Source organism: Dermacentor silvarum, chromosome 5 (assembly GCF_013339745.2).
Source record: "Dermacentor silvarum isolate Dsil-2018 chromosome 5, BIME_Dsil_1.4, whole genome shotgun sequence".
Classification (NCBI taxonomy): domain Eukaryota; kingdom Metazoa; phylum Arthropoda; class Arachnida; order Ixodida; family Ixodidae; genus Dermacentor; species Dermacentor silvarum.
In genome coordinates this window covers 176,130,503-176,366,054 of record NC_051158.1, presented here as the reverse complement: position 1 = coordinate 176,366,054, position 235,552 = coordinate 176,130,503, and the positions used below count along the sequence as shown (strand labels likewise).

Below are 235,552 nucleotides of genomic sequence, written 5' to 3'. Positions count from 1 at the left end.
GCCCTCCCGCCCTTCCTCACAAGAGTCACCTTCACCCCCTCGCCTTCGGCTGAAGAACGATTCTACGAAAGAACCGCCGCTCACTTATTGAACCACGGCTCCCTCGCTCTTCAAAAGAGCCGCTCAAAAGATCCGGCTCGCTCCTGAGCGCTCAGATGCAACCCGTTCTTTTCGCCACGGCTCCCTCGCTCTTCAAAAGATGGGAGAACGCTGCCGGCGCTCGGAGCCAACGGACGCATCCGCATCGAGCTCCGTGATTTTCCGACTTTCTCGCCGTAAATGTTCTTTTAGGTAAATGCTTTTTGCACGAGTGGGTGCGCGAAGTGTTTCCGAACCCGTGGATACCAATTTCACGTGCTTTCTGACGGCCATTCTCAAGTGAGAGTTTCTTTTTCCCTCGACCACATTTTCTCGCCCGACGGTTGGGCCTAGCGCAGTTGCGCGCCTAGGCTCAGCGCGGCCGCGCGTTCTCTCGCGGCCGCCCGCCTTTCCTACCGCAACCGGCCGCCCACCGACATGAAGTGCGTAGTAGAAGGAAACACGATCTCGACCGACGAACGGGAGGACGACTCTTGGCAGCCGCCGCCCGGTTTTCGTGCCCAGGAGAAGCGAAGGCTCGAGCTTCGCCAAGCCACGCCGGACCCGAAGGACGCCGAGCAAACGCGGCCACCTCGCAACGATCCGAAGCCACGACCGCCACCCCAGCGACGACGCGGCCCCTAACCCAGGATGCCGGCCGACGCCATCCACATCGTGGGACGGCCCAAAGCCCCAATCGACCTCACGAAGCTGCCGCCCTGGCAACTATAGGAAGCCCTACTCAAGGCAGCGTCGCTACCAGACCAGCCGCCGGCGTCCCGCGACCAAGTGAGGGTCCACCCTACCAACAATACATTCACTCTAAGCGTGCAAGACTCAGCTCGAGCAAAGACGTACCTTCAAGTTACGTCCCTAAAATTCGGGGACCAGGCCATCGAAATTCACATTTACGCCCCGCCGCCAGACGATGCGTTTCGTGGGATCATTTTCCACGCATTCGACAATTTTTCTGATGAAGAAATCCTGCAAGACCTACAGGAGAGCAACCCGAATATGCCCGTGGTGGGCGGCCGCCGTATGGGACGGACCAGTCACATACTCGTCACGATGCTCGGGGATCATCTACCCGATGGATATTTTACCACGGCGTGCACATACGCCTCTACCCTTTCTATCGGAAGGTGGAAGCCTGCTTCAATTGTCGCAAGGTGGGCCACCGAACCGACGTGTGCCCTCATCCCAGACGCAACCGCTGTTCCCGTTGCGGCGAAGACCACCCGCCGGCCCCGCAAGACGCCCAGCCGACATGCCAAGCCCGCTGCATTGTTTGCAACGGCGGACACACCACAAACAGTTCCAACTGTAAATATCGCTTCGTGAAGAAGCCAACGCCATCCGGTCCAAACTCAAACCGGTCTAAATCGCCTCGACGACCGTCGATCCTACGAACCGGCCGCTCGCCGTCCCGCGATCAGTCTTTCCCGCCTCTCGGCCAACCACCGCAGCAAGAACGGGCCAGTCGCTCGAGATCCCGCACCGGCAACAGATCTCCGTCCCGCTCGAGGACCCCGTCAACCAGCCGCTACTTCTTGGCCTCGTCCTCCCGGGGCGCTTCGACATCGCTCGACTGTTCCTTGGATTCGACCAAGGGCTCGTCGCAGTCGTCGTCCGGCCCCACGAAGGTTGCCTGGGCCCAAGGACCCCCGTCCTCGCTGAAGTCGTCGTCACAGGACCCGTCGCAAGACACACAGGTGAGGGAGCTGGTCAGAGAGAATACCTCTCTTAAGGCCCGCTTGTCCTCGCAGCAGTCCCAAATCTCAACACTCCTATCCCAAATAGAAAACCTCACTCAGCACATACAGTCGCTCGACTCCAAATTGAATAGGGCCCTCACCCAACCGCCCGTAACAACCACCGTCCCACAGCAGCAGCAGCCGCAAGCCGCCGCTGCGGGAAAGCGTAACGCCACCACTTCTACTGAGTCGCTTCAAATAGACGCATCCATTACAGGGGCAGTCACGAAAGCCGTAGCTGAGGCATTTCAAGCCAGCGACGCAAAGCTCGAATCCTGCTTTAACGCCTTGGATGCGAAATTCGAGACCCGTCTCAATACCATGCAACAAGCCATAGATGCCCGCTTCGCAAATCTAGAGCAGGCAATCGGCAACACGCACGCTTCGTACAACACTCTGAAGCAACACACAGAAAATGCGCTCGCTAGCGTTCATAAGCATCTTGGACGCCACCGCTCCTCATCGCGCAGTCGCCCCTCCACGCCGCAAGGGGCCACTCCCATGAATTAATCATGGCTCGCACAAATCTGATCGTATGGCAGTGGAACTGCAGGGGGTACCGCAAAAAACGGAGCCATCTGCAGCAACTCATAAAGAAATTACAAAACGATCCGCAGGCAAACACTGAATCAATTCCGGACGTCATCGCGTTGCAAGAAACGTCCGCCCCAGCCACCCTTCCTAGCTACGCGGCCTACCAGCAGCTCGACCCGCACGGCTCCCCTTGCACTTCCACGCTTGTACACAACAACCTCACGGCCACACAGCACGATATAGAATACACAGACATCCCACACACACTCGTCGAAATCCTACCACGAAAACGCATGGACTGGTCGCTATTCGTTCTGAACGTTTATTGTTCCCCGCGAGCAGCCGTAGAAAATTTCTCTCATCTTTTTCGCAAAACACTAGCACTCGCCGGCGACGCACAACTGCTCGTGCTCGGCGATTTCAACGCACGCCACCCTGACTGGGGCTACATGCACACAAACCCCCGAGGCAAAAAGCTATGGTCCCTCTTGCAGGATCTGCGCCTTACTTTGCTAAACGACCCGCAACAGCCGCCCACCCGAATGGGCAACAGCGTATGCCGCGACACCTCGCCAGACCTCACGCTTTGCAAGAACCTGACGCGAGCGTCCTGGGAGAACACGGGCCTACTTGCGGGCAGCGATCACTACATCCTTGCGACCACAGTGCAGACATTCGTCTGCAAGAAGCCCAAGCCCACGGCACGCATCACGGAATGGCCCAAGTTCCGCAAGCTGCGCGAAGAGCAAGCCCCGGACGCCATTACCGACCTCCGCGACTGGATCTCTTCTTTGCACGAGCACGTGAACATCACGACGCGCGAGATAGAAGCGACCGCCACCGATACGCCTACGACTGACTCTCGTCTTCTGCACATGTGGGATGCGCATGCGAGCCTCCTCCGCAGGTGGCGACGGCAACGACACAACAGGAAGCTCCGCCGCCGCATCGAGGCGCTCGCATGCGATATCGAAAGCCACAGTCACGCCCTCGCGCGGCAACAGTGGGGCCAGTTGTGCGACGGCCTGAACGGGCAGATGAGCAGCAAGAAAACTTGGCATCTTCTGCGTCACTTGCTCGATCCCGGCACTTCAAAGTCGTCAGCCCAGAAACAGCTGCAACAGCTCCTGCACAACTACCCGGGAACGGACGCCGACTTACTCGACGAGCTAGCCGACCGCTACGTGGGCCTTGCCCCACCGAATACACCGCCACCACCGTTGCCCCCTTACAATGGCGATCCAAACCCCGCGCTTGACGCCGATTTTACGGAGGCCGAAATGTATGCGGCTCTTCTCAAACTTCACACGACCTCGGCGCCCGGTCCCGATGGCGTTACAAACAAAGTACTAAGAAACCTCGACAACAAATCGGTTGTCGCACTCACGCAATATGCAAACGAGTATTCGGGCAAACTACCTCAAGAATGGAAACACGCGAAACTCGTGTTCATCCCGAAACCGGGCAAAAAGATGGATATCGCCAACTTACGTCCCATCTCGCTCACCTCGTGCCTCGGCAAATTGATCGAACACGTAGTCCTCGCCAGACTTCAAACTTACGCGGAAGAGAACGACCTGTTTCCACCGACGATGCTGGGGTTCCGTGCCCATCTTTCCACGCAAGACGCACTCGTTCAAATACATCACGACATACTTCGGACACCGCCTCACGCGGGAACCCGCGCCCTGCTCGGCATCGACCTCCACAAGGCCTTCGATACGGTGCAACACGCGGCTATTGCCTCGAACTTTGCCGCCATACATCCGGGCGAGCACACGTGCAATTACGTATGTGAATTCCTTTCAAACCGAACGGTAGAGCTCTCACTGGCCGGCGGCCTCACGTCCGCACGAATGAACCTCGGGGACAGAGGCACCCCTCAAGGGGCAGTCCTCTCCCCATTTCTTTTCAATCTGGTCATGAGTACACTTCCTGCCTCACTCGATGAGATCCCCGGCTTACGCCACACCATCTATGCCGACGATATTACACTGTGGACGGCCACTGGCTCGGATGGCCAGATTGAAGAGACCCTTCAACGTGCCGCCGACGCCGTAGTTCACCACGCAACGCAGGCAGGCCTCAAATGTTCGGAGAGCAAATCTGAACTCTTGCTGCTTAGACCTCCCGACCGCCGCAAGATCAAACACCCCCCTTTACCGACCATCCAAGTCTACGTAAATGGCACGGCTTTACCGCAAGTGAACCACATGCGAATCCTCGGTCTTCACGTCCAAACAGGCCAATACAACACCACCACGCTCGACCGGCTGACCGTTGCGGTCACACAGACGGCCCGTCTCATCGCACGCGTGTCTGCCCGCCGGCAAGGCATGCGCGAAAAGGAACTTGTCCAACTCATTCACGCCTTCGTGATATCGCGCATCACCTACGCCCTACCGTACCTCCGCCTTTTACGCAGCGAAAAGGACAGAGTCGAACGACTCATTCGCAAGGTCTACAAGCTAGCTCTAGGCCTTGCCCTCACCACCTCCACGACACATCTCCTGAGCCTCGGTCTTCACAACACCCTCGACGAATTGATTGAGGCACATCGCACTGCCCAAATACAACGTCTTCGCGGAAGCAAGACCGGCCGGTGGATCCTCGATCGCATCGGCCTCACTGCATCGCCCTCTGGCCAAGACCCGATCTGCCTACCTTCTCCGATACGACAACGCTTTGTAGTAAAACCACTACCGAAAAACATGCTGGCCGGTCACCACGACGGGCGTCGACAGGCGAGGGCGCAGGCCCTGCACGAGACCTACGCCTCAAGCACAGAGGCAGCATATGTAGATGCGGCCCGTTACACCTCGCAGTCGAAAGCGTACGCTCTCAGCGTTATGGCTATCTGCACTCCCTCGGACACGACCACTGCCTTACGCATCGCCGGCTCCGTCCGCGCCCTAAACCCCGCCGAAGCCGAAGAAGCGGCTATCGCGCTTGCGGCATCTGCCGGTTACACTACAATACTTAGCGATTCGAAAACCGCCATATTTCACTTTGCTCGCGGCACCGTCACCCCTGGCACACTACGCCTTCTTCAACCCCTCGCTCGTCAGTCTGACGACGAGGACCCCCCACCCATCTCGCTAGTTTGGGTCCCTGCACACGCGGGCAACCCGGGAAACGAGGCCGCCCACCGGCAAGCTCGATGATTCGTCAACCGAGCGGCGGGCAGTGCCACGGATCCCGAGGAGGGCGCCGGCGAGCCTCTGACCTCGTATCACGAAATCACGCAACACTACCGCCTCGCTCGCCAAACAAAACCACCACCGCACCCCAAACTCACGAAACCCCAGCAAATCGTTTGGCGCCGCCTTCAGACCCATTCGTTCCCTTGCCCGCAAATATACAGTCACATATACCCCGACCTCTTTAGCCAACACTGTTCGTAGTGCGGCGTGACCGCCACCCTTGCCCACATACTCTGGGACTGCAGCGAGGACCCACCCCCGCCTGATCTCCTGACCACTCCCTCGCCCGAAGCGTGGGATAACGTGCTTCGGAACTCTAGCCTCGACGTGCAACTCCGGGCCATTCAACGAGCCGAGGAGGTGGCGGCCAGGCACCGCCTGACCACCATCCTTCAGTGAATTTTTTTTTTTTCACTTAAATAAAGTTGTTTCTCTCTCTCTCTCTTCAAAAGAGCCGGCTCACCCCTGAGCGCGCCGCTCTTTTCGCCACGGCTCCCTGGCTCTTCAAAAGATCCCGCTCGCTCCTGAGCGCTCAGGAGCGAGCCGCTCTGTTGAAGAGCGAGGGAGCCGTGGTTCAGTAAGTGAGCGGCGGTTCTTTCGGAGAGAGGAAGCCGGCTGGGCTCTCTCTCGTTTAGTGAGCGTGAGGAACCGTTCCAAGAGAGCGCTCAGGAAAGAGCCGGATCGTTTGAGCGCTCTTTTGAAGAGCAATTGAGCCGTGCTTCAGTAAGTGAGCGGCGGTTCTTTCGGAGTGAGGAAGCCGGTTCTTTCTCCTTGAATGAGCCGTGCCGCACCGTTCCGTCAGAGCTGGGTCTTCTGCTGGGTTTCAGGTTTTGATTTCTGACCGATGAATGGTTCAAACTGGATACTTGTGGATACATGTCTGCTCTGCAAAGCTGTGCGCCCGCTCTCTCTCAAGAAGCCCGGATCGAGGCTGTCCTGAGCCCGGCAAATCAAACCTCGGGCTAATTTGTCGACAGTCTCGTTTCCGGGGTTCCTAGAGTGAGCCGGCCCCCACCGGAGCTCTACCATGCGTGGTAAATTCTGGGTGGGGGTGTTCAACAAATGCAAGGCAATGTAACTAACTCGTCTAAATCGTCCATCTAAATTCCTGTAAAGTGATTTGGATGGACGAGTTAGCGGCAGATTTTGGTCTAATTAGAAGGCGCGCGGACTTAGAGGAGGATCACTCAAGCCCGATAGATGATGCGTCAGCGGAGATGGTGTCGGCTGCTAATTGTAGAGTTTCCTCAATTTCCCCGTCAGAGCCATGAGTGGTCCATGTGGTAATATCATCAGCGTACAGGGTATGCTTTAAGTGTGGCATGACATTGAGTTTATGGGCTAAGGGGAGGAGAGCAATGTTAAATAGATGTGCGGAGAGAACCGCGCCTTGAGGGGTTACGAACTCACTGAGTGTATAAGCGGGTGTGCTGAGCTTATCAATGTGCAAGGAGGCAGCGCGGCCAGACAAGAAGGCTCGAACGTAGTTGCAGATTTTAGGGTATACCTGTAGTGCCTGCAGTTCCCGTAAGATGGCAGCGTGTCGAATTCTGTGAAATTCCTTAGTGAGGTCAACTGCCAGTATAGCTTTAGTGAGATGGGGGATGGTATCATCAAACACGTCGTGCGTTATTTGGAGTAGGGCATCCTGCGCAGATAGATGCGCACGAAAGCCCATCAAACGCAGGCTAAAGCTTGCACGGACAAGGAACGCGCGCATGCCCTCTCCCCCAAGTACTATATATCCTCTCCACGGTGACCTACTTTCGCGCGTCACTCAATCATTTCGGATTTCCCGCGAAGAGCCGGTTGCAATACCAACGGGGGATCAAACCAGTGAAACGTTTTCTGTGTTGAAGTTGCATCGTACTGCCTACAGGTATCTGCTGCCGTCACCGGGCCTATCGGTGCTCGCCTTTGCTACTTTATCTGGTCGATCGCGTCTCGCGAGTGTCCTCACCTAAAGAGTCTATATCTTACACCGTGCTTGCGTCGTCGACCTAAGTGATCATTCTTTGATTCACTTTACTATCAAAGCACGGAGATTACCTGACAAAAAGCATAAAATAATTCGCGGTTACGCTCGGGCAGATGTAACATCGATAACAGCCGAAATTCAATCGTTCCTCCTTGATTTCCTGTATGATTTTTCCAGGCGCACACTTGAGGTAAACTGGTGCTTCTATGAAAATAAACTGGATTCTTTAATCCAACGTCTCATACCACAGCGAAAGATAATTCCTAACCGACGGTCGCCCTGGTTTACTATTACTCTAAAACGGCTGTCGAACAAAAAGAAACGTTTATTTCGTCGCGGGAACCAATAACCCGAATCATTGGGCTGCCTATTTCGCAGCTAACATGCCGCACAATAACAACATCGAGTGGACCAAGGATCTGTTTTATTGCGATAGCAATTATATGGACACTCCAAAGCAGATTTCTGCCGTCGCCGTCGCCGTGAGGTTCCGTATGACGTCAAGGGCGATGAAATCGTCGCCGTGCTCCGGACGTTGAATGTGCGAGTGAAAGGGCGCGAGGGACGCGCGCTTTCACGGGGAGCGAACGCACGTCGGAGAGCAAACGCGCGTTCTGCGCCGTGCTCCCTGAAGGGCTGCAGAATTAAGCGTCTCTTTCCTCCTTTCCATATATATATATATATATATATATATATATATAGAGAGAGAGAGAGAGAGAGAGACAGCAAACGCAACTTTTTTCGTCGCGCGAAAGGCTGGGGGGAGGAGGGGACAGGAGGGAGGGGAGGCGACGTTTAGCTGCGGCACCAAATATGTATTTATATAAAAACGCCGCGCGCATTCGGTGCGAACGCGGGCAAAACGCCGACGGCGTCGACAACAGTTCTGCGCGTTGCTGGTGCTGCTGCATGTCCAAGTTTATACAGCTAAAAAAACCACTATCCTTACTCCGTATAGCTCTCTACTAATTTGATATCGCAATTGGTGCTTCGCCTTTCGGGTGAAACTTCGACAATTTTTTTTAAGCGAAGCTTTATAGGCTCACAAGTTTCGGCGGCGGTGGTGGATCAGGTTTGCGCGCTGTCGGCGGCAGCGTTGACGGCATGCGCCGGTTGGCTGAGACGTTGTATGGGTGTTCTGTGGGCTGAGCTCAAAGTTGCGGCGCAGTTGCGTCTCCCCTCTTAGAGACACGATTCTTTTTTTCGCTTGCGTTTGCCTTCACCTCTGTGCGAGAATCTTGCGCTTTCAGTGCGTTCGGTTTGTGGGGCTATTGAACAGTGCGGCCGTGGACGGAAGCATTTCGCAACTCAGTCAACACGCTCTGTTTTCTCTGATGTGCTGGGCTTAATAAGCGCAATGCCAACAGGTACAAAATCAACACTCAGAAGCGTCACTTTTTAACGCGCCCGTGTCGCAGAAAATTGGGCGGGTGGCGGAGAAAATTATCCCCAACCACGCAGGCCCTCCGAATATATTTAGGTACGTGTATATGCATCGCCTTGTTATATGACATGCGGCATATGCGGGTTATATTGCCACACCATTCCATAATTAATGTTTCTCATACCTTGTCTTGCATTCTTGGCAAAGCAATTCCTCGGAATTTTGAGAATGACAATCCACAAACAAATGTCATCAAGCAAAACACCCACAGCGCATGCCCTTTATGTTAAATCTTATCTGACTGAAATATTTAAAGCACGAAACAAAAAGAGTAGAACGCCATAGCGTTATGGGGACCCGTTCGCATCGCAACGCGCGGCTGTAGGTCTGGTAGTTATGCTGGAAAAGGGGTTTATGTTTGAGTTTCCGCGTAGCAGAATTAGGTTTTCTCGTACATTCAAATTACAATCCGACGCCGATTGGTAAACAATCCGACAGTGAATCCCACGCCGAATGGTAAAGTCGTACTTTACCATTTTCCTGACGGATTTCACAGTGAGAAATTCAATTTTTGTTCACCAAAACCTTTCACCACGTGGAGGGCCTGCGAGGTCGGGGTTAAGGATGATTTTCTCCGCCACCTGCATCGCAGGCCGGTTGCCGACGCCGGATTTTCTGCGACACGGGGCCCTTAACGCTGTGGCGTTAAAACGAAAACCTGAAAATTATGCAATTTCTTAGCGCGGCTGTGCAATATCTTCGGGATCGCCTTCGCAAGAGGCCACGTTTCAACCAGAAAGCTCGCCTGCGTGCATAGCGTTCGCCGCCAGTGTTTCCCGGTAACCATTACGGTTGCTTAAGCTGCAGTTGTCTGGAAGCGTGAGAAGCAGTCAGGGATCTTTGATTGCTATCGCGTTCCACTCTTAAAAGCTAAGCTTAAGCGTCCTCAAATTTTTTGCGCCACCATCGGATCCGGAGCTTCTCAGCAAAAGAGCTACTCCTCGTGCGGACAAAGAGCTGAGCAAAACGTGCAAAGTTTGTGACCTTCAAGCGGACATTTCGAAGACGTTTAAGCATATTATCAACGGTGAAGTCGTCGAGATCGGCCGGGCGTACTAGGCATTGAAGGAAGGTGCCGTCCCTGTTAACTTTCCCAACCTTCCCAGTTACTTGTCGAGAAAGCAGACTCGGCGGCGATCTCCGAAAAAGAAATGCAGCATCTACGCACGATGTGACCACAAACAAAGCGCACTTGCCCACAGAGCGTCAAGAGAAGCTGTCTAACCAAGAGGCGCCTGCTCCCCTACAGTGCACCGATTTGTCAACAATAGTGCGACGATACGGCTCCCAGCCAAGTGGACAACGGCAATATGGTAGAACCAACCCGCTCCCGCTAGAGGCGCAGCTGTGCTCTTTTTCTCGTTCCCGACGCGTGCTCTGTCTCTCTCGTCCGTAGGTAGAGGCACTGGGGTGCACAAGGGCGTTCATTCCTGACGCGCGCTCTCTCTCTCTCTCTCATCCGTAGCTAGGGGCCCTGCGGGGCACAAGGGCAATTTAGGATAGAACAATCTAAGTAAGCACTCGATGTTTACGAGTTGCGCAGTCGCTGAACTTAAAACGGGCAGCCAGCTCCTGTGGCTCAGAAACTAAGCTATGCGGGTGTCTATATCATAAAGAAAGAAGTTGTTCCGCACGGCTGTGAGGAAATATCATTCGTGCTGCAATAGATTCGCACGATTGGCATGGAAACGAATTCGTGTGCACACTTGACTGCACACCAGTGGCTAACGTTCCTTGAAAACGCTGTCATTCTTGATATTTTCGCCACCGTTCAAAAGCCCTGGGCCTACACATTACTCCTTGCGCAATACTGCCCGTCTGAAAAAAAAAATCTCGCAGTTTCACCCGAAAGGCGAAGCATCAATTGCAATAGCATATTAGTAGAGAGCTATACGCAGTATTAACTTGGACATGCAGCAGCACCAGCAACGCGCCGAACTGTTGTCGACGCCATCGGTGTTTTGCCCACGTTCGCACCGAACACGCGCGGCGTTGGCGACTGTTGCCGGTGCCTCTGGGGGCGGCTCGGAGGTTTTCGACGAGATCAAAACGGGACACTCGTTGAGCAGCGTCGTAAGTCTTTACCACCTTCTCGCCTCGCAACGTTTCTATATAAGTTGGCATTTCGTGTCGCAGCTAAACGTCACCTCCCCTCCCTCCCTCCCATCCCCCCACGGCCTTTCGCGCGACGGAAGAAATCACGTTTGCTATCTATATATGGTTATTGTAAAGGAGGAAAGAGACGCTTAATTCTGCAGCCCTTCATGGAGCACGGCGCAGAATGCGCGTTTGCTCTCCGCCGCGCGTTCGCTCCCCGTGAAAGCCTGCGTCCCTCGCGCTCTTTCACTCGCACTTACAGCATACGGCGCGCGGCGACGATTTCATCGCTGTTGACATCATACAGACATCATACGGCGACGGCGACGCCACCGGCAGAAATCTGGTTTCGAGTGTCCATATAATTGCAATCGCAATAAAAATTACACCATCTTCCCGTAGGGGAACCCTGAGTAGTATGCGAAGCAGCCATGGGTTCGACTAAACTTCCTATTAGTTTTCAGATCGGCCTGTCGCTGCTGCCGTTTCGTGGCAGTGACTCGAGCCCTCTTCTCCGCGGTGCGGTCGACGGCGCTGACACTGGCGTTGACGCTGGCGCTGTCCGTGGCACTCATCGCGGCGTTGCGGGAGGAGAATGAGAGGACGAAGTGAATGATGATGAGTGGGCGAAACACCGAGGGATCATTCGGGCAAATCGCCGGAAGCATTCTCCGGAAGCCGGAACCGGAAGTGGACGCCGCACGGCGGAGGGAGGGAGTGACATAGCGCCGAGCATAAGATGCATCGCATCTAATAAATCGCGAACTGGAATAGGCGCAACAAAATGCCGAGCAACTTCCCGAGAACAGTTATTTCTTTTGCAGTACACAGCCAGAAATGGTGAGAACCTGAGATGCCGCAGCGGAACGCTGCCCGCTAGCAGACGACGCTCACTCTCCTAGCGGAACCCTAGGGAGCCTACATGCAAGTGCTTACATGTAGGCTCCCTAGCGCAACCCGTAAGCGCAGCGCCGTGGTGGCGAGAATCGCGACAGGCCGCCTTCTCTGCATGGGCGCGGCGGAGAGATACGGAACTGAAAAAGTATCTATAAACGTTGGTGGTGGCGGTGTCACGCTAGAAAGTGGGCCGATCCTGGCGATAGTGCAGAAAGGGTCCAAGCTCATTGGCACTTTCCAAGGACAAAAAAGAAAGAGGAAGAAACAGAGAGATAGAAAGATAAAGAGAGAGAAAGAGAGAAAGAAAGAACATCACGATGGTCAGAGAAACAAAGAATAAGAGAAAGGAAGAGAAAGAAGAAAGAAAGATAGATGGATATAGAAGGAAAGAAAGTGAGAGAGAAAGGGAGATATAGAAAGAGAGATAAATAAAGATCGAGAGAGAAAGGAAGAGAGAGAAAGAAATATATATATGTGTATATAGAGAGAGAGAAAGAAAAAAAACACCACGGTCAGATACACACGCGACAAGCTTCGCTTACCCCGATTATCTCGACAAGGCTGGTGATTTTTTAACACTACTTTGCCGGAAATATTGCAAACCAACCCGCGCAAGTTCTGGAATATTGTCAGTGGCTCAGACAATCGCCTTATCCAACTGGCATGCGATGATAACACTTTAGTCATGCCTCGCCATTGCTGCTCTGTGTTGAACGATGCGTTTGTTTCTTTTTTCTGGAAAACCGCGCCTGTTTCTTTCCCATATTTTCCTGACCATAACTTTCTTTCTATGGACCCCTTAATCATTTATTCTGTAGGTATTGCTAACCTCATTAGTAATCTTAAGGTTTCATTTCGTGTGGTTGGGATTGAATTACGTGAAAAAAACTTAAATGGATGGAAGTGTACGGCTCTGTTATCCTGTCCAATATTTTTGCTCAATCTTTAGAGTGCTCCACAATTTCCGGTGATTGGCAGGTAGGGAAGGTGGTCCCTGTCCACAAATCAGGTAATGTATATCTTCCCGATAATTACAGACTCATATAACTTAGAAGCATCCCATGTAAGCTTCTTGAGCACGTTATTCATTCTCATTTAATCGAATTTCTAGAAGGCAACTCTTTCTTCACTAACTGCCAGCATGGTTTCAGGAAAATGTTTTCCTGTAAAACGCAGCTATTATCATTTACTAATGATCTCTTTATACATCACAGTCTGCAATATTCGCGCGAATGTCTTCATAAAGATTTTATACACGACATTAGTGAGTGCTATGCGACGGTACGCTGTAACCAGTCTTAATTTATCTACATCCTCCGTTTTAGGAATGAGTACCGTATGGAACGAGCCATGGGACGGAGGCCAGGTGTTTAATTTGTAGACTTCGTTAAAGATTACAGTCAAGACAGAACTGATTTCGTAATTAAACTCTTTCTAGAAAGCGTAACTTTGAGTAAATTTACTCAAAACACTTCCGTCATTTGTCCAAGACACATTCCAATGCCCCAGACGCCAGAATACCTTGTTCGGCGACTCCACCGTGTTTGGACGTGCTACTTCTGAATACCACCATGACGACGCCTATGCCAAACTACTGAGGCAAACATCGCTTAAAAGACCAATCGGCTGCCTTCCAACTAACCCCAATCCATTGACCTCAGACTCCGCGTTGCCATCTTCGCACCTTCAAAATTACCCGACGCACTGCTGCTACGCTACTCGAGTCATTCTTTCAACTGATGTCTTTTTGCTACTCGCGCACTTAGCGGCGGAACGCCTCTTATTAAACCACATGATGGAGATGATTATTATTATTTGACATCCCATTTGAAACGGGTCGGTGACAAATAGTAACGTAGCGTGCTAGATTTAATCAGGTATGCTATAAATGCTTTTCATTCTAGGTATTCGTCTCCTTAATATTTTTTCTCTTCAAAACTTCTCCAACAAACTCACGCCGCCTGCGACACCCACGGTTTCTGTTCCGTTCTTTGAAGGCTTTCTAACCTCTCCCTCTCCCCACACCGTCCTATGTGCTTTTCTTTCTTTTCTCTCCGCCGCCTTCCCACTCCCGCGCTCCTGCCCCCGCGCCTTAGAAACCACGCTTAGACCCGTCAAGGGACAGAGCTCAGTTTCTTTTCAGTCTCTCCGCTTATAGCCAACGGCCGTGACAACGACGGTACATGACGTCACTCTACTGACCTGGTAAACTAACCTGCCGAGGATGACAAGACCGTCATTGACAAAGATTGGCCCTCCTATCGAAACGTTGACCGGCCTTTCTGAGGCACTTTATCTCTATTCATAAGCGTTAGACGTACTAGTACTCGCGTTAGGTCCTGCAATACAAGTAAGGACAAGCGATCTTCTAAATGCATTTGTAGAGCTGTGAGAGTGATGGGATCTTGCTACTCTTAACTTTGATTCCTAGAAGGACACTTTCTGTTCTTTTGTCAGCATGTTCGGGCACCGCGCAACCGCTATCGCCCGAAATGCGAAAAAATTACTCTATCTCCCGCTAAAGGGAACCAACCATGTGTGGATGCGAAGCAGCGGGGATATGGTTAGGTTGAGCGGGAGATGGTTTCGCGGCAGCGGCCCGAGCGCTCATCGCGGCGCTGCACATGAGAGAGAATGAGGCGCGCGCGCTCCGTCATTTTCATACCGCTGAACTACCGTGGCTCCCCCAGCGGAGTATGCAGCGCGCCGCTCCGGATTCCCAGAGGAGAGAAAGGGCGAGCGTAGGAGTGGAGAGAGAGAGGGAGGGGACGTGCATGCGCTGTGGGGGTGTGGGACGCGGGCGCCGCTCCGTACAGGATTCCTAGAGGAGAGAAAGGGGGGAGCGTAGGAGAGGAGAGAGAGAGGGGACGCGCATGCGCTGTGGTGGTGTGGGACGCGGGACAACGGACAGAGCCGCCGGCAAGAAATGCTTCGCATTTTAAAAAGTACCCTATCTCCGCCGGGAGAGAACCCAGGCCTGCTGCGTTGGAGGCGGATACTCTACCACATAGCCACGCAAGCTCTTGCTATCGGGTAGCGGAAATATACCCTAAAAGGCTCCCAAGTGCACAGGGGCAGACGACCCGCGCCTCCGCCAGTATGGTGGCGCCATCTAGTTAATGTGGTAGGCTATAAGGTTCATTGGGGCTACATTTACGGTTCAACGCCTTATTTTCCGCTACAGCTTTGTGTTTGAGGAATGCCTCTGAATAACTGACCGAACTGAACACACGCTGGAAACGATCCCCAAATGGGTTAGCCTGGTCTTCAATGCTGTCGCCTTGATTTTTATTATTTTTATTTATTTATTTATACAACACTGCACGCCTTGGCGTGGCCCAAGCAGGAGCGGCATACAATGATAAAAAGAGAGAATAACAATACCAGACGTAATTTAAGAGTGCGCAGAATACCAATCCAATCCATCAGCTGCGAGTACAAAGCACGGAAAAGAACACTTGCTCGTGTAATGATGAAATTTCCAAAACAAATAAAGTAAAGAACATGTTTAGAAATGAATCAATACATTTTAAGCGAAATAAAAGAACAATAACGCAAAGATCAACTTCAGCAATCAGTTCACAAGAGAGCCACATGTCAACAATTGAGATTGTCAAGGGAATCAATACTGGTTAGTAGTGACTGAGGTAAATTGTTCCAATCTGTAATAGTGCGTGGGAAAAAAAGAATATTTAAAGACGGTTAGTTCTGTCATTATAGGGAGTTAGAGTCAGCGTGGCGATGCTGTGTTCGGCGTGCAACCATTGGCGTTACATAAGGCTCTGGGGTGAGGGAAAGGAGGTTGTTTTTAAGAAGAAAAAGAAATTTTAACCGCTGGATTTTTCTTCTCATTTCCAGTCTTTGGATACCATGTTCTTTAATTAGTGCTGTCGGGGAATCAGTCATGCGGTACTTTGAGAAAATAAATCTGATTGCATTACGCTGAATTCTTTCCAGTGCATCAATCTTAGTTTTGGTGTAAGGGTCCCATACTATGCATGCATACTTAAGTTTTGGTCTTATTAGTGATATGTATACGCCAAAAGTTTAGTTTCAGCGGGAGCTAGCTTTAATTTATGACGTAGCAGACAAAGTTTACGAAAGGCTGAGTCACATACGTTATTAATGTGAGTATTCCAGTTTAGGCTATTTGTTATTGTGACGCCAAGATATTTACATTCCCTCACCTCGGTTAGAGGTACAGATCCTAGGGCATAAGGAAAAGATAGGCTATTTAATTTTTTAGTTATTTTGCTGTACACTGACTTGTTAGCATTTAGTTCCATATTCCAGCGACTGCACCAACAAAGATTTTGAAGGTTATTGTTCAGGGTTATCTGATCACCGCCGCGGGTTACTTCATGAAACAGCACACAATCATCAGCGAATAATTTTATTTGAACGGGTTCAGTGATTACGCTGGTAATATCATTAATATATATTAAAACAATAAAGGCCCTACAACGTCCACCAACGGTAATAGGTAAGGTTGCCGACTTGATAATTTGCGTAGTCTGTTCCACACTTTTGCTTCCTGCGTGTAGGGGTTTATACTCGAGATTAATCTTTCCCAGCTCTTTTTTTAGCTTTACGTCGCGTTCTCCTGCCTTGCGACTTCACGTGCTTGAAATTTAGGAGATTTTGTGTGGTTGGGGACTTTCGCAGCAAGCCACAGGCCTTATTTTGCTTCTTACGAGCAGTCCTACAATCTTCATTCCACCAAGGAACACGCCTCTTTTTGGAGCCCCATTTGTTTGTGGTCTGCACTCGAATGCGGCGTCAGTTATAAAAGCTGTAAGAAAGGTGACAACATCATTGATATTAAAAACGTTAGGAGCATTTTGAGGCATCTTTGTCATTTGGTGAAATCTTTCCCAATCGGCGGATTCTCGTTTCTATCGAGGGGTCCGTGTAAAGAGATCATGTTTTTCTTATGTTTTAAGACACATTGGAAAATGAGCACTGTCATATAGGTTTTTAATTACGGCTCTTGACTAATCATTTCATTTTAATTACGGCTCTTGACCCACCGAGGTGGGTGAAGAGCCGTAACAACGTTGCTAGCCATGGGACCTGGGAGCTACACCGGAAGATTTATTGGTGCAATTGGTCCACCCACAAGTTCCAATAGGGAATCTACCCAAGCAAAATGCTGGTGCATGCCCATCTCGAGAGCTATAATCCTATTCTGCATCTCATTCAATCTGTCCCCTAGCTGTTTGATACCCTCGTTGAGCATGGTGAGCATCTCCCGCAACTCCGATTTAGCCCAGCGTTATAAGTTCCGTTCACAGGCTATGACCCTCTTCTTCGGGGCTCGCGGCTCGTCACCTTTCTCAGCTACCGGAACCTCCATAACTTCTACGTCGGTGGCAGCCGGAACGTGCTTGCTCCTTAGAGCCTTTGATCATCGCAATCTCTGCCATTAACCTGTTAATACTTTCCCTCATGGTCGCATTTTCGCGCTCTAATCTCCTATTTTTTCCGCGCTAGGGTCTTGCTCTGGCCGTAGCTCCGGTATCACCTCTAATGGTCCTCCACGGACCCGATCAGCCCAGGTGAGACGGCCCCCTTTATGGGCGGTCTTCTGTTGATGCTGCTGTCCCAGCTGCTGCTGTTGCTGTCATTGGTTCCCATCAGGTCCAGGCCGGGCCCTGGATATGGATAGGCTTCTGGATTTGAAGCGGACCCTGGAAATGGGTCTTGGCTAGGCCCGTCCTCGGGAACTGCCCCGGGGTGTACGGCGGCGCCCTCTGGATCGCGATCTGGATCGGTGACGCCATCCCTCGGGAGCAGGCTGTTGAGGGTGCTGCTGTTGAAACTGCCACCCGTTCAGGGGCGTAGCCAGAAATTTTTTTCGGGGGGGGTTCACCGGCCCGACCGGGGGGGGGGGGGGGGGGGCAAGCTTCTGCTTTCCTCTAGGTCACGTGATAAATGTCGGTAGTTTAAGCACACACTCTACATGTATATCAAAGACATGGGACCCCCCCTCCTCGCGTGTGCTTGTGAAGAAATTAAGTAAAAAGTAAAGTAAGCTCAGTAAATACAGTAATTACGACAGGTACAGTGGGCGTTTGGAGCAACGGTCTCTCATCGCGCCACTGAATAGACCAGTCTTCGAAAAGGCATCATTGAGACGACCCGTGCGATCGGAGAAGACATCATTAATTGTTAATTTCCGTTAAGCGTAGATGGCCTCGTCCTCGTCGGGGCGAAGTGCGTTTCACAAGTCAAGGACGGCTATACGCGTGAAAATGCACGTGTGACCAGGCTATACCTACTCCCATAGCAATAGCTTGTTCGCTGCGTCTTTGCGCTAGAAAACTTAAATACGCGCAAAAACTCGTTAAGGCTTTTTTTTTCGAAGCTTTCGTCGCCCTGCTCCCTCATACGAGAGGGTTGCATTTCCTGCGGCAAGTGCATGGGCCGCTGTGTCTTCCGCTGTGTGCGAGCGTGCAGCCGTCATTTGCCTTTACGTCAACAGATTCAGAATTGTGCAGAATATTTCACCGCACAGCATAGATATGGCATGTGTACGCATTTTAAGTAGTGCGTGCAACTCATTTCTGCTTCACTTACGCCGGTGCAAACAGGAAGCGGCTTTGTACCTCACAGAATCTCGACTGACTGGTGCACTAGTGATGCAGGAATGAACTCCAGTATTGTTCAGTACATAGTGCACATAATCAATTTCTCAGGACGCGTGAACTCCGACGAGAACTGTCAGCGCCTGCAACAAGAGTTTACTTACGCTGTACTGCGCACAGCAGTAATTCATGCTTGTCGGCTGTCTGTTTCGTGCATTCTATTGCGAGTCGGTGGAATTTCACTGCTGTCATCAACCCCTACGCGTGTACATTGCTGGTTTGGGATTCCACAACTTAAACCGCAACTACCAGCCTTCCGTAATTGCTGGTTTGTGATTCAACAACACAACAGTAATTACCAGCCTTCCGTAGGGGCGCAATCGCAAACAAGAGACGTTTCTCGCGCAGACTAAGCCTACGTTCACACTTGGGAAGCGGCAAGCGGGCGGAAAGGCCAAAGCTGCCGGAAAATTTTTTCCGCGCCTGTCCAAGTTCACATTTGTTTTGCTACCGCCGCGGCCGCCGCTGCCGTTTTCGTCCAGATCCATCTCGTCTGCATACGTTTGTGGGCGTGGTGGCGCTCATTATCGCATTATGTCTAGCGGTATGTTCATTCTTTGACCCACGTACCGTCATCAAAAGTGATCATTTTACGCAACTTCGCGTGTCATCTGCGACCTTCGGTAAATTCCTCGTTGGCGTTCCGTAATTCTCCGCACACGGGCGCGGTAGCGCTGAGTCACAGGTTGGTGCCTAGGCGTGAGAATATTTCTTTAATAGCTTTTATTTACAAGTTGTAATAACATTTCATCATTTGGTATTGTCGGCGCCTCCAGGACACCAAAGGGGCAACGGGAACACCACAGCTGAAACCCGAGCTGGCCCTTGTGTTGGGGCTCGCCAAAGCCGGCGCGTCCTACGTGAGACCTATACGCTCCCAATCTATCGTCGCGACGAGAAAAGCACCCCGCGACTTCTGCAACATACCGTACACGTGCGAGGAGAATTATGGAGCGCCAACGAGGAATCTGCCTAACTATTGTCTGCCGTGGAAGTGGAAGAAGAAATGGCTCTTATACTTCTACCTACTTGTTTTCTAGAAATGGACAATGAATAAACGGAAGACGCGGACACCTCGGAAACGGCAGTGGTGGGTTTGCCTGGCTTTGCAAAAGCGCGAGAAGTGGCTCACGCCAAGGCTTCGTTGCCGCACCTCCGGTCGCGCGACATTGAATACTATCGCGAGTATTGCTGACAGTACGTTTTAGTGCCACTCTTGTCGTAGAGCAAGGGCTGGTTCTTGATCGCGTCGATCAGCATTACAGCCTACACTTCTGGTGCCATGTTCAATTTTACGACCAGTTGTTTACATGCTAGTGTAGCTTGCAGTGAAGCAGAACGACTTTCCGCCGCGTTTCCGCTTCGCCATGGCGAAAAAATCGTCCCGAGACTGATTTGGCTCGCAGCCTGTTTTTCTGCCTGTTCTGCCGCCTAGGCGGGCGGATTTTTGCAAGGTTTTGCCGCTTCCTACAGCTTCGAGACCAAGTGTAAACGTAGCCTAAGATCCCGCGCGAGCGCGGCCTAACCAGCACCTGAAGGGAAGCGGCGGAAATGTATACCGGAGATTTCGACCACCTGGGGTCCTTAACGTGCACCTAAATCTAAGTAAACGGGCCTCGAGCGTTTTCGCCATCATCTAAAATGCGGCTGCCGCATTTGTTGCTTCATTTGCGGTCGCAAATGAAGCAACAAGAATGCGGCCGCAACATTCTCGCCCAAAACTTCACAGAGTGTCAAAGCCTTGACAAACAGCGTGACAGTTTTTTCCATATGCAGACATGATTCGCTATAAATTACCAACCAAACGGAAGCGCCCAGGAATGAAATTGTGATAGTAGCACCGGTTTCATGAATTATGTCAGCGCGAAGCGACGAAAACAAAGGGCGGGTAAGTAGGGGGGCGGGGGGGGGGGGGTTGAGGAAAAAATTTCGGGGGGGGTTTGAACCCCCCCAACCCCCCCCTTGGCTACGCCACTGCACCCGTTCTAGCGGTTGTCTGGGGTAGAGTCCTCCACTTGACCTCTCTCATCCCTGGTTCGTCCTCGCCGACGTCGTCGAACGATATATGGCATTTCGAAACGCTGCTTACATTCTTCTCCGGCCGTTACATGGCTACCACCGCGCAGCTTGCATTTAGGCTCTGCTCCGGATTAGGAATTCCGCACCCTTTACATATGGCTTCACAGGGGGTCGGACACACATCGGCACGATGTCCAAGCCTTCTCCACCTGCAACAGATGTGAATCTGCTTGCGGTAAAGCATGCACCTGACTAGTGCCTTGTATCTAACGTAGTTAGGTACCCGGTATCCATCAAAGGCGATAATGACTGTACCAGTGTCTTTGATTCTTTTGGCTGCCAAGACCAGAGGGTTCCGTGAATTGACGATCTTGCGCTGCAGTACTTCAGGCCTGTAGCAACGGGTGATGTCCCGGATGACTCCCTTGCACGTAGCATAGGGTGCCGTGCGGCAGGCCGCAACTTCGTGCATGCGCTCTGCCACCAAAATATTCTTGATCCTGACGTATTTGGTGGCATTCTCCACCTCAGGAGTTCTGACCACGACTACATTTTGTTAAAAATTTGGACAGATGTTGTCCGCTTCACATTTCGAAGCCTCGAAACAAGCCGCGGTCATGATTACGTCAGCCACCACTGTCCGGCCTATTTTGGAAATATTCAGGTCACCTCTTATTCTAATCACAACCTTGATATCCTCCCTTGGAAGCGGCGGCATTCTTCCGCGGCGAGTAATGTGATTCTTGACGCTAGCCCCGGCTCTTCCAACATTGTGCCCGGGCGCCACGCTAGGCAAAGCCTTAGGGATAGCTCCATCACTGGAGCCACCTTTCGACGATTAGGACAAAACACGTCGCTGGTCGTAAATGCGCCAGCTAGCATCTTCAGAAAAGTCCTCAGGGGAAAGTTCCTCGCCTACCACCGTATATTCCATGATAATAGTTCTTTTCCGGCGTCCAAGAGGCCGGGAGCCACTTCCACCCAAAAGGTGGTAGTCCTTAGGGTGAGCTCCACCGGCGGCGTGGTCGAAGCGGAAAAGAGCCGTGAAATTGGAAAGAGTCATTCACTGGCAAAAGTCGGGTATCCAGTTGTAGCTCACAACATCACGGATCCGTCGATAACAAAATTGGTCACCCAAAAGTAAAATGTCCGCTCGAAATTGCCCGAAAAAACGGGAGCCCTTGCGGGCACAAGGGTCATGATACTTCTTCCTCTTCTCTGATCAGCGTGGTGGATGACATTGAAGTTTTCGTGTTGGTGGCCAATGTCCATGAGAAAATCATTGAGCTTACATGTCCCTTGTGCTTGAGCTAAGAGTGTCTCTGATTGTTGAACAAGGGGCCTGTGCTTGTTTGCGATCCTGGGAAGTACTGTTGTCAAGGTTATTTTTGATGTGCATGTCGTTTATAAGCGTTTTCATGGCCCCAATGTGTAATGGCGTCAATGTTCATGGCCTCAATGTGTAATGCCTTGCAAACATCATGCGGTCTGATTCAGTACCTCTTTAAGACGCTTTCTGTATAAAAAATCGAACGTTCCGCAGCTCTAGGGGATATAATAATCCTGAGTTGTGGCATAAAGACCACCACAATACCATAATAATTAAGAACGCGATAAGTGCAGCAAGTGATGTCTTTTTTTCGAAAACTATTCTATCATTACGTACAGAAAATACTGAAATGAGTTGAAACGATATGTATGGCAAAGATATGGCAATTTCTTCCCTTTTATAGGTCATAAAACAGGGTCGCTGTCCCTTTCCCGCATTCACAATGTTCTGTAATAAATGAAATGTTCGCCATGTCTTTTCCCTATGCGGTAGCGATTCATCTCCTTCACTATTGCATATTGTCACGTAGTTGTGACGATGAAGCAAACAGTCGTAAAACTGGGAATGACGAAACTGATTCTTTATTGGGCGAACCTGTGCCCACAAAAGCAAGGTACACTCAAAGCACAACGATAGCGGCGAACACAGTCGGCGATCGTCGAAAATCTGATCAGCGGTAAAACGCGTCGGCTTTTATACCTGAGTCATCGAAGGTTCCAGAATAATCCCTGGTACGCGCGTATCTTCCAGAAAGTTCTAGACAATTCGCGTCGCTCATACAATCAGATAACATAAGCGTCGGTGAAAACAGGCAACGGAAAGAAGCATTGATAACGTTCTAGAAACTTCCGATACAGGCGCGTCCTGCGCCGAGCGATAACGTTTAACATTTGTTAGCCGGTGGAAAGCGGCCATCGGCGAAAGATAAACATGTATACGTGTCAATATTGAATTTCCCGCCGATGAATGATGTGCTAATAGATTCTTTTGGTATGTTGCGCCTAATTAAATAATTGAAATTTTCATCCGCTTGTAGAAGGGTCTGTATTAAATCAAAATGCTTAAAAAACTGCATGGTTAGTTTCATAATTGTAAGGAAACATTTTCACAGTCCATTGCATCTGGCCAGTTACCCGGCGATTGGATGATAGGCCAGGTGGTACCGTTGTCCCATTCTGGTGACGCTCATTCGCCTCTTACCTACAGACCTATATCACTAACTAGCATACCTTGCAGCCTCTTATAACATATCATTTAGTCAAGTTTATTAGCTTATTCAAAATCAATGCAATTTTACGGCTAAACAGCGTGAGTTTCCTCATTAATTTCATGGAGTAAGCAGGAAGAATTATAGACGCCACACACGTCATTTGAGCACTCGAAGTAACAGCTACCCTGCGACGCCCTGGTGGTACAACATGCCCTGATGGATAAGGTCCGCCGTGTGCCCAAAGCCAGAAGAATTTTAGAATGAGCAAGCCACCCGCCAATCTCAAAGGAAACTCTACCTGTATGATAATAATGAAGCTTTCACTCACTCACTTACTCCCTCATGTGAAACGCAAATAAGTTTTTTTAGTAATGAACTCTGCGCTGCTCTTGACAACCGGTGTTACATCGATCGCATATTCCTAGACTTTGAGACCGCACTTTATCTTGTCTCGCACTTAGTCTTCATCATCAGCCTATATTTATGTTCACTGCAGGACGAAGGCCTCTCTCTGCGGTCTCTTATTAGCCCTGTCTTGCGCTAGCCGATGCCAACTTGCGGCTGCAAATTTTCTAACTTCATCACTCCACCTAGTTTTCTGCCGTCCTCGATGCCCGTCCCTTCTCTTGGTATCCATTCTGTAACTCTAATGGTCCGCCAGTTATCTATCCTATGCGTTGCATAGCCTGGCCAGCTCCATTTTTCCTCCTAATGTCAACTAGAATATCAGGTATCCCCATTTGCTCTCTGAGCCACACTGCACTCTTCCTCTCTCTTAACGTTCGGCCTAACAGTTTTCGTTCCGTCCCTCTTGGTTCGGTCCTTACCTTGTTCTCGAGATTCTTTTTTAACCTCCAAGTTTCTGACCCATATGTTAGGACCGGTAGAATGCAATGATTGTACACTTTTATTTTCAACGACAGTGGTAAGCTCCCAGTCAGGATTTTGTAATGCCTACCATGTGCACTCCAACCTAATTTTATTCTTCTGTAAATTTCTTTCTCATGATCAGAGTCCCCTATTAGTAACTGAACTAGATAAACGTACTCCTTTACAGACTCTACAGGCTGACTGGCGATCCTGAATTCTTGTTTCCTTGCCAGGCAATTGAACATTATCTTTGTCTTCTGCATAATAACCTTCAACCCCACTCTTACACATTCTCGGTTAAGGTCCTCAACAATTTGCTGTAATTTACCCACATTATACCTTCTTCAGGAAGCGCAGCAACAGGAAGTGGACCTGGAAGAGCATCAATGGAGAAACAAGGAATGAAATAGATTTCATACTCTCTCCCGATCCAAGCATAGTGCAGGATGTAGATGTGTTAGGTAAGGTTAAGTGCAGTGACCATAGGTTAGTGAGGTCTAGGATTTCTCTCAATTTGAAGAGAGAGAGAGTGAAATTAGTCAAGAGGAAACAGGCCAACCTAGAGGCAGTAAGGGTAAAAGCAGAGCAATTCAGGCTGGTGCTTGCAAACAAATATGCAGCTTTAGAAAAGGAAGATAAAGACAACATAGAGGTAATGAATGAAACCGTAACTAGGTTGATCTTAGAAGCAGCAATTGAAGTGGGAGGTAGGGCACCAAGGCAACCAGTAGGTAAGCTCTCCCAAGAAACAAAGTACCTAATAAAGAAACGACAGAAGTTGAAAATGTCCAACTCAAGAGATCAGATAGAATTCGCTGAACTGTCAAAACTAATCAACAAAAAAAAGTAAGGGATATTCGAAATTATAACGTGGGAAAGATTGAGGAAGCCGTAAAATATGGACGCAGCATTAAATCAGTAAGAAGAAAGCTTGGCATAGGACAAGGCAAGATGTATGCACTGAAAGATAATCATGGTAATATCATCAGCAATTTCGATGACATAGTAAAAGCAGCGGAAGAATTTTATACTGACCTGTACAGTGCCCAAAACAGCCAAGCTACTTTCATTCAAAATAGTGATGAACCGGATACAGAGACTCCTTCTATACTTGCGCTGAAATTAGATGGGCCTTGAAAGACACGACCAGGGGAAAAGCTGCTGGAGAAGATGGAATAACAGTAGATTTAATCAAAGATGGAGGAGATATGCTTGAAAAGCTTGAGGCCCTTTATACGCAATGCCTCACAACTTCATGTGTACCAGAGAACTGGAAGAACGCCAACATTATACTAATCCATAAGACGGGAGACGTTAAAGAACTGAAGAATTATAGACCCATTAGCTTGCTTTCAGTTTTGTATAAAATATTCACCAAGATAATTTCCCATAGAATCAGGGCAACACTTGACTTCAGCCAACCAAGAGAACAGGCTGGCTTCAGGAAGGGATATTCTACGATGGATCCTATCCATGTCATAAATCAGGTAATCGAGAAATCTGCGGAGTACAATCAACCTCTCTACATGGCTTTCATTGATTATGAAAAGGCATTTGATTCAGTAGAGATACCAGCAGTCATAGAGGCATTGCGGAATCAAGGAGTACAGGAGGCATACGTGAATATCTTAGCAAACATCTACAAGGATTCCACAGCTACCTTGGTTCTCCACAAGAAAAGTAGAAAGTTACCTATCAAGAAAGGGGTCAGGCAAGGAGACACAATCTCTCCGATGCTATTCACTGCATGCTTAGAAGAAGTATTCAAGCTCTTAGACTGGGAAGGCTTAGGAATGAGGATCAACGGCGAATATCTCAGCAACTTTCGGTTTTCAGTTGACATTGTCCTATTCAGCAACAATGGAGACGAATTACAACAAATGATTGCGGACATTAAACGAGAAATTGTAAGAATTGGGTTGAAGATGAATATGCAGAAGACAAAGATAATGTTCAATAGCCTGGCAAGGGAACCAGAATTCAGGATCGCCAGTCAGCCTCTAGAGTCTGTAAAGGAGTACGTTTATCTAGGTCAATTACTCACAGGGGATCCTGATAACGAGAAAGAAATTTACAGAAGAATAAAATTGGGTTGGAGTGCATACGGCAGACATTACCAAATCCTGACTGGGAGCTTACCACTGTCGTTGAAAAGAAAAGTGTACAATCATTGCATTCTACCTGTGCTAATATATGGGGCAGAAACTTGGAGGTTAACGAAGAAGCTCGAGAACAAGTTAAGGACCGCCCAAAGAGCGATGGAACGAAAAATCTTAGGACTAACGTTAAGAGACAGGAAGAGAGCAGTGTGGATCAGAGAACAAACGGGGATAGCCGATATTCTAGTTGACATTAAGCGGAAGAAATGGAGCTGGGCAGGCCATGTAATACGTTGGATGGATAACCGGTGGACCATTATGGTAACAGAATGGATACGAAGAGAAGGGAAGCGCAGTCGAGGTCGGCAGAAAACCAGATGGGATGATGAAGTTAGGAAATTTGCAGGCGCAAGTTGGAATACGCTAGCGCAAGACAGGGGTAATTGGAGATCGCAGGCAGAGGCCTTCGTCCTGCAGTGGACGTAAAATATAGGCTGATGATGATGATGATGATTGCTCAATAGGACAAGGTCATCTGCAAACCAAAGGTTACTGAGATATTCGCCGTCGATCCTCATTCTTAAGCATTCCCTGTCGAAGAGCTCGAATGCAGTGAATAGCATTGCAGAGATTGTGTCTCCTTGCCTGACCCCTTTCTTGATAGGTAACTTTCTACTTTTCTTGTGGAGAACCAAGGTAGCTGTGGAATTCTTGTAGATATTTGCCAAGATATTCACGTATGCCTCCTGTACTTCTTGATTACTCAATGCCTCTATGACTCATGGTATCTCTGCTGAATCATTCCTTTTTATAATCTATGAAAGCCATATTGAGACGCGGATTGTACTCCGCAGAGTTCTCTATGGCCTGCTTGATGACTTGGATATGATCCATGGTAGAATATCCTTTCCTGAAGCCTGCCTGTTCTGTTGGTTGGCTGAAGTCAAGTGCTGCCCTGATTCTATTACAAATTGTCTTGGTGAATATATTATACAGTACTGAAAGCACGCTAATGGGTGTATAATTCCTCATTTTCTTAACGTCTTCTTTTTTATAGATTGGTAAAATGTTGGTGTTCTTCGAGCTGTCTGGTACACATGAAGGTGTGAGGCATTGCGTATAAAGGCCGCCAGCTTTTCAAGCACGATGTCTCCTCCATTTTTGATTAAATCAACTGTTATTCCACCTTCTCCAGCAGCTTTTCCCCTCGTCATCTCTTGTAAGGCCCTTCTAACTTTATCGCTAGTTATCGAAGGAGCCTCTGTATTCTGTTCATCACTACTTAGAATGAAAATAGCTTCGCTGCACTGGCAACTACACAGGTCAGCATAGAATTCTTCCGCGGCTTTTACTATGTCATCGAAATTGCTGATGACATTACCCTGCTTATCTTTAAGTGCATACATTTTGCTTTGTCCTATGCCAAGTTTTCTTCTCACTGATTTCACAAAGCGTCCGTATTTTACTGCTTCCTCAATCTTTTCTACGTTATAATTTGGGATATGCCTTACTTCGTGTTGATCAGTTTTGATAGTTCAGCGAATTATGTCTGGTCTCTCAAGTTTGACATTTGCATGTTTTGTCGTTTCTTTATTAGGTCATTTGTTACTTGGGAGAGCTTACTTACTGGTTGCCTTAGTACTCAGTACTTAGTATTCACACACTTAGTACTCACTTAGTACTAAGTTTAAAATTAAGCTAATTAAACACTGGTTCCCGTATTACTGCCTTGCTTCAAACTTTCATTTATTGCGATTGCAATTACATGAACACTCCAGGCGGATGTCTGCCGTCAGCGTCGCCGTCGTCGCCGCAGTCGCCGTGACGTTCCGGATAAAGTCCGAGGATGATAAAATCGTCGCCACGCGCCCTATGCTGTATGTGCGAGTGAAAGCGTGCGACCTGATCTGGCATCGCCGTCTTCTGGCATCGCCGACCTGAGGAGGCGCGCCGTCTTCCAGTCGCGCGCAATACTCCGGATGGAGGGTATAGACGTTTTCACAGGGCGCTTCCGACGGTCTGGCGTGGAGAGTATGTGTCAGTGTTGCCTGTTCGGTCCGGACTGTGAGCTTGCCTTGTGCTTGCATTGCGGAGTTGTAGGTTTCCTTCGATGTTTCCGTTTATTTTTGTCACGAATGACTTACGCTCGTAAATAATGGCATATATACTCATCAAAAGGCTACAGGCAAGCACTGTGCAGTTTCTGGGTGCACAAACAACCAGCGGTAAATAACGATTTTGGGGACAAAGTGTGCCCACAACACACCACTCCGCAAGACCACTGCCGCGATGTGGTATGTTCAGGCTACGCCGGTTTCCTGCACCACCTGAGGACTTGGCATTTCAGTCTACTCTGAACCAATGCACGCATCAGTAAAATAACGCATTTTGGTAAACTAGTTTCGGCACATTTCCCAATAGGTTGCGAGAATTGTCAGCTCTTCGATGCAATATTTTCTCGTATGTAGGGGCAGAGGCTACATTTGTTATTCTTTCAAACACGACTTCATTCCAGTGCCTAATACGGGGGTCACACGGTGCACATTTGATCGTGATCGAGCTCGATATGGATCGAATTTCTTGGTCGCGATTGGCTTCTTTGCTCAATCTGCGTGAGGGAGCCAATCGTGGTCGAACATTGCGATCCAGATCGGCCTCGATCGCTATAAAAAGTGGCCGTGTGACACCGGTATAAGACAAATTGGAGCACTCTGCGAGAGAACTAGTGGGTAAATTCACTTCGCAATGATCTGGAAAAACTGTGTCCTATGGAAGATGTATGCAGACCCTGTGTCCACCAAAACATTGTCTCGCGTTCACACGCACCCCTGCGCGGCCTGCCCATAAAGTTAATAAGTTCAACAGTGTGGTTCTGCATCGAGCACACCCATTCTTTGAGCGTTGTCTATGTGCTTGGGCGGCAAGAGAATGCAAAAACGAACGTGTTAACCTCATCATGCGCGGCCTAGCGCCAGTGCTAGGGCTCGGGAACCGTAATGCGCTAACTGTGCGTGGCGTATAAACGCGCTAAATAGCCCGCGCAAGTAAGAACGTAAAAAAATGGTATTCGCATGGGTACGCGGACAATAGCATCATGCTTGCAAGAATAACAGTAACGAAAACAAAAATTATTCGTACAGTCGACCAAGTGAAATATTTGCGTGCGTGCAGTGACCGCTTCGCTGACCACTAGCGCTTTTCACTCACGGGTCAGTAGTGGTTTACAGTCATATCCATATGTATTTATTCGACAATTGTTAAGACTCGACATTATTTATTATGAACATAGCACAGTGAGACGGTGTAAGTGAAACAAGAGAAAGAGCAGAGATGGCCCTAACACTGCAATATTATTGGCTTATTTTGCTTCAGAGATAGCGCACACGAACAATTCTTGCCGTACGCGATATCTTCGATACAAACTTTCGCGCACGATCTACTTTAAGGTTCACCGTGAGCAAAGCTTGTTCCAAGTCAGACATTCGAAAGAAACGCCATTGCAGGTAAACAAACGTAAAAAAAACAGGTAAACAAATGTATCTTTATAACAGTCCTGTTGGGATTTATAACTATTCCTATTGGGATTGATAGTATGTATAAATAAATAAATACTAAATAATAAAAATAAAAATCAAGCACCGGGCTGTATCAGTTGCGCTGGCATCTGTGATCACTGTCGCGCGTCGGTTCGCTGCAGGTACCGCGCTGCTCGATCGCCACGCTTATGCTTTGACACTTGGTTATAAGCACCCTGCACCGCACCAGATCCAAAAAATTTTTCATGATTGAGCTATTCAGTTGCGTCGGAATTGTATGGAATAACCACCGCATATCTACCAACCACTGACACGCGTCGTCGCGCCGCCGATGCCTGCGTGGTTCTAAGCATTGCCCGACAGCTACGTACGCGCCTGCTTTCGGTAAGTGAGGCAACCCTCAACCGCGAAACGTAATGATCAGATTCAATCGACGATACGGTCACATGTGCCCAGCAATAACAATGAAATATACCGCTGATTAGCACGCCAGGTCTCGACGAAGCAGACGCGGCTTGCCGCCGCTACGACGACGAACCACCACATCCATGGGCGGGGCTTGCTGTTGCCATGGCACACTACACTGAGCGCTCACGCGAGCACGTGAAACATGTAACAAGTCAAGCGGTACAAGACAAGCGAAGCGGAAGAAAACAATGACATAATGCGCGGCGAAGATCACACAACCGAAGTGCGGCCGGCCTGCTCTCGCAAGGCGCACAGTCCAAAACGGCGGCATAACATGTTCTGACGTAGACTTCGCCCGTGTAGGCCAATGGCGCTGCTCAAACGTCGGTTTGTGAAACGGTCTATAGGAAGGGGGGCGGACGCGTTTACTCCGGGTTATGCGGAACGTAACGGCTGCGCTGCCCATCTGGTCGGCTGGCGCGCTTAGTGATAGCTTACATCCTATCGATGTCCACTAATTTGCTATCGCAATTGATTCTTCGCCATTAGGACAAAATTGCGAGTTTTTTTACAAGAAGCAGTTTGTTACAGTTAAGGATGTTGACGCCCTTTATGTCAAGTATTTCGGGTATGCCTCATGGTTCCGTCTTCGGCCCTCTTTTTTTAATGTATAGTAACTACTTGCCTAATGTAGTTCAATCATCTATTAGACTGTATTGTGACGACTACGTAGTTTATCGCGTAAAAAATGAACTTCTTACTGTGCCAACTTGTCCGAAATGTCGGGCTAGACACCTACATAAGGTCTGACGCCCCTTTTCTCCGCACTAATTTGTATGCTCATTAATTCACCCCGATGACATCCAAAGAGTGGAGTCTCTTCCCCACAGACATCGTAACGTTTCTCAAGCGCTTAAATATACCGTTGAAGCAAGTATGTACTAGTCGCTTATGACATGCACTTATTTTTTACAGCGAAGCTGTTAAGGGCGCACTCCTCGATGATCGCGTCCGGCATAGAAAAAAAATGGCTGTGGCTTAATTCAGTTATGCCTCGATCTGCGTACCGAGAGGTACGGTTATGCCAAAGTCTTTTGCAAACGTCACATGCAAATCCAAACGAATTGTCGTAAAGTCCATTTGAAACATGCGCGTCGCACTTGAACTTGAAGCCAGCCAAATCACATGGTCCGTCACACGGCGAGCTTCCACGCCCTCCAACTGCGTTGTATCGGCGGCTAGGCACGGCCGAGCTGCATCAATCTCTCTTCGAGCTGCATCACTCTGCCGTCTCTGTTCGATACGCCGAGCACGTTCTTCTTCTGTCCCTGCAGCTCTTGCCTCCTCCTGGTTTCATTCCGTCGTTGATCCGCGGCGCTGAAATGAGATGCCGAACTAGACGACGAACCATCCTCATCTGGATGCACTCGCCTGGCCGATCCGTACTTACGACGCTTCTCGAGGCTTGCGGATCGTTCTTCCTCCGTCTCCTCGCTCGCTGCCTCCTCTTGGATTCATTCCGACGACGACGCCTGGCTTCTTTCAGTCTCTCCGACTCACTTCCATATCTGCCCATGAATTCCAGCGAGCCGCCCCTTCTAGATATACGATGCAATGCCGGCTCCTCTTCTGACGTCATGCCAGATGGCGCGGCGAGCGGCTAGGCAACGGCTCAGCTCGCGGTGCGGCCACCAACCACAGTGACACGGAGCGCGAATACGGGCAATGTAGCTCTCGTTGGCCGTATGCTGAACTCTCATTGCCGTATGCTGTATGTGCGAGTGAAAGCGCGTGAAGGCGAGAGACGCGCGCTTTCACGGGAAGCGAACGCACGGTGGAGAGCAAACGTGACTTATGTGCAAGTGAAAGCGCGCGAGGGCGAAGGACGCTCGCTTTCATGGGAAGCGAACGCACGGCGGAGAGCAAACGCGACTTCCCTGTGGAAGGGGAGCGGTGGGGAGGAGGGCATCGAGGCACGCTTGACTGTGCATGTGCGTGCCCGCTCTCCCACTGCGGAGCATGCGCGCAGCCCTGCCAGGCCTCTGCCGCCCTGTGCCCGCCGACTCTTTCTTGGCTCTCATTCGCCTCTCCCCTAACAGTGTCGACAACGGCGTTTAGCCCATAGAGAAACATACTACGTAAAGAGCGGACACTCCCAGTAGGGCCTTGCGGCCCAGCTACTGCACTGCTACCAACGCGACCAGCGGCTGGTCAGACCGTCAATTTGTCTTCCGAGATTCAGGACGCCTGGTTTGGCTCTGTTTTGGTTTCGGTTTTGACAGCAGCGCTTTTCACATGATTTACCTAGCTGTTTAAGTGTTCACTACGTTGTCTTTAGTGAAGCTCCGGTGTTGTGTTTTGGCATAAACAGGCGTATAAACTAGCAGATCGCAATCTTTTTACTAAACAAAAACAACCAAGGTTTTCGATGTACCATGCAAAACGGAATTTGCTCATGCGAACAGCATAAAATCATGCAGTTCGAGATTTTGTTGTTGTTTTTGTTCTCCCTTTTTTGCCGTTCTTCTGAATTACGCACAACAGGAAGCAGTAGTGGCACAGTACAAAATGCTTTATTTTTCCTTGTTTACAAGCGTACTACCAAGATCCTATTGGACACAACTAATTTCAGTACATATCCTTAAAATTGCAGGTAAAGAGCAGGCAGAACAACAAGAATGGTTTAGCAATGACAGCAACGCGTTATGTACAGCCCACGCTTACGAACCAGCCTCGGTGGGCGCCGAAGCATATATTGTATGCTACGCACGCAAAAATACACTCCATCAGCATCAATAATCATCTCTTTAACAATGTTGAACGCAAACAACTGCAAATTCTTAGTGCAGACAAAAGGATGCAACTTACCGCAGCAGCGAACCAGCGTGTCGAAAGCGCGGCGAGGTGGGCGTTTCCAGCGGCACATGACCGCAGCAGCCGGCGCAGCATCAACGTTTCTATGGAGACGGGACACCACAGAGGGGACGTCATAGAGAAATATATGACGCGTCGATGCAGCCCGGTGGAGGTATGATAACCTGTCTATCTTTGAAGCGAAGTGGAAATGCTTGTTGCTACGCCATCTGGCTGGTGGTCAGACCCTCAATTGCTCGGCCGCGAAAGGGCCCTTGTGGCCACTCTTTACGTAGTATGTTTCTCTATGTTTAGCCGTTCCGTCACGTAGCCAGCGTTTTGACAGCGGTTGTGTGCGCTTACACAGACAATGCGCACAACTATTGTCGACGGCGGCGGCGTTTTTCCCGCGTTCGCACCGAACTCGCGCGGCGTTGGTGACGTGTTTATCAAGAACGTGCCAACCTTTGCCGTACACCCTATGCCGGTGTACCGTAGCGACCATAAGGCCATGGTCCCTGTGGTCACTAAATAAATGAAACTACCAGATCATATAGTTCAAATAAATAGTTCTAATAGTTCAAATTAGTTCTAATAGTTCAAATCAAATAGTTCTAATAGTTCAAATAAATAGTTCTAATAGTTCAAATAACCAATTACACCATCACAACTCAATAGTCATAATTGGAGATACACAATTCCCACCACAGTACAGCTTCGCTTGTCTTCCATTTCGCCCCAGTGGAAGGGCTGGCCGTTTTTTTTTTTTTCAAGCTGAGCTTGTTATAAGGCTCAGATTTCGGTGGCGCCCATGTACGCAAAAAGATTTGTCGCAGTTTCACCCGAAAGGGGAAACTACAACAATGAATTAATCTACTAATTTGCGAGAGCAAATTAGCAGAGAGCTATACTGAGTAAGGATAATAGTTTTATCAGCTGTGTAAACTAGGACATGCAGCAGCACCAGCAACGCGCAGAACTGTTGTCGACGCCGTCGGCGTTTTGCCCGCGTTCGCGGGCAACACGCCCGTTCCGGTGCCTCTGTGAATGAACATGGCCGCCGGGCTGAGCGGTCGCACGTCACCTCGGCTCCCTACATTTGCCCGTTCTGACCAGTCCACCTCGATATCGCCCCAGGCACTGTGCCGAAGATTCGAGCCCTTATCAGCTGGACCCTGAGGACCCCACTCTCAACCGGTAGGACCATCTCACCTCCTCCTATCGGTTCGAGAAGAACGAAGCGGGCGCTGACCCGCTAAGACTCGCAAGTAGGCCTAGCTCGCACTCGGCGAGCGATGACCTGCTAGCCTCCTTAACCCCATGAATACACCACCTACGACGTCGGGTCTGCAAACCGGACAATCTCCGGCCATGCAGCCCCTTCTAGCCCCCCCGACGCCTCAGCTCGTGGACCTACAGGAGATGGAGGAACTTACCTCGGCCAGTGACGACGACCGAGCGTCCTCCCCGCTGCTCCCGCAGGCTGCCCAACAACAAGGGACACACTCCGACACAAACTGGGAACTGGCGCTCTCCCGGCGCCAGAAGCAAAAAAGTTGTCGCAGTTTCACCTGAAAGGCGAAGCATCAATTGCGATAGCAAATTTGTAGAGATCTATACGGAGTAATGATCGTAGCTTTATCAGCTGTATAAACTTGGACATGCAGCAGCACCGGCAACACGCAGAACTGTTGTGGACGCCGTCGGCGTTTTGCCCGCGTTCGCACGAAACACGTGCGGCGTTGGTGACTGTTGCCGGAGCCTCTGATATAAATAGGCACTTGATTCTGCAGCTAAACGACGCCTCCCTTCCCTCCCCCCCCCCGCGCCCTTTCGCGCGTCGGAATAAGGCGCGTTTGCTCTACATATATGGTGATTGTAAAGGATGAAAGAGACGCCTACTTCTGCAGCCCTTAAGGGAGCACGGTGCCAACCGCGCGTTTGTTCTCCGCCGTGGGTTCACTCCCCGTGAAAGCGCGCGTCCCTCGCGCCCTTTCACTCGCACATACAGCGTTCGGCGGCGCGCGATGACGATTTCATCTCCATTGACGTCATACGGAACCTCACGGCGACGGCGACGGTGACGGCGACGGCAACAGCGACGGCGACGGCGACGCCGACGGCAGAAATCTTCTTTGGAGTGTCCATATAATTGCTATCGTAATAAAACAAAAGCGCCAGGACCGAGCACGAGAACTGGAAGGCCGAGCTGCGGGGCCGGCCGGAATTCAGTCCCCGCCAGGCTCTGCCAGCAACGCCCAGGTAAACAACTCGCCTCCTACCACGCAAACGGCAGCGATGCCCGACGCGTCCGCAGCGAACGCCAAGAGCTCGCCCGGAGAGACGCGCCGGCCGCGTCGCGGGCTACCGCCGCTACCTCGGAACGACTTCAAGATTATTCTGCGCCCCAAAAAGGGCCTAAATATCAAGACACTCACAACTCACCAGGTGTCTCGGGCTGTGGTGGCAGCCTGCAACTGCCACCCCAAGTGCACCGGCAACGACTTTATTGTGCGGATCCGTACAGGGTCGAACATTATTATCGCAAGCACTCCACACATCGAAACAGCTGAGCTCCTTCGTCGAGTGTCCACGCTCGCCTTCGGCGGGAGCAATCATGACTTCAACACCTACGTGGCGGCCCCTGACAACACTCTACGGGGCGTTATACATGGTTTGGACCCTGGAACTTCTCCAGATGAACTAAAAGCTAACCTGCGAGTGCGGACGCAAGGGCGTTACTATCCATAGCGCCCGCATGCTTGGGACATCGAAGACGGCCGTTATAACTTTCGAAGGCTCCCTTGTTCCCCGCTACGTTCTCTACTACGGCGGGGAGGTAGCGTGCCACCCGTACCGTCCAACCCGACAAGCGTGCCAGGTGTGCTACCAGCCTGGTCATCGCTCGGACGTTTGCCCCACTCCGGACGCTGCCGTGTGCCGCCAGTGTGGCATTTTGAACTCCCACTGAGAACGACCCCTTCACTCCTCAGTGCAAGTTCTGTGGGGAGGGATACCTCTCAGGGGCCAAGGAGTGTCCTCAACGTCTCAAAACTCTTCGCCGTAGCAGAACCCCTCAACGCCAGCCGCCAAGCGCGCGCCGCCGGTGGTTCAGTAACGATGACGACTCCTCAAAGACCCCTTCCCGGTCCCGCTCCCGATCACAGTCCTTTCCGCCGCTCCCACCAGCCGGCCTGGACCAGCTTCAACCCTCCCAGCCCGAGCAACGCAGCTCCCGCACCCAGCCGGAACGCCACGCCACCCAGGACCAACGCACCGGTCTGCAAAAGAAGGGCTCCGCTGCACCAGCCGGCCGGCCTGCCGCCCCGCCACCCGACAGGGCCGGCAAGGTAAGCTGGTCGACTGTGGCAAAGACCCCCGTCGCTCCGCGCTCAAACCCCCCACCCACACTTCAATATGAAGCACTGGCCCAAGAGTACCAGCAGCTTAAGAAAGAACTCTCACAACTTAAAGCCGAACACGCCCGTGAAATGGCTGAGCTACGCGCCCTTATCACCCAAGCCGCCACCCCTCCACTACACCCCACACACGAGGCCCCTCCCTGCGCGGATCCTCCTGCATCCCCCCAGGAACTCCCCATTACATATACCGTACTACACGAAATGTTGCGAGAACTCACGAAACAACTCACGCAACAACAACAGAACCAACACCACCAACTTACGCAGAGCTTCTCTGCCCAACTCTCCCAACTGGGTACACGCATCGCGGATGTCGAAACACACCTTGAAGCCCGCTTTGCGGAAATAGGCGGCTCCCTCCGCAAGAAACGAACGCCCACTCCTACCTCCAACCCCCCGATTCAGCTCAACCCGGTCACCCCCGCGCAGACAGCTACCGGCCCCGGAGTTATCCTCAAGGCCCCCCAACTCACCCTACCCCCCACCTCTCGGAACTAACATGGGCAGCACCACCGCATCTCAGCAAAAACGTTTAGAAATCTGGCAATGGAACTGCCGAGGCTACCGTCGTAAGCGGAGTCTCCTTCAACAATACATAAACACCCAGCTTGTACCGCCAGACGTCATCGCCCTACAGGAGCCAGGTGTTGCTCCAACCCTGTCAGGTTACGAGGCCTATGACAGCCCGACCGAGGGCAAAGCGGCCATTCTCGTCAGTAAGGCGCTCACTGTCATTGCCCATGACGTCATCCCAGACACTCATATTGAGCATGTCATTGTAGAGATCGTGCTCCGGTGCCGGAAAAAGACCAGCAAGCACAGCCTTTTCATCCTCAATGCCTTTTCATCCTCAGCAAGCACAGCCTAGTCCCCCCCGGCAACGCCACACAGACTTTTATACCCTCATCCGAGGTGCTTGTACACTGGCCAAGGGTAAGGATCTGATCCTACTCGGGGATTTCAATGCCCAAGACACAAGCTGGGGCTACAGGAATTCTGACCACAAAGGCAAGTAAATTGCCGCTGCCGTCGACACTTACCGGCTCGAGCTCCTGACCGATTCTACCACACCCACCCGCATCGGAAACAGTGTTTGTCGTGATACCTGCCCTGACCTTACCTTCATTGGAGGCAGCTCCACGTACACTTGGGAAAATCTCATGGAAACCCTGGGTAGTGACCACTATATCATTCGCACTCAACTCACTGAGGATGCTCTGCGGCGTCCCACCGGGAAAGCCAAAATCACGGATTGGGATGCATTCCGATGCGATAGCGAGCAAACCCTCGACGCTAACACCAGCCTTACGGACTGGTGCGAAAGGCTTCGCCGCACCAAGATCGCCATACAAAACACATCACCCGCACCACCCAGACCCCCGAGGTAGACGGCCACCTGCTCCACCTATGGGACGCACGTCGTAGTCTACTCCACCGCTGGAAGACTCAAAAACATAATCGAAAACTTAAGGTCAAAATTGCCTTGCTCACCACCCAAGCAGAGGAATACGCCGCCAGCCTAGCCCAACTCAACTGGGCGCAATTCACGGACACCCTTAAGGGCTCTTTGGGGACGGCGCGCACGTGGCGCATTTTGCGGGTTCTCATCGATCCCCACCCGCAGCAAAACTGAAACGAACAAGGCCGTCCATCGCCTCATTCACACATTTGACGGTACTGATGACGACCTTCTCGACCAGCTCCGGAGAAAATGCTTTGGCGATCACAATCCACCCCCTGCCAACACTGTCTCTCAAGGCTCCCCAAACGCCCTCCTGGACCGCCCCATAACGATCGAGGAAGTGTATGCGGCCGTCCGCGCAAGCACACGTAACACTGCTGCCGGGGCTGATCGCATTACATATTCGCTTATCCGTAACCTCAATGACACTGCCCTGCAAGATCTCACGGCGTTCTTGAACACCCACTGGCAGAACGGCACCATCCCCCCGGAGTGGAAGCATGCCGAAGTGATATATATCTCGAAACCAGGCAAGAAGTTGCAAATCGACAACCTGCGTCCAATCTCCCTTACTTCATGTCTGGGCAAGCTTTTCGAACGCGTGATCACCTTCCGCCTTCAGACCTACCTCGAAGATGGCAACCTGCTCCCACACACGATGTTCGGGTTCCGTGCGCATCTGTCCACTCAAGACGTCCTCCTCCAACTAAAAGAGGAAGTCATTGAACCCGTACCCCGCTATTGTGAAAACGTCATCATGGCGCTTGATATCAAGGGAGCATTTGACAACGTTAGCCACCCAGCCATTCTCGAAGGCCTTGCAGTCCTGAACTGCGGCCACTGTGTCTTCAACTACGTCAAAGCATTCCTGACCGATCGCACTGCCACTGTCGGGATGGGGACGATCCGCTCAGACACCCTCGTAGTCCCTAATAAGGGTACGCCGCAGGGTTCGGTCATGTCCCCCCTCCTTTTCAACGGCACATCAACTCCAACACATCGAGGGCGTTCGCTAGGCCATGTATGCGGACGATATTACGGTCTGGGCTACCCAGGGCTCCCTCGGCGAAAAAGAATACAACCTCCAGCAAGCCGCCACTTGTGTCGAGCAATATGCGCATGCCCGCGGGCTGGCCTGCTCCACCGAAAAATCCGAGCTGCTCCGGGTTCGCCACTCCACAACCCAGCCCCGCCAGACTGCCCAGGAAAACCCCATCCGGGTCCTCCTCGCTGGCAAAGTCGTCCCCGAACGCTCCATCATCAGAGTGCTAGGTGCATGGCTGCAAACCAACCGTCGCGCCACACATACCCTCACACTCTTGCGCAACACAACGCTACAAGTGGCCCGTATGATTGCCCGTGTCACCACCCGCCGCCATGGAATGCGGGAAGAAGATACTCTCAAGCTCGTTCGAAGTCTGATAGTGAGTCGAATCGTCTACGGCCTCCCCTACCATCACCTAAATCAGCAAGAACGCGACCAAATTGACGCCATGATGCGTCGGGCCTATCGGGTGGCCTTAAAGCTCCCCCCTGGTGCCCCAACAAGCAAACTCCTTGCCATGGGGGTACATAACACCTTCACGGAGCTATGTGAAGCACAAATGGCCACTCAGCTCCAACGTTTAACGCTCACACCCACAGGCCGCGCCCTCCTGCAGCTCCTCGGACACACTGGTACCCTTCGGGAGGCAGCCCGACTCCACCTAGTCCCAGATCATGTCCGCTCAACACTCACCGTTGCGCCTATCCCCCGCAACATGGACCCCCTACTGCACCAGGGTCGACGGGAAGCACGAGTTGAGGCCTTAATCCTCAGGTACGGTGAGAACAACACCGCTTGCTACACCGACGCAGCACTGTATGACACCACCCGCACTCGAGCAGTAGCGGTCGTCCTCGACCACCACCACAGGGAGCTAGCCAGTGCCTCCCTCCACTGCCAGAACATCACGGAGGCTGAAGAAGTTGCCATCACACTTGCCATCGCTCAGGGCAACAAGCTAGGACGGTTGTTTCACGTTCTCACGGACTCCCAGGCCGCCTGCCGCAATTACCTGAAAGGACGCATTTCTCAACCTGTGTTCAATATCCTCCTAAGAACACATGACGCTGGCGAACAGCTGCACATTCGAACACCTCCGATCAGGCATAAGATCATACGGACACCTGGCCACGCGGGGCTGGAGGGAAACCAGGCGGCGGACAGGGTCGCTCGAGGGTATACAAGCCGAGCACCCGATCACCCTGCCCCTGAGGCACCCGTTCCAGTACCGTGGAACGGGTGCCTCAGGGCAATTCGTCCATTCTAAATTATTATAAGGGTACCCGAAGAAAATACTCTCCCCCCATCGCTCACTCACCAAAGAGGAGAGAGAGAGAGAGAATAAACTTTATTGTACGAAGAATGGTTGGTATGGTTATTCTCGGGTGGAGCCCTCTTGTAGAGCCCCATTGGCCGCGGCGGCTTGCCGGGCCTGGTCCAGGGTCGCCAGTTGGCTTCCCAGTGCCAGCTCGGAAAGTCGTGCCTCCCAAGACCACGTTGTGAGTGTCGGTGATGAGCTCACCAGCCTGGATACTGCCTCGGCTGGGCGTTCCGTACACTGGTATGTAATGTGTGTCAGTGTGGCTGTGTGGTCGTTGCACCAGGGGCATACACTGGTTGTGTATACCTCTGGAAACATTGCGTGCAACCTTGATATGTGCGGGTAAGTGTTGGTTTGAAGGCGGCGCCAGTCCCTGGCTTGTTGGCTGCTTAACTTGGGATGTGGAGGAGCGTACTTTCGTCTGGTCAGGCGTTGGTCCTCCAAAATCTGCCTGCTCGTGATGGGATCTTCATGGTGGTTTGTGAGGGGCCTCGAAGAGTCTTCTGTGGCTCGGCCAGCAACTCCATGAGCTACACAGTCGGCCTCCTCGTTGCCTTCGGGGCCTGTGTGCCCTGGGCACCAGACGATCCCATGGTCCTCAGTCAGCGTGGGGCCCAGGATATCGGTGACGCACCTGGAAAGTGTGCCTCTAATATATAACCGACAGGCGTCCTGTGAATCCGTCAGGATATAGGCGGAGCGACCTCTTCGTTCTGCTTCTTTGATTGCGAGGGCTATGGCTGCTGCCTCTGCGGTGGCGCTTGATCTGGTGCGTATAGATGCGCAGGCCACCACTTTCTTTTGGTTAGCTACTGCCGTTGCGTATGCCGGTTTTCTGGGGCCTTGTGGTGTTGTGGAGTAAAGGCTAGCGTCGGTGAATTAGGTATCAGGATCGTTCCTTCTCTGGAGGAGTTTTCGTGCTCGTGCTTGCCGGCGATTTTGGTTGTATAGCGGATGCATGTTTTTGGGGACCGGTTCCACGATGATGCGAGCCCGTAGGTGCATCGGTACGATGACTGTGTCGTCTCCGCAGTATTGGGGTGTGAGCGGGTATCCCAGTCTTTGCAGTAGTTTTCTGCCCTGGTGTGTGGTGTTGAGTCGTTCTCTTTGTGCAATTAGCGTTGCGGCTGCCAGTTCTTCATATGTGTTATTTATGCCTATCGACATGAGCCTGTCTGTGCTCGTGCAATTCGGAAGTTGGAGTGCAGCTTTGTATGCGATTCCAAAGAGGAGGATACCAGCTGGAGACTTATCCAGGCAGGTACCTACCCCAACCTCCACCTCCTCAGCAAAATCCACCCCACGGCATACCCTTCACGCTGGCCGTGGTGTTCCGAGAAATCCACTCTATTGCACATTACATGGGCGTGTCGTGCAATTACTGCCTTACCCCCATCCAACACCCGAGCGCGGAGCGGTGGGAGTCGCTGTTGGCCAGCGAGGCCTTGGACGATCAGCTTAGCCTGATTGACAGGGCACGCAGGGCGGCGACGTTGAGCGGAGCCCTGGACTGAGGGCCCCCCACCGCGAGACCAAGAGCCTCCGATCTTCGAAGACTCACCGCGAATCTTACCATCGCTCAATAAAAGTTTCTATCCATCCATCCGGTGCCTCTGTTGCCGGTGCCTCTCGGGGCGTCTCGGAGAGAGAGAGAGAGAAACACTTTATTTTCATGTTGGGTGGGGTGGTGAAAAGGCCCTCAGTCCAGAGCCTCGCTTGCGGCATTCTTCAGTGCAGCACCGATAAACGCCGCAAGGTACCGTTGGTCGTCGGTGCTGGTGGCTTCTGTCAGCCACCCGGCATGGGGTTTAAGGGAAAGATTTGTAGGGGCAGGAAGGGAGGTGGGGGCGGTCCACAAGACCAGAGGATATGGGATGTATTCGGGTGTTCGCCACAGTGTCAGCACGGTGGGGGATCCTCAGGTAATAGCCCGCGGAGGAGGTGCATTCGAGCTGGCGTAGGGAGTGTTTCACTCTGGGCCTGACGGATGAGTAGACCCTGATCACGGGTGAGCTCTTTGCTAAGCTTAGGAAACTTTTGCCTTGCATCTTGATAAGGCCGCAGAAGCACAGGAGCCCACCTTGTCGTCTGGGCTGGTTGCGGAATGTCGGGCGCCTGGTTCAGAGTCTCGCAGGCGAGCTGATTAGCTCTTTCATTTCGCGGCATCCCGTCGTGACCAGGTATCCAGATGATTTCTAAAGGCTCCTGTAGGTGCTCTTACATAAGTGTGGAAATGTGCGCCGGGACATCGTTGTGCAACAATTTTCTGCAAGCCGCCATGGAGTCGGTAAATATGATTCGTGGGTAGGCTGACTTGCTAGGGGGCATATGTTTGATCGCGATTGCGATGGCCGTCAGCTCCACTAAGGTCGTATCTGTCTCTGGAAGTACCGCCGTCTGTATGGTTTGGAGGTTATTCACGACTGCTATAGCGGAGCCATGTTCCCCAACGCTAGCATCAGCGTAGAAGTAGATGCCGCCAGTGTATCTTGCCGTATACTTATTGAAGTAGGCAACTCTCTGGCGTCTCCTCTCCTTGTCTCGTTCGGGATTCATGTGGCGAGGCAGTGGAGCTATGGTAAGGAGTTCAAGTTATTTTGGTGGTATTGGGCGCGTGTCCACAGTAGGCGAAGCTCGTGGATGATGACCGATGCTATGGAGGATGTGCCTGCCTTGACTTGTGTGCTGCAAACGGAGTTCTTGGCGACGGCGATGAATACTGATTAGTTCCGCCACCGTGTTATGGGAACCCATGTCAAGGAGGAGCTTAGTGCTGGCACTAAACGGTATGCCGATGGCCAGCTTTGTCGCCTTTCGGATGAGAGCATCAAGCCGATTGATATCTTGTTGGCGGAGATTGGTATAGGGCAGATGGTACCGCAGGCGCGACATAATTAGTGCGTTTCGTAGTTGCAGCATATCAGCCTCCTTCACTCCATTGGTTCGGTTGGAGACCCTACGCATCATGTGCAGCACCTGCTCTCCTTGTCTGAGCAAGTGCTGCACCGTCGCAGCCGGACCTCCATCTTTCTGGATATGGAGACCGAGTATTTTAATGCAGTTGGGTTGAGAAATCGACACACCGTCGTTTACAATTTGTATGGCGGGCGGCTGCCATCTTTTGTGGTAAACCAGTAGCAACTGAGATTTTTCCGGCGCACATCTAAGGCCAATGGTCTGAGCAGCCTCATGTACCCTGTTCATTGCTTGTTGGAGAGTTTCTTGGATGTGTCCTGGCGAGCCCCTCTTGATCCAGATGGTAATGGCATCTGCGTAGATCGCATATTTGATGTCGGGGATGTCTTGCAGCGCTCTATGGATCACGCACATGGCAAGATTAAAGAGTGTGGGCGAGATCACTGAACCCTGCGGGATACCTCTGTGCGGATGGGGATACTGTTGTGAGGTGGTGTCGCCTACTCGTAGCGTGTATGTGCGACTCCGTAGGAAGTCCCTTATATAATTATAAAGCTTTGTCCCGCAGCCAGTAGCTTCGAGCTCTTGCAGTATAGCATCGTGGTCAACATAATCAAAAGCTTTCTTGAGATCGATAGCAAGAATGGCTTTAAGTTGAGCGCTGCTTGTTTCCTTCGTGATTTCTTCGTGGAGCTGCAGCAGGACATCTTGAGTAGATAAGTGATGCCTGTATCCAATCAAATTATAGGGTAGGTGTTGGCGTTTCTCAAGGTGACTAAGAAGTCTGTTAAGCACGATACGCTCCATCAGCTTACCGACGCATGATGTTAGCTATATTGGACGCAGATTCGCTACGGCTTGGGGCTTGCCAGGCTTTGGAATGAAAATGATGCTGGCGGTCTTCCATTCTTCTGGCAAGCGGCCCGTGTCCCATACGTTGTTCATTTGCTGAAGTAAGTATGCATGATCGGCTTCTGTAAGGTTGCGAAGCTGTGTTATCGTAATTTGATCTGGTCCTGGTGCTTTATTCGGCTTTGCTTCTGCCAAGGCACGCTGTAATTCCGCCATTGTGATGGGGCCAATGAGGCCCTCATTTTCTGGCTCTGCGCTTGCGTAGTCTGCATATTGTGGTTGAGCTCGATCCGCAACGTGTGTTGCTCTAAGCTCGTCGAAAAGTTCGTCGGTCTGCTCAAACGTTTCTAGCAGCTTGCGGAGCTTATGGGACGTTTCCGTCTTTGTCTGGGTTGGGTCAATGAGTGATCGGATGAGGTTCCATGTGGAGCTCATATTACGTGTGCCGTTGAGCTTGTTGCACGTATCGTGCCACTGCTCACGAGTGAGGTGTTCAGTGTAGTCGACGATCTCCTCGTTGACCTTATTAATGCGTGAGCGTAGTTTCCGATTGAGCTTATTTCTTTTCCATCTCTTAATGAGGGCATGCCGTGCTTCCCAGAGATGAAGTAGATGTTTATCAGTGCTGGGTTGTTCCCATTTCTCTATGATCTCCTTCGTGTGAGTCTGGATTCGTTGCCGGACCATCTCTACCCAATCTTTCAGGTTCATGTCTTGGAAGTCTTCATGTTGCTTGCGGAACTCATCCCAGTCCGTGAGGCGATGTTTGCGCTGGCGCTTTGGGAATCCTTTGACTTGCAGAAATATCTGTATGAGGGTGTGGTCACTCGTTAACGTATCGTGCGTGTTAACCCATTGCGCTGACAGTCGTCCTTTAATGAAGGCGAGATCGGGCATGGTATCTCTTTCTGCGGAGTTTCCGTGCCGCGTTGGGGAGTCGGTCTCGTTAAGGAGATTTAGCTGGGCCTGTTGCATGTGGTGTTGCAGTAGCGCGGATCCTTTGGAGGAGTTTTTTGTGTATCCCCATGACGTGTGTGGTGCGTTGAAATCGCCTGCTATTAGATGATCGAAATATTTCGTTGGCCGCAGATTCGCAACCTCCTTGAAGAAGTCTACTTTCTGTTTGGGCGGGATATAGATATTCGTGATGAATAGCTGGGGGTGTGCCTTGCTCTTGTCTATCTTAGTTGGGAAGATGCGTACCGTGAGGCTCTGTTCCGTGCTGTGGACAATATTTGCCGCTATATCTTTGCGAATTAGAATGGCCAGTGTCGAATTATGGCTATACGTCGTATAGCCTGTAACGTGAGGTGGTTGGTTAGTTTCTTGGAGAAGGAGAATGTCTGGTCGACGATCTTGAGCGGCAATGTACTGCGTGAGAAGGCCGCGTTTTCTAGCAATCCCTCTACAGTTCCACTGCCACACCACCAGATTTTGCGCCATTGTTCTATTGATGATTCTGCGGAGTGCCCGCTGTAGGGTAAGGAGTGGGTTGCGTTACGCTGGTAGATCGACGTGCTTTGGGTCGATCGCACTCTTCAGGGCGCGGTAATGCGGCCATCGCATCATGTACTTGTTTGGAGACCATTGCCTCAGCCTGGTTGCTTAGTAGCTCGTTGAACAGGGATCGCATTTGGCTCATTATTTGTTGAGTATATGTTTTTAGCGCCGCTTCAACTTGGGCAGCAACCTGTTCAGCTATCTTGGCCTCTAGATTGGTTTGCATTTCTTTCATTTCGTCCTTTAGTTGCTGAAATTGGTCTTCAAGGTTTTGTAAGGCTGTGCTATGGTATCTAGCCTTTTTCATCGCTGGTTGCAGGGACGCTGGCTCTACTTGTGCAAGGGGTTGTGCTGTGTCACTTAATAGTGTGGCTTCAGGTGGGTGTGCTTCAGCTTCCATGTCCATTTCCTCGGTAGGCTCTAGTGATTGTGAAGCTAGTGTTGACGTTCGAATTGATCTGCGAGTTTGAAGTAGGGCGTTCTTATAATCCCTGGCTACTTTCTGAGCTCGTGACTGAATTTTAGATGCATAGGTGAGGGTGAGGGAAGGGAAGGTGCCGGATGACTGACTCACATTTTGCTGGATTGTGGGTTGCTCGTGTTGTTGGCCTCGGGTCTGGCTGTGATCCGGAGACTGGTTGCGTCCTTCGGGCCTGCTGCGGTCCCCGGACTGGACGCGGCTCCCGGACTTGCTGTAGTTCCCAGACTGGCTGGGGACCCCAAACTGGCCGTGGCCCCTGGATCGGCTGCGGCCCCTGGATCGGCTGCGGCCCCTGGATGGACAGCGGCCCCGGGACTGTTGACGGCTTCTGGCTGTCGATATATTGTCGGAGTTGCGTTTTGGGCTTGGGCTTCGGCTTGCGATGGTGACTGTGTTCGTTTGTTTGTCGTCCTCACGTTGTTGTAAACGCTTCAGGTAGGCCGCCTCTCTGACCGGTTTGTCAGCTGCTTGTCGCACTTCACAAGTCGGGTCATCGGCCTTGTGGTCCTTGCCACAATTAGGGCAGCCGGGTTTGCAGTCATGATCATCTACCGGGTCCCCGACCGTTTTTCCACATGTTCTGCACCTTGGTTTTCCACTGTCACGGCAGACGTCTGATCTGTGGCCTATAGCAAAGCATGTTGAACAAAATTGCGCCTTGGGTCGGTGAGGGACGCAGCGTTATACACCTCCGCCGAAGATGACCTGGCGTGGTACATGCGAGCCCTTGAAAGTTATGATTGCAGTGGATGTTTTACCCATCATACGAGCCGCAATAATTTCATTATTGGGGGCTCGGAGTTCTCGCATCAGTTCTTCGGTTGGGGTGTTCAGTTCCACGTTGTGAATTACTCCTCTGCACGAGTTGTGGGGCGATGCGATATAGATGTGGACTGGGTAAGTTTTGCCATTAAGGGTGGTTTCATTAATACGCTGGAGCTTTTCCGTCGCCGAAGGGTCACCACTGCTTATTATAGCCAAGTTCTTTTAATTTTTGATGTCTACTGTAGCGGCGCGAGCCTCTGCAGCGGTCAGGGCCGCTGAGACGCTCAGCGCGTCGTGAAGCGTTCGTGGGCTCCATTGAGGTAGGAAAAGGCCAGTTGGCGGACGCAAAATAAGCGTTGCAACGTGCTGCGTACCTTGGGAACGTTTTGATGCTCGGGTAGTCCATCCATCAGCGTCGGTGACAAATTTTGGAGCCATTGATGCCAGCAGGAGTCCGGGCCTTTGGCTTACTTGACGGAGGGTGTACACTCCCAGCGTTTAGGGCTAGCTGGGCGCCCTGCCAGGTCCGTGACAGAAACACTGAAACTCACAATACGTTGGTCCGATCAGAACAGAAGTTGGCCAGGAGGTTCGGATAACGTACTAGACGAGCTGACCTGTGTCTGAGAGCTCGACCTTGTTGAATAATTTGGCATTCAGGTCTTTCCTCCGGAGCGATGCGAAGGCACGTATGCTTGGACAGAAGCGACGAGAGCGCCCCCTCGGGCGTCTCGGAGGTTTTCGATGAGATCAGACTGGGACACTCGTCGAGCAGCGTCGGAAATCTCACCCACCTCCTCTCCTCGCAACGTGTTTATATAAATACGCATTTGGTGCTGCAGCTAAACTTCCCTTCCCCTCCCTCCTTCCCTCTCGTCTCTCCACGTCCTTTCGAGCGACGGAAGAAGTCGCGTTTGCTCTCTATATATGGTGATTGGAAAGGAGGAAAGGCACGCTTAATTCTGCAGCCCTGAGCCGTGCTCCCTCAAGGGCTGCAGAAGATAGCGCCAACCTTTTCCTTTCCCTCAAGAACCACTTATCATCAGCCCTTGGGAGCACGGCGCAGAACGCGCGTTTGCTCTCTGACGTGCGTTCGCTCTACATGAAAGCGCGCGTCCCTCGCTCCCTTTCACTCGCACATACAGCGTCCGGAGCGCAGCGACGATTTCATCACCGTTGACGTCATACGGAACCGCACGGCGACGACGACGGCGGCAGAAATCCGCTTTGGAGTGTCCGTATAATTGCTATCGCAATAAAACCATCATCATCAGCAATGGCTCGAGCATCGTCTTCTCCCACAGCAGGACGTAGGCGCCCTTATGGTCCCGGTGTGTTCCAAAGGTAGGGCAAACCGTTATTCAAATAGGAAAGGAAAATTTCCTCCCCGCCCTCCCACCGCTCTCCCGACTTCTTCGCCGTTTTTCGCTCTCCCATTGGACGAGGCTCGACACGTGACGAATAACCCGTGCGGCTATCGTTATCGTGGGAAAACGGCGCCATTAGTGAGCGTAGAAACAACGGGACACATGTGCGCTGTGCCTGAGCGTAGGCTTTTTACATTTTTGAGGACGCGCTCAGCCGCAGCACGATGCCGACTTGCTGTGCTTTTGGATGTTCAAATAGCATTGCCAAGTGGGGCAAGCTTTTTGCGGTTCCTCGTGGCAAACGAAACCTCAAACGGCGAGCGATATGGCTCCACCGTATCGGAAGAAGGAAATTTGACTGCCACCGAGGGCGTTCATTGCTGAGGGAGGTTCCGATTGCTGTTCTCATCCAGTTAGTGATGAACGCGGGAAGGTGGGGGCGCTGCGAGCGCGCGACGCCAGCAAACGTGTGTTGTGTCGGCTCCGCCGATTTTAGGCTGGGGCCGCGGCCGAAATCACCCTACCCAGGCAAAACTGGCATCGAACGATCCGGAACATCGAGCCGAACAGCTGGATACGAAAGTCTTCCAGGTGGGCCCATTTTCTCCTAATTTACGGCCGTTTTTCGACCGACCACGTCGGTGCCGTCGTTAGCGACGCCGACGCCCGGCCGGGTGGAATCAGCCCTCCGAGGGCAAAATGGCGGAATCCGCGCTCCAATTGCGCGCGTACGACCCTGAGGCGATGGCGTCGACCACGGTCCCCACCACCGGTGACGCAAATTCGACGGTTTTTTCGAAAATTCGGAGTCAAGCTTTACTTCAAGCGGCCGAACGCCGCTCCCAGGACAAAGCCAAGATGACGGCGTCCAACGCCACCCCGGCCGCCGGCTCATCGGTCGGAAACATGAACGCTCCCGCGACGCGCGCCACGGGACGCAAGGGCAAGGCGTTCACGAAGTGGAAGCCGCGCCCAATGATCAAATCTGCTCCCGAAGACTACGTTATAGTCATCAAGCCCAGAGAACGTGTTTCTCTTCACGAGGCGTTCACGGAAACCGGCTACGGCACCGCCATCTCGGCGTACCTCGGGCCGGAACGGGCCCGCGCCACCTCTGTTCTGCCATCGCGAGACCAAAACATCATCATCGTGCATACCCTGGACATCGAGGCGGCCGACCGGCTCATCGGGGACGTTGCAGTGAATACCGAGAAGGGAGCGGTCCCACTTCACGGTTACTTGAGACAAGACGGCGGCAACACGTGCCACGGAGTGATCGTGGTCCGTAACACGGACACCACGGAAACTCTTCAACACCGAGTGTGCTGGCGTGCCGGCACCATCGTGGAAATCCGAAAATTTGGAACATCCAACAAGGCACGCATCACCTTCGCGGGTAAGGAGAAGCCCCATTACGTTTCTGTGCAAAACTATTACAAAACTATCCCCGCCTGCGGCCAGTCTGCGGCCAATGCATGTCCAAACTTGCAGCCGAACATGTGTGGACTCTGCGGACTCCATGCTCCGCTAGTGGAGGGAGTGCGGGCCCCTCACAACTGTGTTCCCCGTTGTTCTGTGTGCGGTGGTGCCCATGCCACCAACTCTCGCGACTGTGCGGCAAAATTCCGCACACCCAAGACGGCCGCCAAAAAGAGCGGGAAACAGAAAATGACGCCCAAGAACAAAAGCCGCCATCTTGGGCAACCCAGCGACCAGCCGCCACCACACGGCGGCCTGGAGAAACGAGCGGCGGAGACGCACGGCAAAACCGGGGCCTGGGTCAATGCCGTCAAAAACGGACGCCAGGTGAGCAATTCGGGCGGGGCTGCTTCTTACCCCCCTCTTACTCCCCTCCCAAGCGCGCGGAGCGCCGAGCAAGATCAAATAGCAGCACTTAGGGCCCAAAACGAGATGCTGCCAAAAAAAATTTACGAATTAGAATCCAAAATCAACCAGCCTCTTTCTCCTCCCTCCCTCCCCGCGACTGAGGTAATGGAAAGTGAGCTCGTGGAGCCGAAGGCGGCAACAAGCGCGGAGGCCGCATTCGAGGCCCATTTCGAGGCCCGTTTCGGGGCCATAGACGCCCGCTTCGCCACCTTGGAAAACCAAATCTCAATGATGGTTACCGCTATCTCAAGATTGCAAGAAACAATTCCCGCGATGATTGCCCAACAAATTGCGCTCCTCGCGCCCCTCGCGCAGGCCCGGCGGTCCCTACAAGGACGTATCCGGCCGCCCTCTCAAAACTTCTAGACGCACCCCCGAGGTAGGTGATGACGACAGCTGCTCGCTCTCCGGTATGGAGGACTCCGCCCTCCTTGTGAGTGCTGGCTCCGGAGCAGCGTCACTACAACCCAACCTCAGCCTAACTGACCATGGCGAGCAGTCCTAAGATCAGGCGCTCCCCAAAAAACAATTCGGCGACCCCTGTTCACATTGTCCAGTGGAACTGTCGGGGCTTCCGGTCCCGCGCGAAGCGGGCGAATCTCCGACATTTCCTTTCAACTCTCGACTCGCTTCCGGCGGTGGTTGCCCTCGAGGAGCCAGGGAGCGGCGCCACCCTTACAAGCTACATCACCTTCCAGCAGGACCCCTCTTCCTGCGTCTGTGTGCATAAAAATTATACAGCTAATCTAGTCGACTTGAAACTTGAAACTGAATATTCGTATGTGATGGTTACACTTCTTCCGCTCAAGAAACACGATGCACCACTCCACATACTCAACATATACTGTTCCCCCAGACTCAAAAATATAACGTTCGCAGCGCTCTTTAGGCGCGCTCTAAAGGCTGCGGGCAGGGACCCCCTGATGATTGTGGGCGATTTCAACGCCCACAGTACTCTCTGGGGGTACGTGCGTGAGGAGAAGCGTGGACGCAAGCTAGCGGAACTTACGTCCACGCTGGGCCTGACTCTCCACACCGACCCTGCATATCCAACGCGGGTGGGAAACTCCGTGACCCGGGATACGTGTCCGGATCTTACCTTTACCAAAACATTAGACACGCAGAATGGGCCAACACCGAGGAAACCCTCGGGAGTGACCACTGCCTTATCACTACCACCGTAATGACTAAACCATTGGCAAGACCACACGCACAAGCTGGGCTCCCCGACTGGAATAAGTTCCGGCAAAGATACATCAATTCGGCCTCTATCCGCGAACAAGGATACCACGCGTGGGCACAAGAATTGGTTACCCACCTTCGTTCGACGGAAACCCAAATTCAACTCTCGGGGGCAAAGCCGGAGGTAGACAACCACCTTCTGCACCTCTGGGAGGCGCGGCACAGCCTCGTCCGCAGATGGCGCCGCCAAAAACATAATAGAAAGCTCAAAATTCGCATTGCCGAGCTCACCCAGCGAGCGGCAGAGTACGCGGCCCAGCTCGCCGACTCGAACTGGGTCGAGTCGAAAGACATCAAAAATGAAAAGAACTTGGCTATAATAAGCAGTGGTGACCCTTCGGCGACGGAAAAGCTCCAGCGTATTAATGAAACCACCCTTAATGGCAAAACTTACCCAGTCCACATCTATATCGCATCGCCCCACAACTCGTGCAGAGGAGTAATTCACAACGTGGAACTGAACACCCTAACCGAAGAACTGATGCGAGAACTCCGAGCCCCCAATTATGAAATTATCCGCCGTGTTACCGCTGTAACACGGCGGCCAGACAAATGTCTAGCCGGAGCACGTGACGCCTCTTCCGCGCCCTAATTGACCCGACTCAAACACGCGCCGAGACAGAAAAACATCTCCAACGAGCTATTGATAGCTTCGATGGAGATACCTCAAAATTAGCGTACAAACTACGCGACCAGTACCTTTGCACTCAACAGGACCCCCGAGGGCCCGCGTACTCGTATGCAGGTTCAGAGAACGCGGAGCTGGATCAGCCGTTCCAGCTGCATGACCTGAAGGCGGCCCTAGCTAAAATGAAACGAGGAACGGCACCGGGACGGGACAAGATAACCGTGAAACTGCTTGCCAATCTTCCCGACCCCACCTACGATACCCTCCTCGCTTTCATCAACTCGATCTGGCTTGGTGAGGCACCCCTCCCAATCGAATGGAAGACCGCTCTGGTAACTTTCATTCCAAAAGCCGGCAAAGCCATAAACACAGACAACCTCCGCCCCATCTCCCTCACGTCTTGTGCGGGAAAGCTGATGGAGACCATGGTGCGGGACAGGCTGTCTGGGTTTCTGGAAACCCAAAATGCATTCGCAGACACCATGTTTGGTTTCCGCCCGCACCGGTCCGCGCAGGATGTTCTGCTTCAACTCGACCGAGAAATTCTCAACCCTGTCGAATACCCCCTCAACGATTAGGCTATACTCGCCCTAGACTTGAAGGGGGCTTTCGACAATGTCACACGCGAAATTATCCTGCAACATCTCTCCCAGACCAACTGTGGACATAACACATTCCAGTATGTCAAGCAATTTCTCTCGGATCGACAATCTTTCATCCGAATCCAAGACGAAGAACATGGCCCCTATCAACTGGGAACGAGAGGTACCCCACAGGGCGCGGTCCTCTCGCCGTTACTTTTTAATATGGCCATGATAAAGCTTCTGGCTCAGCTGGCGAAGGTCGAAGGCGTCCAGCACGCGCTGTACGCCGACGACATAACCATCTGGGCCAAACACGGATCGGTTGGAGACATTGAGGCCAACCTGCAGCAAGCAGCGGAGATCGTGGACGTCTACGCCCGCCGCTGCGGCCTTCAGTGCTCCCCATTCAAATTCGAATTTGTGCACATTCGCCCGTCGCCTAAGTGCACCACCAAAATGGAGCTATTCCTGGCCAGCGGCCCGATACCCGAACACGATGAGATTCGAGTGCTTGGTCTCTTTATCCACAAACACAAACGAGTTGATACAACAACAGCCAAATTGCGTAAGGTGGGGGACCAGGTGGGCCGGATGGTCCGCCGGGTTTCCAACAAACGCGGGGGGTTACGGTGCAAAGACGCCTTGCGGCTGGCGCATGCATTCGTGACCAGTCGAGTTCTCTACTCGACTCCTTACCTCCACCTGCGCAAGTATGACGAGAACGCCCTCGAGGTGATTCTCAGGAAGATGTACAAGCGTGCCCTTGATCTCCCGATAACCACGTCCAACCACCGCCTCATGGGCCTGGGGATGGTAAACACTTTCGCGGAGCTCCGGGAGGCACACTTGACAAATCAATATACAAGACTTTCAAAGACGCCGTCGGGACGCTGCCTATTAGCCCGACTACACATCCAGCACCCAACACTAACGGAAGTCCGCGTACGCATCCCCGAAGTCTGGAGGTACGCCCTGCACGCGCGGCCTCTTCCGGCCAACATGACACGTGACGACCACAGTGGCAGGCGCCTTGCGCGGGCGGAGGCACTGGCCCGCCACTATGGGAACAAACACGGAATCTTCTACGTGGACGCCTCCGGCCCTCATCATGGGGGGTGGTACACGGCCAGCAGTCGTCCATGAAAACGTCGCGGTGAATGGCCTAACATTCAGAGCTCAAGACATAACACACGCGGAGGAAGTTGCCATCGCGCTAGCTGCCGCAGACCAGGACTCGCGCGTCATCATCACCGACTCGAGAGGGGCCTGCAGAAATATTGAACAGGGGTACATTCCTCTCATTGCGTCTCGCATCCTTCAAAACAGTGAGTACCTCGGGGCCCCCGCGTCTCGAATGATCGTATAGGCTCCTGCTCATATGGGCCTCGAAGGCAACGAAACGGCAGACGCCGCTGCCCGCGCGCTCACTCTCCGGGCAACGCCTTCAGACCCTTCCGAAATGGATCCCGAACCCAATCCGGCCCTAACTTTTCAAGAAATTACTCAACTATACCAATTCGGCCACGCAATTTATCCTAAGCCCTGTAAGGGCCTTACAAAGGCAGAGGAACGTACACTCCTCCGCCTTTACACCAAAACACTGCTGTGCCCGGCAGTTTTAAAGCACTTTGATCCTGCCTGTACAGGAAAATGCCCGCACTGTGCGGAGAAGTCTTCGGACATCTTCCACATGGTGTGGGCATGCCAATCAACCCCGAGCCTCACCCCAAAACCAAACCCCACCCGGGAGGACTGGGAGGCAGCCCTGCTCGGCTGCTCCGACCTGGCGAATCAGAAGGCCCTGGTCGACCGAGCACAAGCCGCGGCGGCCGCCAATGGGCTCCTGTAATGAGGAGCCCACCTAGTGAGTGTGAGAGGTGGCCTCCTCCGGGCCACCTCAAGCTTCCTCCGTGTTAATTAAATAAAGCTTTTTCATCATCATCATCAAGGTGGGGGCGTTCGCGAGTTCACCTTCAGTTCACGACTGAGTAAAAAAAAGTCCCGATTTATGCTCTACGGCGAACAAAAGGGTGCATTTTGGCAATACGAATACCCGCTTGACTTCTCATAAAAGTAGCATAATGGAAGAATCGCCAATTAAAGAGCAAAACGCAGAAAGCGCGCCAACACACGGGAACCAATTAAGGAATATAACTGAGGCTGAAAGAAAAGCGCGCGGATGCATTTTGGAAATAAAAAAAACACGTTGAGGGCATTTAGCACATAAATGTCTACGCCGTGTTGTGTGCGCATAGTTCGGTTTAGCTCTTTGTTTTCGTAAATGCGTCAGGTAAACAGAACACCAATCGATTCCTAGAAACAATCAGCAGTAGTAAAGACTGCTTAGGATTGTGTTTAACTTGTTCTTCTACCTTTCGTTTTCCTCATCTGAGCGACGCAGATTCTACTAATAATTGAAGGTACCACATATCTGACGTAGATATCTTACGTACGAACAGCCTTGTTTCAGCAGTAAGGGCAAAAAGCTGTTTCAGCTTTTTTTCCCTTACCTCCCCCATCACGTTGATGGAAAAAAATAAAGGTTATTATTATTATGATTAAGTGTGCCCAGAACAATCGCGTTTCGAGCAAGCGCTTCAACGCACCGCATGGGATACGAAAGGAAGCGGGCTGTAGCGGCCGCGCGCTTCGCTCACCCATGGCGGGCGAGAGCGAGGGGCGAGGAGGACACGGCGCGGAGAGGAAGAGTTTGCGCTGCCTTTGCAAAAAAGAAAGAAAAAAAAACACCGCATATCCACGAAGTGAATGATGATGAGTGGGCGAAGCACCGGGGGATTATTCGGGTAACGGTGGTGGTGGTGAAAACTTTATCGAATCGTTTGAGCCTTATGCGGTTACACCTTAGGAATGGGTTGGCTCTTGGCTGCGTGCAGTGGCTGGGAGCTGGTGCTTCTCAGCGACGACTAAAGCCCATTCCGTTAGCTGTTTTTGCACAGCCGGATCAGAGCTGGACACCACAGCCTCCCATCGCTCGAGGTCAGCGAGTTGCCAATCGGAAGGTGGTCGGAGCTCAGAGCATAAACATAGAATGTGGTGGAAATCCGCTGTAGGCACACCGCAGAGTGTATCCTCGGGCGAGAAAAGTCCCGGGTGTATTAGTGCTAGATGGGCGGGGAGAGAAAATGCGGGATTGTAGCTGGCGCCACGTCAGCTGCTGCAGTTTGGTGAGATATTTTTGTGGTGGTGGGTACCGGAGTCTTTCCTCTCTGTAATGAAGGGAAATTTCATGATATGAGACCGTGCGCTCGCGAGCGTCTCCCCAGTTGGTGGCCTGCCCTGCTCGGCTGACGAATCCTCGAGCTAGAGAATGGGCGGCCTCGTTTCCGGGGTGACCCGCTTGAGCAGGGACCCATAAAGTTTGGATCGGCCTCATAAGGAGGGGGTGGGGGGGGATCCGAGCTAGAAGTCGTGAAGCCGCGCCCGATATGCGTTCGCGGATGAAGTTGGGGACCGCGGTCTTGGAATCACTAAAGATGTGAGTGGCAGAGGTGGAGGAGATAGCTAGGGCAATGGCTGCCTCCTCGGCCTCCATAGAGGAGGTGGCGACGACCGAGCCAGTGACCTGCAGGATCACGGAGTTGGAGACGACGCTTATGGCGAAGGCTGGGGATGAGGGGTAAGAGGCGGCGTCGACATAGACGGTATCTGTTCGCGTGCCGTAATGCTTGTGAAGAGCCTCCGCACGGGCCGCTCTGCGAGCCGTGTGGTGCTCCGGGTGCATGTTTTTGGGGAGGGGATGTACCGTGAGTAGACGGTGGATGTGGGGTGGAAGAGTGTTCTGCGAGAGGCAGTATCCAGGGGCGTTGAGGCCAATGCGGGTCAAAAGGCGTCGACCAGCAGCGGTGGAAGAGAGCCGCTCGAGTTGGGCCGAGCGGTGAGCTTCATTAAGTTCTGCGAGGGTGTTGTGGACCCCCATGTGGAGGAGCCTTTTGTTTGATTTGTATCGGGGTAGGTTGAGGGCCGCTTTGTAAGCCGATCGAATAAGGGCGTGGACTTTATCTTCTTCTACCCGGGAGAGGAAAAGGTAGGGCAATGAGTACACTACCCTACTGAGATCAAAGGCTTGTACTAGCCGTCTGAGATCATGTTCGCGCATGCCTCGGTGTCGGTTAGCTATGCGGCGGATGAGTCGTACCGTCTGGTGAATGGTGGCCGTGAGTTTGGAAATAGTGGCAGTGTTCTTGCCATTGTTTTGAAGGAGGCTACCAAGGATGCGAACCTTCTCAACCTCGGGAATGGGAGTGCCGTCAATGGTCACTGTCAATGCGGGTGGAGGTCCGATATCCTGTCGTCCCTTGGGGGGGGGGGGGGCGGAGGACGAGGAGTTCAGATCTGGTGGGGGAACAGGCTAAACCAACTTGGGCTGCACAGGCTGTTACTATGTTAGCTCCTGCCTGCAGTGTCTCTACCATAGCGCCAACACTGCCTGTGGTGGTCCACAGTGCGATGTCGTCCGCGTAGAAAGAGTGCGAGAGAGTGGGAATGGAGGCCAGGGCGCGTGCCATGGGAATTAGGGTGATGTTGAAAAGGAGAGGAGAAAGGACTGATCGGGTTGCCTCGGCTGCCTAGGGGGAATGTAAGTGAGGAAAGAGATCCGAAGGTTATCTGAGCTGTGCGGTGGCGAAGAAAGGCCGCAATGTACTGATGTGTGCGTTTGCCGACCTGGAGTGACGAGAGCGCTTCCAGGATGGCCGCATGGTGTACATTGTCAAAGGCTTTGGTTAGGTCAAGAGCTAGGATGGCACGATTGCGTTTAGCGTGTCGGGGGTGTAGGACATCTTCTGAAAGTTGTAGCATTACGTCTTGAGTGGAGAGGTGCGGGCGAAAGCCGATCATGGTGTCGGGGTTGTTGTCGTCCATATGGTTCTGGAGTCTACCAAGGACGACGTGTTCGAAGAGCGTGCCTAAGCATGAGGTGAGGGAGATAGGTCTGAGGTTCTTGATTTCGAGAAGTTTGCCTGGTTTGGGAATGAAAGTGATGCGGGCGTGTGTCCACTGCGCTGGGAGTGTGCCATTACGCCAGCATTGGTTGAAAAGTTCCTTAATTGCTTTGATTGATAGGTCATCTAGGTTGCGGAGTATTTTGTTTGTAATTCCGTCTGCTCCTGGAGCCGATGTAGTTCGAAGACGGTGCATTGCCGCTCGGACCTCGGATGTGGAGATTTCCTCATCCAAGGCCGGGTTTGGAGCACCGGTGTAGGAGGGTAGGGGGATGGGCGTGCTGGTGGTCAGGTTGAGAGCCTGGTGGTTGAGAGCCTGAAGGAGGGCGTCGTCCTCCAAAGGTAGCTGGTGTAGTATGCGGGGAACGTTCTTGCGTTTAATGGCCTTTGTATGACCTGGATCTAAGAGAAAACGCAGGAAGGACCAGGTGTCTTTGAGACCAAGATTGCCGCTCATGCGGCAACACACCTGCCCCCATTGCTGGTGAGCAAGACTGCTGGCATGGGCCTCAATCTCAGCAACGAGGCGGGCTATGCGCCGTTTCAGGATCGGTTGTGTTTTTGAGCTAGCCAGCGCTTTTGAAGGCTGGCATGGGCTTCTCACATGTGAAGGAGTCGGCTATCCGCTGCCGCTACTTCTTTCGGCTCGGGAATGGTGTATGTTGCGTGTTCTACATGTTGCGTTAGCGAGGTTGCCCAAGCGTCGAGATGCGCGATTGTGTCCGGGGCCGTCTGCCGGAGTCGGCGAAACTTATCCCAGTCGACCACGCGGACTGCACGTCGCTTGGGCGGTGCGAGAGAGGAGATACTGAACTCGGTGCAGAGGACGTAGTGATCGCTTCCGAGGGAATGTATGGTGTTGGTCCAGCGACCATCTCTGATGTGTTTCGAGAGTGTGAGGTCGGGGCTGGTGTCGTGTTGGACGCTAGATCCAATGCGGGTGGGGAAGGAAATGTCATTGAGAAGTGAGAAGCCTTTATTTTGGAGAAAAGTCCAAACGGCTGTGCCTTTGCGACAGTTTTTGCGGTAGCCCCAGCTGATGTGGTTTGCGTTGAAGTCACCCACAACCAGAAGGGGACTGCCTGAACTGAGGACAAGGGCTTTGCGCATAGCCTCAATGAGGGGGGCTGGAGGGCTTTTAGGTGGGCTGTAGAGGTTGAGAATGTAGAGGCTGGTGGTCTTGCGTGTGCGGGGGAGGAGTTCGAGTAGGATACCGTCAATGTCGGCTACCTCTAGGGGGTGCTCAACGGCGGGAAAATTACGGTGGATTAAGGTTGCTATTCTAGAATTGGGGTTGGTTGGTGGGTTCGTATACGGTGTAATTTCTGAGTTTGACAGAGACCAGAGTTTCCTGTAAGGCAATGATCGTTGGGATTTCTCCGGGGGGAAGGTTTTGAAGGTGGAGTTGCAGGTTGTCCCGTTTAGCACGGAAACCCCTGCAATATTCCACTGCCATACTCTAATGCTGTGATGCTTCCCAGCCGTGTTGAGCGATTACGGAGGGATCGGAGGGCGTGGGGCGCTGAATGCGACCTCTGGAGAAAATCTCGTTTACCTGGGTTTGTAATTGAGAGTATGAAGCTTCTTGTGCGCATTGGCGCTTTTCAATGGCTTCGAAGCGGGTGGATATATTAGTCATCCAGCAAGCTGTGTCTGAGCGGAGAGAGTGCAGAGCACGTTCGAGCGTCTGTAGTGACGTCGTTACGAGTGCGAGCTGCTCGGCAACCGGCTGAAGCGCCAGTTCATTCTCAGTATTCGATTTCCTTTTGGCAGGAGGACTGCGTGTGGGTGACGTGGCGCGCGAGGGTGAGGCGGATGAGGATCCTGGAACGTCGGAACGTGTCCGGGGCTGCACCACTGGCGGCAACATTACCGGGGAGTGATCTCGCCTTAAAAGGGCCTGTAATTGCTGTTTTAATTGGGAAATTTCGTGGCTTTGGTGAGCTAATTATGCTTGGAGCTCCGCGTTTTCTTTCTCGAGCGAAGAAAGTTGAGGACGCCAGCTCACCTGTCTGTCGATGTTCTGGCCTTTTTGCCCTGGGAGTGGCGGGAACGACACCGAACGGCTTCGATATCGGCCTTGTCGGGAGCTTGTTCTCGAACGGCTTCTGGACCTTGAAGGGGATCGGTGGTGACTTCTTGAGTTTCTGGAACTCTCGGGTGGAGACACAGGGGGTGGACTCGCTGGTGGTGTTGTCCGGGTGGTGAATTTGGCAGTGTTGTTGCTTGAGTTGCCGGAGCGGTCGAAGCAGATCTTGCAGCGCCTGGTCCCCCTGAATTGCACTCCACCGCGAAGTATGCACTTGGGTGTGCAGTCCGGCGTTGGCTTTACTGGATGGGCTATGCCGCAGCGTGGACAAAGACCGGTGCGCTCTTTTGGGCAGACGTCGGCACGATGTCCTGGCTTGCGACAGTTGAAGCAGGCCTCAACTTTAGCCTTGAATGGGTGGCAGGAGTAGACGGTGCCGTAGAAGTTCAGCTGCCGTGGAACTTCAGTGGTGTTGATGAAAGTCACCAAGGTGGACTTGGTGCGATCGAGCTGGCGTGCGTCGGCGATGGTGAAGGTGAGGCTTGGGTTAAGAGCCACTAGGTCTTCCTATATCTCCTCTTGAGACTGGTTGTACACGGCGTTGTACAGGATTCCCTTGATTGCGTCGTCGGGGGCAGCGACATACGCCTTCATCGGGTACTGTTGGTCGTTGAGTTGTAGGCCTTGGAGCTGAACGTATCGCTTCATTCGGGGTTCGGAGGGCGTACTCACAGTCAGATAGTTGTTGTGTGGGTTAATCCGGAGCTTGTCTTGGCTCCTCGCTTGATAGTAGTCAATCTCTGCTCCAGCACAGAGGATCGGGAGGAGAGCACCTCCGTTGATGGGTCGAAGATCGAGGCTCCCGCGCGGTCGGAAAACAATCTTGAAGTCCGTGGCCGGTAGCCGGAGTAGAGGAGTGTGTTTCTTCAACTTCGGCAAAGCAGACTTGCCTTGCGGCGGGGCGGCAGGCTTGCCTGGACCTGCCGGGGATCCGGATAGCGCTGACGTGTCACTCGCCGGCGCTTGCTTCAGCGCGGGGTAGATCTTGTTGCGGGCCCGAATGGCTCGGGACCAGCGTGGGTCATCCTCAAATTCTTGGGGCGAAAGCTCTTCTCCCTCGACGTGGTACGGCATCTTGCGACGCGTACCCGGAGGTGAGACGGGGCGATGAGCAGCCGGCGGCGTTCGTTAGGCCCGGCGGCCTGGACCAGCCCGGCGTCGGAGGAAAATCGACGAAAAATAGGAAAATCTGGACGGAAATGATCTAAACACGGAGCGGACTGGTGCCGGGCACCTTCACAGACCAATTCTGGTAGAATTCAGGCCATTCCCAGTCGATTATCCGCCACGAAGAGTGAAAAATGTTGTCGCAGTTTCACCCGAAAGGCGAAGCACCAATTTCGATAGCAAATTATTAGAGAGCTATACGGAGTAAGGATAGTAGTTTTATCAGCTGTATAAACTTGGACATGCAGCAGCACCAGTAACGCGCAGAACTGTTGTCGACGCCGTCGGCGTTTTGCCCGCGTTCGCATCAAACGCGCGCGGCGTTTTTATATAAATACGTATTTGGTGCCGCAGCTAAACATCGCCTCCCCTCCCTCCCTCCCGTCCCCCCAAAGCCATTCGCGCGACGGAGAAAGTTGCGTTTGCTCTCTATATATAGAAAGGAGGAAAGAGACGCTTAATTCTGCGGGCCTTCAGGGAGCATGGCAAAGGTTGGCGCTAAGGGCTGCAGAAGATAGCGCCAACCTTTCCCTTTCCCTCAAGAACCACTTATCATCATGGCGCAGAACGCGCGTTTGCTCTTCGACGTGCGTTCGCTCCCCGTGAAAGCACGCGTCCCTCGTGCCCTTTCACTCGCACACACAGCGTCCGGAGCGCGGCGACGATTTCATCCCCATTGACGTCATACGGAACCTCACGGCGACGGCGACGACGACGGCGACGCCGACGGCAGAAATCTGCTTTGGAGTGTCCATATAATTGCTATCGCAATGAAATAACGGAGCCTATGTGGAGCGCGTCAGTACCCTCCGGAGCCAAGCGGCGCGATCTTCGGGTAACCGTGAATGCCCCAACGCCGGGAAGCGCACCGAGGCGGCGAGAGCGCGGGAAGCGGTGACAAAACGCCGGAAGCGTTCTCTACCTGAGGTTGGGGGCGCCGATGCTCGGTTCAAGCGCGAGCTTCGTGAGCCCGCAGCTCGGGGTCTGCTTGCCGGCGTTGCCGTGCTGCTGCAGCTTTTCGCGCCCTCAGCTCCGGGTCCGCATGCCGGCGTCGCCGTGCTGCAGCAGCTTTGCTAGCCCTCGACTCCGATTGCAGTTGAGCCGCCACTCTCGCCTTTTGATCCATAGCGGGCGCGCCGTTATCAGAAGCGACCGTTATCGTCTATGGCTGAAGGGAGAAAGAGAGCGCGTGTCGGCAACGAACGCCCTTGTGCGCCGCAGCGCCCCTAGAGGACTCCATGCAAACCAAAGCTACGGACGACGACGACTACGAGGGGGGGACAAGGCTCGCGGCCCTAAGGTGTTTCACCCCTAATACAGGGATCTTATACCCCTGTCAGACGGGCATCCGCAAACTCCTTTTAACTCCGTCGTCTTTATGTTGAGGGAGATGCATGCGATGTCAGACGGTCGCCCTTCCACTAAGGGAGTTTAACGGACCTTTTGGTCAAGGGAGATCGGCGATCTCCCTCAGCGGCTCAAGGGAGTACTCTCGTGCCCATGCTTGTTATTGTAAAGCGGAGAATTTAATTATGGTTTGCATTAAAAATAATGCATGTCGAGTGTTTTTCAAAACAGTTCTGTTGAAATAAATAAACGTTCAAGTACAATTCAGCAACATTTATGCTTGCTGCTAGACTATACTCTCGACCACTCTCGACCTGTAGGCAATAGGCCTAGTGCTAGGCGCGTCTATTCAACAGTTTGTAGCTCTACACGAGACATGGAGCACCCGGCACTGGAACTTTCAGCGAGGCCGCCTGCGCCCCCGAGGGCAACGTGGACTGAAGGTGAAACTTGGAAGTTGATTCGCCTCTGGGAGGATAACCTGCACCTACTCAGAGGAGAAAAGCATAACACAAAAGTGTATGCAGCAATTGTCGACGCTCTTCGCGAAAGCGGCATCATAAAAACGAAAAAGCAAGTGAAAGAAAACTCGACAATCTGACGCAACGATACAGGTAAGTAGCATCTCGTTATATATAAAGTGCACGCTACGAGAGCAATTGTAGTGTCTTCGATGTACTTGCGCATATTGTTGCAAAATGTGCGAGCGGCACATTTGCGCATTTGTACAGGCGTCCTATACATTGCAGGTGCCGAAGTGGGCCGGCATCTTCGACGAGGTTTACAACTTTCGGCGAAACGTACGAGCGGTGGACGTACTACTATACCCGTGTTTGCACAGTAATCAACGGGCAACCGCAAGTAACCAACCGAGTCTCGCATGTGGTTCACGCAGTTTACAGAGTATGCTGGGCCCGCACAAGTTGCCCGCAGCCGCTCAGCCAACACAACAATAAATGTCCAAAGAACAAGCTGGGCGCGCCTCGCTTGCGTTTCTGAGGCAAACGCTTATCAAAAATATATCAACATATTCCTGAGCGCGTGAAATATGAACGCGGGGCGGTCCGTATGCGACGCTGTGGGTAATAATTAATGTTAATTGTGTCATTCTTTTGAAGATGCTTTCTCTGTTATTGCAGGAAGGAACTGCGTGAGCATGGCACGGGCTCGGCAGCAACAACATGGCCCTTCTTTAGGGAGCTGCACCGTTTTTTGGGGTGCTTGCTATCCAACGACAGGTCACTGACCCAGGAAAGTGCCTGCAGCCCAAGTGAAACAGTTGAAGAAGTGAGATTTCCCATTTGCAGTTCAGCGCAGTATTGTGGAGAAAATATTCCCACGAATATTTACTTTTTAATACTGGCATCAATTGTAACATTCAGAGAAGTAAACACACCCACTGGTGGTAACATAGTCCGCACCCCAAGCAGTCAGGCATCACCAATTTTGCTAATGTTATGTTCCATGCAGTGTAAGCAGGTGTGCATAGCCATCTCGCTATTTTAGCATGCTATTATTGAATTAATCACTACTTTACTAGCTTTTACTTTGTGTTAATGCAACAATTAAACCCATTAGGTGCAACAAACTGCAGGTGTGTAAACCTGATTACTATTTCTCTGCAACTGTGAATGTCATTCTGGATATTTCCATGCTTCTGTGGTCATAAATGAACAATTTCACTTTTGGTATGTTTTTCAGATAATTTATTCAATGGAGTTGGTTGGGCGCGCCTGTCAGTGCCAACACATCACTGGTGGAGAGTGGCGATGAAGGAGAGGCAGCAGTGGTGCCAACAGATCCACTGTCGCCAAGGCCTGGTCCGAGCAGCACTGTGCCCGTGAGAAGGACGGGAAAGCGCAAAAGAACCTCTGGAAACGAGAACTTTCAAAATGCTCTGCTGAAGCAGAACGAGTGGCTAATTAGAGCTCTTGAAGCAGCTACAGCTGAAGAGAACGTCCTCCCAGAGAGGCAAATGAACATCCAGGAGAAGCTTGTTGAGCTTATAGATGCTTTTCTGAAAAAATAAAATATTTCCTGGTATTGTCCAACTCTTTACATCTATAGTCAGATACAACTTTAGAAGGCAGCAGGCATTTGCCCCTCAAATGCGGATGCACACGAGCCTCCACCAATAGGCGCGCACTTAATGCGACGGAGAACATGCGTAACATGGCCGCCCTCGCTTCTCACTGGGCCGAGTCGCGTCAGCTCTGTGTGTCTCCCTTCGTCAGAGTGAATTCGAATTGTTTGTGGTGGTCTGTCATGCCGGAAATATTATTGAGAGCTTATGGTGCACAATTTGTGCCACGTGCGTTTGTTCTGAGCCGTGAGCCTGCGAAGAAAGATTGCAGCAAACATCGGTGACGCTGCGTTGCGTCTGGAAACAGGATCCCGCGGCGACATACCGCTGCAAACAAACATCGTGCATGTTTGTTCCATGGTGTTTTGTTTTGCTCCTAAGTGAACTTACGACGAGGAGAGTTCGCTAAAGTCTAGTACCTACTGTGAGCGGCGGGTGTGTTTGTGTACTGTGGCCCTGCGTTCCTCGTCGGACATGGCGAAGTGATGGAGCAAAACCATTATCAGGATAAATGAGAAAAGCGTGTGCGGATGAAACCAACCTGCGAGTTTCTCAACAGAAAAGATTTGTGAAAGCAACCTCCAACGCCAAGATTCGTTGCTGCCAGCTCAGCGTGCAAACGACCGATCGTTGGCAGCAGTGTGATAAGATAGCCGAGCTTCTAGCAGCGTCGTTCGAGTGTTGTGTAGCACCGTCGATTGATTGCTTTCCACCAATGCTAACAATCAGTGACTTCACTATGGGGCGCGTCAAACTCGACAATGGCTGCCTGAATGAGCATTTTGGGCCTCACTAAGCTAATGATGTTTTACGTTTGTTCTCTTATTCGCATTACTTGTGTGATCCAGATAACCAAAATAAACAACGCAACCACATGAATGTGCTTTGGCGTGCAAGCTGCTAACAGTGGCTGTCAGTTTCGTGTTGTCTACTGCTATTTCACCAGCACTGCTATGACATGACTGCGATTTCCAGTGCAGACTGCTAACAGAGCCATAAAGCGTGCTCAGACTTCTGCTATTTCACTATGGGGCGCGTCAAACTCGACGGTGGCTGCCCGAATGAGCATTTTGAGCCCGCCAACGATAATCAGGGTTAACAATAGTGTTTCAATTCAGATATGCCAGCATTTAAATGTGTTTCTATGCCACTTCTTAAATCGAGCACGATGTGTGCAGGACGTTGGTTATCAGAATTGAGCTTCTATTATAAGGAATATGCCATAAATGGAACTGCTTATTCATTTGAGAGGTCACGGAATGGATGGTTGGCTGTTGCGAACCCACCGGCAAAATTTTGGTAGCCCTAATAAGGGCTGTTCTTTCGTTAATAAGAAGCCTTTATGCTTCGTCGAGTGGCTCAATGCCAGACAGCTCGCAGTCGGAGTCGCTTTCTTCAGTGTCATCTTCACCCAGCTGGATGATGATGGGTTGAATGTGCTCACTCCCACATGTGTCAAGTCTAACTTTGCCTCCAAGTCCATCACATGTTGAATGCTCTTCCTCCAGTCTTCCGCCGTTATCTGCTTGATTTTCTCCCTCAAGATGGCGTTGACCGTGGACAGCTTGAAGTCTCTGTTGTCCGCAGCAATGCCAGTTTTGACCTTGGCCCACACAAGCTCAAAGGGATTAAATTCGCAGTGGTACGGCGGGAGCCTCAGTACAATGCAACCGGCCCTTACAGCTGTGTTGTCTACGATGTAGCTCAGAAAGCGTGACTTCTCAGATGCCACCAGCTCAAGCAGCTGCTGCTTTATCATCCTTTCACCGTAGGTGATGTTCTTGCTTGTGAGCCACTCCTGTATCTTTTCCTTCTTCCAGGCCGTCGTTGGCAATTTCTCTTCTCGCCGGCTATGGTAAGGTGCATTGCCTAAAACAATGACGCTACCAGCTGGCAACTTCTGCAGAACGTCATTGAACCAGCCCTCAAAGCGATTGCCGTCCATTTCCTCATGGTAGTCGCCTGTCTCGCCACTCGTCAAGATACACAAATCTTATTTATACCGACAAATACGCGGCTTAGAAGTCAATTTTTTGAGCGGGACTATTTCTTTAGTCGTGGAGGAATTGGCTGCTGCGCTTCGGTCAACTGGGCGGGGCCTCTCCTGTCTTCTACAGTTGTACCCGACTACAGTGGTCTCCATGCAGCTGAAAATAATGCACAAGTGCATCTTGGACATCTCTTCCACATCCAACTTGCATGCCTGTTGTGTGAAGTGGTTGGTGATATACTGTATTCTGCAACTCCGCTTCATTCAGCCACTGCTGAGATACGGAATCATTGAAATGTTCGCATATGTTATTTAGCACACAACATGCTCTTATGACAATAGGCACATTGCTGATGTCGCACTCCATTCGCTTCATCACAAATCTGAAGCGTGCCTTGAGCCTTCCAAAAGCGTTCTCCACAATTCTTCGTGTTTTGGAGAGTTCATAGTTGAAGTTGCTCTCTTCTGGTGTGTGGTTCGAGCCGGGGAACGGTTTCATGAGGTTGGGTGTAAGAGGGAAAGCTTGATCACACAAAATTAATGGGGGCACAAGAGAAGTGCCAACACAAATGGTTGGGCTCTGAAGTGCTGGTTCCTGAATCGCTCTTGCCAAGATGGAGTTGAGAAACACGTGTGCGTCGTGGCACCTGCCTGGGGAGCCAACGTTAGTGTAGCCGAACCGGTATTTGTGGTCCACCAGAGCCAGCAGGATCACACTGTACCTGCAAGTAAATACACGTCGTGGTCAAGACCAAGTTTGCAACACAAACTTCACTGCATCGAGGTATGAAGCTTAAAAGAGTGGTATCTATAATACTCGTACTTCTGCAACATAACAGTAAAAAGCATGTGTGCTGAAGTCATGATAGGAGGATAAAGCGTTTCTAAATTAGTTGCTCGAATGCGACATGAACTTATAGATAAGTGTCTGGGGGGATAATATGAGTGCATATCAACAAACTAGAACAAGACTGGTGAGATTTTTATGCCAATTTTTGTCCAGTATGCGACTCGATTCACAGTTGTAGTAATTAGTTTTTGCTTCTGCGCATTCGGATACCGCTCATTGTAGTTAGTTCACTTACCAGCCTTTGTAATTGTAGTAATCGATGGCGTTTTCCTTTGGTGGCGAGACAGAAAAATGACAGCCATCCAGCTCCAACTAACTGTGGCAAGCCAGTGACCGCACAAAACTCCCGCACATGGTCGGCCATTTGATTTGCTGCAATCATCTTGACCCACTGCTTTTCAAGGGCATCAACAACGGTCTGGCAAAACTCTCGGTAAATAGTGTTCACTGTCGACCGCCCCAAGTCAAACAAATTGGCCACTGTTCTATCCTCGGCAGAGGAACATAGCTTATATAAAGCAACACCGACCCGCTTCTCTAGTGACACCGTTTCTCTCATATTTGTTGTTTGGCGCTGCATCACGGGCCTGCAGACGTCTACCAAGTATTTAAATGTCGTTTTCGACACCCTAAATGACTGCCGGAAGTTCTGCCCGCCCAGGTTCGGCAGCGTCTCCTCGAACCAACGAGCGCATCGTGGGTAAGCCCACACTTGCCTTGTCGCACGTCTCCCGGACAACACAGCAGCATTCAGCATGAGGCTGTTAATAACGAGATGACGCTTGATGGTGCGCACTTTTGCCCTGGCTGCTTCGAGCTCTACATCCATGGAAGCGATCGTCGCCACGGCGAGTGCAATCTCACACCTTTTCTTGACTTTTTCCGCTTCGTCACTCATGATTGCACGGCACAGTGCACAAAATAAAAGAAAAGCTCACGAGATCACAGTGCACGAAATGTTGAGAATTGTTCGGGTAAAACAACGCAGAGCCGTGCAGAGCCTACTCTCCACGCCGCAAAGGAACACAGAGAAGCACAGGATGGCTAGCGTCGCTGTCAGCACTGCTATGTTTAGCGAGCGCACTTTGATTTTTAGCGAGGTGTATGTTTTTCGCATCAAATATAATAAATAGTATTTTTATGGAAGGAGCGTTAATTATAATAGCTACGAGCGTAATTAGAAGTTACATTTTTGTAATTCTACAAACATCAAACGCCGCTGATAGTGCCTGTGGTGCCTTCTTTTGAAAACTTGTTATTGGCCGTGTGACACGGCCCCAACTTCCTTGAGGTCGAACTCCCTAAGGAAGTTTCGCGCTCCCTTATCCTAAAGGAGTTTGTGCGTGCCCGTCTGACAGGGGTATTAGGCGCCCGTCGGCGCAAGCGCGCGATCGCGCTCGTGCCATTGATCCCGCGTTCGTCGGCGTCGTCTTCTACAGCTGGCTCCGTTGCCGTTCATCATTCCAGCGTAGAATTTCACTTATCGTCCGTCGTCGTAATGGGGAGGCCGCGTTTAAGGGGATATCGACCATTGCTTAAGGGGGTATGAGCCATTTATTGTCTTACGTGACCGACAGGCTTAATTTTGAAGAAACGCACGCGGCAATGGCGGGCGGATGCCGCTAACGACGCCGCCGAGCCAACTCGAGACATCGAACTCAAGCGTTTGTGGTTCGACAACAACTTGTCCCTCATCAGTGTGATCCGCTGCGACGAACAGCGCCGCAAGTATGAATGAATGCAGAGATTCTAAGGCAGGATGAATAACAAGGGCACATTACAGTAAACATAAAGTTGATGGCAAATGGGACGGTTTGGTACACAAACGGAAAGGCTTCGCTTGTCGTCCATCTTCACGGAGTGCAAGAGTCGGCAAATTTTTACAGCGAAGCTATAAAGGCCTCAGTTTCCGATGGTTGTGTCCGCGTGTAGAAAAAAAATTCTCATTGGCCATATGCTGTATTTGCGAGTGAAAGCGCGCGAGGGACGCGCGCTTTCACGGTGAGCAAGCGCACGGCGGAGAGCAAATGCGACTTCGGCCTGGCGAAAGGCTGTGGGGGGACGGAGGGAGGCAGGGGAAGCGACGATTAGCTGCGGCACCTAAATGCGTATCTTGGGAGCGGGCGCAAGGGGAACAGGCGACTCAATCACCCACGAGAAAGGAGGAAAGCGGGAAGGCAGCGCGGCAGGGAGGGAGTGCGGCTTTTACTCTGCAAGCAATTAACTGCATACTTGTACTTTGCGCGGCGACGGGCGGTCGCGGGCACCGTATCGTGAAGGTGATCTGCAACACGGCTTCTACCTTTGTATACGCTGTGCTTTCGCTGCGGAGTTTTCGTTGAAGCGATAGATCGCATGAACCTTCGCTCGCCGCTGCTGACGTGCTTGCTCACGCCAGCGCTTTGGCAGCGGTTGTGTGCGGTCACACAAACGACGCGCGGAACTACAGTGTACCTTCTAGTACACTATAGCGGAACTGTTGTTGACGGCGGCGGCGTTTTGCCCGCGTTCGCACCGAAGGGGCGCGGCGTTGGTGGCCTGTTTATAGCCGCGTTTGCATGAACGCGACAACTGGCGCATCGCATCGCATCACGTTAACTTTCTGGCGCATCGAATCCATGTAAACTGGGATAATGCGCTAAGATAGCGCGTCGCATTAATGCGTCAGACAGGCGTGGATTGAGACGAGTAAGTCGACTTTCGGAGTGCATGTAAACGAGATCGCATCGCGCTTTAAGAATTATGGCCACTGCAATTTCCTGTGTGCTCGCCGAGCTGCGGCGTGGCGAGACGCCGGATGCGTCTGCAAGCGCTGGTTGGCCTTCGATGTGCGACACCACCAACTTTGCACCAGGGGTAATGCGATGCATGTAAACGCTGGCGCATCGCATTACTCGTGATGCTCTATAAAATTCGATGCGCTACTGTCGCATTCTGTCGTATTCACGTAAACGCGGCTTATGAAGAGCGTGCCAACCTTTGCCGTACAACCTATGGCGGTGTACCGAAGTGACCATAAGGCCATGATCCCTGTGGTCACTAAATAAATTAAAACCACGAGATGATATATATTTCTCATTCCTTAATAGTCGAAATAACCAATTACGCCATCACATCTTAAAAGTCATAATTGTAAATACATAATTCCCACTATAGTACAGCTTCGCTGGTCTTCCATCTCCACCCCAGTGAAAGGGCTGACAGTTTTTATTGCGATAGCAATTATATGGACACTCAAAAGCAGATTTCTGCCGTCGGCGTCGCCGTCGCCGTGAGGTTCCGTATGACGTCAATGGAGATGAAATCGTCGCCGCGCGCCGAACGCTGTATGTGCGAGTGAAAGGGCGCGAGGGACGCGCGCTTTCACGGGGAGTGAACGCACGGCGGAGAACAAACGAGCGTTCTGCTCTGTGCTCCCTTAAGGGCTGCAGAAGTAGGCGTCTCTTTCCTCCTCTACAATCACCATATATGTAGAGCAAACGTGCCTTCTTCCGACGCACGAAAGGCCGTGGGGGGGAGGGGGAGGGAAGGGAGGCGACGTTTAGCTGCGGCACCAAGTGCCTATTTATATCAGAGGCTCCGGCAACAGTCACCAACGCCGCACGCATTTTGAGCGAACGCGGGCAAAACGCCGACGGCGTCGACAACAGTTCTGCGTGTTGCCGGTGCTGCTGCATGTCCAAGTTTATACAGCTGATAAAGCTGCTATCATTACTCTGTATAGCTCTCTTCAAATTTGCTATCGCAATTGATGCTTCACCTTTCAGGTGAAACTGCGACAACTTTTTCTTTCACAACGCCCTTCTGAAACGCGTTCGGGCATTGAAAGTATTGAAATAAATAAATAAATAACATGGCGATAATGGTATAAGCATGGCTATGTGACGACGACCCCATGACAATGACAGCATAAAAAAGTCGCAGTTTCACCCGAAAGGAGAAGCAACGATTGCGATAGCAAATTAGCAGACAGGTCACGAAGTTGGGATAGTTTTTTTTTTGTAGGCCGTATAAACGTGTAAACATGAGCATAATAACTGAATTAACAACCATGGTGTCACGCACACACAAGCAAACGTGAGCACATCTCACTCGATGACCGCGGAAACTCACTGTCAAAAGTCTGGAGTAAGGAAGCGTGGCACAGCAGCAAGCAAATTGACCTTCGTGCTGTCCCCTTCACAGATGGCTTTCATGAGATATACTCTTTAAGTGAGGACACTCCCGAGACGCGATCGACCAGATAACGTAGCAAAGGCGCGCGCCGATCGCACCCGGTGACGGCAGCGGATACCTATCGGCGGTACGACGCCACTACAACACAGAAATCATTTAATTGGTTTAATCTCCCGTTGGTATAGCAACCGGCGCTTCGCGGGAAATCCGAAATAATTGGGTGACACGCAAAGGCATGCGCGCGTTCCTTGTCCGCGCAAGCGCTCACCTGCGTTCTAACTTAAATTGCGTCGTTCCGCCGACAGCTATGCGCTGATGTCACCAGCCCGATAGACGCGCGACGTTGCTACCAAAGAGGTTTAAAAAAAATTCTGGAGTGCAGCCCCCGCAGTTTCTTACCAGCACAGGTGAAGCCACAGTTTGCCTATACTTCTAATCTGAAAGAGGGCCGTGACAGCTGAAATCTGCTAGCGGCTCACGTCCTTTTGGTCAAGTATCGCAAATGCTAGGCTAATTTGAAAGTGAAAGCTCGAACCTTTGCTTAAAATATTACCTTTGGCGGTGTATTAATATCATGATGTGCCATAAAATTTGAAAATAACTTAAGGCTTTCTTCTGAAACCAGTGACAGAAAGGAAGACGTCCAACGATATCTTCACGGCTAAATTATCTACCCAAAAACAGCTCGGAGTGGGACGAAAGTGCTTTGTATATTCCCCGGATGTCATTCATGAATCCGAGGCTGACATTTATGATTTTGCATGTACACTGTCGTAGTGTTTGTGATGTGTGGCAAAGTTAATGTCAAGCAGACGCAATTTACTGTTTTGTTTGCTCATCTGTTCTGTTTATATGAAGTACGATGTATTGCATGTGTGGTACGTTATATTGCATTGTATACGTTCATACAACAGTTGTACGCGTGCCTACGGGTAAATAAATTTCTTTGTCAGCTATTTTCTAACGTTATTGCTTGCCTATGGTAAGATGGCGGCGGCGCGGCTTCACTTTCGAGATGGCAGTTCCACTCCAGCGTTTTGTTTAAAACCTCCTTGGTTGCTACTTTATCTGGTCGATCGCGTCTATCAAGCAAGCCGGGAAGTGTCCCCCACCTAAACAGTATACGTATATCTAACACCATGGCGGAGCTTTCGGCAGCATGGATGGATGGATGGATGGATGGATGGATGGATGGACGGACGGATGGAGCAGGCGCCGGAGCAGAGCGCCCCCCCCCCCCCCCCCCCCGCCCCCCCAGGAGGCTTGCGCGCGACAGAAGACCGCGCCCTTCCTCCCCGGTTTCCTCCCTTGCGGGCGCGAGATTGTGGGTGGGTGGGTAAACTTTATTGATTCACGAGAGAATCATGTGAGGGGGGTGGGAGGGAGAAAAGGAAGCAGGACGTTGATGGGCCCACGGGCCGCTCTAGATGGCCGGGCACATTTGTGCTTCCGCGACCCCTCTGGCCCAGCCCACTGTCCGAAGCTCTAACTCCGGTTGCGAGCTGCGCAGAGCAGCCTCCCATCGCTCCTGGTGTTCTGACCCTCGCCACGGGGGCTTGGGCTTGTCGGGGCAATTTAGAAAGATCTGGTCAAAGTCGGCTCTGGTGCTAGGACACAAGTAGCAGTGAGGAGAGGTTTAACCGTGGGCAATAATGGACAGAAGGGAAGGGGACGTAACTGTGGCCATTTGAAGTCTGCGCCACGAAGCCTGGTCACTTCTGGGAAGACATTTATGCGGTGGGGGTAGATTAGGCGGGAATTTCTGTAAAACAGGGTGAGGTCATGGTAGCTGAGGAGTCTATCTCTGGCACTGCGAGACGAAGGCGGGTCGCTCTCAGCCCGGTTGACGAGTGCTCGGGCCTGGGTGTGAGCAGCCATGTTGCCTGGGTGTTCGCCGTGTGCAGGGACCCAAAGGAGGGTGATAAGGCGATTAGGAGGGGGAGATGATTTGAGTATTTTAGCAGCCAGGGAGTGGATTTTGCGAGTGGCATAATTACTGATTGCGGTTTTTGAATCTGAGTTTGTGTCGCCATCACCGGCTCACCTTTACAACTTTCACTTGCACATGCAGCATACGGCGCGCAGACATTATCGCCCTTAGACTACTTTATACGGAACGTAACGGCGACGCCGGCAGTCATGGCTGTAAGGCGCCTGGAGTGTCCATATAATTGCTATCGCAATAACAAGACTCGAATGACGAAGTTACAATGTGATGTAACGTCCACGATGGCATCAGGACAAGGATATGACAAGAAATGCATGACGGCATGACGACTGTTTGAGAACGATAGGAGAATTCGGTGATATTGCCATACCTTGCAACATGTGCTACATAATTAGAAAGCCGAAGACGCGCGCTAGTCCACGCGCCGTGCGCCGGCACCTGCTTTGACGGGCGCCAGCGAAGAAGCATACGAAGATCCTCCGATCCACGCGCCGGTGCTTGAGTTTTTGCGTTTGATCAGCTGGCGGTCAGAGACTCGAACTCAACGCTTCAGGTCACCTGTTATCCTGGAACGTGACATTTCTGGTGGAGGTGCTGGGTAACCTCAACCTATGCAACAGACCCCTCCTAGCAGCAAGAACATCAGCGTCATACCGGAGCTTACACCAGTGCACCGTGCCAGCCGGAGAATTCGAGGACTGGCCCCTGAGATTGTACCGTCATCCGGAAGCACAATGGCTACGGTGGAAGGTACGGCGACAGTACCAACTCATTTAATGTTGCAGAACCCGCGAGTGCCACGTTACTTCCACGGCGACGTTTATGAATACGTGGAAGACTGGCTGGACGACTTTGAACGAGTGGCAGATTACAACGAGTGGGACGAGCGAGCAAAATTAAGGAATGCGTATTTCAGCCTCGAGGACGGCGCTCGCACCTGGTTCCAGAACCACGATGAGGCCCTGACATCATGACGTGAGTTACGTCGGCGGCTCTTGGACACCTACTCGAGCCCCAATCGCCGAGAGCGAGCAGAACGGGCCCTCCATTCGCACGCTCAAACCCAATGAAAGGGTTTTCATGTACGTTGAAGACATGACACGTCTCTTCACGCGAGCCGACCCTAGCATGCCGGAAGACAAGAAGCTCCGTCATTTGATGCGGGGTGTCAAAGAACAGCTCTTCGGTGGGCTTGTTCGTAACCCGCCGAGGACGGTTACCGAGTTCCTCACAGACGCCGATGCCATGGAAAAGGTGCTGCAGCAGCGGTAGAACCAATATGACCGGCAAGTAAATGCTGCTTCAACAACCGTTGGTCTGGGAGCTTTCGCGACTGACATTGAATTGCTCCGCGAGCTAATACGAAGTCCGCGACGAGCTGCAACAGCTGCACCGGGCGCAGTAGCCTACGGTCAACTGCATCGCCGACATCGTGCGTGACGTAGTGCAACATGCACTCGGGGTACCTCAACCTCGCCTCGAAAGAACACCCCAGGCGAGTGAATTTCGGCGCACGATATACGCTGACGCGTTGAGGCTCAGTCTCCCTACATCGGCAACATCCCCACCCGCGGCGAGCGATTTCCAGCGTGTGACGTATGGAGACACATTGAGCCGCTCCATCCCTGCATCAGCTCCGCTACGCCCCGTTGCGGTCCACTCGGCACAGCCGGGACCTTACGTTCCTGACAACCGCCCTGTCACACGTAAATCGGACATTTGGCGCACGCCCGACCGACGACCGCTTTGTTATCATTGTGGTGAGGCGGGTCACGTATACCGAGAGTGCCACTACCACCAACTTTGACTGCAGGGTTACGCTGCCAATTCACCTCGACCACGGTTCGGACAGAGGCCACCTGAATTTGAAGCGTTCATCGCCCAGCAGCGTGCGCCTCAGGCACCAAGACGCCAGTCGCGATCGCCATCACCCCGGCGATCCTATCCAAGTCGCGAAGGTACATCGAGGATGACGCAGGGACGGTCTCCGATCCCTCGCCTGGAAAACTGACGTCAGCGACCTTTCGAGACTAAGCCGCTGATGCGCGACGTGCTGAAGACCTATAAGCGATGCTACCTCAACCCGACGGAGATTTGACGACGCCTGCAGCCAGAGATTTGACGACGCCTATACCCCAGCCTGCAGACAAGTTCGCGATGAACACACGCTCGTCGACGGGAGAAATGTCAGTGCACTAGCCGACACTGGTGCTGATTACTCGATTATTAGCGTAAAATTGGCGAGCCTTCTCAAGAAAGTTATTATGCCTTGAATGGGGACGCAAGTTCGTACAGCTGGCGGACACGTTATCGCACCGCTTGGCGTGAGGACCGCTAGGATGCGAATCAGAAATTGCACGTTTCTCGCTAGCTGCATTGTCCTGCGTGAATGTTCCCGTGATTTAATTCTTGGAATAGATTTTCTCCGGGAATATGGTGCCATCATCGACCTCAGGAAGCGTCACATCACTTTCTCTGCGAGGAACGCTACGACACAAGATGATGCCTGCCGCCATAGAGCCGGACTTCGCGTTTGCGACGACAGCGTGACTATACCGCCCCGTTCCAGCGTTACGGTTCAGGTGTTATCTGAAGGGGCTCGCAACGGTAAAGTCCTAGCAGAAGGCAACATTTCCCTTTTGCTGAACCTAGGAATTTGCGCGGCACCAGGCATAGTTTACCTTCGAGATGGCCGGGCTAAAATATTCCTCACAAATTTTACCAATGAGCATCGACACCTTTTTCGCGGCACTGCCATCACCTACACTGAAGCCTTGGAGGACGTCATTGAGTGTTTCGCTACTGAAGAAACCGACGCCAATGAAGCCTCAGTCGCAGGCATTGACATCAATAACGAGCTACTGGAGGAAAAAAAGAAGGCCCTGCGGCAACTATTATCGGAATTCAAGGCGTGCTTTGCGTCTTCGTCAGAACTTAGTCAAACGCCAATCGCGCAACACAGAATAATCACTTACGACGATGTGTGTCCTATGCACCAGCAGCCGTGTCGTGTCTCGCAGAAAGAACGCGAGGCAATCAAAGCAAAAGTAAAGGAAATGATTAACGATAGAGTCATCCAGCCTTAAAGCAGTCGTGGTCTTCACCGGTCGTAATCGTCAAGAAGAATATACGACGTTGGGATGGATAGTGGCGTGTTGGTTAAGGCATGATATGAGTGAAGGCGCGAAACGACGACGGACGAAGGAGAGCATGACGCAGGAGAGCAGCACACACAAACACACACGTGCGTGTTCTCTCTCTCGTCCGTAGTCGTTTTCGCTGCCCTCACTTCAGATCTGGCATCAAGAAGCACTACCAACGCCACCTAGGTGGCGTTCACCGTACTCAGCACAGCGGAGCGTGGCCTCCGCAATTAGCTCTGAAAATGTTTCTGAAGTTGATCGCGGAGGCTGCAATTACGACGCGCTGTACGCGCTGATTTGACTCGGTGACGATTCAGTTACGTGCTTTGTCTTGCGCGTTGTATTAGTGTGTCAGTTACGTGCTTCGTCTTTCGCGTTGTGCTAGCGTGTGCAGCGTAGTGCAGCTTCCATATGCACGACGGTTGCTCATGGTCATCGACGTTGGTAGTCGTGATGGAGGAGACGTGCCACCAGGCGTCAGCGTGGGTGCATCAACGCCTAAGGGCGCTTTAGCCACAAAACACCAATAGACATTATATATCAATGTGCAATAAACATTACACTACTTCTGTGAAGACACGTTTCACTTTCGTGTTCTATACCGATTCCTATATAAGAGGGATCAACCACAATTTTTCAAACATTGCTAAACCGCTTACACGTCTCACAAGAAACGATATGCCGTTCATTTGTAGCGCTGACCAAGAAGCCGCTTTCACCGAGCTCCGAAACCGCTTGGCTTCACCGCCCGTTCTTGGACACTTTGACGAACAGGCCGAGATTGAAATTCATACAGACGCCAGCAACATTGGCCTTGGTGCGGTACTCATACAATGGCAGGAGGGCGTTGAAAGAGTTGTAAAGGCGTTTATTAGGCACCAGCCTTTTGGACTGACCGTTAGTTCAAGGCCCGAGATCTCAGAACGAGCGGCGTTTCTCGAGGAGAGCGCAGGAGGGATCGACCCACTAGACAGGGCTGGAAAGCATGACCCACTATGGCGTTCGTATCCTTCGCTACAATCACCCCCGGGAGCGAAAAGGGAGCCGTCGGGCGACCTAACAGCTGGTCACTATGAGTGGGTCATAGTAGGTCTTAAGGCGCTCGACGTTGACAATGTCGCGTCGACGACGGCGCATGTCCGTAGAAGGTTCAACTGGTTTGATCACGTAGTTGACGGGAGATGCGCGTTCGACGATACGGTAGGGGCCTTAATACTTGGGCACTAGTTTGGATGAGAGACCAGGTGTAGCGGAAGGAACCGAGAGGCACACAAGCGCTCCAGGAAGGAAGGTGTGTGCAGAAGTGGTGTCACCGCGTGTGCTCTTCTGGCGCTCTTGGTCACTGGATGTAAAGACCCGTGCGAGATCGCGGCACTCTTCGGCATGTCTTGCCGTGTCAGAAATGGGCGCGCATTCGGATGCATCCGGCCGGTACGGTAGAATTGTGTCTGATGGTGTGCGATGGGTGCCGACCGGACAGTAGGAAAAACAGTGAAAAGCCAGTGGTGCTCTGAGTAGCAGTGTTATAGGCGTAAGTGACGAAGGGCAGAATGGCGTCCCAATTAGTATGGTCGGAAGCGACGTACATAGCAAGCATGTCCCCGAGGGTACGGTTGAAGCGTTCGGTAAGGCCATTGGTTTGGGGGTGGTATGCTGCAGTTGTGCGATGAACAACGTGGCACTCCTTGAGAATGGCTTCAACGACTTCGGATAGGAAGACACGTCCGCGATCACTAAGCAGTTCCTGGGGTGGCCCATGTCGCAGGATGAATCATCGAAGCAAGAAGGAGGCAACATCGCGCGCTGTAGCTGCCGGTAGGGCGGCAGTTTCGGCGCATCGCGTCAGGTGGTCGACTGCCACAATGGCCCAGCGATTTCCAGCCGACGTCAGTGGAAGGGGCCCATACAAATCGATGCCGACGGGTCCAAACGTCCGGGTAGGGCAAGGTAAAAGTTGCAGACTGGCTGGCGAGAGGCGGGGCGAAGATTTCCGGCGCTGGCAATCGGGACAAGAGCGAACGAACTTGAGAACGTAGCTGTACATCCCGCGCCAGTAATACCGCTGTTAAAAGACGCTGGTAAGTCTTGAAAACGCCGCAGTGCGCACACTGTGGATCAGCGTGGAAAGCTGCGCATACTTCGGAACGCAGACTGCGGGGTACCACTAACAACCACTGGCGTCCGTCGGGGTTATAATTGCGTCGGTGAAGCAGGTTGTCGCGAATGGCAAAGTGACGTGCTTGGCGACGCAACGTGCGAGTGCTTGGTTGGGCCGACGAACCAGAAAGCAAGTCTAGAAGGGAGGCAATCCAATGGTCCTTGCGCTGCTCAGAAGCGATGGTGTTAAGGTCGAGCGAAGAAACAATAATCTCGGATAGGGAAGAGCAGGTATTGTCAGGCAACGGAGAGTGAGAGAGGGCGTCGGCGTCAGAATGCTGGCGGCCGTTGCGGTACAGCACGCGGATATCGTAGTCCTGCAAGCGAAGTGCCCATCGAGCAAGACGGCCAGAAGGGTCCTTCAAGGACGACAGCCAACATAGTGCATGGTGGTCCGTGACGACGTCAAATGGACGGCCATATAAATAAGGTCGGAACTTAGTCAGAGCCCAGATGATGGCTAAGCATTCTTTTTCTGCCACACTGTAATTTGTTTCAGCTTTCGTAAGCGTGCGACTTGCATAGGCGACGACATATTCAGGAAACCCTTGTTTGCGTTGGGCAAGAACAGCGCCGAGGCCAACCCCGCTGGAATCTGTATGCACCTCAGTAGGAGCTGTCGGATCGTAGTGGCGCAAAATTGGCGGGGAGGTATGCAGATGACGCAGCTTTGTGAAGGCCTCGTAGCACTGGGACGACCACGAAGTGAGGGGCCCGTTGCTTGTAAGCAGTTTCGTCAGGGGTGAGATGATGGCGGCGAAATTGCGAATAAAACGTCTGAAGTAAGAACACACACCTATGAAACTGCGCAATTCTTTGACGGATGTTGGCTTAGGGAATTCGCCACGGCCCGAAGCTTGGCTGGATCGGGGAGTATCCCACCATTAATTGGACACGACGTAACCGACGATCGTCAGCTGCCGAGCTGCAAATCGGCACTTCTTGAGGTTTAGTTGTAGGCCTGCGTTTGTTAAGCACGTCAAAACACACCGTATAGGCGTTGAAGGTGCGTTGTGAAGTCCGGCGCAAAAACAACAACGTCGTCACGGTAGCACAAGCATGTGTGCCACTTCAAGCCACGCAGAACGGTGTCCATCATGCGCTCAAATGTTGCGGGCGCATTACAAAGCCCAAAAGGCATTACGTTAAATTCGTATAAGCCGTCGGGTGTTACAAAACCTGTCTTTGGCCGATCGGCGTCGGCCATGGGTACTTGCCAATACCCTGAGCGCAGATCTAAAGATGAAAATAATTCAGCGCCTTGTAGACTGTCAATGGCGTCGTCTATGCGCGGGAGAGGGTACACGTCCTTGTGTGTGATCTTGTTTAGGCGCCGGTAGTCGACACAGAACCGCACAGAACCATCTTTCTTCGTAACAAGGACCACAGGGGATGCCCATGGACTGTTGGAAGGTCGTATCACCTCGCGGCGAAGCATGTCGTCGACTTGTTCGCTGATTACACGACGCTCTGCAGGAGATACACGATACGGGCGTTGCCGCAATGGCGGTTGCGAGCCAGTGTCGATGCGGTGAGTAACAGTTGATGTCCGGCCTAGGGAAGATTGCCCGACATCGAAAGAAGAACTAAATTCTTCCAAGAGGCACACAAGTTGAGATCGCTGGACCAGCGTAAGGTCATCGGCAATCATCGACACATCACTGGACGGTCCCTCACAGGCAGAAATAGCAGTGAGCGCATTAGAACTAGCGCAGTAATTTTCATCGGGCACGTCCATAACTTGCACGTCTTCAATCGCTTTGACATTGCCTAGACATTCCCCGCGGAGCAGCATGACAGTGTATGGGAACGGGTTGCAAACGAAAATGGTGCTGTAGCCCTGCTTGATGTCCACTGTCGCAAAAGGTAGCAGCAGGCCTGTCCGAGTAAGGAAGCGGTCAGATGGAGACAGCAGCGCAACAGCGTCGGAGATTCCGCTGCAGTACATGGCCACGACTGTTGACGCGCGGGGAGGAACGTGGGTGTCATCGTAGACAATTATGCTTGCTCGACAGGGAAGTATTGTCGGTGATCGGCAAGTCTAACAGTGGCGAGAGTTCCATCTCGGCCCGTGCGCAATGGATTGTGGCGCGAGTGGAAATCCCAGCCGAGGATAACGTCATGAGAACACGAGCTGAGAATGATGAATTCTATGGCGTACAGAAGGTCGTCAATAACAACAGGAGCTGTGCAAGCCGCTAAGGGGTGGATATGCTGAACACTGGCTGTGCGGAGGGACAGTCTAGAAAGGGGCGTCGTGACTTTCCGAAGTAGGCGGCAAAGCTTAGCGTCCATAACACATACGGCGGCTCCAGTGTCCACGAGTGCAGATGCGCGAACACCGTCAACAAACACTTCGATCACATTTTAAGGACTGCGTTGAGGACTTTCACGTTTCGACGGCGCCGCAGCCAATACCTCTTGGACTGCGACGATTAGTTTGCCTCGTCCCGAGTGACGGGACGGGGTCGCATCGGCGACACTGAGCGACGGCGTGGAGATGGTGAACGGCGGGTAGTTGGTGTCGGGCGCGAAGTCGGTGACATAGCCGAATGGGATTCGGAAGATGGACGGTTGAACTGGCTTGTCACGGAGGATGCGGCGCTAGGCGGCTGAGCGCGATAGCAATAACGAGCGACGTGACCGGCATAGCCGCACGCAAAGCATATCGGCCGGTTGTCGGAAGTACGCCATCGGTTCGCTGGGGCAGGTCCCATCCATGTAAGAGGTCGCGTTGTACTGGGCGGATGCTGGTATGACGGCATGGCGGGCAGCGGTCGGGGCTAAGCCGCAACGTCGCCATAACGGAGAGGCACACTCGGAGAGAGTGGCTGAGACCTCGCGACGACTTCAGCGTAGCTGAGTGGTGCAGCCGTCGGAACATGTTGGGGTGTTGCGACGACATCGGCGTAGCTGAGTTGAGCGGCCTCAGGATGATGGTGATGCTGGTCTGGCAAGACCTCGGCGATTTCCTGCTCGATCGCGCGACGGAGCGTGGGCATAACATTCGTTGCGGGCTTCCTCCCGAACGAACGCTTTCACTTCTGTCAGCAGTGCTGTCTGGTTGGAGAAGGTGGCCAAACCAGCAATGTGGCCGTCACGCGATGAAGAGCGACGTGTCAAGGAGCGCTGCCTTCGAAGCTCCTCGTAGCTTTGGCAAAGAGTGACGATGTCGGTCACGGACTGAGAATTCTTCGCAAGCAGCATGTTGAACGCATCGTCTTCAATCCCTTTCATGACATTTCTTATTTTGTCGGATTCCGACATCGTCGCGCTGACTCGTCTGCACAAGTCCAGAACATCTTCGATGTAGCTGGTAAATGATTCACCCGGCTGCTGTGCACGTTCTCGCAAACGCGATTCCGCTCGGAGCTTGCGCACCGCAGGGCGACCAAACACCGCCATCAAAGAAGCCTTGAACGAGGACCACGTCGGAAAATCGGTCTCATGGTTGCTGTACCAGAGACTGGCGACACCCGCGAGATAGAAGATAACATTGCTTAGCTTTGCGGGGTCGTCCCATTTGTTGTGACGGCTGACCCTCTCATACGTTGTCAGCCAATCCTCCACGTCGGTTTCATCCGCGCCGCTGAAGATGGCAGGGTCCCTGTGGCGAGGCACACCAGAGCACATGACAGACTGAGGAGGCGCTTGCTGGGATGGGGTAGGTGGCACTTGCTGGGACGCGTCTTCTGGCATGGTTGAGCGAAGGGTACGGGATCGAAGCTCCAGGATTCACGCTGAAGGCAGAAGCACTCTCCACCACTTGTAAAGGCGTTTATTGGGCACTAGCCTTTTGGACTGACCGTTAGTTCAAGGCCCGAGATCTCAGAACGAGCGGCGTTTCTCGAGGAGAGCGCAGGAGGGATCGACCCACTAGACAGGGCTGGAGAGCATGACCCACTATGGCGTTCGTATCCTTCGCTACAGAGTTATCGCTTTCGCAAGTCGCACTCTATCACGCCCGGACTCCAGCTACACCACTACGGAGAAGGAGTGCCTTGCAGTCGTATGTAAAACCCTATATATAAAAAGTAGCGTCACGCTTTGAAGAATGCCGCCGCCTCCTCGCACACCCTGTCCGAGGCCGACGCCGCGTCGGTATTGGCCTAATGGCATCACGTGAACCGTCGAGCCCCCGGGCGCTGGCTGCGTTTGTTTACGATCACGCTCCATCGCCATTTTCGCCCGAGAAGCGTCTACCGACTGGCGAGGAGCACAACGATAGCGGTGAACACAGTCGGCGATCGTCGAATCTGATCAGCGGCGAAAGATAAACAAGTGCACGTGTTTCAAGCGGTGTAGGCGGCGCAACGGTCGAAAAAGGAGCGCGAAAGAGAGGAGAGACGAGGAGGAGGGAAGGCGGAGGAGGAGAGTGTCGCTACTTTTTTTATACAGGGGCTTTAGTCGTATGAGCTCTTGCAAAGTTTCGGCCTTACTTTTACGGCCGGCCATTCAAGGCCGTGACAGATCACCACTTGTTGTGCTGGCTGGCAAACTTGAGGGATCCTTCTGGACGACTGGCACGGTGGAGCCTACGCCTGCATGAATACGATGTGACCATCGCATGCAAGTCCGGGCGCACACATGAAGACGCCGACACGTTGTCGCGCGCGCCTGTCGAATCTCCTGATAAAGACATTGAGGACGACGACGCTTTCCTTGGGGCTGTAAGCGTGACATATTTGTCCCAACTGCAGCGCATAGATGAGGAATTACGACATATTATCGGACATCTGGAAGGCCGCATCGCCACTCTGCCCCGACAAATAAGCTCGCGGACTGTCGTGCTTTCGTTTACGACAGGGCGTACTGTATAAGAACTCTGCAGCCAGCAACAAAACCTACCTTTTAGTCGTGCCAGCAGAGCTTCGTGACAAAATTCTGTTCGCCTGCCACGACGAACCTCCTTCTGGCCACCTAGGCTACACCAGAACCCTTGATAGAGTGCGCAAATTGTACTATTGGCCGAAACTCGCCACTAGCTTTAAACCGTATGTCCAAGCCTGTCGTGAGTGCCAGCGCCGGAAGTCGCCAGCTGTGAAGCCTGTGGGATTACCGAAACCCATTGATCCACCTCGACGACCTTTTGAGCAAGTCGGCATGGACCTCTTGGGCTCGTTTCGTCGGTCATCTTCGGGAAACAATTGGACAATCATCGCCACAGATTATTTAACGCGCTATGCTAAAGCAAAGGCTCTGCCTCGAGGCACTGCTTCCGAGGTTGCGCAATTTTTCGTTAAGGAACATTGTATGCGTCGTGGCGCTCCTTCGTGCGTCATTACCGACCGAGGAGCGGCATTTTAGAGCGCGGCTCATTGAAGACATTTTCCTATTAAGTTACACGACGCATCGAAAGATGACTGCCTATCACCCGCAGACAAATGGCCTGACCGAAAGGCACAACAAACCGATGACTGACATGCTCTCTATGTACGTAGAAGTACAGGCACAAAACGTGGGATGAGGTACTTGTCGTATGTAACGTTTGCGTACAACACCGCGATGCATGCTAGAGACCACACGCTTCACGCCGTTCTACCTTGTTTACGATCGTGAAGTCCAGACCATGCCTGAAACGATGCTTCCATGCGACAGTTTTGATGATCTTGACCAAGACGCCGAGCTATTTGTGCAGCGCGCCGATTAAGCACGCCAACTGGCTCGCACGAGCGTCAAGAAACAGCATTGCTCGACACACGTACAACCTCCGCCTTTGACAAGTTGAGTACCAACCAGGACATCGGGTTCTGGTCTGGACTCCTGTCCACTGCAAAGGCCTATCCGAGAATCTTCTCAGCCGGTACTTCAGACATTACAAAGTGCTGCGGCGAGTGAGTGACGTCAACTACGAGGTTCTTCCTGACGGCATCCAACCAACAACGTCGAAAGACACTACCCGAGATTGTGCACGTTGTGCGGCTGAAACGATACCGTACTCCATAACCACTATAGTTTGTGGACCATGCCATTCCTTTTGTTTTATTTATTTTTGTCGTAGACAATCATTGCCTCAGAGACATTGCCCTGCGTTCAATGACTGCCCGTCAGCCGTGTGTGCATGTGTCTTCCACGCGTGTACTTACGTTCTCCCTGTAGTGTGTGTGCTCCTTTTAGCATCCACTCGATGCTCTTCCGAGGAGGGAGAATAATGCCACACCTTTCAACATGTGGTACATAATTAGAAAGCCGATGACGCGCGCTAGTCCACGCGCCATGCGCCGGAACCTGCTTTGACGGGCTGCCAGTGAAGAAGCAGACGATGATCCTCCGTTACACGCGCCGGTGCTTGAGTTTTTGCGTTTGATCAGCTGTAGTTCAGAGACTCGAACTCAACGCTTGAGGTCACCTGTTCTCCTAGAACATGACAATATGTAAAAAGTACAGCGATCTGGCAACACTGGCCTTGTCGGCCTCCTAATTTGATGTGTGGTGGCCTTGTGTCTGTATTTTGTGCGGCTCGGAGGTTACCTTCATGTGGCTATTCAGGACTCAAATATTAACAGTCGCCTGTACAGTCTAGAGTTTAAGAAAGAGCCAAATTCCCTGCGCCTGCAGAAATCATCGAAGCACCTTTGGATATCCGTACAGACGGCATGCTCAAGAGGCGTACTGCTTTCACACCAGAATTTTTGCCGAGCCTCTCTTCGTGGTGACGTGCGCTTCTATCCTTAGCTAAGTACACTAAACAATTGCTCGCACGCTCCCAAATTTTCCTTTTAAACCTCTAAAACAACCTTGGATTGCACCACGACTCTCCAGAATCGTTGCGCCAGCCTGAAAATGCACATTATGTGCAAAATTGAAGCTCCACTACTAGTGCCATTAGTCGAATCTGATGAAGCTCTATATATGCACGCAACAAATGAGCACTGTGGTTGCTTCGTTGTGGTTTCGCTTTCATCACGTGAAAACGAACGGCATACGTGATATGCAAATTGACGGACCGCAAATCATTTATTCGGTGCGCAATTTGTGCATATAAGAGATCCCTTACCAATCATACACGTTGTCTGTGTAGTACATTTCGCATTGCGGAAACAAATTAACCAGAATAACATACAATTTGTTTCGAAAAACTTTATTATTTTTCGAAATTTCTTTATTTTCGGTTCAGTCTACGGAGAGGAAACAAGTTTCTAAAATATGAAGGCCGTGGACCTATTGTGGCTCCAATTTCGACCCTCGGTGGAAGGTTTCGTACAATGACACGACCCTCCTGTGGTGTTTTGATAGGTGAAATCTTGGTGAAGTAGTTTGTGAATACATCGAATGCACTGATACCTGCAACAGGTGCCATTGCCAAGAGCCATACATTGATATTTCAATACATGGAAGTGACTAGACGTTCAATCAACACTATATAAATGGCGATAAAAGAATACGAGAATAATGTTGCTCCACCTCAACAAAAATGAGTGCGCTTCTTGAGCTAGAAGATCGTTGCTTCGTATAAGGGTACATGAATAGCCCCTCACAAGTAGGAAAACATGGGGCACGAAACAAATAATCTATAAACCTAAGGCAAACTCCACAACGTACGAATACACAGCAAATGACATGTACACGTACAGCTTGATACGACCCGGCATAATGCTAATACTGCGGCAGTCTGACACATTTGTGTCACTACTTAACCTGGAACAAAATCATGGTGTTTACTTGCATAGGTGTAATCCCCCTGAAAAACAGCATTATCAGGCACTATTTACGGACTACAAAGACTGAGTCAATTTCAAGCACACTTAATACATATTAGTATGGTATCGAAAGGAAAAGACAAAATTCTAATTGTCAAAATTATTAGGCGCTTTTTTGCGTGTGTGACTTTGAAGTGCGGAAACGTATTGCATAACTAAAAAACAACAACAAAAATTGGAGGACGCGTAAGTTTCGCCTTTAGGAGTGGAACGCGATAGCGTTAACGGGCCCCGTTCAAGCCCATTTATCGGGCCCCGTTGTAATCTGGCTTTCCCACAGCAAACGAGAACGTGGGAAAGCCGGCTTACAAAGACCAAGCTTATACCGATCCCCTTAAAGTCGGCTTCACTTTTAAACAGAAATGCATTGCTGGGGAGACGTTTTTACAGGTGAAATACAAGTCGTGTTATATTAAAATGTGAAAACTCTAGGGCTTTTTTATTCTTTCATTAAATGTTTGCTACTGTCATCTACGCACGCGCGCTTCCAAAACGCATTAGGCAGGTGAAGTCCCAATTGGACTTGCCGAGGATGCGAGTGCCATCCGGGTATTATTTTCTCAAGTAAACTACCTGAGCGCGCAGCTGTAGGTCTGGTAGAAATGCTGGAAAAGGGCTTTGTGTTTGAGTTTCCTGGTAACAGAATTACGTTTTCTCGTGCATTCAAATTACAATCGGACGCCACCATGTCTGTAGGTTGTGGTTAAGTCGTACTTTACTGTTTTAACAGCGAAGCTGTTTAAGCCAGCCGTAATTTGCGGTGCATATCAAGAATCCGCTAAGAACGAAAAGAGAATAAACTTTCTTGCCGAGGTGGGATTCGAGCCCTCGTACCCCTGTCTCAAAGCGAGCGTCGTAACCACTAGGCTATACAGTCACGCGTGCAGAACATGCATTTATGCTAACCATATGATTGCGTTCGAGCGTCGTCATCCACAGCTGGCGCGTTCCTACTATCGTGCTGTGCGAGGTGCGAAGGTTTTGCGCGCTATGAGAGCGAAAGAGATAGACGCATTCACTGAACGGGTCTCCTGGAACACGGTGTCGGCATTGGAACGCAGTGTCGGTGTTGCACGCTGCGCTATGCAACGCGCCGTGAAGGCCGTATGTCCAAAACGCGCGAAAAGAAATTATCATCATCATGAGTATCTAAGATGAAAAACTCACGCATACTTTGGGAAAATGCAGGGATACGATCGCCCAGCTTCGCTGTTTAAAGCGTTTCGCGCCCGAGTGGAATGTTTTCTAACGGAACAAATTCAACTTTTGTTCACCAAAACCTTACACATTGTGGAGGGCCTGCGCGGTTGGGGTGGTTCGGAATGATTTTTTCCGCTACGGACGCCGACATCGCACGCCGGCGCCGACGCCGACGCCGGATTTTCTGTGACACGGAGCGCTTAACGCTATGCGTTACAAAGATGCCACCGTGAACTACAACTATTGGCCGGAAAAGAGGATGACCTACTGGGCAGCGATTCAAATTACAGCAAAATGTTTTTTTTTTTTCATGATTCCACGGCCGCGTCTTCTCTGTGCGTATTTGTTCACTGGCATAGATAAGTCTACAGTCGGTGCCATGAATGACCCCGCAGGCGTTCATCGTGCCGATCTTGCGAACATTGGGCAAGACGGCACCGCTGGTATGCGGCCACGTAATAATCTGCTCCTCTTCGTTCCGCAGATTCTTGCCTTGTGCACGGACCTGTCAACAGACGGATGGCCACCGGAAGACCAGCTGCCTGTGACACTCCCTGCTGAAACCAGCGAGCGTAGGCTGGAATCCCGCTGCACAGATGAACTTTCACAGATTTGTTGGCCTGTTGAAGTTTCGATTTCCGGTGTTATGAACTACGCACCCAAATCGACAGTGACAGGCCAGGCCTCGAGCTACGCCCCCAGCTTTTTCTCCGGCATTGCACCGCTGGCATGCGGTCACGTAATAATCTGCTCCTCTTCGCTCTGCAGGTTTGTAAAAAACCTTCCTATTCCAAATGCACCCCGAGCTTTCGGTGCCTGGTGGTGTTGCCTTGCCCAAGAGCCTTTTGTGAGGGAGTGGCGGAGTGCTTTGATGCCGCATGTATGCTGGCTCTGCTTCTGAGCGGAGATACTGAAATAAACCCAGGTCCTAATAATCCTGATGTGACAGCGCTGCTTAAAGGTTAAAAAGAATTACTTGAGATGATGGGGGAAAATTGGCTAGAAGCTTAACGGCTACATTGCTCGTACGGATCACAGGTTGGATTCAATCGAATGCAAGCTAAAGCGTCTTGCCGGGAGTGGTGTGCAAATTGAACGTTGTGAGAAAGCGGTGGACCAAATATCGACTAGCATGGTTGAAATGAAAGCGAAGTTAGATAATCTTGAAAACAGAAGTAGGCGTAATAACTTGATCATCTATGGGCTGCGGGAAAGTACCAGCGAGACGACTGAATCACTGCGTAAAGTAGATCTAGAGGATGTTTTAACTTCTAAAATGGGCGTCACGTTAACGAGTGTTCAAAGAATTCACCGCCTTGAAAAGAAGAAGCGAGGCAAGAACAGACCGGTCATTCTACGGCTTTATAACTTCCAAGAATAAGCGGAGCTCCTCAGGGATGCGCACAAATTGAACGATTCTAGCTTATCAATTAGCGATGACTATTCTCGACAGGTGCGTCGAAAAAGGAAGCAGTTATGGCAATATGCAAAAGCAAAAAAAAGAAAGAGGATGGCCACGTTGTGAAACTGTCTTTTGATGAGCTTACCATTGATGGTAAAACTTATACTTGGGATGCGCAGGGCGTAGTAAAAGTACGGGGCTGGTGATGCGCCCAAAAAGAGAAGAAAAAGAAGCCTTGCTGTGCCCGTGATGCTTTTTTGCTGATTATTGCTGATTTTTACAATTCCGGAAAGCTGCTGGAGCATATAATTCATAAACATATAACTGAGTATCTTGAACCGAACGACCTTCTGTCTAACACAACACGGATTTCGTCGTGGTTTCAGCACAATAACGCAACTGGTAGAATTTTCACATGACATTGCTAGCAATTTAGACATTGGTAATCAAATTGATGCGTTATTTATAGATTTTTCCAAGGCTATTGACACCGTTATACACAACAAGCTTCTAAGTAAACTAAACGTAAATTTAAATAATCCTTAATTGATCGACTGGGTAGCTAGCTTTCTCAACTCAGGCCCTCAATTCGTGCCATTTAATTCCAACTCGTCCTCAACAATAAAAGGAACATCTGGTGTTCCGCAAGGCTCCGTTATGGGACTCCTGCTATTTTTTTAAATTTTTATAAATGACCTTCCCAGCAATATTAGGTCCAAAGTCCGTCTCTATGCCGACCACAACGTGCTTTACCAGGTAATAACTTCTTCTAATGATCACACTTCAGGATTCTTTCAGGCAGTTTTGCTCATGGTGGTCGGAATGGCAGATGTGCATGAACTTTCAAAAAACAGTAGTATTGTCATTTACAAACAGCCATTCTCCATCAGAGCATGCGTACGCTTCCAACAACATAACAGTTTCCCGAGCACAGACGTACAAATACCTTGGCGTTAATACCTTCACACACAACTTGCAGTGGTCACATCATATAGATTGCGTAACCTCTAAAGCACTAAATAAATTAGGTAATTTAAAACTAACGTCATCTAAATCTCCAAAATGATATAAATTACTAATGTACAAAACACTCATTCTCCCTATATTAGAGTACGCTTCATGCGTATGGCATCCATAAAAAGTGTGCGACATGAATAAAATTGAATCTGGTCAAAGGAAGGCTGTTGTTTCATTCACCATCGCTATGACCATGATTTTTTCACCCTCATCTGCAATGACCTCTTTGAAGTTACCTCACTTGTGTACCAGACGTGATATTGATTCTTTGAAACTGTTACATTCATTTGTTCACTGGTCTGGCCGACTATCTAATGATAACTACATCGTGCATGCTAGTGCTCTTCCGACTAGACGTGGCCACAACCTTAACCTAACGCCCTTTTTTTGCGCGCACTAACGTATTCAAATACAGTTTTTTTCCGAGAGTTATTGAATGCTGGAATGATTTACCCGGTAGTGTTCGTGAAATGGTGACATCTGGTTTTGTAGAAGCATTGGTGTGATATTACTATTCTACTTCTTTCATTTGTGTATTCTATGTACCCCACTCCTGCTATAGCCCTGCATAGGGCTGCAGTATTTGAAAATACATAAAATAAATAAATAAATAAATAAATAAATAAATAAATAAATAAATAAATAAATAAATAAACTGCCATAGTGTGAATAATAAATTTGTTGATCTGGATGGCCTCATCAAATCAGTAAACCCTGACATAGTCATTGGGTCAGAATTTTGGCTTCATGGAACAGTTTTGAATTCTGAGATGTTCCCGTGTAATTTTCAGGCATATCGTAAAGACCGATCAAAACATGGTGGCGGTGTTTTCATTCTTCTGAAGGTTTCCCTTGTGTCCGAGGAAATCTTTATTGATAACAATGAAACTGAATCTGTTTGGTGTCGCACAGTGCACAGTGTGCGTTCTAGTTTTGTTGTTCGTGCTTTTAGCGTCCTCCGGTTTTTGAGGCAAACGTTATGCGTCAGCTGAGAAAAATTGCCTGCAGTTTTTCTAAATATTGTGTAGTTCTTGCGGGTGACTTCAATTTGCGGGACGCGGAGTGGACTAACGGCACCTCTGTGTTATAAACTAACGCAGCTACATATTGTGAATTGAAAACGTTGACTGACGTGTTTGGCCTTATGCAGTACGTTTAGAAGCCAACGAGAGGTAACAACATTCTGGATTTGTTGTTCTGTAATACCTCTGATTTTATTACCGAAGCAGATGTTATTCCTGGTATTAGCGACCACAACGCTGTCGTCGCTAAGCTATCTAAAGCTACCATTAAAACAGAGACATTCGAGTCCAGGAGAATCTTCTTTTACAATAAAGCCCAACGACGATGCAATATCAACGCTACTAGAAAATCAGTTTCTGTCGTTCGAATGTAGTGCAGACAAAACAAGTGTCGATCAGTTATGGTTAATGTTTAAAGAGCGGATTACTTGTTTCATCCAACGTCATGTTCCGAGCGTCTCAAGCAATAAGTTAGGCAAGAGGAAGAAGCCTTGGTATAATGGGTATCTTATTAAGCTTATCAAAAAACGCAAGAGGGCTTTCTCCCGATACTTCCCAAATAAATATCCTTATAACTTCGACAACCTGAAGGACATAACGGCACTTTATAAAATCAAATCGAGAGAAGCTAGGAAAAAGTATTTTGAGGGCTTGGCTACTGACTTTCCTGATAAAAAGAGGTTCTGGAAGCATATGAAACGATGTGGTAGCAAGAAAGTTGGTCCGCCAAGTCTACGTGATGATGGTTTGACAGTTACTGAGGATAGGGATAAGGCCACACTTTTCAATGAGTTCTTCAGATCGGTCTTTCGCCCTCATGCACAGGTTAGGGTCGAGTGTAGAAGAGAACAGTGCTTGCCCATGGAGCAGGTAGAACTTTCTTTTAATGGCATATATAAACTAATACAAAACGTTGACGAAAATAACGCAACGGAATCAGATGGAATGACTCCAAGGCTTTTGAAACATTGTTCTGAGGCAGTAGCACGTTATCTTTTTGTTATATATAAAAAGTCACTAGATGAGGACAGGCTTCCCGATGACTGGAAGGTTGATAACGTTGTCCCTGTTTTTAAAAGTGGCTCTAAATTAGAACTGTCCAAATACAGGCCTATTTCCCTGACACGGATTTGTTGCAAACTACTTGAGCATGTTCTATGTTCCGCCTTAATGAATCACCTGACTTCTGTTGGATTTTTTATTTCTAGAAAACACGGCTTTCGAAAGTATTTTCATATACAACCCAATTTTTTAAATTCTACCATGATATAGCGTCGGCTTTGTACAACACAGGAGAAATTGTTTGTTTATTTTTAGATTTCCAAAACGTGTTATATATGGCATCACATTGAGTTTAAATGCAAAAGTTGCAGAATTTAAACACTGGCATTGCCGTTTACAGGTGGTTTGAACATAGCTGGCCCTTGCGTCTTTAAACGCCACACATCGATCAATCGTTTGCAGATGGATTACGGATTACTTAACATCAAGAAAACAGATCATGTTCATGTTTGATTTATGTCACTTCATGGGTACCGCAGGGTCCTGTACTGGGTCCACGTCTCGTCCTTGTGTTCATAAATGATATTTCGGATGTAATCAAGAGTAACATTAGGATGTTTGCCGATGATTGTATCTTGTATACTAATTTGATTGCCCAAACGGATTCCACCCACCGCGGTGGCTCAGTCAGCTAAGTCGTTGCGCTGCTGAGCACGAGATCGCGGGCTCGAATTTCGATGGAGACGGAATGCAAAAACGCCCGTGTGCTTGCGTTGTAGTGCACTTTAAAGAACCACAGGTGGTAAAAAATTACCCGGAACTCCCCACCACGGCGTGGCTCATAATGGGACCTGGTTTTGGCACATAATACTCCAGGCAGATGGCCAAACGGACTCCACACAGCTTCAGGAACATCTGAATCACGTAGTGGCATCATTTTTTTTTTCGTTATTTCTGGGGTTTTACGTGCCAAAACCAGTTCTGATTATGAGGCATGCCATAGTGGAGGGCTCCGGATTAATTTTGACCATCTGGGGTTCTTTAACGTGCACTACAACGCAAGCACACGGGCGTTTTTGCATTTCGCCTCCATCGAAATGCGGCCGCCACGGCCGGGATTCGATCCCGCGACCTCATGCTCAGCAGCGCAACGCCTTAGCTGAATGAGCCACCCCGACGGGTTCTCGTAGAGGCATGGTGTAGAAATAATGACGTTCTACTAAACAGCAATAAGTGTGTTCACGTCAGCTTTACTAAAAGGGTCAATAGGTTAACGAATCAGTACGTCTTAAACAATCAAGTAATTAAGAACGAGAACAAATACAAGCATTTGGACGCTATGTTTTCTGAAGAAGAGACTTGGTCTGACAAATCAACAGTGTTGTTAGCAGGGCAAGAAAAGCCTATAGCTTTCTAAAGAAACCTTAAACATGTGACAAAAGAAGCTAAACAGACCGCATACAATGCCTATGTGAAACCTCTACTGGAATATGCCTGTCCTGTGTGGGACCCGTTTCACAAGGTACATATTGATGCACTTGACCGTATTCAGTCTATTGCAGCCCGATTTGTTCTGGGGAAGTATGATCGATATGAAAGTTCTAGAGACATGAAAATAGACCTTAAGAGGCAATCTTTAAAAGAGCGAATACGTAATCTTAAATACGTAATCTTAAATCTTAAACTTAAATTCTTTTATTCAATTTATAAGAAGCGAACATGAATCAATGCTTCAGATCATCTACAACCAGCGCATTATCAGTCCTCCCGTTTGGATCACAAATTTAAAGTTCGGCCATACACGCCCAGGACCGATCTGTTCAAAAATTTCTTGTTCGCCAAAACGATTTCCGAATGGAATTTGTTACAACCAGATTTGGTTGACCACAAGACAGCGGATTTAGTTTATGAATTGTTGTGCCCCCGCAATAACGCAAACGATTACGCTGCGGGTAATGTATGAAATAAATAAAAATAATAAACAAACAACGTGTTCGGCCAGCGTGTAGCCAAAGAAGCACTTAGTGTATCTTCGGAGACGAGCCCGCGGAGTGAGGGTGGCAATTGTCATGTCAGTGGACATTCTGATTTAACAGCGAAGCTGTTAAAGCCAGCCGTAATTTGTGGCGCGTATCAGCAAACTATCACGGAAGAAAATAAACTTCCTTGCCAAGGCGGCATTCGAACCCGCGTACCCCCGGTCCCAAAGCGAGCGTCGTAACCACTAAGCTATACAGACTTCTTTTGTTTCTTTATTGAACTAGCCCATAGCCTCCCCTATAAAAGTATAGAGGAGGCTATGACTAGGCTATACAGCCACGCCTGCAAAACATCCATTTATGCGAACCATAAGATTGCGTTCGAGCATCATCGTCTTCGTTCACAGCTGCAGCACGTTTGTACGCTCGTGCTCTGCGAGGTGAAGAGGTTTTGCGCGCTATGAGAGTGAGAGAGAAACGTATTCACGGAGCCGGCCTATAGGAACGCGGTGTCAGCATTGCGCTATGTAAGCGCAGTGACAGCCGTATGTCCGAGACGCGCAAAAAGAAATTATCATAATTTTCAGTAATAAGACGAAAAGTTCGCGCACACTTCCGGAAAATGCTGGGCTACGATCGCCCAGCCTCGTTGTTTCAAGCGTTGCACGGCCGAGTGCAAGGTTAAGCTTATTTTTACTTAGATTTTATTGCTAACAGTTGGCGGAAAAAACACTCAATTCACTCTCGCATCCAAAAACCTACGTATAAGCTGCAAGATTGCGACACGTGAAACACGAAATATTGCAAACAAAATTTTGTTTTTGTACTGAAAAGAAAGAACCCAACATTACATGAGAACCGCCAAAAAGCCCGCCGCCCACAAAAGAAGAAACTTTCTCAATAGGAAGCGCTAGAAACCACTAAATTTATGTGGGAAAATACCTCAATTGACCAGACAATTGTAGCTTGACCATTGTAGCTACACGACGCGCTTAAGACGTCAAGCGTCTCAAGCGCTGGCTTGCGCTACCTTTTCCGTAAGGCTAAATTCGAACGCCAAGGTAGCCACCGTAGCCAAAGGACGGCATTCCTGTGCTTTGGCGTCAGCCTGCCAAGCACTGTGCGTCTGTGCAGGGGCACGTAAATGAGGGCCAATAATTCTGTGGTCGAACCCGAGAGATGGTGCGATGCAGGTTTTGCCATGAAGGGGCAATCAAAAGAGCACTATCAGCAAACAGGAAGAGACGACGCGACAATGGACTTCAATACCACGATGAATAAAGACTGCGGGTTCTTTGGACGTCTTGTTTAGCTACGCCCGAAGATGACGACAGCAAGTGAAACAAAGTGAGGACGCTAGGTGGGCAGCAACAACAAAGCGGCAACAAATGAGAGATCCGAAGGAACGCCTAAACTCAGGCCATAGTTGCGATCCTTCCGAAGAAACGCAGTTGTCTATCGGTTTTAGCGGCCAACGCACTTACGCGGATCATTCGCGGCATGGTGCCGGACAAGGACCTCGTGGGGCACATGAGATGCCGCCCAGAGAGAAGAGAGGGACGCGCTGATGCGTTCAGCGGCAACTGACGCACTTTGCATCAGTTCCGCGGATGCCCCTTGGCTGCCGCGATCCATTTCCACAAATCCCCCTAAGCTTGGCCGCATCGTCTTCTGCAATCTTAAGGCTCCATTTGGACCCCACTTTCGTCTCGGTGGGACCATTTTTTGCCAATTCCAAGTCCTTTGAAGATTCTCTCAGCGTTCGGGGGCGCTACGCCAAGCAGCTGCGTCGCGCCGACAGGCCTCGCCGGGCTCCTTCAATGGGGATGGCGGCTTCAACCCCGGATCCCGCCTCACTTCAAGTGGGTAACATGGATGTCACCCCGACGTACCAGGATGTCCCTACCGAACATGAGTATATGCAATTATGATCCAACTTTGGCAACGCAAGCAACGCAAGTCCCCTCCCCAGACGCGCAAGGTCAAGGGGGCGCCGGCCGCCTCGCAGCAGGAGGCTATGGGTACGGTGGCTAGAAGGGGGAGGTGGGAGCAACGCTGCCGTCGGAGAGCGCGGCGCGTGTTGCAGTGTTTCATGATGCCGAGTGGTGGCGCGCACGTCGACACTAAGATGCCTCTGCTGTAGTTTGGCTGCTGCCGGAGCTAGCGAGTGCGCTCGGTTTGCATGGTTCTGTTCGGTTATTTTAGCTCCACAGCTCATTTCTTTTTGCATTAACCCTGTGCAGTTGTACCTCCTTGTGGTGACAATAGTTTTACGCGTTGCCATGCCGTAAGAAGCCATGGCAAGTTGCATAAAACGACAGACGCACTGTTTTGCGCCGGGCTGCACAACAGGCTATGTGTCTGCTAGAAAAGCAGAAGAAAAAACAAAACATCCCTTTTCTCGGTGCCTGATCACGATGAGGCACCTAAAGCGTGGCAGCGGCCCGGGCCCCGTGCATATATCATATATGCACGGGGCCCGGGCCGTGCATATGCCCCGTGCATATGCCTGTACTCGGGGGCTTCTTTCACGCTTGGAAAAACACTTTTATGTAGCACGTATTGAGCTACAGAATTGGTGTATCGGTAGTTTTTCAAGTTGCTCTACAATGTTCACATTGACACGTTTCATCTAATTATAATATTTGAGTTGAATAATTAATGAAGACTAATTATGTAATTAGTCGGAATGCAAAAATAATCTCAGTATCTACAAGCGACGGCAAACAACATTGACTTGGTTCTGTATAGCTACGGGGCATTTTCATATTTTAAAATCTTGTTGCATCATAGTTGGGACACCCTGTATAATGGATCATATAATAGTGCAGTATGTCGTCCTTTTGAGTATTCTTCATGTCCCCGCCGTTCTAATTCATCAGCGACTAAAATAAGTTTGTTTACTTAACTCCTATGTGGAGTGATTTCTAAAGCATCATATATTGGTATTAACCAATTTGACGAGCAGGATGCCGTGCGTCGCAGTAATATGACCTAAGGAGCTCTTCAATGCGAGCCTAGAAATCGGTGCAGCTTTTTTTACCCACACCACTAGCATAATCTTCATCGCATTAGCTGACATCATTCCTTTTTCACTCCCGGCAATTCGGTAAAGCACGTAGAACGCGCGCGACCGAGACGAGCGAAAAATATTTGTGCCGGCCGTGACGTGCCTGAATCTAATGCATTTTAACACTTAACCGCTCATCAGAGGATAGCTGCTATTCATTTATTGTCTCCTCTACTAACAAGGCACGATATTCATTAGCTTAACGCTAGTTATGTTAAATATGCGACCACTTATTGCGAACAGAAACGCCCACTTCGAAATCCGCGGCACCAACCGCCGTGCTTCCGCGCCCGGGAAGCGATCTTGCTGTCGACTGCAGCGCCGCCGCTGCTGTCGTGATTGCTTGCAACACTCCGCTGCCGTCGTTGCTCTCACCTCCCCCTTCTAGACGCCGTACTATGGGAACGTCGACGTGCCTTCTCCCAGGAGGTGCTCCCGACTCGTCTCCTCCTCAGGCGCCACGCAAACCTTCTTGGCAGCCGCATTACGCGCTCCTTATAGGGCGTGACGACCTCATCGTTGTGCGCAAACCGCGTGCCTCATTTGATCTCAAGACGGCGCTCCCATCGGAACGTGCTGGTGACGCGGTGCGTGTACTTCTCGGGGACTGCTCGGCTGCCGACCTCCACGTGTGGCCAGTTTGCTGGTGCTGCCTCACCTCGATCCCTATCACTCAACGACTCCTTGGTGATATTATGTTGCTGGCAGGGGACCAGCAGCTCCCGTTTCGGGGCCACGCCAAGGCGTCTGGGGACATCTACCGCGCCATCATCAACATCGACTCGGCTGCATCGTCCTCGAGCATCAAGCCGAATCTGTAGTGGCCGAAAGGTACTATACTTGGGGCACGCAAACTCGTGAACTCGACCATGGCGATTGTGACCTTTGAGGGCCCGAAGGTCACAACCGCTGCCAGGTGGTCTACCGCTGCCTACCGGTCTTCTACCGCTGCCAGGTGGCCTACGTCTGCCTCTAAAAGAAGACGGCTCCTAAATGTTCTTGATTTGGCATCATTGACCACCGGACCACGGCTTGCCCCAATCCCAGGTGCCTACCACGCCTGAGGGCCTTGTTCAACACGACTGCTGACTTGGATTCATCCTGTGCACCGGGCCGCGTGAAACCGGGGCTTTGAGCTGCCCCGGTAAGTATCGTAAGCCCATCAAGCCCTCTAACCAATCCTCCCAAACCCGACCGCGCCACTACCTCGTATTCCACCTCAAGGCCACGCGCCCTTGACTCAATGCAAGTCCGCCTCCCGGTCCAAGGTCCCGCCACCGCCACCGGCTACCCCAGAACACTTCCCGCCACTTGCCACTCCACCCCAGGTGAGAAGCGGGGCGGGGGTTGCCTCCGAGCCTCTCCCCTCCCCTCCCTCCGCTGCCCCCACCGCACTGCAACTTACTCTCCAGCGGCAGAACTCCGAGCTTCAGCGCCAGGTCGCTACTCGGGCCAAGCACGCTCTCAACTCCTTCCCTCCCAACACAAGTCGGCCCTTCCTCTTGCCCAAGTAGCCCTCCCCCCCCCCTCCAAACCCCAGTTCTTCTTCTGCCCCCGGGCCTCCCTCCCAGGAGCACCCGCAAACTCGAGCAGTCGTCGCCGCTGTCTCGCGGGATCCCTGTTTGGCCCGCCCCCCATTTCAGGTCCCTCTGGATGATCTTCCTCCGATCGATCCTACTCTTCCCATTCAAGACCGGCTCAAGGGTCTAAAACTACGCAGTGTGCACTCCGAGCTCTACCCGATCTTCTCATCCAATGGATCCGAGAGACCATCGTGCCCAAAATTACGGCCGAGGTTCTCAAGGCTATCCAGACATGCGCGTGCTCTCAATTCACGTCCAAAAAGTCGCGCTTGCGCGTGGCATGTCCCAACGCTATATACCCCGCGCCACCGCAAACTCTCTGGGACCGCTGCCCCCCCTTTCAACTCTCATGCCCCTCCAGTACCGGACCCGGTGCTGGTCCCAGCACAAGCGATGGAGCACGACCCCTAACTCATCTATTTCACTATGCCCTCCTCGAGCCCCTCGCCTTCGTCACAATTCGAGCTTATGCAGTGGAACTGTTGCGGTTTCGGGAATAGGCAGAAGCGCTCTCACCTGCTCCTCTTCCTTCAATCCTGGGGCTCTCTGCCGGCCGTCCTGGATCTCCAGGAGGCTGGTCTCAATCCTTCTTTTTCGAGCTACTGTTCTTACTCAGGGGCCCTGACGACCAGTATTCTCGGGCACAAATCTTATACACCGGTGCAAGTCGACCTCGATCTCACCCTCCAACACGATTACTCCATGGTTACGGTGTTCGCGTCGCGGCGCCGTGGCCCCCCAATTCATGTTCTTAATGTCTATTGCCCCCCCCCCCTCACCTTCCTCACGTCACCTTCTCGGAACTCTGTTATCGCGCCTTTAACATCGCTGCTCGTTTACCTCTAGACATTGTTGGGGACTTCACCGCCCCAAGTTCGCACTAGGAGTACCACTGTGAGAACGCCCGGGGCCGTAAGCTCAAGGAGCTTATCTCCACGCTCGGCCTCACGTTGCTCACGGACCCGGCTTGCCCCACGCGGGCTGGGGGGGGGGGGAGGGACTCGGTTACTCGTGACAAGTGTCCCCACCTTTCTTTCCCCAAACATATCGGGGACGCTGCTTGGGAGAACCTCGAGGAGTCTCTTGGTAGCGACCACTGCCTGCTGCGAATCGCCTTCTCCGCACGAATATTGCGCAAAGTATGGGGTAGAGCCTGCCTCACGAACTGGCCTGCTTTTCGAACCCAGCCTCTCCTTAACCTGTCCTCCCCGGACGGTTACTTCGCCTGGGCCACCTAGGCCCTCTCGACTCAACGCTCTCACACTCGTGTCATACAGACAACTCAGGCTGCTCCCGCCGTGGACCCGCACCTTATCCACCTTCGGGACGCTCGCCGCGGTCTGTTTCGCCGCTGGTGTCACCACAAACTGAATCACAAGTTCAACGCGCGCATTGCTGCCCTCACAGAGGAAGCGGCTGCTTATGCTGCCCACCTCTGTGATACAAACTGGGTCGACACCTGCATGAAGGCCGCAGGTCAGTTGGGTTCAAGGGAGACGTGGCGCCTCTTTTGAAGCATTCTGGATCCCTCCTCTACGTGAGGGGTAACACAACGGCAACTGCGCCGCACTCTGCACGGGTTCCCTGGCACCTCGGCTCAGCTCGCGGACAAGCTGCCCGACCGGTCGGACGGTGGACCTGGATCGTCCCACCCCTAAGCTTGATGCTCCCTTCACGCTGCCTGACCTTCAGGCTGCGTTGGCCCAAAATGAGACGGGGTACGGCCCCGGTTCGCGATGGCATCACGGTCACCCTGCTGGCTAACCTTCCCGACTCAGCCTATCTCACCCTTGTTCACCTCATGGATTTTGTCTGGGATGGGTGCCCCCCTATCTACGGAATGGTCGACCTCCCTCGTTAGGTTTATCCCCAAACCAGGCAACCCCGTTTACATCGAGGCCCTCCGCCCTATTTCTCTCACCTCTTTCGTAGGGAAACTCATGGAAACGATGGTTAGGAATAGCCTTTCCGGCTACCTGAAGCGGGAGGCGACCTTCGGAAAATTTCGCACGCGTCATGACCAGAATGCCCAAACACGCTCGCGTAGAAGAACTGCACATGTACCGCAACCTCGCTGCACTTGAACAAACTATAAGCACTCGAAACCAGGACATGATCTGAGAAGAGAACGGACATAACAAGGCCAAGAACGGTGGCACTACGACAGGCAACTCTTCCAGTAAACATTCATTCCACCTATCATGCCACTATGGGAAGACGTCTGCGCACGCCCGCACAAGCCGTTATCCTGGGATACTAGTAAGGAAGACCAAAGCTATTAGGGATCTTTATCAACAATGACAGGTGGCAGCGCTCGCGCCGGTGCTGACACCTTATCTAAACTAAAAGCACGATATAACTACGCACTTTCCGCACGAATGTTCACCAGCCTTTGCGGAGCTTGATCCACTGGCTATACAGATGGCGCTTAATAATGGGAGTCATCCTTATCCTCAGGCGAGACAGTGCATGTTTACACCGACTACGGACACGCTGAGGATTCCATACGGCTTAAAAAGAATAGGCATGGCTGCATACTCCTTTAAGTACCTCTATTACAGAAAAGCTCGGGCTTGGGGTTTCAGTGGATTGGGTACTGGCCACGCGGGCAACCAAGAAAACGAGGCTATCTATGCGCTGGTGAGCGAACTTAAGCATTACCTTTGATCTGGTGTATTTCGAGCCGTAGGTGCTGCTTCTCCTCAGTGGAGAGATGCAGATCGTGTGAGAGCTAAAACATCGGCCGTTCGGCGCAAGAGGATACGGGAGACAATCCCAACTAAAGAACACCCGCTACCGAAAGGCTTCACGAGAGGTGCACGAGTGACAACTAACAAAGCCGGCATTGGCATTGTGCATACTGAAGACGCGCTCAATAAGTGGCATGCTTACGTGCCTGTGGTGAAGCGCACATCATGGCAAGCGCAACAGAGACAAGGCTAGTAACATTTTCGTAACATGCTAAGGAACTGAGGACGCCCACCAGTTCGGATAACAAAAGCAACTGTTGAAAGACTTCCCACAGAGAATATGAACCATCACCTCCCAAATTCACGAGCTTTTCGAAGCTTTGGAATATCGTATGGGAACGACTAAAAACCTTTGCCTAAAAATTGAGAATGTGCCTCAATCCTGTGAAAAGTTTGCCTGACTATGCACGCCTAAATTAAAGAAACCCGCAAAGGCTCCATTTATCGGTGATAGAAAGAAACAACGCAGGCAGCATGAGAGGCGGAGTCCGGCGGGATGGTGCAACACCATGCGCGAAGTGCTGCCATAAATTCGAACATTTCGATTTGCCGAGACAATTCATCATCGAGCGACCTAGGGAAAACGAGTACGTAAACGCGGACATCGGGGGTGATGTGCGAGTGCTTGCTCTGACATGTAGTGTACTCCAATAACAATGGAAGCAATTGTGAATCTGTAAAATAAAGCAATTCGTTTCCTTCACCTCCCCAAATTCATCTCACTTACAAGCAACTCTCAGCGATAGAGACTGACGATGGCGGAAGTTCGCTCAGTCATCTCATTGCGACGGCCCGGAGTAGCATAGGCCAAATCCCACTTTTAGGCGCTCCGGAGGCGTAGGCAAGCTCAACTGTGTAACTGTAAATGTGTAATGCCCAACTCCGAACCTCGAACCCCCGCACCAGGATCCTAACAGCGCACACATACAACACCCACATATCGGAGTTTTCAACTGAAATAATAAAAGCCATCTCTGGCCTCTAAAATAATTATGTACCTTGAGCTTCATGACACAAAAAGGCTAGCATAATTGCCAAATGGAAATGCGTGATGAACTATTCATGCAAAATTTACTAAATGGCATTTCATCTAATCTACGGCACATATAGTTTCCGAATTGCAGTTGGTGAGGTTGCAAAGCGTGTCCACTTAGAGCGACGTTTCATAATAATCCAAGTTTTTAGATATTTATTTTCGTACTTTGCATTAATATACAAAGACGTTACCGTTACACTTGTGCTTCAATGCATAAAGCTGCATTCTGTTAAAATGTCGAACCGTGTATTTTGAATACAAGATTTATGGCGCAAGTCTCTGAACTTGTGCGATTTTGGGAATTTGTTCCAAGGGAAAACGTTGGGCAAACTCAACGGATACAATTCGTAAATTCCAACGTGAGACGCCAAGTAACTAGTTAAAACTCAAACTATTCAAGCTTTCGGCAAAAAGGTAGTTATGCATTTCTATGTCTTGTGTAAATATTGTCCACCTCATCGAGTAATACAACTCAAGAACTACAGTTAGGCTATTTACCGCACGCAATTTAAACTGTTCCTTATATTCTAAAAAATCACGACAGAACTCACGAGGACAGTCGATGGTAATGCGACTAGCAAATACATTAAGATTCAGAACTTTATTTCCTAAAATTTGTTGGCGGTCCTTCTGGCGAAAAGCCGTTTCATACAGCTTGAAAATGCCGGAAGGCCCTTTATAGCAGTACATGAATAAAAAACAAATAGATTAGTGTACATTTATAAGATGATTCAAACCTATAAAAATTTAGTGCTATTAACAAAGCTGTGCTAATTGCACAGATATATAAAGTGGCAAGAAAGAAATGCGCATTACCACTGCGTATCACGATGAAACTCGCATAAACGCCTTAAGTATATCCAAAACAGAATGGAGCAGCATCGTAGTAACGTCTAAATAAAATTAGTCATAATCCACCCCCGGCTTCTCGCGCCCAGGCTCAGATGAGAAAAAAGAAGGCATGGTACAGTTTTATGGACAATATTGCTGTCGCATATTGGGGTAGAAGCTCGGGTGAGGTCGTGGTTCTTAACGGCGGTATTGCGTAGAACGCGAACTGAAGGAAAAAAATAAAAAATAAAATAAAAAATAAAATTATGCGACAATGTGAAGTAATAAATGTTAACATAGCAGAACGGCGAGAAGAATATCTAATGAATTATGCGGAAATACGCATATAGCTTCATAAACATGCTGTATAATATATACCACATATAACCGTGAATAAGTGTGTAAATCATACAGGAAATATTTTTGGCGTTCCAAACATCTCGGCAATCTTGAAAACAAGTCTCTTGCTAGTTGGACATAAACGTGAGCCTTACTATACTTTCATGAATTCCCTTAGAGAGTGAGCTGAACTTGTGTATTAGAAATGACTCGCAAGGTTTTCTGTCGTTATAAGTGGTGAATCCTGACTTAAAAAGAATGGCCTTAAAATTTTCGATAGTGTAGCCTAATGTGTTCATGTGTTAGGAGAGGAGGAGCTGCGGTATAGATTTTACATGTGATTTGTGATTATTAAAGGGTAGCCTAAAAGGGGTTTTCGTTTGTCCGATTTATTATGCGCGGCAAATGGTGCATTCGATGATATGTACAACGTTACAAGTGTCGCAATTATAATCCTCCTCGATTCTGGATGGAAATGAGGACGCGGTAATCTTGGCAGCATTAGCGATACTTGTCATGGGGCAGCGATTGCATCGAAGTTTTCCGCAGGGCGCGCTGCCTTAGAATTTAGCTGAGTGCATTTTGGAGGACGTGAAAACATCTCTTGCGTTGGTGGTCGGTTTGTATACCACCAGTGGAGGCTCAGAAACAACTTTTTTTTTACTTGAGTGAATATGCGCGTATTGGTATTCATGACATTGTAATTTTTTAAGAATACACTTCTCCCTTACATAGACAATGTATATATTGAACTCTGGGTGCTTGCAATCGCGCTCTTGATGCAGGATGGACCCTGGCCGTATCGTCGACATTGAATGTTTTGTTGTTGCATTTCGACGTGCACTTGCCCTTCTTTCAATTTAAGTAACACCGGATCCGGAAACCTACTTCATTATAATATATATATATATATATATATATATTGAGACGACGCGTACCAATCGCGCCTTTGCTTAGGAACTGCTCACGATTATGTGGTACCACCTGGTTACGAGAAACTTCCTGCAGTTAACTCTGACATCACCAATGGTGACGTTCTGGTCCCGTTGCATATCCAAAGAAATTGCCCTTGCAGCCAGCCTTGTTCGCTTCGCCCAGGGCGCAGCCACTTTGGCTGTACTGAAAGCAAGCAATGAGCCCATATTGATTCCTAAAGGCGCTGTTGTCACGTGCGTTGCCGACACTCAGCCTGTCTCTGTGCTTGCCTTTAATACTGAAGTCCGACAAACTACTGCAGCCATAGATGCCGCTCCTGCTTCCGTTCTCGCTAGTGCGATCGACACCGATCTGATGCCACAGAGGACGGAGAAGTTCCTGGCATTGTTGTCAAAGCATAAAGCCTCTTTTGACGTGCATTCTCCGCTTCTGGAACAGACTTCTACGACGGCTCATCGCAGGCACACAGATAGAGCTTCTATCGTACGTCGTCTACCATATCGAGTCTCTTCCGCCTAACGTCAGATCATCGACACCCACGTTGCCGACATGGTGAAACAAAGCATCATCCGTCCCTCCTTGAGCTCTTGGTCGTCGCCTGTCGTTTTGGTGCGTCAGAAAGACGTCGGTGTGGTTTTGTGTAGATTACCGTCCTTTGAACAAAATGGCCCGAAAAGATGTATATCCATTGCCCCAAATCGATCATTCGCTAGATTTCTTACAAGGCGCGGAGTATTCCTCCAACCTTTGTGTACGCTCCGGTTATTTGCAGAACCCCATGCACGAAGCCGACAAGCAAAGCACCGCCTTTGCCACACCCGATGGACTTTGAATAAAACGTAATGCCTTTCGGCCTACGTAATCCTCCTGCAATATTTGAGCGAATTAGTGACACTAATACGTGGCCTAAAGTGGAAAACTTGTTTATTCTCCCTGAATGACAGTCATATTTTCATCGGAATTCTATCAGCACTCGCAGCACCTCGACGATGTCCTGACATGTCTCTCAGCTGCTGGCCTTCAAACGAATACAAAAAAGTGACACTTTGCCAGCGAAACCAATAAAGTACTCGGACACCTTGACAGCTAGGAGGCTATTCGACCTGACCCGGATACGATTACCGCTATTTTCCGCTTCTCGAGACCTCAACAGCCCAAAGACTTGCGTAGCTTTGTTGGTCTAGCTTCGTATTTCCGGCGTTTTATACATAACTTTACCACCATAGCGGCGCCACTCCAACAACTCCTTCCTTCTGGAGCTCCCTGCGTAAGGTCGGACGAGTTCCAAATTGCTTTGACAGCCACAAGAATGCACTCACGTCCGAACTAGTGCTTTGCCATTTCGAATGCACCGCACCCGCCCTTCTACATACTTGCGTCAGTGGCCACGGTATCGGTGCTGTTCTTCTGCAACGTCAACGTCAGATAAATTCAGAAGAACGGGTGATCGCATACGCAAGTTGCACGCTGACGGCTGCAGATAAAAATAATACGATTACGGAAGAAGAGTGCCTCGCCGTTGTTTAGTCCATCCAAAAATTTCGGCCTAATCTGCACGGCCGCCACTTTACGGTCGTTACTGATCACCACGTCTTGTGCTGTTTGGCGACGCTTAAGAATTTATCGGGACGTCTTGGTCGTTTACAAGAATACTATTTCGACGTTGGCTACAAGCCTGGAAATAAACACCAGGTTGCCGATGCGCTCTCTCGCAGTCCCCTACCATCATCTTCGAACACTGCTTGCTTAACACTTTCCATGAGCAAATTTCAGGACGTGTCTTCAGCAGTTCCTTGGCTCGCAGCTCTCGACCGACTCGGATCTAACCATCCTCCTAAGTTTGCATCTTGCCAACGTAGTGACTTCTACTGTCATTTCATTATAGAATGTCTCAATGAATCCTCCCATACACCTTACGCTCGGCTCCGTCGGCAGTTGAAGAACTTCAAGATCGAAAATTCGATGCTATACCGGTACGTGTTTAAACCCGAACGACACCGTTGGGTTCCTGTCGTTCCCCAATCGCTTTGGGCCCAGATCCTGGAGACCTTTCACGATGATTGCACGGCTGTTCACTTTGGTTACCATAAACCTATGAACGCATCCGCATTCTCTTCTTCTGGCCTGGACTTTCCACCAGCTTTGCGAAATACGTGGCTTCCTGCTCGCGCTGCAAACACCGCAAACGACTGACTTCAGCTCCGGCTGGACTGCTCCAACCTGTAGCATGTCCTGAAGCTCCTTTCGCAGTCGTTGGTATCGACCTGTATGGACTGCTGCCCATATCAGCTGGCCGTAATCGATGGATAGTCACAGCTGCCGACCACTTGGCACGGTACGCTGAAACAGCTGCACTACTTTCAGAATCCCCAGCGGTGGTTGCGGACTTCTTGGAAGCCATCTTTTTACGTCATGGAGCCGCACGTCTCCTTTTCAGTGACCATGGCAAGACCTTTCTGTCGACACTCCTCGGCAATGTCCTCCGTGCTTACACCATCATCCATAAGAGGACTTTCAGCTACCACCCTCAAGCTAATGGCCTCACAGAGGACTTTCATCACACGCTGTCTGACATGTTATCAATGTACATCAATCCTTAGCACACCGATTGGGATGTCCTTCTGCCATTCGTCACTTTCGCATACAACACCGCCGTGAAGCGCACTACGGGGTACTCACCATTTTTTTCTCGTCTATGGCCGTCAACCGATCGCTCTCCTCGACGCCTCTTTCTTTGGTGCACTCGTCGACATTAGTGTGTGAGCTGTTCGTTTCGCACATTGTCCAGTGTCACCACCGCGTCCACCTTAACACCGACGCCAGTCAACAAGATCGGAAGACTCGCTATGATGCATCCAACCATGTCGTTTCCTTCTCCCCTGGAGACGAAGTGTCACTGTGGACCCCAGATCGTGCTTCTGTATTGTGCGAATAGTTTCAATTCCGTTTCATCGGGCCCTGCGTTGCTCGGGGAGAAACTTCGCCTGTGAACTATCGCGTCACTCCTGTTGTCACGCCTTTTGGCGGCCGCTTCTGTTCCACAGAGATTGTGCATGTGTCGCGCTTACAGACTGTCATACGCCGTTCACTGCCATACCAAGCGGCAAGGTTGGTGACTTCCGCGCGCTAGGGAAGTACTGTGAGCGTTATATTTCCCCTTCATCTTCTTCATCTGTAAATATTCAGCATCATGGTGTCATGAGCTTGAGCGCGTAGCCTGCTGAATAAAGCGTCGAGGTTTAACAGCGGTTTCACAATATATATATATATATATATATATATTGTACTGGAGATTATCGGTACTGGCACGGTAAAGTGTGAAAGAGGAAGTCGACGAACTAGGAGTGCGCGCTCGATCGGTGTCCAGCTGAGACTGCTTCGTCTTCTTGTACTTCAGTCAGACGCCCTGTGGACTTGCAAGAACATCCCGTGACATTTGGTGGAGGTGCTGGGTAACGTTTTCCCCGACCTGGAGCTCCGCAGCCGTATGTTGCCATCTGCGGCCACAATGACCGACGACGCCGGCCCTTCGCCGGCGGAATGCTTGTTTGGCTTCGGGTCCCGGCTACTTCCCCCGGCCAATCCACTAAGTTTTTGTCCAACTACCACGGTCCCTACCGCGTACTGCAGCAAGCATCACCTGTGAACTATGTCATCGAGCCGCTCGCGCCGTCTTCTGATCGCCGTTGCCGAGGGCGCGAAATAGTTCATATAGCACGGCTTAAACCGTGTTACGACCCGCCGATGCTGTCTTTTCCCTAGGTCGCCAGGATGGCTTCTTTCTGTGCGGGGGGTGATTGTACTGGATATTATCGGTACTGGCACGGTAAAGTGTGAAAGAGGAAGTCGACGAACTAGGAGTGCGCGCTCGATCGGTGTCCAGCTGAGACTGCTCCGTCTTCTCGTACTTCAGTCAGACGCCCTGTGGACTTGCAAGAACATCCCGTGACAATATATATATATATATATATATATATATATATATATATATATATACCATGTACATTCAACTGGCTCCACTAAGGTGCGGTTTTCGAGAGTAACGGTGGTCCACAACAAAGAAAGCCAGCTAGCGTTTAAGAATTACCGGAACATGAGCACCCTTGGACCTTTTCCAAAGGCGTAGAGGAACGCTCATCATAACATAAAAGGTCATTTATTTTCGATTTAACTGGTTTACAAGCAAAGATTGGTTGCCAATTTTCAGTATGTATTTTGAGAAACAAAGTTCACTTATATAAGTTCAGCGCTTGTGATGTCTCTTCTGTTTGGTCTTTGTCGAGTTGCCTTGACACATCATGAGTAATTTCACTGGGTTCGCGCCACTGAATCAAAAAGGGCCTGTTGGGCATTTTGAATCAAAAAGGGCCAAAAAGGGCAAATTTCCAGCGCAATGTTTTAGCCCAAAGTATACTCGTATGTTTTATGAAAACGCTTCAGTATTTTAAATGCAACCTTATTTAATATGCATGCCTAGTATCTAAATAAGAGGGAGGGTTCACACTGGAATTTACCTTGCTAATAAAAACATGCCTAGCAAGGGTGCGTGCAAAATTTTTTTTCGGAAACAAACAAAATGGTTGGGTAATTGTTTAAAAAGACTTAGGCTAGGTGCCCTAACTGTGGAAAGTGGTATGCCAAGCCTTCTCGAGCATTCGCTCTGATTGACGCTGCTGTTTTTGACACATATTTTAAATGTTAGTCATCTCTTGGTGCAATATAACAGTATTGCACTAAGTGCCACTAAGCGCAACTAAGTGCACTAAGTGTCACGTGGTGCAGCAGAAACATTTCGTAATATACCTTTAAGTTGCATTTTTTTTTCATTTTGTTCGCAACTATTCCCATGTCAAGTAGTAGCCATAATTGATAACATGCGGTTCTGTCGCATTCGTGTAAACGCTGCTTATAAGGTGTGTCGCTATGCGCACGTCATCTGTCTTTGACGTGTTTGTGCACTTGTGAGCATTGCCGTGCGAGCTGCCACGAGCGAGGAATTGTGCGGTTGTCATACCGTCGCTTCGGGACTGGCTCGGTGACTTCTGGGCTACTGTAATGGCTAATATGCCGCAAAACACGGGTTAGACTCCTTCCACTGTGGAACGCTTTCTTCTATTCATGAGACCTGAAACCAAGGCAGGTTTGAAACGAGGCATGCTGTTTTTGCTGTCGCCTTGTGCTTTTCTCTCGTTCCTCCCAAGTAGATACTGCAAGCTGTCAACCACCCTCGACACGGCGCGCAAGACAGCAATGGAGAATCAGAAGGAAAAGGCAAAGGAAGCTCCTCTAATAATGCGCCACAATCGTTTCAGCTGCCGAATGCACTACATAAGAGGGACCAGAAGACGCGCAGCTGAATTTTCTAGGAATTTGGGCAATAAGGTGAAAACTCTAAAGACACTTTTCTTGATTCTAATTGCAGCGCCTGCGATGGTCACCTAATGATTGAGAAAGCTGACGCAACATCTAGAAATGAGCGCTAAATTGTACTCGAGATCTGTCGCAGTATTGAGAAATGAGCTTGTGTTCCTCAAATAAATTTAGTTTATACTTTAGTTTAAAATTTTTTGTCATTGGCAGTTCTGAAATGCACACAATGCAAATAAATTTTCCATAAGTTTGTTCTATTGAAGTTTCCATTAGAGTTTGTAGAAATAGGGCTTGTGTGTGCACCTTTTTTATCGACATTAGTTTCAGGGCTTCAATTCCTTATTTTGTCATGCACCAAGAAATACAAGCTTCTTTTCCGTGGTATAATTATGAATTGCTTAGTAATAAGTAATTAAGGGAGTCAACATTCATACCTTAGGTTGCTCACAAACGCGTTTAATTTACGAGCGGATTAGATTTATCGGTTATTTTAGTTATGAAACGTTACTTCATATGAGTAGGGCCTACACACAATAAGTAAAGCAGTAACGTGTAGCATGCAACAAGCTTAACGGAACGATGGCGTCTGATGTTTCAACTTCAACACTTAGTTTGCAAATGCACAATCGGTTGGAAGTAAACCAACTTTTTTTTAATGTCAGACTTATGTGTGTAAGTCGCACAAATTGTGTGTTCAACGTCAACATGAATAAGTTGTGAAGAAGCTTAGATACAGTACAAGAAGAAATACTGCAAAATCTTAAGCGCCGATCAATATCTGCGCCGCGGCACAGCTGCAGAACCAGCATCAAGAATGGCCGAGAGTGCGCTCACTGACCTAAACTTGGCATACGAAACTGACACGTATCCATGTTTATCTTTCACCGGTGGCCGCTTTCCATCGGCTAATAAATGTTAAACGTTATGGCTCGGCGCAGCACGCGCCTGTATCGGAAGCTTCTAGAACGTTATCCATGCTTCTTTCCGTTGCCTGTTTTCGCCGACGCTTATGTTATCTGATTGTATGACCGACGCGAATTGTCTAGAACTTTCTGGAAGACACGCGGGCATCAGGGATTAATCTGGAACCTTCAATGACTCAGGTATAAAAGCCGACGCGTTTCGCCGCTGAACAGATTTTCGACGATCGCCGACTGCGTTCGCCGCTATCGTTGTGCTTCAAGTGTAGCTTGCTTTTGTGGGCACAGGTTCGCCCAATAAAGAATCAATTTCGTAATGCTGTTTTACGACTGTTTTCTTCACTGTCACTACTACGTGACAATAGCATAGGGGAATAAGAAAACAGGGCAAAACACTGGACAAGCCGGTCCTGTCGTTACCTTTGCTTCTGTCCTTGTTTTTCTTATGCTGAAAACGGGGCCGCGTGTCGCTTTGCGCTGAGTTATGGCGAAGAAATCTTGATATTGTTTACTTATTGATATAGGAGATATTGATATACAAGCTTATTGACACACGAGAACGAAATGTGCGGCAGAATACCTTTAAGCTTACCTTCTGTGTGCTTAGCAACAGTTTCACTGAACTGAAATCCATCACCTCCATTTACGATAAACGCTGTGGTCACGATGCGGTACATCTTTTCCTTTCTGACTTCTTCGTACTCAGGCACGCTGCAGTTTGCACACAGGATCTTCAACGACACAACCCGATGCCCATTTGGAAAGTGAAAGTTGTAGACGACCCTCACGCCTAAAAATAAGAGAAATTAGCTTTTACTGGGTGCTTGTGTATTAGAATCGCATCAATTATTATTGCTTTCACACAAAAGGACAGTGAATTAGGCGTTTTAGCTGATATACTAGGACAAGAAATAACTATACAACACATGAGTTTTATCGTCGTACAAGAGATGAAGATAATTTTAATTCACAATATATGGGTCATTCCATTCTTCAGTGAGCATTATAGTGGCCAGGCGAAAAAAGAACTTGTAACCGGCGGAGAATTGCTACAGCAAACTTATGGAGACTAGGCAACAGATAACAATTTGTTTCTTCATCAGTGCTACGTTTAGGGGCAGCTCACGAGAAACCAAAGAGTCCAAGTGGCCTCGAGATTTCTTGGTGTATTACAGTGGCTTTCGGAAGCACATATGTGCTAAACCTTCGTCACTGTAGAATTAAATTATCATGTTTTCGTGACTTCATTTAGAATAAAATATTATATACTGCCTTAATTGGGTAACTAATGTTTCTGGCGACGAAGTGTGTTCGTTTTGCTACAGCACGTAGGCGCCTATTATGCATAACGTTTTCATCACGCGCGGTGCAATATTCGCGTTCTCGATCATGTGATATATTATAAAGGACTTTCAAACGTATACAAACAATAACAAATTTATACGTTGCCAGGTTCACACAGGAAAGCATTAGAGAGTAAATATATTTAAAGGGGCCCTGAACCACCCCTCGTGCTTTGTGAAGCGACATAGTCCGCGGGTAGCATACGCTGCAGTGAACATCTCAGCCAAGTTTTGCTATCGTACGCGGTGCGTGCAGCGCGCAAGCGACGCGCGAAGTCTCCTTTCTCTCAAACGCCCTTGTTTCAACAGAGCCATGATTCTCACTCTCTTCTGTGTGCTTTATCGCGCAATAAAGCGCATTCCAATACGCGGCTGCTATTGGTTGCTGCGGTCGGTTACACCACGGCCGCCGCGTGGTGTCGCCACGAGTCCATTGGCTAAGAGCGCTGCAGCTCTCTGAGGACAACCACGTTTGGCTTAAGTTTAGCGCGGCGTAGGCACCAACATCTGAAATTTGAACTGCGCGCCACGGTGACGTTTTGAAGGCGGAACGTTGTGGACCCACCCCACTCCACTGAAGCCTTCGCAGTAAGGCATTGAAGAAGGAAGGGGGAGCACAGCTGAGGCTGTGTTTGATTGCCAATAACTCCGCTTTAGCTGAACGCGTTGAAGTACTTTTTGCGGCAAAGTATTTCTGAAATAGCCTATTTTCACCTCAAATCTGTTTCTCCACTTCGATAAAAAGTGGTTCAGGGCCCCCTTTAATTTTCAAATCTCGGCCTTACTGAATCGTCTAGGATCTACGGAGTGCAATATGCTTACTGAGAAACCTTTCAAGATCTTGTTAATTGACAATGAAATCGAATATAACTGGCTATTTTCACTTCGTATTACATATTTAATTCGTACTGTAATTACTACATTGTTAATTTTTATTGCTTGCTACCAGTGATATTTTATATAAGTTATTCATGCTGTTGAAAGATGTAACATCCGTACAATCTTAATTAGCATCGATTTCGCCCTGGTTATCATGTTGAAAATTTGTGATGTATTTTTATGTTTGTATTGAGTGTATGTAATATAATGACAATATCTCGCACGTCACGAAGCAGCGATTAATTTCAATCTTACTGTTTATTTATCACGTAATCTGTTAGTTGACAATGAGGTCTTTGTTACAATATCTTAAAATGACGTTGTTGTATTTACTTTTGTGCTACATGTAAGCTTTCGCTGTTGCCAAACACTTTCAAAGGAGCAGCTGCCTCTGTGAGGCCTCGATACCTTTTGCTCCTGTCCCCGTTTCTGTAAAGATAGATACGAAATAACTAAAGACTTTCTAGGCGTTCTATATTTGACGTAGAAGATAGTTCGAACTAAAAGCAATGAGGACTCAGCCATACGTATGCTTCTAAGTATCTGCATGTTCGAAGCGTTCGATTAGAGTGATGACAGAAGACAGTCTCAAGTAGGCACAGATGACACTATTTATTGGCAGTGGTTTGGCCGAAAGAAACAACCCATTTTATCTAATCTCAAAGGATCAGTTAACTCCAGGTCTTCAATAAGCGCACAACTTATACTTTCAGGAATGTTTTTAGGCAACTTATGGAAACCGATATACGCAGGTGGAACGCTGTCTCAGTTCATCCTAATGGGAAATATGAACATCTAGTACGCAGTATTTAGGTCCGCAAATGCTGCATCTACACTCAACAGACCAACGAGAAAGTTATTGTGAATGTCCTAGTAGTTACCATAGTGTTGCCATTTTATATGTCCCTTTCGGAATATATATGATTGGTTGGAATAGGCTTCTCCTAAACTTGCCAATTTCGCTGCATGAAACAGGCTATTTACAATAAATATACGAAAAATTACACCATTGATTGGATCTTACCAAAGACTGAGGCAAGCTCTGAGGCGAGCACTGACAAAGTACTGCCGTTCTGGATGCTTCGGCGATGCTTGATGCGAATGCTATAATTTTTTGCGAGTATCTCATCAGCGTTATTTTTAAATCACAACAAGTTTCCCAGATCCAATCTGACGATGAGCGTCGACTGTAGTGCGTTAAGCATTGAAGCAATCTAGCAGCACAACGTTTTGCAACGTCGAAACGCGTTATCTATGAGGTGTGTACTGTAGTGAGACTCTCCTATCGCGCGGCGCTATGAGCAGTCTGTGTCATAGGCGGCGCTGCAAATTCTGCGCGTGCAGTCCGAAATGAATGGCGAGTTGGTACATGCTAACGCTGAGAAACGCGTCATGCGGCAGCTGGGCTCCACTCTCACAATTCTTTCCGAACACGCTACGCCGTCTAGTGGCGCGGCCGAGAAATCCATCCATGCGTTGCCTCCGAGACGAGATGCCGGGCGTGCCGGTGCGTTCAAACACTGAAAATTGTTGTCTCGTTAGCCGCACACCCAGTGGCATAAACTTAATGACCCAGGTTGACGAGGGGCCATTTAAGGGTGGCACATCCTCAGTGTACCCATGGCGCAGCACTCTAGAGCTCTGCCGTGAAGACGCTCCAAAGCGGAGAATGCCCAGCGTACTTATGGCGTAGCTTGGTAAAGTGTCGGTCTGCTATCATTGAGGGACCCGTGTGAAGTGTTTCATTCCGCTGAGCACCGGAAAAATGTACAGCATTTTATTTGTAACTGTAGAGAGACACACAACCAGTGGCACAAAGCTAGTTATCCAAGTTGGCGTCAACGACGCTCATTCAAAAGCAGCACAGACCGAGTGGCCGATACCGAGTGCTCCCAGTCAACGTCAAAGGGATTCATTGAAGGGTGATACATTTCCAGCCGCCCATCCCGTGTGCCTCATGATGGCGTCAGAGATGTTCCTTAAAGAGCGACACATGGGTACAGTCAACAGCAAAAGTTTTCGGGCCATGCGAGCCCGTACAAAACTGCCTCTTCGCGCCATCTAGCGGTCTGACACCTGCCGTCGAAAGCAGTGTTAGGCCGGAAATAAGGCCCCTTGTTTTTAGCCAGCCGCTTGGCGCGTGCTCGCGTGGTCCGTGAACTTTTGCGGTCGACTGTACACCTTGTCATATACATAGTGACTGACGTTGGTTCGACGGTAGGCGGAGAAACCCTCCCTCAGCACAGCATGCCGAAGTACTCTCAATTCGGTCATGATCTACCCAGTTGGCGGGAAAAGAGTTTTAGGTATAGATAAACAGATAGACAGTCGGGCCCCAGAAAGTGTCGGAAGTACCATAAGAATGCCGATCGCAATAATACTTACCTGATACTTGAAGAAATCTTCCATTCAAGTCAGGGTGCCAAGTGAAGTTACTAACACCGTGCTCAAACATTTCCAACAAATGTTGTCCCGTGATATTCAGGAGGACCAGCTCATTGTCGTATGGCATGGCACTCACAAGGTCGCCCAGTACGACGTTTGCTATAAAAAATGTATCGCAATAAAGAATAATTTCAAAAAGTTCGTGATCGTAAATCTGAATGCTATTTTGAACACCGAATATAATGATTTCAAAGTCAGGAAATTTGGTGTCCGTTCATACTTGACTATTTGCCTTGTTTTTTATGCCGAAAGACTTACTTATATGTCTCATTGTGAGGTTTCCGTTTCAAGGCAGTTTCAAAACCGCGTCGTCGACATGAAATGGGCTTCACAGCATAAGAGGCCATAATCCGCACAAAACGGCAATTAAGGGTGGAAGAATGATTAAGCAAGGCAATTGCAACTGAGAGGTGAATGAGATGAATTAAGAGTGAACTGATGATAAATTAAAGGCATTTAGTTGGGTGATACAAGTCAAACGAAAGGTAATGATGAGATAGAGTGATAGTTTGGGGAACGTCACAGCCTGTAACTTTACATAAATTGTGACTTGCAGAAGCTATGTAACGGCCTCTGAGTATTATACCTCAAATAGACAACTGCCTAGTTGTATGGTGGTTATGAATATTTGTATACATGCTGATTTAGATAAAAATGTTATGATGCCTTGTTTTACAGCGGAGCTGTTAAAGTGGAGCTTGGGCCTTTCACAGCGATGTTCGCAGCATAGCCAAGTCGGGAGAGGGTCAAGTGTTTAGCGAGAGGGAAAGCTCTCGATATGGAAGAGACTGTGGTCAGGGAGAGGAGGGATGTCAGTGGGGAGGAGGACCGGCAGCACAGGCGGCAGGGCGGGGTTGAGCGGAAGTGGAGCCAATAAACAGCCGCGCCGAGCTCACTTGGTATGATGCTAGTAATGACGTCAGCGCTCTCTAGTAACAGTCGCGCTCTCACACCGACAGGCCTCTTTCTCGCCCTGGACTTTCTCGATTTAGCGCATTGGCGTAACCAACCACTCCTGACGAAGATACCGCTCGATTGGAACGCCGTAGAGACGCGGTTGAAGTTGATGAAAGCTTAGGAGAAGAATAGCAAGGCGAAGACTTTGCAGATAGCGAGTGTACCACTGAATATAGAGAAGTAGTTGAATATAGTGAGCACAGTGAAATGGCAACTGGTGAAACTGGGGTACTCGTGAAGGCAATCGATAAAAGAATAGTTTCAAGACTTGACATTGCTTTAATTGTCTCTCTTTGCATTAACATGTATATGCGGCTTACATGACATAAAAAGTAGGCGTGAATTTGGCCAAGCAATAGTGATAGTCAAGCAATAGCTACGAGATACCCTAGCAATAGTGATAGCCAAGCAAAACGATAGCCAAGGAATGCTGAACTCCATTAAACCTTGGTTAGCTTTGATCCTGCTTTGCTAAACCACGCTCTTCTTCACCTACCTTTGCATAACTTTGCTGAGACTTCCCCTCAACTTCGCTGGTGACTGGTGTTTGCGATAGCAAAACCACGCCTAATTCTTTTATTGATGTGTATGTTTGTGGTCTTCCGTGCATTAGAAACAAAGTTGCGCATTACCTCAATGGTAGCCTATATTTGTCTACAAGTTCTCCAAGTGGTTGCCCGAAAATAACGCTATACAAAAAAAGAAAGGGAAATCACACGGAATATTTAATACTCCTCCTTTTGTCATGTGATGTTTTGGCGCTGCCTTTGCTATAACGACAGGTGGTTAGCGCCTGGCGCTACCAAGTTTACTACATTGCCAGTGGCATGAGTTTAACGCCCTGTAGCACCGTTTGGCAAGCGTTTGTTGTCTGTTGTGAGGGTGAGAGAGGAGCAATCGGCAGTGACAACTGCGCAGAAGAACTTTCATGGGGCTTTGACTCATCACACAATGTTCTTCGTTACACGCACGGCGTTTGTTTGTGTTCTACTCAAGTGCCACGATGCCACCATCTATCAGCAACGTCACAGTGTTGGTTCTCTGCCATACTCATTAAAAACTGCTCCCATACTTTGCGCAACCACACAAGGGCTATTTATCAAATTATCTGCTCCTCTTTCAGAAGTTGTCTTGCTTTACATCAGCACAATAGACAGTTTTAGTTTAGCGTGGTTACCGGAATAGCGGGCGTACCGGAAAAGCGGTATCGTAATGCGCACGTGCAGAACGCTAGACGACCCGGACCGTTTACCGTGCGCACGCTATTTCTCAAAGTTAACGTTACCGTGTTAGCGTGGTTTACGTAGTTTACGTAAAACATGGCGGCGGTCCCGGTCGCCTGCTTCGAACTGAATTCACTTCGTTCGTAGCAAATGATTGAGTAAACGGCTTTTGCATAGTCTCATGCCGCTTCGACGAGAGAGTGTTATGGATAATCTTGAGGAATTTTCGAGATCGCTTCTCATTTCGAACGCGCCTAAGATTAACGAGAGAAATTTGGATGGATGGATGTATGGATGGAAGGATCGATGGTATGAGCGTCCCCTTTGAAACGGGGTGGTGGGTTGCGCCACTAAGCTCTTATTATTTTGCCTAATGTCCTACCTTTATTTTTGAGAAACACACAAATACGAAGAATTCCAGGCATCAACATTTTTGAACCTTTACTGGGAACTCTGTTTCCGTACGTCTCCGTTGTTTGTGGTCTTCCTACTTTTCTGCCACCAAACCTCCAACCGCCTCTTACTAATTGCTACAGCTGACATGTTTACTTTGACCGTGCTACCCCTGAACCCAAGGACTTCAAGGAGGTCAGAGGGGCCTACACTTGCAGCTGGGTAGATTTCTGATGATGATGATGATGATGATGATGATGATGATGATGTGGCTTTCCCCTTTGTATCGGGGGGGGGGGGGGCGCAAGTTTTGAACCCTAGCTCTCCGATATGAGAGCGCCACCTGTCGGTAAAGTCGGGAGATAGGCGCGACGACTGGCATATGGCCTCTGAGATGGGAACATTTCGGAGGCTATGGTAGACGGCTTGTACTGCTTGTCCGTTTCGCTGCCGATCGGCGGACATGGGAAGTGATGGTCACTGCGACATTAAATGAGAACGGATGAAAAAAAATACACTGGCGCAGGTTTGAACTAATGTTTAAATTTGTATGCGTAAATGCAAGAACTTTCGCTTAGAAATCGCACATATTGCCTATATCTAGCATGCGCAGTTCACAGCTGCTGCTGCAATTAGTGCCAAGATGACTTTATTTAGACGTACCTTTTCTGTGCCGAAATTCCCATTGGCAGCTTCGCGATGCCCCAGAATAAACAGGCAATTAACAGGAGAGTAAGCGCTGCGGACCGCCAGTGCGCAGTAGGGTGCACCATAACTTTAAGCAACGTTAATCTGTGGGTGAGTTAGGCTTAGTCATGGCGCACTGTATAATTTAAGCACGATTTTAATCACCTACACAGGCATCAAGAAACGTAGGTATAGGTACGAGCACAAGCGAAATTGCAAAACTTGATGGGCAGCCTTGGGTGAACCATTCCCAACAATCAATGACTTGAAGTAATAAACAACTCGCATGCTATCTTATTTGGTCAAGAGTAAGCACTGCTATGTTTAGTTAGTGGACGCAGTGAAATAAAAATGTGGGCGAGGTGTTTTTCATGGCAAACATTCACGCGAACGCGCGACTGCCCTTCCAAGCGGTGCCCTTCTACTCAAGGCGGCGCCTCTGGTGGCAGCTTTTGTCCCTATATGAAACTTCAGCGGGAGTTTCATGACCAGAAGAAAGTATTGAAGGACCCTGGTAATACTTACATTTCTGTGTGATTGAGCTCTTCACGCTGCCTCCATTGATGATAGCGGCGTTGATAATAGACCAGGCTCCAGGCACAGGGCTGTTCCTGTTCGCGTAGTAGTCTAGGAAAGCATCGGCCATAAGGTTCGCTGAATTGCATTCTTTGTAACGACAAAGTTTTCCGTCTGCCTCCAAGAGTACTTTTGTGGAGCCCACAGTTTTTTGCACTGCTGCCTGAACTCTTTCTTTGTATGGCTTCAACTTGTCCAGAATTTCCTGATCTAGAAAAAAAAGAAAGCGAGTTACATCGCATTACATTTCCTATCGATATATTGTGCTTGAAATCTCCGCTTTCATAACCTGTTTAATAAAAACAAATCTGTATCTCTGCGGTTTACCGGTGGTTCAAAAAAATTTTTAGGTGGTTACTTTGCATTAGACAGTAATGATGTATTTTTAGTATGACTGAAACACGGTGACTTGCGGTGGATTTGCCAGGATATGATTTCTATGGCAAACAATATGATTGATTCGCCTGCTTTGAGGCCCAAAGTAGCGCATCTGTGCGTTTTATTGCCTCGTCAAATAATTGCGGCGGATAATTTTTCTAGACCACAGTGTTTCTAGGGGTTAAACTATTTTCTTGAAAGCATGATTGTTCCGAACAAACTTGTTCAGCGTAAGGCCTGACTGCATGGGATGCTGCACTTGCAACGTTTAACGTGGCTGCTATCGAAATGCAAATATTGTGTTATATATTCGCAACGAACACAAGACTTATTCTTGTCTGATGGGAGGGTGGCGAGTGCGACAGCACGAAAGTTCGAGCGGCCGTCATATGGCCGCTTCGATTTTTGTTAGATAATGATTCTACTGCATGATAAATTCTGCATGCATCGTAAATGCCGCAGCTCATATTTTAACGAAAAGACTAAGAAAGGCGTCGATTTGCGATGCGATAAGCTGCAATAAGTAAAGCAACATAGCTGAGTTTCTGTCACCCGAGAGACGCGTCGGACCTAATCTGGCAACAGCCCATTGTCGCCTGCGCGTGCTCCGGTGCGTGCAGCACTTTCCACGTTCTGGGTACTTGTGTTTTTTCTCTGGTGCCGCGAGCAGCGCCGGCGCTGATGACTGCCTTCGTTCTCTCCTGCAGGTGCCAGAGAATGCGGCGCGAGAGGAGGCCTGTCTCGAGTGCGGCGAGCGTTTCCTTTCTTCCCCCCCCCCCCCCCCCCCCGGTTCCTTCCTCTCCATCTGTACGTATAGAAAAGCCACCGACCACCAAGAAACCATGGTACGGTAGCCAAAGAAAGCTACTCGCTTTAATAATGCGAGTGTGCCAACACACCTTGTCGGAATACGCAGACATGTGCCGAAACGGTTTAAGCGCATAAAGAGCCTTCCAAGGTTTCTGCGTGTATTTTCAAGGTCATAGCTGAAGAATTACTCTTATTTTTTCAAGCGAGAACATTACTTGCCTCATTGTGCGAAGCCGTCCTCACCAGAAAGCCGTGGCAGAAAAACGGCACACAATAACGTCATCTTATCTAACTAAAGAAAAAGTGGCCATGGTTAGGTTTCGACCACGAGTACTGCTGCTGCTCTGTAGCCGAGGGCGCCAAGCACTGCGTGACCATTCAATTGCGCCACCATTGCAACAGGGGACAGGGATCTTCGAGGCTGTGTACGTGGTTGGGCGATTCACTAGATGGCGCAGGGCAAGCGCATGGCGGTTGGGGCAGCTTGCCTCGTCGCATGCGTCAACGTTCGTTCTCTGCCGAAACACATCGACCACGTGGCGTATGATGTGTACGTCAGCAGAGACGCCATACCTTGTCTCACGGAGACATGGAAGAGGCCGGATGACAAAAGACAGATCAGGGAATACTCGTTCGTGTGCGCCGCTCAGCGACCCGAGAACGTCACCATATACGCCTAGCCAGGACTTCAACTACGACCCGTCCAGCTCGGAGACTGCTTCGGTGCACACGGAGATTTGTGCGCTGTGCAGTTCGTTGAAACGAGACTCGTGGTTGCGTGCCTATACAAGGAGCCACATGTCTCAAACGGACGCGGCAGCGCTCACGTACAGGAACCGGCCTTCGGCTCTACGCTGAGGCACGTCCATGCTCGTCGTGGGAGACTTCGATCCCGACGCACGTTCAACGCGGCAGCACGAAACTCAGCAACGTTTCGCCGCAGCACTTAACTCACCGGCATAATTCAGCGACAAGTAATGCCCTCGTGTTTAGACACCATAAGAACTGGCTTAGATGCTCCGTTTGTTTATTGATGATACATTGCATTCTCTTGCAAATGAAACAGAAATTACTCACACAACGTCAAATAAGGTGTCTTACTTTCTGGGCTCGTTTAGTTTGTTTGTAACCCTGCACGCCCATTCCGAAGAGACAAATCTGATGCCTTATGCGCTACTCTGAAGTCTACCGCACATTGGTGAGCATGACGCACAACCTTCGCAAGCGTTGTATCACTCTGATGTAAGCTGTAAATTTTTATATCGAATAGGTCCAATTTAGGTGGTCTAACTCACGCACTTTACAGAACTGTACTATTAGTGTTCGGTGCAGAGTTGCGTACTTGAAATTTCGTGCTTCAAACTTTTTTGACGCTTACTAATCTTTGGATACGTTTGTGAAAGGCTGCATGCCCACAATCAAAATTTTGCTTGTCGCTTTTACTAGAGATGATCTTTTTTCTTCTAATGTAACACATTTATTTATTCGGTCATGCTGTTCTCTAATAAAAAAATTTTTAAAAACATTTCTGCGTTTTACATGTGTTTTATTAGGGAAATTGTAGTTGGCCCGGAGCTAAAGCTTTTCCAAAGCTGAAGTATCACTAAGCGAAAGCAATAGTTTACATTATGTTTGCTCGAATTACGGTGGACCTAACAGTAAGGGCGAATTCGGCTCCAGACAGGGCATGTGCGAGCCACCATGTGTATAACGGCGTGTATGTTTCATTTGTGTCTCCTCGTTTGCTTGTCCGTAACGCGCTGCGTTACCAATGCCACCATGTTGTTTAAAAGTTACGTGGTTTTACGTACCAAAACCACCACCTGATTATGAGGCACGCCGTATTGGGTGACTCTGGATTAATTGGACCACGGGGGTTTCTTTAACCTGCGCCTAAATATAAGCACACGGGTGTTTTCTGCATTTTGCCCCACCACGCACATCATAAAACTGAAGTACGAAAGGAGCTACCGATGTATACATTTTGTGCTTAATTTGTAATCTTATTTACGAATTCTCGCAATACTTCAATAAAGTGGCATATGAACGAAAAGGGAACTTTTAAGATTCAACGGAATTTATGTTTCGCTGCTTAATGACAGCAATGTCGCTGAAATTGCGTCAATAGGGCACAGAAGTTAGGAAAGTGATGTAAGCTCGTTGGTTACGCTGGGGTATGATGGTACAGTGGTGTTCACTGGATACCTGAGAAAAAATAATTTTGCGCTTTCCACGCAGTAAAACAACTAAATCTTAGTTGTAATTTGCTAAGAGCAGCAGAACCGCTATTTCTCCTCAATGCGGTGCTCTTTTGTTCATTGCAGCTATTGTTTACTTCAACCTTACAACTTTATTCTCGGGATGTAACCGTACACGTTGTTGCCGTAACAGTAGCTCTCCACCTAAACTTCGCTGCGGAAATGAGCAAATTTTAGGTGAAGAATCGTTTTCTTTGCTCTGGTATGATTGATACCAGAGCTCGTTTTTGAGCATTCCTTTCTAATCTATAAGCGAATATATCCAAGCTTATACAGTTACTATCCTTACTACGTATAGCTCTTTAAAAATTTTCTATCGCAATTTATGCTTCGCCTTTCGGGCGAAACTGCGTTTTTTTGTTTCGTCTCATTGCTGCGATTACCTGCACCATTTTACCATAGAGCTCTTTCACTTCATTTTCCCCCTGCCATGGCGATTTGAGATACTCTATAGAAGTTCATTACTGACTAAATGGTATCGATAACCGGTGCGTAGGCCTCCTGCCATCTGCGTGCATTGCTCACTTTTTCCCTCTTTTCCCCTTTCTCTCCTCATTCTTTTAACCTTACTTTATGACATCAAATCTGACGCTCCTCTGGTTGACCTCCCTACTTTTACTCTCCTTGCTTGCTTTCTCCCTCTATCTCTACTTTCCTGTCACTTTACCTCCCCTCTCCTCTCTTCCCAGCGCAGGGTAGCAAACCGGATCTTCCCATCTGGCTAACCTCCCTGCCTTTCCTCTTCCGCGCTCTCTTGTCAATGATCCTTGATTTCATTCTTTTAATAACTTTCACTGCACTTTACATTTGTACAGATTCTCGTAGGAACTTTATGGCTTTGCCTCTGTTTTCTAAATTGTATTCTTCAGGCCCTGACATATTTTTTGACACTTTTATGTTATTTCGGTTGCATTTTTTCACATTACTGATATTTTACTATCGCAGGCTTCCTGTGGGATAACTATATTATAAGGGGGTTTATTTACAAAGCAGCTAGGGTTACGCAGCAGCCTTGGCTCAAGAACGTCGGTCGCTGTCTCGCGCTTTCCGGGCTGCCGGACGTTCTCTGGCAATGGTTTCCCAATACAATATTGATATTTTAGCACCATTTCTCCTCCTTCGTATGGCCGACCCACCGTGGTTCCTTAGTGGCTATGGTGTTGGGCTGCCAAGCACGAGGTCGCGGGATCGAATCCCGGCCACGGCGGCCGCATTGCGAAAACACCCGTGTACTTAGATTAAGGTGCACGTTAAAGATCCCCAGTTGGTCCAAATTTCCGGAGTCCCCCACTACGACATGCCTCATAATCAGAGCGTGGTTTTGGCACATAAAACTACATTAATTAATTAAAACATCAATATAGTTCACTCGCAGGAGGCCTGCGATATCAAAATTTCAGTAATGTGAAAAAAAAAACATCTACGACGACTCCATTAACTCCTCCAAATATCTAGTAAACGCCGAATGAATAGGTGCATTAACGTCTATTTTAATGACAGCATCATTTCTGACGCAAGCGTCTTTAGAAGTGGGTTATCTTCATTTTTCTTGCGCAACCACTTCCTCTAAAGGCACCCGCCAGTCTGCACCTTCTTCGAGCCTGGAAGCGAGAAGTTCTCTACCTATGCATGATATTGCAACTGCAGGGATGTTCGGGTTTCGCCGTGCGCCGATGCGCTTCAATTATTTTTCTTTCAATGTTATTCTGCCGACGCTGACACCTATATTTTTATGTTATTTCGTCGTTGATGTTTTTTTTTTCACATTACTGAAATTTTGATATCGCAGACCTCCTGCGGGTGAACTATATTGATGTTTTAATTAATTTATGTAGTTTTACGTGCCAATACCACGATCTGATTATGAGGCATGTCGTAGTGGGGGACTCCGGAAATTTAGACCACCTGGGGTTCTTTAACGTGCACGTAAATCTAAGTACACGGGTGTTTTCGCATTTCGCCCCCATCGTAATGCGGCCGCCATGGCCGGGATTCGATCCCGCGACCTCGTGCTCAGAAGCCCAACACCATAGCCACTGAGCAACCACGGCGGGTGTATATTGATGTAATAACACGATTCCTTCGTACGGAGCAAAACAAGCTTACGCCCGCAGCCTGTCCAGCGCTCCTATTGACACTTCAACGCAACATGAACGCGAAGACGAGTACACATATGAAAACTGTAGATCACGCAAAATAGAGCTCGTAAGGTCCGCCGTGAGCTCACGCCCATTAAACTTGCATGACGGCATCCTGGTCTGGATAGACGTAATAGAGACCTCTGACATATCAATGTTACGGCACAAGTTGAAGTACCTTTCCGGCATCACTAAAATGGAAACGTCACCGGAAGCTAATACGGAAAAAGTGGCCACATTTTAACTGCGATTTGCAATCTAAGTACACGTCATGCACTTACAATATCTATCTATCTATCTATCTATCTATCTATCTATCTATCTATCTATCTATCTATCTATCTAAGGCCGCCTCTCATCGTTTTCCTCAACGCACACCAACTATGGGTTGCTAGCTAGCTTATTATCTAGTGGGTAGATCATTGGCCTGCTGTGCTGAGAGAACCGCATTCGAAACCAGCTGTTGGGCCAACTCGGCTCAAAGAGCACGGGATACTGTGTATGTGCCGCTCTTCAATGAACTTCTTTCGCACCAAATATTGTCACTTGGTATGCTTAGCTCTTCAATGAGACTCTTTGACAACAACTTGGGTGGCAGGGAATGTGCCACCGGGTATGTATATGCGCCGCTTCTCATCAGTGAATACTGCTGCGTTACTTGAAAGACACCGGACTCAGTGTCAAATTGTGACTCTGCATTGTGTTACGTAGGACGGAACGTTCACACTATGCAACACGAGAACGCCTTCGCGGACTTCATGACAGTGCCCACAGAAACAGTTCTGGTTTGTGTGCGTGTGTGATTTTCTTTTCTTTCCTTCCTTTTTTGTTTATTCTTTCTTTTCACTTATTTTGCTTCTCTCTCTCCTTTCGCATCACTTTACCCCTCCCCCAGTACAGGGTAGCCAACCGGAGATAACCTTTGGTTAACCTCCCTGTCTTTCCTTTACCTTTTACTCTCTCTCTCTCTCTCAGTGAATAAAAAGATATCAATATTTATAAGCTGTTGGGCCGAATCAAACTCGCCTCCCATATAAAATGCCACAATTCTGTCTTATTATTTATTCACACGCAAGCCACGCGCAGACTTCGTGGCAGCCGCGCTAGATGGGATAGCGTGTCTACAGGGCGAGATATGAAGTGACAGAGAGTAAAAGAGCCTTGAAAGAAGCGTTTTAAGTTTTAGCCCGACATGGGAACGAAAGAAGACGTAGCTAGAAGTGTCTTCCTTAAGAAGAGGTAGTAATACCCAGTATCGAAAAAATATTTAACTAGGTTCTATTAGAAGTGACCTCTAAATCTAGAAGACCTCGACAGAGGTCTTCTTATCAGAGAGAATTCGGGGTAGGATTTCTAGCCCATAAGGACATAGCGGGCAACATTGTTGAATTCTACAGCATTAATGAGAGGGTAGCAGTCGCTGTAATAAAACTGAATAGGAGGTATATGTTTCGTCGTTGATCTATGAATGACACGCACGGGCCAGTTCCTACCAGGGAAAAGACGCCTTGGTTTATTCAGTGCTCGTATTTAAAGTTAATAAGGGAAAGAGTGTTAAGAGTGCAGAGGAGAACAGAAGAGTACAGAGTGTGCGCGGCGATAAGGGCCGGCGTCGAGTGAATCGTGACAGGCTTTGATTACCATATCGATACATCTTCCATCCTTTGAATTAGTTTGAACAACAAAACAAAAACTTTTTTCATAACCGTAGTTGAATGAGCCGTGACCAGTCACGGGCGCTGAACGAAGTTCTCGCCGTACGCTAGCCGCTCCGGTCGCCTTCTGTTTCGAGTAGACCTAAGAGCCTGGGCTGGCGTGCTCGTATGGCCTTGTGGCAGCTGAGGGCGGACTGGTTCCTCCCCATCCACGTCGCCTGTTGGTAGTTGACGCTGGTCTGGTTCCTCGTTGTCAGACGTTTCATCGGACGCATCCTCCTCGGAACTACTAAACGGCTCTCTCGTTGCCAACAGATGCTGACGGTTACGTCGTATCACACTGCATGCCCTTTTCTGTCTTTACAACGTAGGACCTGGGCCGCATGCGGCTGATTACTCTTGCTTTGGTTGACCATGTGTCTCCCTGGACGCGGACAACTTGCCCTCTCTGCAACGGTGGAAGACGTGTTCCCATTGGCATATTGTGCTGATGCTTTTTCACCAGCTGGCGTGTTGCATCCTGGAAGTCGGGTATCGGGGTGCGCAGTCGTCTACCTTGAAGCAGCTCGCCTGGTGACTGGCCGTCTTCCAAGGGACTGGATCTGTAATTGAGTAATCCGAGCCAAAAATCATTCTTGCCTTCGTTGGTTTTCTTTAAAATTCTTTTGACGACTTGCACACCTTTTTCGGCTAAGCCGTTCGAGCGTGGAAATCTAGGGCTTGAAATGGTGTGCTTGAAGTCATATCTTCTTGCAAAATTTGAGAATTCCCTACTGGTGAATTGAGGCCCTCCGTCAGTACAAACTTCGATTGGAATGCCATACCTTGCGAACATCGCACTTAATTTATCAATGACTGTGGCAGACGACGTGTCACGCAGCAATTCTACTTCTGGAAAATTTGACAAAGCGTCATATGCGCAGAGATCGGAGCTCCCGGCATACTAAAACATGTCAACGCCGACTCTGTACCACGCGTGCTCTGGTATAGGACGAATCATAAGAGGCTCACTTTGTTGTTTGTAGGAGTTCGTTTTGCAAACTGCGCACGTGCTCACGACGTTTTCAATATCAGCATTCATGCCGGGCCAGAAAACTAAGAGCCGAGCGCGTGCCTTGCACTTGTTAAGCCCCAGGTGTCCGTCATGTATTCTGCGTAGTATCTCTGGACGCATAGTCTTTGGTATCACTACCTTGCATCCTTTAAACAGTATAGCGTTTACCACAGTTAATTCCTTGGAAAAGGCCTTGAGCTGTCCGTCTATCTGCCGGTTACTTCTTATGGATTCGATGACGCACTTTAATGAACTGTCTTTGTTCGTTTCTTCCAACAACCGGGCTTGACTGGCTTCGCTAACGAGTGACGAAACTACGCTTACGGCATGTACTTCCACGTCTTCGTTGTCCTCGTCCGTGCTGTCGACTGGAGCCCGAGACAGCATGTCTGCCAACACCAACTTTTTCCCTGGAATAAAAATTAGGTCAAAATCATATTTAAGCAAGCGAATAAAAAAAAAACGCTGCAGTCGGGGTGGCATTTCCCCTATCGCCTTCCGAGCGATTGCTATTAATGGACGGTGATCGGTTTCGAGAATGATCTTCCGTCCGTACACGAAGTGATGGAACCTTTCGCATCCAAATACTACAGCCATTGCTTCTTTCTCTATCTGCGAGTATCTTTCCTGTGTATCGGTTAGTACCCGCGAAGCGTACGCAACAGGTTTCCACGATTCCCCGTATCGTTGCAGTAAAGCTGACCCTATGCCCTTTTGTGAAGCGTCCGAGGTTATTTTAGTGTCTCGCTTGGGGTCGAACGGTGCCAACACAGGTTGCATGGTTAAGCATTTGCACAGATCATTCCATTCCTTGGCCTGGTTTTCACTCCATTCAAATACTGTGTCCTTCTTTAGCAGCTGGCGCATCAGTTGAGTTTTTTCAGCCAGCGCTGGCAGAAACTTTCCGAAGTAATTGACGACGCCTAGCATTCGCTGTACTCCTAGCCTATCGGTTGGTGCTGGCATGTCAAGCATCGATCTCACAGTATCGGGGTTTGGCTGGATGCCTTCTTCCGAAATCATGTCACCCAAAAACGAAATTTTCGGCACCCCTATTTCGCACTTTTCCGCGTTCAGTGTTAGACCAGAATTGCGTGCTGCTTCCAGGACAGCTTTCAGCCTTTCATCATGTTCTTTCCTTGTGGGCGCCCATATTAGAATATCGTCTACGTAAACGGGCACTCCTGGGATGGCGTCAAATATTTGGCTCATGGTTTTTTGGAAGACTTCGGAGGCTGAGGCGATTCCGAATGGCAGTCTCAAAAACCTATATCGCCCGAAAGGAGTCGAAAATGTACATATTTTAGATGTCTTGTCGTCGAGGGGTATCTGATGGAAGCCTGACTTAGCATCGAGTCGAGAAAAAATTTTCGCTCCCGCGATTTCAGCCTCGATGTCTTCTCGTCGCGGCATCTCGTAGTGCTCGCGCTTCAAGCATTCATTGATTTTCCTGGGGTCCATGCACACTCTTAGTTCGCCATTATGCTTCGTTACAATCACCAGGGGACTCACGCAGTCTGTCGGCTCCTCTGTTTTGGTGATGATGCCTGCCTGGAGCAGTCGGTTCAGTTCCTGTCGTAGTGGCTCTTGCAGGGACAGCGGCACGCGTCGGGCCATCTGGACGACAGGTACAGAGTCTTCCCGTAGCACCATCGTGTATGGACGCTGAAGGCGCCCCGTACCTGTGAAAACTTCGGGAAATTCTCTAAGCACTTGTTCGCGGTTGCATGCTGTTACCGCGCTCACTGATCGCTGGAAAAGCCCCAAGGCCTCACTGGCGTGGAGCCCTAGAATTGCTTGACGTCTCTGCTTCACCACGAAAAAATCGATGTCAGCGGACTTGTCGCCTATAGTGGCCTTTGTTGTCACGATTCCCAAGTGCTTGATAATCCCTCCGTCATACGCTCGTAGTACTGAGCTACTAAGCTTCATTCGCATTCTTGGTTGGAGGCGTTGATACATGCAGTATGGTAGAAGATTGGCTTGAGCACCCGTGTCCACCTTCAGCTAAACCACCTTGTTCGCTACTTGTGCTTGAACTACCCAGTCTTGTAAGTGGTTCACCCTGTTGGCTGAGATGTCGAGAATGTCGAAGTCTTCGCTGCTCTTGACTTCCGCAACTTGCTTGTTGCTGTTGCATTTAACGGCAAAGTGATTTTTACCACCACATCGCCGACAGGTGCGCCCAAATGCCGGGCAGTTCCGAGCCGCGTGTCGTCGCCCACACACCTACTGCGTCACCTCTATTTGACGTTGCCCTTGCCGTGTCGACGCACCTGTCTTGTGTCATGGCGTCGCCGTCTGCTGTGTGAGGTTCGATGCTAGGCATCACTTTCAATGCGTAGACAGATTTGCTCTGTCCCAGAGCTCGTTTCGTGCGGTAGACAACTCAGCTGCCTTGCACACTTGCTCAGCTTTCGTCAACGTCAGCTTGTTGTCGCGCAGCAGCTTCTCGCGTACTTTGCCATTGTTTGTTCCGAACACAATCTGATCCCTTATCATCGACTCAGCCAGGGTGCCGAAATTGCAAGACTGTGCTAGCCTCCTTAGATCTCTGATGAACTGCTCTGCTAGCTCACCTTGGGCTTGTATTCGCTGGCGAAAAACGTAACGTTCATGCACCTCATTTAGCTGTGATGCGCAGTACTCGTCGAACTTTCTTATGACGGTGTCATAGTCCTGTTTGCTTTCGCCCTCACCGAAGTCAAAGTTGTTGAATACTTCCAAACCGTCGTCGCCGACCACGCTTAGGAGGAGAGCTGTCTTCGTGGGTCCTGTATACGTTTTCCCTTGTGGCGTTGCCGCAGATACGAACAGCTCAAACTTCTCTTTGAACAGGCACCAGTTCCTACTGGTGTCACCCCCTAGGCGAAGTTGTCCTGGCGGCTTCAGAAATTCCATGACAGGTCTTGTGTGGCTGGTAGTGGTTGTTCGCGGATGTTCCTTTAGTTAGCAGCGGCTGGCTCGCGTAACCACTTCTGACACCATGTTTCGTCGTTGATCTATGAATGACACGCACGGGCCAGTTCCTACCAGGGAAAAGACGCCTTGATTTATTCAGTGCTCGTATTTAAAGTTAATAAGGGAAAGAGTGTTAAGAGTGCAGAGGAGAACAGAAGAGTACTGAGTGAGCGCGGCGATAAGGGCGAGCGTCGAGTGAATCGTGACAGGCTTTGATTACCATATCGATACAGTATAGAATGAAGGTAGTACAAACAAGAGCACAGTACGGGCCGATTTTTTGAACCCGGGCCCAGCCCGGGCCGGCTTTTACGTTAGGCTGCCCGCCCGAGCCCGACCAAAAGTTTTATGGAGAGACACGGGCCCGGCCCGGGCCCGGAAATAATCCACGTTGCCCGCCCGGCCCGGCCCGCCAGCCCTTTACCTTAGGCCCGAGCCTGGCCTGAGCCCGGCTCGAGACCAAAAAAAGACATGTTTTTCAAGTCGAGACGCGTCACGATAACTTGCTGCACGTTACGTGCACACCATCAGAAAGCCCGAGCCCGGCCCGGGCCCGCGTCAGAAAAACCAAGCCCAGCCCAAGCCCGCGTTAGAAAGCATATGCCATGCCAGGGCTTTCGGGTAAGCCCGAACCCGTGCAGTGCTCTAGTACAAACCTACGCCCCAACCTCCACTCATGATGTTGAAGACATAAAGCAAGAAGAAGTAATGCACGGAAAGGAATAGGCTCCGAATAATGAATGCCTTCTTCAGGAAGCGCAGCAACAGGAAGTGGACCTGGAAAAGCCCTAACGGAGAAACAAAGAATGAAATAGATTTCATATTCTCTGCCGATCCCAGCATAGTGCAGGATGTAGAAGTGTTAGGTAGGGTAAAGTGCAGTGACCGTAGGCTAGTGCGGTCTAGGATTTCTCTTATTTTGAAGACAGAAGCGATAAAATGAGTCAAGAAGAAACAGACCAACCTAGACGCAAAACGAGTAAAAGCAGATCAATCCAGGCCAGTGCTCACCAACAAATATGGGCTTTAGAACAGAAAGATGAACACAGCATCACATATTGATACGCTCCTTCAAAGGGGGGCTGAGGACGTTTATTGAGAGCAGCTGGGCTCTGGAGAAAATGGCGGCGAGAGCTAATTATCGAGCGGGGTGCACGCGCACTTGCTTCTTCTTGTGCTTCTGCTCAAGAAGTGGTGTGGGAAAAGGAAAAAACAACAACAAAAAACAAAAAAAAAGAAAACACGCTCAATGAAGATGCTCGCGCACAGAACACAGTGATAGCTACAGCAGCGTAGCTAAAAACAATTCTGTACCTCTTGAAACAAAGACGTAAGTGCATGAGGTGCAAATGGGAGCGTAAAAATCACGAACGCGCAACGTAGGGCTTCATGCGTACGATGAACGACGTCAGGGCTAGGTGGTTGTCTACGCCGTGTTTGCGCCGCACTGTCTGGAACGACTTCATAGTTCACGTCACTAATGCGGCGCAGCATTTTGTATGGGCCAAAATACCGGCAGAGCAACTTTTCACAAAGGCCACGGCGGCGAACAGGGGTCCACACCAACACTCGGTCTCCGGGACTGTAGCGCACTTGCCGGTGACGGATGTTATGGCGCCGTGCGTCTGCGCGTTGCTGCTCACCGATGTGCAGCCGCGCGAGCTGGCGAGCCTCCTCAGCGCGCTGAGCAAATTCTTCGGCGTCAGTAGTTAGGTGCTCGGCGTCGTGGCACGGAAGCATAGCGTCCAGCATCGTCTGTACTTCGCGGCCGTAGACGAGGCGAAATGGTGTGAAGCGCGTTGTTTCTTGTACGGCGGTATTATATGCGAAGGTGATATAAGGCAGGATACGATCCCATGTTTTGTGCTGGACGTCGATGTACATAGAGGTCATGTCTGTGATGGTCTTGTTTAATCGCCCCGTAAGGCCGTTGGACTGCGGATGGTAAGCGGTCGTTTTCCGATGCCTGGTGTTGCTTAGTTGAAAAATTTCATCCATGAACTGTGCCGCGAACGCCGTTCCACTGTCTGTGATTACAAGGAATGGGGCACCATGACGCAATACAATGTGACACACGAAGAACTGCGCTACCATAGAAGCCGTGGCTCGTGGGAGCGCCTCTGTCTCGGCATAGCGGGTTAAGTAGTCAGTGGCGACAATCGCCCCCTTGTTGCCGTCGGTTTACAGAGGAAAAGGCCCAAGAATGCCCAAGCCGAGAGAGAGAGAGAAAAAAAAGGTAAAGGAAAGACAGGGAGGTTAACCGGAGATTATCTCCGGTTGGCGACTCTGTACCGGGGCAGGGGACTAAGGGATTTGACAGGAAAGAGAGAGAGAAAAAATAAGTGTAAAAAAGGGGGAAAAAGGAAACAAAAGAAAATCACATACACACACAAAACAGAACCGTTTCTGTGGACACTGTCACGCAGTCTGCGAAGGCGTTCTAGTGTTGCAGTGTCAACGTCCCATCCTACGTCACACAGTGTAGAGTCACAATTTGTCACTGAGTCCGGTGTCTTCTAGTAACGCAGCAGTGCCTTCAGGACAGCTCGCGCTGTTGTTTGTGTAGGCCAGTTTCCAAGGATGTTGATTGGCGTTATTGGGCGTTTGTCTAGTTGATCTATTGCGGCTGAGAGAGCTGCTCTCTGCGGGTTAAAACGAGGGCACTCACAAAGGTGTGCGATTGTTTGGTTGCACCGGAAGAGCGTTCTAATCACAGTCGGTCAGATAGGCCGGTGGCTCGCAAGAAGCGCAGAAGCGCCTGCACGGCTTCCTTCTGTGGCGTTAAGTCCAGTCTTTGGTGGAGATTTTTTTTCTTCCGACAGAGGCCGGTTGTCCAATTGGTTGAACGCGTTGGTACGATAATGTCTCTGCGCACTGTACTGCGGGCTGTCGCACAAAATATGTACAATCGATTCTTCACTGCCGCAGTGGTCACAGGCTGCGCTGTCGGCCATTCCTATGCGGAACGCATAGGCGTTAGTAAACGCAACGCCCAACCATAATCTGCACAAAAGAGTTGCGTCTCCTCGGCGAAGCCTTGATGGTACTCGAAGGCTTAGGGTTGGGTCCAGAGAGTATAAGCGAGCATGCTTGAAGTGCGATTCATTCCATTGTGACCTTGTGCGTTGGCGAGCAAGCACGCGGAGCTTCCGTGCAGCGTCAGTCCTAGAAAGTGGTATGGGCCGTTGGTGATCTTTATGAGCTGTGCGGGCAGCTGGATCGGCACGGTCGTTTGCGATAATTCCACAGTGACTTGGAAGCCACTGAAAAGTTATTTCTTGCAATATCTCAGTCATATTGTGCATTGCCTCGGCAATCTCAAAGACCAGCTGCTCGTATGTACCGCGGCGTAAAGGAGATAATAGAGACTGCAGAGCCGCCTTTGAGTCGCAGAAAATTGTCCATTTGTGTGTGACTTGATCACTAATGAATTGGAGCGCGGCACAAAGCGCTGCGAGCTCTGCTGCCGTCGATGTTGTTACGTGAGACGTCTTGAATGTAATAGTTGTGCCGATCGTTGGTATCACAACTGCCACGGTAGTGCTGTTCGGCAGGACGGATCCGTCGGTGTATATTTGGGCAGAGTCTTGGTACTTCTCGTACAACAGAAATAAGGCGAGCTCTAGATGCCAGGTATTGTCAGGTTGATATTGGCTCAGTAAGGCACAACGGAGGAATCGAAGGTCTTACGGCAGGAGTGAAGCAAGTTGGTAATGATGCACCATGCGTGGCCATTGTTTGGCACAATGAGGTACGTGGTTTGTCTGCTGGCAGAGATGCCAGGTGGTGGTGGGGAGTCCAGGCAAGATGTCGTATATGTGTCCTTAATGCTTCAACCTCAATGTCAGTTTTGGCGAGGTGGTCAATTGCTATAGTCGGCCACTGTTGATGCACTCCGAGGCAGGCCTAGGCAAATGCGGAGCGCTTGGGCTTGAACACTTTGTATGGTGCGCAGACTCGTTTTGTTCACGTTAGTTAAGGCTGGCAAGCTGTACCGCAGGAAGCCGAGACACAAGACATTGTACAGTTGCAGCATAGCATTTCGGGACATTCCCCATGTCTTAGCAGTGAAGAACTTAAACAGGAGACAGATGCCTGTTAACCGCTTCTTCATGTATGAAACACGAGTACTCTATGACATGTCCCTTCAATTATAACGCCTAGCAACTTGTAAGGTCGAATATATGGTACTCTTTGGCCATTTATCAATACGCTGTAGTTCGCCATGGGCTTGCGTGTAAATGCCACAAGTGCGCATTTCTCACATGATATATCCAGACCTCGTTTCTGTAGGTAAATAGCAGTCTGAGATGCGGCTTTCCGGATCCTCGCTCGCAGTTCTAGGCGTGTTACTGCAGACGTCCAAACGCCGACTTGGTCGAATAGCTTATGGGTTGGTTCGATGGGTTGCAATAACCCGGCGGGCTTCAGGGGTGGTGACTTTCGTCGCTGACATTCACGGCAACCCTTACCATACTGTTTGAACGCTTGCCGAAAACCCGGGCCAGTAATACATCTCGCGCGCTCTAGCAAGCGTTCGTGAAGAGTCGAGGTGGCCACATGTTGGCTCGTCATGGCAAGCGAAAATAATATCGTCCCTAAAGTCTTTGGGAAGTACTAGAAGGTAGGCTCGGTCATTCGGGCGGGCGTTCTTCTTGTACAGCACATTGTCTCGTAGACAGAAGGACGTAAAGATGCAACATAGATGGCGTGGTATGGTTGTTTGACGGGCCTCTAAGTGGTCGATGAGAGGTCGAATTTCAGCGTCGTCACGCTGCCATCTGACCCAGTCCGATGTAGTGAAGGCGCCAAGGAAGCCGTCGTCGTCCTCTGACTGTTGATTGACAGATTCGGCGGTAGCACGCGACAACGTGTCAGCGTCTTCGTGCTCATTGCGGCGAGACTTATGAACTATCGGGACGTCAAATTCCTGTAGCTGCAAGCCCTACCGTGCCAGTCGACCGGAAGGATCATGTATGTTCGCCAACCAACATAGAGCATGGTGGTCTGTCACCACTTTGAAGGGACGGTCCGTAGAGATAAGGGCGAAACTTCGTGATTGCCCAGACGACCGCGAGACACTGTTTTTCTGTAGTAGAGTAGCTCGCCTCGGCACTGGACAGCGAGCGGCTAGCATAAGCTATTACTCTTTCAATGCCGTCTTGATGTTGGACGAGTACTGCGCCAAGGCCGATGTTGCTGGCGTCAGTATGCACATTGGTGTCAGCCTCTTCGTCGAAATGTGCCAGAACGGGTGCTGACTATATGCGTTGTCGCAGTTCAGCGAAGGCCGCCTATTGCTCATTCGTCCAGGCAAATGGCGCGTCATACCTGGTAAGGCGAGTCAGGTGCTCAGCAATCTTCGAGAAGTTGTCAATGAAGCGGCGATAATACGCACACAAGCCCAGGAAGCGTCGGACGGCAGGAGGAGGAAAAGCTGCTACAGCGGCAAGCTTGTCGGGATCGGGTCGAACTCCTTTGGCGCTTACGTCATGTCCGAGAAACTTGAGCTCTTCATAACCGAAGTGGCACTTTGGTGTTTAAGCATGAGATCAGCCGATCGGAGCGCTTCTAGCACATGCCGCAGATGAGGAAGTTGTTGCTCAAATGTTTCAGAAAAGACAACTACGTCGTTAAGATACACCAAGGCAAGTCTGCCACTTCAGTCCAATGAGGACAGTATCCATCATTTTCTGGAACGTTGCTGGGGCTGAACAGAAACCGAAAAGGAGCACTCGAAACTCGTTAAGGCCGTCGGGAGTCACAAAGGCAGTTTTCTCGCGGTCTCGTTTGTCTACCTCGATCTGCCATTATCCACTTTTCAAATCTAGTGACGAAAACTACTGGGCACGCCGCAGTCTATCTAACGAGTCATCGATAAGTGGCTGTGGGTACACGTCCTTTTCGGTTACGTTTTGAGCTTCCGGTAGTCGACGCAAAAGCGTAGCGTTCCGTCTTTCTTTTTGACAAGAAAGACCGGAGACGACCATGAGCTGTTGGAAGGTTCGATCACGCCGTCTTCAAGCATCTCTTGTACTTGCGTACGAATCGCTTCGCGTTGCTTTTCCGACACACGGAAGGGCTGCTGACGTATCGGGCGGTCGTCGTCGCATGTGATGATCCTGCGTCTTGTAACTGAAGTCTGGCGTATCTTAGACGAGCTTGCGAAGCATGCCCTGAATTCAAGCAAGAGCTCGTGCAGTGCTGCCTGTTTGCGTTTAGATAACACTCAATTAATGTCGACGTTGCCCAGTGACTTGTCAGCCATCCTCACTGGTTCAGGGGCGAAACATTCAGCAACGTGTTCTATTTCTTCGGCAAACGCGATCGAAGTACCGCGGAAGAGGTGTCGATGCTCGTTACTAAAGTTGGTGACTAGCAACTTAGATCGGCCATCACGAAACTATAGCACACTCCTGGCCGCACAAACTCCTTGCGTCAGTAGATGCGCTAATTTAGTTTCTGCGACCACGCCACCTTCACGCATTCCACCGCACATCACTTCGACTAGAAACACTGGCTCGTGGAGGAAGCGTACCACTTTCGGCGGAAACAGGAAGCGCGTCGTCACGTTGTTTGTCGTCGTTTGTGCCAATTGCTTGGCTGGCTGAGAAGGTGACCACACCTCCCCGTAATCAATAACAGCACCGTATTCCTGCAGGAAGTCAACTCCGAGAATGACGTCGCGGGAGCAACCGCGTAGGACAAGGCAACTCGCCACGAATGTCGATCCTCGAATCCGAACTCTTGTCGTGCAGGTACCAAGTGGAGTAACGACGTGACCGCCAGCCGTACGGATCTGCGAGCCTTGCCAAGGGGTAATTACTGTGTTAAGAAACGTCACCATCTTCCCTCTTATTATAGAATAGTCCGCTCCGGTATCCACTAAACCGCTAACCGCGTAACCGTCGATCACCACCGGTATGTCGAGCGAAAGCCGGTCATTCCGTTCAGCTGCAGTTGATTTCAGACCGGTACCATTCGTTACTCACATCGATCAGAGGTCTTCAGCTAGTCGACTTACCAGCGGCCTCGCCCCAAAAGGTCACTGTAGTTAGTTTTCCCGGCGGGGACTTGGCGACCGTATGCTCGAATACTGCTGGGGCGATGGTAAACATCGCCTTGGCGACGGCGAGCACGACTGCCACCCGGTAGGCGGTGGGATGCGTTGCTGAGCCAGATAATCTTCAATGTTCCGAGGTCGTTGGCCCACTCGGGAGGGGGGGGGGCGGCGAGTAGGCGGAAAAGCCCCCCAACCCGAGGCGTCGGTATGGGCCCCAGCGGTACAAATGATCTGCTTCACCACAGTGGAAGCACTGAGGACGGCGATCCGGAGTGCGCCAAATGTCTGACTTCCGAGGGGACACGCGTCGATCGTCGGCGTAATGTACCGGTGGCTCCTGCGGAAACACAACCGGAGGAGCGTCATGGGGAAACGGTGGAGGGGGGCGTCCTTCCTCGATGTACGGCACCGGTTTGGCTGGTGGGAGTGCAACCGGATGAGCGGCCTGAACAAACAGCGGCGGGGACGAAGCAGGCTGTCTCAAGACTTCAGCGTAGGTCGCACGGTGGTGTACAGAAGGTGCAGGCGCGGTGTTAGCAATAGGAAAGTTGGACCGGAGAGCTTGGTGCACTTCATCTTTTATAACACTCGTAATGGCCCACTCGGGAGGGCCATTACCAAGTCACTGTTGCTTGTGGCGAGCCAGAAACCTTCAGTATTTCTTCGCGCACAACGGTGCGGATGAGTTCTCGAAAGTTGTAATTGTTGTTTCCGATGGCCGTCAAAATGTCTGTAGTCGCGTTCACTTGCCGCTCATAAAAGCTCGAGCGATGCTCAAGCATACGCTTTCGCGGTAACGCTTTCGTTGGAAAGCTGTACTCGGGCCTGGATTGCTCGTTTGGCTCGTTCGCGTTGATCAGGACTAACGTAGGTGTCTAGTAGCTTACGGCGGAACTCGCGCCAGGACGTCAGTTAATCCTCGCGGTTTGGAAACCATGTACGCACGCCGTCTTCCAGGCAAAAGTAGACATTCCTATGTTTAGTCGCGTCGTCCCATTCCCTGTATTCGGCCACGCGCTCGAAGTCGATCATCGAGTCTTCGACGTCTTTGAAGACGTCGCCATGTAACTACTTCGGCACCAGTGGGTTCCGAAGTGTGTACCAGTTCGTCATTGCACTTTCCATACCGGTTGGGGTTGTCTGAAGCGCTGCGATGTCTTCAGGAGGCAGTCCCCGGATCAAGTGGCTGGTCCGATGGACGGGAGTATCGACTAACAGAGGGCTAGTGCTTCCGCTCCCAGGAGGAGTCTGCGGCATGAGTGAGAAGTACCCAGCGCCTCCACCACTTTGCCACGCGCCTTCAGAGGGGGGCTGAGGATGTTTATTGAGAGCAGCTGGGCTCTAGAGAAAACCGCGGCGAGAGCTGACTATCGAGCGGGGTGGTTACTTGCTTGCTTGCTTGCCTTTGAGAGTGTCAGCACGCGCACTTCTTTCTTCTGGTGCCTCTGCGCTTGCCCTGTTCCCACTACTACAGGTGACAATATTTTCTGCCTAATCGCTTGCAGACGTGCTCAGTTGCAATAGATTTAGTCTTGCTGCACACTAGGCTTGGAACGTAGCTGTTCTGTACTTGTAATAGCTTGTAGCAAAGGAGTATTATCGCTAGTAACTCGCTTACTCCGGTGAACCGTCACAAAACATTCAGCTTCCACCATTCGTGTGCTGTCGGTGTAGTCGTTGTCAACCATGCGTTCGTGGAGTGAGTCAAGCGTGCGCCCATCCACATATTCTTAATACGTTGGCGATAGAGTGTGCGTAAGCTTACGTCCAAGTTGGTGTCGACGTGTGCGGATAGCGTGCGTGAAACTTACTATACCAGGAAGTGGCGCTACTCCCTTTGTCATTGCTTACCAAGCGATACTCACTATTGACGGCATGCCTGGGTTTGAAGTCTTTTCTTTGGAGGTTAGCGATCCACGAGGAAAGTCGTACATCGAGGAGGGCCAGCAACAGAGGCTGTCCGTATGTAGTAACGGTCCGTGAACTTGGTCAAACATACTCATTCGATTCGTTAATATGCCAGCTACTATTTTTGCCACCAACTATTGCACACATCTGCAATCCACCGCTCCACACTTTGCAGCATGATTAAGCACAGTGCGTGATCGAAAACCCAGTTGCATTTCCAACAGCTGATCGCACAGAAACAGGGCAGAAGCGGTAATGGTTTCGTATTCGTGCGCTTTCGCTGAGGCAACGTATGGCGCGCCGTCGAAAGCGCCATCTCGTTTCTCTAGAACAAACTGCTCCACGAGAAGTGTCAATAAGAAAGAAAAACCTATCCAAGCATCTATCGAGATAGATAGATTTCATTCATAAGTAACGAAAAAGACCCGCAGATCCCACGCCCAGTGGGAATCGATGTTATGCGAAGCAGTGTGCGGGGAGCCTACCAAGGTAACGAAACGACCATGACAACACCAAGACATAGGCGGCTGTTTCATGAACTGCCTGACATGCATGCCATGAGTCCTCAGGACTCCCTTTACCTACGCCTAAGATACCTTAAGGCGGAGCCATGCTCATGACTATGACTTCGACCATCAACCTTTAGGCTTTTCCTTCACTTAGTACCACATCCGAACCCATTCAATTGTGTTTTGAATGTTTATCTTTTTTCGCTCAGTCATGGTCATCACTATGTCTTCAACCACCATCCTTAAGTGTTCCCTTCACATAGTACCCACGTGCGAACCCATTTCAGTGGTTTTTGAGTAATAATCTATTTTGCGGAGTCATTGTAATTTTTGCTGTGCCGTGCTCATGACTATGACTTCGACCATCAACCTTAAGCCTTTTCATTCACTTAGTACCACATCCAAACCTATTCCATTTTTTGAGGGTTAATCTTTTTTTTGCTGAATCATTCTCATTTTTGCTGAGTCATGCTCCTGACTATGACTTCTACCACTAACCTCTAGTGTTTCCTTCACTTAGTACCAGTAGGCACGGCAGACCGGGAATGAGCATGTGGTCTCATGGGCCATTCTTCTGCCTTGTGCAGGTGCTTGTTTTTGAACTTGCCGGACCGACGAAGCAAGACGAAAGCTTCACTGGAGTGATCGATCCATCAGATTCTTCAAAACATTACCACGTGACCCCAATCTACAGCAGCGTCACGAACGTCGCAGTGCTCGGTGCCTCACCTTCCTAGCGTCATATCTTCGCTGACACGTGGCGTTCCAACAGCGCCATCTTCCCTTCACGTGAATTCACCGCATCGGGCTATAAAGCAAGAGCTTCAGGCATTCCACTTCAGTGGGCACGGCAGACCGGGAATGAGCTTGTGGTCTAATGGGCCATTCTTCTGCCTTGCGCAGGTTAGTACTTACTACAGCTCCTTAAAGAGCGATTGTCGTTGTCTTTTGGTTTTGCCGTGCCCACAGCAGTGTGTCTTAATGGCATATGATGTGTACTGTATGTGCTTGCTTCTCTTGTGCGGAGACGTTGCGTTAAATCCCGGCCCGGACACAGATGACTCTAGTACTCGCCAATTGATGGAAAAAGTACTTTTGGGTCAGAATAAGTTAGCCGAGGATGTAGCGGCGCTGAGCAATCAACAAACAAACATGGAAAAACGTCTTGTAGATTGGGATGCTCGTTTCTCAGAAATAGAAAAGCAAGCTGCACGCGTGGACAGTCTTGAACGCACGGTAAAATACTTGGAGGCCAAGATTACTGATTTGGAGCACAGGAGTAGACGTTCAAATTTTGTGGTATTTGGCGTATCAGAGGATAAAGACGAGACAGGCAGTGCTGCGCCGCAAAGTTTTAACTGACATTTTCTCCACTAGGCTTGGAATCGCATGCCAGTCAGTTAGCCGAATTCATCGCCTTGGTAGGCCTGGTAAATCCCGACCAGTCATCTTGTACTTTCAAGCTTACGAAGAAAAACAGCAAATTATTAAGAATGCTTACAAATTGAAAGCTACCGGTATATCTGTACAAAATGACTACTCGCCAAACACACTCAGGAAGCGTAAACTTCTGTGAGAGAGTGCTTCAGAAGAAAGACAACAAAAAAGGAAAGTCGCTTTAATCAACGAGTAACTTCGTATAGATGGCAACCTTTTCATTTGGAATGACACGGAAAACACTAGAGTAAAAATTGGAAAGTACAACAATTCTAAGAAAGACTGACTTCAAACCCTCGGTAATAAAGAACTACGAATAATAAATATCAATTCCCGTAGCATTCTCAACAAATCTGATCAACTCGAGGCTGTTATCATGGGCTATAGTCCGCACATAGTTATTCTAACCGAAACCTGGCTACACAACGGAATCAATGATGAAGACGTGTTACCGCCTTGTTATCATGTTTTTCGTCGCGATAGATTAACCAGAGGAGGCGGGGTGGCTGTACTGCTTAGAAAAAATATATCAGCCACTCTTTTGCGTCAGGCTGACGATATAGAAACTATTAGCATAAAGGTTTCTTGCTGAGGACAATCTTTCCTGTTGTTTGCAGTATATCGAGCGCCCGGCACACCATCCCAATTTCTGAGTGATTTGTGTGCGCATATCACGTCATTCGTACACAAAACAATTGTTTTAATAGGAGACTAATTTTCCAGGAGTTAATTGGGAACGTATTTCTTCCAGTGCAGAACTTGCTCCCCATATCAGCTATATGCGTGACATAATCCTATGCCACAATTTACAACAAGTTGTAAATTTACCCACGCGTGTGCATGGTTCCTCGTCATCAGTACTTGATCTTGTGTTTGCCAGTAGAACAATCGAAACTTTTTCAGTGTTGGTAGACCACGGCATATCTGACCATGAAATGGTGTGCTTTTCATGTAGTTTGGAAAAATGCAATCCGAGTAAAACGAAAAGTGTTTTAGTGAAGGACTTTTCGCGTGCCCAGGACGAAACTATTTTAGATTATCTAGATGTTCACCTTAGCAGCTTTCAAGGAAGAAACGTTACAGAACTTTGGGACTGGTTCAAGGAACTTTGCACATACTGTATTCAAAATTTCGTACCAAGCAAAACAAAGAAAACGGCGAAAGTTAATCCTTGGGTGACGCGAGAAGTCATTCACTTGAAAAGAAAAATAAAACGCTGGAGACGAAAGAACGCCCCTAGAACAAAAATCCAAAACGCGCAAGCTACGTTGAGCTCGTCTATTGGGCATGCGAAACGGCGGTACTTTAATCATATCTTACCCAATTTTATTCGCACAGCGGCACAAAAATTTTGGGCATTCCTCAGTAAATAAACAAACAAACCAGTGGAGCAAATAGTTGATGGTGGCATTCTTATGGTCGAAAAGCAAAGTATTGCGGAGCATTTCAACGCATACTTCCACAGTGTCTTTACCAATACAAATGACCCTGCGCTTCCTTCTTCTTGATTGTCCGGTGCGAACCCGGAGCTTGTATCTGTACCTGGCGTAGTTTCCATGCTCCTTAACTTGAAAACCAAATCTACCCCTGGTCCCGACAACATACCGAACGTTTTTCTGCGTCGATACGCAGAAATGATGTCCCTGTTTCTTGTTATTATTTTTCGTGCATCATTATCCACAGCAACCTTTCCTACTGACTGGCGAACTGCACGTGTAGTGCCAGTACCGAAGAAGGGTGACCTAACACTGATAAGTAACTATCGCCCAATATCGCTAACGTCATCGTGCTGTACGATGCTAGAACGCATCATAGCTAACTTCATTACTAAATTCCTAAATGATAACAACGTTCTTTCACCTTCGCAGCATGGTTTTCGAAAGGGTTTTTCCACGGTCACCCAATTAACATCGGTTATCCATTCTTTTGCGAATATTTTAGACAAATCCGGCCAGGTAGATGTAATATTTTTAGACTTCAGGAAAGCATTTAACCTTGTTGCGCACTCAAAATTGATTGAAAAACTTCGATTAATTAACCTTCCTTGTTTCATTATCAATTGGGTTTCGGCGTACCTAAGGAACAGACAACAGTTTGTAAGCATTGACACTTACAATTCCCGTGAACTGCCAGTTACCTCAGGTGTCCCTCAGGGTAGCGTTCTAGGGCCTTTATTGTTTTTAACATATATTAATGATATTACCAGCGTAATCACTGAATTCCGTTCAAATAAAATTATTCGCTCATGATTGTGTGCTGTTTCGTGAAGTAACCAGCCGCGGTGATCAGATAACCCTGAACAATAACCTTCAAAATCTTCTTTGTTGGTGCAGTCGCTGGAATATGGAACTAAATGCTAACAAGTCAGTATACATGAAAATAACTAAAAAATTAAATAGCCTATCTTTTCCTTATGCCCTAGGATCTGTACCGCTAACCGAGGTGAGGGAATATAAATATCTTGGCGTCACAATAACAAATAGTCTAAACTGGAATACTCACATTACTAACGTATGTGACTCAGCCTTTCGTAAACTTTGTCTGCTACGTCATAAATTAAAGTTAGCTCCCGTTGAAACTAAACTTTTAGCCTACACATCACTAATAAGACCAAAACTTGAGTATGCATGCATAGTATGGGACCCTTACACCAAAACTAACATTGATGCACTAGAAAGAATTCAGCGTAATGCAATCAGATTTATTTTCTCAAAGTACCGCATGACTGATTCCCCGACAGCACTAATTAAAGAACATGGTATCCAAACACTGGAAATGAGAAGAAAAATCCAGCGGTTAAAATTTCTTTTTCTTAAAAATAACCTCCTTTCCCTCACCCCAGAGCCTTATGTAACGCCAATGGTTGCACACCGAACACGGCATCGCCACGCTGACTCTAACTCCCTATAATGACAGAACTAACCGTCTTTAAATATTCTTTTTTTCCCACGCACTATTACGGATTGGAACAATTTACCTCAGTCACTACTAACCAGTATTGATTCCCTTGACAATCTTAATTATTGACATGTTCCTCGCTTGTGAACTGATTGCTGAAGTTGGTCTTTGCGTTATTGTTCTTTTACTTCGCTTAAATTGTATTGATTCATTTCTAAACATGTTGTTTATTTGTTTTGGAAATTTCTTCATTACACGAGCAAGTGTTCTTTTCCGTGCTTTGTACTCGCAGCTGATGGATTGGAATGGTATTCTGCGCACTCTTAATTTACGTCTGGTATTGCTTTTATCTTTTTATCATTGTATGCCACTCCTGCTTGGGCCACGCCAAGGCCTGCAGTATTGTATAAATAAATAAATAAATAAATACCCACGTCGGAACCCATTTTAGTGCTTTTTGAGTGTTAATCTTTTTTTTCGCTTAGTCATTGTCACTTTTGCTAAGTCATGCTCCTGACTATGGCTTCAACCATAATCCTTTAGTGTTTCCTTGACTTTGTGCCCAGATCCGAACCCATTCCAGTGGTTTATGAGTGTGAAATTTTGTTCGCTGGGTCACTGTCATTTTAGGTGGCTGTTTCATGACCTATATGACACGCAGGTCGTGACAGCGATGTCATGACCTATCATTTCTGTTCATCATACACTTTTGTCATACTATGCCAATTTTGGTAAATACCAAGTTAACTAAACGACCATGAGAGAACCAAGACGTAGGCAGCTAGATAGATAGATAAATAGTTAGATAGATAGATAGATAGATAGATAGATAGATAGACAGATATACAGATAGATAGAAACTGTCAAAGTGGAATGTTTGCCAATAAATACTTCGCATTTAAAACACAGAGGTCTGCCTGAGCTAGTGTGCTCTAGTGTGCTACTCTGTACTGGGGAAGACGGAAGGGGAGTGTAAGTATAGTGATGGATGATAAGAGAGAGAGAGGCAGAAGAAAGGGGAAAGGCAGGGAGGTTAACCAGATGGGAAGATCCGGTTTGCTACCCTATGCTAGGGAGAGAGGGAAGTGGTGAGTGCTTATGTACATTAGACGATGGCCCTACTGGAGCCGCTCGTCTAGTTTCGTGCCATGTCGAAACGTCAAGAGCGCTTGAGTCGTCCGCATTGAAGTTGCAGTGTCAGGCCATGGGTCGAGAATATCGTCCTGAGACAATGGTTGTCTGCCAACGCTGATCTATCGAGATATTCTAAATTTCTAAATATCAAGGGGAAGCGGAATGCAGTAATACTGAAACATTGAGCACCTTGGGGTCAAATTAAATATGAGGTGTTGCGTGGAATTTGGAAAGTGTAAGCGGCTGACAGTCGGGTGATGAACGGTTATTGCGGTTGAAACGAAGTAGATATAGGATAGAATGGGAACGTAACAGGTCACGTGACTTTAAGGAAATGGCCGGTGACGTCAGAGTGACTCAGGCATGCTACATCTTCCCTTTCTTAGGGAAGCAAATAATTACAATGGTCTTTCCGGTTGCGAGTAGCGGCAGGGCTCCCGGCGTAGCCTTGTGCTTCTGCGTAGCTCTTGAGCATGCTGGGCGTCATCTAATCGCTTGGACCTGGCAAGAGGACTCTCATCGGGATGTGTAGGCGCGTCTCATAGATGCTTGCGAGTGCGTCCACTACCCTGGCCCTCTTCAGTCCTGACCACCACTGAGCGTGGCGTCTCAGCTGGCCCCAGAGAGACCGCTGGTGTACAGGTCTTTGCGTGGGTATCGTATGCAGTCACTCTCTGGTCAGGTGACAAGGGCGGCAGGTTCCTGGAGTGGCGATTGTAGTAGATCTTTTGCCTTGGCGGATTTCCTGGAGACGGTTATGGACGGCTCGGATGGGCACAATCTTCGGCACCAGGTGCCTTGCGGGTACGGGAAGCAAGGTCCTCGTTTTCCTATCCATCAGTCTCTGCACAGGGGCCTTCAAAACAGCATCTGCCATTCAAACAGCATTACGCCATTCAAGCAGAGCCAAGTGGAAGTCAGGCGTTCTAAGAGAGCACTTCTCTAGTAGTTTTTTTGCTTCTTGCACAGCCCTCTCCGTCTTACCATTGAGCTTGAATGATATGGGCTTGACGTTACGTGGGTAATGCCGAGCCCATATAATATATCTTTGAATTCTGTGCTGTTGAATGGTGGCCCGTTATCGCTGCACGCTTAAAGCGGTAATCCATGAACCGAAAAATGTTCGGCCCACCGAGACTACAATTTGTGAGCAGTGGTATGGCGAAATTCCTCTATTTCAAAAAAGGAGGAATAGAACTCGACAATAATGGCAAACTGTCGGCTCCCGTAAACGTAAATAGCTCTATTCCCACAGCTTCCCAGGGCATGTTTGGAACCCCATGGTTCAAAAGCGGCATCTTTGCGTTTTGTGGCTGATGCTTTTGGTACATTTTGCTGTTTCGGCAAAATTGCTCTATGTCGCTTGCCATGCAGGGCGAGAACATGACCCTTCGTGCCCGTGCCTTCATCTTATCGGCTCCGGGATCAGTGACGTGCAAAAGAGCCAATATTTCTTCTGTCATCGAACTTGGTACGACCACCTTGTTGCTGCGAAATAGAAGACCGTCTTGTGCGTGTATCTCCTCCTGATAAGACCAGTAGGGGCGGATAACTTCTGCAACCTCGTGCTTGTTGTCAGGCCAACTGGTCAGCGCATATTCCCGCAGCTTGGACAGAACGGTATCGTTGTTTGTTGCTGCGAGAATACTTTTTAGACGAGGTTCCGACGCTGAAAAAAATTCTAGCACATTGACTTGAAACTGCTCAATTTCCTCGCGCATGCTCCCTTTGCTAGGACAATGCGACAAAGCATCCGCAAGAAAAAGTTATTTCCCTGGCTTGTACACTAGCTTGATCGGATAGCGCTGCAACGTCAGCCTCATGCACTGCAAGCGAAGGGGGCACTAATGCAGCGGCTTGTTAAGTATCGGTACCAAAGCCTGCTGTCAGTTTCTACAATCACTTCTGCCTGACCAAAAACGTAGTCATGAAACTTCGTGCAACCATACACTATCGCCAGCATTTTCTTCTCGATTTGTTCACAGTGTTTGTTGCACCTCTGTGAGTGATCGGGACGAAAAAGCGACAGGGTGGCTGTCTTGCATTAGAACTGCGCCGTCTCCTAATTGACTTGCGTCGACCGAGAGAATGAAAGGCTTTTCAGGGTTGAAGAAATCCAAAACGGGTGATTTGGTCAAGGATTGACGCAAGGTGTCATAACTCTTTCCTTGCGCCTCCGTCGAAACCCATGCAATATCCTGACGCAACAGTGTTCTAAGCAGCGCGGTTACCACTGACATGTTGGGAATGAATCGTTGCACGAAATTCATCGTACCAAGAAATACTTGCAGTTCTTTCTCGTTCGTCGGTTCAGGCATTCCATGTATGTCTTGTACCCTCTCCGAATCTAGATGTAGGCCTACTGTAGTGAGGATGTGTCCCAGATACCCGACCTCCGGCTGCAGAAACGCGCTCTGCTTCGGGTTACATCGAAGGTTGTACTGTTGACAACGGGAGAACACAAATTTTAAGCTGTGGTCATGTTCGTCTTTAGTTCAGCCCTATACTAATACGTCATTCATCACAACCGCCACACAGGGCAAGCCTTCCAAAACACGGTGTATTGCTGCTTGGAAAATTTCTGGGGCCTAAGCTATTCCAAACGGCATGCGAAGGAACCGATAGTTACAACACGGAGTGCTCATTGTGCAAAGTTTGGAGCTCTACTCGCTAAGTAGAATTTGCCAAAATCCTCAAGCTGCATCAAGCGTGGAAAAGAATTGCGCTCCGGGCAGCCTAGGAGTGACATCCTCTAACGTTGGCATGGGATAGTTCTCAAGGAGTACGGCTTGAATGAGCGATGGTGGATCCAGGCCAATTCGAACTTTGTCGACTTTAACAGCGGTAACCACGTGGCTAGATCATTCAGTAGGCACAGTTACCTTTTTTATGACGCCTTGATCCTCCATACGCTTAAGTTCCGCTCTAGTCTTGTCCTCCAGGGCCACGGTGACTCTCCGAGCCGGTACGATGACACCCACGGTGCCGGGATTGAGTTTTCTTTCGTACTTGTAGCCCTTGGGCTCACCCAGTATTGTGAAGCCCTCTGCAAAAGGTTGTTCTGGCGTGTAAAGTTGATCGACCTCGATGTGCTGTACCCGGCAGATAAATCCAAGGCGTTCGGCCGCTCAACCACTCAGAGTCAGTGATACACTTTTCTCTATGATGTAAAATGTTTCGGGGACCATCCTCTCATTGAAAGCTGAAGGCACACTTTTGCTTGGGCGGTTGACTTGTGGCCGAAAAATGCTGTTAGGGCAACCCGGCAAGCCGGCTGTGGTAGATCCGGTAGCTTTGCGACGTCCCTCCTTGAAATGACGCAGCAATTCGCCACTGTGTCTAATTTACATTTCATTGGTTGGCCTTCAACGTCCACCGTCGTGCTCCAGTGGTTTGTGTTGACCGTCCTCAGCGTTAATGTTTGCAGAAAAAAATCGTCGTCGTCTGCGCATAGTTCCCATAGTTATTTCTTCTTGTGGGGAAAGCTTCGCGAAGGCGGTGCCGAATTGCAACCTCGGGCAAAGTGGTTAAACGCTCCGCACTTATTGCTTGTTCTTCCGGTGGCGGGTCATCTTTCGCCGTGGTGTGTGCGATAGCCGTAGCTGCCGCTGGCATCGCCTTGTTTTGCGATTGCATTAACTGCCGTGTCCTGCACTGTCTCCGCGGCTTCACTGAAGTTCACGAAACTGCTCTTTCCCTTGCTCTTGCGTGCGACAAATATCGATAGTCTGCTTGTACGAAGGGTTTTCCGCAATCAATTTCTACTGCAGCCTCTTGTCTCGAATCCCCAGAATAATGCGACTGGACACCATCCGGTCTCCCATTACCCCAAATTCGCTGTTTGTGGCTAACATTCGTAGCTACGTCAGCCACTCATTGAAAGGTTAGCCTTCTTTTTGGTTTCTGGACGCAAATAGAAATTAATGATAGGTCAAGTTCGTTTCCGGCTTCTAGAACTCTTCAAGCTTAGCAATTAAGACGTCTACGTTATTTTTGTCCTCTTCTGCCACCTTCCTTGCCTCTTCGCCAATAATCACTAGCAACGTGGCTGCTTGCACTTCTTTTGCTTGTTTTCTCAACTGGGTAGCAGTGGAAAATAGCGTGAACTTACTCTTCAAAGTTTTCAATCCAAGCCAGGCGTTGTCCAGTGTGTCCTGGGACTTGGCGGCGGCAAAATCGTTGACGGCAAAAGGGCTGGCGGCGTGGCCATTTCGGCTAGGCACCACTGCCACCATGTAATCGGGACGGCAGTCTGGTGATGAACAACGTTTATTGCGGTTCAAACGAAGTAGATATTGGAAAGAATGGTGACATAACAGGGCTCGTGATTTTAGCGAAATGACCGGTGACGTCAGACTGACTGAGCCATGCTACAGAAAGGCAGTAATGATACCAGCGCTAACCTTCGTAAATGCCATGTCGGAGTTGGAGGTCAACTCCGGGCAATGTGGGCAGGGTACAAGCACAAATGAGGCTATGCATGATGACATGGGTTACTCTTTTGAAGTCAGGGAAGCACAGAGAAAAATTAATTTTCGAAGAAGACACAATGCCATGCACAAAAGTAAATGAGCGAGTGAAATACACAAATATCTGTAGATCAATAGCATCAACACGGAATGAATAAAGGGGCCGAACAAGTTAGCAACCAAGTATTGTTTAATTGAATGTATAAATAGATCCAGCATGCATAAAAAAGAAAGTGAGAGAAACAGAGACAGTAAATTGGATGGCAAGGATGGAAACGAAAGAAAAAAAAAGCATTGATATTTACAATAATGTCAAAAAGTACATTACAAGGGAAATTTTTTTTCGATAACACAACGATCAGTGCCTTCATATTTGATGCTTCAGCTGGTTGCCTGAGGACAAAAAAGGCCTCTACAGTTTTAGCCTTTTATTACTACTACTACTACTACTACTACTACTACTACTACTACTACTACTATACTACTACTACTACTACTACTACTACTACTACTACTACTACTAATACTACTACTACTCCTCCTCCTCCTACAAAAAAGGAGCAAATATGCGCAACAGGATGAGGCATGCGTGCGCTGCCACGAAAATCCGGGGATACTCAGCTCGCCCAAGCTGAATGCGAAGGTATACACGCAGCGAGACCCGCAGGTGACGTCCACATTCAAGAGCAGAAATACCAAGTAGATGAAAGCAGTAACCAGTCCGCAGTCTGGATAAGCAACAGCCGTTTATCGTATTGAGGGAAGAAAGCAGGGAAGAGTTTGATAGGACTGAATTTCTTCAGAGGCATAGGGTACTGTATAAGGTAGATTGAGACGTTTTGAGGAATAGAGAAAAAGATTAAGGGGATATAGGCAAAATGCTATATTGATAGCCGTGAACATATTATACCCGTTTAACCCAAGAAGGCAAGGTGACCATTTTGCTGCTCTATTTCAAAGGGAAAGCCGATGAATCTTCATCATTATGGTAATCATTACCACGCGTGAGAGAGGAGCACGGATTCACGCATGCATTATCAATGAAACATTCCGGTGGTTGCAATAGGTTTGTCGCAATATTGCCTCAATTCTAATCTCAATATCGCCAGCATATTACTAAAGCTTGCATCTCTATCAGTAACTTAAACAATCATCTGGAGATTGGTCTGCAGGAATCTTTTCTTAACTAACATGTTTTGGACCGAGTGAATGAAATTACTTTTCTCTCAGTTCCCTAAATTCTAATCCTGAATGTCTCATGCAGGTGTTTAATCCTATCATGGACAGTGTCGTCGTTAACTCCCTAGCAAACATTTATGAGGTGATGCTTTTTCGTTCAGAAACTCCCATTGCCGTAAGGCTCACATAAGCCCTCATCCTCAGCAGTTGAACGGCATTCGCGGCCTAGCCTAAACAAGTGATTCTATATTACGGCTGCACAAGCCAGCGCAGGAAATAGCCTACCATGTTCAGGCTAACGGACAAGGAAACAATATTGCCACATGCTATATCGTCACCGCGGGTATGTGCCCGGCCATGGAAACGACGCTCAAGTAGCGCGCGGGTAGAAAAACAGAGACGACAACGACGTTGCGTTTGCTGCTCATATAATGTACTTGTATACGTGCTGTACGCCGGCTTCCACGTCTCCTGCGAGGTCGTGACACTGGTGGAGGTGCGGGGTAGGATTGCCTCATGCTTAGCACCCCTTCGTGGAGCCATCCATCAAACGCGGAATCGCCTTCGCTCGTCGAATCTCCTGTTCACCGGTACAGCCGCGGCCTGCTAGGCCTGACGCCCGAGTTCAACCTCTTGCAGGATCCTGCCGGACCGCGTCTAAGTACTACCGCCATGGCCACTGCAACTCCATCGCAGGTGACGCTACAGCATCCTATGGTCCCAGAAAGTTTCCATGGTGACGCCATTGAAGATGTCCAAGGTTGGCTGGACCAGTTCGAGCGTGTCGCCAGTCATAATGAATGGAGCTCCCGGCAAAAGCTGTCTTATGTCTATTTTGCTCTTCGAGACAGTGCGCGGACATGGTTTGTGAACCGGGAGAGGAGCCTGACCACATGCGATGCCTTCCGCACCCAGCTGCTAGACACATTCACTAGCAGCGACAGAAAAGACAATGCGCAGCGCCTTCTCGAATCTCGTGTTCAGAAGCCAAATGAGAGCGTTGCCATGTTTGCAGAAGATATGGCCCGCCTTTTCCACAGAGCAGATCCTGAGATGGCCGAAGAAAACAAGTTGCGCTATCTCTTGCGGGGAGTGAAGGAGCAGCTGTTTGCCGGACTCGTGAGGAATCCACCGACGACAGTGGCCGAATTTACCAAGGAGGCTACTGCTATCGAACAGGCACTACAGCAGCGGTACCGCCAATACGATCGCGCGAACTCGCCAACAAATGCTTCACTGCTACCTGAGGGCAGCGGTACATCTCTGCGTGAAGTTATCCGAGAGATTGTGCGAGAGGAGATCCGGCAGCTCGGAATTGCTCCCGTGGCACCAGTGGTGGCTTCTGTCGCTGATGTCGTCCGGGAGGAAGTTCGACAGGCCTTTTCGTCGCCCGAGTGGCAAGCGGCGCCGCGACGATGCACATACGCGGAAGCTCTTTGTCGTCCACCTCCCGCCACTTCGATGCTGCTGACACCGTCAACCACTCCGACGCAGCCACCGCCGCCATCCCCGACGCCCTATCTTCGACAGTCACAGCCGCCACCTGCAATGCCGTATCGCCGACAGCCGATCGCTGCGCCGCGGTCTTACGGAGAATTCCCTGCCGGCTATCCGCTACGAAAAACCGATTTGTGGCGCACCGCTGACCGCCGGCCGCTATGCTTTCATTGCGGTGAAGCAGGACATGTTTATCGAGCTTGCCACTACCGCGCAGCTGGGTTTCCCAGATTTCCCACCAACTATAGTTACCCTCGGTTTGACGCTCCGCGTACATGCGACGACAATCCTTCCAACTTTCGACCGGAAGGTTCAACGACGCCTCGATCGCGTTCCCCATCACCGGCTCGTTACACCCAACCAACCCGTCGCGATTTTCCTGACGCCTCTAGGGGTAGGTCTCCTAGCCCGCGCTGGGGAAACTAGAGGCAGCGACCTCCGGGGGTGAGGTTGCAAACCGTCCAGCTTCCCAAGAACCCCCATCACCGACGATCGACACCTCTACGACTCCGACCACACCACATGTAACAGACGCCGTCAGCGCCGATCTTGTCGTTAGCACCGACGGCCACCAAGTGGCCGCTCTCGTTGACACTGGTTCGCATTTTTCCATAATGAGTCTAAAGCTGTCCGACAGTCTAAGAAAAGTGAAGACGCCCTGGACCGGGCCCAACATCAGAACTGCCGGGGGCCAGTTGATGACGCCGATTGGAAAATGCACAGCCAGAATCATAATCGCCGGTTCAGCCTTCGTTGCCACCCTGGTCATTCTCTTTGAGTGCTGTAAAGAACTTATTTTGGGAATGTATTTCTTGAGGGAGTACGGTGCAGTTATTAATGTCCGCGACCGCATGGTGACATTTGCTACGAGCTCCGAAGACGTCGACCCCGCGGATGACCAGTGACTGCTTTTACGTATCGCCGACGACGACGTCACGCTTCCGCCGCGAAGTTGTTCCCTCGTGCCTGTCATCTGCGATAACTTGCACACCGGGCCTGGCATCGCTGAACACATCAACGCACTAGTACTGAGTCAGGGCGTTTCCGTCGCCAGGGCCGTAATTAATGTACTCGACGGACATGCTGAACTCCTGCTGACGAATTTTAGCAGGGAACGTCGACAGATTGTTAAAGGCACTGCTGTTGCTTACTTCGACGAAATTGCCCCAATACAAGACTGCCTCTCAGTGCAGCACGCGGAGTCCACCGCGCCTATGCCTGCACCTGTGGTTGATGTCAGTCGAACTTTATCGCCCATCGAACGCAACAGCCTTCTTGAGCTCATCAATGAGTTTAACAGCTGCTTCTCATCAACCTCAAGAGTTAGCCAGACGCCGCTCACCAAGCACCGTATTATCACTGAAGACGACGCAAGACTCATCCAGCAGAATCCTTATCGTGTAGCACCGAAAGAGCGAGAGGCAATCCAAAAACAAGTGAAGACGATGCTTGAGGACGGAGTTATTCGGCCATCTAAGAGTCCGTGGGCATCGCCTGTCGTATTGGTGAAAAAGAAGGACGGTAGTCTGCGCTTCTGCGTCGACTATCGAAAACTCAACCAGATCACAAAGAAAGACGTTTATCCGCTACCGCGTATCGATGATTCACTGGACCGGCTACGAAACGCACGTTACTTTTCGTCGATGGACTTGAAAAGCGGCTACTGGCAAATCAAAGTTGATGAGAGAGACCGTGAAAAAACCGCTTTTGTGACACCCGATGGACTTTATGAATTTCAGGCGCTTCCCTTCGGTTTGTGTTCTGCGCCAGCAACGTTTCAATGACTCATGGACACGGTACTCTCAGACCTCAAATGGCAAACCTGCCTAGTGTACCTCGACGACGTGATTGTTTTCTCCGCCACGTTCGACGAACACTCACGGAGACTGAAGACGGTCTTTGAGGCAATACGCTCAGCAGGCCTAACTTTGAAACCGGAAAAGTGCCATTTTGGTTTTGAGGAACTTCAATTCCTCGGTCACGTGGTTAGTCATGAAGGTGTTCGACCTGACCCTGATAAAATCGCTGCCGTCGCTAATTTCCCGACGCCATCTGATAAAAAGGCCGTGCGACGTTTTCTGGGCCTTTGCGCCTACTACCGGCGGTTTATTGCGGACTTTTCGCGCATCGCGTGTACATTAACACATCTCACCCGCGAAGATGTCTCCTTCGTGTGGGGCGAAGAGCAGCAACGGGCATTTGACGAGCTACGGCAGCGGCTGCAGACGCCTCCTGTGCTCGCACACTTTGACGAAGACGCCCCGACGATTCTTCATACCGATGCTAGCAATGTCGGCCTTGGCGCTGTGCTTCTTCAGCGGCAGGACGGCACCGAAAGAGTGCTTGCGCACGCCAGCAGGACCCTATCCAGAACGGAGACTAACTACTCCCCTACAGAAAAAGAGTGCCTCGCGGTAGTCTGGGCCATCCTGAAATTTCGCCCACATCTATACGGTCGCTGTTTCACCGTCGTCAGTGATCACCATGCACTTTGCTGGCTGACTAATTTAAAAGATCCAGCTGGTCGGCTAGCACGCTGGAGCCGTCGGCTCCAGGAGTTCGACTTCACTGTTGTCTACAAATCGGGGAAGCAGCATGCCGACGCCGACTGCCTGTCTCGGTCGCCTGTTGAGACTGCATTGCACGACGATGACGACGCGGCTTTTCTAGGCATGGTAGACGCTGTCGCCGTTTCACGCCTGCAACGCGAGGACGCAGAACTGGTTCCTCTTATTGATTACTTAGAGGGAAAAACAAGCTGCGTGCCGAGGTTATTCGCCAGAGCGCTGCCTTCATTTTGCTTACGTCACGACGTTCTCTACAAAAAGAACTTTTCACCCAGTGGCAGCAGCTACCTACTTGTCGTTCCCGCATCTCTACGGAACGAAGTCCTACACGCCTGTCACAACGAGCTGACCGCTGGTCACTTGGGCTACTCCCGCACATTATCCAAAATTAGGCTAAAGTATTACTGGCCGAGACTTGCGCCGGTCGTGAAACGTTATGTCCAGACATGCCTGGATTGCCTGCTGGACTGCTGGACTGCTGCATTCTGTTCAGATACCGCAAGCGCCGTTCGCACAAGTTGGCATGGACTTTTAGGTCCATTTCCAGTGTCTTCTGCCGGCAATAGATGGATAATCGTCGTCACAGATTATCTTACCCGATACGCCGAAACAGGTGCTCTCCAGCGGGGAACAGCAGCCGAAGCAGCACGATTTTTCATCGAAGCCGTCGTCCTAAGGCATGGCGCTCCCGCAGTGATCATTACCGACAGAGGTTCTGCTTTCACGGCCGCGCTTCTGGATACCGTGTTGCGATTAAGTGGTACAACTCACCGAAAAACAACCGCTTATCACCCCCAAACCAATGGGCTGACAGAACGTTTGAATAAGACTCTGGCAGACATGATGAGTATGTACATCGACGTCGACCACAAGAACTGGGACGATATTTTACCATATGTTACATTTGCGTACAACACGGCTCGCCAGGAGACAACACGCGTGGCACCTTTCAGCCTCGTCTATGGCCGGGAAGTAACAACACTGTTGGACGCGATGCTGCCACACGAGTGTGATGATCACGAGACTGGTGCCGAGGAGTTTACTCAACGCGCCGAGGAAGCAAGGCAGCTTGCACGCTTGCGCATCCAAGAGCAACAGAACTACGATGCCAGACACTACAATCTTCGACACAGACCCGTCACGTACAACGTCGGCGACCAGGTGTGGGTTTGGACTCCTATTCGTCGGCGGGGGCTATCTGAGAAGCTCCTGCGAAGATACTTCGGGCCGTACACAGTTCTACGCCGCATCAGTGACGTGAATTATGAAGTTGTGCCCGACAGTCCATACTGCTCCAAACGCCGGCAGCATCTGCCCGAGGTTGTGCACGTGCTTCGTATGAAGCCATATTTTGCATCATTACCTCACTTTTGTACCATCACTGCACTTTCTTGGTCGCTTGGCGCATCGGGACGATGCTTCTTTCAAAGGAGGGGCAAATGCCACATGCTATATCGTCGCCGCGGGTATGTGCCCGGCCATGGAAACGACGCTCAAGTAGCGCGCGGGTAGAAAAACAGAGACGACAACGACGTTGCGTTTGCTGCTCATATAAAGTGCTTGTATACGTGCTGTACGCCGGCTTCCACGTCTCCTGCGAGGTCATGACAATATGAAACATCATTGCTGACATGCTTACAGAGCCGGACGACTTCGGGCAAAAGACATGGCACGATTTCTTCGCCTATCTGACTTTTGTTTACGATCCCAGCAAATGAAAAAAAAGGCAAATAGAGTCATTCACGCTATCGTACGGTAAAGGCTCTTCGACGACGTTTTATGCCATGCTAGCTGGTGAACATCATTAACAATGCTTGCCTGCCTATCGCGAGTGCGTGGTCTTGTGCGCGCTCAAGGGAGGCAGCATTTACACGACTTTCTGCACATGAAGAAGGAACACAGGACATTCTATTAAGTGCGAAGCACTTTAGGAGGCCGGGCTGTCGGCGTCTAATGTGATGTCATGTCGTGGTCACGTGCAAAAACAAGATCTCAAAACAAGGTCAAAACAAGTGCAGAATTGATTAAAAGCGCTTCAAAATAAACTAACATTCATTTCATTTATTTACTCTCAAGGCCGTACAGGCATTACAGGGAGCAGTGGCAATAGAAAAAGAAATAATGGCTAATGATCACATGATCACAGATAGCTGACTTGAACACATCATGATCTTTGATAGTGATGATGGAGGCGGGAAAGCGATTCCAGCATTGACTTGTTTTCAGGATGAAGGCTTCGAGGTGAGCATTGCTTTTACACTGAGGCATCCGAACCTTCATTCGATGATCAATACGGGATGACAAATGGCTCAGGGGCGAAAAAATTGTCAATTTTAGGTCATTATTAGTGTAGTGTATTTTATGAAACAGGCATAAGCTGGAAATTCCACGTCTAGTAAAAAGGAGAGGTGGGTCAAGCTTTTGCTTCATGAGAGAAACGCTGGCTAAGCGATAGTAGTTAGAGAGCATAAACCTAGCTGAGTGGTATTGAACCGATTCTAAGGACTGAACATGATTCATTATAATTTAAAAGGCAGGAATAATTAAGCATTAAGCGCATTATTAGCAGAAACTGGTGAAAATCACTTCCGAAACGCCAGTCCGGTATTAGCGCAGCGCAAGAGAGGGCGCCAGCACCCCACAAGCGCTCAATTGCTCCTCACTTGTGCAAGAATAGCAGAAGAACAACGGAAGCGAAACACCGGCACAGCACTGCTTCGCACCTCCCTAGGTTTCACGTTAGTGGAGCTGCATTAGCGCTGGATTTGAATTGCACAAGCGCAGCATTTGAATCCAGTGCTTAATGTAGCTCCATAATCATCGTTAGCCTATATTTATGTCCACTGCAGGCCTCTCCCTGTGATGTCCAATTACCCATGTCTTGCGCCAGCTGATTTCAATTTGCGCTTGCAAATTTCCTGACTTCATCACCCCACCTAGTTTTCTGCCGTCCTCGACTGCGCTTCCCTTCTCTTGGTATCCATTCTGTAACTGTAATGAGCCACCGGTTATACATCCTACGCATTACATGGCCTGCCCAGCTCCATTTTTTCCGCTTACTGCCAACAAAAATATCGGTTATCCCCGTCTGTTCTCTAATCCACACCGCTCTCTTCCTGTCTCCTAACGTTAGGCCTAACATTTTTCGTTCCATCGCTCTTTGTGCGGTCCTTAACTTGTTCTCGAGCTTCTTTGTTAACCTCTATGTTTCTGCCCCATATGTTAGCACCGGTAGAAAGCAATGATTGTACACTTTTCTTTTCAACGACAGTGGTAATCTCCCAGTCAGGATTTCGTAATGCCTGCCGTATGCACTGCAACCCAATTTTATTCTTCTGAAGATTTCTTTCTCATGATCAGGGTCCCCAGTGAGTAATTGACCTAGATAAACGTACTCCTTTACTGACTCTAGAGGCTGACTGGCGATCCGGAATTAATTTTCTCATGCCAGGCTATTTAACATCACCTTTGTCTTGTGCATATTAATCTTCAATCCCACTCTTACATTTTCTTGGTTAAGGTCCTCAATCATTTGTTGTAATATCGTCCCCATTGTTACTGAATAGGACAATGTCATCTGCAAACCGAAGGTTGTTGAGATATTGGCCGTTGATCCTCACTCCTAAGCCTTTTCAGTCTATGAGCTTGTACACTTCTTCTAAGCATGCAGTGAATAGCATTGGGGAGATTTTGTCTCCTTGCCTGATCACTTACTTGATAGGCAACTTTCCACTTTTATTGTTTAGAACCAAGGTGGTCGTGCAATCCTAGTAGATATTTGCAATGATATTCACGTATGCCTCCTGTACTCCTTGATAACGCAATACCTCTATGACTGCTGGTATCTCTACTGAATGAAATGCTTTTTCATAATCTATGAAAGCCATATAGAGAGGTTGATTGGACTCTGCAGATTTTTCTATTACCTTATTGATGACATGGAAAAGAATTAAATTTTGGGGTTTTACGGGCCAAAACCACGATCTGATTATGAGGCACGCCGTAGTGGGGGACTCCGGAAATTTCGACCACCTGGAGCTCATTAACGTGCACCTAAATCTAAGTACACGGGTGTTTTCGCATTTCGCCCCCATCGAAATGCGGCCGCCGTGGCCGGGATTCGATCCCGCGACCTCGTACTCAGCAGCCCAACACCATAGCCACTGAGCAACCACGGCGGGTTATGACATGGACATGATTCATCGTAGAACATTCCTTCCTGAAGCGAGCCTGTTCTCTTGGTTGGCTGAAATCAAGTGTAGCTGCGTCTCGCGTTGATGCAACACGCAGCACGAAGGACATTTCGCTCCAATCCTGCTCAAATCTTGCGCTTGTGTAGTTTAAACCAGCGGTGAGTTAACATAAGGGAAACACCGGCGCATCACTGTCTCGCACTTCCCCAGTTTTTTTTTGTGTGTGTGTGTTCGTGTTTCACGCATCACATAGGTGAGTTTACTTAGGTGGGACAATTGGGCAACAACGGTTTATGAACAGAGGCGTTTGAAATTTTTTTCCTGTGGGTTGCCACGGAACTTGTTTTTGTAAGGAATACATTTGTAAAGTGTTTTGGTTCCCTCGTGAATTGTATGTGGCCTAAACATTTCCGCTTTAGCTTCTAATGAAACCACAAACAAGACAAATACGCTCAGATTTCCGTAGATCTCGTATGCAATGTTTGGTTCATCATACAAATGCCTCGTCACAAAGAGAAAAAAACTTATTGGTTAGCATTTTGTGTACAACTACACCATTATTTTCTTTACTCTAAACTAGAGTGCAGCGATCACAGCGCTTTTTGTAAACAGGACGTCACGTTGCACGCCAACTACTTTGAAGAGCCGTACCAGAAATGGTTGTATATATTTAAATATATCTATATCTATATTGCGAAAAAGCTCTAACACAGTATTAATGCTGTAAAACAATCTGTTATCTCACTGAAAACAACAGTGATGTCAATCTTGACAGTCCGAATGTCACAACTCTATGCAGGATGTAAAGTGGTCGATGTTGCACGTCTTATGCCCTTCTTTTCATGATAACGAGCTTTTGAATTTCATCAAAATTTTTGCAAATTATTCGAAGGATAATTTTTTATTTGGTGACCGCAATAATTGCACAATGTGTTCCGAAGGGTGAAAGCTGCAAGGCTTCCGTTGTTTTCCTATTGCACACATGACATTTAACCGAATTGTTTATGTTTAATATTGAGTTTGCATAAGAAGAGCTTCTACATCGGACGGCCCGGTGGCAGCGCGCGGCTGCCCGGGCCGCTGTATCTTGAAAGCCGTGTGCGTCGGGTCACAGTCCACCGTCAGCTATGTTTCGCGGCTTCGTTCGCGTTGATGCTAGACGCAGCACGAAGGACAATTGGCTCGCAGGTGCCGCCGCGCTTCCTCATTCCAGCGTTTCGACAGCGAGTTTCCGCGGCCATCGAGTGAGTTGCGTCCATGTTTGCTTGTGTGCCCGTGACACCATGCTTATTCGTTTAGTTAGTAGGCCTATGTTTACAAGGTTATATGGCCGAGAAATATAATACGGCTACTAATTTGCTATCGCTAAAAATGGTTCGCCTTTAAACTGCGACTTTTTTTGATGGGCCCTTCAGGTGACAATAATGACTTCCATAGTTTTATTTCTTGCCTATGTACTATCGACCAAAAAAGTGTACGAACCACGGTATCTCAGAAAACGCTAAACATCCGAGCAACCTTTAAACGTAGCCAGTAAAACCTACATCACAATGTTGTTCGCATATACCAGTAGAGGCTGCAAATGGAAATACCAGGCTGTGTTTTGAGGCTGCGGAGATATTCAGCTTTTTGTCAGATCCCTTGGTTCGTAAACTCTTTTGGTCGAAAGTTCATTCACTACACGGTGACAATAAAGCACTCGTTGAAAAGCCGCTGAGAGCTATTAGGTATGTTTTTCAAATTTTCGTTGCCAACTGTCGGTTTCAAATTACGTTTGGCTCCGGTAATTTCCGTTCCTCCAACTGCAATTCTAAAACAATATTCTTGCTAAATGATACTTTCGTACATATATCTTAATGTTGCATTCGGCAAAGTAGGCTCATTCAGATATAATACGTTCAGTTATACAACCAACACAACACAAAAATAGACGATTACACGTATGAGGGCCAGGCAAATCCTTACTTATAACTATTTCTTTATCCAGAAGCACATGATTTTAAACAGCGCACTGCTGCTCGTAGGTGCGCAGATAGGCTAGTAAATTGACAACGCGCGAAGGTTTGAAGGACTCTGCTAATAATTCAAACTCAGCTCCTCTCGCTTTAACAGATAAATCAGTAATACACTGTAATCGAGCGTGAGTACCATTATGTTTCTTTTATTCTTTCGTTTGGGTATCGCTGTCTTTTAACGCTCGTTTCATTTTCCAGTATACAGGGTGTCCCAGCTATCACGCAGCACGATTTAAAAAACGAGGAACGGCGTTACGTGAAGCAAACCTAGTGAGTATTGTTTCCAGTACGGTGGAGTAGACGCCAGCAATTTTTTAGTTACTGATATTTTATTAGTTAATTGTAATTTATTATCTAGCTCGAGATCTACTGCACTTATTATCAAAGTGTCAATGATAACATTGTAGAGTAACATAAAAAAACAGCTTTCTGTTCCTCAGTACGTACTACATAAATGTGTTTTTCCGAGTGTCAAAGATGCTCGCCAATACAGGTAAAGTGCCTCGAGCGGCCAGTCTCGCGGCAATTCTGCGTGTATTCGCGGGCTTCTTTCGCGCTCGGAAAAACACATTTCTGTAACACGTATTGAGGAACAGAAAGCTGTATCGGGGGTATTTTATGTTACTCTACAATGTTCTCATTTACACTTTGATAATACGTACAGTAGATATCAAGTTGGATAATGAATTACAATTACCTAAATATATATCAATAACCAAAAAATTACTCTAACATACGCACTATGTTTGCTTCGCGTAACGCCGTTCCTTGTTTTTTAAATCGTGCTGCGGGATAGCTGGGACACCCTGTATAATTTAGGAGCATTCAGACTCGACCGATCTGCGGCGTCCTCCTGTTATGACACACGATTAGAAAAACAGACTAACAATTTGGTACCTGAAATACATGTTTCGCTGAATAAAAGAAAATATGACAAATATCACCTTGAGGTACCCCTTGTGAGAGCAAGATTGGGTTACCCGACCACCGGATTATCTTGCCTTGGTGATCTATTCCCAGCTGGAGAAATCCAAGGTAAGTTCCATATCGGTATGCTTGTACAATAAGACAAGAGCTTCCGTCTGACCGCTTGTGTACGTAAGGGTACGGCCCTTCTGCTTTACCACCGACTGGAGGCACTCCTGTGAACAATATATATTGGTTTCTCAACCATCGGGCACATATGTGCCACAAATTGCTGCTGACCAGATATCGCAGCAAATATCAACAAAAGGCGGTGTAAATCATGAGTCACACATCGTCAGCTACAACTGTTGCAAGAAAAACAACCATAATTGATACATATACAAAAAAAGCTTTATTTACGCGGCTACAACGCCGCTGCTCCGCAATGCTTTCCTTCCCGAAACAAAAATTCCCGTTGCTCAGAAGTCAACGTCACAGAACCAAAAGTGTTGCGCACATTTGCTGAACCACGCTACATGTGCTGAGCAATGCAGGGGCGATGTAAGGGCAGCGCTGTGCAGGTTGGGTGTTTTTGATTAAGTGATGGCACATAAAGGCGAGGTCATCGCAATTACCGCAGCTGTATCAGCAGTTCAAACAAGCAACCCTTTGACACTTTTTTAACTGATGCTGTTCTTTTATTTTTCCCGTAATTTTACTTGTACAGTCTATTTGCATGTCTCGGAAGTTTCTCGAATGTTATCAATTGTTCTTTCCTTTGTCTGTCGTCATCGAGCTTCTTGTAATATTGTCACGTAGTAGTGACGCTGAAGTAAACAGTCGTAAAACTGCGTATCACGAAACTGATTCTTTATTGGACGAACCTGTGCGCACAAAAGGAAGCTACAGTCGAAGCACAATGAAAGCGGCGAACACAGTCGGCGATCGTCGAAAATCTGATCTGCGGCGAAACGCGTCGGTTCTTATACGTGAGTCATCGAAGGTTCGAGATTAATCCCTGGTGCCCGCGTGTCTTCCAGAAAGTTCTAGACAATTCGCGTCGCTCATACAATCACATTACATGAGCGTCGGCGACCACAGACGAAGGATAGAAGCATCGATAACGTTTGAGAAGCTTCCGATGCAAGCGCGACCTGCGCCGAGCGATAACGTATAACATTTGTTAGCCGGTGGAAAGCTGCCACAGGTGAAAGATAAACATGTATAAGTGTCAATACCCACGCCTTAAAAAGCATCGTCCCCGATGCTACAAACACGAAAGCGAAAACAAAACGACGCATAGTAAAGAAAAAAAAGTAAGCAAGTACCTAAGCTCGTCAGCGGGCGTAGAAAGGCTTAAGACACACCACGTGGATGACTTCAGGTCGTGCACGGCGTCCCTGTGATTGCGAATTGCCGTCAGGCACGACCTCATAGTCCAGTGCGCTAATACATCGGATGATCTTATAGGGTCCGAAATAGCGACGTAAGAGTTTCTCGCCAAGTCCTCGTCGGTGTATCGGAGTCTAGAACAAAACACGGTCGCCGGGCTGGTACTCGACGTAGCGTCGTCGAAGATAGTAGTTTCGGCTGTCGGTCCTCGCTGGTTCTTGATGCGCAAGCGGGCGAGCTGTCGACCTTCTTCGGCACGCTGCAAATAGGTGGCAACGTCGAGATTTTCTTCGTCGGTGACGTCCGGTAGCATGGCGTCAAGCGTCGTTGCCGGGTTCTTTCCGTAGACTAGGTTGAACGGCGCCATGTGCGTCGTTTTTTGCACGGCCGTGTTGTATGCGAAGGTTGCGTAGGGAAGGATGGAATCCCACGTCTTGTGTTTGATGTCGACGTACATTGCCAACATGTCGGCGATGGTCTTATTTAGGCGCTCGGTGAGGCTATTCGTCTGCGGGTGGTAGGCGGTGGTCCGGCGATCGGTCTGGCTGTATCGCAGGATGGCCTGAGTTAGTTCTGCCGTAAAGGCCGGTGATAAGGACTTCTGGGGCACCGTGACGCAGGAGGGTGTTCTCAACGAAGAATCGGGCTACCTCGGCGGCACTGCCTTTGGCCAAGGCTTTTGTTTCGGCGTAGCGGGTGAGGTAGTCCGTAGCTACGACAATCCATTTATTCCCGGACGTCGAAGTCGGAAAAGGCCCCAGTAAGTCCATCCCGATCTGCTGGAACGGTCGGCGAGGAGGCTCGATTGGCTGTAGAAGTCCGGCTGGCCTTGTCGGCGGTGTTTTGCGTCGTTGACAGTCTCGGCATGTCCTTCACGTAATGGGCGACGTCAGCAGAGAGGCGAGGCCAGTAGTATTTTTCTTGTATCCTCGCGAGCGTGCGGGAAAAACCGAGGTGTCCAGCCGTTGGGTCGTCATGGAGAGTTTGCAGAACCTCTGGACGCAATACGAGGAGGTAGCTGGCTCGGAGAGGCGAGAAGTTCTTCTTTAGGAGAATGTCGTTTTGCAAGAAAAACGACGCCAATCCTCGCCTGAACACCTTCGGCACAATGACGGTCTTGCCTTCCAGGCAGTCTACAAGGCTCCTTAGTTCCGGGTCAGCTCGCTGTTCGACGAATTCGTCAGCACTGATGGGTCCCAAGAAAGTGTCGTCATCTAGGTCGTCCTGTGGCGGCGGTTCGATGGGGGCGCGAGACAAGCAGTCGGCGTCAGAGTGCTTTCGCCCGGACTTGTAAACGACGGTGATGTCGAATACTTGAAGTCTCAGACTCTATCATGCGAGGCGCCCTCAAGGATCCTTCAAGTTAGCTAGCCAACACAAGGCGTGGTGGTCGCTCACAACATTAAAGGGCCTGCCACAGAGGTAGGGGCGAAACTTTGTGTAGCCCAGATTATGGCGAGGCACTCCTTTTCTATTGTGGACTAATTAGCTTCCGCCTTCGACAGCGACCGGCTAGCGTAACTTACAACCCTTTCTAGTCCGTCAGTCCTCTGCACAAGCACGGCGCCGAGTCCTACGCTGCTTGCGTCGGTGTGGACTTCGGTATCGGCGTTTTTGTCGAAATGCGCAAGTATTGGCGGCGATTGCAGGCGTCGCTTCAGTTCTTCAAATGCTTCGACTTGCTGCGTCTCCCACTTGAACTCGACGTCAGCCTTCGTGAAGTAAGTCAGTGGGTCGGCGATCCGTGAAAAGTCCTTGACGAAGCACCTGTAATAGGCGCACAGTCAAAGAAATCTACGCACTGCCTTTTTTTATTATATGGTATTTAGCGCCTTTAATTGTTGGCGCCTTTAATTGGCGCCGGCTACTCCTTTTCACATAGAGGTATGAAAGAAAAAAAGAATGAACCTGCCTTCTTTTCGGCGGGAAGAGGAAAGTCAGAGATGGCCGCAGTTTTCTGAGGGCCAGGGCGCACTCGAGACTTGATGACGTGGCCCAAAAACAAGAGCTCCTCGTATGCGAAACGGCCCTTTTATGGCTTCAACGTGCGTCCGGAGGTCTTGATTGCTTGAAGCACTGTTTCAAGGCGCCGGAGTAGTTCCTCGAAGCTTGAGGTAAGCACAGTGACGTCGTCCAAGTAGACGAGGCAAGTCTGCCACTTCAAGCCAGTATTCATGTGGCGTCATGCAGCCATCTCAGCGCGCGGGTACCCTAAGATGGTGACTACGATGACGTCAGTGCAACGTATTATCACGCGCAATATGTTTTGCTTTTTCACGGCGATTGTTTTTCACCAGTTTATCATTGTTATCGCTCTGACGTTCGACGCAAGATGCGCTTTTTGTTGCTGTCATGTTCCTTGCTTACGCCCCTTGTCGACTTGCTGGCACCCCAATATGGCGTCCGCGATGACTTCCGTGCAACCTATGCATATAAATGACGTGGATATCTGCGCAATAATTAATGGAAATTCTCCGACAATAATGATGTTTACAAAGTAATCCAGCTATTTGTAATTACTCCCATAAGCATCAGACACTAAAACAAACGTTTAATTCTTACCTGTATAAAGCAGGGTGTTCGTGTGTCCACCGACAATAAGATCGAGGTCAGGACACTCTTTCGCTATTGTTCTGTCAACGTCGTAGCCAACGTGACTAATGAGAAAAAATGTTTTGACACCTTGTTGCTTTAGGCGTTCAATTTCGTCGTTAATTGACTTAACTTCGGGCAGTATCCGGATACGACCTGAAACAAAATGTGTAATCAGCAATCGTCATGCCTTCAAATTGTTTATGGCCCCTGCTATAGCACAAGCTCTAGAACAGCTTGCATTGCGTGCAAAATTCTCAAACGAAGAATTAGCAATACATTATTTCGAATTTTTGCGAATAAAATGCCTTTTTAAATAGGGAAAATGTAAGCGTGGTTTTCGGATATATGGCCATTTGAAAGCAAACAATGTTTTAAGAGGTGTTGGAAATCTGGTGTTCTTCAGTAAATTGGCTGCTAAATTTAGTTTAATTCTGACATAACTGCTACGTCTGCCGTGAGGAAACTACTACTTTTCAGAAGCTCCTCGTCACCCGCAAAACTGACCCGAACTTTGTGGACAAGGATTTCCTACAGGCAAAAAAAAAAGAATGTGTGCTTTTTCCACTTAAGTATCCTTTCTGGGTGCACTTCATAGAGTAAACTTCTATTGCCACAACGCGCGCGAGTTTATACGTCGGCTCCCTGATGATTGTTGTATTATTTTTATCCGTGTTTTCTAGAGAGCCTCTCTTATTATATACTTCCATCGACAGCCCTATTTACGGATTTTTGCCACATTGCCATTTGTGCATGTCGGATTCAGTCTTCACCAAACTACTACTTGTAAAAATTCACCTCACATTAGTTACCATTATCTATATAGTACCGTGATCAAAAGACGATGTTTCATTTTTTAGCGAAAATGCCAGTTAGCGTTAGACGGGCTAGCGTCTGCAGCCTTTCTTATTGCTCTTGCCCGAGAATATGTCACCTGGCAGGAGCTTTGAATACCAAAACTGCACGGTGCGCATAACTCGTCATTGGCTTATTGGTACTGTGTCGCCATAGAATCCCTATAACTCTCGCGAGTAAAGTTCTCTAGATGAGAGTTACGTATTGAAAAATATTCAACCATCGTAAATCCTCAGAGCAACGTACACCTTACATGCCGTCGTAACTCTAATGATTGGCGTACTATTAAAGTATTAAAATCTGAACAGAAAACAAAATGTCTTTCTTGTGATTTGTTTTTTATGAACAGTTCGAACATATTCAATGATAGGTGCGGCGAAACCTTTATATTTATGATCAAATGGCCGCGTGAGTCAAGAAAAAGGAAACCAGCTGAAACTCGATGCCTCCGCAGATGTGTTAGTGTTTTTCACGTTATTATGGTCGTCGTAGGAAGTTGGAATCAGCTTCGCAAGACAAGGGTTATTGGAGGTCGCAGGGAGTGGCCTTCGTCCTGCAGTGGACATAAATATTGGCTGATGATGATAGTCTTCGTTTGAGCCAGCACATGGATGGATGGATGTAAAACTTTAATGAACGTCCTGAGGGGCGCGACTCAGCGCGCAGCGGGCCGCTTCCACGTTGGGACAGTCAGCCCATGCCCGACCGCCGCATCGTGGGCCCTCTGGACAGCCCATAGTTGCGCCCCGGCATCGGGGCTCTTGATAGCGGAGAGCCACTTGTCCTCATTTATTTATTCCGTGCCTCGTAACGAGGGGCAACGCCAGAGCATATGGTCTAAGCTAGCGAAGTCATTGCAGTGCCTGCAAGAACTACTGGCATAATTGTCGGGATAAAGCTTGTGTAATAAAGCCGGGCTGGCATACGAACCTGTTTGCAATAATCTGAGGGTCAGTGCCTGCGCTCTATTTAACTTCTTGTGAGGAAGGGGAAAGTCTCTCCTGCCGAGATAAAAGTACTGCGTAATTTCATTGTATGTTGTCGGTTGATCTCTGTTCTCCACCACTCCTGGCCGGTCGGGGAGTTCTCCATGGTCGCGGAAAGCGAGACCTCGCGCCTTGGAGTGGGCCAGCTCGTTGAGGTTTGTAGGGCCTCCCATGATGGATCCCATGTGAGCGGGGAACCACGTGAGAGTATGGGTGGCAATGCTTTTACCGTCGAGGATGTGACAGGCTTCTTTACACACGGCGTCAACGCTGAAGGCGCGGATGGCTGCCCTGGAGTCGCTGAAGATCTTGGCATGTTTCTCGTCTAGGAGGGCCAAGGCAATGGCCACTTGCTCGGCCGCACATGACGACGTGCTTCGTACCGAAGCTGCGTTAACGGTCGAACCCTTGTGGTTGATGGACACTACTGCGAAATTTTTGCTGTTGCCATATTGGGCCGCGTCAACGAAGTAGCTGCCGCCAGGGAGTTCTGTCGCCCGGCGTAGGAGCGCCACGGCCCTGGCCTTCCTTCTTTCCACGTTGCGCTGGGGATGCATATTGCGTGGAGCGGGGGATATGATGATGTGGTCTTTCTGCTCTTTCGGAAGGCCCTGGTAGGAGTCTTTGACTTTAGCCGCGGGGACGCCCATCTCTGTAAGGAGTCGTCTGCCCGCCATGGTGCCGGAGAGTCTGAGAATCTGTGCCCTCTCTTGTGCTTCTGCAATTTCTTCTAGTGTATTATGAATACCCAACTGCAGAAGTCGGTCGGTGCGTGTGTAGTTTGGTAGTCCGAGCGCGCTCTTGATCCCCCTCCTTATCATGGCATTTAGTTTCTCTCGCTCGGCCCTCTTCCAGACGTGCATGGCCCCTACGTACGTGAAATGGCATAACAAGAAAGCGTGGACTAGCCTTATCAGATTCTCTTCACTCAGGCCTCTCCTTCTGTTAGCTACCCGCTTGATTAGACCGATGACGCTATCCGTCTTCTTTGCTAGTTTGTGAATGGTGATGCTATTTGTGCCCGCCCCTTCGAGTGGCGGGCACATTCCCAAGATTCTAATGGACGCGACTTTGGGAATCAGATCTCCGCACTTGATGTAGAGATTAATGTCGATTTCGGTGGGGGGTTTCCAGTTCTGTGGCTTGCGGCCCTTTCTAGTGGGGCTGTAGAGAAGGAGTTCCGATTTCTTTGGGGAGCACCGGAGTCCCGTGTCCGTTAGAAAGCCACTGAGCCAGCACAGAATAAAATATTTTGTCATATGGCTGATATTAGCGCATTTATATGGCGCTTTATTCATAGTTAAGAAACCTATATCAAACACCTTTACTAAAAGTGAATACGAGCTCTAAGATAGATGGCGCTGTGATATTTATTGCAGCGCTATGAAAGAAACTGTTGTTTAAACAAGAACCGCATCAAAGGAAAACACTTTATGTTGTGTTGGATGTGCGCCAGCATCAGTGGTTATGCCGCTCAGCACGAATTCATGAATGACCAGTTTTCCTGTTGTTATTAGGTAAATGAGTAATAGTTGGATTTGCAGGTATTGCGAGCGAGGAATAACGTTTATAATATGCAATATTACTGACGACTGTCTCACTAGGCACCTTTAAATAACAGCAGACGGTTGGCCTGCAAGTTGTTTTACTATTGCGATATCAATTATATATGTACACTCCAGGAGAATTTTTGCCGTCACTGTGGGCGTCGCGGTGATTTTCCGTGCAAAGCACACATGCTCTAATATCGCGGCAGTGCGCCGCCTGCTGTAGGTGCGAGCGAAAGCTGGCGAGGTACATCCGAGAAGGCTTGATGCTGCGGTGTCTTCTGGCTCTCGCAAGGGGAAAGATGTGCGCGCGCTACGAGGGGGTGCAGGTTAGTGTACATCTCCTCTTCTAAAGGCCCTACCACAGGTAAACAATTTACGATGGATTTTTGGCGTTGGCGCCAGCCGGTGGCATGTGGCGTCGACGCTGAACGAGTTCCATTGACCGCGCTCAGCCAGAAGATACCCTCGGCTTCCTCTTATTTCAAGCGTTGCGCCACGAGTCCGAAGTAGAGCACTGCACGGGCCGAATTTCGCGGCCCGGCCCGGGCCCGTTTTTACATTGGGCGGCCCGCCCGAGCCCGATCAAAACTTTTATGGCGAGACCCGGGCCCGGCCCGGGCCCGCAAATAATCTACGTTACCCGCCCGGCCCGGCCCGCCACCCCTTTACCTTAAGCCCGAGCCCGGCCCGAGCCCGACTCGAACCCGGCCCGAACCCGGCCCGAAACCAAAAAATACATGTTTTTCAGAGTTGAGAAGCCCGAGAATAACTCGCAGAAAGCCCGAGCCCGGCCCGGGCCCGCGTCAAAAAACCCGAGCCCCGCCCGAGCCCGGGTCAAAAAGCACACGCCGTGCCCGAGCCCGTGAAATAACTGCTCTACCCGGCCCGGCCCGGCCCACGGGCCGGGCCGGGCCCGGGCTTTCGGGTAAGCCCGAGCCCGTGCAGTGCTCTAGTCCGAAGCCTCCCTTCTTACAGGCCCCGAATTTAACAGACCGATCTTCAAAATGTTGCGCCAGCAGAACACTGGCTTTTAATTCATGAAATATTCTTGTATTTTGAAACATCACAAAACTTGTCTTTAGCTTGAGAAGAAATATATACAGTATTTTGCTTGATTCCTGTTCTGAAACTCCTAGAACCAGTGACCTATAGCATCACCAGCAGCCGCCGTGCTCACTAGTGGCAGAAACATCACTAGACGGAAACGCTGCCGAACAGAGACGGAAACATGATGATGCACAAGGCTGCACTAATTGCAATGTCCGGAGCTTGTGAAAGTGATCAGCTGCTACGGTAACCACGCGGACGAAGCACTCACGGGCGGTAACGCGAGCAGCTTGGCCGGTGAATGCCTCCGAGCTCGCTCGAATCGCGGAGCTGATAGTTTGCCGCTTGGTTCGACCGCCACTTCCGCCGTCGCTGCGGCCATGCTCAGACATCGGCGCCGAGCGAGCGGGAATCGGCGCGCCATCAGTGGCGGCCGACCGACCACGTCGGCGTCGATGCCGAAACTCAGTCGCAGAGTTCTTCCTCTTTATTGGGCCTGAAGTCTCTATCTACTCTCGACACGCATCGCGGCTACACGGGTGTCATTACACGCCACGTTGGCTCTCTGATTGGCTGGCCAGAGGTCACGTCTTTTGAAATTTATGCCGGGGGCAGTAAGCTTGGAAAACACAATTTTGCGTTTTCATAAAGATGACGAAGGGCGACGTGGGGCTGCAGAGTATGTCGAATAAGACCTTTGTTTTTCTCGTCCTTTGCACCTATATAGTATGTAGCGATGTTGGCGCTTAAAAATGAAATTAAACGGTAGCGTGCAAAAGCCTGCGCAATGCATGCGCTATTTCGCAAATATTTGACAAATATGTGGCGGTCGTCTAAGATAGCCGCCATTGTCACCTTGTTGATTGGCTGGAGGAATATCATGTGAGGAGCGTCATGGGCAGGGACGTTTCGTAAATATGAATTTGACGTTGTGTGGAGTTGCGCGGGGCCCCCGTTGTAGAGATTTCCGCCAATATTTGGGCTGCGACGAGCTGCTCGAATTAATTGTGGTAATGAGCGGCCATATGCAATGACCCTCGAGCTGTGTATCGCTGCATTTCTCCCTTCTTTAGGGGCCACGGGAATGTTCTGATCATAACGCGTGCTCATAGCATTTGCACCGCTCTGTGGTGGCGTTGGTCTTTGTGTTCTCGGCCACCACTTTTATTGCGATAGCAACTATATGGACACTCCAAAGCGGATTTCTGCCATCGGCGTCATCGTCGCCGTCACCGTGAGGTTCCGTATGACATCAACAGCGATGAAATCGTCGACGCGCTCCGGACGCTGTATGTGCGAGTGAAAGGGCGCTCCGGGCGCGCGCTTTCACGGGTAGCGAACGCACGTTGGAGAGCAAACGCGCATTCTGCGTCGTGTCCCTTAAGGGCTGCAGAATTAAGCGTCTGTTTCCTCCCTTTACAATCACCATATATTCAGAGCAAATGCGACTTCTTCCATCGCGCGAAAGGCCGTGAGGGGACGGGAGGGAGGGAGGGAGGGAGGGAGGGGAGGCGACGTTTCGCTGCGGCACCAAATGCGTATTTATACAAAAACGTTGCGAGGCGAGAAGGTGGGTAACATTTCCGACGCAGCTCGACGAGTGTCCTATTCTGATCTCGTCGAAAACCTCCGAGCGGTTTGGTATGTAAAACGTTTGGTTCATTGCCTCTTCTTTCTTATGCCGTTCAGTTTCTTATGGGTAACGTCAAATTTGTGCGTTACGTTACAAAGGGAAATTGGGGCCATCAGCAACATTTTGTACGAGGCGCGCCTACGTCACGCCTCGAAGAAAAAATTGCACTATCTTCCCAAGAGAACCATGGGCCGATGCGGAGCATCGCGGTCGTTATAACGGCGTTAATTACGTTGTTATTACGGTGTTATTACGTGTTAACTTGCGTTGGTCACCATCACTTTCGCGGCGCGCTCGCGGTCGCGTGCAGCATCGGGAGCAGCCTCTCGTTGTTGACGTTTATACGCGGCTTCCCGTTCTCGAACTTCGGGTTCCACCGCTTGCTTCGTACGTTTACGTTGAACTTCACGGTCCCGAACCTCAGGTTCTGCTGCTCGACGTTCACGAACCAACGCGGCTTCCCGTTCTCGAAGGTCGGGTTCCGCCACTCGCTTCGTACGTTTACGTTGAACTTCACGGTCCCGAACCTCAGGTTCTGCTGCTCGACGTTCATGAACCAACGCGGCTTCCCGTTCTCGAAGGTCGGGTTCCGCCGCTCGCTTCGTACGTTTACTTTGAACTTCACGGTCCCGAACCTCAGGTTCTGCTGCTCGACGTTCACGAACCAACGCGGCTTCCCGTTCTCGAAGGTCGGGTTCCGCCGCTCGCTTCGTACGTTTACGTTGAACTTCACGGTCCCGAACCTCAGGTTCTGCTTCTCGACGTTCACGAACCAACGCGGCTTCCCGTTCTCGAAGGTCGGGTTCCGCCGCTCGCTTCGTACGTTTACGTTGAACTTCACGGTCCCGAACCTTAGGTTCTGCTGCTCGACGTTCACGAACCAACGCGGCTTCCCGTTCTCGAAGGTTGGGTTCCGCCGCTCGCTTCGTACGTTTACGTTGAACTTCACGGTCCCGAACCTCAGGTTCTGCCGCTCGACGTTCACGAACCAACGCGGCTTCCCGTTCTCGAAGGTCGGGTTCCGCCGCTCGCTTCGTACGTTTACGTTGAACTTCACGGTCCCGAACCTCAGGTTCTGCTGCTCGACGTTCACGAACCAACGCGGCTTCCCGTTCTCGAAGGTCGGGTTCCGCCGCTCGCTTCGTACGTTTACGTTGAACTTCACGGTCCCGAACCTCTGGTTCTGCTTCTCGACGTTCACGAACCAACGCGGCTTCCCGTTCTCGAAGCTCAGGATCCGCTGCTCGACGTTGACGTTTCGAAGCGGCTTCGCGTTCTCGAAGTGTGGAATCCGCTGCTGGACGCTGACATTTCGAAGCGGCTTCGTGTTGGCGAACTGAATCTGGATCCGCTGCGCGTCCCCGACGTTTACGTTCTGCGTCGCGAGCTCTTCTCTGCTCAGCCTTGTGTTCAGAGGTGCTCGCGGTTCTGTTAATGAACTGGCTGCTGCTCTTTGAAGATGTGCCAGACAGTTCGTTGACAGATTCGTTGGCGTCCATTCAGCGCATCGGACGGCGCAGCGTGACTAAACCGAAGCAGCAACTGAGGCAGCGGCGCATGCACCGGGTTTATATAAGCAACTGGCGCGGAGAGGAGGAGGAGAGAGGCGCGCATGCGCGCGCTATCGCACAGGTGGCGGATGAAGACACGGAGGGAGAAGCGCGTTATCGAACAGATGGCGTGGAGAGGGGGAGAAAGGCGTTATCGCACAGCTGGCGTGGAGAGAATGAGGAGAGGTGCGGACGGACGCCGACGCCGACGCCAACGACGCCGCGGGACAGGCCGCCGCTATAAGATGCTCCGCATCTAAAAGGCGGAGTGCTCAGTCGACAGCCTCTACTGCAGCTGCGGCGGCTGTGCGTGGCCGCGCGCGTTTATCTAGAGGCGATCTGCGGCGCGTTCGAAGCTTAGCCGAGCTGAGACAGCTGATGGCTTGTGGGCGCGGTATTCTCGAGCGCCTAGTTCTCGCTAAGCGCGAGGTAGCACGAAGGAGAATTCGCTCGCCTCTGCTCCCGCTCTTCATCACGCCAGTGGTCTGACAACGATTGTCCGCGGTCATGGAGTCAGATGCGTTCGTGTTTGCCGGAGCGCGCGTGACAACATACTGGGTAATTTAGTTAGTAAACGGATGTTTACTAACGTTTATGCAGCTGATAAAACGACTAGCCTTCCTTCATATAGCTGTTTAATAATTTGCTATCGATGTCGGTGCTTCGCCCTTCGGGCGACACTGTGACTTTCTTTTGCTTAATACAGCTGGTTTCTAATTAACATTACGAGAAAAAAATGGAGCTGGGCAGGCCATGTAATGCGTAGGATGGATAACCGGTGGACCATTAGAGTTACATAATGGATACCAAGAGAACGGAAGCGCAGTCGAGGATGGCAGAAAACTGGGTGGGGCGATGAAGTTAGGTTTGCTGATTTCAACTTGCAGGTGCAAGTTGGAATCAGCAAGCGCAAGACAGGGGTAATTTTTCAGAGCTGACAATTTTTGCAAACTGAAAATAAAAACCAGTCAAAAGACGAAGGACAGAGAAGAGACGTGGCACACACGACGCAAAAAATTGTCAGCTCTGAAAAATAGTTAAAGTTCGCTCATCATTTCACACGGTGCATTGCTTTGTGTTCAGAAGAACTTTAAAGAAAGTGTTTAGCAATGCTTAAAAACAAATCACATGCGTAAAAAAATCACATTGATGGATTTCTATAAGCGCGGTAAAAAAGTTGTCGCAGTTTCACCTGAAAGGTGAAGCATCAATTGCGATAGCAAATCTGAAGACAGCTATACGGAGTAACGATAGCAGCTTTATCAGCTGTATAAACTTGGACATGCAGCAGCACCGGCAACACGCAGAACTGTTGTCGACGCCGTCGGCGTTTTGCCCGCGTTCGCTCAAAATGCTTGCGGCGTTGGTGACTGTTGCCGGAGCCTCTGATATAAATAGGCACTTGGTGCCGCAGCCAAATGTCGCCTCCATTCCCTCCCCCTCCCCCCAACGGCCTTTCGTGCGTCGGAAGAAGGCCCGTTTGCTCTACATATATGGTGATTGTAGAGGAGGAAAGAGACGCCTACTTCTGCAGCCCTTAAGGGAGCACAGAGCAGAACGCGCGTTTGTTCTCCGCCGTGCGTTCACTCCCCGTGAAAGCGCGCGTCACTCGCGCCCTTTCACTCGCACATACAGCGTTCGGCGCGCGGTGACGATTTCATCTCCATTGACGTCATACGGAACCTCACGGCGACGGCGACGGTGACGGCAGAAATCTGCTTTTGAGTGTCCATATAATTGCTATCGCAATAAAAGGGCTGACCCAATGGCGGCTGAACGGAATAGGCTTGAAATGATGCCCTATGTTCATAGGGTCTCCCACAACGTCAAGAAAGTTGCTGCGAGGCAGGGCGTTAACGTTGTTTTTTCTGCTCCCTGCAAACTTTCAGGCCTTTGCTCACGTGTGGCGCGCGGCAGGACTAGACCCCCCGCGTGTCATGACAACGGTTACATTCCTTGTGCTACACGTGTGGTGTATGAGCTTCCGCTGATTTGTGAAAAAGTTTACATCGGTCAGACAGGCCGGTGTATTAATGAGAGGCTGCGAGAACACTACAATTCTTGGAATACCTCTGATGGAGCAAATCTGCCTCGCCATTGTCGGGAATGCGGCTGCGTCCCGCTTTTTTCCAATGTTAAAATCCTTGGTATGGGCAAGGGCAAGACGGAGCGTGAAATTCTCGAAGCTTACCATATCGATTTGCAAGGGGATAATTGCATCAGTTCTACCTCTCTCTCACTGATGCAGAAGGAACTTAGTTTCCTTTCGCACTGGCGTTAGCTACGTGGCGTTTTGCAATCACCTTTGTTTGTGTGTGGGTGTCGGCTTTTGAGCTGCGCATGCTCGCCGGGTTTTCCTGAGAAACGGGGTTTTTCAATAAAGCACAGTTGTTAGACCAGTCGTCGTGTGTGCCACGTCTCTTCTCTGTCCTTCGTCTTTTGACTGGTTTTTAATATTCAGTATGTACCAACTGACCCAGACTGCTACTCTACTGCAATTTTTGCAAATTATCGAGTCTGGAAAAGTGGAACTTTGACTGAAGGTGTCGTAGAAGTTAGTGTCCAGTCCGGCTAGAGCTTTTTTCAATAAAACTATGCAATATTTGCGCTTTGGTCAACTCGGCAACAAATTTTTCAAATGCCAGCATCTCTGAAGACACAAAATCTTATCTTGGGTTGTATAATTCTCTGATCCGACGCCTAAGTTGTTTTAACGATGTCAAGCAACGGTAGATGCTCATGAGTGTGTCTTATTTTGATTGTGTTTGACTAATATCAAGTGCAACTTTATTTTTCCCACCACGGGTTGCTGTAATCCATCAGCTCTTCGACACCGTATGTACAAACAATTACGAGCTAACCTTTCTGTCACGTGGGGTTTTCACTCACACATGAGCACACAATCGATTGAAGACTGACCATAGACCAAAGCTTGACCAGCATTTAGAAGTCGTACATCTTGAACAGGTCCTTTGCGAGGGCACATTTTGAATGCGTACAATATTGTGTAACACTTCACATTACTTTACAGCACTGGTCATGAACTGGACAAAGCGCATCGAGGCTCCAGAGCCAGTGGAACGCCTTGCTTGCACAGAATAGCTGATCAAACGTAATATTTGCGTGTGAGAAGGCTTCTGAATGCTACCTCACCTGACAACCATTGCTTCGTGAGCTAAATAATGCTGCGAGCTAATAATGCGAACCAGGAACATGTTTAAAAAAAATGTCGCAGTTTCGTCCGAAAGGCGCAGCATCGATTGCGATAGCAAATTAGTAGAGAGCTATTCGGAGTACGGATAGTTGTTTTATCGGCTGCATAAACTTGGACACATTCGCTTACTAACTGAATTAACAATCGTGGTGTCAGCGCGCACAAGCAAACATGAATAGATCACACTGAATGACCGCAGACAACGACTGTCAAAACGCTGGCAGCAAGCGCAGCCGCCGCAGCGGGCGAAGGCTCGCGCGGTCTATCGCTTCAACGGAAACTGAGCGGCGAATGCACAGCGCATACAAAGGTCAGAGGCGTGTGGAAATAAGAGACGGTGCGGGCGACTGCTACTGCCGGGCAAAGTGCAGAGGAGTTGTGCAGAGGAGAAGTTGTTGGCAGAGGCGAAGCTGCCCCCCCCCCTCCCTCCTGCGCTGCCTTCCCGCTTTCTCGCTTTCGCGTGGGAGATTGAGTGGCCAGTTTCCCTTGCGCCCGGTTGCAAGATAAGCATTTGGTGAAGCAGCACAGCGTCGTCGCGCCTCCCTCTCTCCCCTACCCCCGCAGCCTTTCGCGCGACGGTCGCGCTTGCTTTCCGCCGTGAGTTCGCTCTCCGTGATAGCGCGCGTCCCCCGCTTGCTTTCACTCGCGCATACGGCGCGCGGCAACGATTTTATCGCCCTTGGTCTTTATACGGAACCTCACGGCGATGGCGACGCCGATGGCAGAAATCCGGTTGAAGTGTCCATATAATTGCTATCGCAGTAAAATGAGTAAAAGCAAGTGCTCCCTGTAGAATAAGATCTTACTTATTTTTACATATGCGAAGCCACTGCATTCCCACATCGCATAGGCATCATTATGAATAGTATTGACGGCAACAAATCCCCATAATACTTTTTTGCGTGAAATGACCTACAAAAGTTAGGAACTACAGGCCAGGTTTATATTTTCCATATTTCAGTTTTTTTTTCTTTACTTTAAGTACTTATATTAAAATTAGCAAATTATTAGAATAGTAAGCTGTTCGGCTAGTTGGTTTGATGTGATATTGGAAATGATAGCGCAGAAGTGTTGCGGCAAAAGGAGACCAGGACAGGAAAGACGCTCACTTGCAAGTAGGTTTATTTTCAGAAACAGACCACCAGGAACGTTAGTGTGCATGCACTGGCATCGACTATGGTGAACAAAATTTAAAATTTGAAAAGGTCGCCTATCAAAGGAGCAACCATGACTACATCAATAATGACAACTTGTGTGGGTGGCAGCAACATGGGCTCGTGCAAGTGGTATGATAGAAATGCGTCCAATAAACCATCTGGGAGAGGCGGAGGAGGTGGCGGGTTAGAAATTTCAGGCAAGCGCGAACAACGTTAATTCCTCGTTCATAAGATGCAGTGACGGGGTACTAATACAAAGGTGGGCATGAACGTTAATCTCACCAGCCTCTAGAATTTCCCCTTCGAGTCTGCCTTTGGATCTGCTTGGAATCTTGGTTTTTTCGACAAGGGCTTTAGGCCACATTTCTTGGAGTGCGCAGGAAGGTGCGCTGCGTTGCTCAGGGCAATTAAAGTTGACGGATGCTCTCCTATCCTGTCATTTAGACAGCACCCAGTCTGCCCGCCGTAAACTTCCCCACAGTTGGGTGGTATCTTATATACCACTTCGGCGACACAGGAGACGAAGGGTTTAGCATGATTCTTTCCACAGGCCTTGTTCTTCTTTTGGCATTTTGCGAGGGCGCACAACCGAGAAAGCTTGAGAAGGGCTGTGAAGACGAGGTCAACGCCGTGTTATTGCCCGATCATTTTCAGCGTGTGTAAAATCGTGTGGATATTTGCCATCACGATATAGTTATTAAGGCGAAAGAAAGCCTTGGGTGTGTTTGTTGGCAGTGCCCTAGGCGGTGACCTCGGCGAAACTGCGCCAGGACGAATTGTGGCCGACACCGCAATAAAAGCTCGGATTGACGTCACACTTTGAGGGAGGTTCCTGTAGACAAAGTAAATTAGTAGCTTTGAAAAGAAAATTTAGTTCATTTCTCACTGGGTGGGAATCAAACGCGGGCCTCCTGGATGTCCGACGAGCACGCTTCCGTGAAGCCACGGCTGCTTCTGGCTTACTAAAGCCTTCAACCTAGTGCTTGCGTGATTGCACACATCACGTCGCAGCCATCTCGCTGACTAAACGTGTGGCCTAGTACGTGCACTGACATGCTGCACTTTACGTACTACGTTAAGTGTCCATCTGTGGCGTCACCTTAGTGCTACACGTGTACTTCCTATTTCGGCTCGTTATGCCTTGCAAGATGTCTAGCCCCGATGGTATCACATTACCACTATGTCTTACAAGAGAGAGAGAGAGAGATAAATGAGATGGGAAAGGCAGGGAGGTTAACTGGAAGGTAGGTATCCAGTTTGCTACCCTGCACTGGGGAAGGGGTAAGGGGAGACAGAAAGATAAAGAAAAATGCACACACATAGAAAGAGAGGGCGATCAGAAAAAAAAAACACAAGCACACGCACACACACAAAGCAACTCAGGAGTGTCACAGTCGTTCAAGCAGGTCGCTTGTCCGGAGGAACCTCAGCAGTGCGCTCATCGCCTTCTGGTGTGAAGACCGTGTCAGCCGGCACTCTAAGATCGTCCGCTCAGAAAGCGGCCGGTCGTCGAGGCGCGCCAGCGTCGTCACGAGCGTCTGTCTCTGGGAGCTGTAGCGGGGACAATGACACAAGATATGTTCGATTGTTTCCTCGCGGTCGCAACTATTACAGGTAGCACTGTCAGCCATTCCGATGCGGCAAGCAAACGCATTCGTAAAAGATACTCCAAGCCACAGTCGGCAGAGAGCAGTTGTCTCGATTCGGGAAAGTCCAGATGGAATATGTAGTCGGAGGGATGGATCCAAGCGGTGCAGTCGAGTATACTGGAAACTTGGCGTGTTCCACATGGATCGAGTGGCATCACGCGCGAGTATACGAAGCTTTGCTGCTGCATCGGTTCTTGAAAGTGGAATGGGTTCCTTCACAGCATTTTCGTGAGCCCTCCTAGTAGCTTCATCGGCCTGTTCGTTGCCCATGATGCCGCAGTGGCCTGGGAGCCACTGAAAAGTAATGTCATGTCCTTTTTATACTAGTTGGTGATATATCAGCCTTATTTCAAGCACAAGTTGGTCTTGTGGTCCACGACGCAGAGCGGATAGCAGACACTGCAGGGCTGCCTTCGAATCAGTTATATACTCCATTTTCGTGGTAAATCTTCATGAAGCATATGAAGGGCGCTGCGAAGTGCAGCAAGCTCCGCAGCAGTCGACGTTGTCCGGTGAGAAGTTTTAAACTCATAGGTCACGGCTCTTTCGGGGAAGATCACAGCTCCTGTAGATCCGTCAAGAGTTGTCGACCCAACAGTGTAAATGTGAAGGTGGTCTTTGTATGTCTCGTGCAGCATGAGTAGAGATAGCTGCTTGAGAGCTGGTGACGAGAGTCCTGCTTTCGTTTGAATCCCTGGTACCGAGAGTCGAACTTGTGGGCGAGCCAAACACCAAGGAGGTGATAGCAGCCTCTCAGCAGGCGTATAATCTTGAGGGAGGCAGTCACGGTACGTCAATATCACCTGGCAAAAGGAGGCATTGGGTCGGTCTTTCAGCAGCGTGGCGAGGTGAATCCCTGGTAGTCTGGTAGTCTGGTAGTAAATGCGTGGTAGCCTGGTATGTCTTACAAAGAATCTAAGCCCGGTTGTATAGCTTAATGTGTTACCAAATGTGCAGTCGGCTTGCGCTTTCTTGTGTTACAAGAGTGGAAAACATGCCGTTATTTGGCCTCTGGCGCGGCGTAGCATTGGGTGACGCCTGTAGATCTTTCAAAAGCGTTGATCCCACTGCAACTAGCACACTCGAAGGGAATCCCGAGGCTTTCAGACGAGACACTTTAAGGTCAAAACTATGGTCAACACTGTGTACAGAAGACTTGGTCAGGGATGACTTGAGGCACGACGAAGCCCCATTTCACCAGTTTGGTGTGACAGGAGCCAAAAGGTAGAACAAAGGCGTTCGTGACAGTTAAAATAGAGTGCTAAATCTAAAAACCGGAATGTGCCATTGTCAGGATTTCTGTCAGGCCACTTGAACGTGCCGATGTTGCTGTCACCCACACAAGTTACCATTATTGATGTAGTGATGTTTGCTCCTTTGATGAGCGACCTTTTAAAATTTAAAAATAACTTCACAATACTCGGTGTCAGCGCATACGCAATAACGTTCCCGGTGGTCTGTTTCTGAAAGTAAACTTAGTTGCAAGTGAGCATCTTTCCTGTCCTGGTCTCCTTTTTCCGCAACACTTCAGCGCCCCCCTTTGTGAAATCATAGGAAATTATTACTTTCATACGGGATTCTCGAGTTGCATCTTTGCACTTTCACATAAGAATATAAAAAAGTTGTGTGAGCAATTATTGCTGCTTTACATTCATTTTAAACAGCAGTGATCAGGCTACAATTTCATGTGTCACGGTATACTCTTCACCTATTACGTCTTGATATAAAACGTTCAATTATAAAAAGCAACGAAAATGAGCACATTTCTAGCGATCATGAGAGTTAGGGCCTGTGTTTTTTTTCTAGCTGATTACCGAAACGTAGCTCGGTTCTTTAATTACATCGTTTAAAGCAACTAAAATGCACAACTGTGATATATTACATTACAGCTTACAAGAAACTGTTACCTGGCTTACAACGGTATTATAAAAGAAAAGTGATACTGAAAAACCAAACGTAAATAAATAAAAAATAAAGCCTGTCCGCTTTCGACGCGGTGGCAGTTCAGAGAATTTTGATATTGTTTATTTATTTATTTATTTAGAAAGCCTAAGGGCCCACAGGGACATTACATAGGGGGGGGGGGGGACATAAAGCAGAACACAATTTTCACAAATGAAGGAGCATCGCAGATAGTATATACAGCACTTTGGTGTACAGCAAGTCGTGAAACAATTAACAAGGTAAATATTCTTGCAAAATTCACACTCAACGAAGCAAGAACAAAATAGCGAGAGCGAATAAGTGTTCTGGGAGAGAAAAAATTTACTAAAAGTGCTAGGATTGTAAATGCGTTAGTCATGCTGAATGAAATAAAGAAGACTGTGTTATCGTGGCAATTCTGGAGGGTAACTTATTCCATTCTTTTATTGATAAGGTTAACGGCGAATTCTTGTACTTTTTCCGTCCGGGCGAAGATAGGGTTAACTTTGTAGGTATGATCGATGCGTTGTTAAGTATGAGGTGGCGGTAAAATGTATGACCGGGCAAATGATGTGCTGCTGTGAAACAGTGTGTGAAAAAAGCATAATATGGCGAATTTTCTGCGCATTGAGAGTGGCGGCATTTTGAGTGTTTGCTTCAAAGATGAAACGATTGCTTAGTTCAACATTTTTAAATTAAACACTTTCAATGAAATTTGTTGCACTGGAGAGAAAAAGCTGTATTCTACCGACACTATATTATACGTTTTTAGGCGACTTGCTTTCTTGAGGAACTTCTGAACTTGACAGTATCATTGTTTGTCCCCCCGTATGTAAGCTCTCGCACACACTAAGTTAAAACATGTTTACTAGCTTCGACCAATAGCTATAAGAGTGCTAACTTGAGTCGATTGGCGCAGTAGCTAACATATAATACTAGGTTTGTGTTGCCAGCTTTCTTGCAACACAGACTACATAGGCCAGTGGATATGTGCCCGAACTTGCTGTTGGCTACTTAAGGTATGTTCAGACTGCGGTCGTAACGTTAGCAAAGCGCGCAACTGCCATAAAGACCGCATCGCGAGTTACAAGCGTTAAGATCGTTAAGAATGCTGGTCGTTGACATTGTCAGTTGCATGCGTTACGCATCTTAAGACCAGCCAATCAAAACGTGAGCTGGCCAGTTACGCCTCAGTAGATTTCAACATGGCCCCTGTAAACAGACTACGCACGCAACTACGCACACTACTCGAGTTAAAGGGAAATTGAGACATCCACCCAAATGTAGCAACTCCTACAATGGAAACCGAACCGGGTTCCTCGCAAGAAAAACCTCGCAGTTTGAAGAAAAATTCGTCCTGGTCCGGGACTCGAACCCGGGACCACCGCCTTTCCGGGGCAGCCGCTCTAGCATCCGAGCTAACCAGGCGGCTAGCAGATGGCAGGGCGAAGTCGAATTTGTGGACAACTCGAAGCAAAGGCAAGTGTATGACGTAATATTTCAGCGGAGATCCGCTAGGTGGAGGTAAGTAATTCGCCCTGCCATCTGCTAGCCGCCTGGTTAGCTCGGATGGTAGAGCGGCTGCCCCGGAAAGGCGGTGGTCCCGGGTTCGAGTCCCGGACCAGGACGAATTTTTCTTCAACTGCGAGGTTTTTCTATCGAGGAACCTGTTGGGTTTCCATTGTAGCAGTTGCTACATTTGGGTGGAGGTCTCAATTTCCCTTTAATTACTTATCTCCACCTAGCGGATCTCCGCTGAATTATTACGTCATCCACTACTCGAGCTACGCACACAAGGTACTACGCACACAGGCAGCCATGTCCGTTGTGCCGTTGCCCAGATGCCAGTAGTCGCGTCACTGGAAATTTAAAACCGAAACTGCGGCGCTCATTGGCCACGCCGTAACTGTCATATCTGTATGAAACTTAAAAGTAGCGGGCCTTGCAACAATTACGCTCGCGTGTGTGACGACTGTTGCGCTCTTAACGCTTCATACGATTATATTCTCAACAATTTAGTTGTGCTTTTTTCGTTTGCGTTTCCATTTCTTGCGAAATATCTGCACATTACGTACGTAGTCTGAACGTACCTTTACTGACCAAGTAGGCAACAACCGAACAGGAAACTTCGGCACTGCGTATGTGATGTTGGTAGCCTATTGGTCAATTCGCAGAATGTATGTGCCAAGGTGACAGAACAGGTATGTGGGCTGGCATTAGAGCAATAGCGTCCCACTAGCATCGAGGGCGGGTGCTTAAGGGATAGCAAGTGCGTTGCAGTGACAATACATCGTGGCGTGGCAGCTAGATAGCGCAGAGTATCGAGCGAAAAGCGCGAGAGGGAGCACGGCTGAAACAAACGCCTCTCATGACGCTGTTCGTTCCGTGTTTCCTCGTTCCGTCTCCATGAATCACCCAGAAACGCCGATTACAGCTCAGGAATAACGCTGCTGCGCTGAAGCCGCTCACGGCCGCTATGCGGAGAAGCCGGAGGAGCACCGTGCCAGTCGCTTGGGGAAAATTCGGGCCGCGACACTGACGAAGTAATATCACAATCATAATATGTGAAACTTATTGTCAACAATCATACACAGAAGATTGTTAATCGCATTGGCGCCGCCAATCATCTTCATTGGATGAATGAACCGCGAATTTTTGTTTTCATGGAAACACTGGTCTTGTATTGTTTCGTGCACTGGATGACAAGCTAAACAGTTTCTGTGTTTCAATGTATTTATATGGGAGCTCTTGAGGTAATATTTCCTCCTAAATTAATGCATCCTCAGCAAATAAAAAAACTAAGTGTGGTGCTTGAGTATATCGTACCTGGTCTGGCGATTGTGAGCGTTTCCGTAGTAACCACACCCAGCAAAGCCACCTGAAGTCCTGCAATGGTGTACACAATGGACTTTGGCAGTGTAATATTTCTGAATAGAGGTTCATCAGAATAGTCCAGGTTTGTTCCCAGTACAGTTACATGCGCTTGTTTCATTTTCCAAAGAAATGGCGCCAGTCCTTCTGGTCCATCGTCGAATTCGTGGTTGCCGAGACACTGAAATTTTTTTTTAAATATAAGAACTGGCAAACAATTCCAAATATTCAAGGCTAATAAATGTTGCACACAGACAAGTATCAAGTGTATAAGTACAAAATTGATCATTTGTCCTTTCAAAGTAACAAAATTCCGTTTATCATAGTAATCTCATTCAGAGATTACCACCCAATTCATGTTTAATGGCAAAATTCGGAAACGTGATAATGAAAGAATTACAGGTACAGAGCAAACGCAACTAATTTTTGTAAGAGAAAGCTTCGCTGTTGAATAAAGCTGGTTCTGCTCAGGAAATCAAACATCGAACCACAGCCTCAGTAGCCTCGAGCAACTGCTGGGTATAGAACCAATTTTTGCTCACAAGAAACTTTCTTCACCTTGCACTTTTCCGCAGAACTGACTTCTTCAGAATTGATCCGTTAAGCAGCTTGCACAATGGAAGCCCTGCGGCTGTAAGTTGTTCTTTTGAAGGCAGGGTTTTCTTTGAATGCTTCAGATCGATTCGCGGTTTGTGGAATGTGTGAATCTGTCCACTTTCGCCTGGTGTAGATCGACAATTTCAGGCCTTCTAGTGCAAATAGCACAATGAAGAAGCGTGTAAATGCAGCTGTGAAGAGAAAGGACGCACCTAATTAGCGTAGAACTATGTACGCAGCAGTAATGATGCGTAATTATCACAAAAAGATAGAAATGAAACGCACTTGTTCAAACTGCGGGCATGTTAAACTGGAACCGTAAATGGGGCTTTGATCATGAAAAGATATGGGAGAATCCCGGAGATCGTGCAGTCTAGTAATCTGGGCCGATCCCGAAGGGAGTGCAACCTGAACAACACCAACACAGGCTACACCAGCGTGCCCAAAAAGACCTTGTCTTTACTCAATGCCAGCCGCTGTTGAATCAACCTTTTTCTGAACAAATTGCAATGACGTAGAAAGCCCATGCACCATCACGGCCTCTGCAGTCTTCAGAAAGAAGGCTGATGCCTCAGCGCTGCAACTCGCACCTGCACTTGGTTATGACTTATCCACTGCTCTGCACTCGGCCCTACGTGACCAGGCTTCCTGCTCACGGTCTATACACACCGTTACACTAAGAATTCCCGTGTCGGAAAGCTTAACTCTTCCTCAAGCCTGCTCACGGTCTATACACACCGTTACACTAAGAATTCCTGTGTCGGAAAGCTTAACTCTTCCTCGTAATGTGTATATTCTCGAAAAGTGACAAGCCGCAATATTTATTTGGTGATCACGGAAGTCTCAATTCTATAATAACTGTGTAAAAAAACTGCTTTATTTGACACATCTGCGGATATGCCACCACGTGACATTGACACTATGCGAATTTAGCGGATGTCTTCAAAGTGGCCCACATTTACCGATAACTCTGGCAAAAATACGTGTGCTGGAATACAAATTCACAACACATTACGTTTCCAAGAAGCCTCAATCCAGCTGTAGAAAAATTTATGTAATTTAAATGCCAGCGGATTTCATTTCATCCGGGCTCATTCATAGCTGCGCACTGAAGGAGCGCGCACACGTTCTTGCCGCGCTCCCCGAGTCCGCCAACTTTGCACAGGTATGGCCGTTTCTTCTGCTAACATGTCAAGACGACTTCAAAGGACAAGTGCGATTCGTGCTTGCAGCCGTTCTTCGGTCGACAACAATTTCTACGTCGCTGTGGGCTTTGTGGCCATCGGTCCACTGCAAGTGCTTGAACATTGTTAACGAAGAGTACGAGCTGTACTCTACATGCTCACGGGATCGAGCACATACAAGTGCTAGCAGTGTACTAGACGCAGCCGGCGTGACACCATAGGGCTCTAAAAGCCGGCAGTAAATGCCTCGCAGGACCAGGACGTCACCACCTGTGATGGAGCCTGCGCACAACTTCGTGTCGTCGTGCAGGCCCTGTGCGACAAAATCGCGTCACATACAAGTGTGTTTTTTATCTGAAGAAGGACAACGACAACCTTTGCTTGCACCTGGCCCTGAACACAGAGCTATTGGGCAAATGCGCGCAGCAGCAAGGTAACGGAAACGAGTGGCGTCTTTTAGCGCCTTCTTTGGTCACACGTCGCAAGTCAACCGGTCCTCTCCACCGGCTTCGGGTCGGTGCGTGAACAGCCCAGCATCAAATCGGCACTGGCTCCTGTGAGTGGGCCATCGCGGCAAGCAAATGCGCCTCCAGGTCTACAACCAACTCTTTTCCGGCCCAGGACGAGGGTGAAGCCGTCGCTGGGGCACGTACTTCAAGCACGCTGGTTTCTGTGCCGGGAAGGCGTTCGCTTTTCCTGTCGAGCTTGGCCGCTTCGACAAACTTGTGAGGAAATCTGTGCTACGCTGGAAAAAGTTGCTGATAGCAGCTATGTCGACTGCCAAAAGGTCAAATTGAAGCACGAGATCTACGCTTGCTTTCGGGTCACAGTGAACGAGAACGTCTTCCAAAAAATCAACTCGCAAAACATTTGGCCGAAGGGTTGCCTGTTCAGGCCTTTCTACGGCAGGCATGATGCATACAAGGACGCCAGCGACAAAATAACGTAACTTCTTTTCTAACGTCAATAATGAAGTGCTCCGTTTTTTACCAAAATGTTCGTGGTCTACGCACGAAATCCTCCTGTTTCTATGAGAACGTGCTATCCTGCTCATACCATGCTATATGCTTAACTGAAACTTGGCTTTGCAACGACTTACTGTTTAAGAATTATTTTCCACTGGAAGAAGAAAGTTCATGGATGTGACATGTATAATGCGCGCGTTAAATACGGCGGTGGTCGGCTAATTGCCGTACGGAACAATCTTATCGTTTCAAGGCGTGCGGACCTTGAGATCATACCAGAAACTGTGTGGGTTGAAATTCCTGTTAAAAGCTGCAAAAATTTGTTGCTCTGCGCAGCCTACTTCCCTGCTAACGTAAGTAACGTGCAGTTTTCTGAGCATATGACTGACTGAGTTGAAGTTATTGATGTAGCAAAATATAATATCCTGATAGCTGGCGATTTCAATGTTCCGTCTATGGTTTGGGAGTCTTCACGTGCGACATCCGCATCTTTATCATCCCCTCGCTGTAATGCGCTGTTCTTCTTTATCGAATTTCTTGGATTTACGCACTTTAACACGGTCGCAAATGCCACTGGAAATTATTTAGATCTCATTCTGGCTAATTCCTGTGTTGCTGAGTTTTCTGTTACAATTAGCGGTTTAGTTCCTGTGTACCATTCGCATGACCCGCTCGAATTAGCAATTTTTCTAGAGGCTATTCATGTGTCGCGCGAACCTGTTCGCGCATTTGGTTTTCCGAATGGTGACTCTCTAGGTCTTTACCAATATTGGAATGATGCCGACTGGTCTGAAGTGTACCATGTCACAGATGTCAACAAAGCGGTTAGCATGCTTACTGATAATGTAAAATGTGCGTTCGAAGTCTGCAAAGAGTGTTTCCCTAAGCGCTATTTTAGGTAGTTTTCTTAAAAATTGCGCGGTTTACTTCGTAAAAAGCTAAGGTACCACCATAGCAAGTTCAAGAAAACAGAATCATCGGGGGGGGGGGGGGGGGGGCACGAAAAATTTAGTGTCTTGCGAAGCGAGGTGAAAAGCACAATGCGAAAAGACAGTGATGCATACATTAAGTTTGTCGACGTGCGCGTCAAATGCGATCCCAACCTTGTCTGGACCTATGTAAAAGATTACAGTTCTGAGAGGGCCACAATTATTGCCATCAATCAGCCTTCTCGTGTCATTCGTCGAAACTCCGACAATATCGTCAATGCATTCGCTGAACATTTGTCCTCCGTTTTCTTGAATACAGCAACACGATATCGCGGCGGCCGTAAGTAAGTTGAAACGAAAGCATTCTCTTGATTACGACCGACTTCCAAGTTTTGTTATCCAAGGCTGTTCTTCTATTTGTGTTCATTTGTTTATGCTCACTTGTAATCTTGCTTTACGGACGAGTGAGTTTCCTTGTTGGAAGAATGCAATAGTTGTTGCAATTCATAAAACTGGCAGCATGAGCGACTATAATATTGCCGTCCCGTGTCCCTCTTGTCTCCGTTTGCAAAAGTGTTTGAAATAGCTATGTTTACACATCTGACGTTTTTCTTTAAGCATAACATGCCAAACACGCCCGTAGCCAGGGGGGAGGCCGAGGCCTTAGGGGCCCGCTCCCTCCCCAAAACAAACTTTGATCTTGACCGAAAATAATTACTGCAAAATAGGTGCTTTTCTCCCATACTCAAGGCCTTCAGCAAGTGCCCCCCCTCCCCCCCCCCCCGACAAAAATTCCTGGCTACGGTCCTGATGACAACATGGCTTTGTTCAAAGCAGGTCTGTGGAAACAAACCTTGTATATTTTCTTGATGTTGCGGGACCCACTGTTGATAATCGGGGACAGTTAGACACAGTATACTTCGACCTGTCACAAGTATGTGATGTTGTTGCTCATGACCTTCTTATCCATGGACTATGGAGTTACGGCGTTAGTACCATCCTGTGCACGCTAATTAAAGACTACCTGTCTACTCGGTTAATTATCTTCGCGTCGGTTCTAAGTCATATTTCCCTTATGAATCAACTTCCGATTTTCCGCAAGGGTCTATCTTAGGCCCATTATTTTTCAGTATCTTCGTTAATAATCTTGAAGAATGTTTGGTCATTCGCGTCACCTTTTGTACGCTGATGACATTAAGCTTTACCGTGAAATAGAATCAGCGCACGATTGTGAATTATTACAGGAAGATGTGAATTCTGTCGCGGAGTGGTATGCTTCTTACTTCTTACGTATTAACCCATTTAAGACACTTGTTACCTTTACTCGCAAACTGACCACTTTGTCATACGAGTACTCACTTGATAACATTCCTTTAAAACGAGTAAGTTGTACGCGCGACTTGGGAATATTTGTTGAGTGCCGGCTGACTTTCGAACGAAATGTTTCAAGCATTATTAATGTATCCTACCGAAAGTTAGGTCTCATATAAAAAATGTCTGCACCAAGTTAGAGTTTAGTTCTTTATGTTTGGAACTGTAGTAATTTGACCAATGTGGCTAAATTTGAATGTGTGTTCAGCGACGTTTCATTCGTATCCTGTACGATTGATTTCTGGGACGCCGTGTAATTTATGCCTATGAGCATGTACTGCGCATGTATAATATTGTTACGAAGGTATGGGTTTATTTACAGGTGATGATAGATGAGAACACATGAAGGGAGCAGCCGAAGGCGAGAACCAGTCCGGTACGATCAACCACCCAGTTCAAGCGCGGCGCTCCACGCCACCTCTTTGTCTTCTTCTAACCTCCGCGCATTGCCGCTACATTTTCCCTGGGGGCAGACGAAGCTCGCCGAGCGAGTTAAATAGGTCGGGGATAATACTGCTTGAGGCGAGCCACATGAACAATTTGTGTCGCGCGCGAACGCCGGTTATTTGGAGTAACTTGGGCGACAACATAGCTTACATTATTTAGACGAGCGAGAATGACGAACGGTCCAGAGTAGGTGGCGAGAAACTTGTGGTAGAGCCCTTTTTTGCGAACTGGTGTCCATAGCTAAACATAGTCACCAGGCGAAAAGCTCACTGGAATATGCCGGGCACCGTAGAAGCTCTTGCTGTGGCCCTGTGAGGACAATGTCCTCAGACGTGCGAGTCGCCGTGCTTCTTCTGCACGACACAAAGTCTGAGCGATGGACAGGTTTTCATGATGCTGGAAGGGTAGGAGTGTGTCCATAAAGCTCCATGGATTGCGTACGTAAAGCAAAAAGAACGGCGCATATCCAGTAACTTCATGCTTGGCAGTGTTGTACGCGTACGTAACGAAAGGCAAGACGGCGTCCCAGTTTTTGTGGTCAGCGTCGACATACATGGACAGCATGTTGGTAAGGGTGCGATTCGTGCGCTCAGCGAGACCATTAGTTTGCGGGTGGTAAGGAGAGGAACGCCGATAAGAAGAACCACAAAGCCGCAGAAGTCCTTCAACAACGTCGGCAGTAAATTGCCGTCCACGATCACTGATAACAAGCCGTGGAGCGCCGTGACGTAAGATGACGCGGTGCAGCAGGAAGGAAGATACATCATCTGCTGTGGCACATGTAAGTGCCGCTGTATCCGTATAACGGGTTAAGTAATCCACGCACACTATAATCCACCGGTGGCCAGATGATGTCTTCGGGAGTGGTCCGAGCAAGTCAGTGCCAACTTTTTCAAACGGCGACGTCGGTGGCGTGACAGGTTGCAAATAACCTGCAGGGCCAGTCGTAGTTTGCTTGTGGCGCTGACAAACAGCACAGCTGGCGACGTACTGTTTCGTTGTTTTCCAGAGTTTCGGTCAGTAAAACCTCTGGCGGAGCCGGTGTAGTGTGCGTGCGAAGCCAAGGTGGCCGGACGTAATGTCATCGTGCATCGAACGAAGAACCGCAGGGCGCAGGTTTTCTGGCACTACTAAGAGCAATGGAGGGCCGTCAGCGGAGTAATTCTTCTTGTACAGCAAACCGTTAGAAATAGTAAATGGCTGCCCTGGTGAATCATGCGCAGATTCTAATAAATGTTTCAAGGCAGGGTCACGATGTTGCTCGCTCTTGAAGCGACTGAGGTCTGGGAAGTCGGACGAAATAGAAACTAAATAGTCGTCGAAGTCGTCGTCCTCAGCGTTTGTGTACGGTGACGGGAGGCGCGAGAGGCAGTCGGCATCCGTGTGGCATCGTCCGCTCTTGTAGGTAATTGAAAAGCTGTACTCTTGAAGGCGCAACGCCCAACGGGCTAATCGGCCGGACGGGTCGTGGAGCCCAGCAAGCCAGCACAGTGAATGGTGGTCAGTCACTATGGTGAACTCGCGGCCGTAAAAATACGGCCGGAACTTCTGAATGGTGAATACAACTGCTAGGCACTCCAGTTCGGTGACGGTGTAGTTCTTCTCCACTTTGGTAAGTGTCCGACTAGCATAAGCGACGACATGCTGCCGACCGTTGCAGATCTGAACGAGCACAGCACCAACACCAACACCACTAGCATCAGCATGCAGTTCAGTGAAGGCAGCGGGATCGAAGTGCATCAGGACAGGTCCGGAAGTCAGTAAAAATTGCAGTTGCTGAAATGCAGTCTCACAGGAATCCGTCCACACGTATGGCGTGTCCTTGTGAAGAAGAGACGTCAGAGGAGAAGCAAGCTGTGCGAAATTCTTGATAAATCGGCGGAAATACTAGCAAAGGCCCAAGAAACTTCGGAGGTCTTTTACCGTTTTTGGGTGCTGAAAGTTACGAACCACGGCAACCTTTTGTGGATCTGGTCGTATTCCCTGGTTGTCGACCAGAAAGCCCAGTACAAGAGCATCACGCTCGCCGAAGTGACACTTTTTGGAATTCAAAATAAGGCCAGCTCGCCGTATGCAGTCAAGCACGACCGATAAGCGGTGATTATGCTCTTGAAACGTCGTGCCATAAATTATCACGTCATCTAGATAGCACATACAAATTTCCCATTTGAGTCCGCGGAGCACTGTATCCATAAACCTCTCGAATGTCGCCGGAGCGTTGCACAAGCCGAAAGGCATAACGTTGAACTCAAAGAGGCCGTCGGTTGTTACGAAGGCTGTCTTCTCCTTGTCCAAGGGGTGCATGGGAATTTGCCAGTATCCTGACCGCAAGTCAACGGAAGAAAAATATGACGCGGAGTGCAGACAGTCGACGGCGTCAACTATACGTGGCAGTGGGTACACCTCTTTTTTTGTGACGGCGTTGAGTCGGGGGTAGTCCACGCAAAACCGCCACGAGTTGTCCTTCTTCTTGACGAGAATCACCGGAGCTGCCCACGGACAGCATGATTCTTGTATGACTCCTTTCCGCGAAATATCTTGCACCTGCTCGGCGATGATTTTCCTCTCTGAAGGCGAAACGCGGTAAGGCTTCTGACGAATTGGCAACGCTTGCCCGGTATTGGCAACGCTTGTCCGCGCATTGCCGCTACAATATTACAGCCCTAGAAATAAGGCGAAAATATCGTGATTCCTTATTCTCGTATAAACTAATTCATAACCACTTTCCCTGTCCGCGGTTACTATCGGCTGTAACGTTCAGCGTGACTAGCCCAAAGTTCCCTAATTCCAGCATTTCCTACGTGAACTCCTTTTGCACTTCTAACGCTAGAACACGTCTTTCACTCAACAAAATACCTTATGTTATTACCTTAATATTTTCAGCTCTTGTATTTGCTCGGGCCGCTCTTTAATGAAACATTTGAACCCCAACTTATACCACTGGGTATATGTCACTGGTATGTTTCGCTCGTCAGTAAATATATCAATACCCACCCTGTACCTTCGTGCCCCTGCCATCCAATTACTGCGACCGCCTCGAAATCCAGCGGTTCAACCGCAGGATTTACCCCCCCCCCCCCTCACAATAAGCTCAGCATTGAAAAGGCAGTACCTGTCAGCGTTATTCAGAATAACACATTCCCATACCGACACAGATCCAGCAAAATGTACCCACAAACATATCACAAGATCTGCCCCTGGTGCGGCGACACACGTCTTACACTCTTTCAAATCTCGTGCAGGTGCGAGTGCTAACCTTAACACTTAAACACGCCTAGCACGTCATTTGAGCGGTGGCAGGTACATCTGACCGGCGATACCCTTGCGGGACAAGAAGCTCTCGTCCAGTAAGTACGTTGAGCAGCCATGGCCAGTGGAGTCCTGGAATGAGGACACCACCCACTCGAACTCAACAGCAATGAGCTCGATGGTCCAAATAAATGTTTCCCCCTCCCTCTCTCGGTCTGCGACGAGGATGTTATATTTAGTCGTTTGTACGAGGCGCCATCACTTGAGCGAAGAGGCTGAAGTACGAACTGGGGTCGCGCTGTGAATCCAACCGGTAAGCGCTCCAACTGCTGCTGTAAATATAACCTGTAAATAGCTCCTCGTTTCATTGACTCGTCCTTCGCGTAACATTGTGGTGGAGGTGGAACGTTCCCCGTCCTCGTTACGAAGGTCCGAAGCGGCCGCACCGTTGTCCCATCAGCCGTTGCTTCCGATGGAGACACTCCGTTTCCACTTACACATGCGGCGCCTACCACAGCGTACGTTACGGTTCCCAGTCTCCGTGATCCTGGCACATTCTCCGCCCAACATGGCGATGACGTCAACGCCTGGCTCTGCATGTATGAGCGTGTTAGCCAAAGCCACCACTGGGAGCCTGCCATCATGCTTGCCAATGTTATCTTTTATCCGGAAGGGACACCACGTGTCTGGTTTCACTTGACGCCGAGCTCTCCAGCTGAAACATTTCAGAGAGGCTTTCCGACCTATTTTACAACCCGTCAGGTCGCCAACAGGCTGCGCGAAAATATCTTGCCAGCCGTGTCCAGTTGTCGACCTAATCGTATGTCTCCTACATTCAGGAAGTGCTCGTGCTTTGCCGAAAAGTCGACGAGCAAATTACCGAGGTTGACAAGGTGGGCCATATACTAAAAGGAATAGCGGACGACGTAGCGCTGAGTGTTGGCGTATGGACGAGGAGCAGGGAGTGAGCTCCAGTATGGTGGCATCCAGGGGTGCCGCAGTGGCGGGATACATGACCAACTCGGTGGCAGCGGAAGAATATCGGTTTTACGTCTGGGGTTCGCCATTCAGCAGGATTGCGGGGTCTGGGAGCGAAATACTGGTCATTGCAGGTGGAGGCCACGGGAATTGGGCTCGAATCAGGTCTGGAGACAGAACAGGTGGTAGCGATGATAAGGTTAGCAATTTCTTTAATAACGGAAATCGTTGGGGGCGCTTGACCAAAGGCACCGTCAAGTGGTCGTGGGTAAAGTGGGGCCGGATTCGCCGCTTCACGCTCTCGCCGAACGATACGCATGTCGTTCATTTGAAATGGCTGTGTGGCGGCAAGATCGGAGCAAGAGGACATGGCAGGTTTGTTTGGGAGCCGGGAAAACTGGCACGACGTGGCGGCTTAGGCTACCTCGAAGCGGCGGCATTATTTGACGATGGCTTCCACAGTAGAAACGTCGTAACAGGGCTGCGGTCGAACATCGAGTGGTTTGATGCTCTTATTTTGCTCATTACTCCCTTACTCAGTGTTATATTTGTATCTGAAGAGTGTTTTGAAGTAACAGCACTCAATTGTCTGTTTCCTTCCCAGGGCCAGGGGCTTCCCCGTGGTTTGCTTGTATTCCGCCACACGAGTTTTGTGTACATTTTCTTACGCAATGAACTCAACTCAGTACCTGTGACTATTGTGCCGACCAATGAAGGCATTATTTGGATGAAGAATCCAAAAGTAATAGAAGCGGAACTTCGGTGCACTACGACCCATTTCCCCCCAAAAATCGCATAGGTTGGGCAGTTCTGCCGAAGATGCGTTCTCATCTTTTCTTCATACCAGGCCTGCGTGTGAAACCTCCTAAAATGTTCAGTGTTTGCTTTAAACCAGTTCAGTTCATTTTATGCACCTTGTTTGGCTTGCGTGAAAGGCCTTGTCCAAGGCGTTGATATAAACCGGAATCCTGTAGAGGTAATGGACACGTTTTCAGTGGCAGGCGCAATCTCGTTATTTTGATGTCGACGCATTATAGATAACAATCCCACAGAGTCTGTCATAGTTGCCTTGGCTGGGTCACTTTGAGCATCAGAAATCAAGGCATGGCCCCTGATATACACAAGTTGAGCCTTTGCCACCGTGCTGGCGGTATCGACATCCCACAATACGTTGTAGATCTACTCTCAGTGCCGCAATTGTGATGATGATCAGAACTCAATTAGAAAAAAACGACAAGTGCCGTCTCTTCGGTGAAGATAACTCTGCAGATTATTCTAATTCTGCAAAGGAGCGCCAACTACAAGTTCTCGAAACCATTTACCACAGGCGCTACTCCCGTATGGAAGCAATGGCACACCTGCAGGTAAGAAATCTTACATGCGCTAGTGCGACTGCCTGTCATCCAGCAGCAATTCACTCGACGCTTTCACTGTCCATTGATGAGGTGGTTGAAAGGGCCATGGAAAAGGCTACGGAGCGTCTTGTTTCAAGCCTTTGTGAGTCCCTGGCACGAATAATTTCAAATCAGATGGCGCAGGTTTTTGGAACATCAGCCACTGTAGGTATTCCCTCGAGGAATTCAGTCGTCCTGACCCAGCAAACGAAAATAGGGCGCCCGTTATCACGCCCAAAGAAGTCGAAACTTTAGGACGATCCGTTGAACATGACCAGATGCAGAGACAAGACTTAGGGTAACAGCGCAAGTCTCGGATGACATGGACATGGATCCTCTACTCCTCAAGCGATCCAGAGCCCCTCTGTCAAAGAAAACTACTTCACTGATTCAGACAACGACTAAGATAAAAAGACAGCCTCTCCATGAAGGGCTTTCTAAAATGGAGCATCTTAAATAAGGCAATGTCTCAGTCAAATCTATGTAAAATAAGGATCTGTCAAAACTTTTCAGTGGAGTTGCCGATCAGTTCATTCTGCAGCAACTGAACTATAATATTTATCTTCTCAATTCTCGCCAGAGAATTTAGCATTACATTAAATGTGGCTTGCATTTAATGAATCATTGATATAGATGGTTACCGATGCTTCTACCTGCACGGCCAAGCTAGCGGAGGAGCCTTTTTTTATTTCTGTAAATATTACTCACAAGGCAAACATATTGTTACGAGGCATTGAGTATGAGCCTGCCATTAAAGGGCCGCTGTGCTACGCGAAGAGGAAGAAGACGCGACATGCCGCGTGAGAGGCTGTCATCCATTCTCTGGTAGCAGCAGCTTGTAAATATTGTCTCTCCCGTACACTTGTGAATCCCCGTGACAATTTGCTGGAGGTGCGCTGTATCGGAAGAAGCGCTGTACAACGCAGCTCGGCAGTGGTCGTTGAGTAGGGGTCATCATGAAGATAGACGAGACAACGCCGCCTGCGCCGGCTAGTACGACGCCTGCACCATCCCCGACAACAACGTCAACGATGATCGTTACGCATCCGAAAGACCCGGGAATGTTCTGCTACAGATGAAGTTGACGTCGAAGATTGGATTGCCAATTATGAACGCATCAGTGCGATCAATCGTCGGGAACCGACGATCATGCTGGTGAACGTGCTGTTTACCTCAAAGGAACGGCAAAGGTGTGGTTCGATAACCATGAGGTAGATATTGGAAGTTGGGACACTTTCAGTGCAAAATTTTGTGCTTTGTTTGGGAAGCCCTTGGGTCGAAAGGCAGCCGCAACGAAAGAACTTTCCATCCGCACTCAGACGTCCACTGAACCATACATATCCTAGATTCAGGATGTCTTGATCTTTGCCGTAAAGTGGACATGGATATGACGGAGTCGGACAAGGTTGGTCACGTACTGAAGGGAATCGCAGACGATGCGTTCAACCTATTACTGTGCCGACATTGTGCGACCGTCAACTCAATTATTGAAGAATGCCGGCGTTTTTAGCAGGCCAAAAGTCGGCGTATTGCGAGGTCATTCGCTGGGCTACCGAACACCGCCCCGACGTCATCATGCGAAGACGGACGGGCCTCTCGTCTGCAGTCCTAGCCGCCATCGGAAATTACACGAATTGTCCATCGGGAAATCGAAGCAATTGCTCCTGCTCTTCCCAACAACGGCCGCGGCGATTTTCACGTGCCGGCCGTTTCCCTGGTCCAGCCCATTGTCCTGGAGGAACTCGGCAACTGCACCATTTCTCAGTCTTGGACAACTGTCTTTCGCCCTAGGTTGCCGCCTCGCCCGAGATCACCGCCCCAGGAACAACGGTTTTATCCGCGCTCTCGTAATCCGGCTGAATGGCGGACGGCAGATGATCGGTCGACTTCCTTCTACTGCCGCCGTATCGTTCACGTCACGCGCCATTGCAACAACTGTTGGGTGTCGCCGCTAACCCGGGATGACACTGCTAGCCGCACCGATAACTACCGCCATTCTCAGCCCGCTCAGCCATACCAGCCACAGCTACCACCGCTTCCAGCCTTTTGAGCCGTACAACGTCGATGCCACCCCTACGCCGCACAGCCGTTCCCCGTCGCCACCAGGTCATCAGTCCCGTTCGTCGCCAGCGCGTCGGCCGTCGTTACCTTCGCCTCTAGGACGACGTCCGACTTCGCCGCTCAACCTTCAAATGGAAACTAAGGGATGCAGCTTTTAGAGGTGACGCTGCAACTTCGACTTCCACCTCAAATCCTCTCCTGGTATTGCCGACATGACGAAACTTGATCGATGTTGACGTTAACAGCTTAACTGTTCCCGCACTCGTCGATACTGGGGCACAAATATCCGTGATGAGTAATCACCTTCGTCGCCGCCTCAAGAAAGTACTTACTCCCACCGCTACTGGTATTATTTGTGTTGCTGATGGAATAAGTCCCGCAGTCATCGGAATGTGCACAGCTCGCATCACCATCGCCGGTCACCATATATCTGTTTTGTTTACTGTTCTCGAGCAATGGGCAACGACGTCATTCTCGGACTCGATTTCTTGTCGGCCCATGCCGCTTTCATTGAGCGTGCAACCGGCGTCCTTTGAGCATCCTCAACTTGCTCATGTTCCTGCTTTACCGTCACATCGCTGATGCTCTGTCGATTATGTTCGGTTGTCACCGCACTCCGCCACGTGTCTTGCCTTGACGACGGCATCACCAATCCCAGACGGCGACTACATAGTGTCTCCACGAATTGAAGTGTTGTTGTCCAGAAATACTACTGTACCGCACACCCTTATGACTGTTGTCGACAAGTACATCCCGCTCCCGCTTCTCAACTTCAGCAACTCGATCCAAGCTCTTCCGCAAGGCATCTCAGTGGCCAACGTGTCTGCGCTTGATGAAGGCGACGTCGCGGCACTAGACCCCGACACTTGTTCGTCCTTTCCCGCAACCGGCCCGGCAAGGCCACTCCCAGACGAAATTACCACGATGATTGCCCCTGATCTTCCGACTTGTCAAGTCGCGGAACTCCACCACCTCCTAACGGCCTATAGGAATGTCTTCGACTTCGATGACCGCCCTCTCGGTTAAACGTCTCTCGTAAGTCATCGAATACGTACCGGAGATGCTATTCCTATCCGACGATGACCATGTCGTGTGTCCCATTCCGAACGCCAGGTCATACACCGAGAAGTCGACAAGATGGTCTCCAAATGCGTCATAGAGGCTTCCTCAACTCCGTGGGCGTCACCTATCGTCTTGGTCAAAAAGAAGGATGGCAGCTGGAGATTTTGCTTCGACTATCGTGCCTTAAACAAAATAACGCACGAAGGCGTATATCCGCTGCCACGGATCGATGACGCCCTGGACTGCCTTCACGGTGCGAAGTACTTCTCATCCATAGACCTGCGCTCGGGTTACTGGCAGATTTCTGTTACTGACTTGTATCGATAAAAAAAACTGCCTTTATCACAGCGGATGGCCTCTACCAGTTCAAAGTTATGCCCTTTAGACTGTGCAACGCCCCCGCAACGTTCGAACGCACGATGGACTCTCTCCTTCTTGGCTACAAATGGTCTATCTGCCTCTGCTACCTAGACGACGTCATTGTGTTTTCCCCAACGTTTGAAAGTCAACTTACTCGTTTTGGCTACCATTCTAGCTGTCTTTCGTCGAGCAGGACTCCAGATAAACTCCAAAAAGTGTAATTTCAGCAGACAACAAATTACTGTGCTTGGTGATCTTGATAATGCTACAGGTGCCCAACCTGACCCTGCCAAGATTAGCGCTGTCAAGAACTTCCCTGTGCCCTCGTCTACTAAAGCTGTTCGGAGTTTTGTTGGATTATGCTCGTACTTCCGCCGCTTTATGCTCAATTTCGCCATCATAGCCCGACCAGTAACCGACCTTATCAAGAAGGACGTGCCCTTCTCGCGGGGCCCCGACCAAGCGACTGCATTCTCGGCGCTGACGAACTTGCTCACTTCACCGCCTATATTGGCTCACTTTGACCCATCCGTGCCTAACTGAGGTTCGCAGAGATGCTAGTGGGCATGGAATCGGCGCCGTCGTCGCTCAGCACCAGCATGGCCACACACGTTACTGCATACGCCAGCCGCCTGCTCTCCACATCTGAACGGAATTATTCGATCACAGAGCGCGAGTGCCTTGCATTGGTTTGGGCTGTCACAAAATTTCGCCCGTATTTGTACGGCCGCGCATTCTCGGTTCTTACCGACCACCACGCTCTTTGATGGCTGTCCTCCCTCAAGGACCCAAGTGGTCACCTTGGTCGCTGGGCTCTGAGACTACGTTTGCAAGAAATAGGAAAAGGAATATAAATATGTTTGATATGATGTTGATACGCAACAGCCGCCACAGTGTGGTTGCACTGAAGAGGAGGACGTGTTTCCGCTTGATATAGCGTTGTCATCTCGGACTCCGTTGGCTTCCGTGTATCAGCTACACGAATATCAGCTACACGTAACATTATTTGTTGGAGCTGCGGGTAACGTAACAATATAACGGTGCGTCTGCATACAAAGCGAAGACGCACTTCAATAGCTCTTGTGATTTTCTTGATGATTCAATCTGTGTATAAATTACCTTTGAGGTAATTTATAAATCGGGCAGGCTACATCACGATGCCGATTGTCTTTCGCGCCATCCGGTGGACCCTGCTAGCCTCGCTGATGCATCATCATGATTCTTGTGTTCTGTCCATCCCTGATTTACGCGAAATCAGCACCGCACAGTGTCGGGATGCAGCCCTAAAGCTCACTATTCACCGACTCTCTTCTGCGCGTTCCGACCCTGCTCTACGCCAGTATAACCTAAGCGATGACGTCCTTTACCGTCGCAACATGAAACCTGATGGACCGGAATTCTTGCTTGTTATTCCCCGACACCTGCGCACCACCATTCTTCAAGATGTGCATGATGGTCCAACTGCGGGGCACCTGGACGTTTCACACACCTACAACCACGTGCGACAGCGGTTCTTTTGGCCTGACTTGTATCGTTCGGTGCGCGGAATCGTTGCTGCCTGCGAGCGCTGTCAGCGCCGCAAACGTTCTGCTCTTCCACAGGCTGGCCTGCTTCAACCTGTGACATTCCACCGAAGCCCTTCTTCCGCATCCGCCTTGACTTGCTCGGATCTTTCCCTGCGTCCATATCCGGCAACAAATGGATTGCCGTCGCAGCTGACTACTCCACCAGATATGCCATCACGCACGCCATGCCCAGTAGCTGCGCTACCGACGTTGCAGACGTTCTGCTCAATGACGTCATTCTTCGATTCGGGGCTCCATGCCAGCTTCTTACGGATCGTGGCCGCTGTTCCCTTGCAAAGGTCATTGACGAAATCCTGCGTAGCTGCTCCACTGAACATCGCCTTACGGCAGCCTACCATCTTCATTCCAACGGTCTTACCGAGCGGTTTAACCGATCTCTCACGGATATGCTGTCCATGTACGTCTCTACTGATCACCGCGATTGGGATGCCACCCTACCCTACGTTACTTTTGCCTACAACTCGTCCCGACATGACACTGCCGGCCTATTCGCCGTACTTTCTCCTGTAAGGCCGCAACCCTGCGTTGCCCTTCGAGACGCTCCTTCCTTCTGATCCATCCGCACCAACCGCATATGCTTAGGACGTCCTCTCTCGGGCAAGAATGGCTCGCCAGGTTGCTCACACTAGGCTATGTGCGTCGCAGGCCTCCCAAAAAGAGCGCTATGATAACCGGCACCGCGAAGTAGAGTATCCTCCTTAATTTCTGGTCCTACTCTGGACGCCGTCTCGACGCCAATGCCTGTGCGAGAAGCTCCTCCCTCGCTACGCAGGACCCTACAAAGTTCTCCGCAAGCTCAGCGACGTTGACTGCCTCATCACTCCGCTCCAACGTCGCCCGTCTACTTCTTTTACGTCTGCTGCTGCTGTTGTCCATGTGTCTCGGCTAAAACCCTACTACACCAGCAGTGCTGACTGATTTTAGAGGCGCCATGACGGTGCTAGCACAGTCCACCGGGGGTGATGTTACGAGGCATTGCGTATGAGCCGGCCATTAAAGGACCGCTGTGCTATGCGAAGATGAAGAATACGGGACATGCCACGTGAGAGGCTGTCACCCATTCTCTGTTAGCAGCAGCCTGTAAATATTGTCTCTCCCGTGTACTTGTAAATCACCGTGACAATATCACATAAGTGTATGTACTCAGACAATAGAATTTTTGAATGATTCTAAGCTTAACGCATCGGCTGCCTTTCTCTTTAGTTAACGTATAGTTCCCTGCGGGGCTGCACGAAACTAGTTGCTCGCACACCACTATAATTTCATGCAGGAAAGATAACCTTATGGTTGGGGACTAATTCCCATCGCACGTGCTAGGGTCTTAAGATTGAACCATGCGGGAAACGCTTCTGGGACTGGATAATGGGTAATAATATTTTGTGTCTAAATAATAGGATTGGCATGTTTGTGAAAGATCAGTATCAAGATCACATCAGCAAGATCAGATCAATAAGAAAATATTCCCGACACGAAACAAGGCCAAGCAACCGCTACGTTCCATTGCGAAACAAAACGTTCTGGTAGCTTTCACACTCGATGCGAGGCAAACCAATCGCTTTTAATTGTCCCTTTGCCGCTATCGCGCGCAATAATGTTCATAAACTCGTTTCAAAAGCTTCATTCCGTGCGTACAAACCACAGCGCCCACAGCGAAAGAAAGCGCTGCGTACCGTCGGAGAAAGGGCCCGCAACGCGAAATCTATTCCAATGCATTCGGGCTATGCAGCAACTTGACGGTACTATCTGGAGCTGGGGGACTGCACGTGTATTATGCTCCTGCTCTGCAGTAACACTTTCACCTCGGAAACCACATCGTTTCGTTCTCTATAGTTAACGGTGTTCTTTCTCGTCAAATATGGCAGGCACTCTGGTAAAAAAATTTTAAATTATGTCGTTTACGTGCAAAAATCATAATCCGATTATAAGGCACGCCGTAGTGGGGGACCCCGGAATAATTTAGACCACCTGGGGTTCTTTAACATGCTCCTAAATATATGTACCCGGGTGTTTTCGCATTTCGCCCCCATCGAAATGCAGCTGCCGTGGCTAGGATTCGGCCCCGAGACGTCGTGCTTAGCAGCCCAACACCATATCCACTAAAGGCTGATTCCTTGGCCACAGCGTTTTCCATCCTGTAAACTGCTGGTTTCATCAGTCGGCAGACCAAAGTCGTTGTCGCGTCGGCGTAGTGTGAATCGGCCTTAAGCAACCACGGCGGGTGACAACACACTTTTTACCACATCTGTCACATCTCTGCCCCAGGAACTACCCAGTGACCGAGGTAGCCACGAAACCGGTTAGACCAACTGACCGACCCCGAAAAGTGTCTGAAGTACCCGAAGAAGCCTAACGCGGTAATAGTTGTTTAAGCTCAACGTTGCTTTGGTCTTGCTGTTGTGCATGCGAGTTCTGACAGATCGCGTTAACGCTGACGGAGGAATGCATACCCTAGCGCATTCAACACAAGACCTCACTGCAGTTTATGATAAACTATAAAATCACGTCAACAAGAAACCTCTGTGTTAGTCTTCTCGCGCAACCACATTCGCGTCTAACAAAACAATTTTGATTCGCTTGTATTGTAGATATTCTAAATTCACTTACCACCACGTTGTACAACATTTTTGACATTGCTGCCGACACAATTTCATGTTTAAGAATAGAGTACCATAACGTTCCTTGGTAAAAGTCTCCGGCATTGAGAAAGAGAGGATTTTGGGCAGCTGCCTTCAGCCGTCGCACCTGAAACATAAAAAGGTCCCTTTAGGGGGTGCTGACAGTAGCTCCTCAGCATCAAATAAAGTTCGTTGTCTGTCTGTCCCAGAGAACATAGATTATACAAGAAATGTGCCGAGTACACCAAGATTAGCAGCAACAGTGAGCGGTCGGTGATTTTCCGAACGCAGCGGTATCTTTGCGGCTATGGAGGTGCTCGAGGTCGTGGGTTGCATTGCGACCACGCCAGCCGCATTTCGACGGGGACGAAATACAAAAACGATCGTCTACTTAGATTAAGGTGCACATTATGGAACCCCAGGGGATAAAAAGTTATTGCGGAGTTCGCTACTACGGCGTGCCTTTTATTGCGGTTGTTACGTTTGGCACATAGAGCCCCATAAATGAAATAAAATATAAAACTTCAGCCCTGATGCGTGTGCCGCATGAGGCAATGACAATGCTGACCTTGTCGGAGGTTATGAACATTGGCGCACAACAACGGCTCAAGCAAACACGCCTTCCTGTGCGTTTCGTGCACTACGCGCACTAGCAGCAGTGGTGCACGCTAACTAACATTTAACACCCACCGGTGACATAACTAACTTTTATAGTTTAATAATGTCTATCTGAAGATTTTTGTACGAGGGCATGACGTACAGGAAAACGGAGCCTGGAAAGGGGTTCGTTCTTTTCCACGCAAAATTTCGGCTGGTTTTGTGATGGAACAGCTAAGGGCACATGAATCTGTGTCAACATATTTTGTACTGGCCTCCAAGCTGTAGGAAATACAATTCAACTGATATAACCAAGGTTGCTTAGCTATTCCAGGAGGGAGAAAATGAATTCTGCGAGAAAGAGGAACATGAATATAAATATTGTTACATACATCGCGAGCATGTCAGTTATTGTCCGGTTCAGGCGTTGAGTAAGACCGTTAGTTTGAGGATGGTAGGCTGTAGTAAGCTTATCTTTAGTAGCACAGGATCGAAGTAAGTGGTCGATGACTTTGGCAAGAAAGTATCGCCCGCGATCGTTGAGAAGTTGACGAGGTGCGCCGTGGTGTAAGATAACGTCGTGAAGCAAGAAGTCAGCGATGTCTGTAGCGCAACTGGTGGGAAGGGCTCTTGTAATGGCATAGCGGGTGGTATAGTCCGTAGCGATGGCAATCCACTTATTTCCGTCGTTTGATATAGGGAATGGTCCGAGAAGATCAACGCCAACGCGAAAAAAAAGGGTTGGTCGGTATATCCAGAGGCTGCAGCAGACCAGCGGGATGTACAGCTGGTCGTTTTCGGCGTTGACACGACTCACACGCGGCGACATAGCGACGGACGGAGCGGTTGAGACGGGGCGAGAAAAATCGTCGCCGAATTCAGTCATAGGTCCGAGAGACGCCAAGGTGTCCAGCAGTGGGAACGTCGTGCAGTTGCTGGAGTACAGTCTGCTGAAGATGAGACGGAATGACGATTAGCAGCTCGGGTCCGTCTGGGTGCATGTTGCGGCGATACAGGGTGTCATTTTGTAGTACGAACATGTGAAGGGATGGGTCAGACGGGTCAGAGAGCAGGCGTTCGATAAGCTGCCGTAACGATTCATCGCGTCGTTGTTCAGCCCCTATGTCTTTCAAGGCGGAAAGCAAGAGAACGCAGATCGGTGCGGCATCCACTAAATCGTTCGGTGCATCGACGGGGTGACGAGACAGGCAGTCGGCGTCCTGATGTAAACGATCCTACTTGTAGACTACAGTGTATGTGTATTCCTGAAGGCGTAGGGCCCAGCGACCGAGGCGTCCGGTGGGATCCTTGAGGGAAGAAAGCCAACAAAGGGCGTGGTGATCGGTTATAACCCTAAATGGTCGACCATATATGTAAGGTCGGAAGTTGCCCACAGCCCAAACGAGGGCGAGACATTCCCGCTCAGTAATCGAATAATTGCGCTCAGACGGGGAGAGGAGGCGGCTGGCGTAGGCGATAACGCGGTTGTGCCCACGTTGGCGTTGGGCTAAAATTGCGCCGATGCCGTATCCACTCGCGTCAGTGCGAATTTCTGTCGGAGCAGAAGCGTCAAAATGGGCGAGAACAGGTGGTGTGGTGAGTAGCGTGATGAGGCGCGAGAAAGAAGTCGCTTGTTCAGAGCCCCAGCAGAAAGGAACGTCTTTCTTGAGGAGGTCAGTCAGGGGACGAGCAACATGCGCGAAATTTTGCACAAACCGGCGGAAGTAAGAGCAAAGACCGAGAAAGCTGCGAACATCTTTGGCAGAGGTCGGTACAGGGAAATTCTGCACTGCACGAACTTTAGCGGGATCGGGGCGAATGCCTGACGAATCGACGAGATGTCTGAGCGTGGTTATTTGGCGGTGACCGAAGTGGCACTTGGACGAGTTGAGCTGCAGGCCAGCGGCGCGAAAAACGGAAAGCACAGATGAAAGTCTTTCAAGATGGGCCGCAAAAGTTGGAGAGAATACGATGACGTCATCCAAGTAACACAAGCAGATGGACCATTTCAATCCACGCAAGGGCATGTCCATCATACGTTCAAAGGTCGCCGGGGCATTGCACAAGCCGAAAGGCATTACTCTAAACTGATAGACGCCGTCAGGTGTAACGAATGCGGTCTTCTCACGGTCCATTTCATCCACGGCAATTTGCCAATATCCGGAGCGAAGGTCTATTGATGAAAAATAAGTGGCATTGTGACGACAGTCCAGAGCATCGTCGATCCGTGGAAGCGGGTAGACATCTTTCTTGGTGATCTGGTTTAGATGACGATAGTCCACGCAGAATCGCCAGCTGTTGTCCTTCTTTTTGACGAGCACAACAGGGGAAGCCTACAGACTGGAAGAGTGTTCAATAATCCCTTTGGCAAGCATTTTGTCAACATCGCTCTGGATAACTTGTCGCTCAGAGGGCGACACCCGGTATGGGCGTCAGCGAACAGGTGCCGCAGCGCCGGTATTTATACGATGCTTCACAACCGAAGTTTGACCCAAAGAGCGATCGTTCAGGTCGAAAACGTCGGCGAAGGACTCGAGGAGGTGATGGAGCTCTGCGGCGGATTGGGGGTCGAGGTCCGGCGCAATCATCTTTGCAATGTCGTCGGCCGGGGCAGATGCAGAAGGCGCAGAACGAGCACTGGTCGAAGATGTCGCAACAGATAGTGCTGAAATATAGCACTCGCGGGACGGTGACAACGTGGCAAGTGACATCCCTCGAGGAAGTACCTGAGGGCACTGGCCGAAATTGAGGATGGGAAGACAGGTCTGATTGGCTGCTACAGAAATGACGGTGTGTGGGAAGGAGACATTGTGGGAAAGCAGGACTGAAGTCGCGGGAGTGAGGACATAGTCTCCGTCTGGAACAGGTGGAGAGGTGAAAACGGTGATGCAGGTTGCTGCTTGGGGAAGAAGACGAATAAAATCCGCAGAACAAAGCTGAGTTGGGGCTTGAGCAGGAAGGTCAATGGAAAGGGGTAGGTCAAGTTGGACAACACCGGCTGAACAGTCAATCAGAGCAGAATGGGTGGTCAAAAAGTCGAGGCCGAGGATCACATCGTGGGGGCAGCGTTCGAGCACACTAAACAAAACGGACGTTTGGCGTCCGGCGACACTGACACGTGCAGCACACATTCCGAGCACAGCCGGAGTTCCACCGTCGGCGACCTGTAGCAGTCGAGTCGGAGCAGGAGTAAGGACTTTCTTCAGGCGCGTTCGAAGGTCAGCACTCATGATGGAAACTTGCACTCCAGTGTCGATGAGTGCCGTAACAGGCAAACCATCCACATCCACGTCCAAAAGGTTCCGATCAGTAGGCAGGGTCAACAGAGGAATTTCAGGCCGGGGTGCTAGAGCAGCGTCACCTCCCGGAGCTGCCCCAGTCAGTTTCCCGTCGGAGAGCGGCGACGGTAAGCAGGGGACGGGGAACGACGCAGCTGGGGTGAACGGGAGCGGCTACTGTGCGGTGATGATGAGCGGTTAGTCGCAGTGACTCGGGCGTTGTCAGGTGCATCTTCGAACTCGGTGGGGGGCGCTGGCGGGTGAGGATTCAGTGGGGAGCGGCGGTAGGCGGGAAAGCTTGGTCGAGAGAGGGCCGGCCAGGAACTTCGGCAATGGCGAGAGATGTGGCCCACACGTCCACAATAGAAGCAGATGGGTCGATCATCATGTGTGCGCCATTCGGCCGGGTTGCGATAGCTCGGGTAAGGACCGCTCTGGTTCCGGTAAACAGGGGCATAGGCAGCAGACGAAGCGAAGTCAGAACGGTTGGCGGAGCAGATGGATTGCAGACCCACATTGGAAAGTTCTTGGCGAACGACCGATTGAATGAGGGACACGAGCGGCCGGGAATCGTCAAAGCACTGCGTCACTTGTGTGGCAGGAGACGCTGCTTCAATTTCTAGCCGGACTATACGTACGACGTTCTCGGAGGGAGTGGGCTCACGCGGAAGACAAAGGTCTTCACACGTCGATGAAGCAGCGGTGTTGGGTAGGCGCGTGAACTGCTGAACTTTTCGCTTCTTTTGCTGGCTTTTCGCTTCTTCAAAGCGGCGACATTCGTTAATGATCTCATTGACGGTTGTGATGTTCTTATACACGAGAAGGTTAAACGCATCGTCCGCTATGCCTTTTAAAACGTGACTGACCTTGTCTGCCTCTGTCATGTTTTTATCCACCTTGCGGCAAAGAGCCAAGACGTCCTGGATGTACGCCACGTAAGATTCAGTGGACGCCTGTGCACGGGTCCCAAGGTCCTTCTGAGCAGCACGTTGGCGGCCGATGGGCTTGCCGAACAAATCACGAAGCTTCTGTTTGCATTGCTCCCAACTGGAAATCTCTTCTTCATGTGTCTCGAACCAGACTCGTGCCGTTTTTTTTGAGGTAGTATATTACGTTGGCCAGCATAAGCGTGTTATCCCACCTGTTGCTGGCGCAGACCCGTTCGTAATTTGCCAACCAGTCATCGATGTCAACGTTGTCAATGCCAGAAAACATGCCAGGGTCGCGGGGCTGGGTTAGGATGACCGTCGGTGGCGTCGACGGGGCCGCGATTGAAGACTCCCCTTCGGATGACATGGCAGCCAGGTTACGTCCGCTGCGGAGCTCCGTCTTGCGCAATTGAGTACCCCGCACCTCCACCAATAATGTTACGGGAAGGAAGAAGCGTACTGGTTTTACAGATGGGTTTTAATGGCTGCGCAGAGAAGCGAAAATCCAGAATCTTCTTTGTCGTCTCCCAGGGCACCAACCATGTCCTCTTCTTTCCACCTTATGCACTGTGACAATATGTGTGATATAATGATGATACGGTAGAGCCTCCACAGTGTGGTTGCACTGAAGAGGAGGAAGACGACGTGTTGCCGCTTGATATAGCGTTGTCATTTCGAACACCGTTGGCTTCCGTGTAAATAAATTGTAAATAGCCTAGAGCATCAGATACACGTAACGTTATTTGGTGGAGGGGCGGGGTAACGTAACAATATAACCGTGCGTCTGCATACAAAGTTAGGACGTAGTTCAATAGCTCTTCTGATTTTCTTGATGATTCAATCTGATGTTCTTGCTTCAGGTCTCCAAATAAATGCGTACCACATTCTAACATTTTTCTTGGTGGTGCTAGATGCTACGTCCAACCCCGAAAACTTTCACACTAAGCCTTCGCCGCAGTCGTCGCATTGCCGGCCATCCGCCATTCCCGCATAGCCCTCCGGCCTGTTCACTGACGCAGAAGCTGTGACCTCAACGCCCGCTGTTAAGAGGCAGACACAGAGGAACCGCACTCCTTTGCAGTGAGAGCCGGGAAAGACGTCGCTGAATGGCTGACCGAATACCAACGAATGGGCAGGCAAAAAAAGAATTCTCACAGAAACTCCTCTGAGACTTGCCTAAGTATGAGTAAGCATTGTGGCGCTTGCTCATCTGCACGCAGCCCAGTGTCATTATCAGTGTTACGACACTTGACCCGATCAGTACAAACGACAGCGCAGTGGCGACACAAACAGGGCGAATGGCTGCGCAACGTGCATTGATAACGCAAACAAAGCACTGCAGGTGGCGGCGCCAGAAACGCTGATGACGTTCCGACCATCATAAGTCGTTATCGCACTTTAGCGCCTTGTCCCTCCGTGTCGAACCATTATTAACCGTGATCAAAGTACTGCGGCCGCAGCACGGACCGATCAAACAAACTCTGGCACGGCCGCGCGGACCGTTTCTTCAAAGCGATCTGCTAGCAGATAGAGAGTGCCGACTGCTGATTGCTCCTCGTGCTGTGTTTTCGCCGCTTCGCGTTGAAGAGAGACGCGCGGGGCCATATACTGAAAGCGATCTGTGAAAGGTGCAGGGTGCGGCATGTTCTGGGACCTTCGTGAGCGCTGGATTGTCGCCGCTTCGTTCGCATTGAAGTGATAGGCAGCACGAACGTTAAGTCGATCGCTGCTGACAGCTCTATCTTGAAAGCGATCGTCTTACTGACTGACGAAAATGATGGACAGTTTTCTCGTTGCGTAAGCATACAAATATTACGAATTTATTTAATGGGACACGCACACCCAGCTTACGAATGTAGTCTTCTGGTTAGCTGACACCGCGGTTATCAGGTACGAGAGCCACGAGGACACCCAAATGACCTTGAATATTTCCGTTGAAGAACCATAAAACTGATTTGGTGATACCAATGTAAGGAACACTCGTGTCGATCTGAGCCTCGCCTAAAGGACTCCCCTTGCCAGAGAGGCTTGCACCACATATATTGAGGAAATTCATATTTTGCGTAAAGGTAAAGTTTACCTAAAGGTAAAGTTAGCTACATGCTCAATGATCGCTGAGGGAGTATTCAAATTTATCTTGGCCAAGATTATTTTGAACTCGGTGTCCAACGTCACACAGCATTGCCGCGCCTTCGAAGATATTAAAGATTACGAAATAACGTGTTAAATTGGTCGCTTGGCCATTAACACCACGGTGTGAAGTACTGACGTGAGCTGTTCGTCAGGCTTGAGATTAACGAGGCGCCAAATTGTTCGCGAGGAGCTGCTTTGACGGGTCGAACAGGCTCTAAGTATACCTAGAGGAGTGTTTTGCGCTTTGTCCGGATCAGAATGCGGCCGCCACGGTCAGGATCGAACCCGCGACATATAGCTCAGCAGCGCAGTACCGTGGCCACCATGGTGGACAAACAATAAATAGGAGCTTTCTTTGCTTCTTGCTTTGGCGTTTTTACTGCTGCTGCTGTCGCTGTCTTGTAGGCTGCGTCGGGAGGTGGTTCAGAGCGTGAGCGCGGCGGAGAGAAAACGTGACGGGAGAAATTTGTTTGCACCTTTCCATCGCGTCGGATGGGCACAATGCCCTCCGGAGCTCCCTGGGCATCACCATAGTACCCTCTTGACAGCTGTAATTATCCGTGACCCCCTGCAAAAGCATTTTGGAAATTGCAGCGCCAACGTTTTTATAAGGCGCAGCAGTCCAGAGGGCAGCTAGATAGTGTGGTAGAGAGGAGGTAGTGAGAGGAGGCAGACAACGGGTAGAACTTAAGCAGTCCCGAAACGAGTAAATGCTAAAGGCCGATTTATGCTCGTACCGCCCATCGCCGCAAGCCGTACCGCACGCTGGCGGTTCAGGGGCGGTGGGCGGTATGGCTGGCAACGTGCAACAGCGCGTTGGCGTGCTGGCGACGAGCAATATTTTGCCCCGTGCCAGGACTTTGTAATTACGTTTGCCTTCTTATTAGTTATTTTTATTAGCTCGAGCGGTTCGGATGCGCGGGCATCCGCACTCCCGTTTGGTGACACGACGTGTGTCGAGAGCTGGGCGCTGTTCGTCGGAGCAAAGGTGTTCGAAGCCAGCAACTATCGCCGATAGTGGCATAGTTTTGTCGATGTGGATTCAAGCTTCTGCGTCATGGCGAAAACGCGACTCTTGCACTGTCACATTCTGTTCTGCCATCACGTGTGTTGCGTTGGTGCGGTGACGCACTTTTGGAACACTGTGCAGTTATCTTACATGCGCCACTATTTTTGTTTCATTTATTGCTACCGCATAATGTTGCAACTGTAGAGAGGCACTCTAGTTTAATTAATTAGAGCGTAGAGCACCGCAGCGGGAGGTTACACAGCGCAGGCAACACAGGCACACGGCTTCGACCAACTCGTCGCCGTCGTCTTTCTCGAAGCAGTGCATACTGCTCTTTCTTGTTCAGTACAATTATCTCCCCGGAGAAAAGGAGCCGTTCCGGCGACCTACGGGCAGGATAGCACAGGGGGGTCGAAATAAGGCTTTAGCCGCTGAACGTGCACGATGTCGCGCCCTCGGCGGCGCTTATCCGAAGGTGGCTCAAGGGGTTCTGTCATGTAGTTCACAGGAGACGTTTGACTGACCACACCGTAGGGACCCTGGTACTTGGAAACAAGTTTCGGTGAAAGTCCAGGCCTGGTGGCGGGAACCCAAAGCCAGACTAGTGAGTCAGGAGCATAGGGTGCAGGAGAGGCAGAAGTGTCCCAACGGTGCTTCTGTCGCTGCTGGTCTTCCGTAGTAAATGTGCGGGCGAGCTGTCGGCACTCTTCCGCGTGTGCAGCAGCTTCGGACAGGGCAGTAGACTCCGTTGTGTCAGGGAGATACGGGAGGATAGTATCCATTGTGCAGGAATGCTCGCGTCCGTAAAGAAGAGAGAACGGGGAAAATCCCGTAGTGGTCTGTGTGGCGGTGTTGTAAGCATACGTCACAAAGGGTAGAACGCGGTCCCAATTGGTCTGGTCAGATGCGACCTACATGGATAACTTGTCGCCAAGAGTATGATTAAAGCGCTCAGTCATCCCATTAGTCTGCGGGTGGTATGCAGTAGTGGTACGGTGAATTACGTAGCATTCCTTGAGTATAGGGCTTCTATAACCTCAGAGAGAAACACACGGCCTCTGTCGCTGAGCAATTCTCGGGATGCTCCATGGCGAAGTATGGTGTTACGCAGAAGGAACCTTGCAACATCACGCGCAGATGCGCTAGGCAGAGACGAAGTTTCCGCGTAACGCGTTAGATGGTCTATTGCCACAATCACCCAGCGGTTGCCGTCTGAAGTACTCAGCAGGGGCCCGTAAAGATCAACTCCGACGCGGTCAAAGGCGCGTCCTCGGCAAGGCAAAGGTTGCCATGAGGCAGGTGAGGAACAAGGGGTATTGGTTGGCAAGCGAGGCAGGAGCGCACATATCGCCGGACGAGTTAGTACATTCCGCGCCAGTAATAACGGAGTCGCAGGCGTGCGTACGTTTTTACTACTCCTGCATGCGCGCATTGCGGGTCATCGTGAAACGCTGCACATATGTCCGAACGTAGATGCCGTGGGACCACGAGTAACCATTTGCGGCCGTCCGAGAGGCAGTTACGGCGGTAAAGGAGTCCATCACGAACAGCGAAGTGGTGTGCTTGCCGACACAGTGTACGGTCAGAAGAAGGCGCTGATGGGTTGGACAGAAAAGCCAGCACAGAGACAATCCATCGATCCTTCTGCTGCTCCGAAAGCATGTCCGTGGCGGTGAGGGAGGACTCGCATATTGGTACCTTCGAATAATTGGGCTGGCCTGATACAGGGGAGCGGGACAGGGCAGCCGCGTCCGTATGTTTACGGCCAGAGCGGTACAGCCCTCGAATGTCGTACTCTTGGAGGCGGAGCGCCCATCGAGCGAGTCGACCTGAAGGGTCTTTTAAGGACGACAGCCAGCAGAGGGTATGATGGTCAGTTATTACGTCGAATGGGCTGCCGTAGAGGTAAGGGCGGAATTTAGTTATGGCCCAAATGATAGCCAAGCATTCTTTTTCTGCAACGGAATAGTTGGCTTCCGCTTTCGTCAGAGCGCCGCTGGCGTAAGCAACAACGTATTCATCGAAGGCAGTTTTTCGTTGCGCAAGAACAGCGCCAATGCCGACACCACTAGCATCCGTGTGAATTTCTGTCGGTGCGCTGGAGTCGAAATGATGGAGAATCGGGGGTGAAGTTAGAAGACGACGCAGCGTCGTGAATGCGGCATCGCAAAGTGGCGACCAGGCCGAGAGGTTGTGGTTAACCGCGAGAAGCTGCGTCAAAGGCACTATTATGGTGGTGAAGTTGCGGATGAAACGGCGAAAGTATGAGCACAATCCGATGAAGCTGCGGAGTTCTATGGTGGTATTTGGTCGTGCGAATTCGGCGACTGCTTGGAGTTTGGTAGGATCTGGAAGCACACCATCTTTCGAAACAACGTGGCCAAGGATGACTAGCTGTCGGGTGGCGAAGCGACGCTTCTTGATGTTGAGCTGCAGTCCAGCATCAGCGAGGCAAGTGAGAACGCGTTCGAGTAGGAGCAGCTGAGAAGAATAGTCCGGGGAAAAGATGACAATGTCATCGAGATAACAAAGGCATGTCTGCCATTTGAGGCCGCGGAGGATGTTATCCATCATTCTTTCAAATGTGGCAGGCGCATTGCACAGGCCAAACGGCATCACGGTAAATTCATATAGGCCGTCAGGCGTAACGAATGCCGTTTTCGGGCGATCTCACTCAGCCACCGGGACTTGCCAGTAACCAGATCGTAAGTCTAAGGACGAAAAGAATTCAGCGCCTTGGAGGCAGTCTAGTGCGTCGTCGATACGGGGGAGAGGATAAACATCTTCCGGGTTATTTTGTTCGGGCGTCGATATTCCACACAAAAACGAATTGTCCCATCTTTCTTTTTCACCAGCACTACTGGAGAGGCCCAAGGACTGTGGGAAGGCTGTATCACGCCGCGTTGAAGCATGTCGCCTACGTGCTCGTCGATGACACGGCGCTCCGTCGCGGACACACGGTATGGACGCTGCCGTAGTGGAACATGGCTACCGGTGTCGATGTGATGAATGACTGTAGCTGTACGCCCTAAATATTGTTGTTGGAGGTCAAAAGAAGTGCGAAATCGGGTAAGGAGGTCGACGATCTGCGTGCGCTGACTCGGAGTGAGCTGCGGATCAATACACCGAGCAAACGTTCTGTCACATGCTGGCTCAGACGCATAGACAGGAAGAGCCATGGCGTCAACTTGAAGAAGAGTCGAGTCATCGGGCACATCGTCGAGAAAGCCCGTCTCAAATTCGTCAGCAGACCCGAGGCACTCGCCATGTCGTAGGCTTTCTGGTGGTGTGCATGTAACGTGCAGCGAGTTATCCTCACGCACCTCGATTCTGAAAAGCATGTCTTTTTCGGACTCGGGCCGGGCTCGGGCCGGGCTCAGGCCTAAGAGAAATGGCTGGCAGGCCGGGCCGGGCGGTAACATAGATTATTTCCGGGCGCGGGCCGGGCCAGGGTTTCACCATAAAGCTTTTGGCCGGGCTCGGGTGGGCAGCCCACCGTAAAAACGGGCCCGGGCCGAGCCCGGGCTGAAAAAATAGGCCCTTGCAGTGCTCTAGGCTCGACTCCCACATAAGCTCGAGGGTTCGACCCCAGCCGAAGGTCGTGGGTTCGAGTACCTGAATTAACTCTATCTTAATTAACATGATGGCGACGGCGACCCTCGCGCTATCACAATTGTTGCGTGAGCGTTTGCATATAGGTAAGACACGACGTCGTGTCGGTGTAGTGGAGGAATTACTACACGGAGTCCTGACCACGTACAGTTCTGCGTCGACGACACGGCTTTTCGGTCAAGGACGTTCAAAGTCGACTGAATGGTGAGACGTACAGGGTGTTTCATTTTAGCTGCACCAAATTGTTATACATTGTCTGTCGCAGATAGCACAATTCTAATCCTTGATCTAAACTACTTCCACAAGAAATCCAAATGCCTAATTGAATACTTAACATGATTACGCTAATACACTTTGTAAATAATTATTTTGCGGCACATGTCTTTATCTACAAACTGTAGCTGGTGAGTTTCCAAAGTGTAACCACTTCGAACGAATTTTCTGGGCTGCGCTGACGGAACGCTAATGGAATTCTGGAACGCAGATGCATTTCGTCGTACACTTTGAAAGTTGATATCTCGAAACTGGTTCAGTAACTGACGTGCACTACAACGCAAAAACGCCCGTGTGCTTGCGTTGTAGTGCACGTTAAAGAACCCCAGGTGGTCAAAATTAATCCGGAGCCCTCCACTACGGCGTGCCTCATAATCACAACTGCTTTTGGCACGTAAAACCCCAGAAAGAAGAACTCACAATTCGTTCCAAGTGGGATACGCCTTGCGAACTCACCGGCTATAATTCATAGATGGAAATATGTGCTGTAATGTAATTCATTAAGAAGCTTTTTAGCATAAGTATGAGAATTATTAAATTAGGCATTTTGATTTCTCGTGCAAGTTGTAGCGAAAGAATTGGTCCGCGACGTGAGACGGAGACGACCATTTATTGGAACATTGAGGCGAAAACTGACCGATTCTGGCCCGTGCACGTGCCCTCGATCTACTTCAGCTCGTCTTCATACGGGTTCGGCACGCTCTTGGTTGCTCCGATCCGATATTTTTCCACATCCTCCCGGGCGGGCAACATCAATAGGATGCTTCGAGGGTGCAGAGTTTTTGCACCGGACGATTCACCATTGAACCATTAGCGGAGAAAGCTCGAACTATGCAGTCTCTTCCTGGCAGTAAATTATTCACTCAGCTTAACTTCCAGTATGTTGCGTGTTGTTGTCATCTAGCACTAGTACTACGTCACCAATCTGTAGCTAGGTTAAGGGGCAGCTTGGTCGGTTATGTGCTGACCGTAGCAGAAGCTCGCCTCCCTCTCCTGCAAAGTTCGTCTCTTATGGCACGTAAAGTCCCTATATAATAAAAGTACCGCCATCCTTTGATCAACGCCGCTTGTCTCTCTCCTGTATATCCGATTGGACGATGATAGCGCGCGTTTTCACTTCGTTATAATTTTTTTTTCCATTTCAGAGACATGTTCAAAGTCTCTGAGGTGATCTGAAACCGGTTGATCTGACTTCGCAGCCGACGTTCTGCCAATCGACGATTGTTGCTTCCGGATAGTAACCCAGGCGGTGCGACCATCAGCGGCACTTTATAACGCCCATCTTGCTTGGAGATTCCCTGCTTAAATGAAGGCAGGTGAAGGTCGCTCTCGAGGTTTCAGTAACAGGCGCCGTCAATCCCGTTGGCCTCGAGACGCCACATCGACAATACGTTGGGGTTCCCTGATACAGAGTTGTCACTCGGTATCAACAGTGCACTTGATGGGGAGTGGTCGTTGGACTCCAGAGGGCCTTGTAGCATCTATCCAAATGCAATGTCTACCGCTGTTACCCTTGTGTTGACGCGATCGATTTTCCCAGTCGAAACATTTCAATAGGCATCAGATTCGATGGGGACACTTATCTCGCCTGGTTGCCATGCATGTATATGGTTGAAAGCTGTCAGCCACGTTGTACTCCCGTTCAACAAGCAGCTGCAAATTGGTTGAGCGGTGGACTCGTCACGGCACGGTTCTCTGGACTCGTTAACGCATCCAAATTTATCGCAGAGTCGTTAAACTGGCTGCGCAATCGCACGCATACACGCTCGGTGCAGAGTCGTCTTTGTTACTTGAATCCTCCGAAGGTGATGAGGGAAAGTTCTTTACCCACGACCGTGCGCCGAAGAAGGCTTGCCACATCTGCACGAATGTATGTACACTGATTGCCCCTGTCCAGCAGTACTCGCACAAAGAGTCGTCGACCTCCGGATTCGGCCCAAACATGGCCTGTCTGCATCAATACAGCCGCAGATCCGACGTGAATATTCTGAACGGTTGTCACGTTTTGCCCGGGTGGCGAGGGTTGTCCACGTAACGCAGGGTAGTCAGTGTGTGGCTGCGGACACTCAGCTGGCCTTGATTGGTCACATAGAACTAACTTTCAGGTGGCGTCGCTTGCAAGTATCACACGGGAGGCTGAGAAATTTCCTACACAATCTGGTTATGTGATCATGTGATTGCGCGTTCCACAGCAGATGCAGCAATTGGCGTACTGCAGCTTTGACCGCTTTTCCTCAGTTGATAGGTTGGTGTTGCAGAGAGCGATGCCATGATCCTCGCTGTTGCAAAGTGGGCATGCGGGTCGAACGTGCAAAGTATACCCTGTTAGTGCGGACGCTGATGGTTTGCTGACACTGAAGTGGATCCTGCTTTTGTTCTAAAGGAGCGTGAATGCGACTGCAGCCGGTCCTCCTCCCGGATTTCCACTTCGATGCGGAGATCTCCTTGGCCAGTCGCGTTCTGTATTCAAGAGTTTCGGCGATACTGGATGCGCGGTCGTCTTCCATAGCTTTCTGCCTGTATACTATGGCGAGGTATTCTGGGAAGCATCGCATCAGGACACGACTCAATACCACCGTGTACTGGTCTAGTGAAACTGCAGGGCCTTCTAATGCACTGACGTTGGAGCTGCACATTGTTGTAAAGCAGGCGGAGCTTCCAGACATCTACAGAGCTTTTTACGGGGCTCAACATGAGGAAATAATTGACGTGCTCATTGGCAAGGAGGCCTCGGCGTCCGAAGCGATCCGTGAGTGTTTTGATTGCTATGTCGTAGTTTTGCTCGGCTAACCGGATACCTTCGATAGCCCGCTTCGCGCTGCCTGTTAAATACGTGAGGAGGTACTTGAACTTTTCAATCCGCAGCAGCTCGTTGTTCTGGTGGATCGTGGCATCAAAATAGTCCCAAAAAGACTGCCAGCCACGCAGATTGCCATTAAATGTTGGTATCTGTAGCTTCGGTAGTAGAAATGAGCGCTGACGCTGCTCTCTCCCCTGGCCCGCTGTGTCACCGGAGCTTGGACGTTCGACGTTGCTCGACCAGGATCCAGCTACTTGAGCCTGCGTTCAGGTGGTCCTCTCACGCTCTTTCAACCAGAACTTGGCGCGCGACACGGCACAGAGAACCTCTTCGTTGTATTCGTGTGCCGTTTCGATTTCCCGCTTGATGTTTTCTTCGTCGGTTGCCACAAGAATGACGTCGTCGAGCCTCGACAGTACTACCTCCTTGTCTGTGCGGTAATCCATGTGCCCGGTAACTTCACAGGCATCGGGATCCGGTTGCTGCAGCGTTCCATTAAGAGCACTGCGGCTCGCTTGACATCAGCTGTGATGACACCGCACTTCTTTAGCATCTGGTCCGAGTTCGCCATGCCTGTGACGTGGTCTCTGAAAGGGTGGATACCGGTTTTCGCGGCACCAACAATGTAGCGAAAAAACTGGTCCGCAGACTTGAGCCGGAGACCACCATTTATTTTCCCATTGAGGCGAAACTCACTGATCGTGGCCCGTGCCCGCGCCCTCTATCCACTTCAGCTTCCTCGTCTCCATACAGGTCCGGCACGCTCCTGGTTGTTCTGATCCGCTATTTTTCCACAGAAGTAATGGCCGCCTCATTGAGTAGTTAGATTCAGGATTAGAATTGTGCTATCTGCCACAGGTAATTTTTAAAAGTTAGGCGCAGCTAAAATGAAACACCCTGTATATGGATTTCGCTTTAAAAAGGTTGCAGCTCGAGCTGATGCGTTGAGCGAACAGGGTTTGAAACCAACCGTCGAAAGAACTGGTTCAGTGCGTATGTCGCACTGTGTATGCGCTGCTCTTTATTGGACCACTTTGACAGCAACTTGGGTCACTGGGTGTGCGCTGTCTTCAGTAAAAAAAGAAAAGAGAAAAAAACACCTAAAATGTTTCAGTGTTGGGCGTAACCTAACCCACGTCATATATATTCAGCCTGCTCTAAATGTATAAAATCAAACGCGCAACACGCGGACTTCGCTCTGCTGCCCCCAGATGTCACAACTTCGCCAAAAAAGAAGTGCGATAGATGAGTTCATCTTGCATACACACCTTATTCATGACGCGTTTCGGCGGCGGTACTATGGTGTGTCGCTACATTGCTTCAATCCTAACCGTATTGGCGTTGACATCCATCGTGAGATTGGTTCTGCCGTAATTTTTTTAGATTGCCTGTATTTCTCAAAACCTAGACTTCACCACATCAGACAAGTAACAGGTTTTTTGGCGCTTTCGCGCACGTTAATACCGATGGCGATATTCTTTTACTTACAGCATTGTGAATCCTAGCGATGCCACCGTAGCACGGTCCGAATTTGCTTTTTCCGTCTTTGCATTCTCCGCCGCTTTTGTCACTTTCAAGAATCCGCGAGTGAATATCGTTGGTGTGAAGTATGGTAACTGTAGTAAGACGGTCTCCATTTGCGTCTATAATGCCGAGGTACATGCATAACACTGAAAGATGTCTGACGGAGAACACGCGCATGATCACAGCGGTGGAGTGAAGCAGAACGTGATATAGAGAGAAAGCAAATGCTTCTTGTACAATTGTTTCCACATATTTCCAGCATGCGAAACAATGGATACGGCGGCCTCGGTTCCGAAACGATCGAATGCGGCAAGTGGCCGAGGATACATTGTTTTAACGTCCCAGGAAGCACGCAGCTCGATAACAGATGTCTACCTTCCAGCTTGATCTAGCCAAGGCCACAGCTAGTAGCCTTCTTTTGTAAGCTTTACTCCAGACCTAGACCTCAACAAGTTAGCTGGTAGCTCAGCTGATGCCCCCTCCTGTTGCAGCTAGTTGCCATCTTGGGAAGCACTGCTGTAGCTGCGGTGTAGACATTCAATGTTCCGTCTTGTTTCAGCTTCGATAGTTTGTTCTACTTACGATGTTTAGGATCCTGGTATGTTGAATTAATACTTTACACATCACTACAAAAGCCCAAGCAAGGCAACAACCACAGTAAAGTTTTCACTTAGACTGTGGTGAGTGTATTTTTTGTTCCAAGTGAATTTTCAACCAGATGAGCTGTTGTCAAGCCCTTGATTTCATGTCACTGTAAAATTGAACAAATAATAAATTGATAATCATTTAAAGCAGTAATATATAAATTGCAACAACAGATTTTTGTCAATAGATAGCACCAGTACTGAAATAGCTATCCCAACGTTGACAAAGAAATGGATTTGTGCTATGCATATTGTTCTCCCACATCTTCCTTTTAAACTGCAAGAAAACAGATTTTGCCTAAGCCCGTGCAAGTGTAAGCATTTGTAGGGATCAAGCAGCATCAGCACTCACCAAGTTTAATGTGTACAAAAATTGGTAAGGAAACATGATTGGAGGTTTTCATACAAAGTCGGACGTCTGCCACTACGCCTGTATGGCTGAAAAATCAACTTTTTGTTGAGACTTTTACCTTTAGGAATTTATTATATGACTTAAACAAGTGTTGAAATTTAGTCTACGTACACACGGAGTGCATATAAAACATTGCAGTCCACTCACTCTGTTCAACCATTATCAATGTTTGAGCACCATGCCGGTAAATTGTTCCACACTTTCAGAGTCAGAAAGGACCACTGTTTTGTGACACTAGTGAATCAGTATTAGCAAATGATATCATGCATGTAGGCTATAGCAGTGCACTTAATAAGCAAGTCTGTCTTAAATACTGCAACAAATGTACGCTGCTCTTTCCCTTGTTCCACAGGCCATGAGAAGGTTGCACAGCATGTGTACTTTATATGCCAGTAGACTTGCACTGATATGAAAATGCATGGATGTATATGCACAAGCCACATATACCATTTCCGCAAGCAAATATAGCAAAGAAATGCCGCTATCAGCTAAGGTAAACTGTGCTCTTAACAGTTGCATGCAATACTAATGGCAGCAGAACTGAGTACAAGTGTGTCGAAAGTGCATATTAAGCAAGATAAAACAGCATGCAGAAAGGCTGTTTCCTGTCTCTAGACAGGCACAATCTTCCATAATGGCTGATAGATGCCTAACAGAGCAGTAAAAAATGCACCTTATTTCATAAATACAAATGTGATTCAGTATGGTGCCATGAAAATGACTAATACAGTGGGCCTTTAGCAAATGGAACTTCTTTACAGAGGACTTGAAAATCTTAATTATCAATGCAACAAAAATGAAATTATCTGATTTAAAATGGTAATGAAAATGTTTATGAAGCGGGTACACGGACCAATTAGCTTTTTTTGAGAGCATCACTAAATGCAGTACACTTGATATTCAAATAAAGCAAACGACACAGAGAAAGAGCAGGCTAAGACTAGGACTGAACTGTAATCTGAAAAGGCAGCAAAGGTGCATTCACAATGCTCTCCTTAATAAATATTTCCAGTAACCAATGTTTTTTAGACCTATTTTGCCTAAATCATGGCTGCAAGAACTATACCATTCTCACAACAGACAAATCTGTTTTGTGGTGCTTTCAAAAGTTACAAATTGTAAATATGAAATTCCCACCGAACTGTGGCTCGCCTACCACTAATAGCTCATTGTGGGCCCTGGAGTAATGTCTGGATTAGGAGGCTTAATTACCACTTATGCTAACCGGAAAGGCTTCATTTTGACCCTGGAATACTTTGTTGTAATCCTCTACTGACAACTGTGACTCCCATGCAGAAAGTTGGTCAATGAGATCACGAGTACGGAACTTCCTTTTTTTTGTGCCACCGATGCAGCAGCTTACACAGGGATTGGCAGGCTCAATGGTTTATAATATTATGGATGAGTTAAAGCAAGACAACAGTCTAAAACAAATTGTGCATCAAAGTCATTACTCTCTTTTACAAACAATCAGTGCACAAATGAGAAATTCATTAGGCGAGTACAAACACAAAACCTTTATGTTCCACTTTTGTGCATTTCTAGATAATTGCAGACCCTACAATTATGACATAGAGCCTGAATTTCTCTAGTGCCACATATAATCATTACATCAAATCCTATGCAGCTAGTTTAAAATATACTCCAAGTGCAGGACTGTTTTAGACGTGAAGCAGGAGACCATTTATATCACCAAAACCATAGTTGGAATTCATGAGGTGTCCAACAACTCAAACACGAATCAGTTGGACAGTGTATTTGTTGACTTCGACCTTGTCACTAACAGCCATCAAATGGAACCTTCCAATTTTGGGCTTCTTTCTTATGTGCAGGAGGACTCTCTCCCCAGTTATCCTGTCGAGTGTTGAACCATCTCTGTTTTTGCAGCTTCGTCATAGTGTGTGTGTATGTATCAGTTGAGTCTGGTGCCATGAGACCGCAACATCGACTTTTGGTGACATGAATGGACTTCTGTTTCACGTCTGAAGGCAAACTGCACTTCACGAATATTTTGAGCTGTCACACTAAAACAGTAAAGCATTATTATTACTATTTCTTCATTATTAAACAAGAAATTGAGGCTCCATAGCTTTACCAAACACGCAGCGCCGTCGCCGAACATTCCGAAGACGCCGACCGCAAGACTTCTGTCCAAGAAACGCAAATCTATCAAACAGAGACAAACTGGCCAAAAAAGGCTGCTACTGGAGTCATGGCACATTCAGAATACGGCGCGTAATATAAACCCCCGCAGGGGCGTCTGCGCAAGCAGGCGTTTGGTGAGTTGCGCCACCACGTACCCGAGCACATGGGCGTTGGACCCTCCCGCTTGTAGCCGTGCGCGGCTTAGCCGTGTCTGGGGAAAGGGGGATCCTGGGGGTTGAGCCGATGCCGGGTGTTTGGACCTTTAAGGCCTCCCGGCGGAGGCAACACACCTCTTCGGCCATGCTTCACATAGACGGCACCTCCGGGCTGACCCACCCGGGGGAAATCGGTAGTTGCCCTTTCCTATCCTCCTCTCCAATCTTCGTCTTTCTCTCCCACTTTCAATCTATCCTGTCTTCTTTTCACTTCCTTTTACTTCCGACTTTCCAGGCAGCGAGGGTTAACCTTGTGTGGTGCAACCAACCTTGGCTGTACATATTTGGTTATAGTAGTGGCGTACAGCTGGCGTTTTGCAGGACCTGTCTTTTCCAGGTCCTGCAGCATCCCCTCGTTGGGCTCCATGGTGGGTGGCTGGCGTCGCTGCCGAAAAATTCTATACCTATGGCTGAACAATTCCCGCTACTCCCTGATCGCCGTCTGAAAAGAGGGCGCACCGAAGATGTGTTCCAGTTTTTTGGACGCCAAACACAGAATCTCCCCCGATTTCATGTTATTCACTCTGAAAATTCAGACACATCAGTACGTACAATTTCACCTTTCCTTGTCTCAAAGTCTTTGACTGGTATTTTTGGAACAGGCTACAAAGCATCCAGGATGGCAAGCGGGGATCTCCTCTTGGAGCTCCGTGATCTCAAACAATAAGAGAAACTGCCCAATCTAGTATCATTTGGAGATGCCCAATTAACAATAACCCCACACCGTACTATGAATACCACCTGTGGTGTTGTCTCAGATGATGACCTGTTGCAGCTGAGTGAGGCTGAACTCCTTGAGGGTTTCAGTGATCAGAATGTTATCAATGTTAAACGGATTAAAATGAGGCGAGATGGCAAAGAACTCCTGACCAAACACCTAATACTTACTTTCAACTCAAGTGTCCTGCCCGAGTCCATCGAGGCCGGGTACATCAAGCTTTGTGTTAGGCCATACGTGCCAAATCCCCTTCGATGTTTCAAATGCCAGCGGTTCGGCCATAGTTCGCAGAACTGCCGAGGCCGCCAAACCTGTGCGAAATGCAGTGCTCACGAACACTCCTCCGAGTCTTGTGAAGGTTCTCTACGTTGTGTTAACTGTGATGGGGAGCACGCCGCATACTCGCGGTCGTGCCCATCTTGGAAAAAAGAAAAGGAAATACTGACAATTAAGGTAAAAGAAAACATAACTTTCAAAGAGGCACGAAGGCGGGTTACCTACCTGTCGAAAACCAGCTTTGCCGATGTGACGCGTCAGGGGGCAGCGTCGCAGCGGCTTCCGGCTGCTGTCCGGCCCATGCGTACTGAGCCGGCGGTGAAGCCATCTGCTCCCTCGGCGAATGCAGCTAGCGCTGCTCCGCCACCCCAGCAGAAGGGGCCATCCACCTCTGGGCTGGTGGCCTCCAAGGTCTTGTCTCTCGAGACGAGGCCTTCACTGCGAACAAAGCGCTCTCAAGAGCGGGTGTCCAGCGCTCCGCAAGAGCCGATGGACACATCTTCCAGCCAGACGGCGCAGCCAGCGCCAAAGGAGCGGCGAGAATCTCTCGACCACTCCAAAAAAGAAAAAGCCCGCATCACAGGGCCCGACAAGGGCTCTGTAAGTTAAGTTAGTGTTTTTACACGAGACAGACAGCACAAACATCGTCTGCAACATGGCCACACAGATACTACAGTGGAACGTCAGAGGACTACTTCGTAACCTGGACGACATCACAGAACTCATACATAAATTTAATCCGAAGGTGCTGTGTGTCCAAGAAACACACTTAAAACCTGCACAGTCCAACTTTCTCAAGCAATATGCCATTTTCCGTAGAGATCGTGACAACGCTTCTGCATTGTCCGGAGGTGTAGCCATAGGTGTAAATAAGTCTGTTGCTTGCCAACAGTTTGCCCTTCACACGCCTCTCGAAGCTGTATCTGTGCGAGCAATTTTACTCAACAAGCTTATAACGATCTGCTCCATTTACATACCACCCAACCATCACCTCAGTAAAGCGGAATTTTACAGCCTCGTCGACCAGCTCCCAGAACCATACATTATCACTGGGGATTTTAATGCTCATCATACCCTTTGGGGAGATTCACGATGCGACGCGAGAGGTCGACTCATTGAAAACTTCCTTGTTAACTCCGGTGCGTGCCTCTTCAATAAGGAGGAACCAACATATTACAATATCCATCATAATTCATATTCATCAATAGACCTGTCAATTGGCTCTGCCTCACTTTTCCCTGACTTACAATGGCATGCAATTAAAAACCCATTCGGAAGTGATCATTTCCCAGTAACCCTAAACTTAGTAACCGAACATGACTCTCTTCCCCATGTCCCTCGCTGGAAACTGGCCTCAGCTGACTGGGAATGCTTTAGGGAATCCACGTACTTATCACGAGATTTTATAAATAATTTTACAATAGATCATGCCGTATCATATTTTACTGCTTTTATCATTGACGCCGCTGAGAAGTTCATCCCTCAAACATGTGGCACTTCATTTAAAAGACGGGTCCCCTGGTGGAATAACGATTGTAGACAGGCACGAAGGAGACAAAATAAAGCTTGGGGCAAACTACGTCAATGTCCTACAGCTGAAAACCTCATAGAATTTAAACATGTTAAATCCCAGGGAAGAAGGACGCGAAGACAGGCTAAGAGGGCAAGTTGGGAAAGGTTTCTCTCAGGTATCAACTCGTATACTCAAGAGGCAAAAGTATGGGACAGGCTAATGAGGCTAAAGGGAAAAGAAATCCATCCGTTGCCGCTAGTGAACGACGAAGCGAACAGCTTGGAAGACCAAGCTGACGCTCTTGGCGAACACTTGGAGCGCGTGTTTAGCTCAAATAATTATTCCGAGGCATTCCTAAAGCACAAACATATCGCAGAACGCAAGGCTATTGACCGCAAGTGCAGACAGAAGGAACCCTATAACATGCCTTTTAACATCGCCGAATTGAGAGCCTCCTTGACTGCATGTCGGAGCTCTGCACCTGGACCCGACAGGATCATGTACGACATGATCAAACACATTCACAGTGATACCCAAATAACGCTACTCGCACTTTTCAATGCTATATGGGCTGCCGGGTACCTACCTACTGCATGGAAAGAATCCCTTGTCATTCCGATTCTGAAACAAGGTAAAGACCCCGAATTAGTAACAAGTTACCGCCCAATAGCCCTCACAAGTTGTATCTGCAAACTCTTTGAAAAAATGATCAATCGTCGCCTTTTACACTTCCTTGAGTCAAACAAAATCCTTGATCCATATCAGTGCGGCTTCAGAGAAGGACGGTCTACAACGGACCATCTCGTGCGCATCGAAGCAAACATTCGTGATGCCTTCATACATAAACAATACTTCCTATCCGTGTTTCTCGATATGGAAAAGGCGTACGATACGACCTGGCGTTACGGAATCCTACGCGATCTGTCGGCAATGGGCATCCGCGGTAATACGTTAATTATTATTGAAAGCTACCTAGACAACCGCACATTCCGGGTTAAAATAGGTAATGCACTGTCGCGTCCATTTATACAGGAAACTGGTGTACCCCAGGGAGGCGTGCTCAGCTGCACACTGTTTATCGTGAAGATGAACACACTTCGTGCCTCATTAACACCGGCTATTTTTTATTCTGTCTACGTGGACGATATACAAATGGGCTTCAAGTCCTGTAACCTGGCCGTGTGCGAGAGACAGGTACAGCAGGGGTTGAACAAAGTGTCTAAGTGGGCAGACGAAAACGGGTTCAAAGTTAACCCCCACAAAAGTTCTTGTGTTCTTTTCACAAGAAAGAGAGGCCTGATCCCAGATCCTTGTGTAGAACTGTGTGGACAACAAATACCTGTGAACAAAGACCACAAGTTTTTAGGCATCATACTTGACTCTAAGCTAACTTTCATTCCGCACATCAAATATCTCAAAACCAAATGCCTAAAAACAATGAACCTAATGAGGATTATATCTCACACAACATGGGGCAGCGACAGGAAGTGTCTATTGAATCTTTATAAGAGTCTGATTCGTTTACGACTAGATTATGGGGCTGTAGTATATCACTCTGCCGCCCCAAGCGCACTAAAGATGCTAGATCCCGTTCACCATCTAGGTATCCGCCTGGCCACCGGTGCTTTCAGAACAAGCCCTATTGAAAGCTTATATGTAGAATGGAATGATGGTCACTCCATCTGCAGAGATCATACACCAGTTTCACATATTCCCTCAAAGTACACTCTAATCACGAACATCCGTGTTTTAAGACCATTAACGATTTGACGTGTGCTTCACTTCTTCATAATCGACCCTCTGTGAGACAGCCTTTTTCACTGCGTGTGAGGGAGCTTAGCGTTGAAATGGATGTCCCACTCCTCGAACATCGCATAATGCCTCCAGCTAAACTGCCACCTCCTTGGGAGTGGCAGCCGATACAGTGCGATATATGTTTTGTAAAAGTTACAAAGTACGCAGCAGACCTCGAAATTCAAATGCATTTCCGTGAACTCCAATCCAAGTATTCGTGTACTGAATTCTACACCGACGCATCAAAGTCGCACGCTCGCGTATCTTACGCGGCAATTGGCCCCTCTTTCTCTGAATCGGACGTATTGAACCTTTATACAAGCATCTTTACTGCAGAAGCCTATGCAGTGCTGTCCGAGGTTAAACACATTAAGAAATTAAAACAACAGACTGCAATAATATTCACGGACTCCTTAAGTGTCGTAAAGGCACTAATGTCTATAAGAATACACAAAAATCCTGTTCTTATCGAGCTTTACACATACCTGTGCAATATTTATTCATCTGGTAGAGATGTGACAATATGCTGGGTTCCTGGCCATAGAGGCATTGAGGGCAATGAACTGGCAGACAAAGTGGCCACATCAATTACATCTCAACCTATTAATCTTTACTAAGGTGTTATTGCGCAACAAAAGGACAAGGACGGCAGAGAAAAGTACACACACCAAGCGCAATTATCTGCCGTCCTTGTCCTTTTGTTGCGCAATAACACCTTAGTAATGGACTACCAACTTGCCCGCAATGCTGCCCTATTAATCTTACCACTGCTATTCCTGCCACAGATCTCAAGCCTTTTTTGCGAACGAAACTGCGAAACCACTGGCAACGCTTGCGGGACGCCGAAACAAATAATAAGCTCCACTTTATTAAAGCACAGTTAGGTTTCTGGCCCTGTGCTACAAAAACACGACGAACTGATGTCCTATTCTGTCGTCTCAGAATAGGACACACATATGGTACTCACAATTTTCTGTTGACTGGTAACGAGCCTCCAACATGTGGTCGATGTGGTGAGAGGCTGACCGTCCTTCATGTTTTCCTGGAGTGTCGGGAAGCCGAAACCGAGGGAAGAAAACATTTTCCTCTTGCATACAGCTATTGTGTCCCGCTCCATCCCTCCATGTTTCTCGGTAAAGAACCACTTTTTACAACTAAAGCAGTCCTCGCATTCTTGAACGATGTTGTCCTACATGTAATAAGCCCAATACATTCGTAGCGCATCCTCTCTCCAGAGGATGCCGCTGTGACAGTAGTTCAGTATAGCACCTGCCTCCAGGCCCTTCTGGTTCAAGGGCTCTTTTAGGCAGTAGTGCTTTTGTCAATTACTACATGTGAAATCACTTGAATACCTTATCACCCTTTTTCAATGCATTCATTTTCATAGTAAACGTCATTGATCATTGTGACAACCTTATTACATGTAGATTTTACGCTCTTTAGAGCGACTATTTTTAGGCCCCTTTACAGCCACCCTCATCCACGCCTCATAATTCACTATTCATGTACCAATGACACGCCATCATCATCGCCTTGGCGCTCTTTGGCCACATCTGGCCCTTGCGCCAATAAACCCCACTAATCATCATCATCGTAATATAAACCGCGTGAAGGGCATCCTACCTTCTGTGTATGTCCATGGCCTTAGAGACGCGACGAAGGGAAGAAGGACCCCCCGCTCTAGGTCACCAACACCAAAAAATCCCCCCCCCCCTTCAACGGCTTCCCCGCTGGTAACGCGCCCCCAGCATTGGTTAACCCAGCCGACCAGCTGCAGCCCACCTCCCCCCCACCCTTTCCCCTCGTCTGCCTAGAACAGGTGCCCTCTCAAGTGTCTCCCCACCTTCCGCTCTCTCCCCTTCCTCCTTTCTTACGATGGACCTTTTAAAGGCTGCACACCGCCACCTCCGAAGAACACCCCCTGAAGAAGGAGCCGAATTGGCTCCGACACGTTGGGATAATAAATTTACTTATTTGGTTGGAGTCACTATCTAAGTCTTTACAGTGAAACTTCACTTGAACGAACTTCTCGGGACCCCAGGAAGAAGTTCGTTAAAGTGAAAGTTCGCTGAACTGACAAAGCTATGTCGCAACTTATCAGAAGCTAAAGAAAACATCAGTTGTTGAAATGAAATTAGAAACCCTTTTATTTGCAATGCTGCTTATTTGAATGTAAATTTCTGCTTATTTAGCATGTTTTGAAGATTGCAGTTATATTTTGCTGCCCTTGTACACTTAGGACTGCAGTTGCCCACACACCTGTTTCCGTGCGAATTCATAACGCGCCCGGAAACGATGGAACCATGCACTGCTTGCATCAAAGCCAGTGACATCTAAATGTGCTGAGAATTCTAGTTGACACTGCCCGAAGTCCAGCCTACGCAAAACATCTAGTTTTTCGTCTAGAGACAGGCGCTTCCGTTTGGCAATCATAACGAGCAGGTGGTTGCAGGGCTAAGGCTGCACCTGTCACTGTGGCTGTGGCTCCGTTTGCTTACGAAAATACGTACGCAGCCAGCCAATTCAGTTCAAAATCGAAGGGACCCGACGGTTCGTCAGGGGGTACGAAGCGCCGTTATCAGCGTAAAAGAATGGTCTCTGCGATGGGCGCCGGTGGCGCGCCGCTGGAGCAACTTATCGCGAAGGCCACGGTAAAGCTATGCTACAGAAAGTGCGATTGTGCTTGTGATCAATATGACGTGGGAGGCATTGAATGGTGTCACAAAATATGTTCATAGAACTGAAATGCGCTCTGCACTACACGTATTTCGGTAAACTGAAAAACGTTAGCATTGGGCGCAATGGCCGCTTCGGCGGGGAAATTAAAAAAAGCTATCGCAGTTTCACCCGAAAGGCGAAGCATCAATTGCGATAGCAAATTTGTAGTGAGCTATACGGAGTAATGATATTAGCTTTATCAGCTGTATAAACTTGGACATGCAGTAAGTAGCACCGGCAACACGCAGAACTGTTGCCGACGCCGTCGGCGTTTTGCCCGCGTTCGCACAAAACGCGTGCGGCGTTGGTGACTGTTGCCGGAGTCTCTCGGGGCGGCTCGGAGGTTTTCGACATCAGAATGGGACACTGGTCGAGCAGCGTCGGAAGTCTTTACCACCTTCTCGCCTCACAACGTTTTTATATAAATGGGCAGTAGTAGTAGTAGTAGTAAGTGGTTTTAGGGGCGAGGCTCCTTAGGGTGTGGGTCTGTCCCTCCTCTGTAGTATGTAGTAGTAGTAGTCGTCGTCGTCGTCGTAGTAGGTATCCACGTCTAATTTTAGAAAAAAAAATTCCGAAAGTTGTGTCCGTAGCGTGGAATCGAACCAAGGACCCCTCGCTTCCGAACGCGCGGCGCTAACCACTACGCCACGAAGCGCACATGGACACACGCACCACGATGACAATAAATACCCAACATTAACGAAAGACTGCGCGTTTCTAACGCGTTTGTGCTAGCGCGTTACGGACCGTGTAAGAAGCTGGTGTAAGACGCTGTGGCCTCTCCGCCTTACCCCCGTATTCATAAAGGCTCCTCGACTTGAACTTTACTTGCCACCAGCCTTGGGCAGCGCGTTCGAAACGCGTTGAAGGTGGTGGCAAGTCAAGTTCAAGTCGAGGAGCGTTTATGAATACGGGGGTTATACTCTCTCAGCAGTCATGTGATGGCGTCGGCAAACGCGGTGCACGTTCCGGCATGTGTAAACGGCTGCGTAAGACGCTGTGGCCTCTCCCCCTTACTAGAGAGTACTGCACGTTTCTAAAGCCCCAACCACAGGCATGCGTCGGCACGCTTTCGCGCGCGCCGACAAGCGAACGCGCCGCTTCGCGTCGGCTGGAGGAAAAGGGCGCGCAACCACAGGATACTAGCTCTGACGCGTGCCAGCGCTCGCTCCTCGGCTGCGGTGCACTGTTGCTTGACCATTTTGTCTTCAACCGTCCAAGTGCGGCCTAAAACAGCCTTCTGTAAACTGAGCTTGAAACAATAAGTCAGTGATCTGTATGCTATTTTAGATATAAAAAAACACGTTTGATTAATAAACGTACGCCTGCCGCAACGGTTTCCTTGAACATAACTGCACAAGCTATCGACATCAGCGATTGCGTTCGCGTTGTCGTCTGCAAGATCACTTTGAAAACACCTGCACGAGCATGGCATGTCACATCAATAGCTCTCGTACGATCTCCCCCTTTCTTTTTTTGTAGTTCGTTGCACAGCCAACTATGTAAGGATTACCTAAGAACTACGTAGGAACTACGCAAAGTATCAGTGAAAAATCTGTATTATAAATATAATTATGCTTGTTGGTGCATGAATGAAACGCGGAAGTGGGTTCTGAGAAAATCAGCAAAAAAAAAAATAATTGAAACACTTGTGGCGCTCACAAAGAGACATTTCGAACAGCCAAAATTTACCAGTTTCGTAGCTTGTCTCCTGATTCTTGTTTGTCTAATCTTTCCCATGGAACCTTTAATTTTTCTAGGTTGTTTTGAAGCATCAACACCACATCGGGAGGCCTTGAAGCACTTATTCGTACTCTTGAAGCACTTATTCAAATGTATGGGCAGCTCATTTGCATAATATGAAAAAATATATGTAAGCAGGTTATTTTTAAAATTTATACACTTCAAGTACCCACAAAAAAAACGGAAAGAAATACCAGTTTGTTTATTGTTTTCAGCCTACAATGATGTTTCGAATGAGAAAGGCATTCAATTTGTTATGTGAGGCATGTAACAATTGCTGTGTCATATATTGCACAACACTGGACATGGCAGCCAACCATTATTAAACCCCAGAAGAAATTAATGGCACAATGCATATGGTCAAGCAAACAGCGTTTTATTACACTTCATGGATGCTTTAAAAAATTGTCACACTATAATAATATTGCACAAAAGCTACTGAACTTAACTAATATAAAAGTACATATTTAAAGATCAATTTCATATTTCAGTAACAATAACCAATCAATCAAATGTTTATTATAGGGCCCTGAAACAGCTAGAGGGCCTCTGACTGGTGCACTTAAAAAGCAATATGTGAGACAAAATGTACAGAGAACACAAATGCGGAAGAAAAAACAATGCGAGATAGAGAAAAATATAAGGGAAAAGAAAACAAGGAAACGTAAACTGCAGTTAATCATACAACATGATTATCTACATATATACAATACATAGGAAATTAACCCTGAAATATGTCAATGCAGGCACAATTCTTATTATGTTTTTTGGAGTCGAGCCATATATAGGACAGTCTTTATTGGAACAAGGCCAGGCAGAGAATGCGGAATGTTACCTGGTATACTGTTGCAGCACGAAAAATTGCGCAGCTTTGCGAAAGTGTAATGCCATGGACCACCTTATACAGGAACGAAAAGGCATGATTTAATAAGTCTTGGATGAGTGACTAACAACTTTATAAATCAAAGGGGTGAGGTTTAAAGGAGTCTAGAGGTGTGAGTTGAGGTACATTTGAGAGTGCTGGACTATGGTCGCCAGAATGGCAAAAGTGGTGCTTGAAGACAGATATAATTTTTTTCTGGATGCATCCAGTGAGGTCAGAATTACATTTGCACGTTGTACCTCTATCTACAGAGACATACTCTAGTAGTGGAAGGCACACAGCAGCATACGATTTCAGAAACAGAACAGGTGAGTGGTCATCATGCAATATACGACATACAATTCCAAGAGCGTGAAGGGCACTTTGTGCATATTTAATGTGTGAACAGAAGCTTAGTGTTTTGTCGAAGTACACACCAAGATCTTTGATTTCATCGACACTGGACAGTGGAGCATCCCGAAGGGCGTATGAAAATTGTACATGGTATGTTTTGCGCGTGTAACTTAATGCCATAGTTTTGGAAGCATTTAATGGTACATACCATTATTGTTTCTGCACCAGCTTGAGAGTGAGAAAATGTCTTTTTGGAGGTCAATGCAGTCGTGAACACTGTTGACAGTCTTAAATATCCTTAATTCGTCTGCATACAAAGCCATGCTGTCCATCTATTAAAATGTTCTTAGCACTAACAGAAAGCAGGGAATGCAATACTGATTCAAACCCTTTTGACTCAATGCAGCAGATAGATATAGGCTCGTAGTTAGTAACTGCACTCGCAGCACCCGATTTTTGCACGGGCAATATCCATGCTACCTACCCAAGTGCTAAAAAATATGCTAGATTTAGGGAACTATGGAAGATGCTTGGGAAAACAGGGACGCTTCTATACGTCTTAAGCAATGTGGGAGGAATACCATCAACACCACAAGAAAGGGAAGGTTTGAGGCACTTCATACACTTGAAAACAAGGTCTTCATTGACTGATAGCATAAACACTGTGCCAGGCTGAGAAGGAAGGTTACGTGAAGCATCCTTTACACAATAGACACAACAGAAATGTTCTGCAAAGGCATCACCAGTGTTCAGACATCATCACCATTTTCTTCAAGAAGACACCTCTTTGGTGCTCTCTTTAGAAGAATGACAGCGCACGAAGCTCCAAAAATATTTTGAATTATGTGTCATGCTGGGTTCAACACCATCAATGTGGTTGTAGGATCATTATAACTGTAATAATAATAATAATAATAATAATAATAATAATAATAATAATAATAATAATAATAATATAATAATAACCTTAGCAGTACCATGGCACTCTAGACAGCTCGCAAGGCTTTTTAAAAAAGTAAGGCTCATGCCTGCACGCTAGAGCGCCTGATAGCCAGCCATCTAGAGCAGGAATTTCCTCTAGATGACGCGCTCGCTCGCTCACACACACACACAAACACGCTTGCTCACTTGCAGAACACATCACACTCACATACAAGCCAATAACTGGGAAGTCGACGGTGCACATGCACAGGAGTGCCGTTTCACTACGGTCGCAAGGAATGGAAGTCCTAATGGAGAGAAAGCTCTGTATAAGAATGGAGTTGCGGCGTTGGACTGTACAGGTGTGATGGTGCTCAGGCTGTCCTGATGGCTCTGTTCAGACGGACAGAACAAGAAATATAAGTGTTGCCAGAGAGCCACACAGCGCCCTGCAGAATAGACAGACAAGTGCAATTTTGCGCTGGTATTGCAGGGTGTGCCACTTAAGGGCTTTGAGGTGATCCTTGTAGGCTGGCATGAGCTTGCGACGATCAAAAAGATGGGAGTAGAGGGTGTGCATTGCCCGGCGCTGAACAAGCTCAATTTTGTCAGCGAGATGAGTTTGGTAAGGGGACTAAACTGATGAGCAGTACTCAAGCTGTGGTGGTACGAGAGAAGTGTAGAGTGCTCTGAAAACCTCAGGTCCCCAGGGAAGGAGAGACAAGTCACAAATCCCAGAATGCGACGAGCCTAGTGACTTGTGCGGAAAAGTCGAGAGAAGGGCTGAATATTACACCCAGGTGGGAAGGGTCCGAACGGTCTTCATGGGGGTGCCACTGAGGAAGTAGGTTGGGTGCACAGAGGTTGTGGTGTGGCTGATATGCATGGCAGCACTTATTTCAGTGCTAACACAAAGTTTGTTATTGTAGGCCCAGTCGTCCACCTTTACAAAATGTATTTATTTCAAGCGCATATGCTGCACTGCGTATTGGCATAATGTTGCAGTGCAAGTGTTAACTAGTGAATTAAACACATTCTGCGAAGATGCATTAGGAACTTGGTTTTGAGTTAATCTTTTTCCCGACTACAGTTTATAGTATCACAGCGAGATGCATTTTAGTGCAAGCTGAAGAGATTTGGGCAGCTTAAGCATACAGACTGCGAAATGCACTGATGACACCTTTACCCCTTCCCTGCAATGCATGCACTCACACCACCTGCTCTTTCCATAAACAAACAAAAAATATATCAAAGCCAATTGCAGTTTCACTGACTCAGTACGTGCTGCTTGTCAAGCAGGCATCGAAGCAATCCTGGTATACGCAGCAGCATGCATAAGGTCCTCCTTATGATGCAGGTCCTCCTATGCATTGCACACGGTGCACATAGTGCAAACAGATTTTTTTTTTCCAAGTGCTCAACTACAAGAACACATGACAGTGTTGTATCACGTTTCCTTCAGTGTGTCAGCGTTCTTGAGCGCTGCACGAGCGATTTATCGCGAGCTACCCCATAAGACACCTGCACTTGAAAGAAGTGAGTGAAGGAGTACTGTGAACTTGTGCTGAACTAGATTTCACACGCCGAATCGAAGAGTGCACTTTCAACTAAACGGATGGCATGGCTGAAGATGTACGCGTATTTCGCATTGTTCGGCTACTAGTGTGTTTCGCTTTCGCAAGTTATCTTTGCCGCTGGAAACAGCGCAGAGCTCGCTTGTTAAACCCGAGTCCCGAGACCACATAATTCACACACGAAACACGCCGCCGTTCACCACCTGAAGTTCCACACGGTTCATTTACACCACACCACACACAGCACGAAGTCAGAGAGAGC

General features: G+C 49.4%; 3 protein-coding genes across 3 annotated transcripts; 1 reads left to right on the top strand and 2 right to left on the bottom strand.

Moving 5' to 3' along the window:
• Positions 1 to 48,787: 48,787 nt before the first annotated feature.
• Positions 48,788 to 52,423, top strand: LOC125945818 (uncharacterized). The gene is made up of 3 exons (XM_049668116.1): positions 48,788 to 49,894; positions 51,932 to 52,139; positions 52,323 to 52,423. The coding sequence occupies exons 1-3, from the start codon at positions 48,788 to 48,790 to the stop codon at positions 52,421 to 52,423; spliced, it is 1,416 nt and encodes a 471-aa protein (XP_049524073.1).
• Positions 52,424 to 63,123: 10,700 nt separating this feature from the next.
• Positions 63,124 to 67,814, bottom strand: LOC125945817 (uncharacterized). The gene is made up of 3 exons (XM_049668115.1): positions 67,633 to 67,814; positions 66,200 to 66,788; positions 63,124 to 63,252 (listed from the first exon to the last, which is right to left on the bottom strand). The coding sequence occupies exons 1-3, from the start codon at positions 67,812 to 67,814 to the stop codon at positions 63,124 to 63,126; spliced, it is 900 nt and encodes a 299-aa protein (XP_049524072.1).
• Positions 67,815 to 85,420: 17,606 nt separating this feature from the next.
• LOC119454601 (protein 5NUC-like) lies at positions 85,421 to 219,427 on the bottom strand. The gene is made up of 9 exons (XM_037716492.2): positions 219,366 to 219,427; positions 203,236 to 203,373; positions 184,404 to 184,629; positions 165,984 to 166,169; positions 162,068 to 162,265; positions 118,950 to 119,210; positions 115,105 to 115,263; positions 111,090 to 111,287; positions 85,421 to 85,624 (listed from the first exon to the last, which is right to left on the bottom strand). Exons 2-9 carry the CDS (start codon positions 203,260 to 203,262, stop codon positions 85,443 to 85,445), a joined length of 1,437 nt encoding a protein of 478 aa, XP_037572420.1. The 5' UTR covers positions 203,263 to 203,373; positions 219,366 to 219,427; the 3' UTR covers positions 85,421 to 85,442.
• Positions 219,428 to 235,552: the final 16,125 nt, after the last annotated feature.

Bases quoted from the DNA above. Each gene is read 5' to 3' on its own strand.
- LOC125945818 (XM_049668116.1), top strand. From the start codon at position 48,788: ATGGCGGAATCCGCGCTCCAATTGCGCGCGTACGACCCTGAGGCGATG. The intron at 49,895-51,931 runs GTGAGCAATTCG...TGCACTCAACAG, and splicing joins CCGTCAAAAACGGACGCCAG to GACCCCCGAGGGCCCGCGTA. The intron at 52,140-52,322 runs GTGAGGCACCCC...ATGCATTCGCAG, and splicing joins CATCAACTCGATCTGGCTTG to ACACCATGTTTGGTTTCCGC.
- LOC125945817 (XM_049668115.1), bottom strand. From the start codon at position 67,814: ATGAGTGACGAAGCGGAAAAAGTCAAGAAAAGGTGTGAGATTGCACTC. The intron at 66,789-67,632 runs GCAAGTGTGGGC...ATTTACTTGCAG, and splicing joins TCCGGGAGACGTGCGACAAG to GTACAGTGTGATCCTGCTGG. The intron at 63,253-66,199 runs GTACAACTGTAG...CTTGGGCTGCAG, and splicing joins ATGGAGACCACTGTAGTCGG to GCACTTTCCTGGGTCAGTGA.
- LOC119454601 (XM_037716492.2), bottom strand. From the start codon at position 203,262: ATGTCAAAAATGTTGTACAACGTGGTG. The intron at 166,170-184,403 runs GTACGATATACT...ATTTTGTTTCAG, and splicing joins GCTCACAATCGCCAGACCAG to GTCGTATCCGGATACTGCCC. The intron at 85,625-111,089 runs GTAAGCTTAAAG...CACCTGTTGCAG, and splicing joins TGTTGCTAAGCACACAGAAG to GTATCAGTGCATTCGATGTA.